We start from the raw sequence: 288,358 nt of genomic DNA, 5'->3' as shown, positions 1-288,358 counted from the left end.
GGGGAACTGATGTTCATTAGAGCACCCACCAGATACCCCTCGAATGCTTTACCTGTATTATCACATTAAGTTCTTACACCAGTTCTACAAAGTAGTTACAACCGTATTTCTCAGGCCCACCAGCATGGCAGGAAAAATAGTTGTGAAAGGAATCTTTAAAGACTGTGTTCTCGGTGTTCAACCTCACTGGGAATTCGACCATCTGAGACCCAAATTATTCTGAGATTCACCCCAGAAGGGTGGCTCACCTGCGTTCTGTAGACCGTCCTCTTGTCTCAGCCCTGCATCTGCCACCTTCCCCTGTCATCCTCCCCCAAGATCACCCCCACAACCACGCTGTTCCTGCCACGGCCAAGGTCCGAGGGTCAGACGTGCTGGCGTCCTGCACCCCTTTGCCATGTCAGAGCCTGGGATGGAGAATACCATCCAGTGATGCTGCGGATACACATGCTGCAGATGGTGCAGCACAGACACGCGGCCTCTCATCTCTTCACCACCGTGAACGTGCCGTCCTCCTTCTTGTAGCTTCTAAAGCATCTCTCATACCGCAAACTCACTCACGCCTCCTTTTTCGATGACTCCCAACCCAGGGAAGCCCAGGCCGATTCACTTCATCTGCTTTCCTGCTGCCAAGTACAGGTGAAGAAAAGCCAGCACCCCGGTGCCTGCCTTTGCTCCCACTGACACTGGTAGTTCTTTAACCTGCCGACTGTTGGACCCTTCCACTCTTGTCTGCTCACATACCGTCACGTAGATGGCAACATTAGGGGAAGCTGGGTGAGGGATATATGGAAACTCTCTACTGTCTTTGCAGCTTTTCTGTAAATCTCAAATGAATGCAAAATTAAAAGTTTATTTTAAAGAAACAGGGTGCAGGGGCTTCCCTGGTGGCGCAGTGGTTGAGAGTCCGCCTGCCAATGCAGGGGACACGGGTTCGTGCCCTGGTCTGGGAAGATCCCACATGCCGCGGAGCGGCTGGGCCCGTGAGCCATGGCCGCTGAGCCTGTGCGTCCGGAGCCTGTGCTCTGCAACGGGAGAGGCCACAAGAGCGAGAGGCCTGCGTACCGCAAAAAAAAAAAAAAAAGAAAGAAAGAAAGAAACAGGGTGCAGACATAAATAAATCAATAACACACTAAGCATTATTTTATTTTATGACAATGACACATGTTTCTGATTAATGGTCGTTTTCTTTGGAGGAGACCCTTCTGGAGTCTAAGGGAACTCCCTCCTCCAATATCTGGGCAGTATCATGTGAACAAGATTATCTTGTTTGTGTATATTTTATTCTGATGATGATATAAATTCTTGGGGAAATGATAGAGTAGGTCAGAACAAACAGGATAGGAGGGTTTGATCATGGCTAGGGTGTGTTTCTGCAACCTGCTATCATCCTCGGATAAAGAACACTCTGATTCCTTAAAGCCTGGCTAAACTTTTTAAGAGGCCCAAGGTGCTCACGACCAAGGAGTGTCTGATAGAGGATGATGGCTAGCAACATATTTTAGTGACTCCGCCCCTCCTCCACTGCACATGCCTTCTGATTTAAAACTTTCTATTCTACATTTTAAAAATTCAGTTCTGGGGGACAAGTCTAACTGACAAAGAGACTTTTCTCTACAAAGTAAATAAGTATAGAGTGAGTTCCTTTGATGTATTTAAAAGTTCATTCTCGTGTGCATTTAGCATGTTTCTTGGTGCTCTATAGTGTGCCAGGCACAGTCCCACGCAATTTACATCCTGGTTGGGGAGTCAGATTAGAAATGTCGAAATAAACAAGAAAGGTTATTTCTGGTTATATGAGTCTGCTAAGGCTGCTGAAACAAAATACCACAGACTGTGTGGATTAAGCAACAGAAATTTATTTTCTCACAGTTCTGGAGGCTGGAAGTCCAATATCAAGGTGTTGGCAGGTTTGGCTTCTCCTGAGGCCTCTCTTCTTTGCTTGCAGACGGCCACCTTCTGGCTCTGTCCTTACATGGCCTTTCCTCTGTGCACACACATCCCTGGTGTCTCTTCCTCTTTGTATAAGGACATCAGTCCATTGGTCCTATTGGATTAGGGCCCCTCTTGTATGATCTCATTTAACCTTAAGTACTTCTGCAAAGGCCCTATCTCCAAATACGGTCACATTGAGGGGTTGGGGCTTCAACATACGAATTGGAGTGGGGTTGGAGGGACAGTCAGCCCAAAACACTGGTGCTGATAAGCACTATGAAAATAAATAAATATAAGAATGAGAGGGGGGCTTCCCCGGTGGCGCAGTGGTTAAGAATCTGCCTGCTAATGCAGGGGACATGGGTTCGATCCCTGGCCCGGGAAGATCCCACATGCTGCGGAGCAACTAAGCTTGTGTGCCACAACTACTGAGCCTGTGCTCTAGAGCCTGTGAGCCACAACTACTGAGCCCACGTGCCGCAACTACTGAAGCTTGTGCGCCTAGAGCCCGTGCTCCACAATGAGAGAAGCTACTGCAATGAGAAGCCCACTCACCGCAAAGAAGAGTAGCCCCCACTCGCTGCAACTAGAGAAAGCCTGCATGCAGCAACGAAGACCCAACACAGCCAAAAATAAATTAAAAATAAATAAATAAATAAAGAATGAGAGGGGGACTTCCCTGGCGGTCCAGTGGTTAGGACTCCATGCTTCCACTGCAGGGGGCATGGGTTCAATCCCTGGTCGGGGAACTAAGATCCCACATGCCGTGTGGTACAGCCAAAAAAATGAATAAATAAATATAAATTTAAAAAAAATAAAGAATGAGAGTGAGGTCATAGGGCCAGGGTTTAGATGGGATGGAGAAGGAAGTCCTCTCCTAGGAGCACTGAGGCCTGACAGACGAGACATCTGTTCCCAGATGTGCACCACTTACAAGCTAGTCTGGCTTTAGACATTCATAAAAATGGATGGTGAAAGGAGCTTAATGGTTCAGCTGCTCCAAACCCCTCATTTCTAGACATGGAAGTCTTGAAAAGATAAACAGCAATTTACAATTGTTTTGCACTTATAGCCTCTCACTCCATCCTTATACCAGCCTTGTACTGGAAGACTTTGTTTTAATCCTTTATTACGGAACAGTTTCAACATACACAAGAGTAGGCCCAATAACATAATGAACCCTCGCTTTTCTTCAAAACTTTGCTAGTATTTCATCTCTTCCCCTTTCTTTCCCTCAGAATATTTTAAAATAATTCCACGTCTGGGTGCACCAGTATATATTGCATCCTGCATTACCAGCGAATAAAGGAATTCTTTGTTGTCACTCTTGGTTTTTTAATAACTAGTAAGGTAAGTGTTGTCACCCTCAGTGAGGACACTGAGACCCCATGCTCTGGTGAATGTCACACCCCTGGAAGATCCAGGTCCCCAAACTGAGTCTTCCAACTCCAAATCCAGGTTTTTCTCGTACACAGCTAATGTACTGCCGATAGTGGGAATCACTGCCAATAATTTAAGAATCATTTCCCTAAGTGTGTAATGCAATTAATGAGTTTACACACATCTTGTTAGGAACACAGTTAAGTAAATGACGGAACATCACTATTTCTTTTTGGCTCCTCGTTAAAAAAAAAAAAAAGGCTGAGTGTGGGGTGGCAGAGAGAAGGTATTTCTAGTAGAAACTGCATTATCTAGGTAAAGAATCAATAGGCCTTGTGTTAATGTGCCTCCAGGATATTGCCATTAATATCGAACTCGGACTCCTTCCCCAAATCCGGGGACGATTTGCCTGGACTGGGGCGCCATCTAGTGGACTTTCCCCACATTCTCTTCAGTACTGAGTCTAGCCCCGCACTGAACGCCAGATGGCTTGTTCAGTCTCTCAAAGTTTCCCTAGGCCTTTGGGGGAAAAACTGATTTTAACAGGAAAAACCTATTCCGGTATTTCTTCTCTTTATTTCGAAGATGCAGCTGCGTATCATAGACTACTTGGCTTGCCTTTCCTCAAAACTTCGATTATGAGTTCTGATTCCTGGATTTTCTATTTGTTTGTTTTTCATAGGAGGTCCCCATGGGTCCTGATACAGCAGTCACCAGGCAAGCCTGTGTGTGTGTGTGTGTGTGTGTGTGTGTGTGTGTGTGTGTACAGATTAGTAATGCAGCGTGATGGGCTGCAGCGTTGTGATGCGGTCGACTTTTCAAGCCAGGCCTGATGTGTACCTCGCTTGATCTTTTCCAGAGACTCAAGCATCCACTGCAGCAGCTGGGTCACTGCCAGGACTGTCCTCACGGAGGTGTGTGACCTCGGAGGGAAGTTTCCTGGACACATCCAGCCTACAGGGCAGTTAATACAGTGTACTGTTAAGTCACTCGGAACACAGGAGAGTAGGTGATGCTTCCAGCTGGTCAATCAATTTGGCGCATTTTATTAGCACTTATCCTCCATCTGGGCTTCTTTTTGTACCCATAACCTCCGAAGCACTGGGAAGGGAGAAGCACTTTTTCAAGGTCCTCAAGCAACCGAGTGATATTTGTTTCCCTCTTTAAAAAATATACCCACTGCCTCCCTGAAATCTAGGTCTTAAGGAATGATTTCATGAATAAAATAAGGATTTTTTTTTCAAAATCCTATTCACAAGAGTATATTTTGGTAAGAACAACGTCTCTTAATTGGAAGGGGGCAGTTATAGAATCTTCTCAGAGTTTGATTAAAAAAAATTTGTCTCTATAAAAATATGCTCCAATATACAACATTGTGATTCACTGCTTCCCAAAAGGGCTTAAAAACTACAAACTAGAGAAAGAGAGTATGTAGTGCTGTGGTTCATGGTCTTTTCAGCATCTGGAATTTCTTTTCAATTCAACATTATTCAATCAATCACTGGAGTGCTTGCCAGGTGTCAGGCACTGGGCTGGGTGCTGAGTATACAAAAATAAATAGACACGATCCATGACGTTAAGAAACGTTGTAACATTTTCTCACGTTATTATTTTCCTCCATAGACCTCACGCTTTGGAAGCATCTATTCATACAACTTCAATTATTGGTTATTTTCTATTTGTCTTTCCATGAGACAACACACGTCACTGCCATGAGGCATCCAAGGCCTTGCATAGAACCTGGTACACAGCAGGTGCTCTGTAAATGTTTGCTCAGTTATACTGAATTGAGTTGATAAAATTCGAATCAAAAGTGAAAACAGGGAGTTCCCTGGTGGCCTAGTGGTTGGGATTCCAGGCTTTCACTGCCGTGGCCCAGGTTCAATCCCTGGCCGCAAACTGAGATCCTGCAAACCGTGCAGTGCGGCCAAAAAAAAAAGTGAAAACATAGTTAATGTTTGAGTTTTATCACGGGTAAACTATTTTTCTAAAGGATAAACTGATTTCTCATAGGGCTTTTGAAATACTGAAACTAACCTCTGAATGCTCTGTTTAATCTGAGAGCACCAGTTGCCAAGAGCCACGGGCTAGAAACCCAGAATCTGCCGTCCTTGGAAAAACGCTTCACGTTTTAAGAATTTCAGTTATTCAGTAGAAGTCACTAAGATGTTTGGTTAGTGAAAGGAATGTAAATATAAATTATTTTCTCATATCATGAACCAAAACCAATTCTAGAAGAATTAAAGAGTTAAAGGTTTTAAAATGAGAGAGGTGGGGGGAGAAGGGAGGGAGACAGGGAGGAAAGAAAAAAGATATAAATGAATACAGATCTTCCTCAACTTACGATGGGCTTATGTCCTGATACACCCATTGTCAGTTGAAAACATCATACGTCAAAAATGCATTTAATACCCCTAACTTACCAAACATCACAGCTTAGCCCAGCCTACCTTAAACCCACTCAGAACACTTACTTTAGCCTACAGTTGGGCAAAATGATCTAACCCAAGGCCTATTTTATAATAAAGTGCTGACTATCTCATGTAATGTATTGAATTTTATACTGAAAGTGCAAAACATAATGTTTGTCTGGGTACAGAATGGTTGTAAGTGTATCAGTTGCTGGCCCTTCTGATCACGTGGCTGACTGGGAGCCTCAGCTCGCTGCCACTGCCCAGCATCAGAAGAGAGTACTGGTAAAGCAACTATACGCCACTAAAAATTAATTTTTTTAAATTAAAAAGAAAAAAAGAGTACTGTACTGCATGTCACTAGCCTGAAAAAAGATGAAAATTCAAAATTTGAAGTTCGGTTTCTACTGAATACGTATCACTTTTGCACCATCGTAAAGGCAAAAAATCCTAAGTTGAACCATCATAAGTCGGGAACTGTCTGTATCTGATTTCTGAGCGGGAAGGGACGTTCTGCATAAAAATAAGTAAAAAAATTTCAGGGGCTTCCCTGGTGGCGCAGTGGTTGAGAGTCTGCCTGCAGATGCAGGGGACACGGGTTCGTGCCCAAGTCCGGGAAGATCCCACATGCCGCGGAGCGGCTGGGCCCGTGAGCCACGGCCGCTGAGCCTGAGTGTCCGGATCCTGTGCTCCACAACAGGAGAGGCCACAACAGTGAGAGGCCCGCATACCGCAAAAAAAAAAAAAAAATTCCAGTAAGAAAACTCAACATTCGACTTTTCAAAAACCCTAAAAGGCAAGTAGCAAACTGGGAAATTAATTTACAACAAATATGGCAAAGGCTGAATGATATTAATCAAAGAACCAGAGCATATTATGAGTAGATCAGGCAAAGATGTCTAAATGGGGCAGACATGGAGCCCTCACTCACCCAGCACGGATATCACCTCCTCCGTGCCCTCCTGTACCAGAGACCAGAATGCTGAAAACTACATTTCCCTGACTCCCTTGCTGGAGGGTGTTCATTTCAGATATATATACAGACGTCAAACGAGACCAGGGAGCTCTCTTAAACTCTAAAAATCTCCCTTTCCTAAAGCCATATTGGTTTGGGCACAATTCAGGATGGCATTTTGCAACCCTGTGAAGCCTTGATTTGTTGATGTTCTCTTTCAGAGTAATCCTTTCCTAAGCACCTAGCACTACTGCTTGCAAGGGGTATACCCAGCCATTGAGTGCAATGTGTCCCCGGGTTTCTGGCTAGGAGATCCGGTAAAGAAAAGTATGATGATGGATACTGTGACCCACGGCGGTTCTGAAACATGACATCTGCTTGGCCCATTTGCCTGAGTCTCTGCCTCAATTCCCAGCTCCCATGCCTTTCACCTCGTTTGCCCCCAGGGCCCGCGTCCTGCACTGAACGTAGCCTGGTTGGCTGTGTTCCCATTGCCTCTGTTAGCTATCAAATTCCCCTGGGTGCCAAAGCTCACTATTTCTTGTCTTCCCCAGCCCTTGGGGGTGGGGAGGTGGCAGTTAATATCATGAATGCACATGTATTTCTCTAGCTGAAGCCGCATGGTTGCCTGATATCTAGAATCCCTGCTGTCATACACCACCCACCGGACTGGACATCCAAGTTTTGATTCTTAGCGGAATCAAGCCTGAGCTACCCATGCACCTGGGACATTGTACCTTACACCGCATGTCTGTGTTTGGTGGAAGTGTCTCTACAATGCGGTCGAGGCTCCTACCCAAGCAATAACCTGTACCTGAAGAAACGGAGCATCGTCAATGCCAGTTCACTTCCACCTCTGCAGTCTTGCCACCATGTTCCAGCATCTTTGTTCTGGATCTCATTGAATTTATGATAGCACGAGGGTTATATCCAAATAAATGGTTTCCCTTAAAACAATCAAGAAGTCTAGATTCTTTCCAATTCCGTAGTCACTTCTGAGGATTAAAAAAAATCCTCAGAATAATAAATAAGTGCAATTGATAGAGCTGTATTTTTTCAGACGCGTGGCACTCTTAATGGCAATTCCGCCTAGTGCATTGGCTAGAGGGCGCCACCTAGTGGGGAAATAAGCTGCCTATCATGGAGGTGCCAGAAAATAAAACGGAGAGAGAATAAAATGATACCTATTATTGACATTAGAGATATATGGAATCCCACGAGGACAAATCACTCTACTAAAAACAGGAAAGAAGGAAAAGCTCTTGAAGATACTAAATCATTCCAGCAAAACTATTTTGGTACCTTTTCAGAATAAATATATAAATTTATTTTCAGGTAGATAACTATGTACTTTTTTAGGATATTATATAATTGAAATTTACACTCCCTGTTTTTAGGCAAATATGCAAATAACAAGTTAAAGTTTACAATAGCTTTTTACTGAGGGAAATTATGTCCAATATATGTCAGAGAACCAAAAGAGTTTAGACTCAATCTCCTACTTTCTGTAGCTTCCATACAGTAAATGTTAATGTTCATATTGATGGAAATAAAGCAGTGGTTCTCAAGTAGTGCACCTAAGAGCTACGCTTCTAAACATGACGGTGTGTTTTAAAATCCAAATATCTGGTCTCTAAATGCCAGCGACTCAGACTCACTGGTCTGGATTAGGGCCCAGAAATCTGCATTTTTAACAAGCACACTAAGTGATTCTGAAGCACGTGGTCCCTTAACAGGCTTGGAGACAGGATTTAAGACACTGTAAGATGCCATGGTTCCTTCTGAATCATTAAAGAACAATGAACTTATGTGTATTCAAATGTTATTTTAATGCTTCAAAAGCTAGTAACTCCATGTGAGTCACAATCAGCGTACGCAGGGTACCTGATAATACAAAACAATTCAATACCTGAGCACGTTGGGTAGCAGGTAACTCACTCCTGAGTGCCAGAAACAGGGTTCTAGGTTCAATATTCCCACTGGGAAACAGAGGCATAGGAAGACTTGCTAGTTGCCCAATGTCTACCTGCCAACCAACCCCAGACCACATTTCAGAACACGTGTTATTTCTCCCTAGCATCTGCCTCTCCCCACAGCTGGAGCCACTGCCCTCCTCTGCAGGTTCAGTTCTGAAACCAACCCAGTGAAGCTCCACTACCCTCGGAGGAGTCCCCTAGGCAGTGACAGTGAGAGCAGTGAGTTCTCCTGACTTTTTAAAAAATTATTTAATAAATTTATTTATTTATTTGTTTTTATTTTTGGCTGTATTGGGTCTTCATTGCAGTGCGCGGGCTTCTCATTGTGGTGGCTTCTCTCGTTGTGGAGCACGCTCTCTAGGCACCAGGGCCTCAGTAGTTGTGGCACACGGGCTCAGTTGCTCCGCCGCATGTGGGGTCTTCCCAGCCCAGGGCTTGAACCCGTGTCCCCTGCATTGGCAGATGGATTCTTAACCACTGCGCCACTAGGGAAGCCCCCCCAACTTCTTAAAATATCTCCCCAAGGCTTGCGTAATAAAACTGGATTCTATCCAAAACAAAATGACCAATTCAGAGAGTACCAGCTCCTGCCTTTTCAGCCCAATTCTATCAGGTCTTCTTCAAATATACATAGATAAGTATCCTCCAGTCCTTCCCCCTCAGCTATTTAGAGCAGTGATTCTCAAACTTGACTGCCATTAGAATCATTACAGATGCTTTAAAAAATTCCAATGCCTGCCCATCAGCACATACAAAACTTAACTCAAAATGGATCAAAGACCTAAATGTAAGGGGGGGGGGACCCGAAGAAGAAAACAGGGGTAAATCATCAAGACCTTGGATTTGGCAACGAATTCTTAGATATGGCACCAAAAGCAAAAGCAATTAAAGAAAAAGCAGATAAATTGGACTTTAAATTTTAACATTTTGTACATCAAAGAAAGTGAAAAGACCACCTGTGGAATGGGAGAAAATGTTCGCTAAATCATATATCTGAGAAGGGTCTAGTATCTAGAATATATAAAGAACTCTTACAACTCAACAAAAACAACAACAACAATAAAATAGGCCGTTCAATTAAAAAAAATGGACATAGGACTTGAATGAACATTTCCCCAAAGAGGATATACAAATGGCCAACAAAAACATGAAAAGATGTTCACCAGTGTTAGTTATTAGGGCTAATGCAAATCAAAAGCACCAGGAGAAACCAATTTATACCCACTAAGATGCTATAATTTAAAAGGGGGTGGAAATAACAACTTTTGGTAAAGATGTAGAGAAAGTGGAACATTGCTGTTAGGATTGTAATATAGTACAGCTGCTATAGAAAAACAGTTTGGCAGGTCCTCAGAAAGTTAAAGGTAAATTTACTATATGACCTAGCAATTTCACTCCTAGGTATATGACCAAAAGATTTGAAAACAGATACTAGAAAAAGAATTTGTACACAAATGTTCATAGCAGCATCATTCACAATAGCCAAAAAGTGGCAACAACCCAAATGCCCATCAACTTGGACCTAGAGACTGTCATACAGAGTGAAGTAAGTCAGAAAGAGAAAAACAAATGTCGTATATTAACGCATATATGTGGAATCTGAAAAAGTCGGTACAGACGATCTTATTTACAAAGCAGAAATAGAGACACAGACATAGAGAACAAAGGTATGGATACCATGGGGGGAAGGCAGGGGGTGGGAGGAAGTGGGAGATTGGGATTGACATATATACACTATTGATACTATGTATAAAATAGATAACTAATGAGAACCTACTGAACAGCACAGGGAACTCTACTCAGGGCTCTGTGGTAACCTAAATGGGAAGGAAATCCAAAAAAGAGGGGATACATGTATATTTATAGCTGGTTCACTTTGCTGTACAGTAGAAACTAACACAACATCATAAAGCAACTATAATAAAAAAAATTTTTAAATGCCAATCAACTGATAAATGGATAAACAAAATGTGGTATAGTCATATGATGGAGTATTTATTCAGCCATAAAAAGGAATGAAGTATTGATACCTGCTACAGCACAGATGAATCTCAAAAACATTATGCTACATGAAAGATGACAGACACAAAATGTCACATATTGAATGAGTCCATTTATATGAAATATCCAAAATAGGTAACTCCATAGAGACTGAAAGAAGATTGGTGATTCCCAGGGGCTGGGAAAGGGGGTTGGGGAAAATAGGGAGTGAATGTTTGATGGGTACAGGGTTTCCTTTTGAGATGACAAAAATATTCTGCAACAAAATAGAGGTAATGGTTGCATAATGAATGTACTAAACACCACTGAACTGTTCACTTTAAAATGGTGAATACATCACTCCAGACCTATGAAATCTGGATTTCTGGGGTGGGACCTAGGCATCAGTATACAGTGAAGCTCTCCAGGTGACTTCAACATGCAAGCAAGGGATCTAATATAAGTCTCTAATATAACAAGTCTCATCCTTCCCAGAGCCCCAGTGGGATCTGGAATTGTAGCCTTGAAAAGTCCAGGCAACTGGGGCTTCCCTGGCGGCGCAGTGGTTGAGAGTTCGCCTGCCGATGCAGGGGACATGGGTTCGTGCCCCGGTCCGGAAGGATCCCACATGCCGCGGAGCGGCTGGGCCCGTGAGCCACGGCCGCTGAGCCTGCGCGTCCGGAGCCTGTGCTCCGCAACGGGAGAGGCCACAACAGTGAGAGGCCCGCGTACCGCAAAAAAAAAAAAAAAAAAAAAAAAAAGAAGTCCAGGCAGCACCTTTTTTGAGCACACTATGGCCCTTTGTCTTGGCTCTCTGGGGTTCACCAACCCCCCTTCAAGGGGCTGGTGTCCAGGAGGAATCTTGCCGACATCCCCGTCAGCCATAGCCAGCTTTGTTCTATCCAATGGTCTCTTCCACCAAATCCTAACGTGGAGTCCAGGCTTGGTCACGGTCCTGGTATACTTTCCAATGTTCTGGAAGGAATTCTTACAATGACCAGGCTTTGCAGTGGCTTCTTCACACTGTCTCTGCCATTTCACCATTGATGTGATTGCACAGAGTCTAAACGCTTTCCTTTCAGGAATTCCAACCATATGTGTCAAGGGGAGAGGCAAAGGTCCAGCTGAAAATACCAAGTACTCCCTTGCCGCGAGGCGTGGGCACGTGACCCAAGTTGGCCAATAGGAGGAACCCATTCCAGACTTCGAAACGAGCGAGAGAGGCAGAGAAGCAAGGGCAGCAGGGGCGCCCCCTGGGGGCAGTTGCTGGGCACTCAGTGGTCCTTGTCGAGGGCAGGAGGGTCAGCAGCCCAATCTCTGGGATCTTTGTGCTCAGCACCACGAACAGCACCAGTGTCCAACCCGTTTAGCGCGCGGTTTGCGGCTGGTTTCTGCCTGCATAGCCTCTGCTGTTTCAATATGTTCAATTAATTCTTAAATTAGAGATGATTTCTTAGATTAGTAGTATTATACCCTGTTCCTTTGCATTCAGACCTTCCTCCGTTCATCTCCTTAACACCCTTCCCCTTACCTGCCTAACTCTGACCTAGACTGATTGCTTGGACTTGATCTTGGTGGTATGGGGTGTAGAGAAATACCTTCCCAAACTCTTTGTAGCTCAGCTCCTGCCAGCTCCATGTCCCCCTTGATGTGGCTGTCCCCTTGACATCGGCAGGGCTCACAGCCGTGGCAGGTGAGGGCTCCACCCCTTGCTGGGGGCGACACTGGGGTGGGGACGCTAGTCTTAATTGAACACCAGGGCATTGCAGTGCTCGGTGGAAAGTGTCGCTGGCCAGACGTCCAGATCAACCCATCCCTCTGCCAGTTCTGTAACCACTCATTCATTCAACAGATACTTTTGCGTGCCTACTGTGTGCCAAATCATTGGAGAAAATGGTGAACAAGACGGTCCCAGCTTGCATGCTGCTTAGATTTTAGGGGGGAAAGAGAAATATGCAAATTAATTTCAAATGGTGATAAGAGCTATGAGGACAATCAAAGAAGATAAAGGGCAGGTGGACAGCAGGAGAGGGTGGGGTGGGCACTGTGCCTCACTGATTGCCCACATAGTCAGGGAATGAATGACATTTGAGCTGAGGTCGGAGTCATGAAAAGCCAAGCAGGTGGCCATGTGGGGAAGAGCTTTGTGGACAGGGGCAAACTAAAGAAGGCCACATACCCTTTGCCTCTGTTCCCATTGAGAGGTGGAATCTATGGATCCAGCCGAATCCTCTGGATCTGGCTGGGCTCCGTGACTGCCTGGACCAACAGGAGCTGGCAGCATTGATGCTGGGCCAGGTTCCAGGCCACAAGAGACTAGCAACTTCCACTTCTTGTCTCTTGGGACCCTTGCTTGAGAACCCTGAGCCACCAACTGAGAAGTCTGGCCACTGACACTAACTAAGCAGAGAGAGGTCTTCCAGGTCCATCCATGTTGTAGCAGAACTTCCTTCCTTTATAAGGCTGAATAATGTTCCATTGTATGTATATACCATGCGTTCTTTATCCTTTCTTCGGTCACTGGACATCTGGGTTTCTTGTTTACTCTCAAATCACATGCCCACTTACTCTCACCTCTGGAAGCTCCCCAAGTCTGCATCACCTGATGATGACAGAGGCGGGAACACAGTGCCTGCCCAGTGTCGGGTCACGGTGGGGAGAGTGGGCTGGGAATCACCCTTTGCAGGGTCACTTTTGGGAATCGGGAGTAGTGTCAGAGGTGCTGGCTGGGCACATCATCTGGGGTTCTGCTTTCCCTGGGACGTTGTGCCCTCAATCAGCGGGTCCACTCACGGTCAAAAACCAGAGCCATTGGTGGAAGCTCTGCAGCCTCCATTAGGATCAAAGTTTGAGATGGAAGTTTATCTTCCCTGCCCCCTCCCCCCAGGTGACTTGACAGGCTTTCCTGAGGCAGAATCTGGTTAAGTCGGCTCTGGTGACGCTAGAACTCCTCATCCATCTTTATAGACTATTTCTTCTATGGATAACTAAGCTCCTTTGTTACATTTCTTTAATAATTTTTATTTCATCATAAACATTGAAAAGATTCAAAAAGGCAAAGGGAAGAAAAAAAGTTTCCATAATTTCACCACCAGGAAAAACTTTCCCATCAGGTCCTTGCCTCTCCCTTCTTTTTTTTTTTCTTTAATAAATTTATTTATTTATTTATCTTTGGCTGCGTTGGGTCTTCGTTGCTGCGCACGGGCTTTCTCTAGTTGTGGCGAGCAGGGGCTAATCTTCGTTGCAGTGCGCGAGCTTCTCATTGCAGTGGCTTCTCTTGTTGCGGAACACGGGGTCTAGGCGCGCGGACTTCAGTAGTTGTGGCTCGTGGGCTCAGTAGTTGTGGCTCGTGGGCTCTAGAGCACAGGCTCAGTAGTTCTGGCACACAGGCTTAGTTGCTCCGTGTCATGTGGGATCTTCCCGGACCAGGGCTCAAACTCATGTCCCCTGCATTGGCAGGTGGATTCTTAACCACTGTGCCACCAGGGAAGCCCTAGAAGCAAGTCTTTGCCAAAGACTCTGGCAGCCTCAACACATCTGAGGTTTGCAGGGAAAAGAGGTTAGTACTGGCAGGAAAAAGTTCATTGTCTCAGGGACGGGTCATGCTAAAGAATCTAAAAGGCTTGATGTGCCTCCTGAAACATACTAAAGTTGAGGGACTGATGCTGCCTCCACTTCTACCCCAGAAGGGAGCTGGGGTGCTGAGAAGATGGCAGAGGGGTCAGTGAGGACACTGCAGGAGACAACAGAGGACACGGAGGGAGAATGAGCATTTAGATGCCTGGGAGGAATGGACTCCACTGAAAAGTAAATAAATACTTTATACCTCTGGACTCCAGCAGTCTATGATACCATAATAGTATGGTCACTTCATATGTTAGCAATATTAAGAAGAAAGGGAATATGTCATGACCACCAGGTGGCATATTACTTTATCAAAACTAAAATAAAAATAATTTAGATTGGCAAAAGAATAGACAAGTAGATCAATGGTATGGAATAGTCCAGAAATAGATCCACATAAATATGGTTAACTGATCTTTGACAAAGAAGCAAAGGCAATACAATGGAGCAAAGATAGTCTTTTCAACAAATGGTGCTGGAATAACTGGACATCCACATGCAAAAAAAAAAAAGAATCTAGATACATAACACCCTTCACAAAAGTTCACTCAAAAATATCAATAGATCACAGAAATATAAAATGCAAAATTACAAAACTCCTAGAAGATAGGGGAAAATCTCAATGACCTTGCATTTGGAGATGACTCTCTGGATATGACACAAAAGACATGACCATGAAAGAAAAAAGGCAATAAGCTGAACTGAATTAAAATTTTCCATTCTGCAAAAGACAATGTCAAGGGGCTTCCCTGGTGGCGCAGGGGTTAAGAATCGCCTGCCAATGCAGGGGACACGGGTTCGAGCCCTGGTCCAGGAAGATCGCACATGCCGCGGAGCAACTAAGCCCACGCACCACAACTACTGAGCCGCACTCTAGAGCCCACGAGCCACAACTACTGAGTTCGTGCGCCACAACTACTGAAGCCTGTGTACATAAAGCCCGTGCTCCGCAACAAGAGAAGACACCGCAATGAGAAGCTCGCACACCGCAACAAAGAGTAGCCCCTGCTCGTCACAACTAGAGAAAGCCCGAGCACAGAAACAAAGACCCAACACAGCCAAAAATATAAATAAATAAATAAATAAGAATGCGTATTAAAAAAAAAGACAATGTCAAGAAAATGAAAAGACAAGCCACAGACTGGGAGAAAATACTGCAAAAGACACACCTGATAAAGGACTTTTATACTTTTTGTATAGTTGTTATCCAAACTATACAAAGAACTCTCAAAACTCAACAATAAGAAAACAAACAACCTGATTAAAAAAATGGGTCAAAGACCTTAACAGACATTTCACCACTGAAGATATACAGATGGCAAATAAGCATATGAAAAGGTGTTCCACATCATATGCCATAGGGAAATGCAAATTAGAACAACAGTGAGATACAACTGCACAACTATTAGAATGGCCAACATCCAGAACACTGACAACACCAAATGCTGGAGAGGATGTGGAGCAACAGGAACTCTCATTTGTTGCTGGTAGGAATGCAAAACGGTACAGCCACTTTGGAAGACAGTTTGGGAGTTTCTTATAAAGCTGGACATATGCTTACCATGCAATCCAGAAATTGTGCTCCTTGGTATTTACCCAAAAGAGCTGAAAACTCATGTCCACACAAAAACCTGCAGGCAAATGTTTGTCACAGCTTTATTCACAACTGTCTAAACTTGGAAGCAATCAAGATGTCCTTCAGTAGGTAAATGGGTAAATAAACTATGGTACATCCAGACAACAGAATATTATTCAGTGCTAAAAAGAAATTAGCTATCAAGCCATGAAAAAAATGGAGGAAACTTAAATGCATATTATTAAACAAACTAATGATACTATAATGTGGACATGTGTCATTAGACATTTGTCCAAACCCACAGAATGTGCAATACCAAGAGTGAACTTTACTGTAAACTGTGGACTCTGAGTGATTATAATATGTCAGCATAGGTTCATCAGCTGTTACAAATGTACCATCGGTTGTAACAAAAGTACCATCTGGTGGGGGAAGGGGAGTGTGTGGAGGCAGAGGGTCTACGGGACATCTCTGTATCTTCTCAATTTTACTATGAAGCCAAAACTGCTCTAAAAAAATAAAGTCTTCAAAAAAAAAATAAATAAAGTCTTCAAAAGTCTTTAACTATAATAAATTAATCAAATTAATTAAAATAAAAATTAATAACTCTTGTAATACAAGCTTTTTAGATGCAGGAAATCATGACTTGAGTTCCAAAACTATGAAAATGTCTATTATCGTAGTCTATGCAGCTCTCCCTAGAGGATAAAAATAAAATATTTTTCCCCTAATTATCTTAGCTCAGAGTTCCAAATATGTAGAATAAAGCCTTTCTTAGCTAGAATATATCAGTATTGGTTATTCAGTAGTCATAACAATAATAACAAAGCCAAACAGGTTAACCATGGGTAGGAGGATAGGAAGCAGGGACCTCATTTCCTGGCAAAGAATTTTTGAAGCAGAGGAGGAGTAGCTGAGTGAAGACCTGGCATGTTGAGTTTTATTCTCAGGCTGCAGATTCCCCTGAAAGCATGCAGTCCATGTAGATTCCTGAGTCTGAGCTCAAACCAAGAAGTTTCTTCACCTGGTGTTTTTGGGGTCTTTTGTTTGTTTGTTTTAGGATGACTTAGCCATGCTTGAGTTCTTAATTTTGGTTTATCTTTAAGTTGGCAATATGAAGCAATTTTTCTCAAGAAGAATGCATGGATATATTTTGTGAGCTCTACATAGCAAAGAATGTTTTTGTGTTAATTTCTCACACAAACAAACTTTACTACATAAAAAGTTCTCAAAAGAATGCTAGAGTTGCTGATACTTTATGTTTTTTCTGACATTCACTTTTGCAAAAGAAAAGTCTGTGGACAGTCTGGTTTTGTTCCCTTTTAGGACACCAGTTTTGAAGCCCAAATTAATGTAGAAGATATTTTTCTTTATCCTTGTCATTCTAAATTTTTCCAGGAAGTAAGATGCTGTTTTCAGAGCCTCACTTTGAAATACGATGATTCCTTTCTATGTACACACAATGGCTTTTTTCAAAAAGATTGTCTCCATTTCATCCTTGATCATTGCTTCTGTTTGAGTTATTCTGTTTCTTAAAGAGCCCTAGTAAACCGTGGGTTGGATCTCTAAACTCTATCATCCATATTGATTATCTTAATAATCCCTCACACTTGTCTTTTTCTTTCTGTTTCTCTAGAACTTTTCAGATTTTGTTTCTCATGTCATTGATTTAGCTTATCCACTGTATCAGCTCTATCCTTTGCAGCTTCAAATGAAGCTTTTCATGTTGCTCTGATTACCTTCCTGATCTTAAGCTATCGTTGATGGCAATTAACCAAAAATCCTGAGTCCATTCAACTTACACAGTAAGGAAATCTATTATTTCACGTAACAAGGATTTCTCAGACCATCAGCTGGACATTAGCATGACGGACATGGCTCCTGACCCAGTTTCTATTATCTTGGAAGTCATCATCTACTCTGTCTTTGCTGGACTTAAATGGAATCCTTACCCACCTCCACTGCCTATTACTTTGATTTAATTATCCGTTGAAATACCTGAAAGGATATAATCCTGGAGACCTGCCTCCAGGACTTCCTGTCCCTGACTTTGCCGATGGTATTTCCTTGAGGGGACTGATTGATTGTTCTTTCTAGGATGCACCAAGATGCAAGGCATGTTCTTCCCCAGCATCAACTCTCTGTCTCTCTGTCTCTGTCTCTGTCTGTCTGTCTCTCTCTTCCTGTTCGTCTCTGGGAGTGGCAGTCATGGTATGGATGTGTTCTGAACTGTAGTGATACCCGGTGAAGATCAAGGGATTGGAATGGTCCTTGTGCTGCAGGAACAGGCTACTTCCAGGAACAGCCTTAGAGAGATGGCTTCACCATTCACTGGTTGGTTCGAGCCTTGAGTTTTTGATCCAGGATGAGGACTAAAGAGGCATGTGCCCTTATTCCAAGCTGGCAGCAGGCTGAGCAACCTGCTCATCAATTTACTTTCACCATGATTCCCTCGGCCCTGATCTTAGTAGACCCTCTTTCCAAATTCAGATATTGGGTTGATTATCAGTATGAATTGATGATGATTGGCAAGTTTTGGTCTTTTTCTGTGTCTACGAAGATACAGATATCTTTATCGGAACTTGCACTAATCAGAAAATATGCTGCTTTTTGAAAACATAGTCACCCAAAATCCACTCTCAAACTCTGAACTCTACTGCAAGAAATTGGCATGCCTGGACCTGTGAGCACACTCAGTAACCCTGAGCCCAGGTTACAGGGTATAGTGAGCTATCCTCTTCCCCACCCTGGCCTAGGGATGAAGCCCTACATGATTTCCACGTTAGGGTCCCCAGGGCACCTGGGGGCACTAACAATCTGGGTCCAGTGTAGACAATAACTTTAATGCTGTTGACTTGTTATTTCATTATAGACTCACAGTGCTGTACATGTCCACTGCATGGTGTAGAGGGAAAACATAATTGTAACTGATATGGCTCAGAGATATTGTAAATATATGTTCCACATAGAGACCTAATAATGAATTCATGAACTGTTATGTAATTGAGGCTTTAAAATGCTTTATTTTTTTTTTCAAAAATTCTTAGTGGGTTTTTATGCTTAAGAGTATCATGGTGGGTTTTTTTGTGTTTTTTTTTTTTTCTTTTCAGAAAAAAAGTAGTTGAGGTTTTAGGTGACCAGGGAAGCATTATTATTTTTCCCACTTAAAAAAATAAGGCTACCACTGTCTAAAAAATTGTCATTCAACACATTTTCAGGAAAGAGTGAGTTTTAGATATCAAGGGATGACTGTATTTCAGAGGAAAGTTAGAACTGGGTCAGCGCTCCTAGCTACTGTCATTTTCCTGTCCCTTCTTGATCTGCTCTGCTCCCCTCTCCCTTCCTGGTGGCTGCAGGTGGATGGGCGCCAGTTGTTGTCTCTGTAATATCTTGGAACTCTGGAGCTATATTACTGTCAACCTTGTCTCTAATGACTGACCCCAGCAGCCAGTGTTACTTCTGGTGGAGGCGTCTACAGGCCAAGCATGAGTAATAACTAATGGTGGTCGGCAGATTGCACAGTGAGGAACTGATGCAAAGCAAAGATTGGATCAGTGCCTGTAGGAAAGGAAAGACTCCCCTACTCTCCCCCACACCTCTTCTTCCCTCCCTCTCTCCCTCTCCCATCTCTCTTTCTCTCTCTCTCTTACACACACACACACACACACACACACAGGCACACACACACAGGCACACACACACGCACGCACACGTGCTGTTCATGCTACAAACAGCGGCATAAGGAGTTAAATAACATTAAAGAAATGAATCCTTTTTCCTCTTTTCACATCCTCCAGACCTGGCAGCTGGTAAAGATTGCTCTCACGGACATCATGTGTCAGTGATAACTCAAATGATCTCATTATTTCCTCATCAAAATAGCATTTTCTAACATCACTATTGGCAGAAACCGACTTTAAAGAAAAAAGAATAAACGAATCCAACAACATCTGATTTATTTCTTTTAATCAAATACCCTGGCTTAGACCAAAGTGATAACAGATTTTTGCATCCCCTCCCCACCCCAAAAAACAACCATCTTATTTTTGAAAAATTAGGGATGTAGTAAAGTGCATTTGTTTGTATATTAAGTATTTGCCATTATTTATTAACCCAGGGATTGGCAAACTACAGGCCAAATCCAGCCCACTGACTGTTTTTGTACAACCTGTAGGTTAAAAATAGTTTTTATATTTTTAGATGGCTGGGAGAAAGAAACTAAAAGAAGATGGATATTTTGTGACATGTGCCAATTATATAAAAGTCAGATTTTGAGAAAACTTCAGATTTTGATGTCTATAAATAACATTTTATTGGAACTCAGCCATGCTCATGCATTACATATTGTCTATGGCTGTCAACTCAGCTACCTTCTACATCCTCCGCTAGGAGCACACAGGACCATCTAGACCCTTCTCTACCACACAGGAGCCTAGAAGCCCTTGCAGGGTGGACCTTTCTCTGTGCTCTCTGTCTAGACCTTTCAATCAGCGCTTTCTGACTCACCACGTGGATGGCATCATGTTAGAGGTAGCAGTTCTCTGGGACTTGACATTTCCCTCATCTGTACCTGGAAAGTGAGGAACAAAGCCACTGCTCTGAGATTTCCAAGCCACCTGGACATGTAGAACATGGTCCCACTTCAGGGGAAGAAGCCAGGACACAAGTGTCTGATTATTTTCTCTCCTGACTTCCTGTCTGGTCAGCATCTCCCTTATGAAATAACCCAAGTTCTCTACCTAAGGTGTATGTGTCAAAATGCCAGCTCTAACCCCCCAAATATAAAGAGAGCTTTTAAAATTCAGAAAATAAACATTTTCTCTCTCCATAAAGCCTGGCTTTCAAAACTATAATTTCAATATGGAATCAACAAAGTCAGCTTTTGAAAGTCGAAGTTCATCAATGGCCTTTTTATTCCAGGCACGACCCACCCTCACCTGTCCTGCCGTTTACAGATTAACATCCATGGTGGAAGGTCGTGGGGAGACATGATTTACAGGGGTATGAAAAACGTGTCAGTTTAATATTTCAAAATATTATTCCTATTACCTTGGCTAAGTTAAAATCTTTTGTAAACGTTTTTAGTCTTTTTAAAAAAATTATATGATACCCTAGCAGAACACTTTGAACTCAGCTGTTGTATTAGTTTGCTCAGGCTGCCATAACAAAATTCCCCAGTCTGGATGGCTTAAAGAACACACATTTCTTTTCTCACGATTCTGGAGGCTGGAAGTCTAAGACGTGAGCAGGGTTGGTCTTTCCTGGGTCCTCTCTCCTTGGCTTGCAGATGGTTACCTTCTCCCTGTGTCCTCACATGGTCTTCCCTCTGTGTGCACTTATGCCTGTCTCAACCTCCTCTTCTTATAAAAGCACCAGTCCTATTGGATTAGGGCCCACCCTAATGACTTCATTTTAACTTAATCACATATTTAAATGTCCCATTGGGACTTCGCTGGTAGCACAGTGGTTAAGAATCCGCCTGCCAACGCAGGGGACACGGGTTTGAGCCCCGGTCCGGGAAGATCCCATATGCCGTGGAGCAACTAAGCCCGTGCGGAGCAACTAAGCCCGTGCACCACAGCTACTGAAGCCCGCATGCCTAGAGCCCATGCTCTGCAACAAGAGAAACCACCGCAACGAGAAGCCCGTGCAGCTCAACGAAGAGTAGCCCCCGCTCACCACAACTAGAGAAAGCCCGCGCGCAGCAACAAAGACCCAACACAGCCAAAAATGAATAAATTAATAAATTTATAAAAATAAAAAAATAAAGGCCCCATCTCTAAACACAGTCACATTGGGGGTCAAGGCTTCAACTTATGAATGGGAGGGGGCACAATTCCATCTGTAACAGTTGTCAAGGCAGTATCAAATGAAGATTTTATATTGTTGCTGCTGGTATGTTTCCTACAAAAGGATTACATTGGTAGCCCTAACTTACCTATAACTTTTTTTTTTTTTTTAGAATTTATTGATGTCTCTCCGTAAGTGCATAAACTGGATGTAGAGCAGCAAGAAACACAGCACTGAAAATCAGCTATACCCCATTATAAAAATAAATTTAAAAAAAAAAGAGTGAGAGAGAGAGGAATTCTTTTTTTTCTCAATCTATTTATTTATTTAGTAAATTTATTTTTTTTAATTTTTTAATTTAATTTTATTTATTTTTTTATACAACAGGTTCTTATTAGTCATCAATTTTATACACATCAGTGTATACATGTCAATCCCAATCTCCCAATTCATCACAGCACCACCACCGCCCCCCGTGGCTTCCCCCCTTGGTGTCCATATGTTTGTTCTCTACATCTGTGTCTCAATTTCTGCCCTGCAAACTGGTTCATCTGTACCATTTTTCTAGGTTCCACATATATGCATTAATATACGATATTTGTTTTCCTCTTTCTGACTTACTTCACTCTGTATGACAGTCTCTAGACTTTTGAGGATTCCAATATCTACAAAAAGACCTTGTAATTGCAGGCAACCAAATTGGCTTAGATCTGTTCACAACAGGGGCTCAGGCCTTGACAATTCTCTGCCTCAAACCATCTCTTTAATGATTATGACACAGAGGGGGCCTAATGGGGCATTTCAACCAGGCACTCACTAAAGAACTTGAGTAGATTGACGGGGTGTGTGTGTGTGTGTGTGTGTGTGTGTGTGCGTGTGTGAACTGCCCTATGCTCTCTGCTCCCAGTAGCCTTCCCAGACCACCTTTTCTTTCTTTCTTTCTCTTTTTCTTTTTTTTTTTGCCCACGGGGATCTTAGTTCCCTGACCAGGGGTCAAACCCAGGCCCTTGGCAATGAAAACACAGAGTCCTAACCACTGGACCGCCAGAGAATTCCCCAGACCTCATTTTCTGAGTCAGTGTGACCACTCCAGGGTCCACAGTTCTGAGAAAACATCCATCGCACTGCATTGCCATATTTTGTTTGCTGGTCAGTCATCATGTGAGACTTCAGACTCCCTGAGGCCCAAGATCTTACTCATCTGTGCTGGCATCAGCTGCATGCACAGAGCTAGAAAGCAGTTGAGCGACGGAATACTGGCATAGGGAGGAAATGTAAGGACTGCATCTTCCATGGGTCACATTATGTCCTTTTCATTCGAAGTGCAACAGCAGACAAACTCCAAGGCTGTTTCACATTATATATGTATAATGACTCCTTGGGGCTCGGCCAAGCTTTCAGGCATATGGGGTCCTGACATTGAGCTCTTTACTTTTCTGACATTTTAAATTATGATTTTTTCCCAAAAATCTTATATATATATATATATATATATAATACATTATAATAATAGAATATATATATTTATAAGTATATATATATATATATATATTTCTTAACTTTTTGTCTAAGGCATTGCCTGGCAAGTCGGATGAAAACTCTTCTGTCCTGAAAACAGAAGACACACATATATATATATTTATAAAAGTATAAATTTTTATAACTGATTTTAGCAACCAAATTTGAGCCCATTTAATATCTTGTGAGATTACACACTCTCAAGAAAGACTTTGGGGCTGATCTAAGGAAGTGTGAATAATAAAGGGGCAGTTGGTTAGGAGACAGTATCTGTAATACTTCTGGCCATTTTATTGAAACGAAATCTGATATCTGAATGCTCCCAACCAGATGCAGGTCAGTCTGACACAAGAATATGAATACATTGTGACCCCAAATTCCCTTTCATGTGTGGAAGGAAAATCAAAATGGAGTCACTATTGCTAAGAGTGCTCTCTAAAATGGAGCTGGAAGGCTGCTGAGGAAACGTGACTTATGCGCGTCTCAATCTGGATAGAATCTGACCTTTTGACCACTTATTGTCCTAGTGAAGACATCCAGAACATCTGCCAGAAACTCAAGATACTTACTGGGCCCTTACCCTAAAAGAGCTCACGGCATCCTATCCCTTAAGGGCAACCACTGTATTTCCTTTCTTTTGTCAGAGTACAGCCTCAAGGCTTTGCTTTTATAAGCCCCTGACTCTTTCTCTTCCTCGGCACACTTTTTCAGTTTTACCCAAATCTGTGTCCCCTGAATTGCAATTCTTTTATTTTTTTTCTCTTTTTAAAGTTTTGGGCTTGCCGCACAGCTTGTGAGATTCCCCCCCAGGATCGAACCCAGGCCACCGCAGTGACAGCGCCGAATCCCAAACACTAAGCCACCAGGAAACTCCCACAAATTGCAATTCTTAAGACCCCAAATAAAGCGTTTTGTTCTTTGCAGCGTCAATACTGATTCTCGGTCAACACATGAGATGCGCAGGACTTGTGCTGGAATCAATCATTTTGTTGAATGCTGAAAATACAGCTTCACTTTTAGGTAATTGCTGAGAAATAATCTGATCTCAATTTGTTTAGGCTGCCTATGCCCATCATTAAGGCTAAGAACAACAGTAATTACAATGGCCAACACTGAGGACAGGAGCAAAAATCCCTATGGTCTGCACTGGTCAGACCTCAACAGTCAGGCAGTGGTGACCAAAGAGACAATCGGTTCAGTGGTTTGAGGATTTCCTATCTGAGGGGTGGGGCTGGCTGTGTGAGGTTGTAAACACAGGTCATATTCAAGGTTGGTCAACAGCACCTCACTTCTGGGGATACGTTCCCTCATGCCTGGTCATTTGTCAGGAACTGTAGGGGATAAGTCTCTGATTCTCAGCCCCACTGGGCCCAAAGCCCCATTTAGTAATAAATATTTTGTAATGACCCCGTCACCAACCTAAAATGATATTAACAGCTTATTTAAGCTACCGATACATAATTTTTAAAAAACCATAATGCTTTAACTTGGGAATAAAAAGGAATGCAAAATAAAATAAAATAAAATGTATTTCAGTACATGAATGTTTGGACATAATCACACTAGAAAGCATATTAAAGTGTCAAATGCTTGCAGCCATGTTCAATGTTACAAACGCAGACAGATGCATATAACTTTTATTGATGATTCAGATACTATGCATGGCCTAGTCTCCGGTGATGGTAATTTTCCCATGTGGTGAACAACCCTTGGCAAAGTTTTTGATGAAAAAAAGAACAGATATTGTATGATTCCACCTATATGAGGTCCCTAGAATAGACAAATTCACAGAGACAGAAAGTAGATTAGAGGTTATTAAGGGCTGGGGGTAGGGAAAAGAGGGAAATATTGCTTAATGTGTAGAGAGCTTCTGTTTGGGGTAATGAAAAGGTTTGGAATTATATTGCAGTGACGTCGCACAACATTGCAGATGTACTCAATGCCACTTAATTGTGCCCTTAAAGATGGTTAAAATGGTAAAATTTTACGTTCTGTATTTTTTACCACAATTTTTAAAAAATCTTGCAAAAAAAAAAGCGTTTTGTTTATACATAAACTGGGTTAGATCCCAGCTCAGATAAAATAATAAATGGTCTTTCACTTACATGGATGTCCCGAGGGACATCTGAAAGTCATGCCACACAGTTCTTTGTTATTCAGGACTGTTCCACACTTTGCAGGGTGTCTGCGATCACTGGCAACCCCACTAAATGCCATTTTTGTTGCAATAAAAATGCTCCCACCACATCACAATAGCCCCTCTGTGGTCCCAATAGAACCACTGAGATGCGGGGAGTAAGAGCCAGGTAGGTTGTCTGGGTTGGAGTTCAGCCAGCGCCTGCGCTCCTCGTGGGCACTAGAACGATCGCATGGAAGCCAGTAGAAATCCAGGTGTTTGATGCACCAACCTGGAGCGTGGGGAGCGAGGGGAAGAAGGATGCGTGCAAGGTCGGCTCCCGGTTCTGCGCGCGGGCTCCTCGTTGCCTGGGCAGCAGGACGTTTGCACCTCCTTCCCAGGCCGGGGAGCGAAAGCGCCTGGAAAGAGTTGAGGTCCCGCGCGGGGTCCGGCGGGTCTGACTCAGCCACCCACGGATGATGCGGCAGTGCTGCTGACTGTGACCACGCCGATGACAGCTACTATTTATTGAATAATTAGCAAGTTCGAGACTAGATTTTTCATGTCGTTTTAACAACCTCTTTATTACAGGCGAGAAAAACAAGCTCAGGCTGTGTGGCAAGAAGCTAGGGAAGTCAAGGGCCATTGAAGCAAGGCTGGGGCGCTGTCGCAGAGACCCAAATCTGCTCGTTCTGAGTCTCCCCGGGCAGACCACCAAGGGCGGTTGCTGCCAAACTCCACCTCCCCTCCCTGCCGTTGGCTCGGACTTCGGCCACGCAGAGGGCCCCCCACTTTTCCGCCGGGCGGAGGACCACAACGCCAGAGCCCTCTTCTCCCGGATTTCTCCCACCGCGGGATCTGAGTGACGGAGGTGGGCTCAGCCCACCTCCCTCCCCTGATGCGTGATGCCATCTCAAGGGTGTAAAGACTTGGGAAGCAGCGCCTTCTCCCAAGATGCTTGGAGACCCTAGAGCTGGGATGACTGGTTGATTGACAGCTGCTTATGGAGCCGACTTCTTTCCCGGACTCGAAGCTGGCGTGTTTGCCTGCGGAGGCTCCGCCCCTAGATCTAGTTTGGGATCTGGGGCAGAGAGGCAGGACTGAATGTCCCTATTGTTACCCCTACCACCCCTTTGCAGGGAGCCTGAAGAGCCCTCTGATGTCAGTTCCTCCCCCACGGGGGAACTGATGTGAACCCTTAACTTCAACCTTCTCCCTGCCGCCCCCCCAACCGCAGCGCTTACTGGGTGGGGCTCGCCTGTCAGTGAGCACCGGTGGCCGCAGTTTTCTGTCTGTGCGCAAAACCTTTGCGTGCAGGGCCAGTCTTCCGTGCCCTTTCTTGCTTGTTTGTTTGTTTTTGCGGTACGCGGGCCTCTCACTGTTGTGGCCTCTCCCGTTGCGGAGCACAGGCTCCAGACACGCAGGCTCAGCGGCCATGGCTCACGGGCCCAGCCGCTCCGCGGCATGTGGGATCTTCCCGGACCGGGGCCAAACCCGCGTCCCCTGCATCGGCAGGCAGACTCTCAACCACTGCACCACCAGGGAAGCAATTCTGTGCCCTTTTAACCCTAGCCCATGCTCCATTGTAATTAATAAAATCATATATATATTATCATATATAATAATTAGATATAATAATCTAATAATTATATCTAATTATTAGATATAATAATTATATCTATGTACCTAATGAATACCTTTGTAATCATTAGGTACATAGATACAATAATTATAATAATATTATAATATCTATAATTTATATAGATATAAATAATATATATAACATAGATACTAATAATTATAATAATAATTATGGCAAAGGCCTTTTTTTTCTTTACACTTTCACTCACCTCATTTGATCTTCACAACAGGCCTTTGTAAGAGATGTTATTGTTATTCCCATTCTACAGATGAGGAAGTGTGAGGCCCAAGTCACGTGCCTGGAATATGGCAGAACCGGGTCTTGAATCCAGGTCCTCTCACCCCAAACCCCAGTGCCCTCAACAAGGGGTTCATGCACCTGCTGGTAAGTCCTCTGAGTGAGTCTCTAGAAAAGTCATTCTTCTTGAGAGCACAGTGTCCAAAGTTCTTCAGCAGGTCCTTTAAAAAGTAGCAAGACCTGTTCTTTCTTTCAAACTATTGAAATAACTTCACACCCATGAACCAGTTTGAGGCTCCGGAAGACTCACAGAGCAGGAGTTATGCTCCCTGTTTCACTGAGGGAGCAGCAGAGGGGACCATCTTTATCCACGGGCCAGTGATATCGTGACTATAATAGGCAATATAGATATTTGGCCTTTGACCCATTCCTGATGCAAGCCCTTAAGGTGCCTTTTGTTATGCTAATGAGGTGACTTTTGGAGAGCCCTCTGTAAGGGTTGAGGGCTGGTTGCCTGTGGAGCCAACCACGTGACTAGAGGGTTGGAACTTTCAGCCCTACCCTGTGATTTCCAGGGAGAGGAGAGGGGCTGGAGGTTGAGTCAGCTACCAATGACCAATGATTCAATCAATCATGCCTATGTAATGAAGCCTCCACAAAACCCCAAAAAGGACAGAGTTCAGAGAGCATACAGGTTGGAGAACATGTGGAGATGCTGGGAGAATGGCCTCAGAGGGGTCATGGAAGCTCCACGTCCTTTCCCCCATTTCTTGTCCTACGCATCTCCTCCATCTGGCTCTTGCTGAGTGATACGTTTTCATAATAAACCAGTGATCTAGTGAGTCAACAGGTTTTCCAAGTTCTGTGAGCCGCTCTAGCAAATTAATCAAATCCAAGGAGGAGGTCACGGGAACCTCTGAGATATACTGGGACAGTCAAAGCACAGGTGACTGCCTGGACTTGTGACTGGTGTCTGAAGTCCAAGACTGGACTGGGTCTGGTCTTACGTAAAGAGGAGGTGAACAGGCAGAAGGCGAAAGCGTCTTTTTGATGAAAGGTCTGTGAGACGCAGGGCAAAGCAGTGTCACTTCCTGGTCCAGATGTGAAAAGGACAGCCGGGCACATTGGCAGAGCTTGCCATGTCCATGAAAATGGCCCAGAGGCAGCGTTTTCATGTGGGTGGAACAGCTGGGGCAGAAGCAAAGCACCACCCTCTCATGGCCTGCAGGCTGAGGACTTCCACACACAGGCAAGAGCAGAACAGAAGCAGGTCTGGTCCTTAGCACGTATGAGACCCTTGCAAGGGACTCTGAGAACTGATTGGCAGGCTCCAAGCAGAGGCTTGAAGTCGTCCAGTTCCGCATGTGGGCCAGGATGCCAAAGACCATGGACATCACTGTTAATGGACCCTTGTCTGTACCCACAGGCCTGACAGGCTGGGAAAAAGTCAAGGGGTTTAGATATTTTTTCTTTTGGATTATTTTCCTAGGAGAGCTTTCTAGAGACTGGGTTAAAGGGCACCAAAGCTTTTTTCCCTGTGGGATTCCCAGAACTGGTTCCCAGGCCCAGCTACCATATTCTTCTTTTCCGCCCTGCCCCAGTCCCAGGGACTCAATGACTTTCATTTTCTCTTAATGCTGCCCCTCTTCTCTACCCCATGGGGTTAGGTCTTCTCACCCAAGACCTCCCCACCCCTGCCCCCCACACACACAGCTTCCTCCTTTCTCACTGCCTCTGAAGACAAACTCCTGGGTCCATCTCATTTTCTAGTATCTAACACAAGAATACAATAAGGGAACAACTGAGACATTTAAACGAGACAAAAGGGTATACATTTTGGAAGTCTCATTTCCTCACTTATAATTCCTGATTCTTTCTTGAGATAATTACTGGATATCTATTTAAGACATCAGATCCTCTTAACCTGGGGTCCACACTGAAGATTCAGGGGTCGTCTAAGTCAGCCAAGGTCTGGCCAGGAAAGTGAAACCACACCAGTTATTTTAACAGAGAGAATGTAATGTAAGGAATTGATTAATCAGAGCCTGGAGGACTGGAAGACACTAGGTAGCTCAGAAATAATAACTGTAGGAAACAGCTCCCCATCTGGGGATGGGGGAACTAGAAGCTTGGAGACGGTTTCCACGGAGCTGGGACTCAGACCCCTGAGAAGAGGTGTGATAGGTTAAATTGTGTCCCCTCAAAAAATATATATTGGAGGGCTTCCCTGGTGGCGCAGTGGTTGAGAGTCCGCCTGCCGATACAGGGGACACGGGTTTGTGCCCCAGTCTGGGAAGATCCCACATGCCGCGGAGCGTCTGGGCCCGTGAGCCATGGCCGCTGAGCCTGCGCATCCGGAGCCTGTGCTCCGCAATGGAAGAGGCCACAACAGTGAGAGGCCCGTGTACCGCAAATAAACAAACAAATAAATAAACAAACAAACAAACAAATAAATATATATATATATATATATCGAGAGAGAGAGAGAGAGAGAGAGAGAGAGAGAGAGAGAGAGAGAGGAGACCTAACCCCCAGGACCTCTGAATGTGACCTTATTTGGAAAGTGGGTCCTTATAGAGGTAATCAAGTTAAAAGGAGGTCATTAGAATGGGTCCTAATCTAGTATGATGATAGCCTTATAGAAAGAAGAGATGAGGACACAGAGATACGTGGAGGGAAGACAATGTGAAGACACAATGAGAAGACGGCACGCACGTGACTGGAGCCATGATGTATCTATGAGCTGAGGAACACCGGGATTGCAGGCAGCGCCAGAAGCCAGAAGAGGCAGGGAACCTTCTCCTCTGGAGCTGTCAGAGGGAGCTCGGCTCTGCCCACCCCTTCATCTCAGACTTCTAGCCTCCAGAACCTGAGACAATCCATCTCTGTTGTTTTAAGCTATCCAGTGTTTGATTGTTTGGGTAGCCAAGAGGATGGTACCCAGCGGGTGGTGTCTCATGAGGACACCAGGAGGCTGGTTCTGAGAGCGTGGAAACAACTGGAAACTGGAACCAACCACTGCTAGAATCACCTTCCGCTACTAGGATGGAACACTATCGTTGGCAGGACGCTGGCAGACACGGTGAGCGAAACGGAAGAACTTCTCTCCCTTCCACCCTTCCAGCGCCCCCCTCCCTTACCGGTTTGCTCCTGAGCCAATGCCCGTGTGGTAGGGGCCAGCTCTTAGGGGAGCAACTTGGTGTGCTATGTCCCAGCAGACAGACGAGCGCTTAATACCAGCCTGGGGCGTGAGACGTTGGGTGGGAAAAAATATATATCACAGCTTTATTCTCATCATCCTCTCTCTGAGATCTAGCATTTCCTTCCCTTATGAATATGGGCCAAAAATAAATGGATAAAACCACAGTTGTATTCAGTAGACCCTGTAGCTCTGTCACTAATACTTTCATTGCACATCAGAATCACTGCAGATATTTCAAATGATCATGTATGCCCATCATCACTACTTGAAAATTATAGTAGGTGTTAGACTTGCTGTCAGGTCTAGGAATTTAATGTGCTAATGAAGAAGCAAATATATTACTAACGATTTTGTTTTTAAATGTTTTCGTAACTTTAGTATACGACTCCCTTTTGTACTTCAATTATTATTGTATTTTATGCATTAAAAATCTTATTTGGGAGAAAATATCCAAAGACTTCACCAGACTGACAAATGGCACACACACACAAAATGTATAAAACATTCAGAAGAAGGAGGGGGAATTCCCTGGTGGTTCAGTGGTTAGGACTCTGTGCTTTCACTGCTGTGGGCGCAGGTTCAATCCCTGGTCGGGGAACTAAGATCCTGCAAGCCACATGTCACAGCCAAAAAGAAAAAGAAAGAGGAAGGAGGAATGAATAGGTGGAGCCCAGATGATTTTTCAGGCAGTGAAACTATTCCGTGTGATACTATAATAGTGGTTACATGACATTATATATTTCTCCAAACCTACAGAATGTATGACCCCAAGAATAAACCCTAATGTAAACTATAGACTTTGGCTGACAATGATGTGTCCGTGTAGGGTCATCAGTTATAACAGATATACCACCTGGTGGGGGATGTTGGTAATGGGGGAAGCTGTGCATATGTGAGAACAGAAAGTATATGGGAACTCTCTGTACCTTCCTCTCAATTTTGCTGTGAACCTAGCACTAAAAAATAAAGCTTATTTTTAAAAAAAGTAATGTACGTGTAACATGAACTGACTCTCTCCTCTTTATTCCAGAAAGTGGGATTCATCCAATAGTGACACAAATACTGGTTGAATGGGTAGGGGATGGGATTCTTTTTTTTTTTTAATTTATTTTTTATTGAAGTATAGTTGAATTACAATATTATGTTAATTACTGCTGTACAGCAAAATAACTCATTTATACATGTATATACATTGCTTTTCATATTCTTTTCAATTATGGTTTATCACAGGGTATTAAATATAGTTCCCGGTGCTATACAGTAGGACCTTGTTGTTTATTCATCCTATATATTCCAGTTTGCATCTGCTAACCCCAAACTCCCATTCCTACCTTCTCTCACACCCCTCCCCCTTGGCCACCACCAGTCAATTCTCTATGTCTCTGATTCTGTTTGTTTCATACATAGGTTCATTTGTGTCATATTTTATATTCCACATATAAGTGATATCATATGGTATTTGTCTTTGTCTTGGATGGGATTTTTTTTTAATAAATTTGTTTATTTTTGGCTGTGTTGGGTCTTCATTGCTTTCTCTAGTTGCGGTGAGCAGGGGCTACTCTTCGTTGTGGTGCGCGGGCTTCTCATTGCGGTGGCTTCTCTTGTTGCGGAGCACGGGCTCTAGGCATGCAGGCTTCAGTAGTTGTGGCATGGGCTCAGTAGTTGTGGCTCACGGGTTCTAGAGCGCAGGCTCAGTAGTTGTGGTGCACAGGCTTAGTTGCTCTACGGCATGTGGGATCTTCCTGGGCATGTAGGGTCTTCCTGGACTAAGGCTTGAACCCGTGTCCCCTGCACTGGCAGGCGGATTCTTAACCATTGCACCACCAGGGAAGTCCTCACCAAGAACTTTATTTTTTATTTATTTATTTATTTTGGCTGCATTGGGTCTTCGTTGCTGCGTGCAGGCTTTCTCTAGTTGCAGTGAGGGGGGGCTACTCTTCATTGTGGTGTGCGGGCTTCTCGTTGCAGTGGCCTCTCTTGTTGTGGAGCATGGGCTCTAGGCTCCCCAGCTTCAGTAGTTGTGGCACGTGGGCTCAGTAGTTGTGGCTCGCAGGCTCTAGAGCGCAGGCTCAGTAGTTGTGGCGCATGGGCTTAGTTGCTCCACGGAGTGTGGGATCTTCCTGGATCAGGGCTCAAACCCACGTCCCCTGCATTGGCAAGCGGATTCTTAACCACTGCACCACCAGGGAAGCCCTTGGATGAGATTCTTATTCCAACACAAGCTTGAAAGAAGGGGTGATTGGGAGCAGTGGTCTGACTCCAGCCTTCTTGAGTGTGAGTTGGAGCACACGATTGCTTCTTTCCTGGGCCTCCATTGGTAGAGAAGGAGGCTTACCTTTCCCATCCTCCCAGGACTCAGTATGGGTCACTGCACACAGGCAGGGCCAGCTCCAGGGACGTCCACAAAGGGCTCCTCGCCCAGACCAACCCTGCACTTAGTCTGAAGCTCTGGTGGTGCCGTCTTAAAGTTCTAAGTAATTTTGAGCAAGGGCCCTTCCATGTTCATCTGGCACCAAGCCCCAGAAACTGTGAAGCCAGTCGTGCTCCCAGGAAACGTGCAGGCTGGGCTCTAGAGTTCCAAATATTTAGGGTATGACACAGACTGTACTTTCAACCCTCATGTGACTTAATAATTCACTTCTGCTCTTTAATAAAAGCCAAGCCTTTCCTATCAGCTTCTCCCAATAATTCAAATAATAGTTTATTTTTCTACCCAAGGAAAGAAGAAATAGGTGAAGGAACTAGGCTTTTATACTGTTCAAATATTCTTGGTCTCTTGACATCTTTGAGGACTCCTAATTGAGAAATGGATAAAGTGTTTTTAAAAACATTTGACATCACTCCCACACGTATGGCAGATCAGAAATTTGAGACTTCTATACAACCCACAAGTTGTGCGGGGTTTGCTTGGCTTTAATTTTTAATTTTTTTTATTTTTTGCCAAGCCACGCAGCATGTGGGATCTGAGATCCCCGACCAGGGATGGAACCTGTGGCCCCTGCAGTGGAAGGGCAGAGTCCTAACCACTGGACCGCAAGGGAATTCCTGCTTGGCTTTTATTACTTTTTTTTTTTTTTTTTTTACATTTCTGATTGGAGGTGCTATCAAAATTTCAGAGAAAAAACATTCCAGATATTGATGGTTCTGTCCCTGAGTGTGTGGTTCAAAGTCCTCAAATTTGCACTGTTCTCGGGAAGACCAGCCCTCAAGCCTGCAGCAGCCTGGGAAGCTCAGTGCTTTCTTCCTGCATCCGGACTGGGGTGAAAGAACAGTGGGGAGATATTCAGAGCCAAGGTTGTAGCAATTAACCCTACCAATCAGAATTTTAAGAGCCTTAGAAAAAACAGCCTTTGCATCATTTCACTGGTTATTTCAACACATAATGTGTCACCAGCTGAGGGATTAAAATAGCCAAGGGGCAGCACTTTACTCCTTCTACGTCAGGGACTGTCTATAACTGAGCTGTCAGACGTGGAAGTTGGGCGGAGTCATCCAGGATATCAATGGGGCGCTGAGGGCTGCTCAGGCTGGATTCTGAGGCTGTGAGTTTTTTCTAACTGCCTGGATTCCAATGCTCCTCACTTATCACTCAAAAGCAGATTTGGGGGAACATACAGAGTGCATAAGCCCACAAGTTCTGGAACTAAATTCTCTAGCTATCCTAGCGGTGTGATCCTGATTTAAGCACACTGCTTTAGTCCTCTTGTTGGCACAAGGTGGGTAATAAAGATACTTACTTCTCCAGGGTTGCTGTAAGGATTAAGTGAACTAACCAATGTAAAACACTTAGAACAGGTCCGGCATGCAGTTAAGTGCTCTATAGATGGTAGCTTGAAAATAAGCCTGCGGTTTACCCCCATCTCTCTAGGTGCCCAGGAAATACAAGCTATGCTCTCTCTCTTTTAGGCATGTGGTATTTAAATTGTGCTTCTTGGGTCCTCGCAGGTTCCTGTGAAGGGTATCCATATCCATGGTGGCCATGGGAGATGACGGTGGAGGATGGTGAGCAGGTAGCCCTTTGCCCCACTTAAGGCAGGAATCTTTATTTATCTACTGTCTATAGACAGAGTCCCCGACTTAACAATTTTTCGCGCTTAATGATGCTGCAGAAGCAATACGCACTCAGTAGAAACCATACTTAAGATTTTGAATTTTCAGCTCTTCCTGGCTAGGGATGTGGGGCACCATAATTTTCTTTTCTTTCTTTTTTTTTAAAAATTATTATTTATTTATGGCTGTGTTGGGTCTTCGTTTCTGTGCGAGGGCTTTCTCTAGTTGTGGCAAGCGGGGGCCACTCTTCATTGTGGTGCACAGGCCTCTCACTATCGCGGCCTCTCTTGTTGCGGAGCACAGGCTCCAGACGCGCAGGCTCAGTAATTGTGGCTCGCGGGCCCAGCTGCTCCGCCGCATGTGGGATCCTCCCAGACCAGGGCTCGAACCCGTGTCCCCTGCATTGGCAGGCAGATTCTCAACCACTGCGCCACCAGGGAAGCCCTCTTTCTTTTTTTTAAAACATCTTTATTGGAGTATAATTGCTTTACAATGTTGTGTTAGTTTCTGCTGTATAACAAAGTGAATCAGCTATATATACACATATGTCCCCATATCTCCTCCCTCTTACGTCTCCCTCCCACCCTCCCTATCCCACCCCTCTAGGTGATCACAAAGCACCAAGCTGATCTCCCTGTGCTATGCAGCTGCTTCCCACTAGCTATCTATTTTACATTTGGTAGTGTATATATGACCATGCCACTCTCTCACTTCGTCGCAGCTTACCCTTCCCCCTCCCCATGTCCTCAAGTCCATTCTCTACGTTTGCATCTTTATTCCTGTCCTGCCCCTAGGTTCTTCAGAACCTTTTTTTTTTTTTTTTTTAGATTCCATATATATGTGTTAGCATACGGTATTTGTTTTTCTCTTTCTGACTTACTTCACTCTGTATGACAATCTCTAGGTCCATCCACCTCACTACAAATAACTCAGTTTCATTTCTTTTCATGGCTGAGTAATATTCCATTGTATATATGTGGCACCATACTTTTCTGTGATGCTGGGCAGCCAGCAAGCCACAGCTTTTAGTCAGCCATGCGATCATGAGGGTAAACAACTGATACACTTACAACCATCCTATTTTTCACTCTCAGTGCAGTATTCAATAAATTACATGAGACAGTCAACACTTTACTATAAAACAGGCTTTGTGTTAGGTGATTTTGCCAAACTGTAGGCTAAGGTAAGTGTTCTGAGCATGTTTAAGGTAGGCTGGGCTAAGCTAGGATGTCTAGTAAGTTAGGTGTATTAAATGCATTTTTGACCTACTATATTTTCAACTTACCATGTGTTTATCAGGATGTAACCATGTTGTAAGTCAAGGAGGATATGTATGTTGAGTTCTGAGGTAAGATTTCATTGGAAGAACACATCCCAAGCAAGGCTCTAAAGAGTCTGAAAACCACTGCTCCTGGAAACTGCTATGTAAACGGAGCCCCAGGGATGCACCCAGGAAACAGGTAAGCAGCTCTGCACAGCAATGTGATTTAGGTTCCCTATTAGTCAGGGTCACAGGAGGAACAAGTGACCCACACTCCAATGGCTTATTAGAGGAGAGTATAATGAGGGCACTCTTGGTATATGGAAGCCAGAGAGAGATGATCCATTACCTGGAGCCAGTACCACTCAGAGACTTGAAGAGGGAAGGAGAAGAAATATCTGGATTCTAGAGAAGGTACATGCATGGAGTGGGTGCCTGACAGCAGCTATCACCTTTGTAAAGGGATGCAGCCAATCTGTGGGAACCTGTGAGGAATGGAGGCAGGAGAAAGGATACTCTGACCGTGCTCTCTTCTCATCCTTCAGTCCCCTGCAGGGGCCTCCCAATTGCCAACCCAACCAGAAGCCAAAGGGCAAGGGAGTCTATCTGTATTCTGGTATAGCCACAGTGGTGTGCTGGTCAATAAACATTTAACAACAAGCTCTGAAGTCTGTGTGTGTGTGTGTGTGTGTGTGTGTGTGTGTGTGTATGTGCTTATTGGTAGTGTTTGATGATTTCCATGGTGTAAATACTCCTGCCATGGTCACCAAACATGGAGCTAGGAACAGATGCACATAATCAGCTTTTGAGGCTCCAGCACGCCACTGAAGGAGACCACATGGCTCAACTGCCTCCCCACCCCCGGCCATAGCGCGCGGTAGAGAGTGGATCTAAAAGGGAGATTGGGATTGACATATATACGCTGATATGTATAAAAATGGCTAACTAATAAGAACCTGCTGTATACAAAAATAAATAAAATAAAATTCAAAGAAAAAGAAACTATACGATAAAAAATAAATAAATAAAAGGGCAAACAAAAGACATCCTGGGCCAGTGTTGCTGTCCATGCTGCAGATGCCAACATCAGGCCAAGGGTTCTGACATTTGGGAGCAAGGGTACCAGTGCCTCCTGCTTCACCATCAACATGACTACCATTTGCAATGCTAATAGAGAGTGGTTAAGTCCAATAAGCATTCGGCAGGTCAGGAATGTAGGTGACAGAAGGAATGAAACAGGAAGAGAGAGAGAGATGTGAATTCCATTCTAGGCTGGGGAATGTCTGCATTCCTCACAGATAACCATGTTGTATTATAAAGACACAACACAGGTGGGGTAGGAAGTTGTACTTCTCCAGCTTCAATTAAATTCATCTGATAGCTCAACAGCATTCTATGACTGGCTGGGGCTGGGTCCTGTAGAGGGAGGAGGGGTGACACACTAGAAATGGGAGTCCCGGGGTGGAGCCATAATACACCATCTGGCATGAGCTCCAAATCTTAGAGGTCACAGTATCACCCTGTTGTTTGCTGGCATGGGAGTGGCTGCAGAGCCATTAAACCGACTGTTCTGAAGCTGTGTGGGCCCGTCCTGGCTGAGCCATTGCTGGAGGGGGTGGGATTCTGTTATGCTTAGGACCAGCTGTCTGGGTCCCAGTGCTATTCTTCTGTATGAGGAAGGCATAGCCCCAATTCTCCGGGTAACAACATGAAATAGGAGATCAGCTACCACCTACCACAAATGGTCTGTCCTGCTGCCCCCATTATCCACGCCAATGGCTCACGTTCTCCTTCCAAGAGCGCAGCATCACAAACTTACCAAGTAAAACTGCAGGTATTGAGGCTGGCCTAAACAGAGAGTCAGGTCCAAAAGATGACCCTGTGACAAAAGAAATGGCACAAAATGAAATCTTCCCTTCATGTCCCGCACCAACCTCTATATCAACTGTCTTTATTTCATCCTCAGAATAAGGTACTGCTAAACCAGTAATGTAAACTTATGTTGACAGGATCCTACCATGAGATTTGACAGGAGTATTCTAATAGTATCCATTCTGATTGTTTACGGGAAACTCAGGGTACTGGGCAGACCTCCTGCCTTTAATGGGCCATTGAAGGGACTACAAGCTCCACGGTATCTATGAAAATATCCTGAGACATGAAAGATGGAGAGCGCAGTACTCCAAGATGCAGAGGAAGAGCAGACTCTGGAGCACTATATAATAAAGAGACAGGAGAAAATGCTAGAAAACAGACTGTGAAACAAGATTTTAGCAAAAACGAAGAGGAATTGAGATGTCAGTGGATCTGGCTAAAAGGCAGAGAAATAGAAAAGGAAATTGATGGGGAGGGAAAAATGAAAAGTTAAATATTCAATTTAAAAGATTAAATCTGCATTAGAATCAGGAAAGAGCAGGCAAAAAGTGAAGAAAACATAATCCAAATATAAATAATGTTTGCCTAAGAGAGTAGGTTCTAAAAGTTAAAAAAAAGCAGAAAATTTGTAACTCTGGTGATGGATGTTAACTACACTTATTATGGTGATCATTTCACAATATATTTAAATATAGAATCATTATGTTGTACACCTGTAACCAATACGTTGTGGGTTGATTATATCTCAATCTTAAAATAAGAATCATTTTGCTAAGCTCTATGATAACATAAAAGAAAAGGATGACAAAATGAAAACTAGCAGATATAAAGACTAAACAAGAGAGACCCACTATATGGGCGATTATTATGTCTTATCTCTGAAAAAGAATCAGGAACTGCGGCAACAAAAGCAGAATGCTAGATATTATACAATAAAAGAGTTTTTTTCCTTTGAAAGAAATTGCATGGTATAGTGACTAAAACCTCAGATCCTGGAGTGAAGTAGACCTAAGTTCCTATCTCAGTTCTGTTGTTGGACCTCTTATGAGTCCTTGAACCTCAGTTTCATCATCTGCAAATTGGGAGGGGTAATAGCTATCTCGTCATAGGGTTGTCATAATGTCATACATACAGAGCACTTAGCAGTGTATCTGGCAAAAGTATCAACATTTCAAAGGGGCTCACTGAGTACCAAGCAAAGTTAATGACAAAAAACCCACCTATAGGTACATGTGATAGAATTGGTAAATATCAAGATGACAGAATAAAGAACTTATAAAGCATTTGAGGAAGAGGGAAATGTAACCTAAAAGCAAAGCAAGCCCATCTACTTCAAACTTTTCCCATAAAACCATCTTAAATGATAAAGAACATGTGCCAACTATTACAGTTTTGAGGGAATAAGGTAGTTAATCAAGATTATGGACTCAGTCAAGTCCTGTATCAAAAACAACCAAGACACATTGTCTCAGCTATTCAAGGACTCAGAAAGTGTATCTTCTCTATAGATCTTTCTTAAGTCAGGTACCAAAAGGCTTTTTACAGAAACCAACACACACAGCAAATAAAGAACTCAACAGGGTTAATTTGTGCTGTGAAAGGATGGCTAGTGAACATTAAAACCTGTTCTGTGTTGAATAAAGCCTAATAATTATTGAAAATGTGATTATAAGATAGAATGCAAATGTCAAAAAAATAATTAATTATAACCTCAATGCAATTCCAGATTATACCAACAAAGACAGGTAGGAGTGAAAGTAGATGGAAGTAAAAGCATGGTGAGTTTTTCATCTTACTTAGGAGGGAATCAATAAGTACTGTTTCATTCTTGTCATTGGTGGTAATAGAATTATGAGTGAAGGATATTTTTAGATATATAGGAAGTAGGCACCAGTACTATATTAAAATACCATTTGTAGGGGACTTCCCTAGTGGTGCAGTGGTTAAGAATCAGTCTGCCAATTCAGGGGACACAGGTTCGAGTCCTGGTCTGGGAAGATCCCACATGCCATGAGGCAACTAAGCCCACGAGCCACAACTACTGAGCCTGCGTGCCACAACTATTGAAGCCTGCATGCGTAGAGCCCATGCTCCACAACAAGAGAAGCCACCGCAGTGAGAAGCCCGTGCACCACAACGAAGAGTAGCCCCTGCTCGTCGCAACTAGAGAAAGGCCCCGTGCAGCAACGAAGACCCAACACAGTCAAAAAGTTAAAAAAAAAAAAATACCATTTGTATTAGAGTAGGCTAACTGCTAAAACAAAGAATCCTTCAATCTGGGAATTCCCTGGTGGTCCAATGGTTAGGACTTGCTGCTTTCACTGCCGTGGCCTGGGTTCAATCCCTGGCCAGGGAACTAAGATCCACATATTGGGGCCAAAAAAAAAAAAAAGAAAAAAATCCCTCAATCTTAGTGATATATCAGAGTAAAATGTATTTCTTGCTTATGGCTCCAGTGCAGGCAGTGGGGAGGGAGTAGGGAAGGGTTCTTCTCACAAGGCCCCGCCTAGATGCAAGGAAAGTGAGTGATATCGCTTAGCTGTGTGCTCAAGAAAAAAAGAGCATGTGGATTCTGCTTGGCACTAGCACTCTGGTATTCAAAATAATTGTGCTTCCTTCTTCCTTCACAGAGAAGGCACACCTTGTCTAGTATCAATACTGTATTAGTCAGGCTTCAGTCAAGAAAACAGAAACTAGTATCTCAAATGAGGAATGCAATACAGGGAACTGGGTGCTTACAGAATGGTTGGAAGATCTAAGCAAGCAGAGGTCAGGGAAAACTGGTTGAGTGTTGGGAAATTCTATGCAGAAGTTGCAGGAAGTTGCCATTCAATCAACTCAGCTCCCTGAAGCACCAAAGCAGGCACCATGTGAGATCTCAGTGTGAAGCTGCTGCAGCCCTCGTGTGACACAGAAACCAGGACGCCACCGTCTGCCCATGTGTCTGTCTACCCTGCTGGAGGAGGAAGACGTACCTTCTTCTCTTCCACCGTCTTAATCTCACACGGGTACTTCTCACTGGCAGAACCTAAACTGGAAGCCTGATGGTAAGGGATTTTGAGAAGCAAGTGTTCAGAAGGGAGTGAAGATGATGATGAGCTGAAGCAAATCTTCTAAATCACTGAAGAAAAACCACAGAAAACATAGTACAGTCAATTCTCATTATATACAATAGTTATAGTCTATAAAGCCCCCCTGAGCACTGAATTACCAAATGCTGAGCCATTGCTCCTACGGGAAATACAGGGTTATGTTCCTTTGAGTTTCTGGACACAACATTTTCATCAACTGGTCAATACACAACTTTATTTTCTATGTTTTCTGTTTAAAGACACTTTACAAGCACACCTAGGAGATATTGTATGTTTGATTCCAGACCACCGTAATAAAGCCATTATCTCAATAAGGCAAGTCACATGAATTTTTTGGTTTCTCAGTGCATATAACAGATATGGATACACTCTCCTGTTGTCTATTAGGTGTAGAATAGCATAATCTCTAAAAAACCATGTACCCACCTTGATTTAAAAATGTTTCGTTGCTAAAAAATGCTAACTATCAACCAAGCCTTCAACAATATATATTAAATACAGGCATACCTCATTTTATTGTGCTTCACTTTACTGCACTTTGCAGATACTTCAACAAGTTATAGTAGTAACATCAAAGATCACTGATTACAGACCCTCATAACAATTATAATTATAATGAAAAAGTCTGAAATATTTCAAGAATCACCAAAATGTGACATAGAGACACAAAGTGAACAAACGCTGTTGGAAAAATGGTGTCAGTAGACCTGCTCCACTGTGCAAGGTTGCCACAAACCTTCACTTTGTAAAAAAAACATGGTATCTGCAAAGTGCAATAAAGTGAAGCATAATAAAATGAGGTATTTAATATATACTGTTGATTCACTAACATTGAACTTACAGTCAACAGCACTATATATAGCTCATGCCTGAACAAAGCTTATCTACTGCACATATTTTCTCCAAAAGACACATCGCAGCTTTCTTGTGCTTAGAAGAGCTTCAGCAATAGGCTTGGGGACCATCTGAATGATGAAATCACCAACAAAAGGCACAGAAATGCAAAAACTTGATGGCACTAATAGACCACACAAAGGATGCTTGTTACAATCAGAGCTGAACCAAGAAGGCAGAGCATTCCCTGGATTGACCTCAGCAAGGAACATGTATTTCGAGCAACTGAAATTCTCCACTGTTTGCACGTGTCTGTATACGATTGCAAAAATGCCATGTGTGTAGATTTTGAGGTTACAAATAAATTCCAGTTAATGGGTAAATTCACAAATACAGAATCCTCAAATAATGTGGATCAACTATACATATAACAGAAGACAGAAAGTAAAGGGAATAAAGCACTAAAGTAGAAAACAAAAAATAAATACACATTTAAAGAACTCAGAGTAATCCAAGGCAAACGAAAATGACAGAGGCTGCATTGGTCATCTATCTAATTGCTGCAACAGATTAGAATGTTGGTAAGCGTATAAATGGCTACTAGCTTTCTTGAGAGAGATTTCCTTGTAAATATCAAAAGCCTTAAAATGTTCAGACTCTGATGTAGCATTGCAAACTAGAAATTTTAGCCTATGTTAATAGGACTAGATGTACACCAAAATTTAAATACAAGAATAGTTATCTCAACAAAATTTATAATAGCAAAAGAAAAAGTATAAATAACCTAAATGTCCTATAATAGAAGTCTAGCTAACTAAATTATGGTACCTCTATAAAATAAAATATTATGCAGCCTTCAATCATAATGATATGAAATGATATTAAATGCATGGGAAGATGCTCATCATAAAAGCCCACAAAAAATTAGAAAATACTGTATAGAGTTTGATTCCATTTTTATATCTAAAAGGGGAAAAAGAGAAACTTATGTAATTATTTAAATAATTGTAAACTTCTTAACATAATCTTAGCAAATAAAGATGGAATACAAGTATATGTAAAGAATTAAACGTTCTAATGTAAATATCAACTTTTTTTTTTTTTTTTTTTGCGGTACGCGGGCCTCTCACTGCTGTGGCCTCTCCCGTTGCGGAGCACAGGCTCTGGACTCGCAGGCTCAGCGGCCACGGCTCACGGGCCCAGCCGCTCCGCGGCATGTGGGATCTTCCCGGACCGGGGCACGAACCCGTATCCCCTGCATTGGCAGGCAGACTCTCAACCACTGCGCCACCAGGGAAGCTCAGTAAATATCAACTTTTAATATGAAACTGACTCTGTCAGAGTCAGGGAAAAGACAAAGATACTACTATTATTTATGTTGTCACCAATGAAATAAGACAAAGAAAAAAAGGAATTGGGACATCATTATTGAAGGAAATAAATATCATTACTTGCATGTGATTTATTTGTGGACCTAGAAAACCCAATTAATTCAACAAAGGTATTTTAGAAATAGTTCAGTTGGCTATCTGGTAAAAATAAATACAATAAATACATGAGAAGCTTTTCAACATCATTGGCCACTAAGGAAACACAAACTAAAACCACAATAATATACGAATCCATACCTATTAGAATGGCTAAAATTTAAACCACACTGAAGATTGGCAAAGGTTATGGTAGAACTGGAGCTCTCATTTACCACTAGTGGGAATGTAAAATGACACGATCGTTTTGAAAATTGTTTGGAAAACTGTTGGACAGTTTGCTAAAAAAGTTAAACACATCCCTCCCACAGGACCCAGCCATTCCATTTGTAGATATTTACTCAGGAGAAAAGAAATCACGTGTCCACACAAAGACTTGTACGTAGATATTCATAGCACCTTTATGTGTAATTGCCAAAAACTGAGAACAATAAGCAAATTTCCACCAGCAGGTAAATGGATAAACAGATTGTGGTCTATCCACATGATAGAATACTAGATAGCAATAAGAAGAAACGAACTATTGATACACAAAACAACATGGATGAATTTCCAAATAATTATGCTGAGCAGACAAGCAAGAAAGGGTACATACTGTAGGATTCCATTAATTTAAAATTCTAGAAAATGCAAACTATAGTGCCAGAAAGCAGATGAGTGGTTGCCTTGGGCCAGTGGAAGACAAAGGGACATATAAGGAAGCTTTTGGGGGTGATACTTGTGGAGATGTTTTTATAAATGTATACTTACGTCAAAACTCATCTAAGCATCACTTTTTTTTTCTTTTGGCCGTGCAACTTGCGGGATCTTAGTTCCCCGACCAGGGATTGAACTTGGGCCCTAGGCAGTGAATGCGTGGAGTCCTAACCATTGGACCACCAGTGAATTCCCATGTATCACTTTCAATATATGCAATTCATTGTGTATCAGTTATGCCTCAATAAAGCTGAAAAAATATAAATAAATAAAAAAATAAATACAGTAACCCATATACACTGTTTTTACACAGTAGGAATAACCAGCTAGAGAATACAATGGGAAAATGTCTCATTCAACATTCCAACACAAAATATGAAATAACCTATAATAAATGTAACAAGCAGTGTGGTGGGCAGTGTATGAAAAAAAACTGTCTTTATGATGGTTGGAATCTTTGAACATCTTTGGAAAAAAGCAGATTTGAATAAGTGAGGAGACACAGTATGTTCCCGTTTTGTTGTAGCAGATGCCATGATGTACCATCCAGGTTTCCCACTTAGGGAACAAGGCACTTATTCCCTGAGCTGCTGAGAGCATGGGCTACTGATGGCTCTTAGCTGTGCTGTTCTCCAGGAATTTCCCTCAACTGAAGAAAGCCACCTGCTCTCCCGGGGTAGTTCTCATCTAATAACTGGTCAAACTCTAACACTTCGGTCTACACCCACCATCTCCTCGCCTTCCTGCTTTCCACTACCTCTCTTCTTCTAAGTCTACTCTTTTATTCTACAGAGATCCCAGGAGAGTCTCTGGAACCCTGCAGTTAGATACAGTCTCTCAAGCTCACCTGAAACTTGTTCCTTTCCTTTTGAACTTGAACCCATCATTTTCAGCTCCAGTCCTTTTGCCCTTTCACCACATCCACCCATCAGATCCCCAATCCTGGGCCAATGCTGTAACCTGACTACAGACCATTGCTGAAGAAAGTGGCATTTCCATGGAAACGGGCTCCATGATTAATGATGGATGGTGTTTCCATTCTCAGGTGTACTCTCGGGGCAGCTGGAAAATGCTTTCCTTTTACTCATCCTGCTTCTTCTCTCTCTCCAGTTTCTCTTTGTAGCTGTCTCAGGTCATTCTCCTTACCTGTCCTTATACCTTATTAATAACCCTTTCTAGAGACACTTTCTTCCTGTAGCTTCCCAGACCTCACACTCCCCAGGTTTTCCTCCTAACTATTAATTTCTCATCACTCACCATCATGAGCTCATTTTCCTCACTTGTCCCTTAATTCCCAGTGTTCCCAATGCTCGTCATTCTTTGTGCCCTGTTGTCAACCACAGACAAGACTTTACCATTTGTTGAAAATGCCATAACCCATTACTCTAGCCCAGACCTCCCTCCTGAGCTCCAGAATCCTATTTTTGACTTTGTATTGTACGTAACCACCTGGATTTTCTAGAGTCATCTTAGACTCAGCATGTCCAAAATGAAATGATTATCATCTCCCTGTCCCAAGCCTATTTCTCCTTCTATATTTCTTCTCCGGGATACATAGAAAGGAAATTTTTGCCCCTTTTTTTTTTCATTTACCTCCTACTTTTCCATCCACCCCACTCAAAGCGGAAGAGCTGTAAAACAGATTGATCTCAATCCAAGACATAGACTGAGCCACGTTTACTGGTGGCCTGAAATTACTATAAATTAAAAGTCTGTGTATTCTTCCCCTCTCTTGCTTTTCTACCTCACTTGTGCCTATGGCTGGATGGGCAAGTTGACTTGGCCAGCTTTCTCCCACATCTATATTGGGACTCCAATATTTGGATTCAGAAGAGGAGGAGAGAGACCCTCATCTGCATGCTCCATCCCCAACACTGGTTCCAACAGGAACGAGTTTGCTGCTGCTGCTTCCTTGGCAACTTCAATAGTGAGGCAGAAAGGGGTGTTTGCCCGGACTGATCTCTAACACTAATTTCCAGCACTAGGTAGTGGACCTATCAAGATCCCAATCACCCTACCCAGTAGCTCGAGGTTATCCTCAATTTCCCTCATCCTCCCCTCCGTCATCCAATCAATCATTACATTCTATTACGTTATAGTATTTACTTGATTGAGTCCATGGCTTTTTCTCACCATCAATTTGTCCTGTTTAGGTATTTATCACCCTGCATCTAGACTGTTTTTATCCTCTCTGGGGTCTCCCAGGCTTCACCCTCAACTCCTTCCAACTCATTCTCTGCAATACTGTCAAAGGAACTTACCTAAAAGACAAATTTCATCAACTTACTTCTCTGCTAAGGTATCTCCCCCTCAGGATGAAACCCAAACTTGTTGGGGGGGCCTAGAAGGCCCACCATGATCAAACCACTCCTCTCCTCACTCCCTGCGTTCCAGCCACATAACGATCTTCTACGCCTTCATGAGTCTGCATATACTGCTCCCTCCACCTAGAAGGTCCTCCCCACATTCACCTTATTCTTTCCAGACCTCCTTCCCCAGGTGGCATAGATTACTCCCGCCTAAAAAACCTTCATTGTCCTTTATACATACCCAAGGCCCCTGAATGGAAACTATCTCAACATCAGAATCCCCTACTAGACTGTCAACTCCTCGTGTTCAGGCAGATGTGAAGGAAGTATTCATCATGACATCACCACGCCTACAGCACAGCGTGTGGCCCAAAACAGATATTGGACAAACATGAGTCATAGCTGCTCTACAGGATGGTTTTAAGGAACAAACAAGATAATAGTGTGAGATGCGTAAGATGGCTCCTGGCGTACGAAGGGCACTCGGACAGTTCTGTTTCCTTCTTGTCTCTCTTTCCTCCTTACCTTTTTCCCTTTCTCCTCCCCTGCTTTGTCTCCTCTTGATTCTCATCTCCTCTCCCTGTCGTCCTCATGCTTTTGAAAACAGCAACAGTGGGAAATAAATCAAATTTACTTGGACCCAACCACCGCCAGCTTCAAGGTGCTCCAACTCCCAAGCTATGACTCAGCCAAGGCTCACCTCGCTGTTGCTCCACCTTAATAAATAGTTGACCTTTAGCTCACCTGACAAGGAAAGTCAGCCAGAAACAAACAGAATGTACTCATTGGGCTGAGTCCTTGAATCTTCCTAGTGAGGAACCACTGAGAGCCTAAGTGCCTCACCAACTCCATCCTCAATAAAGTCCTGACCATGACAAATAATGGTCATTGAAATCTAGATGCTACTTAACATTGTACCAATGACACATATAGGGAGTTTCAAATTATTCTTGTGATTCAGAAAAGAAGATGGGCTAGAAAGAGAGAAATCACCAGTTTACACATTTCAGCCAGATCAAAGCCTTCGCCATGATTTTCTTGATGCTTATGAAAGAACATGATGTAACAGCATAGCCCTGAAGATCCTATCCTTATATAGAAATGAGGATGACATTGAAGGCTTAACAAGGAAGATAGAAGAGGTAGTAAAGATAGTTCCTGTGAGAGGTGAACTAGTAGAGCAGGGCAGGAAAGAAATTAAGGAAACAGAGGGAAAGGAAGAGACCTCCTTGCTGTCCTACCCAGCTCCCTCCTATTTTCTAAACTAGAAATAAAAATGATAACAGCTATGCAATTCTATGAATATAAGGAGTACACTCTAATTCCCATTTTACATATTTGAAAACTGAGGCTCAGAGAGATTAAGCAACATGTACAATGTCACACAGGTAGACATGAGTCACATCAAGATTCCAAGCCAGGTCCATCCAACTCCAAAGCCTATGTCATTTCTAATCCTCCAGGCTGTCTCACATAAAGAATACTAAACACATATGAAATTAATCTACCAAAGTGAATGAGATTTACCTAACTTTATTGGTCATAATGTGGCAGAGAACTATTTTAGAACCTCCAAAACCACAGTTATAGAGACTGGAAGTCCAAGGTCAAGGTGTCAGCAAGGTTAGTTCCTTCTGAGGGCCATGAAGGAAGGATCTGTTTCAGACCTCTTTCCTTGGCTTGTACATGGTCATTTTCTCCCTGTGTCTTCACATCGTCTTCCCTATGTACCGTGTCTGTGTCCAAATTTCCTCTTCCTGTGAGGACACCAGTCACATTGGACCTCATTTTAACTTAACTGCCTCCTTAAGGACCCTATCTCCAAATTCACTCACATTCTGAAGTCCCAGGAATTAGGATTTCAACATATGAATTTTGTTGGGGGGGGGGGGTGGTGGTGGTGTGATGAATTGGAAGATTGGGATTGACATGTATACACTAATATGTATAAAATGGATAACTAATAAGAACCTGCTGCATAAAAAAATAAATAAAATAAAATTCAAACAAAATAAATTAAATTTTAAAAATATATATGAATTCGGGGAGGACGCAATTCAGCCCATAACAAGTATCAAGAGGAATGATGAGGCATTACGTGAGCAATTTACTCTCAGATGGTTCAGGGGAAACAAGTTTTCTGTACAGTATTTCCAACGTTTCTGTAAACTTGTTTTTGTTTAAAACAAAGGGAAAAAAATGTACCTGAAGGTTGTTCTTATATTCGTTCTATAATATTCTAACACAAAATGAAGGCGAGAGAGTGATCATGTTTTATAAAGATTCTAATAAAAAGATGTTAATTTTACCCCTGACATGATAACCTTCAGTTATTTTGAAAACGTGCTTCAGTGGAATACTTCATGCCTTGGAGATACCGGATATGTGACATATGGTAAAACAGATCTACTTTAATGCCAAACAACACAATCACAATGGACTCGTCTGTTTCAGGTCTCTCCTGGATTTCCTTTACACAGTTAAGCTCAGGCCTTTTGCAGGATCAATGTGTTTATTCCTGAAGTGGCATCTTACATCATTTTATGGCTCCTTCCACAGGCTACCAGCTGTGTGAGCCTCCCTCAGAACCACAAAGTACATTAACTAGGAACAGAAGGAAAGGGAAGGGAAAGGGCAGTATAAAGGAGACTTTAATTTCACTTTACTGGTTTTTGCCAAATTATAGCATCATGCCATATGGCGTATGTATGATGGTATTGGATCTGGAAAAAGCCAGTAGAGTTAAAGGAAGAAGATGGGAGAGGAGACACATGGGAGATGGGCACATAAATAAAGCAACTGGGGAGAAATGAAGTTCACTGGGGGATTCCAAGATAAGACGTAGAGCCATCAATCCCTCCACAGGCCTTGGTCTGTAGCCTCCTATACCTGCTTCCCAAACTCACACCCCTAGACGGAGACCCTCTTCAGTGCTCACTTATCCACTGTGATTATGTGCTCCAACAACGTTCCCTGGTCAAAAGTACGTTCCTTATAGGCTTCTTGCTCAAGGTATAAAATTCCACTGTAAAGCAGCAATTCCAATAAGTGTGTTTTTAAAGTTTTTCTTTTCAAGATGTAGCTACACAGTCGGCCCTCCAGATCTGTGGGTTTCACAACACAGATTCAACCAAACCCATTTTGACCTGCGGTTGGTTGAATCCGTGGACACGGAACCCGCGGATACGGAGAGCTAGCTGTACTACGCCATTTTCTACAAGGGATTGGAGCATGCTCTGATTTTGGTATCCGAGGGAGATCCTAGAACCAATCTCCCGCGGATACTGAGGGACCACTGTATACAGGAAGAGTAGTGAATTAAGACGTTCTCTCTCAGGTCTGCAGGGCAGCTGCCTGAAATCAGTCAGGTCTGAGAGAAAAGCGAAGGGAAGAGGAATCCCATTTAGTAAGAGTGGAGACTGGTTCAGGCGTCCATTCTTTCCCATTCTCTCTCTCAGCGACTATGCTTCTACTCTTCCCCACACCATTGGTCAGGGAGACTGGTTTAGGCACCATTTCTCCAGGATCCTCTGCGTTTTCCAGGTCTTATTCTCTTCCTTCCATCTGGATTTCCATTCTGCCTACAATCCCCAATTCAGCTAAGATTTTGTCTGCCCTTTAAAATCAAACTCAAATGTCATTTGATCTAAGTCTTCTACCATCCTCCCAGGCTACCTCTTTCCTACACTTCTCTGCTAGCACCTTATTCTGACATTTATTTGTGTGTTTGTCAATCCTATTATCAGATTGCAAACTCCTTTAGGGGAGGCACCATGTCTTACTCCGCTTCTATTTCCAGCTCCTACTACACTGCCTGGAACATACGAGTGTTTAATAAACATTTGCTGGATTAAGTAAGACGCAGAGTTAGTGAGACCTTTGATTTTCCAGGGGCTTATTTACACATTCTTTTCACACTTCCATGTAGGAAGGCATTAAACCAAAAATGCAAGGGAACAAACCTCTTTGTGCAGTAAAATAAGTTCCAAAAACGCTAATTAAAAAGCATTTCCCATTAAAAGAACAGATTTAAGAACAGTAACTCCATCCTCACATACCTAGTTAGTTAAAACGCATATGCTTTTGTGCCATGGATTTGAAAGTCATGAACTTGAAAATCAGTTCCCCTTCGCTTTGTGAGCTCTGAATTGTGTTTCCTTCCCCGTTTGATTAACATCAATGACACCCAGAACAATGGCAGGAAGGGGTCTGGAGGTGCCCGTGATGTTATCAGTGGCTGCAGGAGGACCAACTTGGGAGCCTGAGCTGGGGCCTGGCCAGAAAAGAAAGTACCTTTCAGAGGACTGAATGTATCATTCTTATTTGTTATTTGAATACAGCTCTGAAAGGTTTGTTTCTGTATTGAAGAGATTTTCAAACCCATACAGTAGAATTTACAAATATAAATGAGTCCTCTCTCCCCTAAAGTCTATAGGCTTATTCCCTTGACATTGCCATCGCTGACAACGAATTTGGAATTCCTCCTTGGGAACTGCCTCTGATTCGAGGCATCCAAGACTTTCTTTTAAATCTAAAATGACATTCTCAAGTTGGGTCACTCACCTCCTTTTATCAGATTTCACTCCAAATTATTTGGAGCTGGTTTCAAAAATGAAATCTGCTCTGAAATGACACAGAGTTATGACCACTGAGGATATGTAAGGAACGTGCCTCTGATACTGATGGCCACAGCCATAGTCACCTCTGGAGCAAGCATGGAGAGTGCCATGCTGGTGCTGCAAGAGAGAGGATGCTCATTCAGACATACCGAATTCTGGCAGGTTTATTTAAAGGGCAGGTTCCTCGCCTTCATCTGTGATGATGAGCCTATCTGTAGAAGAAGAACAATGATCTGCAGGGGCGCAAAATATTAATTATGTGAGATGATGGAGGTGATAACTCACTTTATTGTGGTGATCATTTCACAATATATACGCATATCAAATCATCAGGTTGTACACCTTAAATGTACACAATGCTATCTACCTATTATATCTCAATAAAGCTGGAAAAAAATAAAGAGATGTAGGTTATTTTTTCAAAAAAGAAGGAGGGGAGGAAGGAAGGAAATGATCTACAGGGATTAAATAAGGAGAACGGAAAGAAGAACAGAGCATCATTTGTTCATTCACTCAACTGACATTTATTAAGCACTGACTCTACAAAAGTGCTGCCCCAGGGGCTAAGGCTATAGATGCATGAGGCTCAGTTCTTACTCTCTCAAAATATTCATACACTGGTTGGGTTGAGAGACACGGATAATTTCCATACTATTTCAGTGCTTTCAGGAAAGCATGCACAGGCTGTGGAGAAAAGGGAACCCTTGTACACTGTTGGTGGGAATGTAAATTGGTGCAGCTGAAATGGAGCAGGACCCTGTGGTCCTTCCCCTCCACGTCCTCCACCTGCCTTTTGTCTGTGGAAAAACTTTAGCCAAAGAATTAGTTTAATTAGAGAAGTGAGAAAATGCAGAAGCAAAGAAAGCAGTCCAACAAGACTAAATAATAATAGTGTAGTCATTCAGCAAAGTCAAGGACCTTTAGTTCCTCCTCAAGGGCTATAGATAATATTCTGAGCCACGTCCTTTGAGCTGTTTTGTAGATACTGAAGCCCCCACCAGGTAGAAGAAGTTAATTACATGATGACCAGACTGTAGCCATGACATAAGCTGCCACAATTCTGAGAACTGGTGTCAAAGAAATGGGAACAAACCAACCCTGGAACTAAAGACTAACCGTACTTAAAACAATCAAGACGACGCTGAGCAGACCACCACATGACCAATTTCAAGATGACTGTCAGAGCTGACTGTGCTGTTTCCCTCCATCAATAAAAGCTCTTGCCCCGATTGTCAGTAGGGGGGAGTCGGCCTTTGGACAGGAGTCCACCCTCCCCCATCCCATTGCTGGTATCCAAAATAAAGCAAACTTTCCTTTCCACCAAACTTGCCTCTTTACTGGCTTTTGAGCAGCGAGCATTTTTTGTGCCCAACGTGGGGCTGCGCTCTCACGACACCTGGCTCCCCAGGGTTTCCCTGAGTAGAGCCATGGCCATGATGATGTACCAAGATGGTTGCAATGAGCTCACTGCTTGTGGCTCTCTGACCCTGAGAGAGGGATCTGGGGGGATGTTCTTAGCAGCCGCCCAAACCATTTGTTTTGGGGATCCTCCCTGCTTCTCCCCTGCTGGGCACTGGCTGCCAACTTACCCTTTTCCTTGGTGGAATGGAAAGGTGCACCTGAACGAGCTGGACATTTAGGTTGCTTCCACATCTTGTCTATTGTAAATAATATTATTCTCTAATACTATACATGCGGTACGCAGGCCTCTCACTGTTGTGGCCTCTCCCGTTGCGGAGCACAGGCTCTGGACGCGCAGGCTCAGCGGCCATGGCTCACAGGCCTAGCCGCTCTGAGGCATGTGGGATCTTCCTGGACCGGGGCACGAACCCGTATCCCCTGCATCGGCAGGTGGACTCCCAACCACTACGCCACCAGGGAAGCCCTAATACTATACATTTTTAAAGAACTTTAAGGAAGATGAATTCATGATGTTTCTTCGTGGCCTACATTGATAGTAGATGAAGTTTCTCCTGATATATTCCCATTAATAAACAATGAAGTGATCCCTAATAAATTAATGTAGACATAAATCATCAACAACTGCTAGCATCACAAAAAAATACAACCCAACATTATCTGCTTTTTGATGGATGAAAACACCACCACCTATAAACTTGTCAAAAAAAATCAAACCCAATTCTAATGTAGGCTCTAGGTCCAACTACAAATTTACAGGAAGAAGAGAAGAAAAAAGAACATGTTAAATGATACATAAACATGTGATCAGAAAAGTCCGGACAGTGGGAACTCTATGAACCTATACATTTAAAAGAAACATAATCTCACCACAAGAAAAATATTTATAACCATGTGTGGCAATAGGTGTTAACTAGACTTATTGTGGTGATCATTTTGCAATATATACAAATATCAAATCATTAAGTTGTACACCTGAAACTAATATAATGTTATAAATCAATTATATCTCGATTAAAAAGATTTGACTGGATTAATAAAACAAAAAAAAGAGACAAACCTTAAATAAAGATCACTGAGAGGGCTTCCCTGGTGGCGCAGTGGTTGAGAGTCCGCCTGCCAATGCAGGGGACACGGGTTTGTGCCCCGGTCCGGGAAGATCCTACATGCCGCAGAGCGGCTGGGCCCGTGAGCCACGGCCGCTGAGCCTGCCCGTCCGGAGCCTGTGCTCCGCAACGGGAGAGGCCACAACAGTGAGAGGCCCGCGTACCACAAAAAAAAAAAATCACAGAGAAAGAATGAATAAATAAACAAAAGAGACATAAAAGACATATCAACCAACACAATAGGTGAGCCATTTGTAGATCTTGAGTCAAAGTCACAAAATTTGGGGAATTCCTGGTGGTCCAGTAGTTAAAACTCCATCCTTCCACTGAAGGGGGCAGGGGTTCAATCCCTGGTCAGAGAACTAAGATCCCGCATGGCACACAGCGCAGCCAAAAAAAAAAATAGTCAAAATTTTTTTAAGTTCATGAAGTTTATAGAACAACTGGAAATTAAAAATGGATTGAATACTTGATATTAGGAAATTATCCTTTACTGTCCATGGTGTGATACAGTTATCATGGTTATAGGTTGTTTGTTTTGGTTTTTTTTTGCAGAGTCCTTATCTTTCAGAGATGAAATTTTTATGAATGAAAATGTATGATACCTGAGATTTGCATCAATATAACATGGGAAAGTAGAAGTGGGTAAGATTGGCCATGAATTCATGGTTGAATGGTAGGTACATCCATGTTCATTACAGTATTCCCCTTACTTCTGTGTTTAAAATATTCTATAATAAAAAATGTTTTTGAAAAAAATAATAATCTGTACATCCCTTGCCAAGTTAGCTAGCTCTCCATCATACATTATCCATCAGAGAAAGGGATCCAGTAGCATCAATCCCCTGGGGCTGTTCATGTCTATTAATATTTAGAAAATGCTTTGATGTTTGAAGATGAAACCATACAATTATAAGGTATTATTACTATATTAGAATTAAATAAATTACACCGTAAATTTGGAAATCCAAACATGATCACCACCTAACTTAAAGTTTGGGTCAGGTGGAGAAAGAGCTTCCTGAGAAATGCCCATATAGAGCCAATGATCAAATGTTGATTCAAATGACATTCTTTCCCATAGGGGACAACCCCCCAGGCAGAGCAAATCTGAGGCAAAATTGCTAAGAATTAAGTACCCCCCATCTTACTGTTCAAGATACATCTTCTGCCTCTCCTATTCCCTCCTCGATGCTAGTAATGAACCCATGTTACACCTGAGCCCTCGAAATTACCCTGCCAATTAAGACTTTATTCATTCATTCATTTTACTCAACAAACATTGAGTTTCTACTCTGTGTTGGCAACGCAGATATGAACAAAGTTCACCCTGGCAGAGCTTATAGGCTATTAGGAAAGCAATCTAAATAACTCATTACAAGGCCACCACAGGAGGTATGGACAAAGTGGGAGCAGAAGAGAGGGAGTTACTAAGTCCCTGTGGGAGGATCTGGGAAAGTGTCACCAGGCCAGTGATATTTACCCTGCCTCGTAAAGGATTAGGTGCTTACAGGCGGAGTCAAAGGAGAAAGGGGCTTCCCTGGTGGCGCAGTGGTTGAGAGTCCGCCTGCCCATGCAGGGGACATGGGTTCGTGCCCCAGTCCGGGAAGATCCCACATGCCGTGGAGCGGCTGGGCCCGTGAGCCATGGCCGCTGAGCCTGCACCTCCGGAGCCTGTGCTCCGCAACGGGAGAGGCCACAACAGTGAGAGGCCCGCATACCGCAAAAAAAAAAAAAAAAAAAAAGGAGAAAGGCACTCAAGATGTATTAGTCAGTGTTCTCCAGAGGAACAGAACCAGTAGGATGTGTAGAGATCCATGGAAGAGGAAATTTATTCTAGGGATTGGCTCATGTGGTTATGGAGGCCAACAAGTCCCACAATTTGCCCTCTGCAAGCTGGAGACCCAGAAGAGCCAAGGGTGTAATTCAGGCCAAGTCCAAAAGCCCAAGAATCAGGACAGGAGAACACAGAGATCCCAGCTCAAGCGGGGAGAGCGGATTCGCCTTTCCTCATCTTTATGTTCTATTTGGGCCCTCAGTGGATTAGGTTCTGCCCATCCACCTTGGGGAGGGCACTTGCTTTACCCGGTCTCCTGATTCGAATGCTAGTCTCCTCTGGAAACACCCTCAGAGACACGCCCAGAAATAACATTTTACCAGCTACCGAGACATCCCTTAGCCCAGACAAACTGACACCTAAAATTAATCATCACACAAGCCAAAGGGAGTAACACAAAATCGTCAGAGGGTCTGTAGAAAACTTACTTGTGGATGGAGGAGATGAGTTTGGAAACCTGGGTGGATCGGTTCTTGAAAAGCCCTACAGGGAATTCCCTGGTGGTCCAGTGGTTAGGACTCGGGCTTTCAGTGCCAGGGGTCTGGGTTCAATCACCAGTCAGGGAACTAAGATTCTGCAAGCTACGCAGTGTGGCCAAAACAAAGACAAGAAAAAAAAAAGAAAAAGAAAAGCCCTGTACACTGTGCTAGAAACTTTATCCTGGGGACCCCTGGAAGCTTTCTAAGGAAAAAAAAATGCCTTCAAATCTGTGTTAGACAGAACGTTTACTTGTCTTTGGAACCTGTGAGACTATAAATTCTTTGCCTGGGCTTGTTTTCTCTTGTAACCCCAGTTCCCAGGACAGATTTAGACCTTTTGCAAGGGTCAGACTTAAAGTCAGTCATTTCCATTTTTTTTAGACACAATAGCTACAAACAATGCTTTGGAAAGGAGCCTGTGGAAGAAAAAAATAAAAGAGGCCTCTTTCCCTTAAAATAATTCTAGCCTGGCAACAGGAGCTAGTGTGACCTTCATTCCCAGTCCAAAGTCTCTCCTCCAAAGTGTCCCTTGAAAGAAACTGAAAAGGGACTTAGAAGTCAGAGGTCACATGCCTGGCCATAAGTATTAAGGTTCCTATACAAAGGGGAAGAGAAAAATGTAGGCCCCAAGTTCCCTGAAAGGAAGGTAAAGGGAGTTCATCATAAAAGAAGGACTTGCGTCCTCACTGTGGGACTTGGGTTAGAGAAGGAGCATAGAGCAGTATTTCCAAGGTGCTTCCTTCCCAGTTCGTGGGAATTTAGTTTCAGTCTGTGGCAAAGGTGGGTGGTTGGATATCTGAAAACTCAGGACTACCACTGGGAATTTGGAAAGAGTTGTAAACTCTCAGAGAGCTCAGGGGCTCAACTGCCCACAGCCAGCAGGGAGAAATCCCAGTTGGAGGGGTCTCCTTTGCTTGGGTGGAGAGAGCTCGGAGTCTTGGTCAGTGGGTTTTCAGGGGCCAGAGAACAGCAGTGAGTTGGGGTGTAGCAGGGACTCATAAAGGGAAGCCTAGGGACCCTCAGCTTTCTAGCTGGACCTTTGGTGAGTTGCCCCTGGACTTGGTGGGAAACAGCTATAGAGGATGCCTGTGGATAAGGAAGCAGTTTCTAGGAGAGCTGGTGAAGTCTTAGCAAAATCAGGTGGGGGGACTTCCCTGGCAGTCCAGTGGTTAAGACTTCGTGCTCCCAATGCAGGGGGCATGGGTTTGATCCCTGGTTGGGGAACTAAGATCCCACATGCCCTGCGGCCATAAAAACAAGAATCAGTTGGGAATTCCACCTTGAGGATTGGATTTCCTGCCTCTGAATCACAGTCTCTTGATAGCAGTGCTCTGTGATGTCCCTGATTCTGGTTCCTGGCTAGAATTGGGACCACATAAATGCCAGCTCAGACCTCACTGGGTTATTGACACTTTTTATTTTATTTATTTATTTTTGCGGTACGCGGGCCTCCCACTGCTGTGGCCTCTCCCGTCGCGGAGCACAGGCTCCGGACGCGCAGGCTCAGCGGCCACGGCTCACGGGCCCAGCCGCTCCGTGGCACGCGGGATCCACCCGGACCAGGGCATGAACCCGTGTCCCCTACATCGGCAGGCGGACTCTCAACCACTGCGCCACCAGGGAAGCCCTGACACTTTTTAGTCCTCTGACAATACGACTTTGTCTTAACTCACTCTTTCTCTAACAGACTGTTCTGCCTTTGGATTCATCCCCAGTGTCCAACCTTAGCATCTGAAGCTCCTGGGTTAAGCCATACATGAGCGAAGTTTTGTTTTTCCAAGACAATCTACTTAGGTCCTTTGACATTACTTGATTCCTATTTTCTGCCGTTTTCATCCTCCTTCTTATTCATAGGCATTTTTAAGAATGTGTGTGACACCTTATGAATTTATTAGCAATTACTAGCCATGGATAATTCATTTTTTTCTACTGTTCCACCATTGACGGCCTGTCATCTACAACCACTGTAGCTTAGTTACCATTGTGTGTGTGACCAACTTGGACTTTTTTTTTTTTTTTTGCGGTACACGGGCCTCTCACTGCTGTGGTCTCTCCCATTGCGGAGCGCAGGCTCCGGACACGCAGGCTCAGCGGCCATGGCTCACGGGCCCAGCCGCTCTGCGGCATGTGGGATCTTCCCGGACCGGGGCACGAACCCGTGTCCCCTGCATCGGCAGGCGGACTCTCAACCACTGCGCCACCAGGGAAGCCCCAACTTGGACTTTTTCATTGAATCTGTTTGTGGTCCAGTTGGTCTAAATATCAATCATGATGCACCATCGGGCATGGTGATCTCTCATAAGCTAAAGTCACGTTGCACAAAGTCTACAGTATCTTTAAAAATTCCTTTGTAAATATACTGGAGTATTTATTGTATTTGTTTGTGTTTATTTTTTTTATTTTAATTTAAAAGTGAAAAGTATTGCTCAAATATTAAAGCAATGATTTTTTTTTCTCCTCACTGGAGGAAGAGGAGAGTGAAATAGGAGAAGCCTCCACTTGACTGCCAGCACCCCGCCCAACCTTGCCCAAATATCAGCTTTTATCAAGCCTTGGCCCCCATTACAACTGATCCCTGCCTCTCAGCCATCCAGGCCACTCTCCTGCCTTCCCTCCCCACACGCCTTGTTTACCCCTGTTTCCATACTGCTCCAGTCACCAGCCTGCTTCCTTGCAGCCCCAGTCCTGCCCCAGCTCCAGAACCCATCCTGACAGAGCCAGAAGGGGCAAAAAAAGACTTTTGTGGCTACAGCCCCTCAGCACAAAGAATACCTCTCATTGTGTAGGTTTGTAGTGTTTCAGGGCTAGGCAAGGCCCAGCTCACACCCTCTAGTGATGGTTTTCATCTTACACCTGAGTTCTTAGCATGATGCTGTGCTCCCCACCTGCATTCCCGATTCCTGCCTAAGCCCCCAACCCTATTAGACTGGACCATGCCTTGCTTTGGCCAGGCCCCCAGCTAGGATGTGCATCCTGGAGGGAGACAGGCTGGATCCCCCTGTGCTGCCCACCTGCTTAATTTTCAAGTGGAGTCTGCTTCCTGCATCCCCCAGTGCTGCTTGGAACAGTGTGCTTGGGACCTCCTGGGCCCACTCCTAACCCACACTTCTTACGGCTGTCCCTGGACTGACGTCTTCAGATTCCTTAACTAACCCTGTGCCCAGCCCTGCAACGAGTGAAGACTGTTTCCTCCCCTTGTGCACTGTTGGTGGGAATGTAAAATAGTACAGCCATTACAGAAAACATTATGGAGGTTCCTCCAAAAATTAAAAATAAGACTGCCTTATGATTCAACAATCTCACTTCTGGGTATATATTCAAAAGAAATGAAATCAGTATCTCAAAGAGATGTTTGAACTCTCATGTTCATGGCAGTATTGTTTACAATAGCCAAGACATGGAAACAGCCAAAGTGTTCATCAATGGATGAATGGATAAAGAAGATGTTGTCTTGGGAATTCCCTGGCGGTCCAGTGGTTAGGACTCTGCGCTTTCACTGCCCAGGGCGAGGGTTCAATCCCTGGTTGGGAAACTAAGATCCCACAAGCTGCATGGTGTGGCCAAAAAGAAAAAAGAAAACATGGTCTATATACACAATGGAATATTGTTCAGCCTTTAAAAACATGGAAATCCTGCCATTTGTGACAATGTGGATGAACCTGGGGGACATACGCTAAATGAAATAAGAAAGAAAACTACTGCATGAGCTGGAGGATAGATATGAAGTGTTCTCATCTCACACACACAAAGATAACTATATGAAGTGATGGATACGTTAATTAGCTTGATTGTGGTGATTATTTCAAACTGCAGAGGTATTTCAAAACATCCAGGGAATTCCCTGGTGGTTCAGTGGTTGAGACTCCGTGCCCTCACTGCCGAGGGCCCGGGTTCAATCCTTGGTCAGGGAACTATGATCCCACAAGCCACGCAGCTCGGCCAAGAAAAAAAAAAAAAATCCAGTTGTACACCTTGAATATATACAATTTTTATTTTTAAACTGTATCTCAATAAAGCTGGGGGAAAAGACTGTTTCCTCTTTCTAAACTGCCTTCCCCCTTTCTAGTCCAAACCTACCTATCTTCCCTTGACTGTCCCCACCCACGAAAATTTCTCCTTCTCTCAACTCCTCCTACACTTAAAAGAAGAACCACAGTTTAGTACATAATTATATCCTTCCTTTATTTGTTCCCTGTTCCCATCTCACCGACTAATTTGTAAACTCATAAGTGCAGAGACTAAGTCTTTCTACGATGCCGTGTTCTTATTAGCTGACTCATTCATTAATTCAGCGGATATTTCAGTGACTACTCTGTCTCAGGCTTTGCTGTTCAGGATACAGAGTTGCAGGAGGCAAGGTGGCAAAGATAAACAGGATGCCTGCTCTCAAAGCAGGAAGACAGGCCATCAAATAATCACACAAATCAGTGTAAAATTACATCAGAGAGCCACTATGGAAAACAATATGGCTGTTCCTCAAAATACTAATAAGCGAATTATCAGATAATCCAGCAATTGCACTTCTGGGTATTTAGTCACACGGACCGAAAGCGGGGGTCTCAAAAAGATATTTGTACACCTGTGTTCATAGCAGCATTATTCACAATGACCAAAAGGTGGAAGCAATCCAAGTGTCCATCAACAGAGGAATGCAAAAACAAAACGTGGTCTCTCCGTACAATGCAATATTATTCAACCTCAAAAAGGAAGGAAATTCTGACATATGCTGCAACATGGATGAATTCTGAGGACATTCTACTAAGTGAAATAAGCAAGTCCCAAAAGGACAAATACTATATGATTCTACTTATATAAGGTACCTAGAGTTGTCACACGCATAGAGACAAAGTAAAATGGTGGTTGCCAGGGGGTGAGGGGCAGGGGAGTGGAGATTTGCTCTTTGAATGAAAGATGCGAGATGAAAAGAGTTCTGGAGATGGATGCGGGTGACGGCTGCACAACAATGTGAAAGTACTAACACTACTGAACCGTGCACTTAAAACTGGTTCAGATGGTAAATTTTATGTTATGTGTATTTTGGCACAATTAAATATAATTTTTAGAATGACAAACCAGGGGACTTCCCTGGTGGTCCAGTGGTTAAGACTCCATGCTCCCAATGCAGGGGGCATGGGTTTGATCCCTGGTTGGGGAACTAAGATCCTGCATGCCAAATGGTGCAGCAAATAAATAAATAAATAAAGCAGTGGCTCTGTAAATCAACCATACTTCAAAAACAATAAAAATAAATTTTTTTTAAAAACGACAAACCAAAAAAAAAATTACAACCAGAGATGAGAGCAACAAAGGCAAGTCAAGGCTGCCTGGAGGAAGTGATCCTAGTGATATCAGCTAGTATGCTTTCATCCACAAATAACAGAAACCCTAAGTCAAATCCTTAGAAAATAAGTATATCTGTTTTTTCTCATGACAAGGAATCCAGTGGCAGGGTGGCTACAGGTGGCTGGCTAATTCAGTGGCTCAAAAATATTAGCAATAATCCAAGTTCTTTCCATCTTTCTGCCCTACCTAACTCGAGGCATTGCATCCAGCCACAATGGCCAGTGGAAGAAGGCTGTTAATTTCTTTAAGCTTAGCTTTCTTTGTTTGTAAAATAGCCTTATCATCTGTATGTACTTTACAGAGCTGTTGGAACAATTAAACAAGATAAAATACATGATGTCCTTAGTAGAGCACTTGGCTTGTGTAGATGCTCAATATATGAAGATTGGATGCTCTGAATCCCAGAGTCTCTCAAGGGTTATAATTCAAGGGAGTAAGGATGTGGGTCCTGGATTTTAAGTCTACCTGGATTTTTTTTTAGAGGAATTTATTTTTATTTACTTATTTATTTTTATTGCAGAAACAAAAAATTTTTAAAAATTCTAATTGGAAAAAAAGAAAAAGGAAAATAGACTGTGGTCATGGCTGCACATACCTCTGAATATACTAAAAAAACATTGAATTGTACACTTTAAATGGGAGAATTATATGTTATGTAAATTATATTTCAATAAAGCTGTTTAAAAGACTAAATAAAACAAAATAAATTTTTTAAGCTTTTGAGTAAAAAAGAAAAAAAATCTACGTGGATCTAAAATCTGGCACCACTGCTTACTAGCTGAGTGACCTCGGACATATTTACATAATGGTCCTAAGCCTGTTTCCTCACCTGTAGCATGAACAGAACGTTGAGCCTGGTACCCAAGCAGTGCTCAGTAAATACCAACAGTTTTTACCTTTTGACAATCAGTGGGACAGCAAAGAGGGACTATAGCTTGATGAGGCAAGTTGAGCTTACTTAAGGACCCTAAAGATGCATTTGGGAGGGAGTCTTGCTAGCATAAACAAGGACCTACTGTATAGAACAGGGAACTCTTCTCAGTACTCTGTAATGGCCAATATGGGAAAAGAATCTAAAAAAGAGTGGATATATGTATATGTATAACTGAGTCACTTTGCTGTACACCTGAAACTAACACAACATTGTAAAGCAACTATTCTCCAATAAAAATTTTTTAAAAACCCAAAAAACTAACAAACAAAAGTGCAGCGCCTCTGGTGAGAAGGTTAGCTAGATAAGATTGCTGAAGTGAGAACTGGTTTTTAGTGTGTCTTCAGCTGCCCAGGGGAAGATGAAGCCTTTGTTATGGAAATGAATAGGGAGGCCTCTGCAGGAATCCGGACTCCATCCCTAAGCCAGGCGGCTCCAGCGGAGGCAAGAGCAGGGAGGGAGGCTGAGTTGCCTCCGGAGCTCTGTAGGTGGCAGTGCGCGTGCAGCCACGAGGTGGGAGGCGGGCGTGGCCACCCCGGCGCCTCCACCAGTCTGAGACCGGGTCTACACCCTGCATCCGGGAAAATGGGTCCCTGCAACAATCCCGGAGGCCTTCCAGCCGCCCATTCACCGGCCTCCCCTTCTCCTTCAGTCAACCTGCTGTGCTGGAAACAAAATTTCTAGAGGCTAGCTTACAATTTAAAAAAAAAAAAATGCAGCGTGGAAAAGCCTCCGCTGAGTTTGTAAAAAACACCCTCGCTCTCCGAATGGATTCTTAGATTTGTTTTTAAATACTTTAACTGATTCCAGCCTTTGGTCCTGAGAAAACCACTCTGCCGCTGAGAGATTTAAAGGAAAGTGTATGTGGCTTTAAGGGCTCCAGGTCAGGCTAATTCTTCCTCAGCGTGTTTGTCGGGCAAGCCGAAGTCACTGTTTTGCTCACTCCACCCCCGACCAGACGATTCTAGGGTTAGTGGTGACTTATACCCTCAGGGCACTCCACGAGTTATCTCCCGGCACCTCTGAAAAGCAATTGTTTCAGAGACTCAGGGTCCCAGCTGCCTTTGAAGAAGGCAGAGTGTCCTGTTCCTAAATTAGACATCGGTCCCCCAAAACCCAGCAGTTGGCTACATTCTTAAGAAAAAAGCACAAACAGTGGAGTTCCGAGTTCAAGTTGCCTCTCTACCATTTACCAGAGTAAATGCTGAGCTCTTTGGAATCACAATTTACAACATGGCCCTACCCCAAGGGTATAATGAGAGGATTAGCAGTGCCAGGCCCAGACATTTCGGAGCTGAGGCCAAAGAAAAAAATCACTAACACGGATATCCTGTCTTTATTTTAAATCTTGATAGTTTTTTCATCGTTGATATTTTTTTCATTAATTTTTAGTTTTAAAAATATTGCATTGAAATATTATTTATCTTGACTCCTGAGTTGGGGTGGGGTCTTTGGCACCCCCTTAAATTTTGCACAAGAGGCAAGTACCTCACTCCCTCACCCTAGTCTGTGACCCTGAGGATTAGATAAAGTAATGCATGTAAACTTGACAAGAACCCTATAGATGTTCCAAAATGTTTGAAGGGATGCATAGAAAATTGGGGGCTGAGTTTGGGGGCTGAGGGCCACATGTACATGCCATGGTGAACTCCACTGGACCCTTTGGCACAACTCTGCTATTTAATACGCGTAACTTTCAGTTAAGTGTTCATTTACCCATCTTCAGGTGAAAACGCAATAGAGTGTTCAGTCTTATGCAATAGAGCGACTGTAGGAAAATGATGCTCTTTGGTTCTCCCCCGGCCCCAGTTTGCAGGCCCAATAGCCATGATGCTCTGAGTCATTTGAATTCTTCCTCCTGCAGCCCCTTTTCCACACACCCACTTACAAGGGAGACAGCAGGCAGCCTGGTGGGGCCGGCAAGCAGCCCCACTCTGGGTGAGTGCCTGGGAGCAGCCAGAGAACGCCTGCGTGGGAGGCAGCCTTAAATGAATGAAGGCAGGTCCAGATCCCACAGAACCCCCCATTCTTCACCCAGGAGATCCTCGTGTGTAGAGTGGTTACCCTTTCCTTAGAGCTGCCCCTCCTGAACAGGGTGAGATGCTCTGGTGCTACTGCTGGCAGTGAGTGTGGAAGGGCCATACACAATGCCCAATGATCCATTTCAGGACAACAAGCATTTGTTTGTAGTTCAGAGGGCAGTTTTTGGTTGTTATTTTATTTTATTTTATTTTAACTGAATGAGAGATTCTTTAAATTTTATAGTGCTTTACAATTTTCAAAAGTTTCACACACATGATTTCACCTAATCCCATAATAACCCTTTTTTTTGCCCTCTACCCGTAGATTAACACTCCCCCTTCCCTCTCCCCACTGGTAACCATTAGTTTGTTCTCTATACCTGTGAGTCTGCTTCTTTTTTGTTATATTCACTAGTTTGTTGTGTTTTTTAGATTCCACATATAAGTGATATCACACAGTAATTGTCTTTCTCTGTCTGACTTATTTCACTTAGCATCATGCCCAGAGGACAGTTTTAACATAAGCCCTGTCCATATATGTGGGGAAAGAGAGGCAGAGAATGAAACAACATGTGAGAAGAGCATGAGCGTGTAGGTGGAAGGATGATCCCATTTCTTTTTTCCTTTTGGCCCAGGATGAAACACAGTAGCGTCATCACTTGTTTCCTTCAGTTTCAGACGTCAAGACATTAATGACGGGGGACTTCCGGGAAGATGGCGGAAGAGTAAGACGCGGAGATCACCTTCCTCCCCACAGATACACCAGAAATACATCTACACGTGAAACAACTCCTACAGAACACCTACTGAACGCTGGCAGAAGACCTCAGACCTCCCAAAAGGCAAGAAACCCCCCACGTACCTGAGTAGGGCAAAAGAAAACAGAATAAACAGAGACAAAAGAATAGGGACGGGACCTGCACCAGTGGGAGGGAGCTGTGAAGGAGGAAAGGTTTCCATACACTAGGAAGCCCCTTCGCGGGCGGGGACTGCGGGTGGCAGAGGGGGAAAGCTTCGGAGCCGCGGAGGAGAGCACAGCAACAGGGGTGCGGGGGGCAAAGCGGGGAGATTTCCACACAGAGGATCAGGGCCGACCGACACTCACCAGTCCGAGAGGCTTGTCTGCTCACCCGCCGGGGCGGGCAGGGCCTGGAGTTGAGGCTCGGGCTTCGGTCGGAGCGCCGGGAGAGGACTGGGGTTGGCGGCATGAACACATCCTGTAGGGGACTAGTGCGCCACGGCTAGTCGGGAGGGAGTCCGGGGAAAAGTCTGGACCTGCCGAAGAGGCAAGAGACTTTTTCTTCCCTCTTTGTTTCCTGGTGCGCGAGGAGAGGGGATTAAGAGCGCTGCTTAAAGGAGCTCCAGAGACGGGCGCGAGCCGCGGCTAAAAGCGCGGACCCCAGAGACGGACATGAGACGCTAAGGCTGCTGCTGCCGCCACCAAGAAGCCTGTGTGCGAACACAGGTCACTATCCACAACCCCCCTTCCGGGGAGCCTGTGAAGCCCGCCACTGCCAGGGTCCCGGGATCCAGGGACAACTCCCCCGGAAGAACGCGCGGCGCGCCTCAGGCTGTGCAACGTCACGCTGGCCTCTGCCGCCGCAGGCTCGCCCCGCCCTCCGTGCCCCGCCCTCCCCCCCCCCCCCCCCCGGCCTGAGTGAGCCAGAGCCCCCGAATCAGCGGCTCCTTTAACCCCGTCCTGTCTGAGCGAAGAACAGACGCCCTCCAGCGACCTACACGCAGAGGCAGGGCCCAATCCAAAGCTGAGCCCCTGGGAACTGGGAGAACAAAGAAGAGAAAGGGAAATCTCTCCCAGCAGCCTCAGGAGCAGCGGATTAAAGCTCCACAATCATCCCAAATTAAGGAGGTGGACTTTGAGAGCAAGATTTATGGTTTTTTCCCCTTTTCCTCTCTTTGTGAGTGTGTATGTGTATGCTTCTGTGTGAGATTTTGTCTGTATAGCTTTGCTTCCACCATTTGTCCTAGGGTTCTATCCATCCGTTTTGTTTTAATTTTTTTTCTTAATAATTATTTTTTATTTTAATAACTTTATTTTATTTTACTTCATCTTCTTTCTTTTTTTCCTTCCTTCCTCCCTCCCGCCCTCCCTCCCTCCCTCCCTCCTTTCTTTCTACTTCTACTAATTCTTTCTTTATACTTTTTCTCCCTTTTATTCTGAGCCATGTGGATGAAAGGCTCTTGGTGCTGCAGCCAGGAGTCAGTGCTGTGCCTCTGAGGTGGGAGAGCCAACTTCAGGACACTGGTCCACAAGAGACCTCCCAGCTCCACGTAATATCAAATGGCGAAAATCTCCCAGAGATCTCCATCTCAACACCAGCACCCAGCTTCACTCAACGACCAGCAAGCTACAGTGCTGGACATCCTATGCCAAACAACTAGCAAGACAGGAACACAACCCCACCCATTATCAGAGAGGCTGCCTAAAATCATAAGAAGTCCACAGACACCACCAGACGTGGACCTGCCCACCAGAAAGACAAGATCCAGCCTCATCCACCAGAACACAGGCACTAGTCCCCTCCACCAGGAAGTCTACACAGCCCACTGAACCAACCTTAGCCACTGGGGACAGTCACCAAAAACAACGGGAACTATGAACCTGCAGCCTGCAAAAAGGAGACCCCAAACACAGTAAGATAAGCAAAATGAGAAGACAGAAAAACACACAGCAGATGAAGGAGCAAGATCAAAACCCACCAGACGTAACAAATGAAGAGGAAATAGGCAGTCTACCTGAAAAAGAATTCAGAATAGTGATAGTAAAGATGATCCAAAATCTTGGAAATAGAATAGACAAGATGCAAGAAACATTTAACAAGGACCTAGAAGAACTAAAGGTGAAACAAACAATGATGAACAACACAATAAATGAAATGAAAAATACTCTAGTTGGGATCAATAGCAGAATAACTGAGGCAGAAAAACGGATAAGTGACCTGGAAGATAAAATAGTGGAAATAACTACTGCAAAGCTGAATAAAGAAAAAAGAATGAAAAGAACTGAGGACAGTCTCAGAGACCTCTGGGACAACATTAAACGCACCAACATTCGAATTATAGGGGTTCCAGAAGAAGAAGAGGAAAGAAAGGGACTGAGAAAATATTTGAAGAGATTATAGTTGAAAACTTCCCTAATATGGGAAAGGAAATAGTTAATCAAGTCCAGGAAGCACAGAGAGTCCCACACAGGATAAACCCAAGGAGAAATACACCAAGACACATATTAATCAAACTGTCAAAAATTAAATACAAAGAAAACATATTAAAAGCAGCAAGGGAAAAACAACAAATAACACACAAGGGAATCCCCATAAGGTTAACAGCTGATCTTTCAGCAGAAACTCTGCAAGCCAGAAGGGACTGGCAGGACATATTTATGTCAAAACAACATAATCCTATTTTGCTGGGAACTTTCTTTTCTCGATGTATAGGAAGAGGCCATGGCCAGAACGAGAAGCTGTGTGATGAATCTCACTTTTACTGCATTATTAAACTGTTACATTCATTCCAGAGGCCAGAACAAATGACTGAATGTATATTTACTCTGCATTATTAATGTGCCAGGCCTAGGAGAGACCCCACCTGGGGATGTCTTCAGGGCGTCAACATTTGAGAAGCTCCCCCCTCCCTGCCTCCCCAGCACTGCAACAGAGAAGTGAAATAATCAGCTGTCACTGGCCCTGATTGGGGGATGGGGAGGTGGGGGGGAGAGGGGCAGAGTTTAAGTGACATTAATACACGCCAAGTTTTCGCATCCTCGCCCTTTTTTACATTTTGTGCCAGTCTGGAAATAGGTGTTATTTTCCTCATTTTATACATGTGTAAACTGAAACGCACAGAGGTGGATTTACTGGCCCTTCCACGGTGAATACTTGGGATACTGCTCCATAAATATATGTTGAAGGGAAGAATAAAAGCCCATGCTGCATTCATTACCTTGCTGAGCATAGAAGTAAAAGGCATATGTAAAAGAAAAAAAAAAGCTGACAGGACTTCCCTTGCCGTCCAGTAGTTGAGACTCCGCGCTTCCACTGCAGGGGGCATGAGTCAGGGGAACTAAGATCCCGCATGCCACAAGGCACAGCCAAAAAAACAAAAGTCTGACAAGTAACATCTTTGAATGAATGAATGAGAATGATTGTGGGTGCTTCCCTGGAGCCAGAATTGGATGAGAAGGTTTATCTGCTCCAGACTCCAGGCAAACAGCTTTATCTATCAATCCACTGACTACCTTCTAGAGTGACTTCCCTGGTGGTCCAGTGGTTAAGAATCCGCTTTCTAATGCCGGGGAAACGGGTTCGATCCCTGGTCAGGGAACTAAGATCCCACATGCTGTGGGGCAACTAAGCCCGTGTGCTCTAGAACCCACTCACCACAACTAGAGAGAAGCCCGTGTGCTGCAACTAAGACCCAGTGCAGCCAAATAAATCCATAAATAAATATTAAAAAAATATACATATGGCTCTATTGCCAGGTTCTTCCTGTGCTTGACCATGGGCTAACCATGGTACCAAACACTTGGGAAAGCATAAGACACATCCCATGCCCTGAAGGCTTTGCTGGCAAGAGCAAAGGCTAAACCCATGGACGCTTTGGCTTTTGGATATAATTTATCTACGAGATGTGTGACCTTAAGCAAGTCACTCAATTACTAGGTCTCAAATGCTTAATCAATAAAGAAGGAAGTTATTCAACACATATAGAGGCTCAGCATTAGGCTAAGCGTGGAGGATGCAGAGAGAAAAGATAGACACTTGTTAAGAATCTGAGTCCGGGGAGGGAATTTACAGATAAACATAGTACATACAATGGTGCTGTGAATGCATAACCTGCTATAGTGTCCCTAAAGTCTCTAATTTTTTTTTTCTTTGAAAGGATCTTAGTTCCCCAGTTTTCCGGCCAGGGATCGAACCCAAGCCCCTCACATTGGGAGCGTGGAGTCTTAACCTCTGGACCAGCAGGGAAGTCATTGAAGTCCGTAATCTGGGGGCATGAAAGCACTCCAGCCTGGCTCAGAAGCCAGGGTGCGAGTTTCTCTTCGCCGTAACCCACCCACCAGTACTACCTTCCTGCTGGATTTCCGGTCACCTAGGGGCTTATGAATCAATCTCCTGGTGTCACAGGGCAGTGCCTTCTCAAAGCGCCCTCGTTCTCTTAGCACTTAGTGGTGTCCCGACAGTGGCTCTTTTTCAGGATGCTGGTTTCCTAGCCCATGAGAGCCCAGGAATAGGGGCCAAACACCTGGCAGAGCCAGAGTCCCCTCTCCTGGTCCAGTTCCTCCAAACCATTGTGGTTTCTATGCACGGCCTAGTCAGTCCTCACTCCCCAAAGGCCTAATTGTACTTCTTTTTTCAAATGACAGGTTTGCATGGCCCATAGCAAAAGACACTAGGATAGAATCCAAACCTTCAGTAACGCGAAATGGAGAATCCAGATTTGAGAAACAGATGGTCTTACTTCCCAATAAGGGAGAGAAAATGATTTTACACAGGTTGGAGTGGAACCAGTGAAGACTTGCCACGGTAGGTAACATTCCAACTAAACTTTGAGGCTATGAGTTATTCTCAGACAAGAAGCGATTTCTAACATTTTTTTTTTTTTAGCAATTCCAGCAGTATGTGGCAGTCACTGAGTTAAATACTTTACAGCTAAGCACTTTAACCCTCCCTTTAACAACCCTACAATAGAACCTAGTATTAACCGCATTTTATAGATTTGAAAACAAAGCGTCACATGACTTTCCCAAGGTTGAGTTGAGTTGAGTCGAGTCCAGCTCTTTTGACTCCAGGGCCCACACTCCTAACCACCATTGTAGATTCGATTATGAGCCTTTTATCTGTTGCTTTGAGGATCCAACCAGATGCTCTTTCCTCTATTTTTTTTTTTTTCCTCTGTTTAGAATGCGCTCCTGCCACCCCTTGGTCTAACCAGCCCCTACTTACTCCTTGTCCCCATGTTGCATTAGTTTGCTCTGGCTGATGTAACAAAATACCATAGACTGGGTGACTTAAACAACAGACATTTATGTTCTCAGACTTCTGGAGGCTGCAAGTTCATGATCAAGGTGCTGGCAGGATTGGCTCTCCTTGGCTTCCAGAAGGCCATCTTCCCACTGTGTCTTCACATGGTCTTTCCTCTGCGTGCACATCCCTGGTGTTTCTGTGTGATCAAATTTCCTTTTTTTTGTTGTTTTTTTGTGGGGTTTTTTGGCCGTGTCTTGTGGCTTGTGGGAACTTAGTTCCCCAACCAGGGATTGGACCTGGGCCCTCGGCAGTGAGAGCACGGAGTCTTAAAGACTGGACCACCAGGGCATTCCCAAATTTCCTCTTCTTATAAGGACACAAGTCAGATTGAATTCGGGTCCACCCTAAAGACTCGTTTTAAAGTAATCACCTCTGTAAAGAGCTTGTCTCTAAATACAGTCACTTTCTGAAGTGCTGGGGGTTAGTGCTGTAACACATGAATTTGGGGGGAGGGAAAGGTGAGAAATTCAGCCCATAATACAGGTTAAATGTCATTTCCCAAGATAAGTCTTCTGTAATCTCCTGGGTGAGGTTCGTTTCTCCTGTAGTGCCTTATGTATGTTCCCGCTAGCAGTTAGAACTGCTATAAATTAATTACTTAAATGATTATTTGTTCAAGATCTATCTCCCCGCAATAATCCTGGGGATTATGTTGTTTTCTCATAATAATGAGATTTTGCCGGGAAAAGGTCTTTAGGAAAATTGACACTGGCACCTTGTGCTTTGTCTTTTGCTGGTTTGGTTTGGGGGAGCTGGGGGGGGGGGGGAGTTTCTTAAGCTTTTATTTTCTTTTAAAGCAATGCTGGAATCAGTTCATACCAGCTCACGAGAGCTGATTTGCAATCTTCAGGAATCTTTCAAGTCAGCTGTTAAGCATAGCCATTATTGCAACCACTATGGAAAACAGTATAGAGGTTCCTCAAAAACTTAAAGAATAGAACTGCCATACAATCCAGCAATTCCGCTTCTGCGTATTTTTTCCAAAGAAAACAAAAACACTATTTGGAAAAGATATATGCACTCCTGTGCTCACTGCAGCATTATTTCCAATAGCCAAGACATGGAAGCAACCTAAGTGTCCATCCATAGATGAATGGATGAAAAGGATGTGGCGTATAAATAGAGTGGTTTATGACTCAGCCTAAAAACAAGCATAGCCGTTATTAAAACTTAAATTTTATAAACATATAATTCAATAAATGGTATTAAAAACAAAGAAATACTCAAAATTCATTGCTTTCTAATTATTTTACCACATTCATTATGGACTGAATTGTGTCCCCTCTCAAAACTCATATACTGAAGTCCTAATCCCCAGCACCTGAGAATGTGACTGTATTTGGAAATAGGACCTTTACAGAAGTAATTAAGGTAAAATGAAGCCACTAGGGTGGGCCCTAATCCAATCTGAGTGGTGTCTCCTGCAAGGCAAGGAGAGGCCTCAGAGGAAACCAGCTCTGCTGACACCTTGATCTTGGACTTCCAGCCTCCAGGGTTATGAGACAATAAATTTCTGTTGTTGGAGCCTCCCGTCTGTGGTATTCTATTATGGCAGCCCCATCAAACTAACACAGCATTTTCCCACTATCTATCGTCTTGAGGCCATTACTCCTGTCCTATCTGTCTGGTGGAAAGACGCTGTGATGGTACTATTGCAAATCTCTTCCCATCTTCGTGCTCAGTGGCATCACGCTGGTAGCTCGAAACCCACTGAGGTGGGAATATTTATGTCACAGAAACTGGCAAACATTATAAACCAGAGCTTTTCCCCCCAGATAGCCACATGGGAAACATGTATCAGGACACCACTGCTTTTAGGTTAGCAAGGAAAGAACAGTGGGAAGGAGGGACTGAATAGAGAGAAATGTGAGAATGGTTTTGAATTTTTTTCCTTTATTTATTCACTTCAACAGACTCTGCTAGTTTCCCACCCACTATTCATCTCTGTTTCTTCCTTACCAGCAATACCCTGATTTTGATTAGGATATCGCCCTCAACTAAAAATACTCGCCTTCCCAAACTCCCTGGTAGCTGAGAGCTGGCTTCTCTGCCGTTGACTACCTAAAGGCATTTCTTGTTTTTGTTTTAAGATTTTTTTTTATGGGGACCACATTTTTTAAAGTCTTTATTGAATTTGTTACAATATTGCTTCTGTTTTATGTTTTTTGGTTTTCTGGCCACGAGGCATGAGGGATCTTAGCTCCCCAACCAGGGACCGAACCCGCACAGTCGCCTCTGCATTGGAAGGCGAAGTCTTAACCACTGGACCACCGGGGAAGTCCCTGAATGCATTTCTAAGTGCTTTATCTACACACTCACTACAGGAAACTGAAAACCACTGCCTTTGGGGGTAGTAGATAAGCACTAGGGAAAGAGAAAACATTCAAAAAGAACAAATGAACCACGCTCTGGATGCCCACAAGTCATCCTGGCTAAGCGTCAAAATCCCAGTTTTCAAGAATTGGAAAAACTTTAAAAACCCAAAACGTCTATAAGAAGGGTGAGATAGAAGTTGGAATTTGCAATATTAACCTAAGGGAGATAAATTCTTTATGCTTCTTATACCACTATAAAACCAAGGCAAATGTATACATTTGAGTCCAAACCAAACTACAAAACCGATAGTACTTACCGTCAGCAGTTTAGTGTGCTGGATCATGTTTTGCCAGATTAACTCACACATGTTGTGTTTCATAATAAGGCCCCATAGCCTCAGGTCCAGCTCTGTATTTAAACTGTTCTGTATTTCATCTTCGGTACGGCAGAGAACATCTGTTTGCACACTATGTTGTACAAAATGGCATTAGTGACTTCAAAGCTTTGTTTCAAGAGAATCCGACCCCATGCGTACCCAAAACTCTGCCAGTGGGCAGTCTTCAATGCCAATTTAATGTGGTGTCATTTGATCTCTACAAAGCAGTTTTGTTTCCTTGAACATGAAATTAATATTGCAGCTTTATTGAAATCTGCACTAAATAAGTATCTAATCCAATTATGACTGGAATTGGTTACAGAAAATTTCTTCATGGTGCACTTATGACTTACATGTATAGCTAATAAACTCCTGCCAAGCTGGCACGGTCTTGAGTGGCACGGGTGCACACAGAACATCTGAGCGCTCTGCCAATACAGGACTGATGTCAAGCCCGTGGATATTTGAGGGTGCAGGTGATGGTTTAAGCCTCTCCACTTTCCCTATTTGAACTCCTAAGTCCTGATTCTATCCAAACTGTTTCAGCTTCCTGCCCTTGGGTGTGATTTATCAATCCCTTTGTTTGGGGGACAGAAGTAGCCGTGTGTGGATTTTCTACTGTGTGTGTTGGGTGTTCGGGGGAGGTGTGGGCGCCCCTAACCCCCTCGTTGTTCAAAGGTCAACTGTATATCATCAACGGTTGAGATAATAGCTCTAGAGTCAGAATGCCTTGAGTTCCATCTTGACTCCACATCTTACTAGCGCTTTGGTCTTTAGCAAGTGACTTAACCTCCCTGTGCCTCAACCTTCTCATCTGATAAAAGGGTATGAAGAGTACGATCCTCATGAAGTTGCTATCAGAATTACACGAGATCATACATGGGTCTAGAAGAACACCTGGCCCCTAGGATGTGCTCTGCGAAAACTTGCTGCTGCTCTTTTTGTTATCTCGGTTTGGCCTTTACTTGACCTGAATTCAATCGTAAACGCAAATTCAAACATGGACACTTCTGATGATTGAACTCCAGTGCCAGCATCTTCCTGAAGCCTTTCCTTATATATTCATTCCTGTATTGCATAGAATTAACCACTCTCCTCTGCATCCGACCGTGCTCCGTGCGATCTTCTACCACTGAAGAGGTAAACATTTATTGCCTTTCTATGTTGCTCTCCACCAGCTAAACCACAGGTACCTACTGTCAGAGGTGAAGTCTGACTAGTCTTTGCATCCCAGCGTCTGGCACAATGTCCAGCAGAGTTGTCACGGGCAAATTCTCAAAGAGAGGAAAGTGAGAGGAAAAGGAAGAGGACGAAGGGGAGGAGAACACACCCCCAGCTTTTTCAGAGAGACTTCCCTTTTGAAGGGAGTCCAAACCTTATAAATAAGGCACTGCTGGTGGGCTAGTAGCTGCATCTGGCCGGAAGGGGCGTCTGGGGGTGGAGTGGGCGCAGCAGGCGCGTGTGTCCTGGAGCCAGCCACTCTAGATCCCAAGAGCGCACTGTACACGACTCTTCCCAACTCGTTCCCATTTGGGGAGCTTGAAAATCTTCCATGGCGCGGGAGCATTCATACCACTGAAACTTTCTCAACAGCCAACTTTCCCAGCACACCACTGGCAACAAGGTTTCTCTGTGACTCCGAAAGCAATGAAATTTTACATCCCGAGGGACAGAAGACTAGGTGGGGCACAGAGGGACTCTGAAAGCAAAGCCACCGCCTGCCAGGGCTGAGGCTGGCCCTGGGTGGGTGCCAGCCCTCTGTGCATTCCCAACATCACAGCCCTGGCCCCAGGACGCCTCTGGGGACAACATCTTTATCACTCTTATCAAAGTCATCATGGAAGCATCCAGGGAGATTTTTGTCTCATTACTGTTGATTGCTTGTAATCTGTTAACAGTCGGCTAATAATAAAATGCATCATGTTAATGACTTACTAGTCATAACACCAAACAATTGAATGGACTATTTGCTTAATATTTTCATGAGAGAATGTGCACGTGACCTTGCAGCTTGGTGCCAGTTACATTTCTATTTACATGGAGATTGGGGACAATTAGAACATTTATCTCACTTAGTCACTAGTCACCCTTTCTCCCAACTTTCCCCTCCCTCTTCCCCAAAGAAATGAAAAAACGTTTTCATTATAAACTGCTATCTGTTGGTGAAAGCAGCTATTTTAAAAAAATGATGTCACAGCTGCTAGAATGCTACATTGTTCTAGCTTCAGAAAACACTCAATGGATTCTTTAGTTCTAGCTGTTTCCACATGTTTAGTGAACATGAAGTAACCTCCCTTCCTTATCTCCTATCTTCTTTTATTTGTTTTCAGAACTGTCATTTGACACCTAGGGAAACTTCTCTAAGTTTATTTTTTCCTACCCTTAAAATAATGTATGTTTTCATATATTGTATATGGACACAACCACCCCCATTCTTTATAGGACTTCAAATTTTCACCTTTATGACTCCAACTCAGAACTTTCCTGTTACATAAGCATATATTTATACATTTAAGCAGCTTTTACTTGTTCTACAAAACCTGAATAAGTCTCAAACACTGAATTATTTTCTATATGAAGTTTTCAGGAATAGAAAGTGCATTTTTAAATTTTTTACAAAAAGAAATAGAATAACCCCTGCAACCAAAAATAGACACCAACCATCTAGCAACAAATATTTCTTATCTACCTGTATAGAATTGGAAAACTGTCTTTAGAGGTCTGTTTTCTAGCTATATTCTTTCAAACAATGTGAAGAATAAATTGCACTTTTGCAATAACAATATTTTATGTGCAAAAAAATAAACTTCAAGTTTAATCTTAGCTGAGAAAATAGTCTCAGTGTCTTGAATGAGTGTGACTCAAATGTCATGTTTAACATGCAGAGCCTCAGCGTTTCTGAGACTCCAGCCATGCGCATACGATAGGCATGAACTACTGATAAATTGAATTAGTGCTGTGACAAGGACTGGAGGGATAGCCTAAAAACTCACAAGCCAGGGAATTAACCTTGCCTGAATCCTTCTGAATGTGCTTCAGCTTTAATTCACACTTCCTCCTCAGTCCTACACGCATGCGCGCACGCACACGCAAACACACACTCTCCCCTACTCCCTTTCTTCCCAAACCATTTACGGTACCACTCCGCGTTCCCACGCCATGGTTAAGGTACTTTCCTACATTTATACTCTTAGCGGCTCGCTTGAGTGGATCCCCAGCTCTTGGCTTTAAGTATAACGTAGCTACTTCCATGTCTCTCCTAAGTGCAGAGCTCATGCTGCCATACCACGAGGACCTGGAATCCAGAGAGAGACTGGGGTCCTCCTCACGAGCTTGTGTTGCTTTCAAATCATGAATCCCCCAGTTTTCTGTAAAGATTCCTGCTTGTGCCGTCTGACCCCGCCCACTGACGTCGTCTTCCCACATCCCCTGCTCATTCAAGACCTAGCCTGTGCTTCACGGTGTTTTCCTTTTTCTTTTCTTTTTTTTTTTGCTGTGCGACGTGCGGGATCTTAGTTCCCCAACCAAGGATCAAACCCGTGCCCCCTTCAGTGGAAGCGCAGAGTATTAACCACTGGACCCGCCAGGGAAGTTCCATAGTCTTTTTCTTTAAATTGCGTTCAGCCTTTATTTGGATAACTTCAGTACGTATTCAGATAGCCTGGCCAACATCTCAGTTTCTTGGAATTCTCAGCCTCGGTGTCCACCCTTCTCATCCCCTTCAGACATCCGTTGCGGTGAACCCCCAACCGTTCCACCTCTGAAGTCTGACACTCAAACATAGTGCTATCCTTTCTCATCCTCCTAGTTTTCAGCGACCATATCTATGGCAGCAAAACCAATTACCCAAAAACTAGCAGCTTAAAACAACACAAATGTATTGATTTACACAGTTTTTAAGAGTCAGGAATCCAGGAGCAGCTTAGTGGGGTGGTCCTGGCTTAAAGTCTCTCTGGAGGTTGCAGTCAAGATACCCAGCAGAGCTGCAGGCATCTATCTAGCTCCTCGGGAATTCACTTACTTGCCGGGCAGGTTCATGTGCGTGGTTGGCAGGGACCTCGGTTCCTCACCACGTGGCCCTCTCCGTAGGGATTCTTTTTTCTTTTTCTAAATAGCTCTTGTGTGTGTGTGTGTGTGTGTGTGTGTGTGTGTGTGTGTGTGTGTGTGTTTAAATCAATCAATTAATTAATTTTCGGCTGTGTTGGGTCTTTGCTGCGTGCAGGGCTTTCTCTAGTTGCGGCGAGCGGGGGCTACTCTTCCGTGCGGCGCGCGGGCTTCTCATTGTGGTGGCTTCTCTTTGTTGTGGAGCACAGGCTCTAGGCGCACGGGCTTCAGTAGTTGTGGCATATGGGCTTCAGTAGTTGTGGCTCGCGGGCTCTAGAGCGCAGGCTCAGTGGTTGTGGCGCACAGGCTTAGCTGCTCTGTGGCATGTGGGACCTTCCCGGACCAGGGCTCGAACCCGTGTCCCCTCCATTGGCAGGTGGATTCTTAACCACTGTGGGAAGTCCCTCTTTTTCTTTCTTGTTTTTTCTTTTTGTTTCTTGTTTTTGTATTTGTTTTTCAATAGGGATTCTTTTCTTTTCATTCAGTGTTTTATTACAGTCACAACTTTTAGTCACACACTATTGTGTTTTTTATTACTCATTGTGGCCTTGTCATGAGTGTGTGTGTGTGTGTGTGTGTGTGTGTATAAAATGCCTTTGAGAAATTGATCTTTCTTTTAAATTTTTTATTGGAGTATAGTTGATGTAGTGTTGTGTTAGTTTCAGGTGTACAGCAAAGTGAATCAGTTATACATATACATATATCCACTCTTTTTTAGATTCTTTTCCCATATAGGTCATTACAGAGTATTGAGTAGAGTTCCCTGTGCTATATAGTAAGTCCTTATTAGTTATCTATTGTATATATAGTAGTGTGTATATGTCAATCCCAATCTCCCAATTTATCCCTCTCCAACCCCCCTTATCCCCTGGTAACCATAAGTTTTTTTCTACATCCATGACTCTACTTCTGTTTTGTAAATAAGTTCATTTGTACCCTTCAATAGGGATTTTTTTTTTTTTTTTTTTTTGCAGTACGTGGGCCTCTCACTGCTGTGGCCTCTCCCGTTGCGGAGCACAGGCTCCAGATGCGCAGGCTCAGCGGCCATGGCTCACGGGCCCAGCCGCTCCGCGGCATGTGGGATCCTCCCAGACCGAGGCACGAACCTGTGTCCCCTGCATCGGCAGGCGGACTCTCAACCACTGCGCCACCAGGGAAGCCCCGTACTGAGAATTCTTGAACGAGGGACAGAGGGCTCTGCCCCTCCCCACTCCTCCCTTCCCTTCCCTTCCCTTCCGGTGCCCACTCAGCACCGCACTGACTCGGCTCGTGCAGAGGCCGCTTCCATGGTGCTGACACCATCTGCTCACCCCCTCACCTTCCTCAGGGTCCTCCCAGCACCGATACAGGTGGCCACACACCCCTAAAAAGCCTCCCCTCCTCTCCTCAGCGTCCCATGTCTTCCCGTGTCCAGCCCTGCTGCAGGCAGGCTCCTTGTCCATGGGCCTGTGGACTAGGCTTCCTCAGACTTCTGCCCACTGTCTTCTTTTCTTCTTAACCTGCACGGCTTAGTCACCTCCGTGGCTTTAAATATAATCTCCAAGCTGAGAAGTCACAAGCCTGCATTCCCAGCTCGTATTTCTCACCTGAGCTTCAGTCTCAGGACTCCAGCTATATACCTCTGGACACACTGTCTTGGGGAGGCCGGAGGCTGGAGGCCCTGAACACTCAACATGGAAGCAATCTGGTCAGTGAATAAGAGCAAGGGCCCTGCCACAGACTGGTCCTAGTGTTAACTATGAGCTGTGGGGCTTGGATACATTATTTAATCAATCTGAAACTCAGTCTCTTCTTGGGTAAAATGGGGGATAATCATAACCCAACTCTTCTTTCTTTTTTCTTATTTAGGTATAGTTGTTTTACAATGTTGTGTTAGTTCCTACTGTACAGCGAAGTGGAGTTCCCTGTGCTATACAGCAGGTTCTTATTAGTTATCTATTTTACGCATATTAGTGTATGTATAAATCCCAATCTCCCAATTCATCCCATCCCCCCACCCCCCCCACCCCCGCTTTCCCCCCTTGGTGTCCATACGTTTGTTCTCTACATCTGTGTCTCTATTTCTGCCTTGCAAACAGGTTCCTCTGTACCATTTTTCTAGATTCCACATATATGCATTAATATACGAAATTTGTTTTTCTCTTTCTGACTTACTTCACTCTGTATGACAGTCTCTAGGTCCATCCACGTCTCTACAAATGACCCAGTTTCGTTTCTTTTTATGGCTGAGTAATATTCCATTGTATATATGTACCACATCATCTTTATCCATTCATCTGTCAATGGGCATTTAGGTTGCTTCCATGACCTGGCTATTGTAAATAGTGCTGCAGTGAACATTGGGGTGCATGTGTCTTTTTGAATTATGATAACCCAACTCTTAAGGTAACCATGAATAAGTCAGTTCATTTAAAGTCCTTGGCATGGTGCCTGGTATATGGTACCAGGGCTCAGGAATGGGAGTTATTATTGTGAGGAATAAATGAGACAATACATGCACAGCATATGGTTCACAGTTAAGTGCTGAAGAAATACTATCTGGTATTATTATATCCCAACCTGAATGTATCTCTCCATCCTTCTCTGTCTCCCTCTGACAAGTCTGCCCCTCCTCTAGCAAGCATTTCCTCCCTCAGCCAATAGGGCCTTTATCTCCCATTTCCCTCCACTCCATATCCAAGCAACCACCAGTTCTAGCAGTTCCACCATATTATTCCCTAACTGCTCTCTAATCAGTCCACTTCTTCCACTCTGTTCCATCCCATCAGTGTCTCTTCTCTGGATGACTGCAAAGCCTCCCACCTGGTCTCCCTGCCTCTGGTCCTGCCCCTGGCCAATCCATTCTCCACACTGCAGCCAGAGCGATCAATCCAAGATGTGCGTCCAATCATGTAATTTCCCTGAGGGCTTTCCATTGCCCTCAGGCTAAAGTCCAAGGCTCTTAATTGGATGTACAAAGCCATTTAGAGTATGAACTTTGCTTTCCTCTCTGAAGTCAACTCCCAAGCTCACGTGACTTTCAGTTTCTCTGCTTTCTCTAACCTCTGTGTCCTGTACTTTCTTCTAAAAACTGCTCACCTGGTGGGGCCTCTCGTGCTTGCCCTGTAGCTCTTAACGTGGATGACACTTCTCCAGGAAGTGTATCCAACTGTCCCCAAGCTAGATTAGGTGTTTGCCCCAATTTACTCTCCCAAAAGCATAGACTCTTCAAAGTTACAATTATCATACTGTTATAATTGCCTTTTCATTTTCTCCCCACCTTTAGACCACACGGGTCACCAAATAATGGTTGAATGTGTTTATGGGCAACAAACGAACAGCTGTCCTTCCTCCTGAATGGCCTGTGACACTGTTGATGACTCTCACCACAATGTGGGTGGCCCTCTTCCAACCTCTCCCTGACAACATATGTGCAACGCACCTGACAGTACAGGTGGGAAATTGGGAGACCTGAGTGTAAGTCCTGCCTGCCATTGACTAGCTATGCAATCTTGGTAAAGCCACTTAAGCATTTTGAGTATCAATTTCCTCATTTAAAAGACTGGGTCAATAATACCTTTCTCTTGTATTGCTGGGAAGCTCAAATAATGTATATTAAAGTGCTGTGTAAACTGTAAATCGCCACATGGTACCAATTCCAACTCTTTTTTTGCCGGGGGGGGGGCAGTTCTTGGTTTGCCCTCTTTCCTACCTGAGACTCTCCCTTTCCCCCACCTCCCCTTCTTCTCATTCCTGCTAGAGGCACCCAAGACCTGGTGACATGTTTCTCAGAACACCCAGGGTCAGGGGGTTACCAGCCATTGAGGGCAAGTGTAGAACTGGTGAACCAGGCACAGCCAGGATCATGTTGCCTCACTTTCCTTTACTGAGGGCCTCACTTTCCTTTACTGGGGTCCTCACTTTCCCACACCCTTTAGATACTGGGGGAGTTGCACATTGAAATCCTGGAGTGGCATATTGTTTCCCAACTATAAATACACTGTATCATTATCCTTCAGACACTCCTACAGGTCCTTCCCCTTCTCAGAGTTAAATCCTCCAACAACTGATGAAGAATTTAAGATGAAAAAGTTAGGGATTTGGGGATTCCTATTAAGGTGAATGCAACAGCTCGTGACAAAAGAAACTAAGTGCTTTTCAACATTTAATATGTGCCAGGAGTGTTACATATTTTTATTTCATTTATGTTTTACAACAACTGTGGAGGTGCTATTATTGTCCAGAGAAATTAAGTAACTTGCCCAAGAATATGTGGTAGGTAAGTTGCGAATTCAAATCCAGTTCAGACTCCATATCCCAAGCTTCCTACGATAGAAAAAGTGCTTAGTTCGTTTACCGTCAAGTTTCTCCTTACCAGTAATGCAGAATTATTTTTTCCTCCTTCCATTGCATGTCCTAAACCCATCCCAACCCTACATAACCTGAATAAATTATAGAAATATTCTACTTAAACTGTAGGTTGACTAAGGGCTAGGGGAATTCATGCCAAGAAGCTGGAATCTTGAGAATGGTAAATATAAGCTACTAGCTCTCAGTAGCCACAGCGACTCCCCGTAACTACATCATTCTTAGAAATAGTGATATAGTGGCTAAAAAGCAAGCTGGTGGCCAGTAAGGAGAAGATGGGGGTAGAGAGGAAGATGATGAGGAAGGGTTTTTCAGTGTGGCCCAGAGCTGAGATGGTGGTCATAACTTCCCTGGTGGTCCAGTGGTTAGGACTCTGCACTTCCACTGCAAGGGGCACGGGTTCAATCCCTGGTCGGGGAACTAAGATCACGCAAGCTGCTCAGCACAGCCAAAAACAAAAAACAAAGCTGAGATGGTGGTTAGCAACGCATTCATCCACTGCTGCATAACTCACAATTCAGCTAGCCAAATGGAGCGTCTAACACCATAAATACAGTAGAAATTAAGAAAAGGGGAGGGCTTCCCTGGTGGTGCAGTGGTTGTGTGTCCGCCTGCCGATGCAGGGGACACGGGTTCGTGCCCCGGTCCGGGAGGATCCCGCATGCCGCGGAGCGGCTGGGCCCGTGAGCCATGGCCGCTGAGCCTGCGCGTCCGGAGCCTGTGCTCCGCAACGGGAGAGGCCACAACAGTGAGAGGCCCGCGTACCGCAAAAAAAAAAAAAAAAAAAAAAAGGGGGAGTTCAGTATGAGACAGGATAACCACAAATGCCTTCTGCTGGCCAAGCATTATGGCAGATGTTTTGAGTCTTCATCCTGCCTGGAGTGAATGCCCTTGTTATGTAGCTTTGCAGGAACTCCCAGCAAGAGATAGAATCTGTTTCCTCACCTCTTGAATGTGGACTAGTGTCATGACCTGATTTGACCAAAAGAACAAAATGGGAGTGGCTGTGTACCAGTTCTGAGCCAAGGCTTCAGGAGACTCACTCTCTCACAGACATAGAAAACAAACTTATGGTTACCAAAGGGGAAAGGTAGGGTGGAGGGATAGATTAGGAGTTGGGGATTAACATATACACACTACTATATATTAAATAGTTAATAAACTAGGACCTACTCCGTAACACAAGGAACTCTACTCAGTATTCTGTAATAACCTATATGGGAAAAGAATCTGAAAGAGAATAGATATATGCATATGTATAACTGAATCACTTTGCTGTACACCTGAAACTAACACATTGTAAATCAACTATACTCCAGTATAAAATTAAAATTTAAAAAAAAGTGAGAGAGACAGAGAGAGACTAACTCTCTTGGAACCCTCTTGCTGCCATGTAAATAAGCCTGTGCTAGCCTGCTGGATGAGGAAAAGCACATTGCCCAGTTGCCCGCATCAGCCCAGCCAATGGCCAGAATACCTCACTGCTGACCAAAGATGCATAACAGAGTCCAGGTGAGGACTCCTGGAGCCTGGTGTCCCAGGTTCATCTGGGCCCAGCATAAACTGCTGATAAGCAAATTGGGAAGTAAATAACTTGGTGATTATTTTAAGCCTCTAGCTTTCGATGTGGTTCTCATGTAGATCTGAGCACTTCCGAGCTCAGTTTGAATTTTTCCTCATATGTAAAATTGGAATCATAACTTTTTCCCACAAGCATGTGGAACCACTAAGCAGATAGGGTGTCTTCAATACCTGTTGCATCAGAATAAACATAAAAACCTAGGGACTCCCCTGGCAGTCCAGTGGTTAAGACTCCCTGCTTCCACTGCAGGGGGCGCTGGTTCCATCCCTGGTCAGGGCACTAGGATCCCACGAGACATGTGGCCCGGCCAAAAAACAAAACAAAACAAAAAAACCTAAAAGACGGTAATCTTAAAATAAGTAAATAAATAAAAATAAAACCCCCCAAACAAAGAAGATTCATCTCTTCGAGGGTATCCCTCATCATCAATGCCTCTCATCTAGAGAAATACAGCCCTCCTGCTTTCACGCCTGGCGTGGCCTCAGATGTTCTGCTGGGGTTGTATGTGAACCAAATTCAGCAACCCCAATTACTAGATCTAATCAGTTCAGCAGCAGGCAGATTCTGCAGGGTTGAACCATTCAGTGTGCAAGCCCAAGTGAGTTTTAAGAATGACAGATTGATTTTTGCTTCCTGAAAACAAATTTAAATTGATGAGACCTTAATGAATTATTTTTCCCTTTCCTGGGGGGGGGTTTCCCATAATGCTTTAATCACACTATGAATAAGAACAGTTTGCCAAGCTCTCTAATACTGAGAAGGCACTGGATTTCCCTTGCCGAAGAATTGTGCGCTTGTTCACTGAGAGCAGTTTCAGGGTCTAATGGAAACTGTCTGTTTCCACTTTAATTGTCAAGGACTCTCTCTCCAGCTTCTCAGAAGTCAACCAACCAACAGGGATTTGTTTAGTCTGAGTTATCTGTATCATCCTAGGTGCTTGGTGGGGAGTGAGAGTGTAGAATCCATCTTCATTCATTCATTCATTCATTCATTCAACAAATATGTATTGAGGGCTTCACTGGTGGCGCAGTGGTTGAGAATCTGCCTGCCAATGCAGGGGACACAGGTTCGAGCCCTGGTCTGGGAAGATCCCACATGCCGCGGAGCAACTAAGCCTGTGAACCACAACTACTGAGCCTGTGCTTCTGGAGCCTGTGCTCCGCAACAAGAGAGGCCGCGATAGTGAGAGGCCCGCGTGCCGCGATGAAGAGTGGCCCCCGCTCGCCGCAACTAGAGAAAGCCCTCGCACAGAAACAAAGACCCAACACAGCCAAAAATAAATTAATTAATTAATTTTAAAAAATGTATTGAGCACCACCTCTGTTCAAAGCACCATTCAAAGGATTTGGGGTACATTATTAAACAAAACCGAGAAACATCCCTACCCTCCCAGGGGCATTCTATTTGGAAGAGACAGAAAAGACAATAAATCTAATGAATGAATAAATTATATGAAATATATAAGAAAGTTTTAAGTGCTATGGAAAAACTAGAATGGAGTAAGGGAGCTCAGAATGTGGCAAGTACTATGAATATCAGTTTCAAATAGGGTACTTGGGTACGCACCTTGTCAAGCTCAGTTGATGAAACCAGGCATCCCACACTGGGTCAGTGGTAGCAGCCAAGATGGAGCAACCATTTATGGGTCCAAGAAATGAGGGAGGCCAAGAAAATCTGAAGAGGCACAAAGTGTATCTCTAATACACCATTGATATGTTGGAGCCAACTGGTACCGGCTCATTAGGGCCAATTATGCACCTCTCTTCCCAATTTGGTGTTGTCATGTTGGTAGCTTGCCATCGGTCATGATGAGACCTGGAAGCTGGCAAACCCTACAAATCAGGGCTTTAAAAAAACAAAATTAGAACTGGTTGTGAAGCATTTTTTAGCATACCACCAAGTAGGCACCCACCTCCAACCACATCCTAGGAGGAGTGCAGATGTTTGTCCTTTAACAGTAAGCATAGAGGGCAATTAAGTGTAACACTTACAGGGAGAGATCACTATGGCTGATTTTCAGGGAAAAGCCTTTTGGAAGAAGGTCTCTTGGAGGAGGTAGAATTTGCATAATAGAGAGGAAAGAGAGGACACAGTGGTTAAAAGAGGAAGATTGCCTGGAGAAGTGGGCTGACAAGCAGACACCAAACTGACACTGAATTCAGCTTCTAACAAGGTGGGATGGGATGCTGTCCAAAATTGAACTAAAATTATCTTGTCTTTCACGCTCCCACCAAAATCATTCCTAGCTCTCTGAAAGCTTTGCAAACCTTGATGAACAGGGTCCACATGTATCTTTAGGAATAGAATGTGGGCTCAGCATCTGTTTGATCGGCGCTTTCTGAATTTTTCTCCATGGAAACACAAGCCGGTACATAGAAACTACAAAGCTGAACGTCTGGGTTCTTTTCCCATCTCTCTAACTTCCTTGCTTGGTAACATCAGGCAAGTTAGCTCACTGCTCAATTTCCCCACTTTAAATTGATCAATTCACATTCTTCACTCATTGGTAGATAAAGATGTACAACATTATCTTTGGGAAATAGTCTAAGCTCTTTTAAGAAAGACATAAAGAGTGACATGCTTGTGAGAAGTGAAATCATTTTCTTTTTATTCCAAACATGAATAGAAACATCCTCGAAAAGCTCAAAAAGGAGAAAAATTTCTAGTAAATGTTTCCGTTGCTAGGAAAGCGTTTTTCTCTCAAAGTGCTCCTCCTCCAGGCCATAAATTTACAAAAGGAATTCCCACACCAGGCTGTGGTTAAACTGGCCTCCAATGGCTTGTTCAGAATATCAGGCTATGCAGTAGTAGAAATAATATGGTGTGAAGGGGGTGTCCTGCTCAGGTGCCTTGGTTCAGCGTGACATTCACTCTCTCTCAAATTCTCTCATCAACTCAGCACCATTCTTCTTCTGTGACACCCAACCCTAGATGAGTCCAGCAATGTGCTTTCTTCCAACTTACACTGGAGAAAAAATGGTGGGGAAAAGATCACACCACTTGGCAGATTGATTGCCCTTTAAATCCTTTTTCTTCCTTTCTTTTTCTTTCTTTCTTTCTTTCTTTCTTTCTTTCTTTCTTTCTTTCTTTCTCTCTTTCTCTCTTTCTTTCTTTCATTTTTGGCTGCATTGGGTCTGCGTTGCTGCATGCGGGCTTTCTCTAGTTGCGGCAAGCCGGGGCTACTGTTGGTTGCGGTGTGCGGGCTCTAGGCATGCAGGCTCAGTAGTTGTGGCTCACGGGTTCTAGAGCACAGGCTCAGTAGTTGTGGCTCGCAGGCTCTAGAGCGCAGGCTCAGTAGTTGTGTCACACAGGCTTAGTTGCTCCATGGCATGTGGGATCTTCCCGGACCAGGGCTCGAACCCATGTCCCCTGCATTGACAGGAGGATTCTTAACCACTGCGCGACTAGGGAAGCCCATGCCCTTTTAAATTCTTGATCAGCAGCAACAAACGGGCATTCAAGACCCACTCGACCAGGTTACTATGCTTTTCTAATGTGATTTTGATACTCCTCACCACAAAGACTACATCTTCTCCACATCTCCCTTCACTCTCAGCTAATAACTGTCTTAGTCAATTTGGACTGCTACAACGAAAATACCATCGACTGGGTGGCTTAAAGAGCAAATACCTATTTCTCACAGTTCTGAAGGCTGAGAAGTCCACGATCAAGGTGTTGGCAGATTCCATGTCTGGTGAGGACCCTCTTCCTGGTTTGTAGGTGGCTGGCTTCTGGCTGTGTCCTAGCACAGAGGAAAGAAAGAGGAAGCAAGCTCTGTGCTGTCCCATCTTATAAGGGCACTAATCCTATCATGAGGGCTCTATCCTCATGACTTAATCACCTCCTCAAAGCCCCATTACCTAATACCATCACACTGGGGCTTAAACTTCAACCTATGAATTTGGAGGGGACACAAACATTCAGTAAATAGCACTAACCTTGCCTTACTCCTAAGTTATAACATAGAATTCACCAGACAAAACTTACCTCACTTTCCCACTGCTAAATGCCCAGACCTACCTGCCACTACATCCACTTCTTTTCACTTTTCTTGCAAATAAGAGTCCCTTCTCCTGGAACCCAATTCCTCCAGGTAAGTCTATTCCATCTCCTCTACCCACTGGACTCCAGACCATTGTTTATTGTCTCTTTCCTTAATCTTCAATCTCTTCTCTTGACTTAATTATTCCTGTGAAGATCCTAGGATGCACTAGTAACTGCTATGCTTCATTTTTTTAACTTTTTATTTTGAAAATAATGTGTGTGAGTGAACATGTATGCGTGTGTGTGTATGGAGGGAGAAACAGAGGAGTAGAGAGAGAGAGAAAGCACGTGCGCAAAATGTTAAAAGTTGTTACATCTGTCGAGCAAAATGATCAAGTCATTTATAGGGGAGAGAAATCAGGCTGGTCTCAGAGTTCTCTACAGCAATATTCAGTGCCAGAAGATTGTGGTACAATACTTAAAGATCTCCAAGGGAAAAAAAGTGTTACCCAAATATTTTATATCCAGCCAAATTATCTTTCAACTATAAAGATTACAGATAGTCTTGAACATGAAAGAATTCAGGGAATATCCATTATATGAACCTTTCCTTGAGGAAACCACCAGAGGATGAATGTCAGGCAACCAAGAGATAATTGGGAAAATTATGAAAAAAATAAATTGGCAGCAAGCTTTGAATACATTTACTGTAGACTAAAACTAATTCTACACATTAGAGTGATTTAAAAGGATATGACAGTTATGTGTCCTGACAATATATAAATAAAGTAATTAACAACTACTGGGAAAGGAAGAGAGAAAGTAGAATATGAGAGGTAGAATATGTTTATTGATTGCTACATCTGTAATAATTGGAAGACAAAAAACATTCCTCCAAGCAGACAAACCAAGTAATAACTTAAGCATTTTTAAGATTTTTTTTTTTTTAATTTTGAATCCAGGTAAAGCGTATATTGGAGTTCTGTGCCATTCTTACAACTTTTCTCAAAGTCTGAGATTATTTCAAATGCCGCTTCCTCAGAGAGGGCTTCCAAACTACCAAATCTTGTGTAGTTACCTAATATTAATTTCTCTCCTAGTAACCTGTCCTTTATAGAATTTACTATATCTTGGAATTCTGTAACGACAACAGCCATCTCAGCTGTGTTTAATCCATGACTCAGATATGATTAAATGTTTCTGAAGACTGATAGGAGTGGACCCAGGGCCAGGGCTAAGATGAGACAAGGGAGACACTCTCCTTGGGCACAGAATTTACAGGGGCACCAAAACCTCAGAAATCAAGATAAATAATGTTTTCATATAATATACTAAAAAGACAAAAAACATTGCAAAAAAAGTGATGAACAAAAATCACAGTTTTTTTTTTCGGCTGCACCACAAGGCATGTGGGATCTTAGTTCCCCCACCAGGGATCGAGCCTGTGCCCCCTGCAGTGGAAGCGTGGCGTCTTAACCACTAGACTGCCAGGGAGGCCCCACAATTTTAAATAAAGATCCAAACCTTTACTTTCATAACACTGCCTCACTCAACTTACCCTAATCCTGATGTTTCCAATAAAACTTTATTTATAAAACCAGGCAGCTGACTTATGGGCCATAATTTGCCGTTATTTTTTTTTAATATGAATCTCAATTTCTGAAGATTTTTATGACTCCTTAAAATTTGCCTCACCCTAGTCCCGGCCCTGGGGGCACCCGTCTACCTCTATCGTGAAGGTCTGCTAGGGAGCCTCCAGGATATGAGTGAGGGTGCACATTTGTTTGCAGATGATGAGCTAGCCTTGGAGAGGAGGCTCAGTTCTGAGCTCAGCAGAGAGTCTGTCACTCAGATTGTTGCTTCACCTCGTTCATTGCACCCCTCCTTTGTGGTTCCTCAGCACCGAGGTACAATTTGCAAGCTGCATATGCATGTATTACATTTCAGTGAAACTGTTTATTGGCTGTGCACTCCTTGAAGGCCAGACTGCCTCTTGATCCCTAAGTCTAGTGCCTGAGGTATTGTCGATGCCTGGGGTGCCTGGGGATTCAGAACCTCACATTTTTATCCATGTGATAGGTGGTCAACCAGTGGACTGGATGGTCTCAGTTCCACTGACTACCCCTCAGTCTGCAGAGCTGTTTGGTGGTTGTTCTGGTTTGGAAGGGGGTAAGAGGAGATGAAATGAATGAATCTGCAAAGCATTCAAAGGCCCTTCTGGAGCACTGCAGCAAGCAAATGGATTCAGACCCCAATTCTTTTCTTTTCTAATTTATTATTTATTTATTTATTTATTTATCATTTTGGCTGCGCCGGGTCTTAGTTGCGGCACTTGGGATCTTTAGTTGCAGCATGCAGGCTTCTTAGTTGCAGCATGCATGCGGGATCTAGTTCCCCAACCAGGGATCGAACCCAGGCCCCCTGCATGGGGAGCACAGAGTCTTACCCACTGGACCACCAGGGAAGTCCCCCAATTCTTTTTGAAGTTCAGCATTATTTTTTGTTTATAAATTTATTTATTTTTGGCTGCATTGAGTCTTCGTTGCTGCACATGAGCTTTCTCTAGTTGCGGCGAGTGGGGGCTACTCTTTGTTGTGGTGCACGGGCTTCTCATTGCGCTGGCTTCTCTTGTTGTGGGGCATGGGCTCTAGGCATGCGGGCTTCAGTAGTTGTGGCTTGCAGGCTCTAGAGCGCAGGCTCAGTAGTTGTGGCACACGGGCTTAGTTGCCCCACGGCATGTGGGATCTTCCCAGACCAGGGCTCGAACCTGTGCCCCCTGCATTGGCAGGCGGATTCTTAACCACTGCGCCACCAGGGAAGTCCTGAAGTTCAACATTATTAGAAACTCTCTGATGAAGTGGATGCTGGCAGGAAAATCCCCAGAGGTATACTGCCATAGGGAGAAGAATCTCAGCTAGTGGCCTGGACCTATGTTCCTGGGGAGAGCTGGTCCCTAGAAGGGTGGCGATGCTCTGAAATGCTTCCAGAACGAACCTCCTTGGCATCAGGGTTATGCCTGACCATGTAAGTGTGAGTTAAAAGAGTGTTAAACTTAGAGTCCAAAGTTGAAGCACCACTACCACTCATGAGGGGGGTCTCAACAAGCAATACGTCATCAACATAATGGGCAAGCATCCAGAGTTGTGAATGGGACCAATTTTTAGAGCAATAGCGAGACTGTGGAAGAAGCAACATCAGCTGTACGCTGATTCAACTACTGTTCTCTGCCTGGCAGAACAAGGACTAGCCTAGCATTTGGGGCTGAATGGGTGTCTGAGGCTCTTAGACAAATCAGAGATGCCTCAAAAGGGAGAAGCTGTATTTCCTGCTAAGTTGGGCATGTGCAATCTTGAATGATTAATCAGAAAAATAGAAAAAATGTGATCACATTTGCACACCCAAGTTGCTGACCCAGGTCATGATAGCTTTAGTAGATATTCCATGGAAGTTCGACGAATGAATGCATGTTGTAGTCTCTTCTGCCCCATTGTCTGTGTCCACCTTTTACCCTAGAGGATACCAGTTATTCGAGGAGAAGGGGCTGGGTAATGAGGAGGAAGGAGAAGTTCTCTTGGAACCATGATGACTCAATCCACCAGCTACTAACATCCGTTTGATGAAAAAATTTCCTCTTTTTCAGTAGGGCCTATGTATTTACATACCATATTTCCTCAAATCAGCAAATATTTATTGTGAACTTATGCAAAGTACACCTTTGCTCCAAAAAAATTTGCCTATTAAAGAGTTTGGAATTCATTCTCAGTCAAGCTTATTACTATGCAGGATGAATCATAGATCTGCATCTCTCTGTGGTATCAAGTAAAGAGGTTACAGTAGAATACAACCCACACATTTAAATATCCAGATTTTCTTCTTTGTTTAGACACACAAAGGTTCTTTCACACCAATAATATTCCTGGGACCAAAAAGATGTAAGGATCTAAGAGGGGTAGATCCAGGTTTTATGGAGTCTCAAGCTTATACAATTTAGGGGATTCAGAACCTCACATTTTAATACATGTGATAGAGAAAAACTATAGAAATAAAATTAGATATGAAAATAAATATTTAATCCAAATAAGAAAATAAATCACAACAAATAGCAGTTTTTTAAAGCTGATACACCTAGGAAAGTGAACCAAAAAATCCAGAAAAGGTAATACAATATTTTTATCAATTTGCTGCCTACTAGCCCTCTATAATACATTTTTCCTACATTTTTTACTGCATTATCTCTGATCACATCTTTACCTGACAATGATTTTGTAATATAATTTACAGAGAAAATAGAAAGATAAATTCCTCTTTTTTCTTAGCATGGTTCTTTGAATGTTTTTATTATTGATAATTCTAATTTCTAGAGCTGTTATTAAATTTTAAAAGTCCTTTATGAAAAAAATAAATAAAATAAAAGTCCTTTATGAAATTTATTTCATATGAGCAATAGAATTTGGAATAATTTTCCAGACTTAAATTTGACTCTGCCCTTCGAGGCTTGTTTCTCCTCCACCCTCCTCATGCTTTGGGCCTGGGTGTGGTGGGACACACTTATATCATAAGTCCTCTGGCCCCAAACCTGCACGTCATCACACCTGGATGGCCAGCAGTAACTTAAGTAGACATGAAAGTGGTTGTGAGCCAGAGAAATATATCCCACTCAACCCAGATTTAATTCCATTAAATCTGAAAATCAGTTTCCCTTTAACTGGATCCCAAAAATGCCCATGGCCATTCCAACATCACCAACGTGAGGGGACATTGACAGAGGGCAAGACCAAAGGAATGGACAGCAGTCCTAATCAACTGTGGTGAAGATGTCTCAATTTTGAAAATTTTACTAAAGCAGACGACCACATGAATGCATTGGGAGGGCGCACCACCCTGTCTTGGAAGGGAGCAGTGCGAGTAAGAGGCCCTGAAGCTTAAGGTCCTTTAGTTTGACTGTCAATCCTCCTCTGTGGTTCTGTACCATCAGCCCCTACTCTATCCCCAGGTCTAGGTGCTCTTTTGTGTTTTCATGACCTTAGAGACTGTTTTGCTGCCAAGTGGACCCATAGTCAATTTCCCCACCAACCTCATCTTTCCTACGTCCCTGGTCCAGTTTCTGCAAAGCTCTTGCTTTATCTCTGCTGTCTGCCTTACTCTTTTTCTTTTTTTAAATTAATTAATTAATTTATTTTTTGGCTGCTTTGCGTATTCATTGCTATGTGTGGGCTTTCTCTAGTTGTGGCGAGCAGGGGCTGCTCTTCATTGCAGTGCTCAGGGCTTCTTATTGTAGTGGCTTCTCTTGTTGCGGAGCACAGGCTCTAGGCATGTGGGCTTCAGTGGTTGTGGCATGCAGGCTCAGTAGTTGTGGCTCGCAGGCTCTAGAATGCAGGTTCAGTAGTTGTGGCTCAAAGACTTAGTCACTCCGAGGCATGTGTGATCTTCCTGGACCAAGGATGGAACCCGTGTCCCATACATTGACAGGTGGATTCTTAGCCACTGCACCACCAGGGAAGTCCCATCTGCCTTACTCTTGACAGTTCTTTCTTCCTTGTTCTCACCATTAACCCTAGCATGGTGGTAGATCCACCTTCTTACAAAAAGGTCTGTCTGTCCAGGATGATCACAGCCCAACCGCTGGACTCTGAAGACCAGTGCCCCACCCCCACTGTCCCCTCAGTTGTACTTAATGTGCTGGATTATGACCCAGTTGCCTCCTCTTAGAAAAGCTTTGAACTATTGTTTATAGACCCATTATCTCAAAGGTTTCCTAATCACAACATTCAACATGTTAATTAATGACACTCAACTCATATCTTCTCAAATTTTCTGCAATACATAAACTATTGACCATCCCTTCTTAAAACTCTTCTTTTGGTTTCCATACTGCCTGCATCCTCTCCTACCTCCCCTTTCCTTTCCCTAATAATTCCTTAAATGTAGGCCTTCTTGGTCCTTGTCTTCCAAACAACCTCCCTTAGCTGTAACCACAACTCCTAAATCTACATTTGTGGCTCAGATATTTCTCCCCATCTCCTGACTGTATTTTCCAGCTGGTTTATAGGCATCTCACATGTCTATAAATGTCTATAATGTCTCACCTGGTTTCGAAGTCCACATACCAAAGCTGATCTTCACCCATCAAATTCTCTTCCTTGTGTGTGGCCCCCTGTTTCCCTAAGGGCCTAACCACTCATCCTGGTCTAGACAGCTCTAATTTTCCCCCTCCATCCTTTAGCAAATCAGTTAGATCCAATCATGTCAAGTCCAACTCCACAACACCTCTCAAACCTGTCCCTGCCCATCCAGTTTCCAAGGCCATCACCTCAGTCCAGGCCATCAGTTCCTTGCATGCAGACTTTCACAGTGGTCCCCTAATTGATTTCCTTTCCTCCCAGGGCTCCTCAGTCTAATTTTTCCTGCATACTGTTGATGTTCATTATTCTACAATATAGATTAGTTCATGTCATTTTTCTGTGCAAAAAAACTTTTATACTTAAAAAGAAAGTTACTTAAAATCTCTATAATATGCCTCAACTTAACCTCCCTGCGTTATGTCCCACGTAAACCCCCATGCACGTCAAGATCCAGCCACCTGGGCTTCCCTGGTAGCGCAATGGTTAAGAATCCGCCTGCCAATGCAGGGGACACGGGTTGGAGCCCTGGTCCAGGAAGATCCCACGTGTCGTGGAGCAGCTAAGCCCATGTGCCACAACTACTGAGCCTGCGCTCTAGAACCCGGGAGCCACAACTACTGAAGCCTGTGCACCTAGAGCCCGTGCTCCGCAACAAGAGAAGCCACCGCAACGAGAAGCCCGTGCACTGCAACGAAGAGTAGACCCTGCTCACCGCAACTAGAGAAAGCCCGTGCACAGCAATGAAGACCCAACACAGCCAAAAATAAAAATAAATAAAATTTAAAAAGATCCAGCCACCTAACCACACTGGCCCTCCCCATGCCTTGCCCACCCTGTCCCATCAGCCCCTCTCCTCCCGAACTACCTTTTCATCCTTCAAACCAGCCAGTCTTCTTTTATTCCTTCCAGTTTTACTGAGATATAATCGACACATAGCACTGTATAAGTTTAAAGAGTACGGCATAACGATTTGACTTACATACATCATGAAATGATGACCGCAGTAAGATTAATGAACATCTATCAACTCATACAGACATAAAATAAAAGAAAAAATATATTTTTCTGTTGTGATGAGAACTCTGAGGGTCGACTCTCTTAACAACTTTTGTATGTAACATAGAGCAGTGTTAATTATATTCATCATGTTGTACATTACATCCCTAGTACTTCTTTATCTTATAACTGGAAGTTTGCAGCTTTTGACCACCTTTTTCCAATTACCCCTCCCTCTACTCCCCTCCAACCAACCCATCTTCTTAACTCCAGAAATCCTCCTCTCAAGGCTACAACATTTGTCTGGAATAATGTGAATTTGGGTGACTGTCCTATGCATCATATACATTTAGATGGAGACCTCTCTTCCCCATGAAGCAGTGAGTTTTCCAAGGCCAAGTCGTGGGTCCTCCTGCTACTTGTTTTTCTCCATCCCTGGCACTGTGCCTCTCCTCAGTAATCTCATGGTCATTGTGGAGGCTGTGGTTTAGAATCCCTGGGGACAGTGTGACCCACTGTGCCGTAGACAAACTGCTCAGGAGAAAGGGCCCTGAGTTTGCCATCAAAGAGACTCACATTCAGAACCAAACTACACCATTCTTTAATGGTACGACTTGGGGCAAACTCCTTAACGTACTTATTTTTTTTTTTTCTTCGGTACGCGGGCCTCTCACTGCTGCGGCCTCTCCCGTTGCGGAGCACAGGCTCCGGACGCGCAGGCTCAGCGGCCATGGCTCATGGGCCCAGCCGCTCCGCGGCATGCGGGATCCTCCCGGACCGGGGCACGAACCCATGTCCCCTGCATCGGCAGGCGGACTCCCAATCACTGCGCCGCCAGGGAAGCCCCCATTAACGTACTTCTGACCTCAGTTTCCTTATCAGCAAAATCGGAATAATCGTAACTTTGCAAAGCTTAAATGACATGACAGGCACAGGAGTGTTTGGACCTGGAAGCTTCTCAAATATTGATTGGACTTCATCATGCTGTCACTGCCAGGCCCACCTCGACTTTTGTGTTTTCAGCTTTTTAACCTGGGAAACATATCACAGTCCAAAAGCTACTCTGGAATGAAAAAACACTTCAAAAATCTTAAAAAATCACAGTGAGGGATTAAAACTAGTAGCTAACACAGTAAGGTAATAATAAGTGTTACAAAACCCTTATTATAGTGCTTGCCACGTTGCACTGTAACAATTTATTGTCTGTCTCTCCCATGAGGTTCTCAGGGGAAAGGACTGTGACCTTTTGTCCCTAGCACCCAGCACAGGGCTTGGCATGGAGAAAGCTTTCAGTATATGTTTACTGTCTATCTGAAGAACAATTTCACAATCTTTTACAAATTAAATTACACATATCTTTGACCTGAATATTTCACTTCTAGGAATTTGTCTTACAAATAGGCTTGCACAAGTACAAACAAAGAAGTCCAAGAAAATGTGGTCTGTGGTATTGTTCATAGTAGCAAACCAAAAAAACAAACAAAAGATACCTCAAACATCCAAAATTAGAGGTCCAGTTAAATTATAAATACATGCACACCAAGGAGCACTATGTAACATTAAAAACTGTGAAGTAGACCTCTAGGTACTGGTGTGAAAAGGTGTCTAATATACATTGTTAAATGAAAACAGCGATATACACACACACATATACATACACACGTAGGCCTGTATATGCAAGAACGACTTCTTGAAGGATATACAGGAAACTGCTTATAGTGGTAACCTCTGCAGAGTGGGACCAAAGAATCAGGAGAAAGAGGAAGAATTTCCATGCTCACCGTTTACCCTCCAATACAATTTCAACTTTTACCATGAGCAGGAACTAAGTTTAGATTTTTTTTTTTGGGGCCACACCGCACAGCTTGAGAGATCTTGGTTCCTGACCAGGGATTGAACCCGGGCCCCAGCAGTGAAAACGCTGAGTCCTAACCACTGGCCTCTCAGGAAATTCCCAAAATTTTAAAAGAATAAAGTAAACAAATAAATATTTGTTGAATGATTCTGTGAGGTTGTCTGAGTAAAATCTGTCTGATTATTAATTTCCATCAGCCGGATAAAGAAAGTGATATGTGGAAGCTCCTTTCTTTTCCCTTGATGTGAGTTCAAAGACCATGGGAACAATTTCTGGAACATTCAGCTGCACAGCAGGCATCTCCAGTGGTTTATCAATGTCACTAAGAGCTCCAGATGCATTTATAATCCCACCCGTAAGAGTCAGTTGTGGCTTGTTCTCCATGATCAATTACCAGCCCCATCTTCCACCCTGTTAGCGAGAAAGCACATCCTCCCCAGGACAAAAGGGAAAATGGAGAAAAGGAGCTTTGCCGATTGTCTCTGCAGACTTCTTGCTCTTTCCCTGGAAGCCATGTGGCTGCCTTAACAGTTGTCTCAAAGCTGGCACTGCCTAAAGGAGAGGGATCTATAGCAGCAAGTGGTGGTGATTAATTTTAAACTGTCATGGAAAATGTTTTGCACTTTAATGTCAGAGAACTGTATTATTATTATAGGTCTGATGCTCCCTTGCCAAGGTGGCGTGTTTGCTCTCAGGCTACAAAATGAACACAGAAAGCTTTCTGGTTGGCTCCCAGGAGCATCTTTTGGAGAAAGGACAAATGGGAATGTGCCAAGCCAGCCAGGTCTCCCTGAGCCCTCCCCCACCTGCCTGCCTCCCTGCCCCAGCTGGAGCAGCCCTAGCTGCTCCCCTCTGTCCTTACGGTTATCCACAAGGGTCTCAGTTTGTCCTCTTGGGCCATTAGGAAAACCCAAATAGTGGTAGACATCCCAGATAAGAAAAGGATACAGGAGGTCAAGATTCACTCTAAAGAAACAAAGGTGCTGACAGTGTAGAAGCAGGTTGAGGAGAGCATCGGGGCCAAAATCAACCAGTACACAAACATCTAAAGGTTCCCCACACCTGGGTCTGAATCAGAGACAAAAACTGTTTTTCGGGACTTCCTTGGTGGCGCAGGGGTTAAGAATCTGCCTGCCAATTCAGGGCACACGGGTTCTATCCCTGGTCCGGGAAGATCCCACATGCCACAGAGCAACTAAGCCTGGTGCGCCACAACTACTGAGCCTGCGCTCTAGAGCCCACGAGCCACAACCACTGAGCATGCGCCCTAGAGCCCGCGAGCCACAACTACTGAGTCCATGCACCGCAACTACTGAAGCCCGCACACCTAGAGCCCGTGTTCCGCAACAAGAGAAGCCACCGCAACGAAAAGCCCGTGCACCGCGACGAAGAGTAGCCCCCGCTTGCTGCAACTAGAGAAAGCCCGCGCGCAACAAAGACCCAACGCAGCTAAAAATTAATTAATTAAAAAAAAAAACCTGTTTCTCTCCCTTACCTACCTCCATGCCCACTATCACTCCTCACTCCCCAAATGCCCAGGGGAAGGGCGGGGGGAAAAGGGGGGCGCAAAAACTGACTAGCTTTTGCATTTCAATAAAATATATATTTCTTGCATAATCTGCCAGCAAATTAGATCAAAGAGCTGTCAGCTTATAAAATCATGCCATGTATGAAGGGAACAAACTTAAAATATACTCTGTTTAAAATAACAGTCACCAAGAGGCAAGATTGATTTTGGTAGCTAGAACAGATCTAGGAACTAGAAGAGAGTACAAAAGACAGAGACTCAGAACATTTCCTTTATAGCACTGTATCAAACACCTTTTTCAACACTTAAGAAAATCATAGTAATAATAGTAAACTTCTATTTATTGAGATCTTACCCTGTGCCAAGCCAGACACTTTACAAAGTTTTTATTTATAATCCTACTGCATGGGAAATATAGTTATTCTCATTTTTCAGATGAGAAATCTGAGAATCAGGGAACTTGCTAAGAATACACTACAAGGAAGCAGTGAGGACCACCCGGTTCCCCAGACCGGACTACTTCCTGGGATGTTCTACCAAGAGAGATACACGTCATGGCTAAACAGCCTACATTCTAAGCGAGTCTTGGATTCAAATGTTTCTTTTAATTGCACATTTATTCAAGGCATGGCAGAACCTAATTTGAGCTTAAAAAAAATATGGTCCTCTACTGTATAGCACAGGGAACTCTGTTCAATATTATGTAACAACCTAATGGGAAAAGAATTTGAAAAAGAATAGATACATGTCTAAGTATTACTGGATCACTTTGCTGTACACCTGAAACTAACACAACATTGTTAATCAACTATACTCCAATATAAAATAAAAAGTTTAAAAAAATAAAAATAAATTAAAAAAAAGATGTTCCTTGAAGCTATTCGAATACTGGCTACAATAAACCAACAGGAGAAGCTGAACTTGTGCCCTGAGTCAAAAGCATCGCTATGTTTCATGTTAGGGTTTGATGGAAAGGGACTGAGAGCCAACCTTGCATATAATACCTGCTACAGTATCCATAGCTCTTTTCTTGTCCAGGGGCTTAAGCTCCCTCATAAGGTGGTAAGAGAATAAGAAGATGCTTTGTGTACCACCTCTGGACTAGCTCTCTCCTCTGGGCTCCAGATCATAACCAATGCCATTTGGAAGCCCCAACTCATCTTGTCCAGAACTGAACTCATCACTTCCCCCCAAACTACCTCCTGGTTTCCTATCCGCATGAATAGCCTTTCCAGCCTCCCAAGGGCCCGAGGCAGTAACTGGGGTGAGATCCCTAACTTCCCATCCCCCACTTCTGACACTCCCCAAGTCATGTCAGTTTTGTTCCTTAAAGTCTCAGACCTGTCCATTCCATTCTGTCTACCCTATGTCTCTCCCACTACTGCAACCACCCACTAACCAGACTCACACTTTTCACCTTGCCCTGTCCTAACCATCCACTGCATCTATTCAGAGCAAAAGTTCTAGAGTAAATCTACGGAGTTCCCTGGCGGTCCAGTGGTTAGGACTCGGTGCTTTCACTGCAGGGGCCCGGGTTCCACCCCTGATCAGGGACCTAAGATCCTCAAAGCTGCACGGTGTGCCCCCCCCAAAAAAAAGTAAATCTAATCGTGACATTTTTCTTCTTAAAACCAAATGACCTCCCTATTGCCCCTCTCCCAGATATTTTTTAACAGCTTCATTGAGATGTAATTCCCATATCATACCCATGTAAAGCACACAGTTCCATGGTTGCACTACACTAGCAGAGTTGTACAGCCACCACCAGGATTCACTTTAGTACATTTTCATCACGCAAAAAGGACCTTCATACCCATTAGCGGTCAGTTCCCATTTTTCCTCAACCCCTGGCAATTAATAATCCACTTTCTGCCTCATTGAATTTGTCTCTTATTCTGACATTTTACATAAATGAAATCATACAAGATGTGGTCTTTTATGACTGCCTTCTTTCACTTATCATAATGTTTTCAAGGTTCATCCATGTTGTAGCAGGTATCAGAACTTCTTTCCTCTTTTACGGCTGAATAATATTCCATCCTATGGATAGACCACGTTTTGTTTACCTGTTCATCAGCTGATAGGCATTTGGGTAGTTTCACTTTGGGCTATTATGAATAGTGCTGCTATGAACATTCACATGCAGGTCTTTGTATGGCTGTATGCTTTTGTTTCTCTTGGCTAGACATGAGTGGAATTGCTGGGTCATATGGTAAGTTTATGTTTAACTTCTTAAGAAACTGCCAAGCTGTTTCCCTGTTTTCTATAGTAGCTGCACCACCCCCAGATACTGTAAAGCCAAGTTGTTTAACGCGGTTTATAAAGCCCTTCCTAACCTGGCTGCAGCCTACCTTTTCCCCTTCATCTCCATTGACACCCCAACTCAAGCTGTGTACTGTATACAGTTCAAACTGTATGCTCGACTTAGCCGTCCCTAAAAAATATATATCCTGTCTCTCCTTTGGGCTTCTGTAAACACTGTTTCCCGTGCTTGGACTACTACTCTCCAGGCCAATGCCCACTGGTCCTCGGGCCTCAGTTTCTGTGACCCTTCCTTCTAGGACCCCCAACAAGACTATTGTCGCTTCCTTGTGTGTGTGACTTGAATTGACTGCTCTGGCAACACTTTTCACACTGCGTTATCGTTGCCTTTGCCGTGAGCATTGCCACTGCTGGTCTCGATCCTTTGTTTTTTTAGATTCCATGTATATGTGTTAGCGTACGGTATTTGTTTTTCTCTTTCTGATTTACTTCACTCTGTATGACAGACTCTAGGTCCATCCACCTCACTACAAATAACTCAATTTCATTTCTTTTTATGGCTGAGTAATATTCCATTGCATATATGTGCCACATCTTAAAAATATGGAATGCTTCACGAATCTGCGTGTCATCTTTGTGCAGGGGCCATGCTAATCTTCTCTGTGTCGTTCCAATTTTAGTATATGTGCTGCTGAAGCGAGCACTCGATCCTCTTTTTTGGTTTTCTGTTTTTCTGGCCACGTGGCATGTGGGATCTTGGTTGCCCCACCAGGGATCAAGCCGGTGCCCCCTGCAGTGGCAGCACCGAATCCTAATCATGGGACCGCCAGGGAAGTCCCCCTGGTCTAGATCATTTACTAACCAGTAAGCCCACTGAGGGTAAGGATTACACCTTTCTTCCCCAGCCTGGAATTGGTGTCTTGGAGGTCAATAAATGTTTGATAAACGTATAAAGTCCCTGGTCATCACTCTTCTTCCCTGGGAGATCAAAGCTGTGGTGCCAGGATCCAGAGCTCCCTCCTCCCAAAGGAAATCATTCGCAAACCATCTTGTAAATGCACAGTCTGATTTTCAAAATAAAACATTTGTAGATCCTTCCTAATTCTGTTTTGCTCAGGCTAATAATAAAATGAGTTGGCATTTCTTGGGTATATATCAACTGACAGTAGAGGGAGCCCAGCCAAGAATGTGTTAGGTGACGGGTAGGCGTCTGTATGCGATTAAAAATAGACCATGTGTAATAATGAAGAACTGAAAATTACTCAAATGACCAACGATTAGGAAATAGTTAAATAAATTCCGAGATTAGATAGACAGATAGATAATTAGATGAATACTACTGATATTAAAATTGTAAATAGGGAAAGGTCTGTTCGAAACAATCCTAAAAATAAAACCAGAACCCCAGCTAGAATGAACAGTACTGCATTACTATGCAGTACCGTGTATGTGCAATGACAAGAAATGTCACGTCATAGAACCAAGTGAATAGTGGGTGTTTTGTAATGAAACTTGGAATTTTGTTTTTTCGATGTTTTTTAGCTTTTGCTGCAAAAATCTAGAATAAATAATTGTGATGTATTGTATCCTAAGTGTGTATCATAAATTGAAACCATTGAGCTTCTCTAAGGTACCTAAGGCACGGTTTATAATTTGTTGGAGATATATGATGCATTGCATCCCCTAAGTAAAAAATATATGTGTGCGTATGTATGTATGTGTATATACACATACCTATATGTGGTTTTCATATGCTCTCAGAGAAGGTAAAATGTTTTCACTTTATCATTGCCCCTCGCCTCCGTACTTCTGGGAGTCAGATAAACAAGCACTACGGTATTATCTCCTCTTTATCAGGTTAACATTAAACACAATATGAAACTGAGATTTATGAGGCCATTTGCTCAAAGTGACAAGCTAGGGCTTCCCTGGTGGTGCAGTGGTTGAGAGTCCGCCTGCCGATGCAGGGGACGCGGGTTTGTGCCCCGGTCCGGGAAGATCCCACATGCCGCGGAGCGGCTGGGCCCGTGAGCCATAGCCGCTGAACCTGCGCGTCCGGAGCCTGTGCTCCGCAACGGGAGGGGCCGCAGCTGTGAGAGGCCTGCGTACTGCAAAAAAAAAAAAAAAAAAAAAAGTGACAAGCTAGCAAGGATCAGAACCAAGACCAGAACCCAGGTGTCTTGGCACAAACACAAATTCTCAACTCTGCACAAGAACCTGAGCCAGGATGACCAGGATAAGAGCAGCACGGGCTCTCTTCACTTACTCAAGATCTTCAGTGTTCTTCCCTGAAGGACCTTGCACAGCATCCTACACAAGGAGATGCTCAGATAGCATTTGTTCAAGGGATTGATGCATCAGTGGATCCATCAATGGGCAGGAATTTAACAGGCGGACACTGATCGATGAGCAAAAATTCTTCGGTACCCTTGGTGGTATCAGTCTTCATCAGCCCTTCACTACTATTTAATATTTTTCCTCTACAAATATTCTATCCATTCATTTATTCGTTCAGCAATTGATTATTAGGCAACTACTATATGTAGGAAACTGTGTCACTAGCTTACAGAATTATAACAATAAGGTATTAGTCTTACCTTCAATATACTTATCATCTACTAAGAGAATGAGATTTGCATTTTAAAAATCACTATAATTCTTGGCAGAATATGAGATGAAGGGAGGATAGACAGTGTTCAGAGAGTCCAGAGGAGAGAGAAAAGGTATTTAGCTGAAAGAGTAAAGGCAAGCTTCACGGAAATGTGGCATTTTGGCAGGGCCTTGAGTGACAGGAACAATTTCACAAGAAGAGATGGGGGAGGACATTTCAGGAGAAGCAAAACACTTTTAAAAAGGCACGAGGTGAAAATTTTCACAAAGGTGAGGATCTAAGAAACACTCAGTTTCCTTAGAGAAACACATTTTGGCTAAAACATGTTCCTTTTTGTTCCCACAGTCGCTTTTTCCAGTCTCTTTGCCTAAAGGGAGCTGGAGGGTGCTTTAGCCAAAAATCTCATCTGACTTGGGCAGGTGCTAGAACTCGGGACCCAGTTCTGTAGAAATGTACTGTGAGGGCTGGTTTGTGAATGTCCTCTCTTTTACGAACAAGGTAGAAGGTATTATTAGCCCTGTTTTAGAGCGAGTGTGAAACAAAGGTGCAGAGAGACTGGGAACTTTCTCAAGGTCACAGGATGAGTCAGCTGGAAAGAAACCCTAGAACAAGGGCTGCCCCCCTCCAAAGGAGCCCGCAGAGGCACGTCTGTGCCAGGGGACAACGTGTTCCCACCCAGAACCCCCGGCATCTTCAGTGCCTTTTCCTAGGAGTTCAGCACACACAGCAGACATGATTTCGTTCTCTCAGCACCCACTGAAGTCGGGTGAAGGCATCTTTACGTTCTTTTCTCAAGTAGACAAACTAAAAGTCCCCAGGGTATCCTAAGCAGTTCATCTGCGAGCAAGTAATATGTCAAAGTCACATTGATGATTGACTCAAGAGCAGTGCGCTTTTTGACTCTTGTCTTGGGACCAAAGGCCAGCTAGAGAGGTGGTGGTTTGAAGGTTGAAATGTGGCATTTTAAGACCTGAGTTCTGATCCCAGCTCTGTGCCTCACCTGCTGTTTGATTCTGGGCAATCACTCAACCCCACTGAACCTCAGTTTCCTCATCCATAAAATGGAAACAACATATCTTTGCAGGGGCTTCCCTGGCGGTCCAAAAAAAAAAAAATCCACCTACCAATGCAGGGGACACGGGTTCGAGCCCTGGTACGGGAGGATCCCACATGCCGTGGAGCAACTAAGCCCGTGCGCCACAACTACTGAGCCCGCATGCCACAACTACTGAAGCCCGTGCCCCTAGAGCCCATGCTTGGCAACAAGAGAAGCCACCGCAATGAGAAGCCCGCGCACCGCAATGAAGAGTAGCCCCCATTCACCACAACTAGAGAAAGCCTGTGTGCAGCAACGAAGACCCAATGCAGTCAAAAATAAATAAATAAATTTATTTAAAAAAATAATAATATATATATATCTTTGTATCTGTTCTCAGCATGTATTTTTTTCTTTCATCTGATGGGGTTTGCATTCTAATGCCTCCACATGTATTTTTAAATGCTAAGAAAAACAGCTGAGAGAAAACCCACAAATCCATTAAAAACGGTTACTTTGCAGGGAGGAGAATGGAACTGATCAGCTTCTATTTGTAGCCAATGTACTTCTATTTCACTTGGAATTGCTTGAAATGACCCAGGCAAACAAATAAAGGATAAAAATAACAGCAACCTTATAAATTACTGTTTAAAAAGTACCTAGCACAGTGATTGCCAAAGACCTCCTTCTCCACAAAAGTTAGTTTTACATTTAAAAATTAATCATTACGTCATGTGGCAAAAAGGAGGCGGAATCAAGGAACAAGAAGAGAATAACAGAAAGTTTCTAATAAGAGCTAAATTCCTTGGAAGACAATGAATGGAGAAGAAAGAGCACAGGCCCTGGCTTTGAAAAAGAGACCCGGTTTTGAATCCAATCACGGCCACACACGCATTCTGAGCCGTGGGAGAAGTCCCAGCCTCTCTGGGCCTCAGTTTTCTTATCTGTAAATGGAAATAAAAATTCTCAGCTCATAGATTTACGGTGAGGATTCCATGAGACAAATACGTGAGGTGCTTTAGAAGGCACTGAAAGTTACATGTAGTGCGGGCCACAGAAATGAAAACCCTGTACACACCCACAAACCTCCTGTTTTACCTGCTTCCGACAGGTGGAGTGTTCCTGTGGGTTATTATAGGACCGTATCATGAGGGAATGTCTAAACTGTTTAAGCCGCAAATTATCCTTTTAAAAATGGTTTGTGCTGTATCCTTAAAAGTTGCTATAAGGGTAAAGATTGAATGTTCCCATCATAACAGCAACAGAATGGCAATCGTGTGAGGTAAAGGATGTGTGAACTAGCCTGACTGCGGTCACCATTTCGTAATATATATGTGTATCAATATATGTGTGTATTATACACCTTAAACTTACGCAATAGTATGTGTCAATTATATCTCAATAAAGCTGGGGAAAAAAGTTTTAACAGAACTGAATTAAAGCCAAGAAAGCACCTTGAAAACCAGCCAAAGTGGTTTCCATCTTTCTGATATAGATGGGCTTTTCAAGACCACATACTTGGCGGTCAAATGCTGACCTCGGGGATCCCCTGGTGCTTCCTGGACATACTGTGTTTAAACTCCTGCAGCCTTTGGTAGCAGATGTGTTTAAAGAGCCATAAACTCAGCAACGATAGACAGAAACATACTTGCTTTCCTCCGGGCTTCTGGCTCGGAGTCAAATAATTTTTCCTGTGTAGGAATCTGACCTTCGTGCTCTGTTCTGTGTATCTGAGGGCTGTTTCTAGAGGAGACTCAAAATCGGGATGATTTTTTGTTCCCTTCGAATCAAAGCAGTTGACTTTCTGTTTCTTCGCCTGTGAAATGAAGCAGCCTCCTTGTCACAATGGCATAAAATCGTGGCTTGTTGTGAGAGGTCAATGAGACACTCTACATGACAGTGCTTTGTAAACTGGAAACAGTAAACCATTCAGAAGAAAACACATGAGACAAGCTGAGGTCCCAAACACTACAAGCGCGGGATCAATTTTCTGGTCGAAGGAGAGACTTAATGAAAACTTTCCTAAAACTCCAAGGAAAAGAAGTACTTTTGCTTTTGAACTTTATGAATTTGTTTTGCCCCAAATCTCCCACTCCTTTTGTCCTTAATCTCAATTTTTGGCTTTCAATTTTGGTTCAGTGCTTCTGCCTGTGTTTCTGTGGTTTAATCATCTCTCCCACCTTCCTCTTCTTCTCTTTACTACCATGGGCATTTCCAGGCAGCACATGAGGTGGGAGAGCTGAATTTCTCAGAGAAAGCAGTGGTTGGTCCATCCAGCTCTCTTGTTAATTGCATCTCTGAATGATGCCACAAAGGACAACAACAATTTCCTAAGAACTCTTGTCTTCTCTGCTTCTTCTTCTTTTTTTTTTTAATATTTATTTACTTACTTATTTGTTCACGCCGGGTCTTGGTTGCAGTGAGCGGGCTCCTTAGTTGTGGCATGCGAACTCTTAGTTGAGGCATGCCTGTGGGATCTAGTTCCCTGACCAGGGATTGAACCCGGGCCGCCTGCATTGGGAGCGCGGAGTCTTATCCACTGTGGCACCAGGGAAGCGCCTTGTCTTCTCTTCTTTATTGAGTGCTTCCGTGTGCCAGACATTGTGCCCAGTGCTTTAACCCCACCCGTCTCCCTTACAATCCTCACAACAGTCCACTAGAGAAGACTTATTTCACAGATAAGGAAAGTAAGGGTCTAAGTAAGAAATTACGTGACTTGTTCAAAGTCACACAACTAATGAATGACAGAGGTGGGATTCAACTTCAGCTACATCTGACATCAAAGCCTTTCGCCACTGGACCACACCGCCTCCTAGCCTGCTAAAACTTTTGTAGGACCTGGAGCAAATCCGACCCCACCACTGCCCACCCTACCTCCCACAGTCAGCAGGGCTGGCGTCCATCAAGCCTGGGACATCCACGTCTCTCTCTCGAAAACCCTGGCTGACTCTTGCCTGCCCTTCAAGACTTACAGGAGATGCCTGTGCTGAGACAACCTCACCAGCATCCATCCCCAGAATGATTTCGAGACCCCCCTCTAGGTTCCCATAGCCCTAACACTATGAATTTTTTTCTTTCTTTCTTTCTGGTCTCACTGCAGGGCACGTAGGATCTTAGTTCTCCGACCAGGGATGGAATCCATGCTCCCTGTGGTGTAAGTGTGGAGTCCTAACCTCTGACCGCCAGGGAAGTCCCCAGTGAATTTTTATATTTCAATTGTGGGTTTATTTGTGCTTCGCCCTCACAACTTGACCAGCAACCAAAGGGCAGTGTCTGAAACTTTTTGTGCTTAACCAGTGCTTAACCAGAGCCTGGCACTGGAATGTAGTTGGCCCTCTGTACTTGTCTGTTGAATGAATAAATGGATTAATATATAATGACATGAACAGCAACAAAAGCTACAACAAAGAACAAGCCAAAGCTGCTCCTTACTGCTTGTACCCTCATCCATATCGACGCGACCAACCAAGTAGCATGAAATCAATTCAACAGAGATTTACTGAGCCGTAGGGCGGTGTAGTTGAGTGCTGGCACTGTGCATCGGAATATCTTAGAAGCGAGGACGCTGGGCACAGATTTCTTGTCTGTAAAAGAAGTATAATAATCATACTTTTATCACCAGATTGCCACGGGGCCAAATCGCAGAATGGATACAAAAGCACTTTGGAAACTGAGGCGTGATATGCAAATGTGGGTGGTCGTCATTTAATTGTTATTATGATGTACGAAGCACTGTGTCAGGTCCTGAAGGAGGACTTACAGAAGAGGAAACTACTGCCCACAGGACACCCACACATAATGAAGCACTCAAGGGACTGTGAAACTAGGCAGAAAATAATGAAAGAAGTTCAAAGACTTCGAGGGGCTCAAAGGAGGGAGAAATCAGGGGTCAGGGGTCAGGGGTTCAGATGGGCCATCATCTAAGGCTGTGGGATCTAAGGGAGGCTTAATGACATGGTCCCCACTCTCAAGCCATTTATGGTCATATGCATTGTCTGGTGAGACTGAAATGCGTGGTGTTTGAACACAGACAGCTTTTCCAATGTGTGGTCAGTGGAGGACATCAGAGACCTGGATCTTGCAGAGCGGGTGGGATTCAAGTTAGACGAGAGATGGGTAATGAGTTCCGTACAGGGAGGAGGTTGGAAACAAAGCAGGACTGAGCTTGGAGGGTTTAGGAGAGCAGAGGAGAGACCTCTGTGCTCCATCGCGTCCTCATTCCCTGACCCCGGGCACAGCATCAAAGTCGTCTGAAGCGCCTCACTGGGTTAGATCAGTAGTCCATTCAGCACTCTATATTTGGACTGTAGCTCGGGGGGATATTTTGGGAGAGCCTCTGGTTGTCCTATTTGGGTAATCACTAATCTTTAGCGATTAGGAAGATAAATTATATGATAACCCATTATGGAATAATCATTCATGAATTTTTATTCACCCTGTCTGCATCTATAGGCAAAAATCCCCCCAGAAAGACCATCTCAAAGGAATGTTCTATAATATAAAGCTGTTTCCACAGGCTCTCAGATGGCTGATAGAAAAAAAAAAAATTTTTTTTTTTTTATATAAGATGCAACCCTAAAAAAAAAAATCCCCAAAACTTTAGAGACAGAAAGCAGATAAGTGGTTGCCTAGAGCTGCAGGTGGGAATGGGGAGTGTCTGCAAATTGGCACAAGGCGACCTTTTGGAGGATGGAAGTGCTTGAAATTTACATTACAATTTGTGGATTTCATGATATATATATATATATATATATAAATATATAAAACGTCTCATAAAATTTTTTAAAACCTATATAAATGCTTCCTCCAGTCCATTCCCATAAAATATTATTCTTTATAAAGGAAGATATGTCAAGGACAGACATGAGAATAGGAGGAAACTTAAAATTGTGTCACAAGAAAAGCATTTCAAGGATCTGGGATGTTCAGCCTGGGAAGGTGAGGGGAAAAGAGAAAATCTAGGGGCACCTGGTGGTACGTGAGAGAGAATGAGAGGTGCTTCCTGGAATCCCAAGGAGACTGAACCAGCTAAAACGGATGAAGGTTGCAGCTTGCTCTGAGAAGTAGGGAGCCACCCAACACTGGAAGGATTCAAGCCTAGGCCGAATGCCCCGTTGTCGGATGTTGCAGGTTTTTAAACAACGGATGAGGTCATGGAGTATCAGGGCTTTAAGGCCCTTTCTCACCCTCAGAGTCTCTGATTCTACAAACTGGATGAAATGTGGGGTTTCCCCATTCATTAGGAGAACAGAATGAACATACCAGGCTTTTGCTCCTTCCCTTCCCAAAGAGCCTGACTACAAAATTGTGCAAAAAGATCCAGTAACTAAACCGGGGATCTAGACATCGGCAGCTAATATTACCTTCCTCTCCCGCAGTTTATTATTTCTTTACGGTACCTAGAGATTGAGGGTCAGTTCTGTTGTATCTTTGGGTCTTAAACCCAGAAGCTTCAATGTTCCCCACAGCAAACCACCTGTTCCAGGCAAACCCACCAACACACAGCCCCCCAAACACCTTTCACATGTTCCATTCTGCATCTTTCTTCAGATCATCCGCCCTGCATACAAGCCCTCCTCTGATCCCCACACTTGCCTAAGTCCTAAGCTGCCCACAAGGCCTGGGTCTGGTTGCTTCCTGCCCCTGCCCCACAGGTGAGATGGTCTTGGAGGTATGTCCTGGGAGGGCCTCACTGCCAGCCGTCCACCAGCAAAGGCCGAAGCTGGTTATGGGAGGCTGAGGCTACAAGAGGCCTGGGATGAACTCGGAAGTGGAGACCAGAAATCCAAAATAGGTCAAAGCCAAGGGGATGATGTCTTTGGCACAGGATTAGGAGATCCAAACAGAACACTGATTCCGTTTTTTTATTTCCTTTCAAAGTTTTAATTTATATATACTTTATATGTAATATTAAGAAGTCAATCTTGAAACAGAATAAATTATATTATCACCATTTAAATAGTTTACTTACATAATTGTCATTTTTATTTAAGTTCTAAGGGGAATTCTGCTTTCACTCTTAATGAAAATGATGCCCTTGGGACTTCCCTGGCGGTCCAGTGGTTAAGACTGCATGCTTCCACTGCAGGGGGCACGGGTTCAGTCCTTGGTCAGGGAACTAAGATCCCACATATCGTGTGGTGGCACGGCTAAAAAAAAAAACAAACAACAAAATTAACTAATTAATAAAATAAAATGATGCCCTCGTTGAAAATGTAATGGTCACTGAAATGTCATTTCGTGATTTTAGGCAAACCAGAGAGGGGTATCTCAGTCCAAGGATTTTAGAAACTGACTTACTGAGCATTTTCCAAAATGTATCCTCTTGGCCTTCGAGGGTTTCTATGTTCAAACTTAACAAGAAAAATTGAAAATGAAGAACCTATTTGCTGGAGGTTTTCAAAATTAGAAAATATTATAAAAATTCAGTTTATATTTTTCATAATCATTAATCTATGGTCTATATAAAATTTTTATCTTCTTATCTTAAGATACCACTAAATAAAGGCATACCAGGCACAAAACCCACATGCAGTAAATATATAATAAGCGAAGTAAATTGATAAATGCCATTAGTTACACCATTCCTACCAAAACCACCATTGCTTCCCAGCCTTTGGTGACACAGTTGTATAGCTTGTCAGATTCAAGTTCATTACATCCCTCGAAGAAATAAATGTGTCTTTTGGAGTAGAAGACTGCATCAATTTTAGGTTCAATTCCTGGAAATTTCTCAGTAATCAATATGGGATAAACAAGATCCATAATTACCTTCTCTCATTTCTCCTCCAACGTCATTTATCCACAAAGAGGATGGTCTTGTAGATGAGTGGATTAAAACCAGCAACTTCAATCTTGTCACAGAGTCAGGGAAACCCAGATAATGTGTACTCTTGGTATAGCTGGGTTGCGGTTTTTAAATCACTGCTTAACCAGTACTTGCGATCTTTAAAAAGAACAACTTGACTCCTGGTTCCAATTTCATATGTGGCTTAATAGCTCAGGAAGCTTCCACCAAAAGAACTCATCTTTAAAGAAAAAACTTTTTCTTCCAATTGTAATGATAGTATCAACAGTCAAATTGGAGCCACAGGTGGCTGGTTCCATGGTCTAAGGCTGTGACACTGCCTTTATGAGTCTTCATTGAGAGACCAAATGTCACAAATGACCTCAGCAGAGAGGCAAAGTCTGTTGAGGTCAACATATGTAGAGGAGGAACATGGTAGCCTTTGGATGTTTGGAATGGCCAAACTCATGACCAGCAACAAGAAACAAATTTATGCTTTTGGTGTGTTTAAATCCAGATTTCAGCCCTATCAAAGTGCAAGCCTCCCCCAATACCAGCTCCAGGCCCATAAGCACAGGTGATGTTTCCATCTCTGCCATCGGAAGAATTAGAGTCTCTATGAGCTCCTTGTGGCAAATATATGATAATATCAGCCTCTTCAGGATTCTTCTGTTTGAATTGCAGGGGGTCACATCACTCCGTACTTGAGAAGCCTGGGGATGGCATAGTCAACGTCCTTCCACACCATGGAGGGTAATTCTTGATTCCGTAGGTGGCATGATGTTTTGTCCATGCTGGTTTCCCCATCATTGTGCCAAACTGGTGAACACTGGGCCTCCCACACCTTGGTGTGGACCTCATTGTCAGAGGAGAGGCATCCAACTGCCGGGTCATATTAGGCCCCAAGAAGAAATGCCACATTTTCTGGATTTTGTCCACCACAAAGTTGCTAATGATTCTCATTTGAGCATGGGAGTTGTTTCCACCAGGAGGCCATAAAGGGTGCCCAGGTACCTTTGTGCAAACAGCACATCATTTTCTTCTAGACTTGTACTATTAGTCAGAGGAAGAACTCCAGAAGCAGCAGCTTGAAGAACGAGAATTAAGAGGAGAAACTTCATTCCAAACTTCTCTTGAACAGTTTAACCCGATGAACTTTGTTCCGTTTTAGACTTCAGCTGGCTTTTGTTCCTGCCTTATACATATGCAGGTATTTCCACCCCCAGCATTCCTGAATGTCTCTGACACCAGATCTCAGCGAGCACTCCCTCCTCTAAATTCCTTATTATCTGCACCTCCCATTTAATGATACCTTATATTATTACTCAACTTTTCATAAAAATGGTCTGATTTACCAACTGTATTGTCAGACCCTTGAGGGAACACAAGCCAACCTGAGTGTCCAGATTTATTATTATTGTTGTTGTTGTTTGTTATTTTTTTCCTTTTATAGGCTGACATCTCCCTTCCACCCCTCACTCTCTCCTTTGACCCTGAATCTTCAACTTTAGACCAAAAGTTTTCACAGGTGCACTCAGATGAAAATGAGGTGAGGAACAGAGAGCTACTGTAGGTTTTTGGGGGGTTTTTTTTGCGGTACGCGGGCCTCTCACTGTTGTGGCCTCTCCCGTTGCGGAGCACAGGCTCCAGACGCGCAGGCTCAGCGGCCATGGCTCACGGGCCCAGCCGCTCTGCAGCATGTGGGATCTTCCCGGACCGGGGCACGAACCCGTGTCCCCTGCATCGGCAGGCGGACCCCCAACCACTGCACCACCAGAGAAGCCCAGAGAGCTGCTGTTTTGCCAGAAGGAAGGAAGCCCCAGAACTCGGGATCTGTGTCCACAAGTATGGCATCACAGGTATCTCAGATCAAACCTGAGTTCTAAAACTAGGACTCTATTTACAAAAGCATATTTAGAACTTCTAGACTTTTCTGAGCTTTTTGTTGTTAAAGCAAAGAAATGCTATGATGAGGTGTCCAGCCTACGTGTAAAAGATTCCTTCAGAATAAAAAGACTTAATTGAAAACATTTTACTGGAAGTAATTCCACACTCTGAGTAGTATAGCTGTTATTGGTCTTACCCGTTAAATGGGCAGCAGCCAAACTTTTCTCCTGCCCCTTTTATTAATAGGAGGACCACAGACCTGTTTAGAAACAGCCCCAGTACAAGTGGAGGTAACTAGGACCACCTAACACACACCGCCTGCCATGAAGTCCTAGAGAGGAGATTGCTTTATCTTTTATTCCAATTATTTGCTCTTGCTTTGGGCATAGAATTGTGTTTAAAAGCTTTGGGCTTTTTCCGGTTAGGGGCCTGAGGTGACCTCTAAAAATGGTTCGCTATTCACTTGACCCAGAAAATCCCACAAAATCATGCAAGTCGAGAGGTTCAAATCTTCGTGTTCACTTTAAGAACACTCGTGAAACAGCCCAGGCCATTAAGGGTATGCATATCCGAAAAGCCACCAAGTATCTGAAGGATGTCACTTTAAAGAAGCAATGTGTGCCGTTCTGTCATTACAATGGTGGAGTTGGTAGGTGTGCCCAGGCCAAACAGTGGGGCTGCACGCAGGGTCGGTGGCCCAAAAAGAGTGCTGAATTTTTACTGCACATGCTCAAAAATGCAGAGAGTAATGCTGAACTTAAGGGCTTAGATGTAGATTCTCTGGTCATTGAGCACATCCAGGTGAACAAAGCCCCCAGGATGCGGCACAGGACTTATAGAGTTCATGGTCGGATCAACCCATACATGAGCTCTCCGTGCCACATTGAGATGATCCTTACTGAAAAAGAACAGATTGTTCCTAAACCAGAAGAGGAGGTTGCCCAGAAGAAAAAGATATCCCAGAAGAAATTGAACAAACAAAAACTTATGGCCCGGGAATAAATGCTGCAAAAAATAAATGCAAATAAAAGTAAAAAAAAAAAAGCTTATTGAGCTTGGGCTTCCCTGGTGGCGCAGTGGTTAACAATCCGCCTGCCAATGCAGGGGACACGGGTTCGAGCCCTGGTCCGGGAAGATCCCACGTGCCGCGGAGCTACTAAGCCTGTGCGCCACAACTACTGAGCCATGCTGCAACAAGAGAAGCCCGCGCACCGCAAGGAAGAGTAGCCCCTGCTCGCCGCAACTAGAGAAAACCCGTGCGCAGCAACGAAGACCCAACGCAGCCAAAAATAAACAAATTAAATAAATAAATAAATAAATAAGATTATTGGGCTCAAACTCCCAATGAATTCTGGGATTCTCGTTTACATCTGGCCTCTGTCTGACCACTCCCAGTGTTGGCAGATGACTACCGGGTGAGGCCCTTCTGTCCAGTAATGCACAGCAAGGGTGTTCAGGAAACATCCCAAGGGCGAGATGGATCTTCCCAATATTTGTCTGATATTTCTGTCCCCCACACCAGTCTGCTTTCTCCATTGAGTGTAATGTCTTGAACTGCCAAGGCAGGTCCAGCTCTACAAGGCACAGGACCCATGTGTGTGTTATATATGACTGGGTAACAAAACCCAGCGGAGACAGTGTTGGAATTTACGCTGTAGCGTATCCTCTCTTTATTTCCTTCTTCCATTATTTCAGATAAGTTAAACTTACAGAGTTATACAATTGGTAAACTTACAAGGGACTTCCATCTACATCATGAATTCTCAACACGGGCCAAAAAATCTTACTCATTTTATATGTAAAGCACAAATGTACATACAGTTCATAAACAGATATACAGTATATCTGGTGGTATGAAAAGTTTATGGGAAAGGGCAGTTAGCAAAAATATATCTTGAAAAGGGCTCCTTAGGGGTGAGATAGTGAAAGAAACATTGAGAGACGCTGACAGACCAGTGTTTTCAGATCAAGTAAATCAGAATCTAGGCACGGGATCCAAGCAACACTATTTTTTTTTTCTTTTGGCCACGCTGCGTGGCTTGTGGGATCTTACTTCCCCAACCAGGGATTGAACCTGGTCCTCCAGCAGTGAAAGTGCCGAGTACTAACCCCTGGACCGCCAGAGAATCCCCAACACTATTTTTTAAACTATTTTAAAAATTTTAATGAATGAATGAATGAATGAATTTATTGAAGTATAGTTGATTTACAATGTTGTGTTAGTTTCAGGTATACAGCAAATTGATTCAGTTATACATATACATATCTATTCTTTTCCAGATTTTTTCCCTTATAGGTTATCACAAAATATTGAATGTAGTTCCCTGTGCCATCCAGTAGAACCTTGTTGGCTGTCTGTTTTATATATAGTAGTGTGTATATGTTAATCCCAAACTCCTAATTTATCCCTCCCTCCTAAACTATTTTTCTAATGCAGTAGAAAAATCCACAGCCGGGATTGCGAACCACTGACCCAGATCAACCCCCTCTTATTCCCTGGGGCAACTGAGAACCAAAAAAGAGAAATAACCAAACCAGACAGCCGTAAGTCCCTCTTGACAGCTATGCCAACGTTGTTTTCAACGTGCTATGGTGTCTTTTTCAACTTTGATTCTACAGTTTGATTATGCTTTATTACATAATAGCCTGTTGACAGTTTGGTCCATGTTTTACAACAAACTTTATCCTGGCAGTTTGAGTAGTGATTTATGGTTTTTTGTAAAAATTGAAAATATACTCCACGCATACGGTTTCGAAAAATTCAAATACAAAACATACCTTATGAAAACTGAGTGTCTCTCTCTCAACCCCTACTTCAGTCTCCCAGTCACCGACCCCCTTCCCCAGATGCACGCTCTGTGCCATGTCTCTCGAGTGTCTGTCCGACAGATTTCTGTGCCTCCTTCTATCCCCTTTAAGTAATGCAAGCGCTTGATAATTATACAGGAAAAAATAACGCTCAAATCAGAGCGCCCAAGCATCTTTACTTCTAGCTCCATTGTATCTTTCTCAGGGTTTGGTAATGACAAGTACACATCCCTCTCCAGGAGTGAAAATAACATCATTTTGAACAGCGCTATGATTATACTTTCATTTTATACCGAATCTGCCTACACCAGAAATGTCCCAGCTATAAAATAGGACCACAACAGGCTGTCTCATGGTCCTGCTATAAGGCAGCAGTCGTGGTAAGTTACCCAGCATTTCACAGAACAATCGACGTATCAAGAGAAAACAAACAAACAAAAAACTTTGCCTATCACAGATTTCCTTTCCTTTCTTTTCTTTTTTGATTTTTGTTCTAAAAGCAAATTGCTTTAAGCACAGACTAATCAAATCCTGTATAATAAATGTATACAGTAAACTGTAAAGGGCATGGTGGGCTTTCAAATGCATACAAGCACATAGTATCCTTGCTGGATAATTTAGATTGTTTGACTATCGATTCCTCACTTTCATAAGGAGATTTATTTTTTTTAATAGAACATCTTTGTGTTTTCCTTACCAGGACATTCCTGTTATCCCAAAAGTGACCCGAGGCAGTGACAGGCAATCATCTATAGACTCTTATTCTAGGCTGATGACTAATCTCCAAAATCCTGCTTCTTTTCTCCACCCAGCCTCCAACTCTGAAGTGTTACCCTAAGGAGAAAAGCCATTTTATTTCTCTGGGAAGATAAATTTTAAAAAACTGTTCTCTTGAAATGTATCCCTACCCAGAACATGCTGACATAGAAGTGATAACAGTTAAATTTAGATAGCTCTTTCTCAAATCAAAGAATACTCAAGTTGAGAGGAAAAACAGAGCTCATGCTAGCCCGTTATTTCATTTTACAGAAAAGGTAGTTGAAGATGAAGGAGGTTAGCTGGTTTGTCCAAGGTTATGTGGGAAAACTCACTTCTTTTTCTTAGTAAATGGTTACTAGGTGCCTACCATGTGTCCAGCATGGCCCAAGCTCTGGGGCACAGCAACCGGTGGGTTCCATCAGGGGCATGTGAATGGCAGTGCCAAGGCTAGAGTTCAGGTTCTGTCCTCCTCCCCCCTCCATCACAGTCCCCTTGTGGGGGCCCTCTGGCCTGGCCTCCTCAGAGGATCAGCATTCAGAGTGATCAAAATAAGACAATTTCCAGGAAGATGGAGCTCATTTTTCTCAGTCCCTTCTGGCAGGAATCGAAGGACATTTGGGAGGAAGCCAGGGACATGAATGTGTCCTTGTTTGTGGTGATAATGCTGTGTCCCAGAGGCCATAGGACACAGGCCTTGGGTGATTTTAGAGAGAACCCTCCCATGGTCACGCACGCCCTTTGTGAATCAAGATGGGGGCAGGGCTAGAAGTGGCTATGTTGCCCACGGAACACACACTAAGCTGACCTACTAAGGGATTACAACCAAGACGCTGTCTCCCCTAGATCAGCGCTGGAGATAATTCAGTCACAAACAGAACAGCCCTGCAATCTGACTTTCAACCAACGACTCACTTGTTTCTGAAATGTCTATTTATTTTAGCTTCATGACTTAACAGGAATAGTGTGAGGTAAGATGACATGAATCACTTAGAGCCTTACAGATGGTGAAGTACCAGCCTTGACAAGAAAAATAAAACAAATCATACAGACAGGCACAAGGCATGCATGTAAGCGCATGCATACTCACACGTACACGCACATAGGCACACATGCACGCATACGCACACATGCTCAGCTGAAACTCATCCTTACAAAAATAAAATCTGACAAGAGGAAACTTCACGGGACATTGACTCTGGAATACCTCTATGAATGAGTATTCATTTTGTTAAAAACATTTCAAATAAAGGAATAAACCTTAAGGACATTATACTAAGAGAAATAAGCCAGTTACAAAATGACAACTACTGTATGATTCATGTATATGAAGCAACTAGATTATTCAAATTCATAGAGACAGAAAGTAGAATGGTGGTTGCCAGGGGCTGGGGGGACAGGGAAATGCGGAGCTGTTTGTTTTTTGGGTTTTTAAAATTATTTTGGCTGCGTTGGGTCTTCGTTGCTGCACGCGAGCTTTCTCTAGTTGCGGCGAGCGGGGGCTACTCTTCATTGTGGTGCACTGGCTTCTCATTGCGTTGCAGAGCACGGGCTCTAAGCGTGCGGGGGAACTGTTTTTTTTTTGGTTTTTGTTTTTTGTTTTTTTGCGGTACGCGGGCCTCTCACTGCTGTGGCCTCTCCCGTTGCGGAGCACAGGCTCCGGATGCGCAGACTCAGCGGCCATGGCTCACAGGCCCAGCCGCTCCGCGGCATGTGGGATCCTCCCGGACCGGGGTACGACCGCGTGTCCCCTGCATCGGCAGGCGGACTCTCAACCACTGCGCCACCAGGGAAGCCCGGAACTGTTTTTTTTAATAGGTATAGAGTATCAGTTTTGCAAGGTGAAAAAGTCCTGGGGGTGAATCATACAACAATGTGAATACAGTAAGTCCCCTACATGAAGACCTTCAAGTTGCAAACTTGCAAAGATGCAAATGTGCACTGGTATGTCCAATAACATAAGTTAGTTCACGTGTCTGGTGTACATTGACACGTGCGTGCATCCTCTACAAGTGGTTGTGCTTTTGTGTACTTTACTGTACAGTACTGTATAGAGTACAGTAGTATAATAACTTTATTTCAAGCCCAGGATGTCCGGAAGCAAGCGTAAAAGCAGCAGTGGTGTAACTGGTACTACTGTACTTTTCAAGGTCCTGTACTGTAAGATTAAAAATGTTTTCTTTATTTTTTGTGTTTTTTGTTTGTTTGTTTGTTTTTGTTTTTGTGTGTGTGGTATGTGGGCCTCTCACCGCTGCGGCCTCTCCCGTTGCGGAGCACAGGCTCTGGACGCGCAGGCCCAGCGACCGTGGCCCAGGGACCAGCCGCTCCGCGGCACGTGGGATCCTCCCGACCCAGGGCACGAACCTGTGTCCCCTGCATCGGCAGGCGGACCCTCAACAACTGCACCACTAGGGAAGCCCCTGTGTTTGTTTTTTTTATGTATTATTTGTGTGGGAAGTATTATAAACCTATTACAGGACAGTACTATACAGCCAACTGTGTTAATTGGGTACCTAGGCTAACTTTGTTGGACCTATGAACGCACTCTCAGAACAGAACTCGTTCGTATATCAGGGACTTACTTTACACTTAATAATACTGAACTGTACTCAAAAAAAGGTTACAGTGGTAATTTTTATGTTATGAGTATTACACCACAATTAAAAAAATTTTTTTCAAATGGAAAAGAAGTAATACTTGCTCTCCATCAAGAGTTTTCTACCAAATATGAGGTACTCTTAACAGGTGTCAGGGAGGTAAGTTAAGTTCTTGAGGGCCTGTGAATTAAATTGACAAAAGCCAGAATTTCAAGAGAAAAGACGATGTTTATTCACATAGGTACTCAGGAGCGCATATAGAAAGTAGCTCAGCTCAATACCTTAAGTTAGGGGTTTATTTAAATAATAGGGAAAAGGGAGGAGGGAGAAAAGGGCTCTTTTGGAAAGAACAAATGGGTTTCTTTAGGAAAAACAAATAAGCTTTTAGGAGAACAAAATGGGAGATAAGATAGTTTGTAATAATGTTTGTTTATGCACATATGAGTGGTCCTCTTCATCTTATCTGGGGGCATGAAACTCCCTCGGAGAAGGAATTTATGGGAGTTTCCTTCTAGGTCTCTTTCCTGGAGAAGAGAGGAATTATGACAGTCTCACTCCCAGAATTTTCTTTTAGTCGGATAAGGTGATGGGGAAGGGGGAGGTTGGGGGGTGGTCAGACAAAGCCTCTTGCTACATCTGTTGATCCTCCAATGTCTTCAGCTCAAAATAATTTTTATGCCACTGTGGATTACTTCACAGATGTTCTTCCAAATGTTAAAGGCAGTGCTGTTTGTAATAGTTCCCCAAACTTTAATCAATATATATGCCAAATGAACCTCTGCCCTCCTGACAAGAAGTCCCCAATTTTATATTAATTTATACCATATATATGTATATAATATATAAATTTGTCAGAACCTTATCTGTTTGTTAAACTTAGCCCACAAAAAGCTGAAGCTAAAAGCTCGAAAGATCTTTTGAGATCAGTTGTCGTTTGAGAGGAGCAGTGAAGTGAAAAAATTAGGAGCTGTATGTTGGTAGAAAATGTGATTTTGTACCTGAGGGGCACCTGTTGGGTGGCACAGAGGATTTCATTTTTGCTGTAGAGTCTAGAGCCCAGAAGAAATGAAGTTATAAGAACCTGCCCTCCTTGAGTGGGTGCTCACTGGTTCTCAGGTTCAGAGCATGTCTGAGGTGATTTTGGATGGGATGTTTATCGATTTCAGGGCATTTTTCAGGTGTTTTTTTTTTTTTTTTTTTTTTCGGTACGCGGGCCTCTCACTGTTGTGGCCTCTCCCGTTGCGGAGCACAGGCTCTGGACGCGCAGGCTCAGCGGCCATGGCTCACGGGCCCAGCCGCTCCGCGGCATGTGGGATCCTCCCGGACCGGGGCACGAACCCGTGTCCCCTGCATCGGCAGGCGGACTCCCAACCACTGCGCCACCAGGGAAGCCCCTTCAGTATTGTTTGATTCTTAGAATTCTATGTGCTTCACTACTTTACTGCAAGTATTTGGAATAAGCCTCCTTTTTCTAAGGAGTTCTCCAGGCAGGGTAAGAAATGTTCAAAGCCTTGCCATTCAAAGAGTGGTCCTGGACCAGCATCATGTGGGAGCTGGTTAGAAATGCAGACTCTCAGACCCCTTCCCTGACCTACTGCGTCAGAATCTGCATTGCAACAAGGTATTCCTATGCCCCTGAAAGCCTGGTGAGAAATGTGCAGTTCTGGGTCCCACCTCAATGAATCTCTCCTAAAGTCTGAGACCCCCCTGGCCTAGAAGTTTCAAGTTATTTTAAAAATTTCATGTGAAAATAAATAGGAAATTTCATATCCATGGAATGCCTATTATAACGGTGATTCCTTTCGGAGGAAAGTACTGGAAGAAACTTCCACATTATATCTTTGTTCGGCTTGAATTTTTTTTAGTATGTGCTCAGATTACCTTTACCATGTAAACATGTGTCTTTTCTAACTAATACATTCCTTAGACCACTGCAATTTACCAAGTACTTTCCTATACATGATTTCACAAATACTCTGAATATCCTTACCAAGAAGGCATACATTGAGATATTCCTACATTAGATGAAGATGTTGAACTATAGAAATAAAAGTCATGAAGAAGCACTGAAAATTAGAGCCAAAAGATAGGATCCAAGTGTTTAAAATATTTTTATTATGAAAAATTTCAAACAATACAAAATAAACAGAATATTATAATAGAACCTCATGTACCCATCACTCCCCACCCCCTACTCCATTAGTATGTACATAATTTTTTAAGGTAAAATGTACATACATTGAAATGCACAAATCTTATCAGGATCCTTTTTTTTCCCCTTAATGCCAGTCTCGTTTGCCAAAAAATCTGGCTCTATTGCCTCCCAGATGTAAATGCTATTGACGGATTTCCTGCTGTTTCCTACACTGTGTTGAATCATCCTTCCCTCGATTTAGGTTCGCTTGGAGAAGAGGAATGCCTTTGTTTTCAGTCGGAAAGCATATGGGGTACCAAGTCTGGCTGCTGCATTGTTACCCATTCACAAATGAAACCCCAGCATGCCTTCTTTAAATTGTCCTGTTGGCCAAGAGTCAAAAGCTTCCCTCCAAAATGGAAGCTCAAAGCCCCTTAGTGATGTTCCGTCCCCAGCCAGCCTTGCACCCCTCCCCTGAGCACTCACCACTCTCAGTGGGCTCTTGGGGCCACCATGAATACATTCAACAACGCTCATTTATTCAGCCCTACTACGTGCCAGGCGCTGCCTATACTGGACCTCATCTCCAAGAGCCCCAAACTTGTAAGACTCCCATTGCCCTTTAACAGCTGGAAAAGAAAATATAAACGTGTCTTCCATCTCGTTGCAGGAGATGAGTCAGCAGAACAGGAAATTCTCCTTGCACAAGCCCTTCTGATCCCGTGGGCTGGGTGTGTGTTGTATCCAGCAAGGGCTGGGAAGGGAACCGGCTTCTCTCCTGGAAGCACTTTGAAAGGTGAACAATGCAAGCTGGCCGGTGAGTTTACATGTGTTGACACACACCTCGCCAATTAGAATGGTCCCAACATGTTTGGGGGAAAGCTCAGCGGCTTCCAAATAAGGAACAGGGCAAATAAGGAAGCTGGTTGTTGCCAAAGTCTAGGTGGCTTCAGAATGAAAGGTTGAAGGAGTTACCTCCCGTGAAACTCAAAAGGCACCTGAGTGGCAAGCCCAGCTTTCAGGATGTTTGAGGAGACAGCCATTTAAGGGGTTCAAGGAAGGCTCTCAAATGCCACAAAAGCTCTAGTGGTGCAATTATGCACACGTAGAGAATTACGGAAGGAAGAAGAGCTGTGGGCATCGGAAATGCCCGCCTGTCCAAGCCCCCTCTGGCCTGATCTCTAACAACAGAGCAAAGTCCACCGTGGGGACCCAGGCTGCAGCCTGGGTTCCACTCTTCACCAGCTGTGAGCCTGGGAATAAGTCATTTAATCTCTGCGGGCCCCAGTTTTCTCCTCTGCAGAAAGAAAGTTAAACACGATAAGCTCTTCCATTTCAAAATTACTGGAGCTCCTCTGCAAATGCAAATTGGTTTAGCATTAACCCTACTTTTTCCTTTCCTTTCACTACTTTTCCAATGAGATCACAAGGGAGAAATAGCTGAGTGGAGCTGTTAGCAAAACCAGGACTCTTTAAAATAGCTGTTCTGTGGGAACCAGGCACTGGGTGCCATGTGTGTGTGTGTGTGTGTGTGTGTGTGTGTGTACACATTTCTATTGGGTGGGGCTGTGGAGAAGGGGGGATGCATTCAGCCAGCTCTAAACGTTTCGGCTTTGCAGAAAAATAAATGCAGCCGAGATTGAGGAGTGAGATTTGCATATGAGGAGGAGGTCGAGGAGGAGTAACTGTGCTGAGATTCCAGCACTGAATTGAAAAAAGGATGAGGACGCAGTTAGAAGGGTAGGCCTCCCAGGAACGAAGCAGTAAGAATATGCCGGGGCTTTGAAATAGTGTGTAGCCAGAGCCGGTTAAACCCTACTCTTCCACTCGACTGGCCTTCCCCCTCACCCCGCCCGGCCCCATTCTAGATTCTTTCAAGGCTTGGCTCCTTCCCCCTCCTCCCCCACAGAGAAATGATATAGGAGCCAGGAGGAAGTGACACATTTTCCTGCTTGAATGGAGCAGGCCCCTGCAGCAGCCTCTCGGCAATCGTCAGCAGGCTTATCTCACACCGGCCATCGCCGGCGCCTGGTTCTTCAAACAATGCTTTCCTCTGGCTGAACCCTGGGTGATGTCTCCAATGCCTAGGAAAGCTGCATGCTTAGAGGTTCAGGGCACCCCGTGCATGGTTCACGTTCGTTTCCAATGCAACTTCCAAGTCAATAATCCAGCACAGAGGGTTGTGCCTAGGGCTTTGTTAGACCAGTGACGGGAACCTCGGGAAATACAGGACCCTTGGGAGGTGGAATGGGAGAATCCCAAGGCTGGGAGTCCTGGAAAACCTGAATTTGCATGCCAGCTCTCTCGCTTAACAGCTGTGTGACTTTGGGAAAGTTTCTCAGCCTCTCTGAACCTCTGTATCTTCCTCTGTCAGAGGAGGGATGATTGGTAATAATAACTGCCTTGAAGGTTCCAATGAGGCTTTCATAAGGTAGCAGGTGTGATGTGCCCTGGGAGTATAATAGATATATAAATAAGTCCATTCCCCTTCCCCTCCCATCTTGGATTCCCTCCACCTACCAGTCCCACTCACACTATTTGTCTACCCCTCAATGGCACTTTTTGTTAGTACCTTACCAGCTTAGCAATTAATTTCACGCGGTTGTATTGTAGTTTAATCATACAGGCTTTAGTGACACCGAAAACTTAAATCAGCATTCCAGTCTTACATCTCATTAATAGCTCCCAAATGACTAACTGAATGCCATACTAACAGGATAATAAAACTGCATAAAAACAGAGGGTAACGTTAAAAATCATCATGGGGGGCTTCCCTGGTGGCGCAGTGGTTGAGAGTCCGCCTGCCGATGCAGGGGACACGCGTTCATGCCCCGGTCCGGGAAGATCCCACATGCCGAGGAGCGGCTGGGTCCATGAGCCATGGCCACTGAGCCTGCATGTCTGGAGCCTGTGCTCCGCAACGGGAGAGGCCACAACAGTGAAAGGCCCGCATATCGCAGAAAAAAAAAAAAAAATCATCGTGGGCGTGAATGGCCTCTAGTCCTCCCTGTTTCCACTTGTTTTTGTCCTGCCTCATGTGTATCTCTACTATATAGAATTTATCTTATTGTGTTGTAATGATCTGTTTCCATACTTGTCTCTCACTAGACTAAAAGGTCCTTGAAGGCAGGGACAATGCCTCTTTTATCTTCATATTTCCAGAACTTAGCTTAAAAAAATACATGATGGGCAGGTGATAATTTAATGAATTACTTTGAACAAACAATTGAACTAGATTTGGTCCTATCCTGTCTGCTGATGTAGCCTCTGTACATGGAACAGTGCCTGGCACAAAGCAAACACTCCATAGGCACATGCTGAATAGCGGCCTGGGACCTTCCTGAGCTGCACATTCGTCATCTGTATAAGGCTGGTTCATCAGCATCCGTAGACTGAATTGGTGGTTCTCAAATCCTGGCTCTCCAATGGGTCATAGAAGAAATGCGACGGGATTTTAAAAGATAGAGATTCCTAGACTCCATTTCTGAATGATTCAGGAGGTCTCAGCTAGGACCTATAAATCTGTCGTTTAAAAATAAAAACAGAAAGAAAAGCTTTCCACATGATTCTGGTACAGAACGTAGGCCTCACTATACCAGGTATTTCTAACATTTCTCAGGTAGTATGATTTGATATATCATTTTGACTGTTTTCAAAAGACTAGAGATCATCAGAGTGGTTTACCAGGCTGATATAATGTGAATATATAGAACCTGATGTAAACTAGTCGGCCTCAGGCAGACTAGTGATTATGCACCCTTTAAACCAATGTATTTTTTTTATATCATCTATTTAGCGGGGTTAAAGAGGAACTCATTTTTTTAAAAGAAATGATACATAGCGCACACCTCTTTATGTTCAAAATACTAGATTTATGAGATTTTTTTTCCCCGAATTTCTGAACCAGACAGCTCCTTAGAAGGCAGAGAGCATAGTTTCCAATTTAAATAAAAATAAGTTGTTCCAGGTAAACAGCACAGCGTCATCCATTATTCAGACCACTGTCAGCTGGCTGCCTTCAAGGCTGGGGGAGGACCTGAATAACGTTGTACCTGGACCTTACATGCGTGTACCACAAAATGCTAAAGGTACAAGGGGGAAGGGCTTTGTTTTTCTTCCAGGGCACACACTCTTCTTTGGTGGTAGCAGGGCTGATTTACATTTCACCACTTCGGTGAAATAACTGGGTGCTCTAACTGGGTGGGATTGTTCAACTCTACTCTAATGATGGTTGAATACACCTTTTTTTTTTTTGGCTGCACCGTAAGGCATGCAGGATCTTAGTTCCCTGACCAGGGATCAAACCCATGCCCTCAGCAATGGAAGCACAGATTTTTAACCACTGGACCGCCAGGGAAGTCCCCTGAATATACCTTTTAGATTGATGTCCTAGGTAGCCAGCTGGCTGGCGGGTCCATTAGTCCTCATCACATGTGAGACAGGCTCATCGTATCACAAAAAGGTCCCTTCTACATCCCCAGAAATATTTTTTCTCTCTCTCCCAGGTCAGTATTTTGGACTTCATCCATTATGTAATTGCAGGTGGGGAATGAGGAGTTCAGGGGCAGAGGAAGGAAGCAGGCTTATTTTGAACTGGATCAAATTCCCTCCCACTCAGTAGTCAGGGCATCCTCTCAGAAGGCAAGTAACTGGGGGGAAGAATCCAAGGAGACCTTCTGGAGATTCCGCATCTCTCAGCAGGTGGTCAAGAGAGAGAGTCAGAAACACATGCACGTAGAAATGCAAAGCCTGGGGAATTCCCTGGCGGGCCAGTGGTTAGGACTCAGTGCTTTCACTGCTGGGGCTGGGTTTGATTTCTGGTGGGGGAACTAAGATCCCATAAGCCACATGGTGCTGCCAAAAAAAAAAAAAAAAAGCAAAGCCTGTAAGCAGATACATAAACAAACATGGCGGTGACATCCAAGTGGGGATGGGACAACACAGGTACTGTGATCATCTGTTGACTTATACCAGTGTGTTTATAGCTACTCTTCATTTTTCTTTTCCATTTTGATGAAAAATCTTGCAGTTTTTACATTGTCACCGAACAACAAAAAACCTGTGACATTCCATAACACATAAGCTATTCAGTCAACTTTTGACAATTCTATTATGTTTCTGACACTTGGAGAAACACTTTCAACTCCTTTGGGAGGGTGCGGATGTCACATGTCTGCCTTTCCATTTCCCTGTGCTTTGTTTGTGTCACTATGTGACTTCTGGTGGCAACACAGGCAGACAAGATCAGTAACATGGCTGCACAGTTTCCCCAGGATGTTCTGTTTGGTGACAGAGGAGAGCAAGTCCTCAGGGATACTGGCCTCCTAGAGGTCATTGGTAAAGCAAGTGCATGCCATTGAGTTGCAGAAGAAGGTTCAGGATTTCCCAGTGAAATTCCGAATTGCAGAGCTTTGGCTGACCAAAAAAAGAATGCGACATGGATGAATATCATAGCATTTTCTATCAACGTTTAGGAGCTAGAGTGACATGATGGAGGTCACGGATAGTTTGCATTTGGCCCCAGAGTCGATTTCTCTAGAAGGACCTGAAGCTCACCCTGAAGGACATCCAAGTTCTTTCTCCTTCCAGGTCCAAAACTGTGAAGCACATCTCCAAGCACGACCTGGAGGCGGTAGCTCCTTGGGTAATCAGGAGGACCTGTATTTAGCGTGGAATCATTTATGGAGCGCCAGCAGATGGTGGTGGTATAAAATCACACGCTGATCATGACTATGCTCTCAGACTTTCTGCAGAGGAATTCAGTCTAGTGACAAAGAAGAGTGGGGATGACTGCCACATCAAACCAAAGCAGCCTGCTTGTCATCTTCAAGGTTTGCAGTAATCGGTCTGCCTTTCTTCAAAGGCATGTCTCTTAGGAGGCACTTAGGAGGAAGGTCATGTTCTCAGCAGCAACTGTAGAGTAGAAATTCTTGGTAAACAAATAGAAAAAGAGCGTATTTCACTGCCTTCAGTTCTCTCAACTACGGTGTTGTCATGCTAGTTGTATTATTGTCACCCTAAATCTCTAGCCTGGTAATAACGGTGATGAGGATAAAGTGAATGACTTGCTTTGCAGTAGTGAAAGCTTTTCAAAACATTTGTTAGTAGTCCAATCGGTCATTTCATTTCATTTCATTTCTGTGACTTAGTTAAAGGTGGACCCTGGAGTCAGACAGCCTACATTTGAGTCTCAATTCTGCCACTTATTTGCTGAGAGATCTTGTTGAGCTACTTAGACTCTCTGCTTCCATTTTCTTACCTGTAAAAGGAGGATGGTGGTCCTTACCTCCTAGGGCTGTTGTACAGCACAAATGAGTTAATGTATGTCAAGGGCTTAGATGGGTGTCTGGCACTGCTAGTAAGTGCAAGGTAAATATTTGCTGCTTCTGTTGCCTGTGTTATTCCCTCCTGAAAGCAATTCATTCACTTAGCACCAACAGCAAAACTGGCCATGCTGCTGCGTCACATGACACACCTGTGGGACAGAACAGGTGGCATTAACCCCATTTCATCAGAGTAGAGGACCTAATAAAAATACACCACAGGATATTGAATATGGTTCCCTGTGCTCTACATTAGGATGTTTTTGTTTATGCATTCTATATATAATAGTTTGCATCTACCAACCCCAAACTCCCAGTTCATCCCTCTCCCTCCCTACCTCCCTCACTCAATATCCTGTGATAAACCATATGGAAAAGAATATAAAGAAAGAATGTCGATATGTGTATAACTGAGTCACTTTGCTGTACAGCAGAAATTAATACAACACTGTAAAGTAATACAACATTGTAAATCAACTATACTTCAATAAAATAAAAAAAATTTTAAATACATTACTTTATTGTGAGTGACACTTTTTTTTTTTTTTTGAGGTACGCGGGCCTCTCACTGTTGTGGCCTCTCCCGTTGCGGAGCACATGCTCCAGACGCGCAGGCTCAGCGGCCACGGCTCACGGGCCCAGCCGCTCCACGGCATGTGGGATCTTCCTGGACCGGGGCACGAACCCGTGTCCCCTGCATCAGCAGGTGGACTCTCAACCACTGCACCACCAGGGAAGCCCTGAGTGACACTTTTTTTAACCAGGAGCACTGACTCCCAGGAACAATCCTTAAAGGACCAGTATTCAACCAATATAAGGATATTTGCTATATCCCAAAGTAATCATCTCATATAATCTTTTTCTTTCCAATAAATAGTGGTTTTTAATATTTCAGGTCATGGTCTTCTTTAAAAATCGGATGAAAACTATGGGTTTTGTGCTCAGAACAATGCACATTCACATATGCAGAGACTATTTTGCATGCAGTATCATGGGGTTCACTGACCTCAAGTTAGGATTCTCCCATAGACATGGGAGGATTAGATAAAGAAAGTTCTGGAATGGATCTTCTTTCCAAAATTCTTTGAGGCCCGTCCCAATGGTGACTGTTTCAAATGCCGAATTCCAAGGCCACACCTTTATAAGATGAATCTCTGGATCCAATTGTTTTCAGCATAATTTTCAGCTTCTCTTCTTGCAATGGTTCTCAGTCTTGACTATATGTTAGAATCCCAAGGGGATTTTTAAAAATCCCAAGGAGTGTCCAAATCCACGCCGCAGATCAATTAAATCAGAATTTCTGGAGGGTGGTAGCAAGGCATCAACAGTATTTAAAGTTCCCGGGTGATTTGGATGTTAAACCATGGTTGGGAAATACTATTCTACTGCCTCCCCATAATTAAGAGCATAATTCAGTTAATCTGGGCATTCCAGCCCCTTACAAACCCCTGTGTCTTCTGTGTCTTCCTGTGTGACTTTGTGTCTTTTCTGTGTGGGGTATAACAACTTCCTCTTTAAGCTAATAATTGCCTTTCACCTCATGATATTTAGTATGTCACTAAGAAATGTATTGTTCAACCACCACTTAAGAAAGACTTCATCTGACTCAGAGCTTATAATGGGGAGAAAAAGAAGCAAAAGAAAACCAAAGCTGCCCTGGATTGTTAAACTCCATCCGATCTCATGAGCATGCTTTACCGAAAGCACAGAAGACAAAGAGGTGGGGGGGACCAAAAAAAATTTTTTAAAGCTGATTTTGAAGAGGTAGATGACTCAGTTAAATCTGCGTGAGTGAAGACGTCCAGAGACGAGGCAGAAACATATAAGGAGTGATGTTCCTTTCATCGTAGGAGGTGAAGAGTAAGGTGAAGACTGAGTAGGTGGGGCTGAGTAGGCAAAAAACAAAAGGTTTTTTCCTATAGTCATAATTTTAGAACTCAAAGAGACCACTGAGAGACTCAACTGCCGTTTCTTTCATTTTATAGATGAAAAAGCAATCCAAGTGGGTGATGTCCCTGCCTGAGGTCTCAGCTGTTAGTGGCAGGGTCAGGCACAGGACCCAGGTCTTCTGAATTCAGTGTTTTCTCATCTTCCATGATGCCAGGCTGACTGGGGCTCCTACGGCTGAGAGAGACCAGGTGAGTAGAGAAAGCTAATGTAACTCATTAATGAGGTGGCCATACACCTTATCAGCCAAACCTAGACACTTTTGAAAGAAAAAACAGCAACAAAAATAACAACAACAGGCAAATCTGGACTTATTTCCCTCTAAAACCCATTTACCATTATCTGTTATTTAACATTATCTGTCACCATACTGATAATTCCACCATCAATGATCTTGTGTAGAGAGTGGCTATTAGTAGTTTTTCAATGCCCTTCAGCTCATCTGCCAGCTCTTCCCATTGAGAACACCAAATTGTCAATCAAAAGAAAAGCTGGCTGGTTCTAACTCTGGTTACTGCTCTTTTTCCATCTTTCATCTAGATCCTAGCATTCCAGTGGGGTAACACGTGGACTCTTGAGAGAACGGTTTCATGAACACACTTTCAGTGGTAGTAAGGTCTCAGATGTGTGTCCTGTATCTTGTACACCACTTCCTTCCTCGTGGGGTTTCCGATTATGAAACTTTCACTCTGTAGGAAGCCTCTCTGGGTTGACTTCTCTCCTTCCCAGAGATGCAGTGTTGCTTCCCAGTTGAGCACACTGGTTCCCTTACCCACCATAGGTTTCCTTTTTGAGAAGACGATGCTTTGATTTCTGCCGTCTTCTTTGCTTGTTAAAAGACAGACCCGGGACTTCCGTGGTGGCACAGTGGTTAAGAATCCGCCTGCCAATGCAGGGGACATGGGTTCGATCCCTGGTCCGGGAAGATCCCACATGCCGCAGAGCAACTAAGCCTGTGCGCCACAACTACTGAGCCTGCATGCCACAACTACTGAAGCCCACGTGCCTAGAGCCCATTCTCTGCAACAAGAGAAGCCACCGCAATGAGAAACCCGCGCACCGCAACTAGAGAAAGCCCACGTGCAGCAACGAAGACCCAACGCAGCCAAAAATAAATAAATTAAATAAATAAATTCATTTAAAAAAAAAAGACAGACCCGCCCTCTTTCCAAATTAGGCTCTGTGCGCTTAGGGCTGGATTTTTTTTTTCTGAATTTTTGAATTTTATTTAATTTATTTTTTTATACAGCAGGTTCTTATTAGTTACCCATTTAATACGTATTAGTGTATATATGTCAATCCCAATCTCCCAGTTCATCCCACCACCACCCTCCTCCCCCACCACCACCAAGGGCTGGATTTTAATATCTACCAAATCTTGGTCGGTGATATCAGTGGGACCTCCAGTCAGTTTTCCATAGGTGCAGCTCTTATGAGTTACCCTGTTACACTTTTATGCTTTGGGGACCTTCCAGGAACAGAGCACCATCTCCTTATCTGAGAGGGATGCTGTTTCCAAATGGGCTAATTATATATCTCTCCTGCACCACCTGGGTTTTTCCCCAAGGGGTCGAATGTAGTTACCAGACTCTGAGATGTTTGGTAAGCCCTTTATGATCTCTCTGCATTGACATGGAGTGAACTCCTAGTATAAAACTCTTGAGATTGCCTTTTGGGTCTCCATTTCTCATCAAGATTGGGACCAGTTGGGAACAGGACTCAGTCAAGGCTACACAATCCCTTTAAAATATTTAGATCTCAGTTATCAATACTTCAACATCCACCCAACTGTTGCTGTCTCATCTTCAGATTTCCTAACATCGCATCTGGTTAATTCAATGATCTTAAATGAGTAGCTTACCAAGCACTGGGGCTCTTCAGTTAGTTTGCTGTTACTGTAGATTTTGCTAAATGGAAATAGCTTAAGCCCATTTATTCTTTTTTTTTTTAATTTATTTTATTTATTTATTTTTGGCTGCATTGGGTCTTCGTTGCTGCCCGTGGGCTTTTCTCTAGTTGCGGTGAGCGGGGGCTGCTCTTCGCTGTGGTGCACCGCCTTCCCACTGCAGTGGCCTCTCCTGTTGTGGAGCACGGGCCCCAATCGCCCGGGCTTCAGTAGTTGTGGCACATGGGCTCAGCAGTTGTGGCTCGTGGGCTCCAGAGCGCAGGCTCAGCAGTTGTGGCGCACGGGACTAGCCGCTCCGTGGCATGTGGGATCCTCCCAGACCAGGGCTCGAACCTGTGTCCTCTGCGTTGGCAGACAGATTCTTAACCACTGCGCCACCAGGGAAGTCCCAAGCCCATTTATTCTTTAGCTGTGGCACTGTCTTCCAACTTTGTTGGAGCTATTACTACCTTATCATGTTGTCTTGATTTTGATTAGCCTCCCTCTCCCGACACAAAGCAGTATTTCCCCCTAGATGAGTTGGTTGGGGCCATGAAACCTATAGTGATAAAAGAGGCTAAATTGTGGAGGCGGGTACTTGTGTTGGAGGTAAATCTTCATAGGTTGGAAAGGACTCTGGCAGGAGACATAGGTGGGGCACTCGATAGCATCCTCATGTGACCTTCCTAAGAACCATGTATTTTTCCTTCTGCAACATGGTGAGGATTGCGAAATTGCTGTGGTGGAGGAGGTTAGGTTCTGGAGGTGGGTACTTCAAATAGCATTTGCAGAGTGGTACCTCACCTAATTTCCCTTGCTGAAAGCAATTTTGAAGTTCATCTTTTGTCATAGCTTTATTGCCTTCCAAATTAAGAAGTTATTAAATTAACATTTTTATTGCAAAAAGCTACCAACACACCATGTCAGAGAGATTTTTGCAGGTCTATTAAGTGTAAGCTGGATTTGATTCATTAAGCTTTCAATTTTCTCTAAAGCCATCTTCAAGTGTTGGTGGAAGCATTCATAAGCATTTTGGAGGTGAGAGGAGAGTCTGTTCTAAAGATGAGGGGTACACTCGTACCAGACTATTATTTTGGAGCTTCATAGGTGAGTTTACATGTTTTCCCCCCCAGGGAATTTTTACTTAGACAGTTCTAGTTTGATTGTTTTTAAAATGTGTGTGTTTGAGGATGTATCTTCTGTTAAGTGCTCTGGGCCAAAGTACGATACCAAGGAAAACACTAGAGAAACAAGCAGCTGGGTGGGATAACAGAATAAACATTAAATTGAGTGGATTGAGCCAAAAACTGGCTCTCAGCTCCCAGCCTCTCCACTAATCAGCTGGGTGACCTCAAGCAAGCTACCAGCATTTAATAACAAATGCCTTCATCTCTTAGAACCCCGATGTGAACTCATCTATCTTATGAACATCTTTGAGATAATATGCATGACAAAGCAAATATACTATCCAAATGCAGGATATTATTGTTGATTTTGTTGTCATGAATAATAATATGAGATCTGAAACCTGAATTGTGGTAAAAACTGAAAAGAGCAGGGCTTTGGCTCACTCAAAAATGCACAAGGCGAACACAGGAAGACCTGCAAAGGCATCTCTTTCCCTGTACCTTTCGGGGGCTTTCAGCGCTTGAAGCAGACTCAGTGTTGGACCAGTGTTTGAATTCAGGAGTGCTATTGTTAAGGTAGGACATTGGGAAGTACATGTCAATATCAAAGGCTATTTTCTGGATGGTTACCTGACAAACTGTTGCTGAAGGGCCTAGAAGCAACTTGGACTGAACTTGGATATGGTTGAATAGGATCTAGTAATCAATATTAGAGGACCCCCCGGTTCTTGAATGTATCAGACCCAATAGCTTATCTAAATAGTTAGTGTGAAACTGATGAATAGGAGGTCTATTCATCCTACATCAAAGATCTAGGATTGGGGGTTGAATGTTCCATGACTAAGAATGTGCGTAAGTAAGGAAATGTGTTTAAGTAAGAAATCAGAGAAGTGCTGTTTCATCAGTGTTGTCAATGAGTCCAGTGGAACAATGAAGGACAGTGCCAAATCTCCCACCAGGGGCTTGGAAGAACTATTAGCGCTAAAGAATGTCTTGTGACTTAACTACAGAATGCACTGAGCTAGATATGAGTAGGGAGGGGATAATGGCAAGATACAATAAACCTAGTATAATGGATGTCCAAACTGAGGTTGAAGCACAGAAACAATAACTTAAATAAGTCCTAAAGTACATTATCAAACATTGGAGCAGAGCTGTGGACTGACTTCTGGGGGGAAATTATGGAAGCAGTATTAGCTGGCAGTAGGGTTAGAAATGAATAAGTAACAGGTTCTAGCATATCCAAATCGATCTTTACTGCAACTCAAAAGCAACATTTATTTGTAAGCATTGATTTCTTTTGCTGTTGTTCGGTCAATCTTCGTTCGTGACCACACATGTTCCAACATCACTATTTTGCCATCTTAGTAGAAAAAAGGTTCACATCCAATGTACAGGCATGTTTTAGTAAACATCCTAAAATTGAATTTTTTTTCAGCTGCACCAAGTGGCTTGTGGGATCTTAGTTCCCCGACCAGGGATCGAACCTGGGGCCCAGCAGTGAGAGCACAGAGTCCTAACCACTGGACTGCCAGGGAACTCCTTTAAAATTGAAATTTTAAAATAAAATGTTCAGACTTATCATGGAGATGAGGGTCATCATAACTGGAACATGTCAATGGGAGGAAACACTTTAGGGTAAAAATATGCTGATTAGGAAGGAAAGCAGAGTACAGCTGTAGGACAGAGATCTACTTATAGGGGAAAGTCACTGCCCAATGCATAGGCAATGATGTGCTGGTAAATGTTTAACAACTTTTTCCGGCTTTCTGATGTGGGATGGGAGGGGCCCTGATTTCTAGCATTTGCTTATTTCTGAGGTACAAATACTCCCATCATGACCAGTTCCCACCACACAGTTACAATAGGTGTAAATAACCCCAAGAACCTAGTAAATAGTAAAATGTAGTAAAATAATTAAGAAGTGATGAGATTCGAGTATTTATTACCTTTGTTTATAACATACATGATCTAATTGTATGTTTACATAATTTAATTTCTAATAATGTCTGTTTTTTGACAACCAGCTCACAAAATTCCTAAAAAATTTAACAATCAGCTCTTAAGAGCCAGTACAATCTCGTTCCAGCAACCACAGTCTATGAGTGAAAGAACATCTTTAGAAAAAAAAAAAAAAAGCATCTTTAGGGAAAGATTAAAAAAAAATTAAAAAATAAAAAGGAAAGAAAAAATAAATGGAATTGCATATTTTCTTTATTTATAAGAAAATATGGAGAAATGTGGGTTTAGATTCTTCTTCATTTAAATTAATACTTCAGGGCTTCCCTGGCGGCGCAGTGGTTGGGAGTCCGCCTGCCGATGCAGGGGACGCGGCTTTGTGCCCCGGTCCGGGAAGATCCCATGTGCCGCGGAGTGGCTGGGCCCGTGAGCCATGGCCGCTGGGCCTGCGCGTCCGGAGCCTGTGCTCCGCAACGGGAGAGGCCACGGCAGTAAGAGGCTCGCGTACCGCAAAATAAATAAAATAAAATAAAATAAAATAAAATAAAATAAAATAAATTAATACTTCACTATCGAATGATTATACTCAAATAACGCTGGCTAATGGATCAGTCTCTTGTCCCCTACGTTTGGGGAAGTGCTTCACGTTAGATCTCATCTGCTGCACATTCACAATGTACAGGTGACCCCTGAAAAACACAGGTTTGAACTGCGCAGCTCCACTTATAAGCAGGTTTTTTTCAATAGTAAATACTACAGTACAACACAATCTGTGATTTGTCGAATCTGTGGCTGGGAATCTCGGATTGGAGGAGTCGCAAATGCGGAGGGCCAACTACAAGTTACAAGCAGATTTTCAACTGTTCAGAGAGTGGGTGCCCCTCACCCCGTGTTGTGCTAGGGTCAACTGTATATTTAAAAAATCACACAGTAAAGAACCCATTTACACCTCGTGTTCCCCAACATTTTTGACCATAGAATCCTTTTTTTTCCCCCCACAGAATACTTAATATCTTGTGGAAAATAGATTGAAGAACACTGCTTTGTGGGTGTGCTGTAAGTAGACTGCCCCTTAAAATTTCCTGTTAATAATTTCCATCAGACACCTTATAGCATGTTGATCAAATGTGTAGATATACTACGTCAGAGATTCTCAAATTTGACTGCACATCAGATTCATCTAGAAGATTGATTTATAAAAACTATGTATATATTTAAGGTGTACAGCATGGCATTTTATACACATAGAGTGAAATGATTACTACAACCAAGCTAATTAAGGTATCCATCTCCTCACAGTTACTGGTGTGTGTGTGTGTATGTGTGTGTGTGTGATGACAGCATCTGAAATCTACTGTCTTAGCAAATTTTTTTTTTGACTGCACGATGCAGCATGTGGGATCTTAGTTTCCTGACCCGGAGTTGCACCCCTGCCCTCTGCAGTGGAAGCTCAGAGTCCTAACCACTGGACCTCCAGGGAAACCTCAGCAAATTTTCAGTATATGGTAAATATGGTATTATTAATTATAGTCATCATGCTGTACATTAGATCTCCAGAACTCATTCATCCTACATAACTGCAACTTTGTACCCTTTTGATTAACATCTCCCCATTCCTCCCTCCCTCCCAGCCCCTGGCAACCACCACTCTACTCTCTGCTTCTATGAGTTTGACCCTTCTAGATTTACATAAATGAAATCATGCAGTATTTTCTTTCTGTGTCTTGCTTATTTCACTTAGTATAATGTCCTCCAGTTTCATCTATATTGCTTCAAATGGCAGGATCTCCCTTTTTAAGGCGGAATAATATCCCTATATATACGTCACATTTTAAAAATTAATTCTTCTGTTGACAGACTCTAAGATTTGTTTCATATCTTGGCTATTGTGAATAATGTTGCAACGAACATGAGAGCACAGATAATTCTTTGAGGTCTTACTTTCATTTCATTTGGATATATACCCAGAAATGGGATTGATGGATCATATGGTTGGAAGCTTCTTAAGGGACATAGTAAATTAAAATCTTTGGAGTTGGAGCCTGAAAGCTGTCTTTATTTTTTATTTATTTATTTATTTTTGGCCACGTGGCTTGTGGGATCTCAGTTCCACAACCAGGGATCAAACCCGGGCCATGGCAGCGAAAGCCCAGAATCCTAACCACTAGGCCACCAGGAAACTCCCTGAAAACTCTCTCTCTCTCTTTTTTTTTTTTTAAGATTTAAAAAAAAATTTTATTTTATTTTTGGCTGCTCTTGGTCTTCATTGCCGTGCGGGCTTTCTCTAGCTGAGGCAAGCAGGGGCTACTCTTCCGTTGCGGTTCGTGGGTGTCTCATCACGGTGGCTTCTCTTGTTGCAGAACATGGGCTCTAGGCACGTAGGCTTCAGTAGTTGTGGCTCGCGGGCTCTAGAGCGCAGGCTCAGTAGTTGGGGTGCACGGGCTTAGTTGCTCCGCGGCATGTGGGATCTTCCTCGACCAGGGCTCGAACCCATGTCCCCTGCATTGGCAGGCAGATTCTTAACCACTGCACCACCAGGGAAGCCCAGATTTTTGTTTTTGTTTTTGATGTGGACCATTTTTAGTCTTTATTGAATTTGTTACAATATTGCTTCTGTTTTATGTTTTGGATTTTTGGCCACGAGGCATGTGGAATCTTAGCTCCCCGACCAGGGATCGAACCCTTACCCCCTGCATTGGAAGGGGAAGTCTTAACTACTGGATCACCGGGGAAGTCCCGATAGCTGTTTTTTTTTTTTTTTTTTTTGCTGTATGCACGCCTCTCACTGTTGTGGCCTGTCCCATTGTGGAGCACAGACTCCGGACGCGCAGGCTCAGCGGCCATGGCTCATGGGCCCAGCCGCTCCTTGGCATGTGGGATCTTCCCGGACCGGGGCACGAGCCTGTGTCCCCTGCATCGGCAGGTGGACTCTCAACCACTGCGCCACCAGGGAAGCCCTCGAAAACTCTTTTTAAGAGGCATCCCCCGGGGAATTCCCTAGCGATCCAGTGGTTAGGGCTCAGCACTTCCACTGCCTGGGGCCAGGGTTCAATCCCTGGTTGGGGAACTGAGATCCCACAAGCCATGTGGTGGGGCCAAAAAAGAGAAAAAAAAAAGAGGCACCCCTGTCAGACATATGAGCTAGCACTAATATCTTTGGGTGTGGTAGTCCACTTTTTTCTAATAATTTGTTAATGTGTAATGTATAAATTTTTGAGCATGTAGTATGACTGATAATCATGGAATCAGGGGGCTCCAGATGTAAGAACTTATCAATACCTTCAGATAATATATTTGACATCCTTGTTTAAAAAGCATTTTGCGGGCTTCCCTGGTGGCGCAGTGGTTAAGAATCCGTCTGCCAATGCAGGGAACATGGGTTCGAGCCCTGGTCGGGGATGATCCCACATGCCGCGGAGCAACTAAGCCCGAGCACCACAACTACTGAAGCAAGTGCTCCACAACTACTGAAGCCCGCGTGCCTAAAGCCCGTGCTCCACAACAAGAGAAGCCACTGCACTGAGAAGCCCGTGCACCACAATGAAGAGTAACCCCCACTGGCAGCAACTAGAGAAAGCCCACGCACAGCAACGAAGACCTAACGCAGGCAAAAATAAATAAGATGAAATAAATAAATTTAAAATATAATAAAAAAAATTTTGCTACCAAATTTTAAGCTGACAAGTATTTGGAATAATTCTGTAGAAAGAATTATAACTACATGGCTTTTTAGGTTTTCTTACAAATTATTCATAATTTCTATGAACTGATCATCAAGTTATTACCAATAAAATCTCAATTATGAAGGAAACAATTAATAGAGAATAAGATAAAACCTTCTATTTGTTTATCCAAATATTTATCAAGTTCCTACTATGTTCCAGAGATTATGTATCAATCCAGAAAAAGAACCACTGGGAAAAAAGATTAAGGAACTTGTGTATGTGTTAACAGCTATGCAGGGAAAAGGGCCCAGATCACAGTATGTGATTGTCAAATCCAGTGGACTCTTGGCTAATGGAAATATGGTTTGCAGAAGAGGGCAGGTAACAGTTTCACTCAGATGGGTAATTGTCAGGCTGTCATTATATGACGGTTTGGAACAGTTAGACTATATGCAGAGGATATTGACTGAGATAATACACTGATACATAGATCAAAGCTGGATCAAGGAAGGAAGCTTTGAAGAAGCTAAGTTAATTACTGTGGAGAAGAGAAAATTTGGAAGACATGATTATATTCCAATATCTAAACCACTTTTGTGTTCAAGTTGAAGAGGTCCCAGATGGGAGAGCCAGACTCTGCAGAATACAGCTGCAGTGAGGTACATTTCTGTACAATACAGGGAAGAATGACTTAGTGATTATAGCCATCTAAGAATAGAATAGATTTTAGTCCTTGGTTAGTTGGAAGTTTTTAAGCAAAGGCTGAATGAACACTGGAGGGCATCTTGAATAGGAAATTCAAGTATCCGTTGTGAGAACTGGGCTAGTTAGTGTGAATTTCCTTTCGACTTTCAGCCTATACGTTTCCGTTATTTAAGCGTAAAACGTGTACTGGTGCCATAGCTAAACTCAGATGCCACCTTGAAGATCTACAGCATGGAAATAGAGACACCTCAGGCAAATAGGCCTTTTGAATAATACTTTGTCTATGTTACAGAGCATTTATGATCATTTAATAAACAACACTGAAAGTAGATTTCAGAGATAATGTTTAATTTCATAAAGTTTACATTTCACACCAAGGAGATTTCAGGCTGTATATTTATAGACCGTACCTCCCATGAAAGCATAAGACAAGATTTTTTGGTTGCAATTTATAAACAGAAGGTAATGGCATGAATTGACTAATCTTTCCTTCATCTTTAAATATACATGATGTTAAAAGACCAAAACAGAAATTTCTCGGTTTTAGGGTAAAGCCGTGGATTAAATCACATCTGTGTATACAGTTATAATGGACTACAACCTTTACTTTAATGTGGGAAATCTGGAACACAGACTTTATCATCATGCTCTACTACCAGCATTAGAATGGATCTTAAAATTAAGTTTATTCTTTTCCCTAATGTATACAGATTATAGAATATTTGGAGAAATGCAAATGTCAAAGGAGAAAAAATTACTCATTGTGCCACTGCCCAGAGACATTTCTGTGAGCCCCTTGTGCATTTCCTTTGTATTTTCGACTCTGCATATCTCGTGTATGTTTGTTGTACTACTTTGATCATATTGTATCAGTATTTTGTATCCTTTTCCTAAAGCACAAGCAATTTCCTCTGTTTTCCCAAACGTTTGATGACATAATAATCCTCCTGGTGGATTCACCATTGTTTTTCTTAAACACCTGCTAGTGTAGGATATTTTGGTGATTTCATAGTGAGTTCTACACCTTGAACATTGTGGGGTGAATTGTCATTATAGTCTAGACTCTGCAGAGTCTTGGGAAACTGTCTTCCAGGCCGAATTTATAGATATTAAGAAATTATGTAAAAAGCTGACATCTGCTTATAATATTCCCTGTAAAGCCCTTGAACCTGTTCCATATCAGAAAGCATGGCTCTGACGGGTTTGCCAGTGTTTTAAACCATATCATTTTCTCTTTTGAAAATTTATTTTATTCAAGTATAGTTGATTTATAATGTGTTAATTTCTGATATACAGCAAAGTGATTCAGCTATGCATATATATGTATTCTTTTTCATATTCTTTTCCATTATGGTTTATCACAGGATATTGAATATAGTTCCTAAACGATATCGTTTTCTAATCAGGGACCTCTCTCTTTTATTTTTATTTTATTTATTTATTTTTTGGCCTCGCCACATGGCATGCAGGATATTAGTTCCCCGACCAGGGATTGAACCTGTGCCCACTGCAGAGGAAGTGCAGAGTCCTAGCCACTGGACTGCCAGGGAAGTCCCAGGGACCTCGCCTTTTACCTTTGAGTTGATGGTTTTTCCTAGACACCCCAAGTTCTAACTGCCTAGAGGAGAATCTAAGTGCCACTTCTACTTACTGTGGAGGAGGTTTGTGTTCATCTTAACTCCAAGGAAAAGAACAACTTTCAAGTGATTCTCCTCTCATCATATAACATTCTTTAAAAAGCCTTCTTGCAAAAACCCACGGGTGAGTCCCGTTAACTCCGTTCTGCTGGTGAGATTGTGGGTGTCCTTTAGTGCCTTTCAGCTCAGATTGGAAGCAAAACACCTCCAGGCCTTACAGACTGAAGGACGTCATCAGGAAAACCCAGGGGGAGTTTTCCTCTTGGTGTGCCTAAGCTGAACCCATCTCTGCTAGGAACTATTACTTTGTGCATCTGACACGTGGTCAGTTGTTGAAGTTCTGGCTCAGGCTCACATGGAAAAATGCTTGCATAATAGCACGTGGTTCATGTTGGTGAGGGAATGGTGTCCTATGGGATTCTCTTAGATAATATGTATTCGGGGACAAAGAACCAGTTGGAAGTAGTGTGGATGACTCTGCGTATAAGCAACTTACATCTTTAGCCAACTATTGCCTAACAAATATAGATCAGCGTGGCCAAGATAATTTGTAAAATGTCTCTTTCTTCCAGGATTAAGAAGGGTGAGGGAAAACACTTATGATACGGTAAGTGATAAGGAGCCAACATGTCAGTGGTTTTCTTCCCAAGCCAGAGAGATTTATTCACTCAGCCATCAATCCAACAAATTATGTGGCTTATGATATGGAGGTGAATATGACATACTTCCTACCCTCACAGAACTCAGTCTAGTAACAGACACATATTTAGATAATTCTAACATGATCTAGTAAGAGAGAAGTGCATTAGATTTTTTTAAATAAATTTATTATTTTTTAATTTATTTGGTTATTTTTGGCTGTATTGGGTCTTTGTTGCCACACACCGGCTTTCTCTAGTTGCGGCCAGCAGGGGCTACTCTTCGTTGCGGAGCACGGGCTCCAGGTACACGGGCTTCCGTAGTTGTGGCCCGTGGGCTCTAGAGCACAGGCTCAGTAGCTGTGGTGCACGGACTTAGTTGCTCCGCAGCATGTGGGATCTTCCCGGACCAGGGCTCGAACCCGTGTCCCCTGCACTGGCAGGCAGATTCCTAGCCACTGTGCCACCAGGGAAGCCCCAGTGCATTAGATTTTATGAGAATATTTTGGAAGTGCATCTAACACAGCTTAAGGTGGGTAGGGAATGGGGAAAATATCAGGGAAGGCTTCCTAGAGATAGTTACATCTACATTTTTTTGTTTGTTTTTAATATTTATTTATTTATTTTGGCTGCACTGGGTCTTAGTTGCGGCACGCGGGATCTTTCGTTGCGGCGTGCGGGCTTCTCTCTAGTTGTGGCACTCGGACTCTCTAGTTGTGGCGTGCAGGCTCAGTTGCCCCATCGCATGTGGGATCTTAGTTCCCTGACCAGGGATCAAACCCACGTCCCCTGTGTTGGAAGGTGGATTCTTAACCACTGGACCACCAGGGAAGTCCCCACGCAGGATCATTTAGTTGTGGGCGTTTGGTATCCTTTTAGTTGCGGCATGTGGACTCTTAGTTGTGAAATGCAGGATCTAGTTCCCTGACGAGGGATTGAACCCAGGCCCCCAGCAGTGGGAGCGCAGAGTCTTAACTGCTGGACCACGAGGGAAGTCTCTACATTGGTTTTAAAATAATCAGAAAGCGTTTCGTTGGCTGAGGAAGGAAAGAGGGATGGGCATGTGGGTGGGGGTGGGGTGAGTGGATGGTGATGTTCCAGGAAAGAGACAGTGTCTGCCAAGGTATTGAGGGGACACAGACTTATATTCTGGCAGTGCTTGTTTGAAATTTTTTTTTAAATAAATTTATTTAATTAATTAATTTATTTATTCTGGCTGCGTTGGGTCTTCATTGCTGTGCGCGGGCTTTCTCTAGTTGCGGCGAGCGGGGGCTACTCTTTCTTGCGGTACACGGGCTTCTCATTGCGGTGGCTTCTCTTTGTTGCTGAGTACGGGCTCTAGGTGCGCAGGCTTCAGTAGTTATGGCATGCAGGCGCAGTAGCTGTGGCTCACGGGCTCTAGAGCACAGGCTCAGAAGTTGTGGCACACGGGCTTAGTTGCTCTGCAGCATAAGGGATCCTCCTGGACCAGGGCTTGAACCCTAATCTCCTGCACTGGCAGGGTGGATTCTTAACCACTGCGCCACCAAGGAAGTCCCTTGTTTGAAATGTTTATTGGACATCTGTAGAAATGCCACGTAGGCAAGTAGAGGTGTGTATCTGCAGTTCCAAGGCAAGAACAGAGCTGGAGATCTAGATTTGGCAGTCACTGGTAAATACATGGTATTTATACCTGTAAATATCTGTAAATACTGAATGAAGTTGCCCAGAAGAGTGTGAAATTAGAGAAGAAGACCCAGAGAGACAGGATTGCCTTAATATTTAGAGGGTGGTCTGAGAGGAGGAGCCAGCAAGGAAGCTGAAAGGGGTGCCTAGAAAGTTTGGGGGGAGCCAATAATGTGTCAAGAAAAAAAAGGGTCTCATTAAGCATGGGGTGATCAGCAGCTTCAAATGCTTTGGGGAAGGAGAGAAAGAGAAAACCAAGGAAGTGACCATTGCATTTGGTAACTTGAAGATCGTTAATGACCTTGACAGAAACTGTTTCCGTGAAGTAGCAGGGACAGAGCCATAGTGCAGAGGATGGAAGATAGAATGTAAGATAAGAACAGAGAGGTGAACAAGAGCAACTCTTGTCTTTGGGCTAATGGGTCTTCTGGCCTCTCTTCCTAAGTGCCATTCAAAGGAAAGGGAGGGAGTTTGTGGTCCACCGAAAAGACTGCCCAGGGTCAAAAAGTGCCAGGTCACTCATACCAGGGCTCCAGAGGGCACTGATCCTTGCTTATTAGGCTCATCTCAGCTTCCACAGACATGTAGTACTTTCAAGACTCTATGTAATGTTCTTAGAACAGCACACAGCACATAGTCAGTGCTATGTGAACTTTTGTTAAAATTATCCCAGTTTCTAGGCAAGCTCTTTGGCGCCTAAGAAGAACAAATCATTTACGTAGACCAAATCATTTTTCAGGAAGTGTGAAGACACAAATCTTAACACATGGCAAAAAAATGAAGCATAAAAAAGAAAAATGACTTGTGTATAGGGGTGCCAGTCCTCTAGTTTAATGATCTATTCTCTCTTTTCTGGTTAAGGTTTTTTAGAGAGCATAGGATTGAGCTATCGAACAAGGGCAGAGACATGAAAAGGAAAACAAAGAATAAAGGCATATCCAGAGAAATACATTTACGAAATCAACCAAAACAGAAGTCAGTACCACACACACTGCATTAAAGTTTTGTATCTTTCAGGTAGCTGAGAGATGACAGATACAGGGTGGATTTTTAGTTTTGGTTTGTTCATTGGTTAGATGAAAAATATTAACGTAGAAACGGAGGAATAATAATACAACGGTGCAGCTATTCCACTGTGGAGGAATTTTGAAACCGAACTGCTCCGCAGATCAAGAATAAGGCAGAGGGCTTCTCTGGTGGCGCAGTGGCTGAGAGTCCGCCTGCCGATGCAGGGGACGCGGGTTTGTGCCCCGGTCCGGGAAGATCCCACATGCTGCGGAGCAGCTGGGCCCGTGAGCCATGGCCACTGAGCCTGCGCTCCGCAACGGGAGAGGCCACAACAGTGACGGGCCCGCGTACCAGAAAAAAACAAACAAACAAACAAACAAACAAAAAAACAGAATAAGGCAGAAAGTGGAGATAATGGAGAGGAAGTGTAAATAATCATAAACTTCTCCTTGATCTCTGAATGCCTTATCACTCCTTTCTGCCTGAAGGTTAAATCCTGGATGTTTTCACAGTTTTCATGTGGAAATTGTGGTTCTCTATCTTACAGGAATATTGTGGAGATTAAGTGAGATATGTAAAGTGTACAGTACATAGTGACTGCATCTTTAGTGCGTCTTTGAAAGAAGTACACATCCCCTCTTGACTGATGACTGGTGTTTCCAGTTTATTTTTTTCCTTATACCCTTTAACTCCACTGAAGATGCTTTCAATACAAATCTAATAATAACTGCAGTTAACGTTTATCATGTACTCAAATTAAGTCATTTAATCTTCGAAACAATTCTATAAGGTAGGATTGTTACCCTCATCTCGTGCGTGGAGTCAGCATTTGGCATCCTGGCTTCAGAGCCTATCTTAACTACTATTTCTACACTTTTGGCCGGACAGACCTGGGCCACCCTTTCGGGCATATTCTGCTGCTAGCAAACTGAGTTTTCTTTTTTGAAACCATTCTTAACTGCCTTCCTTTGCCAAGGGCTCTCGCCTCAGTTCCAGGGCCCATGAGAAGGTAATTTAATTCACCCAGATGGCACCAGCCCAGCTACGTCCTCCTCAGATCCGCGAACTTTCACCTTGGCTGAGCAACGAGTCAGCGCTACCGTCCCTGTATTTCACTGGCCGCGGGGCTGCCCCGCAGTGTCATTATTTTAAGTAGCAATACAGTACGGGTATTCTCTGCAAAGACACAAGACCCCACCAATCTCTACGAGCGACCACGTTAACTGGACCACTGAGCCGGCCCCAGAGTCCAGGCACTGGCGCGACGGTGTGGGCGCCGATGTGCAGCAGGACCTCGGACTGGGACTGGCAGGGCGGGCAGAGGGGGAACCGCCTGAGACAGGGAGCGCGCGGGCCAGGCCGGAGGGGACGCAGCAGGCGGGGCGAGGCGGGAAGGGGCGGGGCGAGGCGGGAAGGGGCGGGGCCAGGAGCCCGCCGGGCCGCTCCCTGCCCCTCCCCCTCCGCTCCTCGCTCCAGCCCTCGCCCCGCCCCGCCCCTCCGGCCCAGGCCTGCGGCTCCGCCCTCCTGGTGACGTCACTGGCCAGGCCAGCCGGCGCCATTTTGAAAGTGGAGTCGCCTGCCCTGCCGCTGCCGCCGCCGCCGTCGCTGTCGTAGACGCCGCCGCCGCCGCTGGAGAAAGAGCAAGAGTGGGGAAGACCAAGAGTGAAATCCACCATCCCGCCGGCTGGTTTGCCAGCCCCTCCTTCCTTCTCCCCCGACCCCCGCCCCCTCCCCCCACAGGTGCCATCCGCCGCCATCCGCCCTCTCTACCCCCCCATCCCCAGGTGAGGGGGGTGAGTTCAGGAAGCGGAGACCCCGAGGAACCCAGCAGGGTCACCATTTGCAGCGCAACATGGCAGGTAAAGGAGAAATCACCCTCTCCACTGACAAGGCACCGCTTCCTTCCTCCTCCCTCCATCACCGCCTAGCGACTGCTTGCGCCTCTTGGAGAGCCACGGGGCACCCCTGGGATTTCAGGGAATTGGTCAAGTGGGCTGGGGTGGGGGTGGGGCGGGTTCTGGAGGGGCGAGTGGTCGCTGTGGTATCGAAATGGCTTTGAACTGGAGGGCTGGAGCCTGAGCATGGGTGGGGGTGGGGTGTGTGCCGGCGAGCTGAGGGGTAAGGCGTGGGTGGGGCGGGGTAGGGGCGAGTGCCGATTCGTCCCTGCGCTTGGGAGCCCGGTGGAACCTCCGCCCCCGCCCCCCCAGGGGGCTTTTCTGCAGCTCTTCCTTCCTTTAGTTCCTATGTTTCTCTCTGCTGCAAGCCTTTTTGGGTGTTCCTACAAATATATTTTGCACTGAGAAGGAAGAGTGCTTTATAAGTTGAAATACAATGGGGACATACGTGTATTTCTTTCCACTGTGGGTACGTATATTTTTGAGACTGTAAGCCTGAATTTTTTTTTTGTTTGGAACCATCTCCCTTTCGTTTTTTTTTACCCTTTAGGTCCAAAGAGTGCAAGGCCTCTAATACAGCGAGTTGCGTGAAAAATGTAATTTTAACTTTCCGTTTTGCATGTTAGCTTTTGTGCAGATGTCCTTTTCCCAAAAGGGTTTCATGGAGTTAGTTAAAATAGTTGTGGAGCTCAGAGATATAAATAGCCAAGAGGAGAGAGATTTAGGTAAAAGCTTGGGGCGGAGGGGGGGAGATGCAGAGAGAAAACCAGGTTGGAATATTTAGCAAGGAATGGAGGTGAAGGAAGAGAAAGGTAATTGCTTCGAGGATTATTTTTGTGTATTTTGGTGTTGCTGAATATCTTCCTTCATCTAGTAGAATCAGTCCTAGATCTAGATTCAGTTTCTTTCTCCATAGATCCAGGACATTGTCCCCTCCCTGCTTGGCAGTGAAATGGAAACATTCAGGGACTAAACCAGTTTTCCGTGCTTTTATCAATATTTAGATAGATAATTAAACCTGTAAAAAAGTTAACATATTGGATTGACTTAGGGTTTGCTATGCATAAGTTGCTTTTTGGCCTTGTTGAATGATTAAGTGAAATTAAAATTGTTCTGCACAAGATGATGACAAATGAGCGAAATTAATTCTTTGCCAGGTCCTTTGGATTCTGACGGATTAGGTGAAGGGAGGCAAACCAAGCTTCCTTTTGGCAATCTCTTCACCAACATTCAATTCAGTTTCTTTTCCTCTCTGGAGCCAGTGATTTGCTCGTAATGAACTGCAAAGAAATGGGTGGTGATGTTGTGTTTGCTGTATGTGCGCTGTGGTGATAGGGTTCATATGAATCATCGCTCCTCACCCAGGCAGTAATGTTCCTGAAGTTTTCTCTTCGTTCCGTGTTTTATGGTAGCTTAACCTTATTAACTCTCCTGCCGCCTTTTGTAGCCTTAAAGGAAAACTCTTTAGCTTTCGGTATTTACTTTTTTCTGGTAGGTCTTGCTTGAAGTAAGGCTTTTACTGTGTTTGAGGGGAAGGGAAAATGGAAGGGAACTTTTGAACTGATGTACAGTGGTAACGATAGTACATGGCCTTTAAATATTTCAGACCTGGAATCTCTCTCTCTTTTTTAATGCAGTACCAACTATTGGGGACTAACCTTTTTCCAAATTAGTGCTGTGGGGTGGTGGTTGTATGTGTGGGCAGTACCAGGCTGTTAGTATCATGCCAACTATGGATGCCGTCTCTGTTTATGAGAGTAAACATGAGTAGGACTCAGTTTTAATTGGTATGTTTTCTTTTTCCAGGAGCTGGAGGAGGGAATGATATTCAGTGGTGTTTTTCTCAGGTGAAAGGAGCAGTAGATGATGATGTAGCAGAAGGTAAGAAAGCATTTAATAATGCAGAATTTGGATATAGAATCTTTCCAAAATCTCTGTTGCTGAAGGATTTCCTTTCAGCTGAGTCTGTTCTAGTTTAAGAACATTTTATGTTTGTTGTCCAAGCAGGGAAAGAACAGTTTTAAAAGTCACCTTTCTGGAAGATAATCTTAAATCTTTTATTACTTATGCCGTGTTTTATTATTATTTTTTCCTGAATAAAATAAGGAGCACTAGATGATGATATATATAAAACCGTCACAAGAAAAATCTAAGGTCCATGCGGTAAAGGTGTCCTTGCTGTGTAAATTTCACGTACAAATAAATGGTGATGAATTTTCATGGTTGTACACTGCTTTTAGATAATTTAGTTGAACTAGGTGCCATCAATATTTAGCTCAGAAATATTCTTGATAGCATCTTCCATTTTGAGGGGAGATTTTTAGTTTTTTTGGACTTGCCTACTATGAGAGTGTGGTGTTGATTGGCATATTCTGTGAAGAAATGCTGGCTCAAATGATGCATTTAATTGTCTTATAAAGATTAACTTAGGTGGATAAGAAAATAACAGTGTTATAGATGTATAGCATGTCTTCTGGAGAGCTTATTGTTGTGTATTTTGAAGCTGGATTTGATCAGTGGAAGGGCTTTAGTTTTCCCCCAGATTTGTTTATTAGTGTATTTCAAAATTCTAGTTTTGAAACTCTAGGATTTTACATTCATTTGAGATGGTCTTAGATGGAGGAAGTCTTGAGATGGAGGAGACATTATATTCAATAAACTAGTTTTATTATTTCATTGTTCAGAAATATTAAAGTTTGAATTTTAATAGTATTGTGTGTTTGAATTACAGTAGGAATTTTCTAATACTCAGATAATTAAAATATGTACTTTTAATTTTCAAAAATTTGTCTAGTGAAAATTTATAAATTATCTGTCTCTAGATTGTGTTGTCCTCATAATAAGATCCTATTTCTGACTTACGGTCAGTGTACTGTTTGTTTTGAGGGTTTTTCCAAGGCCACGGTAGGATGATGGCCTTGTGTTGAGCCAGTTGAATGCTTGGATTTGCTTGTGTCAGTGTTACTCGTTTTTGTTTTTTTTTTTAATTTTAAAATTTATTTATATTTTTAAAATTTTGGCTGCGTTGGGTCTTCGTTGCTGCGCACGGGTTTTCTCTAGTTGCGGCGAGCGGGGGCTACTCTTCGTTGCGGTGCGCAGGCTTCTCATTGCGGTGGCTTCTCTTGTTGTGGAGCACGGGCTCTAGGCCCGCAGGCTTCAGTAGTTGTGGCACGCGGGCTCAGTAGTTGTGACTCGCAGGCTCTAGAGCGCAGGCTCAGTAGTTGTAGCGCACGGGCATAGTTGCCCCGCGGCATGTGGGGTCTTTCTGGACCAGGGCTCGAACCCGTGTCTCCTACATTGGCAGGCTGATTCTTCACCACTGTGCCACCAGGGAAGTCCTCAATGTCATTCTTTTTTTTTTTTTCAATGTCATTCTTAATTAAGTACCTGATCAGTTTGCTGAATTGTGTGGGGAGCCAACTGGCATACATTGTACTTCTGATACAGAGCACTCTCACATTTCTTTCTATTGAATCCTCATCTGTTTTTCAGATGAGAAACTGGAAGCTTAAAGCAGTTAAGAGACTCACTGATGGTCATACAAATAGTGTAAATCAGGGTCTTCTGATGAAGCCTGTGGTGTTTGGCTTGTTCAGAGAAATAAATCCTAAGTTGAAGGGAGGAGTCATGTGTTACTCATTTTGTAATTCCATTACCTATTGAACAGTAGGCACTCAGATATTGGATCATTAGTTCTGTGCTGTTGTGTAATACTCGCCAAGTTATGAAAGTGCTGTATACTTGAAAAACGTTCCTTTGTTGTTGTCCATTTATTCCCTTTATCAAAGATCTTCTAGGGGCCTCCTAAATGCTGAGCACTAGCGCTCCAAGGTGTCTAGAATACAAACCCTGTGCGTAGTTCACTGTTAAACAGGCAAAGACCACATGCATTTGATTTAATCAGAAGAAATTGATGATTCCAAACTTAACTGAACCAAATGATAGTTTGTGACATGTATGATGGATCAGTGGTAACTTTCTTCTGCTAATATTTAGTAACTGCATTTTGCAACTGATTCATTAAATAATTTTCATCTGTGGTTGTTAAATATTACTTTTAACATACAGTGCATTCCTAGTATCTTATCCTGAAGCTTGGTATGTATATTTTAATAGAAACATGATTTATTCTAGTACCTATGTCTATACAAATGCAATAAGTATAAAAAGCACCCAATTTTCAAATTATGCAGCTTTAATTTGGGTTTTTTGCATACTGTAGTTTGCACATCATAGTCTATTATGTTTATTTTACTAAGAGAAGGTTTACTTTTCTGAAATAAAGTAAGATTAATACATTTCCCCCTTGGTTTAGATTATAATCTCTAAATGGGTTACATCTGGCTCAACCTTTAGTTTAGCTTGCCTGTTTTCTGTTAACAGTACATCCTAAGTTCTTTTCCATCAAAGGCACCAAATTGTCTTTCCCCTCCTACATGTATTCAGCTGTCATGGCATACTCTTTTTACTTCTGTAATGCTTTAATCTTCTTTCCATACCCACTTTTACCTTGGTTAAGGTTCTCAGTATCTCTCATCAGGATTGCTCTAACTTCCTAAATGATTCCCTGCTTCTTGTCATGTTTTGCTTCTAAGTTAATCTTAAATGCCGTCCCAGTTTTATTTTCCTCAGAAATCTTTAGTGGTCAGTGTATCCACAGGCTTATGAATTACATTCAGATATTTTAGTATAGAATGTGAGACTTCTCACTGGTATGGCCCCTACTTCTCTAAGTTTATTTGCTAGTGTGGTTTACGATCCAGCTAAATGGATACAGTTCTTCACACAAGTCCTGTACACTCTTACTTTGGGGACTTCGTGATTTTTTTTTTTTTTTTTTTTTTTTTTTGCTGTTCCTACCTTGGAAGGCCTGATACTCCTGCCACAGTTCTCTTATCAGAATCATACTTATCCTTCAGGTCATGCCTGTAACCCTTTTACTACTCATCTCCCTTTTTTGGGAGTATTTTAAGAATCTACCTTCGTAGCACTTTGTATTTATAATATTAGTACCCCAAACCTCTACTGTTGTACTGTAAGCTGTATGTGGGACATTCTATATATAAACTGCTATGCTTAAGAGAAAGCCTGGAACACAATAGGTATCCAGTATTTATTGAATGGAGGAAGAAAATTTACTATAATGAGGTTATGAAGGGGGACAAGTATGGGTGAAAGGTAGCATGACTGAGACATACTTTTGGCAATCATGAGTTTATTTACTTGGCAGCTTTGTAAGTGGACTGATGGTATATAGCCGTGTAGTAGAAAGAAGCGAGGAGGCCTTGGGTTTCTATCCTAGCGACAGACTAGTATATGTCACTTGTGGTAAGTACTCCTCTGAGTTCCAGTATGCTTAGCCTTAAGAAAACAGAACTGGATTAGGTGATTTCGGTTGTTCTTGTACTCTTAATCTTGTTAACTCTCAAAGATGTCTTAGAAAAGAGACAGCCCCACATTATTATTACTGGTAAGTTAAATTGTTTGAGATGTTAGACTTTCTGGGGGCCTTAGTTTAAAAATAAGACAGTGGACTTAGTTACTCAAGGCTCAGAATTTTTCCTTAAATAACATTACAGAACTAAGACAGAATTTTGACATTTGATCAGATACTCTCATTGTCTTTTGGCCCATGTAAGCCCTTCAGGACAGTTACAGCCTGTGTTGGGGTACTTATTCTGTGCACACACGGCTCTTCAGGCACTTTAAGTAGTTTACCTTTGATGTAGCTGATTGTTTGGGAGAAGGATGAGGCACTAAAATCATTCTCATGTAGTTTTTATTTTAACCTTCATAGTTAACAGTAATAACATTTTATCATATCCTGTACTTTTAGTTTTTCCTTTATTGATAGCTATTCTTCCATGAGAAGGTAGGTCAGAGCACAAAGTCCATGGTTTGAATCCTGCCCAGTCACCTACTAGCTGTGTGATCTTGGGCAAGTTAACTCAACCTCTTTGTGCCTGTTTTCCCCCTCTGTAAAATGAGGATGACAGTAAAACTTGTCTTAGGATTTTGTTTTGATGATTAAATGAGTTAATATTCCTAAAACAGAAACCCAGCACATAATAAGGGTTTAGCTATTGTTATTACTTGAATATTTATGATGAGTAAGGGAGAGTAGGAGAATGAGGAAACTGGGCAATTGTCTTTAAAGGCTATTAAAAACTTCTCATCAGCCAAAGTGAGGAAAATGGTATGTGTATGTTTTATACATATTCTCTGATTCCACAGATACAAAGTTCAAAAACATTTAGAATTAAACCATAGATTTAGAGACACATATGAAGCTGGTAAAACTCTATAAAGAATAGCTACAAAGTAATTAACTGTAAAAGCCAGGATAGTGGTTATTGTTAAGCAGTGATAGGCAGTTGTGATTGCCAGGGGTTCTGGGAAGGCTCATGGGGTGGCAAATTGACCTGGATGGTGGTTGTACAAATGTTTGTAATAACTGATTAACCTGAAGATTGTTGTTTTGATTTTGATTTTCTGTATTTGTTAGACTTCACAATGAAAAAGGTTTTTAAAAAATCCCATACTATACTAAAGGGTTTAGAATGAAAAATGGCAATCCCTTCCACACTCACTCCCTAATCCTCCTTAGCCCTTCTCCTAAAGGCAATTATGTTGAACGCTTCTTCTAGCTGTTTCCCTTGGGCTTAATTACATTTTTTGTGAATAAAATTATATTTCTATTTCTTTCAATTTTAGACATTTTCAATTGACTTCCTTCCATGGTAGATGAAGATTAAGCTGTTGACGTTTTTGTGCGTTTGCCCCAGCGTTACATCACATGTTGTGGTTAAATTAGAAGTCAGTGCTTACATTGTTACGAGGATGCAGATGTTCTCTACTGAGCTGTACTACACTGTAGTGTTGCTCATTTCTTGTGCATCCCTTCATTTTCCCTGAAGCTAATAGTTGCCTGTTTTTTAATTTGCCTAGTTCTTTTGAATTTTTAAAAAAACTTCATTATGGAGATTTTGAACATTACAGGAAGAAGATGGAATAGTATAATGAACTCCCATCACCCAACATCAACATGTGGCCAGTGCTGTCCCATCTATAACTTGGCATGACTTGACTCCTTCCCAGTTCTTTGTTATTTACTAATAGAGATATTATTGGTTTTGTTTTTAAAATCTAGATTCAACAAACTAGAAAACCAAGTTCATCATTTTAATGTGAAACAGTAAGGAATTTTTCCTCATGATTTTTTGCAGTAGCAATTCTGATAATTTGTTAATTTGTTCAAATTTTACTTGTGAAAATAAAATTATTAAAAATTCAAATACACTTGGATAATCTGAAGTGTGTAATTTTGGGTGAAAGATAAGGAAAAATTAACCAATATTGGTTATTTTAATTATTTTAATGCAAATTTTCACTATTTAATATTAAGTATTAAATAATAAATTTTTATTATTTTCATTAATTAATGTAAGTATACTTTTCCTCATCTCCATATTTGATATTCTTAAACTTTCTTTTATAGGATATTATTTTAGGGTATGATTTTATTACATGAAGTCAGTGAAACTTGGATCCAGATGTATTGCATCTTTTTCAACACTGCTTCCTGTTTATTTTTGGACTTAGACTTGTGGACTGGTTCTTGGAAAAAAAACTTTCATTGGAGAGTCTAAATACTCCCCGAATAAGGACATAAATAAAATTTGAGAAGCAAATAATCTTTGGGGTATCACACAAAATTTGAGGGTTTTAAATCCATTCAGTATGTTTTATGCTACAATATAAATAGATTTTAAGATCATTTGTGTTCTGTGTTTCTTAGAGTAGTATGCATGTTCGATTTAGGCACTAGGGTCAATTTGTAGAAGAAAACAGTAGAACCCCATTTTTTGCAAATTTCAGAATATTGGCACATCAGCTGTATTCCAGAACGTAATGACTCATAGCAAAGGTATTAGTTAACATTCTTACCTTGTTTCACATGTCACACATCTTTCTCTCAGCACTAGCATTACTGCTGACAGAAGTCTGGTACTAATGCAGTACCATCACTTAAAGTAGTGTAACTTCGCCCATTAAATAACATGAATGATCATATTTATCTAGTATTAGGCAGTATCCTTGTTTTCTTTTAAGATGCTAAAATTTTTTTCTTACCCCTTTATTGGTAAAAAAAAAAAAAAAAAATTACAAGAGATAATGGCATTTTGTCTCAGGTTACTAAAATAAACCAAAAATTACACTTAGGTATTTTTTAGTACTCTCTTTTAGTGAACTATATTTTAAAATTTTTGAAGATTGTGGAATAAGCAGAATGATGAGAGACTGAAGGAAAGAATTAATTTTATTAAATCAGTAAAAAGATTACCATATATTACGTATTTATACATCTATATTTGCCTAGTTGAGTTGCAGGAAGAAAGGTAAACTTTATTTTAAGCTTCTTATGCTGTTAAATAGGAAAATTAAAGGGTTGGAGATAGATGTTTTAGCTAATATTCTCAATTACAGTCTCTTTTCCCTTCTCTTAGGTGATAATGGAAATTAAAATTGAGTAATCAAAGGTCTGCAAGTTGCTTCCTTAGTAGAAGGAAAGAGAAGTAAAGTCTGGTAATATATAAATTAGATTTCTCAATTATGTGCCAGGTACTGTTTTAGGTGCTTTATTGATATTGTTATTAATCTTTGAAATAAATAGATGCTGTTGTTTTTCCATAGAGACAGGAAACTTGGCTAGGAAGGCTAGTTTACTAACTGTATCCTTGAGCAGGTGGTAGAGCTGGGATTCTTACCTCAAACCTTTAAATTTCCCTAATGTAATTTTATTTACTTAAAAACTTGAGCTGCTTCTTTTAGTTTAGGTGAAGGTGTTTGAGGTTGTTGGAATGTGACTTGTTTAGAGTTTATTTGTAATGCCAAGCAGATTATTGTTGTTTTGAAGTAATTAAATCCAACTTGGAGATTTACTGAATCTTCTGCTAATGGAATTCTTAAGCTAGGACATTCGATAAGGGGCTTTTGAACCTTCTGATGTTGTATGTAAAGTTGTAATGTGTGTGCTTGTACGTAGGTGCATTTTTCTGGTCACAGGGGGTCTGTAACCACTGTCAAAACAGCGATCATTTATTCCATTTTGACGTGTGGTCTGGCAACCCCTCAACTGTGTCAGAACGTCTCTGAAGTTGAAACTATTTTCATGATAATATTTGCCTTTTTCACTGTGTTGACATTTGCACCAATGGTACAAAAGTAAGGGTTGGTAAATCTGCAGGCAACTTAGCATGTATCAAGGCCTTGGCACCAAATGGTACCAGTAGTCATGGTAATCTTCATTGCCATGTACCAGCAGTTTTAAAATGCCAGTTTTACGTAATGTCTTTGATGAAACAGTAAAAATTAATTTTGTCAAGTCTCTGCTATTGAAAGTCTTGACTCTTGAGTACATGTGTGTTGAACATTCTGTTTGACAGAATGGAAAGTACACTTATACCATTCTGTTATAGACCAGACAGAGTACAGTGGTTGAAGGAAAAGTATGGGTGCAATTATTTGTTTCAAGCTGAAGTAGTTGCTCTTTTCATGGAACATTATTTTTACTAGAAGGAGCTACTGACAAACTACTCAGACTTGTATATTTGGCAGACATTTTCTCAAATGAACGGTGAATCTGTTACCTCAATGGACAGTATTTGTTGCCCATGATAAAATCTGAGCTTTCAAGCAAAACTCAAAGTTTTGGAAAACGTGTATCTCCTGAGCTTGATAACTTCTGAATACTTACAGATATTTCAGATGAGATCAGTAGTAATATTAATGATTGTGATTTTTAATACTGTGTAATGAAATGTGTCAACATTTGGAAAATCTGCATAACTGAATGGCCAATGCTTGTGATGCTAAAAAGTTATGCATAAGTAAAAGTGCAAGATAGAGCAATGGATTCTAATATAACAGACAACTGGTATGGTTTCAGACTCCACAAACCTTTAAGAAACTATCACGTGTTGAGTTTTGCTGTAGTATCAAAGAGATATCCGTAGTACCTGAAAAGCCTATTAAACTATTCCTCCCAGGACTTCCCTGGTGGTCCAGTGGTAAAGAATCTGCCTTACAATGCCGGGGACACAGGTTGATCCCTGGTCAGGGAACTAAGATCCCACATGCCTCGGGGCAACTAAGCCCTTGCGCCAGAACTACTGAGCTAGCGAGCCTCAACTAGAGCCTGTGTGCTGCAAACTACAGAGCCCACGCGCACTGGTGCCTGTGCGCCACAACTAGAGAAGAGAAAACCCGCACGCCACAACTATAGAGAAGGCTGTGTGCTGCCACGGAAGATCCCACATACTGCAACTAAGCCCCGACACAGCCAAAAATAAATAAAATTTAATAAATAAAGCTTAAAAAAAAAGTCAACATCTATTTAAAAAAAAAAAAGGAAACTATTCCTCCCTTCCCAACTACATACCTAAGACTGGATTTCTTCATATATTTAACCTACACAACATAGTGTAGTATGTTGGATGCAGAAGCAATTAAGAGAACCTCAGCATCTTCTGTTAAGTCAGACATTAAAAAGATGTGCAGCAATGTAAAACAATGCCGTTCTTCTCACTGATTTTTTTTGGGGGGGGGCAATAGTCTCTTTTTTTCTTTTTATAACTTTTTTGTTAATGTGTAGGGCTTTTTATTACATTCTTATTTTTTGGCTGCTTTGGGTCTTCGTTGCTGCACGTGGGCTTTTCTCTAGTTGCGGCGAGTGGGGGGCTACTCTTCGTTGTGGTGCATGGGCTTCTCACTGCAGTGGCTTCTCTTGTTGTGGAGCACGGGCTCTAGGCATGCGGGCTTCAGTAGTTGCCACACGTGGGCTCTAGGGCGCCCAGGCTTCAGTAGTTGTGGCGCATGGGCTTAGTTGCTTTGGGGCATGTGGGATCCTCCCGAACCAGGGATCGAACCCGTGTCCCCTGCATTGGCAGGCAGCTTCTCAACCACTGTGCCACCAGGGAAGTCCCCGCTTATTACATTTTTAAATAAGTAAGTATTTGAAAATTTAAAATATCTTTGAGGTCTTCAGATTTTAATAGTATAAGGAAATCCTGCCATCCAGAAATACCTCACAACTGTGGGCTTAGTCTGTTAATTTCATTGTTCTATTGCTTTAAAAGAATCTCATGGGGGCTTCCCTGGTGGCGCAGTGGTTGGGAGTCTGCCTGCCAACGCAGGGGACGCAGGTTCGTGCCCCGGTCCGGGAAGATCCCACATGCCGCGAAGCGGCTAGGACCGTGAACCATGGCCGCTGAGCCTGCGCGTCCGGAGCCTGTGCTCCGCAACGGGAGAGGTCACAGCAGTGAGAGGCCCGCGTACCGCAAACAAACAAAAAAAAATCATGAACTATAAGTGATCAGAAAGAATCATAAAGTGCTGCTTTTGTGCATGTGTATTTAAAGCTTTCCTATGACTTCAGATTGTTTCAGCCTACTTACTCCCTTGCTGTTCTTTAGGTACCAAATTAAATCTGCCTTCAGTTTTTCAGGGCTTTTCCCAGTATCTCTGCTGAGGTCCAGCTATCATTAATACTTAATGTAGGAATACTAAATTCCTTAAAGCCTAGTCTAGTGCCATTTCTGGGTTGGCTGCCTGGTCATTAGAAATGAGTTGGTGCCCTTGACATTGTGTTTTATTTTGAACCCGACATGTAGTGGTTTGATGTGTTACTTTTTTCTTGTAAGAAAGTCACAGAATTGGCATGGTAACTATTTTCAACTCTTAACCACTAAAGGGAGGAAAGGAGAAGGAACAGTGTTTTTCTTTAAATTCTACTTTAAAATGCAGCATAATTCTACATTTAACTAGTTGCTGAGTTTCCCATTTGAAGAATGCAGTATCAACTATTTATTGCTTAGTATTTTCAGGGTTTTTTTTGTGGCTACTTTTCTACCCTTTTAAAAAAATTGTCAAAGTATGTAGGACTTTTAAAACTAGCTTTACCAATTTTCCATCCATGTTTAAACATTTAAACATTTTTAAATAAACATTGAGTTTATTTTAAAAATAGCTAATTTTTTATTAATATGGACATTTTTAGTTAATGTTAGCTGTAGCTGATTAAAATGTCATCTAGATCTTTGCCTGTGGCATATGTGGAATTCCTGGCAATTCATTGTTGAGTGCTTCTGTGTGCCACTATACCAAGGGTCAGGCTCTTGTAATTTTAGTTTCTATAGGTTGACTTTCTCTCTGAATGTTCAGATATCAACTGGAATTTTCTTTTCTGAAGTCCTTGAGTGATCTCTTTTATCCAGTTCAAGGGGGTTCATGGAACAATGACCCTGTTTAAGAACCTCTGCTTTAATCTAAAAATTTGTCTGTGATTATATGCCTATATGGTTAAGTTGGAGGAGTCAAGGATATTTTATATGGTAACGATAGTTTTTAGACTATTAAAAGGGTATTCTTTCTTAGGAATCTTGTTAGTACTTACTGTTAATGATATAATATTAGAGGGATGAATCTTCTAACTGGACCTGACAGCTTTAGTGTATTCCCATCTTGATTTTTTTTTTAATTAAAAAACTGCTGTCTCCTTAACCATGGGTAAAAATATTACAGTGTATATTGGATTTTTATCTGATTGCTTGTTTATACTTCATTCAGAAGGAATCTAAATTCTTCTTCAGTAGTCTGTATTAAGAGAGAAACCGAAGTTGGTAAAAGGGATTGGTGGGAACATTTTTTAAATTATTTGAAAATCTGGAACAATGTTACTTTTTAGAACTTGCCATTGTAGTTTCAGGTCAGCTGCCTATGAAAGTGGAAACAACCTTTTTGGTGTTTCCCCACGTCTGTTTTTTTTTTCTTTCCCAGTTTACCACAAGGTGAGAGTCTTGTGGGCCTGGAGTAGATGTGTTTTTAAGATAGCATAAGAGGAATCTTTAATATTTTCTGTTGGCTAATAGATTGGGAAGGCTGTATTTCAAGAAAACAAGCTGTTGTAGGCAATCAGTAACTCTTGTCAGATTCCTTATGTAGGGATGCAACATTAGAAATGGTTATAAGAATTGGTAGTGGGGAAGGGACTGCTCATAGTCTTCTTTTTTCCCCTTGACAAGAATTATTTTTGTCTAGCAGCAGATAAGTGAAGTACTTTTTAGCTCCCTAATGTTTTTATGTTTTTTTCATTGTAAAAAAACACAAAAACATAAAGTTTACCATCTTGACCATTTTTAAGTGTACAGTTCAGTAGTGCTAACTGTATTCAAATTACTGTGAAACAGGTCTCCAGAACTTCATCTTGCAAAACTGATACTGGACCCATTAAACAACAACTCCCCATTCTCTCCTCTGCCCTGGTATCCACCACTGTGCCTTCTGTTTCTGTGAATTTGACTAGTTCAAATACCTCATACACGTGGAATCATACAGTATTTGCCTTTTTGTGACTGGCTTATTTCATATCCTCAAGGTTCATCCATGTTGTAGCATGTGACAGGATTTCCTTCCTTTTTAAGGTTGATTTCATTTTATGTATATACCACATTTTGTTTTTCCATTCATCTTTTGACAGACACTTAGTTTGTTTCCACCTCTTAGCTATTGTGTACTTCTAGCCTTTTTATATATAGCTGGGGTTCTGTGGGGAGGAACATCCTATAAGTACTTTCTGTAAGTGATTGGAGGTGGACAGGAAGAACCCTAAGCAGAACATGAAAGTATCAGATTAGAGGATATTAAAGAATACAGATCGGTACTGCTGTGATACAAGTCTGTTATCCCAGATTAACAGTTTGAGGACAAGAACTGGGTTACTTTATTTTGTAGGCTATTTCAGGATAAGGTGAGGCAAAATCTAAATTTTTGACCAAAGTTTCACCTCATTTGCAGTTTCTGGTTAAAAATAGAAAATCCCATAGATTTTGTAAGTCACATTTCATTACTGTAAAACTAACAGTAAAGACAGTCAGTATGTTGTTTTGTGTGTACTTTAATTAGGCAAAGTCTTTACCATAATAGGAAAATTTGATAACTGCATTGCATTTCTTTATAATGAAATCGTAGATAAGGAATGACCAAGGTTGCGTTTCTTAACAATAGCCTTTGAGGTAGACATTATTGTCATTTTGTACACAAGGGCACTGAAGCTCCAAGAAGTTGAGCAATGTTAATCTAAGATTATGAGTTAGTAAAACTGTTCTATTTTTTAGGCTCCCACGTTGCTTCTGTGTGGTTCAGCTTAAAAAAAAATACTATTTGATTAAATCTAAATCTCTGGTTCTCATAGGGAATGGTGCTAGGGTGAGACCTTAGGTATTCATCTACAAGTCAACAAGTACTTTTTGAGTGCCCAATATTTTGGAGAATGTGAGAGAAATAGAAGACATGAGTCCATCACTTAGGTATATTAAGGAAGGTCAGTTTTATTACAATAAGCATTCTCCATAACACATTGTTGCCTTTGGTATTAACCAGTTCATGTCACCAGGAGATCCTTGACTAATCGTATGTAAAACTTTTATAGGTAATGCTGGGATATGAGTAGTAAATCATTTCCCCTTTTCCAAGTTGACTTGACTTTGCTTGATATTGAGATGGTGTTGTAGTACACCTACTTGGTTGCTCAAAGAATCACATATATCTCAAGTCTCTTTTTTTCTTTTATGAGATGTCTATATTTATGCTTTAGAGAAACTAGTAGTGTATAACATTAAGTAGTAGTGTTAATTCTGAGGGCTCATAACATGAGCATTTTCCACATTTTTGAAAGAGTTAACTGCAAATAAGCTGTTATCAGTTGGAGGGCCTTTATTCTGTGAAAGTAGATGACAGTTGTCACGAGTGTAGGTTGAAGGCATATGGAGATGTTTGTATATGTTATTTATAGCTATGATGGTAAGAAAATCCAATACCAACTAGAAAGAAAACCCCACTATAACTTTGAAGTGTTGTATTTTATTTATGTAACTGATGCCCAAGGACTCATGGAAATAAAGTGAGAGCTAATTGAAGTTATTTGGAAGTTTCTTTACTGTTAGAATTATAGTCCTTTAAGTTGGGAATGCTCAGTTCTACTCTGGGAGCATTCTGTTATTAACACATACTTGTTAAGCATGTCTCAAGTCTTTTTAAGACATAAATACGTCTTTCAGTGTTTTCAGATGGTCATGAGTTGAATTTACTAATGATTATAACTGGAGATTTCTCCAGGCAAATGTTTGTGGTAGTTTACAAGCGCTTTTGTCCCTTTCCTTTGTATCCTGTGTTTCAAAACCTTCATTTGAAATTTGGCAGTTCCTTAAAAAGTTAAACACCGATTTGCTGTGTAACCCAGCAATTCTACTCCTAGGTATATATCTAAGAGAATTGAAAACCTGTGTCTACAAAAACTTGAACACGAATGTTTATAGCAACATTATTTGTAATAGCCCAGAAGTAGAAACAAACCAAATGTCTGTCACCTGGTGATGTAGCCATACGGTAGAATATTAAACAGCCACAGAAAAGAACGAAGTACTGATACCTGCTGCAACGTGGATGAACTTTGAAAGCATGCTAAGTGAAGAAGCCAGTCACAGAATCCACATACTACATGATTCCATATATATGAAATGTCCAGAATAGGCAAATATATTGAGACGGAAAATAAATTAGTGGTTGCTAGGGCTCGTGAAGGGTGGGAGTAAGGAGAGTGGCTGCCAACAGGTACAGCGTTTCTCTAAGGGGTGATGAAAATGTTCTGGAACTAGATAGGGGTGATGGTCACAAAATTCTGTGAATACAGTAAAAACTGCTGACTTGTACACTGAATTTGAAAAAATAATAATAGTTAATAAACTAAAAAATAAACAGGAGAGACAAGGTAGGATTCTGTTTCTTAAAAAAATTTCTAGAGCCAATTAAAAACTCCCATTTACAAAAGAAAAAACTTTCATTTTGTAGTACTTCTCATACAGACGATATCTACATCTGACTTTCTCCACTGTAGTAAGCAAATCTAGTCTGCATATCTTTTTTACAAACCAAACATAAGGCAATTATTTTTGTATTTTACTAACCAGAATTTAATGTAAACACACACACACAGACATATACAGTGGTAAAGACAAACAGTACAAGAGGTATACCTAGAAAGCATGTCTCCCTCTTACCCCATTCTCCCAGGTTCTGTGTCCCCAGAGATACTGTCACAAATTTCTTATATGTTATTCCGGAAGTATTGCATATTTGCATGTTTTTAACTTAATGGAGCATGTTCATCATTTTAGATTTAAAAGAGGAAAATATATTCCAGAAATCCATGATAGGAAAGGTCTGTAGGCCCCCTTAGCTACCAATTTCTTTTAACTGGTCTGTGATTTCTATATCTTCAGCCTGAGGAGTTGCTGAGAAGGTTGTATATGTTTGGGATGTGCATCTAGGTGTGCAATTAGTGTGCAATAAAGCTAAGTAAAATTTATAATTATTAATGTCTAAGATATCAAAGTCTTTAAAAATAACAGTTTGGGTTCATTGATACCTGGGATCTGTGTCTTACCCCTTATTAAATTAGATCTTGAGCTTTCTGGAATTGAATCTTACTGTTCCTGGTAGAGTCTGAAGTGACCTGGTCTTTTTGGTGATTATTTAATTAAGATTATAGTAGATGTTATAGAGTAGGCTAGATCCCAAGGACCTAATTTTTTTTTCTACTGTGTCTTTCTGACCGTTCAATAAGTACATAGGTCCCTTTGTTCACATATCCACCATCTCTAATTCTCAGATGAATTTCTTGGGAATTTGGTTAACATTGTTTAAAATGCTAAAATGTCCTGATTTGTATACTGCTCAGTTGATGAGAATACAGCTTTATCAGATTCTTGCTATGTGGTAATTTGCTAATGTCACAGATTTTTATTCTTTAAGGAAAAATAACTTTCTGAATATAAACATAAAATGTTGATATATTTTTAAAAAGTGCTCATTGGGCTTCCCTGGTGGCGCAGTGGTTAAGAGTCCACCTGCCAATGCAGGGGACACGGGTTCGTGCCCCAGTCTGGGAAGATCCCACATGCCGCGGAGCGGCTGGGCCCGTGAGCCATGGCCGCTGAGCCTGTGCGTCCGGAGCCTGTGCTCTGCAACGGGAGTAGGCCACAACAGTGAGAGGCCCGCGTACCGCAAAAAAAAAAAAAAACAAAAAAAAGTGCTCACAAAACTTAGATGATTGCCTACTAGTGTAAGCATTTTGCATGCATTATCTCATTTAATCTCTGAGGATAGGTATTACCACTTTCATTTTATAGATGAGAAAATCAAGGATTAGATAAAGTAAATTGACCAAGGTCACACAATTGGTAAGTGGGGGAGCCAGGGGATGAACCTTGGTTTCTTCTGACTTCAAAACCGTCATAAGTAAGTGAAAAAAATAAAACCACATATAACCTCACCATTTTAAAATAATGTCTATTAACATTTTGGCATAGATCTTTCCAGTGTACAGTCCTTTTTCTGCTGTGAATGTATATTTTCAAAGCTGGCATTACACGTATAGTTTTGTATTATGCCTTCTTCCCAGTTAACATTTCAGAAGATAAATGGCTGTATGTTATTTAATTGGATGTCTGGTATATTTAATTTGGACATTTCATTTGTTTATGATTTTTGCTATTATAAATTATGATGAACATCCTTGTGAGAATTTTATCATTACTTTAGGGTATATTTCTAGCAGTAGAACATAATAGTCAAAAGGTGTGATCTTTTTTTTTAAGGCTAATGGTATGTATTACCAAATTGCCATAGAAAGGTGGTGTTGGGTTTCCCTTCCTCCACCAGTAAATGGGAGTGCCCATTTCCTGACCTGTTGACAATGTCTGGCACAATACTACCATTCAGAAAAATCTTTTCCACTTACTTGTTTGTGTGGGTTTAAGTGTGTAGATTCTGGCCCTGTCCTTTGTCTGTTGTTCTTTGGGGGTGCTTGTCTTTCTTATTCATATGTATCAGCACCCCCCCCATCATATTGTACCTGAGAGAGGTTGTATGGAAGCACAAAGAAGAAATAATTTGGGTCAAGAGTAGATGGGGAAAACTTTGTAAAAGAAGTGATTTTTGTTTGTTTGTTTTTGACAGGCAAAGGAAGGCCAAAGGGTAAGGAAACAAACATTTGAGAACTACTGTGTGTTTTCTTATCTGTAAATGGGGGTAATTAATAGACTTGCCTTGTTATTCAGAGGATTAAATGTATGTGCGTGCTCAGTTTTGACACATAATAAGTGCTCAGAAGATTTAGTAGGTGCAGTTATTTAGTTATGTAATGCTAGCAGATTAACAATTAACAGAAGAATAAAAGCCTATATGAGCCCGTTAAATTTAAAAAAATCTAGTTGGTTTTGAAATTTGGGGCAGGTTACAGGCACTTTCAGTAAGTATATGTTGCATTAATGACTACAACTGTAGTTTGCTTGGGTTAGGAATTTGGGAAATCCAAAGACAGAAGTGGGAAGATTAATTTCATCAGGATTGGGGTCAGGCTGGGGTTTGGCACTTTGCCCATTCATTTGACTAATTTAAAATTAATGTGTGGCAAAATAAACTCAAAATGGATTAAAGACCTAAATAAACTCAAAATGGATTAAAGACCTAAATGTAAGACCAGATACTATAAAACTCTTAGAGGAAAACATAGGCAGAACACTCTATGACATACATCACAGCAAGATCCTTTTTGACGCACCTCCTAGAGAAATGGAAATAAAAACAAAAATAAACAAATGGAACCTAATGAAACTTAAAAGCTTTTGCACAGCCAAGGAAACCATAAACAAGACGAAAAGACAACCCTCAGAATGGGAGAAAATATTTACAAACGAAGCAACTGACAAAGGCTTAATCTCCAAAATATACAAGCAGCTCATGCAGCTCAATATCAAAAAACAAACAACCCAATCCAAAAATGGGCAGAAGACCTCAATAGACATTTCTCCAAAGAAGATATACAGATGGCCGACAAACACATGAAAGGATGCTCAACATCACTAATCATTAGAGAAATGCAAATCAAAACTACAATGAGGTATCACCTCACACCGGTCAGAATGGCCATCATCAAAAAATCTACAAACGGTAAATGCTGGAGAGGTTGTGGAGAAAAGGGAACCCTCTTGCACTGTTGGTGGGAATGTAAATTGATACAGCCACTATGGAGAACAGTATGGAGGTTCCTCAAAAAAACTAAAAATAGAACTACCATATGACCCAGCAATCCCACTACTGGGCATATACCCTGAGAAAACCATAATTCAAAAAGAGTCATGTACCACAATGTTCATTGCAGCACTATTTCCAATAGCCAGGACATGGAAGCAACCTAACTGTCCATCAACAGATGAATGGATAAAGAAGATGTGGCCCATATATACAATGGAATATTACTCAGCCATAAAAAGAAATGAAATTAAGTTATTTGTAGTGAGGTGGATGGACCTAGAGTCTGTCATACAGAGTGAAGTAAGTCAGAAAGAGAAAAACAAATACCATATGCTAAGACATATATATGGAATCTAAAAAAAAAAAAAAAAGGTTCTGAAGATCCTAGCAGCAGGACAGGAAATAAAGATGCAGACGTAGAGAATGGACTTGAGGATACGGGGAGGGAGAAGGGTAAGCTGGGACGAAGTAAGAGAGTGGCATGGACATGTATGCACTACTAGTGGGAAGCAGCCACATAGAACAGGGAGATGAGCTTGGTGCTTTGTGACCACCTAGAGGGGGTGGGATAGGGAGGGTAGGAGGGAGATGCAAGAGGGAGGGGATATAAGGATATATGTATACATATAGCTGATTCACTTTGTTGTACAGCAGAAACTAACACAACAATGTAAAGCAATTATACTCCAGTAAAGAAGTTTAAAAAAAAATGTGGGGCAACAAAATTTCAAGCTTTTTTTTTTAAATTTTTAATTTTTTGCATCTTCCCATTTTTCTCAAGTTCCTCCAGTGTTTTGTTCTTCCCTGTGATTGTATACTCTACATCTTCTCTCAGGAATAATATAATTCGGGAATGAGGGGGAACTTGGAACAGGCAGTAGAGCCCAAAGCATCCTTCACCATTAGTTTCATTTTCCCTGAGCAGCTAAGAGTGGAGTTTGGGACACCTGAAGGTGTGATATCAGGAAAATCCCATTACAGGTATTGACCCCTAATTACTGAGGCTCTAAAAAAGCCCTATTGGGTACCCCCCGCCCCAATCTAAGGCAACATTATAAGTACATTATTCTTTTATATTATAAGTATTTTCCCACTCTTCTTTCCTCCACTTCTCAGCTGTTTCTATGATGATCTGAATGCTTTACCAAACCTTGAGTAGGCTGACGAGTATATGGATAGCTCATAAAAAAGGCGTCTGAAGAGAAAGCAAGTTTTATTGTACCAGTGAGCACCCTATTTCTCTCCTCCATTCCTTATTCAGAGGTGTGCTGTTTTGTTGTCAGAGGGTTGGTGTTAGCGCAATACAGGTACTTCTCAAGCTTTATGTGCTTACGAATTTCCTGGGAATCTTGTTAAAATGGAGATTATGATTCTGCATGTAGATCTCGGGTGGAGCCTATGATTTTGCACTTCTAACCAGCTCCAGTGACGGCCGTGTTGTTGCTGCTGCTGCTCTGGTGGTCTGTGGTCCACACTTTGAGCGCCAAGGCAGTTTATAGCCTTTTTTAGGGGAAGGGGAACAGGTACGGTAGTCTCTTAATTCTTTTACTCAGCATTTCTGACATACTGAATAGATCCATTGTGCTCTTCTCACATCAGTTAACAGTTGTTCAATAAATGAATAAACACCTCCTGGGAAGCTTTGTACTAGCTATTAAAAGAACAGCTTGCATCATAGTACACTACACTTTAGCCATCCCTAATTGTTAGGTTAAATCCATGTTTGCAAGTTCAGTTTAGCGCAGGCCAAGATCTTGCTATACTTATAGGCTTGCTTTTGCTAGTTTGCTTTTATAAGTAGATTGTCCCCCAGTGCTGTGAAAAGGATGAGTTTAAGAAGTGAAATCTTAACTCCTTAATTGGTTGTTTCATAATCTCTAACACAGGTTTCAATAAGTATAAATGACTAACCTTTTAATTTTTATGTTTGTGATTCTTCTGTTTGTTTCATTAGCCTTGAGTGACCTTTTCAGTCTCCAGTAAGGCTTTCTCCCTCCCCGGCCACCTAATCTTAGTTTTGTTTTAGGCTGATTTTCATTTTATCCATATAGCTCATGTACATAATTTAACAAGTCATTAGTTTCAAAATGCTTTTGAGGAAGATTAATAGTTTTCTGTCTCTCCTCACCTATCCTCACCTTGACTCCCCTTCAAACTCTTCTTGCAGTTTCTTCTGGTATTTGTTTTCCTATTTCTAGGGAGATGCTCATACAGCTCTTTATCAATTTTAGACATCCTCAGGTATAAATAGTAGCTACGAATTGAGCTCTATTCTGCCCCTCTTACTGCTCCTGCTCTGTTTCCTCAGGATGGTTGTACCATTATTATTGTTTAAACCAATGTTAGAGTGAGTTTAAACAGGCTGAATAATGCCTCCCTCCCCCTCCCAAAAGAAGATACCCACTTTGTAACCCTGGGAATGAGTGAATATTATATGACGAAGGGATTTGAGATGTGATTAAATTAAGGATTTTTTTGAGACAGGGAGGTTATTTGGGCTTATCCTCCTAGGCCTTAAATGTAATCACAAGGGTACTTGTAAGGAAAAGAGGAGGAGATAAGAAGATCTGAGGAGGAAGGAGTAGATGTGACACCAGAAGCAAGAGGTTGAAGTGAAGCAAGGAAAGGATTACAAGCCAAGGAATGCAGGTGGCCTCCAGAAGCTCAAAAAAGGCAAGAAACCATATTCTTTCGTAGAGTCTCTAGAAGGAGCTAGCCTAGCCAATACCTTTAGTCCAGTGAAACTGATTTTGGACTTCTGGCTTCCAGAACTGTAAGCAAATACATTTTTGTTGTGTTAAGCCACCAAATTTATGGTAATTTGTTACAGCGGTCATAGGAAACAAATACAAAAGTAGACATTATTATGTCCATATAAATACTGTTCACACTGCCAGGTAATGAATTATGATTATATCCTTTCTGCTATAACATTGTTTTTTCTAGGGATAATAATTACCGTGTTTTTCCATCTGTTGTTGTTTTTTTGTTTTAATCTACCATCACTGTTTTCTTTCTACACCTTTCAGTAGCCTTTCAGTATAGTTTTCTACATGGTCAAAAGAATCAGGTAATCAATTATTTTCTCTCCCCTCGACCCCTGGAGTTCTCCATCATGCTGTTTCAGTCTGAAGTGATTTGCTTCATTTTCTGTGAATCTATCACTGAATCACCCTCAAATCCTCTGACAGGAGACTAGCTCTCCTGACAGTGTTTTGAAGCACATTGGATGTTCTACCAGTTTCACTTTTGCCTTGAGCTCTGTCCCTCTGATACTCTGGGTGTTTTCTAAGTTTATTGCTTAGCCTTGGGATTTTCCTTTGTTCTTATCATTTTCACATCACCATCGTGGGAACTCCTTTTGCCCTTCCTGTGTTGGATCTCCTTGTTCCTGGATGCCATGTTTTTTTCTTTCTTGGTTTACTCCCTCATTTTAGTGGTGTACAGCATCTGGTATGTCATGAGAAAGATTTCATGGGTGGTAGTTTTTGAGATCTTACCTGCTTGGAAAAGATGTCTTTATTCTGCCTTCACACTTTTGGGTTTGGCTGGTTATTAGAAATCATTTTTCCTCAGAATTTGGAAGGCATTTCTTCTGTCTGCTACTGTCCAGTGTTGCATTTGAGAAGCCTGTTGCTCTTCTGTAGCACACTATTTTATTTTCCTCTCTGGACGATGTGCTATGGTGTGAGTCTTTTTCGTTAGTTGGGCCAATACTCGTTGGCCCCTTTAAACTTGCAGATTCATTTCCTTTAGTTTTTTTCTTCTCTGTTTGTTTCTGGAACCCCTAATATGTGAATCTTGGACTTTCTGCATTGATCCTCTAGTTTTTGTGGGGGTGTTTTCCCTTCTATTTTCCATCATCTTTACATTTTGTTCTTTCTGGGAGAGTTCCTCAATTTTGTTTCCAACTCTTTCACTGATTTTTCCAATTTCAGTTATTATATTTTTAAAAGCTTTTTGTGGAGTATTCCTTTTTCAGCAACCTCTGTTTTGTAGATGGAGTATCTTTGAGAAGATCAATCTAATCTTGGCATTCCATTTCCTTTGAGTTCCTTTGACAGCGAATCAGCTGGTGGGCTCACTGTAAGGTGATGAGCCGGGGATTCTCAGCGTCTCAACAGAAGGAACACTTTCAGAGGCAGGTGTGTGTGTGGGGTGTCATATCTTAAGCCTGGCTGCTGGCATCCTGAGAGCCAGGAAGGTCAGCTCATTGCTGAGTATGCATCCTTTCACTTGATCTCGTTTTCAGTTTGGTACTTTGCCTTCAGCTCCAACCGATATCTTCTCTGGCTCAGTTTCTTCAGAAACTAAATAGCTCTCTCCTCAAGAGTAGGACTTCTCTGCATCTTATGTAGATGTTTCAACCGGTAGCCTTGTTTTGAGCCCCATGTCTCACTGTTGTCCTGTGCTGGCCCCTTGCATGGTCTGCGGTCTGCGGGGTGAATCTTCTGGTCTGCGGGGTGAATCTCCTCGTCTCTCCTTGGCAACCCCCTCCATGTGCTTTTAGTTTTCAGTTTCCTTTATTTTGCTAAGTTACCTGCTTTCCATTTTCCAGCACATTTGTTATTGTCCTCTGCTGTTTCCCTACATGTTCCTTTGTTCTTATTGTCTTAAACTGTTTTTATTCATTTATTGTCATTTTAGTGGGATCTAAAGGGAAGAGTTAAATGAAGTGTTTGGAATCTCCATGTTTAACAGGTAGATCAATAAATATAGTTCTGTTTCCTTCATGTGGCAGGACACTTGGTAATCACTCTGCCATGGAACAGGAGAATTCACAGAATTCATATTTCTAATTCTTTTAATGTAAAGGTAGACTTAATTGTTTTCTCATATTTAAATTCTAACGTTGTATACTATTATTCTCCATATACTATAAACCTTGGAAAATTGTGGAATCTTTCCCTCAATTAGAACAAAAAATGAGATAAATTAAAGTAAAAGACACTATTTTCAAACCAAATTTTAGACATTAAGGAATCAGCCAAAAGGAGTGAGTTTTTAAAAAATTTACTATTATAATTTTTAAACTTTGAAGTGTATTTTGATACATTAAACTCTGCAAGGACCAGGTCTTTACTGTGCTACCTTCAGCATCTGCAGCAGTGTCTGCATACATAGTAGAAGCTCATGAGATATTTGTTGACTGAATGCATATGTGAAATTGTTCACATCTTTAAAATGTCAGGAGAAAGCTTGAGCTTTATTAAATATTAATGACTTTTAAGGTTTTTTTTCTACTTCTAAAATCACTTTTAATTAGTTGAAATGTTTGTCCCAAAGTGAATAAAATAAGATTATAGTCAGTTACTGATTGCAGGGCAACTAAGTTCATAATTTTCTACTGGGAACATCACTTATTCCTGAAACCAAGACAGAATTAAGGGAGTAATAATTTTTCTCTCTTTTTATCAGGAGCACTCATCCCCTGATATTAGTACTATACCATTTGTATACTTAGTTACCAGGCTGCCTCTGCCTACCTCTGAGATCTTTTCTGTCGTCTCCTCTTTGTGTTCCATGAACATACACATACACAGTCTTGTTCTTGTTGAAGGCTTTCAACTTGCCTTTTTAACCTGGAATGTACATTACCCAAATTTTCGCATGGCCTTACTACCAGTGTAAGTTAACTCAAGTCCCCGCCCAACCCCAAAGTACACTCAGTGTTATCTGCTTTTATTCCTCTTTTTCACCCGCATTATTATTTGAAATAATCTTATTTATTGTTTGCTTGCTTATTATAGGCTTTCTCTCAAGTTTAAAGTTTTCACGCATGAGGCATTGAACTCTATTTCTACCACTTTATTCTTAGCATCTTGAATAATCTCAGGCACGTAACAGTATTTGGCACACTCAGTGGGCATTTTGTAATTATTTGTTGAAAGGGTATATAAATTGTGCAGCGTTGGGCTTCCCTGGTGGCGCAGTGGTTGAGAGTCCGCCTGCCGATGCAGGGGACACGGGTTCGTGCCCCAGTCTGGGAAGATCCCACATGCCGCGGAGCAGCTGGGCCCATGAGCCACGGCCGCTAAGCCTGCGCGTCCGGAGCCTGTGGTCCACAACGGGAGAGGCCACAACAGTGAGAGGCCCACGTACAGCCAAAAAAAAAAAAAACAAACCCAATAAATAAATAAATTGTGCAGCGTGTTTTCACGTCATCCCATTTATTTAAACATATATAAAACTTCAGTGTTTTATTTTACTAAATGTATATACTAGTTTTTTAAAACAAAAGAAAATAACAGCCAGCTAAAGAAGTTAATAGCGTTCATATCATTCTTCTCAGTTTTGTGAACCAGTAAAATGAGGCCCAGAAAAGTACCCTGAGTCACACAAGCTATTATAGACCAAGCTGCTGTAAAAGATCCAAATACCCTGTGGTTCCCCAAATTGGAAGCTTATTTCTCTCACGTAAGCCACCAGTGGTAGAGAGGAGTCGGAAATGGATAAGCTGCTTTTTTCCTGGGATTATCCAGCACCCCAGGTTTTTTATGTCTTCGTCTTTACTCTTCCGTAGCATATTGCTCTTATCTGCATGGCCAGATCTGGTTCACATCTGTGTTCAGCCCTTGGGAGGGAGACAAAGAGAGGAGGACAAGGAGCTGCTTTTTAAGGATGTGCCGTGGAAACTTTACACTCGTATCCCCGTTGTTCAGAACTTGGTCACATGGCCTTAGAAGAGCCCAAGAAATGTAACCTCTGCTTTCCTGTTAAAACTGTGTGCGTGGTTTTGCTGGGGGTGCGGATGGAGGGCCCCCCGGTGGGGAGTATCAGGGTGTTTTGTTACTAAAAGGAGAAAGGCGGAAATGGCCACTTGCAGGGTCAGTCTTAGAACTTTTTACTCAGGCCTGATGATTCCTTAGTTCAGTGCTCTTCGTACCTCATCTGCACCTAACATTAGATATCTTCTTCAAGAAATTAAAAAATAAAAAATGCTACTGTAACTTTCATTGTCAGATAAAATGTTGGTTAATGCAGAATGGAGTAGGTTCTAGAGTAGTAACAGTTAAAATCTTCAAATTTGATTGTGTCTTGTTTGAAGTGGGGTGGAGTAGGCCTACATCTCCTTTGTAAGAGGCATGAATCCCTCTCCCCCAGTCATCGGTGCCCTATATAGATAGCTTGGTTAGAATAGGGGAGATTATCTGTTTTCGTGATGATTTGGGGGAAACATGCCAGCTTAGATCTTGGTTTTCACACTGGTTAGATAGGAAAAGGCCAGTCTGGCTTTTTTTTTTTTTTTTCCATTATAGGTGGCTTCATAGTTGTAGGACTAAGCTAAATGTGAAATGAGGTCAGACAGATAATATTAGATCTATACAATGAAATATGATGAGCTCTCTGCTGGGGGCAGGAACCAGAGGGGTGGTTCCCTGAAAGGCTTTGCAACCCATTTGAAAAGAAACCCAGAGAGGAGAGAGCTTCCTTTTTTGTTGCCATTGTACAAGAATGTATCTGGATTGCTATATTCCCTCTATCCCTTCCTTTTCCAACTTCTATTTTGAAAAATTTTAAGCCCACAAAGAAATTGAAAAATAAATATGATGATGACCATTCTTTATTTCACTTATATTCACCAGTTGTAAACATTTTGCCACATTTGCTTTATCTATACCTGTACTCCGGCCTCTAAATTTTTTGAAAGTAAATTGGAAGCAGCATGATGCTTTACTCCTAAATAACGCAGCTTTTACCTCTTAAGAACAAGAATATTCTCTTACACAGCCACAGTACCATTATGATACCCAAGTAATTTAGCATTAATTCAGAAATGTTCTCTATTACACTGTCCATTTTTAAACTTCCCCAACTGACACAAAAACTGTCCTTAAAAAATATATATATATATATTTTTTTTTCAATTCAGGATCCAACCAAAGCATTCTGTTAATTTTGAAGAGTCAAAGCTTGTTATAAAATATCTCACTTTCTGGATTTCACCAGTTGTTTCCTCATAATTAAATCCATGTTAAACATTTTTGACAAGACATATTACATAAGAGTACATAGAGTGTGCTTCCTGGTGCATCACATCATGTAATAAATTTGTCCTGTTATTGATGATTGATCTCTTGGTCATGTAGCATATACTAGATCTCTCAAAAAAGGACCTTTTCCCTCCTTTGTAATTAATAAGTGAATCACTGATGGTCCTTGCCTGAGGCAGTTATTACATTGGTGGATGCAGAATGGTGATCTTCTAATTTCCCAACTCTTTTCCTTTTTAGTGTCAATGTGGACTTGTAGGTTCTTTTTTGTTCCATGTATTAACAATCTATTAATGCCACCCAATCTGCTAATGCCACCATTTCTTTTGATGCTCAAATTGTCCTAAATTTGGCCAGTGAGAGACCCATCAAGTCTCTTCCCTTTACGTGTCCCAGTCAGTCTTTTAATATTCCCTATTCTTTTGACACAAGATGTTTCCAGTTGTACTTTTTCCCCCACCATACTAGGAATTATTTTTCTAAGAAATTTTGTGTTCTTTTAGTAGAGAATGGTATTTGGAAACCATCATATGTACTAAGTGTATTCTTTACTGCTGGAATATCTTTATTCCTAGGCCCTGTCATTTTTTTTCTAGACAGAACTAGGAAATTAAAAGGCGTATTTGTTTTGGCCACACTGAGGCATTCGAGATCTTAGTTCCCCAACCAGGGATCAAACCCGTGCCCCCTGCGTTGGGAGTGCGGAGTCTTAACCACTGGACCTCCAGGGAAGTCCTGGGTTTTGTTTTTAAATCGTGAGTTCATATAGGATGAACTACAGTACGTTGTTTTATCAAGAGATAAACTGCAAGAAAAAAAATAGAGGGGGAACCTATAGATTAAAAAAACTTAAAGGATGTATCAATCCATTGTAGTTTGAAAACCGTATTGGATCATAATTCAGGTAGTTAAACTTTTTTTTTTGACGCAAGACAATTGGAAATTTGAACATATACTGGATATTTGATATTTGTAATACTGATTATTTTTAGGTGTGATAAAGTATTATTGATTTTTTTCAGGTATGGTGTATGGCTATATTCAAAGTGGTGGTCTTATCTTTTAGAGATAACTTCTGAAATATTTAAGGGTGAAATAATTTGATATCTGGGATGTGCAAAAAATAATATGGGATGACTTTATGGATGAAACAAGATTGGCCATGAGTTTGTGATTGCTGAAGCTGGGTACGTGGGAATTTGTTATACTATGCTCCTCTACCTACTTTCATATATGATTGAAATACTCTCATAAGATTTTTAAAATACCAGTTTATACTGATCGGCCAATTTCGATGGACTACCACAGAGTTCTTCCTTACCTCTCCCATTCCGTATTTATATCTTTTTTCTCCCACACTGAGAACTCTAGATCCCAATCCTGTAGCTATCTTTTGTCAGAATGTAAAGATGAAAAGAACCTGGATCTTTAATTAAATAAGCTGGTGAATTAACTAACATTGGATTTAATTGCCCTACCTTGGAATTTCTTATGGGAGATAACTAATTTATTGTGATAAAATATACATAAGTTTACTGTTTTAACCACTTTTCTGTATAGAGTTCAGTGGCATTAAGTACATGACACATTATGGTGCAACCTTCGCCACCATCCATCTCCAGAACTTTTTTCATCTTACCAGACTGAAACTCCATACCTATTAAATGGTAACTCCCCAGTTCTCTCCTTTCCCAGCCCCTGGTAACTCCCATTCTACTTTCTGTCTCTATGAATCTGACTACTCTAGGTACCTAATAAGAGTGGAATTATACAGTGTTTGTTCTTTTGTGACTGGCTTATTTCACTTAACATGCCCCTCTTCTTTGTCTATTCAGGCTGCCGTAACAAACTACCAGAGACTGGGTGGCTTAAATAACAATTTATTTCTCACAGTTCTTAGAAGTCCAAGATGAAGGCACCAGCAGATTCTGTGTCTGGTTCACAGATTGCTGTCTTCTCACTGTGTCCTCACATGGCACAAGGGGAGAGAGAGCTCTTTGGGGCCTCTTTTATAAGGGCACACTAATCCCATCCATGAAGGCCCTACCCTCATGACCTAATCACCTCCCAGAGATCTCATCTCCTAGTGATCATCACACTGAGGGTTAGGATTTCAACATACGAATTTTGGGGGCTGGGGGGACAGAAACGTTCCATCTATAACAGTCCTCAGAGCTCATCCATGTTGTATGTCGCATGTGTCAGAATTTCTTTCCTTTTTAAAGCGTGAATAGTCATTGTATGTATATACCATTTTGTTTATCCAGTTCATCTGTCATGCACGTTTGGGTTGTTTCTACCTTTTGGCTCTTGTAAATAGCACTGCTTTGCGCACTGGTGTTCAAATATCTGTTCAAGTCTGTGCTTTGAATTCGTTCGAGTATATACCCAGAATTGCAATTGCTGGATCATAAGATAATTCTGTTTTTAACTTTTGAGGAATTACCGTACTGTTTTCCATAGTGGCTGCACCATTTTAATTCCCACCAGCAATGTTGTACAGGGTTTCAATTTCTCCATATCCTTACTTACACTAGTGATTTTCTGTTTTTGTTTTTGATAATAATAGCCATCCTCATGGATGTCAAGTGGATTTTATTTACACTGTGGTTTTGATTTACATGTCCATGATGATTACTTATACCGAGCAAATCTTCATGTGTTTATTGACCACTTGTATATCTTTAGAGAAATGTCTTTTCAGGTCCTTTGCCTGTCTTAAAATTGGGGATTTTTTTTGTTGTTTATCTGTAGGAATTCTTAATATATGCTGGATATTAATCCCTTATATGATTATGATTTGCACATTTTTCTCTCATTCCATGTGTTGCCTTTTCACTCTGTTACTTGTGTCCTTTGCACCAAAGGTTTTAATTTTGGTGAACTTCAATTTATTTTTTCTTTTTTTGCCTGTTTTTCAGTGTCATATTCAAGAAATCATTGCCAAATCCAGTGCCATGATGCTTTTTCCCCTGTGTTTCTTCTAAGAGTTTTATAGTTTTAGGTGTTTTGAAAAATTTATTTATTTAATTTATTTTTGGTTGTGTTGGGTCTTCCTTGCTGCGCGCGGGCTTTTTCTAGTTGCGGCGAGTGGGGGCTACTCTTTGTGGCGGTGCCTGGGCTTCTCACTGCGGTGGTTTCTCTTGTTGCAGAGCACGGGCTCTAGGCCCGCAGGCTTCAGTAGTTGTGGCATGTGGGCTCAGTAGTTGTGGCCCACGGGCTCTAGAGCGCAGGCTCAGTAGTTGTGGTGCATGGGCTTCGTTGCTCCGTGGCACGTGGGATCTTCCCGGACCAGGGCTCGAATCCGTGTTCCCTGCATTGGCAGGCAGATTCTTAACCACTGCGCCACCAGGGAAGTCCTAGTTTTAGGTCTTACGTTGAGGTCTTTGATCCATTTTAAGTCAGTTTTTGTAAATGGTATAAGGTATGAGTCCAACTTCATTCTTTTACACGAGGATACCCAATTTTTCCAACACCATGTGTTGAAAAGACCTTGTCAGAAAGCATTTCACCATGTGTGGAAGGGTCACGTGTGATCAGATGTGGAGTAGAATAGTGTTTATTTCTGGGCTCTCTATTCCATTGGACTATATGTCTGCATTTATGCCAGTCCCATACTGTTGATTTCTTAGCTTCATAGTAACTTTTGAAATCAGGAAGTGTAAGACTTCCAACTTTGTTCTTTTTCAAGATTGGTCTGGCTTTTCAGGTCCCTTGACATTTCACATGAATTTTAGGATGAATTTTTTTATTTCTGCAAAAAACATCATCAGGATATTGATAGGGATTACATCGAGTCTGTAGAATGCTTTGGGTAATATTGAACAATATTAACTATTAACTCTCCCAATCCATGAACATGGGATGTCTTTCCAGTTATGTTTTTAATTTCTTTCAGTAACGTTTTGTAGTTTTCCTTGTGTAAGTCTTTCACCTCATTTATTAAGTTTATTCTTAAATATTTTATTCTTTTTGATACTATTGTAAAAGGAATTTCCTTTTTGTATTGCTCGTTTTTAATATATAGAAATGCCACCGATTTTTGTGCATTGGTTTTGTATCCTACAACTTTGCTAACAAGTAATTTTATTCCTTAAATGAAGTGCTAAAATGTTTGAAAATGCCGTTTGACTCAGAATATATCACCTAGAAATCTGTTGAGATCAGATACAGGGTTAAGCCTCAGGCACTGTGCCTTTTGTGTCTGTACAGGATGGTTGCTTGTGTAGGTTAGATCCTGTGCAGCAGTATGTGGTGGCCTTGTGTCTACTTAAGGTATTTCTTAATTCTGTTTTCCACATCAGCAGAAGACAAAGAACCTGAATTCCGATTATCCAGTACCAGAGTATCGCATCAGAAAATTTGTTGACATCTGATTGAGTTTTTGTTGATTCTCTTCCTACCCACTTTATTAGTATGCTAAGGAAATAGGGTGAATAAATTATCTTCCTGGGAATGAGGGTGGGGTATAGGAATAATACAGTATAGGAAAATATTTTTTTATTGTTAAACCAAAAATGGATATTTTCGTTTGTGAGTGAGGATGCTGTTGGTGTTTTTTACTTCAGATTTGTCTTTTAAGTGTTATGTCCATCTCATAGTGCTAGGTGCCCCCTGCTGGACACATAGTGGTAGAGGCTTCTTTACAACGCTCTGATTAGTTCATCCTGCTGAGCAGCTGTGTGTGTGATTCCTCTAAAGATAATGTTAAAACGTTTCTGTGTTAAGTTTTCTAATTGGTCACATCTTAAACTGAACTAAGTTTGGTGACACTGCATTTTTTAGAAATCATCAAAATTTAGTTATTTAAATTACCATAGTAGAATATATCTTGGGAACTGGTGTAGATTGAAACGTCTTTGTTTTATCCAACAACAGGATTGAATTATATGACTAAGAAAACCAACAAGTATTTCCTGTCATATTTATCAAAACAGAGTCTTTGAAGGAGTGTGTAAAGTGCTTTACTTAAACAAATCGCTGTGTTGACTTCCAGTGGAGGATGATGATCTAAGCCCATGTGTTAAAACAAACAGACAAACACACTGAAATGACCAAGAAGCATAATGGGGAGAGTTCAGTTTCCTTGGAAACCCTGGAAGAGTGCCGTAACAAAACTAAAAAGAATTTTGGCAGGAAACGGTACAGATGAGAAATATAGTGAGGGAAGTCCTTATTAGCTGACTTGGATTCATTTATGTGGTTGAGAATCCCTCCTGGGGTGTGACTAAAGGAACCTACCTTGAGCAGCCAGAGCTAGAATTGAAGGTGGTTCATGGGGCAGTTCATTGGTAAGGTATCTGGTGCTTTGAAGCAGGGTTAAACGCTGAATGACTCAGCGTGGTTCTTACCAAGGGGAATGTGACCAGTTGAGAAGGACTGGCTACCCAAGGTTGTAGGAGAGAGACTAACCATGAAGCACAATGTTAAAACTCCCTGCTCTAAAGCTTCCTTCTCTGGCCTTGTAGTCCTGCTTCCTGACCACATATTGCTGAATTGATAAGCTGACTAAGGGTAATGTGTGGCAGACAGCCTCTAAGATGGTCCCCAGTGACCCCTGCCCCCCACTCATGTCCTTGTGTACTCATGTCCCTCCCCTTGAGTATGGCCGGACCTAGTGACTTGCTTCCACAAGTGTGGCAAAAGTGATGGGATGTCACTTTCAAGGTTAGGTTACAACAAAGCTTTGGCTTCCACCAAAGCCTTTTGGGCGGCCCTGTCATTTGCTCTGAGGGAAGCCATCTCCCACTTTGTGAGCTTCCCTGTGGAGCTCATGTGGGCCAGCAGCCCTTGAAGACCCGATGCCTGCCAGCAGCCGTGTGCGTGAGCTTGGTTTGCAAGCAAACCCTCCCCCACCAGCCCTCATCAAGTTTGGAGATGGCAGGTGCCCTGTCTGACACATTGCTGCCTTTTGAGAGATCCTGAGAGAGATGCACCCAGCTAAGCCACACTCAGATTCCTGATCCACGGGAACTGTGAGATAATACTTGTTCACTGTTTTAAGCTGCTAAATTTGGGGTAATTTGTTAGGCAGCAGTTGAGAACTAATACAGGAAGTAACAATGTAAACATCTCCCTATCCCCAAAGATTTGAACTTGGTTCTAAATGTTTTTTGATTGAACCCAACACAGTTCCCAATATTGCATAAACATAGACCTTTCTCTTTAAAGTTGAATACACAAAAAGATAGACACAGATGCAGTCTAAGAGAAGGTGACAGACTTACTGCAAGAAACAAGAGAAGACATTGAAATTTAAAGAACTAATTAATATTCTCAAGGAGACTCTTGAGCATTTGAAGAAAAAGTATCAGAGAGCAGAAAAAGGAATTCTTAAGTGAAATATGTGATTCTTTTTTTTTTTTTTTTGCGGTACGCGGGCCTCTCACTGCTGCGGTCTCTCCCATCACGGAGCACAGGCTCCAGACGCGCAGGCCCAGTGGCCATGGCTCACGGGCCCAGCCGCTCCGCGGCATGTGGGATCTTCCCGGACCAGGGCACGAACCCGTGTCCCCTGCATCGGCAGGCGGACTCTCAACCACTGCGCCACCAGGGAAGCCCGAAATATGTGATTCTTAACTATTGACTCTTTGGAGGCAGGAAGCAGCAGGGCTGTAGAAATACTCCTGCAATTCAAAGGAAAATATAAGATGAATATTATAGACAAAAATACAAGAAATACAAATAATAGATTCCATGTAGAGTAAAAGTTCAGAGTGAGAGGTCAGAGAGAACAGATCAAAAGGGCTCAGGGAATATATTTAACATTTATTGAGCACTTACTATGTGCCATGTGTTTGGCAAGTTGAAACTCATTTAAAAACCTCTATACAACTTCCATGTGGAAGGGTCTGTTAATACTCTTCTTTTACAGATAACTTAAGTGCATACCAAGCAAAATAAATGGGATCCACACCTAGAAATAGCCTAGTGGATTTCTAAATTTTAAGATGTGGAAATAAGTAGTACAAGTATTGAGACAAGAAACAGGTTACTGGCAAAGGAAGGTATATCAAGTAGACATTGTGTTTGTCTTCTGTATGCTAGAGCTGTCTAGTTAGTGGTAGCCACTAGCCATGTGTAGCTGTTAAACTTAATTAAAATAAATTCGTCCTCTCACTGCTGGCCGTTCAAGTGCTCAGTAAATAGCTACATGTGGCTAGTGGCTACCGTATTGAACAGTGCAGAATAGAACATTTCTGTGATCACAGAAGGTTTTATTGAACCATGCTGTGCTAAAAGACAGTGAGTGGAGTGCCATGTAGAAAACTTTGAGGAAAAAAACTGTGTAAACTGAGAATCTTAAATTGGTGAAACTATCCTTCACATAGGGCAATAGAATAGCATTTTTCAGGCTTGGAATGACCCAGCGTATCAGTCAAGTGCTTTCCTTGAAAAAACACTACACTCAGTATACCCAGCCCCCTGAGAAGTCAACAACTCTGGAGCATGATGAATCAGCTTCAGTGTTTGCTTAACCCTCTGCTTCCCAGAATAATCCAAGACATATAAAAGTAAGGGAAAATCTTCATCAGTGTCAGACGTAAAGAGGATGCCCTTCACAAGCCAAATTTCCAACTGCCAGAGCAGTGATTTCAACCTAGACAGCTCAGTGCCAGAGCTGCTTCTCCTGATAACTGTAAAATAAAGCCACAGAAAATAACTTTTATTTTAAGGACACCAACCCCCTGAAACCACTTTTGTCAAAATCACCCCCAAAATCTGCATGTCACCAGATCCAAGTTTAATTCTCAGCATTCCCTTGATTTCTCTACACTTTCGGACACAGTTCATCACTGCCACCTTTTATTTATTCATTTATTTATTTTATTTTTTTCTGGATGCGCTGCGTGGCATGTGGGATCTTAGTTCCCCGACCAGGGATCGAACCCCTGCCCCCTGCAGTGGCAGCACGGAGTCCTAACCACTGGACCACCAGGGAATTCCCCATCACTGCCTCTTTTTAGAAAGACTGTCTTTGCCTGGCTTCCAGAAAAGCTCTTCTTACCTCACCAGTAGTACCGGTGCAATCTCCTTTCCTATTCAGCTAATGGTGGGAGAGCCTGAAGGCTCAGTCCTCAGACCAGACCTTGTTTTCTTATCTGTGCTTGCTCACTAGGAAATCACATTTAGTTCTTAAATGCCTCTACTAATTGATGACACTCTAATTTATATCTTCTCTTCCTCCCGTAAGCTGTCAAATCTGTCTAGCTGCCTGGATGACATTTCTACATGTGTGTCTGGTCGAAATCAACACCAAAGATGTGAAAATGGAATTTTTGGCTCTTTTCTTACCCCAAACCTGCTCTTTCTTGGTGTGTCTCTCCTCAGTAAATGGCACTGACTTTCCTCCATTGGACGTGGTTCTAAAACCTTGGAATCATCCTTTGACACCTCCTGTGACACCTCTTTTTGAAACCTCAGCAAGTTCTGCAGTGCTGTCTTCAGATTGTATTCTGAATTCATCCATTTCTCTGGCTGCCACCTGAGTTCAGACCATCATCATCTCTTACTCAGGCTACTGCAATAACTTATGAACCAGATGAGCACTTGAAAACATAAATTAAAAACTCCAATGGCTTCTTATCACTTATGACAAATCCACAGTCCTACCATGGCTTACAAGGCTGAATATGGTTTGGCCTCTGTTAAATGCTCCATCTTTTCTAGCACGTTATCCTGCATTCATCTTATCAAGTTTGGCAAACTCATTTCTACTTAGGTCCTCTGCTTGGATGACTAATTCCCTGTTCATTTTGGTTTCTGCCTAAGTCGTCTCCTCAGGGAGGCTTTCTTTGACTACCCTACTGTATTTGTATAGTACTTATTAGCACTACCCGGTACATTTTATATTTATCATTCATTTGTTTATCATATGCCCTCATCACTAGAATGTATGATCCATGAGGGCAGGGATTTTTTGGTCTGTCTTATGAACTCCCATATCCCTAGCACCTAGAAATGCTGGCATAACCTGGAGTGTCTTAACATGTATTAGATGCTCAGTAAAATATTTGTTAAAGGAATGACTCTCTTAAGAATTTGTTGAAGGAATGAGCAAAACAACAAAAATATGCAGGATTTATAAAAAATAAGATCAGTTGTCAGAGGAATGAACTTTTAGTTCAAGTAAGTGGAGAAAAACTTTAATTCTTTTTGAGTAAGATTCATGAAAGAAATTGCATCTTTGAAACTGGAATCGTGAAATTAATTTCAAATTATTTGAAAAATACGATTATAATTGTTTAAAAAGTATAGCAGAAACAATGAGTTGCAGTGTAAACACAATTGAAACAAGGTCAGAGAACTATCACCTAGAGCAAACTAACCTACCAGAACCGAGAAGAAAAGGATAAAAAAGGAAAAGATGAGGAAAAAGAATGTTCTGAACGAAATTACTTTTTTTATAGTAATGTATGATGTATTCCTTTTGGTTAAGAGTTTTGGTGAAATCATTCATGACATGCTCTTTTGAACTTAGCCAATGGTGCTTAGCTTTTTTCTTTTACCTGAAGTTGGACCTGCCATTTAGATGCTATTAAAGAATACCTAAAGTAAGGTAAAATATCTGTCCATTGATGGTAATAAGTACATTCAGCCAGCATGAGAACCTGGACATTATTCTTGCTTTCATCTTCAGCTCTCCACAGCTTATTAATTATCAAGCCTTGCTTTATATACTTCATACATGAATTTTAAAGTCTGTACACTTCTGTTCCCTCTTTTGCTTCCATGCTTTAGTTTCTTCATCTGTTACATGGATATATTAATACCACCAGCTTCATAGATTTGTTATGAAGATTAAATCCCTAACATACTGTAAGTGAATTTTAAATGTTGGCTACTTATAATATTGTTACTACACTAATACTGATTCACTCAGGTCACTTTCATTGCTTAGCAGGATTTCTGGAGTAACTCTAGGTTTGTCTCCAGACTTCTCTTTACTTAACCTTCTCCCAATTCCCAGTCCACTTCAGCCTGAGTAATCTAAGGTACATGTCTAATTGGATTACTCATATTTAAAACTCCCCAGTGGGCTTCCTTTTGTCATCAGAATAAATTCGATAACATTATTTGTATCGTATCTTAAAGTCCTCTAACCTCTTTTTCTAAGTATTCTGCCTCTTTGTACCCAGTTTGTAGGTGAGCTGAAGGAATTCTATCAGAAAACAAATTTGCACTGGTTGGTCAGTGAAGTGCTTTCAGGTTCTTATAGCGTGGCCATAATAATCCTAGTTTGAAAGATTTTAGGTAGATAGTAATAACCAGATACCCATCTGGTTATAAAAATATTTTAATAAGGCATGCATAGATGCAGGAGCTTTGTGCAGTACTGCTTGTTTGTATAATCTCCACGAGAAACTATTTGCATTTTATTTCGATAAGGCAACCTAATGAGATGATTTGTTTAGTGGACTTAATTATGGGTCCGTTAAAAGTTGGTGAACATCTAATGAAGATGCTAACTAGGCTTAGAATGGTCAATTTAGAACTCTACTTTCTAACATCACATATAACATTAATACACCAAGGCTTGTTTGTTAAATCACCCCTGTAGACTAAATGTATTAGCAACTGTTTATCTTTCTGTTCTTTGTTGCAGGAGGGTATTGTTCCATTCCATTTTATCCAAACATGATATCAGATTATCCAGGAACAAGTAAAAAAGAAGGGAGGCTGGTTCCAGAACACATCTCTGGAAATCACCTTATGGACCCTGACTCTCATGGCAACATTACAATGTAGGTTCTGTATGAGTATCAATAGCCAGCGGTCTTTGTTGAGCTTATCTCATAATGTGTTCCCGGTCACTGAGTCAGAGGTTGAGAAAAGGTTATGATGAAGGCTGTGAGCACTTACTTTGTTCTTGGAAATCATGGTAAAATCGAGGTGATATTTTGACCAAGAGACAGAAGTACAGGATCCTATCCTCAACCAGTTGTGCTTCATTTCAACCTGAGGCCTCTTGAGTGTATCTACAAAGAAGCAGCAAGCCCGGCAGCTGCAATACTTTGTTCCTAGTTTGGGCTTTAGCCTCAGGCTCCTGGGAGCTCAGCTGGACCATTTGGGGAACTTTTTTTTACCTAGGCTAGGTTGATTCACTGGAATAGTCTAGAAACAAGGGAAACTGCTTGTTTCTGCTTTGTGCAACAGAGCCCAAACCCCAGCCCATATCTTCTTTTAACCAGTGTGCCTACTGTGTGCCTCATTCAGGGATCATTTCTTTGCATTTATGGCTTGTTTAGCCCTAAAAGCAACTCTGAGGTAGGTATTTAAAGATGAGGAAATTAAGTCTTCAGGGGGCTGAGTTACTTCTTTAGGGTCATACAGACAGAAGAAATGGCAATTTGACAGTGGGGAAATGACCAGTCTGACTTCTGGTCATTTCCTGCACAAGTTCCCTGCCCCAAGAATGTGGTAGAGGTGTGCTAAGGTAATGATCCCTCAGTCCTTGGAGCAGACGCGAGCAGCCTCCCCTCACCTCCATGCCAATGTGCCCTGGCGGGAGGAAGGTGGAGGTGCACTGGCTGCTACTATCAGCAGGAGTGCCGCCCTCCCTGCAGCCTTTCAGGCTACAGTGATCTGCTCTAGCCAATGCAAAGTAGGAAAGAGGAGTCGGGAAGGGAGAGAGGCAGAAGTGGTTGGGGCCTGCTCACCGTAGGAGCAGGTGAGCAGGTCACGTCTTACTCACTTCTGCTGGGCAAGAAATTGCTAAAGGGATGGCACACACTTAACTTCCTTTTTGGGGTGCGAAATAAAATGTTCTTAAGTTTTGACCACAGCAAACTTGTGGGAGGAGTGTCCTGACCTTTGGGAAGAAGTAACAAGAACTTTGAGCTCCCTCTAGAGGTCAACAGTGACAAAGGAACATCATAGCGGTCTGCAGGGAAATAACTATACCTTCAGCTTGCCTACCCTTTATCAAAAAACTAGCATTTTATAGCTACATTATCCAGCAAAGTATTTTCTATGCTAGGGAGTAATTAGTTACCTTTGAGAAGAAATTTGGGTGAATCATATTCTGCTTAGCTGTGTGGGGCAATCCTGAAGTTCAGTGTTCTCCGCATAGGGTATACTAAATTAAGAGAGGAGAAAAGACTGTGAAAATGGTCATGTGTCCGAACAAGGATAACATGCTGCTTTTTTTTTTTACATTTATTTTATTTTTTAATGTCTTTATTAGACGTTATTTGCTTTACAAGATAACAGGCTTCTTAATGAGAACTCTTAAGTGTTGAAACAAACTGGATCAAAATGAGAATTAATTTCTGTGCTGTTATGTGCCAGGATGGTTTGACAGCAGTCCCTTGACTATAACGGAGAGTAGTTTGCCTGCTGTGTTCTCACCCCACTTCCCCAACATCTGAAAAGAAAAAAAAGCAGTGAGTACAGGAAGATTAGAATTATGAAATCCAAGTTGTAGGCATGTGCTAAGACTTCTAAGAAGGCTAACACACACAGTTTCTTAGCTGTTAGAACCTCAGCTGACCAAATGAGAATCTATTCCAGGATAGAAATTTCAGTCACGGTCAGATAATCCAAGGATGAGAGTTAGTTACGGTGCTCTAGTTATTCCTTTTGTTCTCAGTATATTTATACTTCTCTTCAGAACTGAGAGAATTCAGTTCTTAAAACTTAGTATGTAACTATAGAATGAGTTAGAAGTCATCTTTAATTTGTGGTAATATTAATACCTGAAAGTTACACATTAAAAAAAATATTCCAGAAGTGCTCAAAAAAACCAGAAGGATGGGAATATGTCAGAAGGACCCAGGAGCCAGTCTGAAAGAGTTCTCAGTGGCCAAATCAGGAACAGTTTGAGCAATACAATAATTACATATTATTAGATTATAACCCAAAGTATGACATTAATGCCTGTGAGTTCCTACTGATAAATGATTGACTGGATAAACAAATGAGGGAGAAGAGACAAATTTCCTATACAGAAGAATTCCAAATAAGTTAACTAGCTATTCCCCCTCAAAGGGATGGAGCTTAACATACACGCACTCCCTCTCCCTCTCTCTCTCCGTCCCTTTAGTGATTTCTTCCGGAGTACATTCTAGGGGGGTGGAGTGACTGGAGGAACTTGGCAGACAGTACCTTGGCCAGGTCATCCAGTTGTCATCAATAAGTCATACTGGTAGGATGTACCCTTGATGTGATGTGAAAAGAATGGCACCTCCTCTCTGTGATCTTCCTGCCAGTAACCCATAATTGCAGACTGGCTGTGAGGAAAACACAGTCCCAAATGGAGAGACATGCTGCAAAGTACCTGACCAGTACTCTTCAAAGCTGTCAAGGTCATCAGAAACGAGAAAAGCCTGAGAAATTGTCACAGACCATAGGAAGCTAATGTGGTATCCTGGAACTGAAAAAGAACAGTAGGGAAAAACTAGTGAAATCTGAACAAAACTGTGGAGTTTAGTTAGTAATCATATTCAAGTGTTAATCCCTTAGTTGTGACAAATGTACCATAGTAATGTAAGATGTAAACAATAGGAGAATCTAGGTGAGTGTAGATGGGAACTCTCTGTACTGTCCTTGTAACTCTTCTGTAAGTCCAAAATTATGATAAAATAAACTTATAGAAGACGAAAAGATCCAGCTCAGTTAACTCTTGTGTTATGTAGATTTTGTTCCATGACGCTTGAAAAATGGGGAACTTTTCTGTTATGTGTACATGTATTAAGTAGTTTCTGACTTGTGTATAAAAGCGAGGAAGATACCATCTCATGAAGGTGTGCGAGTTAACGACAGATGACATGAGGATCTCTGGTGCTTTGCTGCAGCAGTGGCTGAAGTTGAGCAGAGCAGCCTCATTGTCTGGGTTCCATTCCTATTTCATCACTGATTAGCTTAAAACTAACTGGAAGTAACTTTCATTAAATCACTATTGTTGATGAGTTCCATGTTAAGAAATAAATCTGGGATCCATTTTTGTCAGAGTGAGATCTCTCGCAGAGATCCGTGGTCACGGGTAGAGTTATGCAACTGTTGCAGATGTGTTGTTCTTTTAAGTCTTCAATTTTTGCATATTAGAAGTTTATGCATCCTAACAAAAGCATGTTAATTTTCTCCAGCCATTATTCTGTTTTCTTCCTCCCTTAGATGTGTTGAGTTTAAGTGTCTGAGTATATGTTGTGTACATGCTCTGTGCAAGACAAATCCTCTGAAGAGATCATCTGTCAGTGTTTCTTTGCAGATGAGGAATTTGAAGTTCATGAAGATTAATCGACTTACTCACTGTCAAATTATTACTTAATAGCAGAGCTGAGGCTGTTTGCCCAGTTGTCTTGTTGCTCTTCCCTAATGGTTAATGAAGAGCCAGGGCTTGTAGGGAAAGGGTGAAAAGAGAGGAGGATTTCAGGGAAAATGAGAGCAGAATGTGAAAGGATATTGGCAGGATAAGCACATTGATGTTTCTCTTATATTCTCTAACATTTTAGATATTTTAAAGACATTAGTATCTTTATGCATTAAAATTTTTTTTGGATTATTTCAGTATGATGACTTATGACATGAAGTGACGTGAAGTTCCAAGGGAATGAATGCTTTGTGGCTTCTGATATAAATTATGAAGTAGTTTTCTACAGTAATAATATATACTTCTATATACAGTGTAGGCAAATACCAGCCTTATGAACAATTAGTATTTTCCCTCTAGTTTAGGAGATAGAAAATGGTGTCTTGTTAAAACTTTTATTTAATTTGATTTGACTGGCTCTTTCCTTATGTTTTACTAGTATTTCCCCTTCTGTGAATTGTTCTCCTATGTTATATGAACTGTTTCTAGAAATACAAGTATTTTTCCTAGTCCACTTATCTTCTATTTAGTTATTGTGTAAAAATCACATTTTTATTTTATTACATCTATAGATTTTAATCTTCTGGTGTAGTTCTACCTCTCCAGAAATCTTATATGAATTAATTCTGTTTGTTTGTTTTTTTCCCCTGATGGAGCACATACAGAAGGGCTGAAGGAAGGGGGAGAGGAAAGAAGGTATTTCAGGCAAGGTAGACAATATATCCAAGCTAAAGAAGGAGTAGTTGAGGGTGGGCAAAAGTATGTATGTGGGAGGTGTAAAAACCTCAGTTTCACTAGAGAATTTGGTGAGTGCTATGGTACTAGGAAGTAGGATGGTATACCTAAGGGAGGTCTTCATACTATGGAGGAGATTGAATGCCAGGCAGTACTTCAAAAATCTTCTGTAATCCTTAGAGGACCTTGAAGGTTTTAGAGCAGGAAAGCATCTTGTAACCAGTAAGTAAAACGTAAGAGACAGATTTTGGCATGTCTGAGATGAGATTCCAGTAGTTGGATTTTGTTCTTGTTTTCTTATGGTATAATTTACATACAGTGAAATTTCTCCTTTTATGTATAGTTCTTCAAGCTTTGATAAAAACCGTACAGTCACTACCATAGTCAACATAAAAAGCAGGTCCGTCACTCCAAAAAGTTTCATGTCCCCTTGTAGTCAACCTCTACCCCACGCCTATCCCTGTAGTTATACCTTTTCCAGAATGTTAGATAAATGGAATCATGTAGTGTGTAGCCTTTTGAATCTGGCTTCTATCGCTTAGCATAATGCGTTTTGAATTTTATCCATGTTACTGCTTCTATTGGTAGTTTGTTCCTTTTTCTTTTTTGCTGAGTGGTGCTTCATTGCATGGATATATACCTCATTTTGTTTATTCATTCACCAGTTGAGGATCATTTGGTTTGTGTCCAGTTTTTGGTGATTACAAATAAAGCTGCTATAAACATTTGCATTCAGATTTTTGTGTGAATATAAGTTTTCATTTGACTTGGGTAAACATCTAGTAATGTGGTTGTTGGGTTGCATGGTGTTTGTTTTTAGCTTTATGAGAAACTGCCAAATTTTTCCCCCAAAGTGGGTTGCATTCCTACCAACTGTATGTGAGGGCTCCAGTTGCTCAATACCAGCACCAGCCATTGTCAATTTTTAGATAAAAGTTTAGTCATTTGAGTGGTGTGTAGTGCTACCTCATTACTTTTTTTTACTTTGTAGAGATTCGTCTGTCATTCGTGTATCTGTTACAGGTCTCCCTGTCTACGCTCTGGTCACCAATTCTGTAATGCTCTGATCGTTTTGTTTCTGTTCAGTAGGATCAAATATGATTTGTAACTTTTTTTTAACTCAGCGATATAATGTAGATAACATTCTTTCTCAGCACAATAGATATTTTTTTGTACTGAGCATGGGAAGTACATGTGGACAAACTATGGAAGGATATACTATACTGAAATTCTCTCAAAAGAGGGGTTAAGAGTAGATGACTATAGTTTTTTACAAAGTAGTTATTTGTGTGATCAAAAAAAAAGAGTAAAGTTAATTTTAATTCCATTACTGAAATTGGTCTTACAGAAGTCATAACATATATAAATATCAATACATCTCATACAAATTTTGCAATTTGCATGAGTTTGCTTAAAAGATTGTTCATTCATTACCTATGGTTATCCCTTGTGGTGGGATTTCAGGTTTTTTATTCTTTCAGTTTTTATAAGTTGGTTTGTTTTATAGTGATCATTGTATCTCTTTTTTTAAAAAAGAACAATACTCTCTTAAATATTTATATACTTATGTTCCTATAAATCTTTTAAAATATTTTTATTGCAGTACTGATTTTTATCTTTGCCCTTAGAGTTTTAAGGTTACTAAGTGGTTGATTAGAACCAGTGGTTATTAATCTTTAGCTAATTTTATTGTGATTGAGAATGTGGTCTTTATAAGTAAAATTTTTTAAGGGGCTCTGTCGCTGCACCTGAGTTTTTTAAATTGCAAAGCTCTTTGGAAGAAATACGTATTTTTATATTGGTATGAAGAGGTGTGTGTGTGTGTGTGTGTGTGTGTGTGTGTGTGTATCAATTATATTTTTCAAGTGTCTGTCCTTTCTCCCTTCCCTGCCTCCCTACTTATTTTTTAATTTTTTTTTTGCGGTATGCGGGCCTCTCACTGTTGTAGCCTCTCCCGTTGCGGAGCACAGGCTCCGGACACGCAGGCTCAGCAGCCACGGTTCACGGGCCCAGCCGCTCCGTGGCATGTGGGATCTTCCCGGACCGGGGCACGAACCCGTGTCCCCTGCATCGGCAGGCAGACTCTCAACCACTGCGCCGCCAGGGAAGCCCTCCCTACCTATTTTTAATCTGTCAGGTGTGGAAAAGGATTTGTCCACCTTCTCTAATTATTGTCAACTCTTCTATTCCTAATAACTCTGAAGTATATGAAGTATAAAGTAAAAATCTTTTGAGTATGAAGATTTATGACCATTATATCTTCACCATACCTTTTATCAAATATATACATATTAGTAGACTCTAGTCCTATTGAATTCTTTTTTTTACCTAATTTTACCAATGATTAAAGGCATTATTGGCACTTACTAGGCATGGGCTGAGTATGCTAGCTATTCTGCAGTTTGCAGGACAGTCTTGAACAGGAAGAAGTTGTTCCATGGTCTGCATGATTTAGAATATTCTGCCAAATGTTCTTGGTGCTGAAAAAGACTTTATTTTCTAAGCCTAAAACCCAACTCTATTTGGTACTTTTAGTATGTGTTTAATGTGTATACTAAAGTTTACTTTGTAAATCAGGGGAAGATTATGCTTTGAAATGTTGGAATTCTTCATGATTTTGCAGTCACATCACTAACAAAAAACTAATGAAGTTTATTGAGTTGCCACTACTGTATACCTTTGTAAGTCTGCATTTATCCCTTGGTTGGATTATTCTACATATACTGTCATCATGCTTGAGCACTGGTCATTTTTCCAAATATTCCCCACCTTTTTTCCTGGGACTGCAGTGATACGTATGTTAGAACACTTGATATTGTCCTACAAATCAAGACTTTGTTCTCTTTCTCCCCCCACTCTGCATCATTTTGTTTTGATTCTGTTACTAGGCCTTCAAGTTCTTGACCTTTTCTACTGCAGCATCTAATCTGTTAATCCCTATCTGGTGTATCTTTCATTTCAAATTGTGTACTTTTCATTTTCACATGTTCCTTCTTTGTCTTGAGCACATGGAGCATATTTACAACAGCTTTTTTTTTTTTTTTACAACAGCTATTTTAAGGCCCTTGTCTTCTAAAAATGATTCTTCCATCATTTTTGTCATTTCTGGTTCTGTTTCTATTGGTTTGTTTTTCTTCTGGTTATGGGTCATATTTTCCTGCTTCCTTACATTCCTGGTGATTTTAGATGCCAGACGTGAATTTATGTTGTTGTCGGATTCCGTCCTTGCACGTGTTTAAGTTACTTGAGATCAGTTTTCAATGTTTGCTTTTAAGCTTTGTCAGGACAAATTCAATATGGTGCTGACTTAGTCTCACCACTAAGGTGATACCCTTCTGAGGACTCTACCTCATGCCTTATTAATTATGAGGTTTCTTTACTCTGACTGAGTGGGAGACCTCTTTATTCTGAACACTTGTAAACTTTCTGATGGTTCTTTTCTAGGCCTTGTGGAGTGGCACACCACATGTCTTCAGATCAGTACTAAACCAAAGATTTTTAGTGATCTCTGTAGATCCCTTGAACTTTCTCTTTGTACTCTATCCACAAAAATCTAGCTGCTTTGGCTTTCCCTAACCCCCAGTTTCTGACTCCACAACTCGGTGAGGTTGCTGGCCTATGTTTGGATTCTTCCTGACTCACTGCACTGTCCAGGTGGTAAGTTAGGGCAAATACAGGGCTCACTTACTCTTCTCTAAGGGTTCACAGTCCTAAACTCCATGTTGTCCATTGTCTGAAAACAGTTTCATATATTTTGTTCCGTTTTCTAGTCATTCATAGCTAGAGGTTGAATCCAGATTGTCTTACTCCCGCATGGCCAGAAGCGGAAGACCAATTACAGATTTTTAATTTTGACTTCTGTCTTTCACTTCAGCCTTTTGAAAGAGGAAGTGCAAAGTTAACTTCACATTTTTATTGGTACTTTTTTGGGACATCTTCGTTTATGCAGTTAGCTGTAGTGTTCTTTGTTAACCTTTGTTTTTACTGAAATGTAACAAAAAGGAAAGGAGACTGATTACCTAGTAGAGTTTTGTGGGAAATTAAATATTATTTGCAAAAAGGCAAGATTCAGTATAGTCAACTTGCTAATAAGCTCATTTTCTTCCAGGTGTGAAAGTTTCATTTGATACCTAGAAGGCCACGCTGGCAGGTGCTCTTGCAGCAAGTCTTCGCAGACACTTGCTTTTTTCGTCAGAGCGGTCCCTTTTGAGATAATATCAAAAATGTAGAATTTTAAGAAACAGTGGTTATTCATAGAATTTTTGTGAACCTCTTGTCATGAGATTTATGCTATCTTGTGATGCATAAAGTAGCTAGGCCTGAATTTTTAGAATTATTTGCTGCAGCAATGTTTATAGTATTTTATGAATTTTAACCTTTAAAATTTTCTTCTATGTTACTTAGCTTTAAAGACTAATCATATTGAGGGGTATGATTAGCACAGTACCCAGCACTGTGTAAGTGTGAGCTGCTCTTATGGGGGGGCTCTTAATACTGATGTCTCAGTGATAGCACAGTAAGTGCTCAGTAATGTTTTTGTGAGCAAGTGAATTTGCGACACGGGTTAAAGTATATGCATTTTTTTCTGGGCGGAATAAGAATAAATAACAGGTTGGACCAGGTTAAGTTAAATTTAGGATTAAGTAAAAATGTTTGTGATCTGACATAATTTTATTGAAAAAATACTGCACATTCTTGTTTCATTAAAAAGTGTATCTGTATTTAACAATAAAAATTCTCTTAGGTCAGTAAAAAAAATTTTTTTAAATAAAGACTAATCATATTGAGAAAAACACAGCATCAGGTTTGTCAGCATTCAGTGGATGCTATGTTAACTGTTTCAAGTGAAACTTTTGGGAATCTATAATCCAGATGGGTAAAAATATGTAAGCAGCTTATTCTAGTTGATTCCTCCCCATTTATTTTTAAAATGAAGGGAGCATCTTTATATATTTACTCAGTCTTTATGCTTAGAATTCATTTTATAATTGTTTATTTTGCCTTACAATATTCCTTCTTTGGTTCTCTTAAACATTTACTAAATCTTTTCTTGGTTAACTGTTTATCTGTTGTGATTACATTCTGCTTTAAGCCCCTTTAGACGGTAGAATTTCGACTGGATCACCCAGCCCCTTGAATATAGCAGGTGCTGAAAAAAATGCTCAGTTTTATGGTAGGGGTACAAGTAACTGTAATGTGGTCATTAGTAAATAGTATAAAGGTGATGTAGTTTGACTCTGAATGTTTTATTGAACACGGACATTTTGGCAATGAAAAAGAAGCAGTAAACTGAACACATATATTATTTCTTTATTCATCATCCAGTGATTTATAGGATTCTGTGCTGCCACCTTATCCATATGATTGTTCACACCTGCTAAATGTGAATCTTGGCTCTGACACTTGACAGAGGTGTGATAGGCAAGTTACTTAATCTCTCCGTGCTTTCGTACACTCCTATTAATTGAAGATGATGTCTATATCATAGTGGTATTAGAAGGATAAAATGAGGATATATGTAAATGCTCACTTAGTGTAGTGCTTGGCACATTATAGTTGTACCTGTCTGTAGACAGTGTGTGCTTTGACATTAGTTTGTTGTGTCTCTGTACCCACATAAGTCATATTTGTTCATTTAATGTTAATATCCAATTATATTAATATTCTAGAGCAGGGGTTGAGGAGCATTTTTTGTAAAGGGCCAGATAGTAAATATTTTCAGTCTGTCTCTACTGTTCAACCCTGCTGTTGTCAAGTGAAAGCAGCCAAAGACAATATATAAACAAATGGTCATGGCTGGGTTCCAATAAAACATTATTTACATAAACAGCTGGTGGGCCATAATTTTCCAACCTGTGTACTAGAGGTTACTTTTATATTTCCTCATTATCGGATGTTTGAAATACGTTCAGCTTATTTCATAACAGGCACATCTCAGATATTGAGGGTTTGGCTCCAGATGACTGCAGTAAATAGAGTCACATGAAATTTTTTGGTTTCCCAACGCATATAAAAGTTGTTTGCACTACACTGTAGTCTGTTAAGTGTGTGATAGCATTTATGTCTAAAAAAACATGTACATACCTTAATTGAAAAAACACTTTATTTAAAAAAACTGCTGTCATAATCTTTTTGCAATAGTAATATCAAAGATCACTGATCACAGATCACTGTTAAAAATAAAATAATAATAATAATGAAAAAGTTTGGCATATTGAGAGAATAACCAAAATGTGACACAGAAAGGAAGTGAGCAAATGCTGTTGGAAAAATAGTGCTGATAGACTTAGTCCTTGCAGGGCTGCCACAAACCTCCAATTTGTAAAAAAAACGCAGTACCTGCGAAGAATGGTAAAGGGAAGTGCAATAAAATGAAGTATGCCTGTATGTAAATAATTCACCTATAACCGTGTTGGTACTAATTTTAATTGGTTTCTTTCAAATTATTTATTTGGACTGTAGTCCTGAAATGGAATTATAAAATCAATGAGTAACCCCATAAAGTGTCTTACAGTGCAGGAGTTGAAGTATTTAGAGAATGTCAGAGCTAATAATAATTTGATCACTTAATATTTAGTCATTATTGTTAATTACTACCATTTATAGATACTATCTATTAATTTTCCCTCATCTGATTTTTATGTTGAGCGTGTTATACTTTTGAACCTTCGGTTGTCTGATTGATTGTGTCCTATTCTGTTTATTAGAGTACATAAGAAATAGAGAAGGTAGGTAACAAGGGGATGGTGTGGTGTGCCTGATGAAGTGAAAAAAGACCAGTAACACTGCTGTTGTCATTCCCACCACCACCAATTACCGTTCCACCCCCAAAAGAAAGTGATTATTTCACCTTCTTAGGAGGAAACCTGGGCGCTGACAGTCTAGAACGAAGAGGTTGGAAGAAATTAGAGTTCCATTTTGTGTAACACATTATAAATTCCTTGGTTTTTATTAATAGTATATAGAATATCATAAAAAAGGTCAAAAACATTGTGTTAAGTTTTCTTACCAAAAATCAGATTGTGCCTTTTAAATCTTGCTTTAGTGTGTGCCTAAAATGGCTGTGTGTTGACTTAAGGCACAGTAGGACCGTTGTCTGATGTTCTGATAGAGTCCTTCCTTTTTATTAACTGTATTAGAATGTTCTTTAGATGATTAACACAGGTGTTTTTTTCCATTGTGAAATAACATTTTTATTGGTCATAGGAAAGATTCTTATTTTTCTCTTTAGAAGAGGAAGTTTTTTGTTGGTTTATGAGAACAGACCTAGTTGATGTGTTATACCGGACCCTGCCTTGAGTTCAGTAATATGACTCTAACAGTGAGGTTAATGTCTTTGCCTTTTTAAAGTATATGATAGTGACTTTAATCTCAAGAGTAAAGTGTTCTCAAGTTTTTGAGGCTTTCATTAACAGTTTGTTTTAAAAATAGTATCCAGGAATCTAAATTTTCATGAAATGCATTTATATTTTCAGCCTGCTCCTTGAGGTAACAATCTGGGTGTGTGTGTGCACGGTAGTTCTGTTTTACCCATAGTGCACTGTTTAAAGGTTCAAAATTCTCCTAGTTCCAGCATTCTTGGCTTTGCAGTAGAAGTCAGTGTCCACTCTGTAATGTTTTAGACCTAGGCTGTCCAGTATGATAGCCCCTAGACACATGGCTAAAGTTAAAACTTCAGGAGCCACATGTGGCTAGTGATTACTGTATTGAACAGCGCAGATATAGGACACCTCCATGGGATCGAGAGAGTTCTGTCGAACAGTGCTGTTGTAGACTTCCTGCAGTCATCTACTCTGTAATATTTTTCAATGGCATAGGAATCAGAACATTAGAAGAATATTTTCTAGGAGCAGAATTACTGTTACTTTCAAATACATAGATAGCAGTGTTTGACCAACCTCATTTGGGTATCAGTGCACATGATGTGGGAGCACTATTTTTAGAGCCATGCTTCCTCATCTTTTACACATCCTGGCACACTTGAAAACAGAAATGTTTGTATGGCACACTGAGGTAAACTGAGGTAAAGAGCTTTCTCAGAACTGGAGGTTACAGGTTTGGGTGCTTGCCGTATCCAGGCAAACCCATATCCCCTTCTTGGCACGCCAGGGTGTAGAAGCACATACAGCTCAAAGCTCAGTTTCATAGCATACTCCATAACGGATTCCTGGATATTTTTCTTGGTCTACAAAGCAGAATTTGATCTTATTCTCCCTTTTATTCATCATTTTTATATGTCATATTCTCAGTGAGACCTTGTGAGATCTAGGCATTTTACAACTCAAAAAAACTTTAAAAGCAGTCGTACACTTGGAGATTTAATAGGTGCTTGTGTATATGGTGGCTCTCTCACACATGTGTGGATGGCCAGGCATCCAGAAATCATGGTGTTTCTTTTCTCCCCTTTCTTTTATTGTGGGGAAGGAGGAGGGAACACCATGGCGTGGTACCTATTTAACTTCATCATACAAGGCAGGAAAATAATTTACTTATCTGAAATATGGCTATATTAAATATATGCAGTATAAAAATCATAGCAAGGAGGCCATGAGTCTGCCTGCCCACCCCTCCCCCAAATAAAATTCCTCTACACTACTCACTAAGCGTCAGTGGCTTGGTTAGCTATTTCTAAAATTTTCTGTTTGTTCATTGGCTTTTGGCAAGATAGTCACAAACAGTAGTGTCTTAAAAATATCTAAAATGAGAAAATTGTATGCCTTTCACTCAATATTTCTCTCCCTCAAGGATTTAAAGTGGGTTGACTTTTATGGTATAGATCTTTGTTTCTTGTCGTTTCCTGACGTTCAGCCTCTCACTGTGTAGGCCATTTGTTTCTAGGGTTCCTCAGCCTGTCTCAAGTGTACCTCTTAGAGTTTTGTACCCTTGCTGCAAAGCTGGTTTGGTACTAAACACGTATCATTTCACTTTACTCTGCAGTTCTTGTTGTAAAATAACCATTCTTAGCATAAGAAGTGACACATTGTAAGGGCAGATGTCTTACTATTCCTGTTGCGTCCTGCACTAAATTATTGGTCTTTTCCTCTTCTCCTTCCTCCCCTCCACACCCCATGCATGTGCTCCCCCCATGCACGTGCACACACGTCTCCTTCCCTTCCCCATCCGATGTTCAGTGACCTCATTATAACCAGCTATGTGAGTCAGTAACGTCTTCAGTACTTGGGGGTATTGTGCCTGCTGTTTTATTCCTTGATTCTTGTTCTGTCTCTAAGAATAATACAGGTGTGGAATCCCTACTGCCACCACCCCCATCCCAGATCTCCTCAATCCTCTTATTATAATGATCTCCTTACTGACTTAATCACCTCTAGATTTCCCCCTGTCCAGTTCACCTAAGGAAGATCGACATTTCTCCCCATTAGAAATGGAGCCCATCCTGCAGCATTCTGTCCTCCCTGCTTTTTACTACTGCCCAACAGAGAGGCCAGCCAGGCTGGTCATACCGTGATCACTGACATATGCCCTGTTAAGTCTTATCTGTAATAGTTCATCTACCTAACAAGGAATTAATTTAGGTGGTTGCAACAATTTGGACCTGGGGAAAGAGGAAATAATTTAAATACTGAGCCTACTCTTCCTGTTATTCCATTGAGTGAAAAGGAGAATGAATCTGGAGTTGGTATCGGGTGTGAGCATTTCACCAAGCCAAGAGCATACACTACAGTCGAGAGATAAGGTGTTTTTGGTGAAGCATGACTTTATATTCAAAATAACTAGTTCATTTGATGAGTTAGCCAAAGAAACCACAAGCTATCAATGCTGTAGGGAAAATTGGCTGAGTTGGACTTTAAAGAACAAGAGAAAGAGTTTACATTTCCAAAGTGGTGTCTGTCTGAGGGATTTGAATTTAAAGATAATTTTTACTATGTATAGCTTTTACCTTATTCCCTGATTTTAGAATCTAACCTTCAAATAAGATGTAACTATTTGTTCTGATATTGTTAGCTCCTACTTACTTTCTCTCTGTAACTATACTATAATGTGCTTTAAGTGCAGGGACTATGTATGTTTTTAATCCTTTATTATATTTACTACAGAGGTAAATACAGTACAGAGCACCTAATAGAATGGCTTTTAAGTATTTAGATGTTGGGCTTTACAGAATAGTACAGTATATTCAGTTTTACACCGTGGTGTTGCATTTGCATGTAGTGTAAACACTAGATTTATTCTTTCCTCCTGATACCACCGGCCACGGTGAGTTGTCTGGGCTAAAGGTTTTAACCTGGAGGTGGGATGCTGTCCAAACCTTTTGAAATTATATGCAAATTTTTGTGTGTACTTAAATATGTACAGTTTCTTGGGAGAGCATGTGAACTTTCAGTAGGTTCTCAGAGTGTTCCAAAAAGGTAAGGTGCCTTGGACCTAGACAATGGAGGAAGCAAAGAAAGCTTTCTAAAATCAAGCTGAACTTGGAAAAATCACTAAAATGAAAAAATGGTAGAATGCTGTGCTGGACAGGTTATTGATATGATACAATACATTGGTCAGTAAGTTTTAAAATTTAAAGTATACAGTGTTCTTTACTATATAAAGTTACATTTTAAAATTCTTACGGTTAGCTAATATAGGCAAGAAAATGACCCTTCTCTTATGGTAAAAGTTTGATTGTTTATGTAACATGCGTATGATAGGGTCTTTCCTAATATGGCATAATGCTTGTGAAAATGGTGAATTGTTTAGTGTAATTGCTTTATCTTAATGCCCAATTCTGTAACTTAGATTTTTTTCTTTAGGAAAATGGCTCTGGTGTCAAAAAGCAAGGAAAAAAACCCTGATAATTTTATTTGAACTTGACTGTGAAGTTAGCACCGACTTTGGGTGTAACATGACTGATTCTAGTAGCCCCTGCTGTGTTTGGGAGCCACAAGAAGAGCTGTGCATGTTGAAGGTGCATAGCACAAAGCATTGCTGGTATAAGTGTGTTCTATTTGCAAACATTTGTTTAAGAAGCCATAATTTTAATTTATATATTTATGATTGTTAAATTTCCACCTGCAATTATTTTTACATTTAAAAAATTTCCCCATTTTATTTATATCTGTCTTAATTTTATAGACCATTTTTGGGTTTGCATAAAGAAGCTTATCAAAAGTATATCAGAAAGAAAATTAGCACAATAATTATCGATATTAATGTTTAATGGTGCTGTCATAGAATGTTTCACAAATTGTTGATTTCCTTACATTCATGAATTTAGTGAAATATTAATAAAGTGCTTGTGTTTATTATTTGTCGTGTTCCTGTTTGTTAAAATAGTGTCACTGGTTTACTCTGGGGAGTTTTTTTTCTTCTGGGTGAAGCAAAATATTCATGAAAGAACTTTAGATTTACTTTATTTCTGATGGCAGGTTGATATATAGACTTGGAATATATTAGGAAAAACATGCTAAGTTCTCATTAAGAAACTCTATAGTGAGTTGAGAAAGAACTAATGTCTTTTTTTCATTTTTGTTTCACTTATACAGCAGATATAATTTCTACAGTAGAATTTAATCATTCTGGAGAATTACTAGCAACCGGAGATAAAGGTGGTAGAGTCGTCATCTTTCAACAGGAGCAGGAGGTAAGTATTTAAAGTTTAATATCTAAATTTCAGTTTGCTCTTGGGACTGGAGCTTATGCTGGAGAATCTCATCAGAGGATGTTGGCAGATTTGTAAAGTGTGTTTATTGAGCAGAGTATCCAATGTATAGATGGCTCTGATTCTCTTAGCTCTGTGTGTGTGTATGTGTACGTGTGTGTGTTGTTTTGATTTAATTGTGAGAAGATTTGGTTAGAGAAAGGGGTGGGAAGTGTGGAATAAAAGATTTTAACTGGTTTTAAAGCCTTGGCCCTCTTTTTTTTTTCCTCTTAAAATTCCATAAAAGCAAAATTGCTTTGACCTCTTTTCAGTGCATAGTTTGCTTTGTGTAATTGGGGGTGGGAGCGTAGTTTAAAGAAAAAGCTGCTTAATTATTTTGACATCAGTTTATACTAATACTATTACTGTGATTTAAGTATAAAGGTTTTAAATGACAGTTGCATGTATACGCATGTAACGTAATTTATAAGCTCAGTACCCCTCTTAAAGTGGAGTTGATTTGAAAATTGTTTCCCTTTCTCTTTGAAGAAAGGAATTTCTCATTACAGAATCTGTGATTAAAGTAGGGTTTGGTTTTGTTTTGGGTACAACTTAGGCACACTTCTAAATCTGATTGACAAGATTTCTCACTAAAATTTTATGCTGAACAAAATTTGTCACAATGGATTTTCCCTTAGTCTCTCCCTGCATTTGTAGATCAAAGTTAAACCTTTATCATTTGTTTCCAAACATTCTGCCCCTGTCTATCTATAAGATATTCAAGAAGAGTTAAAAGTAATGTGGATAAAATGCAGGGTTTTACAAATAGATGTCTAAATCATAACACAGAGTTAGCTTTTAAAGGATTGTGAAATTCCTTAAATAAGCAAGAATCTAGTAATAATACTACTACTTTGCACTTCTATAGCGCCTTTGACCTGAGGATCTCAAAGTGCTTTACAAACACTAATGAATTAATCCTCACAACACCCAGTGAGGTAGGTAATTTAATTTTAAAAGAAATGATTAATAGTGTCTGATTCGAAGATGCACAAACACTAAATATGTCTCCTTTTATTTATTATTTTTTTTTGGTTGGAAGAAAATATGAAAATAAGACTCAAGCTTTTCTTGACAGAGAATGATCATGTGGGAAGGGGGGCAAAATCAGTTTTCTGTTCCTGTTTTCAAGCAGCTAAAAAATGTGACCATAAGAATTTTGAAATACTTAAGAGTCGAAATGGAACCTTACAGGTCATTACCATTTCCCTTTATTTACAAATGAGAAAGCCAGGCTATTAAGAGATCACTTGATTTCTTCGTGGCAGAGCTAACAACCAGAACCCAGAACTTCCAACATGTTATCTCTCAGTGCGCTCTAATGTCTTTCATGTTAGGTAACCAAAATGTGAGTGTTAATTTTGTTATGCAGAATTTAGAGCTGGCTTTCCCGTAGGCATTTTCTGCCCTTCCGTGTATTTTTTTTTTTTAACTGAAAATTAATGGCAGTCTACACTTTTGTTTTAAAGAAGGGTGTTTGGAGAAAAGCATTTAAAATTAAGTTTGCTTCCTAGGCACTTCCATCTTGAAGGGCTTTACATTGAGGGTTTCTGAGAGAGCCTACATTTCAAATGGGGGCTTTGTGTTATTTAAAAGTGTAAGTTGTCTGTCATTCTTAACTGCATTTAAGAGTTAAAGACAAAAATTAATTATCTGGAAACTCAGATTAGTAGCGTGTCTTTTGAAAATTATTTAATGTAAATATCAGTGTATTTTTTAAGGGATAGATTAAATAACAAAGATGGTAATTATTGGCTTTCCCTCTTGAAACTTGATCTTGTTAATATTAATCTGATGCACTTTACCTAATATATTTTCCACATTTTTAAGCCCCGTCTTATACTGGAGCTTCTAATATAATGCTGTCTTCAGGACATTCAGCGTCTATGTCATTGGTTATAAATGTGTGTACCTTACATTTATATCAATACCTAATATATTTAGGTTAGATTTTATGAGTTCATAGCTATACGTCTGTAAAATAGTGTTACAGTTTAAAAACTGGAAGTAAGCCTAGAGATAGTCTTTTCCTAATATTTAGGTAAATCCTAGCAAAAGTTTACATAACAAAGTTATATTGCTTAGTTTAATAGCAAAGCTCTGGGATTAGAACTTGGATCTCTAAATTTTAATCCAGCCTTTTCTAACAACCACAGCTATTATACATCCATTCCAAGGTACACTGGCGCTTAACAAGTGAGCATTTCTTAGACCCTGATGATGATGCTAGCTCTCTTTGCAAAGCACAATGATGCTTGAACGATCGCGTCTGCAGTGTCAGCATTCCTGGCTAAAACTCACTTGACTGGAGATTTACGTATTTCCACTCACTCTTTTTATTGCCCTTAATTAAGAAGAAAAGATCATACTGTAGCAGCAGTGAACCTTGCACATCAAACTTTGACATCTTTAACCCACCTTTCTGTCTCACTTTTACCCTTCAGGTGTGGCAGGTCCCCTTCCTGTCATCCTGTCAGGCACACTTTGCTGCCTGTCCATCTGTTTCCCAGGCAGAGAAACTGGGTGGTCAATAAACAGGGTCTTCATTCAGTTCGAGTATATTTCAGCCTGGTGTTCCTGTAACATTTTCTGCTGTTATTTAATAGTATTTTTATAACTAACACGTTTGAATAGTTTTCTATTTGACAGAATCTCTGTGATAGAAGCAGGGTGTGTAGGGAAATTGAGGCACAAGGGTAAATCGATTTTAGGCATCATGTGCATCACATGGTCAGAGTCCAAAATTTTGAGTCTAATCCAGTGTTCTTTATAGCATGTCCTGAAATAACTGACCCATCTTACTAATTTTCACAGCTTGTATATAATGGCTTTTGACAACAAAGTGGATGGTGGGATACATTCCTTCTGATAATGATAATTTGGAGGGAGATTCCATGCAGCTGTTACGTTGTGGTGTTCCGTAGTTTTTAAGGGATCTTTGTTTCTGTGGGTGCTCATATTAGGTGATCAGTAGTTGTTGAGGTAGTTGATTTCCTGTTGGCTTTGGATTGCTCAGAACTTCTCGTTCCTCTGAGGCTTTTTGATATACATGATAAGCTAAAGTGTTGGGGGAGGGTTGATATTTTTAAGGGACAGTTAAGGGTAAAAGTGAGCAGAGAGGTGGTTCCTTTCTGATTTCTTTCTGGATCGTTATGCAGCATTTGTTTTCTGTTTTCTGTGACTGCTGGTTACTTTCTAGGATTTCTTTCTCATTTTTTTGTTCTTAATGTGGTATTCCCAAAACTCCTTAACAGAGTACAGAAGAAAGCTTAGTGTGCTTATCTCAAAAGATGGATAGTATTGTTAATATGTTTGTATTCCCTTTCTGAATTATTTAGAAAGACTGGAATGGGACTCAAAATCAAGATGTGGTGTAACAGAATTCAATATCGTTTATAGAAAGGGCTTGGTTTAGTCAGTTGTTTAAGTGAAGGGACAGATCCTACTGTTTTAGAGTGATGTGGCACTGTTCACTTAACATAGTACTTCCCGTGCGCCAAGCAGAATAGCAGATTTAGAGACATTGGAGAGTAATGGTTGAAGGGACTAAGGCTGTAAAGCCAGGAGAAGAAGAGACTACGAAGAGTCTTGTAACTTAGGGGTTCATGTGGAAGAAGAGATTAGTTTATTTTGTGTATGGAAATAAGTACACAAGAATTGGATGCCCATCTGTCAGGAATATTGTGGAAAGAATATGAGAAGTTCAAGAAAATACTACCACTGTGGTTTCTTCCAAATCAAAATATCTATAAAATAAGCTTCCTTTTCTAAGCTACCGGGCTTTACCTGTCTTCATTTTTCATTCAATTTTTTAATCTAAGGTTGTGCTTTCAGAGTACAAAATGTTAGAATCACCTAAAAGTGCAGCTAACCACCTAAAAATTTTAACCAGAATGTTAAAATGCAGGTTCCTAGATTGCACTTCAAAACCACTAAGTCAGAATTTCTGGAAGCCAGAGAGACACCATCACTTTTCCTCTTTTTATTTATTTATTTATTTATTCATTCATTTACTTACTTACTTTTAATAAACTCCTTTGGGGACTTAACCTGTTAGAAAATTAAAATTAAAATTGACTGCATTCCAATACCAGGATAATGAAGCTCCAAAATACAGCTTCAAGTCTATCTTTTCTAAAAATATGTTTAAACTGTTTTTCCAAGATAGATCATGCATATAGAAAAATGCATAGAATTATATGTGTACAGTTCTATGGATTTTCACAACAAATACATTTGTGTAACTATCACCTGGGTCAAGAAATGGGATATTACTGGCACTCCAGAAGCCTCTCTATCCTGTCACTACTAGCCCCTATCCCGAACTAACCGTGAATTTGTTTTGCCTGTTTTGAACTTTATATGTATATGGTGTGTTCATAGAAATTAAGAGCTAAAATTTATAGGGTTTGCAGGGGTTCTTAATCCTTTCTGTGCCGTAGCTTCCTTCAGTAGCCTGGTAAAGTCTGTGGACTTCTCAAGAATGTTTTAATTGCATAAAATACATAGGATTGTGAAGGAAACTATTGAAATATATTTTTCAATTTATTAAAAATACTTATTTTTGAGCAATATGTGTTTTTTTGTGACTAACAGCTGAAGTGTGATTTTAAAACATGTCATTTCTATAGTGACAAAGTCATGGTATTGCTAATACTGTGGCCTGCTGCTACATCCATAATTGAAAGAAATGCTGAATTTCAGCTAGAGATTAGTAAAAGTAACATGTAAATTTCTACCACATCCGAGTTTATAAAATCCCATGGACCCTTGGGAGTTGAGTAGTCTGTGGGCCCCAAATTTGTAACCTCTGGTAATGCAATCTCTTTTTACCAATAAAGAAACTGGGGGGCTCAGACAGCAGGTTTACTCGTGGAAAGTTGTACAGTTAACAAAGAAGTGAACCCTTGCTCTAGAACCCTTATATCCCAATTCCCTGTCCATTGCTTTTCCCATTCTGACATGGGTATAGCAACAACAGTTTATATGCCAGACCCTCTGCCAAGCTCCCTAAATCTTATTAATCTTCATAGTAAAATAACGAAGATGTTATGCACACTTACTATGTCTCAATTTATTACAGATTTATAAATGAACTGAGATTTAGCGAAGATAAATGTCTTCTCTAAGATCACACAGCTAGTCAAGTAGGTAAAAAAAAAAGCTAATTCTGTATAAATTGGGATGAACATCCACAATGAAAAAAAAATCTTACTCCTCTAAGTAATGAGCCTAAGTGGTATAAATCACACAAGAAAATCAGTTTCATTAACTTTATAGTAATGAGAAAAGTACTTATCAGACTTTTTAATAGTAGCCATTAAGGTATGATGTTTTCTCTATAGAGGCTTAGAGAAGGAAAAGTTGGAACGAGTTTGAAAGACCTGCACGTTTAAAGACCTGGGTTCTAGTCCTCATTTGTATTTACTCATCCAGCCAGCCACCCCTCTTGTTCAGCCATCTGTTATCCAGATTGCTAGTCTCAGTTTACCTCGTAATATTCCCAGTAATTAAAATTTTTTGCCCTATGCCCTGCTCTTATTCTGTGTCATGCTTTAGAAATAAATTATCCTGGGTAGTTAGATAATCTGAATAATAGCACATTGACTATTTTAGATTTTGGCACCCATAACCCCCATGTTGTTCAAGGGTCAACTACATTTTGAAATATAAAACAAATGGTTGTCTCTAACAAGTAATAGAATTAAAGGAGCATTAAAAAACAGTAACTAAGTTTTCTTAGTGCTCTATTTGGAAGCTTAAAAATGTCCTTTTTTTGGGGTTTCCCTGGTGGTGCAGTGGTTGAGAGTCCGCCTGCTGATGCAGGGGACACGGGTTCGTGCCCCTGTCCGGGAAGATGCCACATGCCGTGGGGCGGCTGGGCCCGTGTGTCTGAAGCCTGTGCTCCGCAACAGGAGAGGCCACAACAGTGAGGCCCGCATACCGCAAAAAAAAAAAAAAAAAAAAGTCCTTTTTTTTCTCATTTTTATGTGATCAAAGGAAAATACATTTAATGTTTCCTAAAATTTTTTACGTTTTGGTCTAGGAGCAAAGTAAATATTTTCTGTATTTTCACAGAGTTTCATTTAAGGCAGAGGAAGTTAGTAAAAACACAAGGCAGTTTTTTATATATTTAGAATTAGCTGTTATAGAACATCAAGTGATGTTCCTTCAAAGAAGTCATTTTTAACTCTTGATTATTCTTAATATGTTTATCGTGGAAAATATGAAAACTGTGTATCATTTCCACAAAGAATAAGATAAAAATCCAAAATCATCCCATCACATGAATAGAGATCAATTTATGTATCTGTGTTTATTCTGGGGCTCTACTTTGTTTTGTAGAAAAAGTATCATGTTGTATGTATCATTCTGTAACTTCTAATGTTTTCTTGCATTAATCTCAGTCTCAGTCAGGGAAGTGAAGAGACTATTGCAAACCCTGAGTGGAAACAAGTGCATGTGTCATTTGGAAGAATCATAGTCTGTCTTTATAACTTAAATGACACAGTTTAACAAACATGTAGCTTGTGGAATCTGCAGAAGGTATTAATTAGCAAGGAAGCATTGCGCATAAATTAACATGGTTGAGAAACATTGATCTCCGTATGAATTTAATTGGCTCTATAGCATTTCATAATTTACTTGACTTAGGTTGTTTATGCATTAAGTTGTTCATACATCTTTGCATCATTGTTTTTCATTAGGTTATACTTTGAAGTGGAATTGTTCAGTACCTTTTTAAGGCTTTCAATAAGTATGGACAAATTATCCTCCAGAAAAGCTGTGTAAATTTATACTTCTCTCAGTAGTGTATGACTTTGTCCATATTCTCATCATTAAAACAGTGGTCATTATCATGTTTTTTTATTCTTCATCAGTTTAAAGGCAAAACATTATTCCTTAATTTTTAATACTAATGATGATGAGTAGTTACACATATATTTATTTACTGATCATTTTTTAGGTAAATGACCTTTTCATCTTTCAGAGGAGGGTGTTAATATTTTTCCTACTTATTTTTAAGGACCTTTTACACATGAAAGGTAGTAACCTGTTGTCTTAAGATGCACTTTTCCCCCAGTATACTTTTTTTAACCTTTAAATATTCTTCCTAGTCGGACAGACGTCCACCTTTCTCTGCTCTTTGCTTTCATTTTTATACTTAGAAGCTCTTTTTCACTTCAGAATTATATAGAAATTATTTGCCATTGTACTTTCTTTTGGCTGCTTTTATTTACTTTTAATTATTCCCTCTGGAATTTATTTTTGTGTAAGAAATGAAGTTCTAATTCTCTTTCCAAATGTTTGTTTGGCTCAAACATCATTGGATTTTACTGCTGTTTTATATTCTGTTTCGGCTTGTCTGAACCTCAGAGGCATACTTGAGGTCATGACACTACCATTATAGATCATGGCGAGGCCCTTTCTTTAAGTAAACAAACACGTGCACGCATGTGTGTAGTCACACGTACGTTAACTTATTTGCATAATGTGCTCCCATTCTCCCATGCACCTCTCCCTTCATAGATAACCATTTGAATGTGTTCTTATAATTTGTATTTTGTTTTTGTGTGCTGTTTGTTATTTAATTGTGGCAAAATATCCATGTGTACAATACAATTTTGCCAACCACATATACATTGTTATGCAACAGAACCCCCAGTTCTGCATAACTGAAACTCTGTACCCACCGAACAGCAACTTCCTTCTTCCTCCCTCCAGTCCCTGGCAGTCACCATTCTTTCTGTTTCTATGAGGTTGACTACTTTAGATACCCCGTATAAGTGGAATTATGCAGTACTTGTCATTTTTGACTGGCTTATTTCACTTGGCATAATGTCCTTAAGGTTCATCCATGTTGTAGCCTATGACAGGAGTTCCTTTTTTTTTTTAAGGATGAATAATATTCCATTAAATGTATATTATACACACACACACCACATTTTCTTTATTCATTTATCAGTTGATGGACATTTAGGTTGTTTCCACTTCTTAGCTATTGTGAATAATCTCATTTGAGATTCTGTTTTCAATTATTTTGGATATATACCAGATTGCTGGATCATATGGTAGTTGTTTTTTTTTTTTTTTCCCCATCTGTGCCTTGTGGCATGCAGGATCTTAGTTCCCTGACAGGGGATCGAACCTGTGCCCCCTGTAGTGGAAACGTGGAGTCTTAACCACTAGAACGCTAGGGAAGTACTTTTTTTTTTTTTAATAAATTTATTTATTTTTGGCTGCGCTGGGTCTTTGTTGCTGTGTGTGGGCTTTCTCTACTTGCGCTGAGCGGGGGCTACTCTTTGTTGCATTGTGCAGGCGTCTCATTGTGGTGGCTTCTCTTGTTGCGGAGCACGGGCTCTGGGCACACGGGCTTCAGTAGTTGTGGTGCACGGGCTTAGTTGTTCCGTGGCAGGTGGGATCTTCCCGGACCAGGGCTCGAACCTGTGTCCCCTGCATTGGCAGGCGGATTCTTAACCACTGCGTCACCAGAGAAACACTATTTTTTTATTTTTTTGAGGAACGCCCATACAGTTTTCAAAGTGGCTGCACAGTTTCTATGCTGTATTTTTTTAAAAGCTGTATTGAAATATACACAGAAAAGTGCACAAAACACTAGTGGATTATCACACACAGAACTTCCCATCCTTCCTTTAACCTTTCTCATTCCCCTTCCCAGTCATTCCTTTCTCTTTCCTCCCCTTGTAAACCTGTCTTCTAACACTTAGTTTGGCTTGTAGTTATAGAACTTTTTATAAATGGAATCTACAGTAAGTATTTTATGTCTGGCCTTTTTGCTCAGTTTATGTTTGTGTAATAATTTGCTCACTTTCGTTGCTATATAATGTTCTTTTGTAAAACTGTACAATTTGTCCATTCTGTTACAAATAGATGCAGACATTGTGGTTGTTTCAGTTCATGGCTTAATAATGCTGCTGCGAACACTCTTGAGCAGATTTTTTGGTGCACGTTGCCATGCATGAAATTATCATGTCATGGGGGGGTAGGCATTTAGTTTTAGTAGACAACACAGTAAAAAGTGGTTCTGCCAATTTTATTCTCATGAACAATATATGAAAATTCTGGCTGTTCCACATCTTTGCCAATGCTTTGTATTGTCAGTAATTTTAAAATTTAAATATTGGGAGGTTATGAGGGTATCTTATGGTGGTTTTAATTTGTACCTTTCTTGATTAACGCCAAGGTTCAGCATCTTTTTATGTGTTTATTGGCCATTGGATATCATCTTTTGTGAAGTGCCTACTGAAATCTCTTGCACTTGTTTTCTGCTGGGTTGTTTGTCATTTTTCTTACTGATTTGTAGGCTTTTTGCACTTTTTGAATATATGAACCCTTTGTCAGTTGTATTTGTTGGAAGTATCTTCCATTCTGTGACTTACCTTTTCATTTTTTCTGAATGGTATCTTTTGACAAATAGAGGTTATTAATATTAATATAATTCAGTTTATCAGTGTTTTCTCTAGACTTAACTGCTTTTTCTGTCCTGTATAAGAAATACTTCTCTACCCCAAGGTCCAGGAAGATCTACATTTCTGTTATCTTTTAGATCTGTGCTCTCTAGTATGGTAGTTAGTAGATCCCTGTGGCTATTTAAATTTTAATTAATTAAAATGAAGTAAAATTTAAAGTTCACTTCCTTAGTCACAGTAGCTACATTTCAGGTGCTCAGTAACCATGTGCGGCTGGTGGCTACCATATTGGACAGCACAGATACAGGCTATTTGCGGAAAGCTCTCTTGGACAGTGTTGTACTAGACATATTCACATTTATATTTCTGATTCACCTGGAATCAGTTTACATGAGTGGCTTGTGGTGTAGTAGGGGTCAGGGTTTGTTTTATTATATATGAATAGCCAATTAACCAAACACTATTTAGTGAGAAGACCATCCTGGCTCAGCAGTGCCACTTTTGTCCAAATTCAGGCCTGTTTCTGGGCCATCTGTTCTATTCCATTGGTATATTTGTCAGTTCTCATGTGAGCACCACACTGTCTTCATTGTGGCTTTAAAACTTGATCATGATATAGTATCCTTTATGTATTTGTGGCTTCTGTTTCTGTCCATGTTGAAGTATGTGATTTTGTTTTTGTGGACTGTGTTTTTTTAATGTATGTGAAGAATACTCTGTCTTGCACCTCATTCTGTGTCCTACTTTATCACTAAGAGCTGTGTTTCCGAGAACCTTCTGTCTTGCTGTGTGTGCATCTAACCCATTCTTCGGAATTTCTGCACCAACTCCATTTGCCAGGTTAATTCCAGCTGCCCTTTACCAGACTAGTGCCACCTTTTATTCATACTTTTTGCTTTTATTTTTGTTCATTTAGAAAATTTTTATTGAATGCCTGTTATATGCCAGATACTATTACAGGTGTTGGGATGAAGCGTTTCTAAATTCATTAAGAAGATTTCACATAGATAGATTGTGGGGTTAAGAAAATAGACTCTGGAAAGCTGTGCAAGAAAAACCCAAATATTGAAGCATTCTAGAATGTATCATGATTCTCTCTGATTGTAGGAGAGTTTTTAAAACAAAAATAAAATAGCCTTCTTTGACTTTGATGCATTCTTGTTCGAGTGGCACAGTGTTGGAGGACATGGGATTATGTTCCTTTTTTTTGTTTGCTCAGTGTACTTAGTTCATGCAGAGAACAGTGCTGTCGTAACCATTATAATGTAAACATCCCTCCCCACGTTTTAGGGAAAATCCCACTGTCTGCTAGGGTCCGGCTCTGCAGTTCGTTAAGTCAGTCATTGTTTTATGGCATCTGTTTTATGACATCTTTCATTTGTTACTGCTGCTGTCATCTCTCCTGTTATTTTTTGTTCTTATCCATTGTCTTTAAAAATTCACTGTAATTTTAGCATAGTTTCAGGAGAGAGTGCACATGCGTCATGTATCTTTAACTTGTCAGCTGTAACTTTCTCCTTGTGTGGTGTGTGTGTGTATATATATATACGTGTATATATATATATATATATTTTTTTTTTTTTTTTTTTTTTTTCCTGTCGGAAAGAAACAGTGCTTCTTGCAATCCATTGAGACGGCCAAACACCTCCAATGATTTTGTTTCTGAATCATGTAATAGATCATGTTTAGACCCATTTGGTTATTCCTGAGTCTTAAGGATGATGTTATTTTTCTGTTGTAGAAAATATTTTTATATGGTTGTGCTTTTCTTTTCCTTATCATCAAATACAGACCCTGATAAACCTAGTTTCTGCATATACCTTGGCCTTGCTTACCTTGGCTCTTTGTTTTGCTTACCTGAATTATATGGACCTTAGTTTCTACTTTTGACTAAAGTTTCACAAACACAAGTTACAAGAAATTAGAGATTCTGTGTTAATAAATTTCTCTGTACCTCTGGGACCTAGTGTACATAGTACTGTAGTCTCTAGCTTAAGTTAAAAACACTGCATTATATTGTAGCTTTTTTTGGAGAGTAACATGACAAACGTTTAGAGACTGAGTAACTTTCAATGGAAGACTTACAGAATTTCTTCTGGTGAGATATTAGCATGTACATATTAAATGGGTTAGGTTATCAGATTTGGTGTAAGAGTATGGTAATGAGACCAAGGTTCTGAGTTTGATTTTTACCCTTTCCATATCCCCAGTGTGGATTATGTTCTGTGGTATGCTCTGCATTCTCAGTATTGGCAAACCCACTCAGTAATAATTGATACTACTGTCAGAGGACCCACATACAACTGTAACCATGAATGATCGATCCAGATAATCAAGCTACTGGAAAAAAACAACCCAAAACATACACTTACAAGATGATGATTCAATAAAGTTTTCTTTTTATAAGGAGAAATAATAATAGTGACTAACAGGTCATTCTTATTATCAAGTAATCTTAAACGTTTCATTTGCTAATTCACTTTTACTTAAAACAGTTCATTATAAATAATATCTTTTAAACTATTTTTCCATTGGTTTTTTGAACTAGACATTTAATGTTTTTGGTGGAAAGGTTTTTGATTATGTGATGATGGATTAAAAGGTAAAATTCTGAACATGGTTATAATTCTCATTTTTGCTAAGGTAGTGTTAACTGAAGAAGTTCACAGGTAGTCTCTTTATCCAATAGCTTAAATTATATTCACTCACACTGATACTAAGTGAAATAAATCGTTGGTGCGTGCTAGGCTCATAATATAAGAAAGATAATTCAAGGAGGGTACGCAGTTGTTGATGGGGTGAGGCCTGCTGGGTATTGCTGAATGTGGGCTCAGTGGGTAATAGAGCCCTGTAACTCTGGTCTTGGGTGTGGGGGGGTCGGGGTCAGATGTGCTGTTGCATTTATGAGAGCTCTTCTCTTAAAGAGTTTTTCAGCAGTGAATTGACCTAAAGGCAGGCATGAGAAAGGGAAAGGAAGAGGACAATACATCATGTTAAGTAACAGATAGAGAATTGATCCTTAAAACAGTGGGCAGAGAAAGAAGGTGTGCCTCAGCCAGCTGTTCCTGATGAGCTTTTCTTATTTAATCTTTACTTTTTGTCATGTATGCTCAGTAGTCCTCTGTACTGTGTCATATACAAAGGTAAAGTAATCAGCAAAATGATCTGTATTTTAATAACACTTTTCCTCATGAATTGGGCCTAATTATTAGGCTTTATTTAGCTTTTCCTTTTTTTTCTTTTAAGCATTTGTATTTATTCCTTGAAAGCCTTTAAATATAAAAAACAATATAATGTATATAAGATTCAGGGTCTGTTGGAATTGATATATATGTTTGATTAATTTGAAATATTTCTCAACTGGTCCAAATATTTTTGTTTCCATTTTAGAACAAAATCCAGTCTCATAGCAGAGGAGAATATAATGTTTACAGCACCTTTCAGAGCCATGAACCAGAGTTTGACTACTTGAAAAGTTTAGAAATAGAAGAAAAGATCAACAAAATTAGGTGGTTACCCCAGAAAAATGCTGCTCAGTTTTTATTGTCTACCAATGGTAAGTGTAAATTTTTTCTTTTCATATGCCCAGTATGTACACATAAGCCTGTAGGATGCTTTCCCCTTTTCAAAGAGGAGTAGTTGTTAAGAGATCTCCGCAAATAGACATTTGGAAATATTTTTTCCCTATATAGAATGTAAACTCTTCTTTTTTGTCTTCCCTTTTTTATTGTCTTTTAGTTTTTAAATTCTATGAAAGAGATCCTCAGGCGTCCACTTCTTTTAGTCCACACAGTTTGTAGTGAGAAGAATGAGCTTTACCATTCGGTTTGGGTCAGATCCTGTTTCTGCCACTTCTTGGCTTAGTCGCCTTGGGCAGGTTACTAACACTGAATCAAGTTTCTCTCATCTGCAAACTGGAGATGGTAATATCTGTGTTACAGTACGGCTGTGAGGAGCAGATGTGGTGACTCCTAGTGTCCATAGTGAGTGCTCAGTAAATATTAATTGCGTTTCCTCTTCCTTTTTAAGTGTGCCTAACTCTCCAAAGAGTATTTCAAACTGTAAATACAAAACACTCTGTCAAAGGACGGCCCCCATTCCAGGATACTCTCTAGGAGAACGCTCTTCTTACTTGATCCCCATCCAAGAAGGACACAAACCGGAGTTGACTCATTGCCTTCTTCCCAGCGAGCCTTATGGCTGTAAGAAGATGCTTCTTATACTGTTTTGTTTGTTCAGGAAACGTTATTAAGTGAGGGTTAGAATTATATAATGACTCTACCAGGATTTAAAGTCCTTTATGACAGGTTAAGAAGTGGGTCATTTCTTTTGTTCTTCTAAATTTTTTTCATATGAGTTGTTGTGACCTGGTTTATCCCTGTGGATTTGAGTCTAAAGAGAAGCATTAGAGTGATTGAGGGTTACGTCCAGGTGTTCTGGGTAGCTATAGTCTGTAAAAATTTAGATTAAAAGTTTTTTGAGGCTGGCACAAGGATTGGGGAAAACCTCTCATTTTCTCATCCCCTCGGTGTTAATAAAATCAGATTTTAGCACCTAGACCTCACCATTCTTTAGCACTTGCAGAATGTAAACTCAAGTGACTTTGGGGGTGACCCGGTAGACAGCATTAAGTGCTGCCCTCATCCACCTTAGTCCTTATCACCCATTGTATCCAATTATTGGAAATGCATTCCCCAGAATGATGCCACTAGCTGACAACATAAATGTTCGCTTCCTCTTAGATGCCAATTTTTCTGATTGTCAAAGCTCTCCCTAACAAGTCCATTGAAATCTGTACCATCTACCCCCTCTCTTTTCACATAAATTGCATTCCCCTCTCTTCTTACTAAAAGAAAAATAAATAGAAATAATGATTTAAAGCTTGTAACTTAGAGCATCCTAGATGGAGGTTATATGTTTACTCATGTCGCATGTTGGCTTCTAATCTTGGTTCAGTTTTAATTTACATAGGTAACTAAGTTATTTCAAATAGCACTTCAGATACTGCTCTTTGACACAAATAATATGTAATTATACCATTTACGTAGTTTCTTCTTTGGAAGTAAATGTTCCAGGAAGTGTGTTTGCTCATAGTAATTTTGGCGGTTCACTTTTTTAAAAAAATTAACTGATTAATTAATTTTTGGCCGCGTAGGGTCTTCGTTGCTGTATGTGGGCTTTCTCTAGTTGCAGCAAGCAGGGGCTACTCTTCGTTGCAGTGTGCGGGCTTCTCATTGCGGTGGCTTCTCTTGTTGCAGAGCACGGGCTGTAGACACGCGGACTCAGTAGTTGTGGCTCACAGGCTCAGTAGTTGTGGCGCACGGGTTTAGTTGCTCCGTGGCATGTGGGATCTTCCCAGACCAGGGCACGAACCCGTGTCCCCTGCATCAGCAGGGGGACTCTCAACCACTGCACCACCAGGGAAGCCCTAGAGGGGAATTTTTAAAGTACAAGCTGAAGCAGAATAATGAAGCCCCATATACCCAACACCCAGCTTCAGTAGTTCTCAGTTCCTCACCAGCTGTTTCTCAGGTACTTCTCCTCCCCCTCCTTCTCAGTATTATTTGGAAGCAAATCCCACTTCAGTTCACTTATGGATTAAATCTTAAATCTCTTTCAGTTCTTATTTATATCCACACGTGTCTTCCATGCAGGTTTCCATGTGCTCCTCTGTGATTTGAGATAAGGCATCATTTAACCAGGCGAGCCTTTCTAGACACTAAACCCTACAAAAGCTCAGTGGAAGGAGAAACCATTGGAAATTGCAGTGGTTGGGTCGGGTTATGTGAATCTATGTAATATTTTTCTGTGGACAGAATCAACAGTGTTTCCCAAATAGGATTCCTGTGTAAATTTGAAAAATCATTGATTAATAATACAAATTATTTTAAAGGACACTACACAATGCATTGTAGGTTTTTGTCTTTTTGTTGTTAATGAATACTAAGTAAAACACAAATTTGGGGGTGGGGGCTGTATTTTTTGTGCTAAAAGTAGAGTCCATTGTGGAAGGCTAGAACAAGTATGGACATTTTACAAACTGCTGTGTCTGGGTATGGTGAGATAGGAAAATGGATGAGAGGAGTAGGACTTAAAAATCTGTATCTGAAAAGCTTTATTCTTTGAAAAGAGAGAAAGCAAATATGGAAAAATGTCAACTTCTGTTAAATCTGAGCAGTATCTTTCTGTTATTTCGTATAGTTTTCTCTGTGAGATATAGCATAATAGTACCTTTTCCCCCCACAGGTAATGGGTCTTATACTCACAAAAAGATTAGAAACCACTGGGGAGAGCAGTGGAAAATAGGACCAAACGTTCCAGCTTTGAATAACCCAAATTAATCTTACTTTCATCTTTGTATTGGCTTTCCATGATCATCACAAACTGTTCAGTGTTTCCCAGATTGTTTTCTTTTTTTTTTTTTTTTTTTTTTGGTATGCGGGCCTCTCCCGTTGTGGAGCGCAGGCTCAGTGGCCATGGCGCACGTGCCCAGCTACTCCATGGCATGTGGGATCTTCCCAGACCGGGGCACGAACTCGTGTCCCCTGCCTCGGCAGGCGGACTCTCAACCACTGCGCCACCAGGGAAGCCCTCCCAGATTGTTTTTACTTAAATAACTTAATAGTCACCTTCTTATAACTTATTCACAATGTTTCTTCAAGTGATCTCTTTCTCTTTCTCTTTAGCCTTCTTTTGCCTTTCTCTGAATTCTCTTCAGTTTCTCTACATTGCAAAAACATCCAGCTCTAATCTGTTGACCCGGGTCCTTGAATATATGAATAATACAAAGTTCACTCGTAAACAGGTTGTGTTTTAACAGCTTATTATTAAGAAGCTTTTTGGATTTTATGTAAAAGCTGCACACCCACAGAGGAGAGTTGGTGGCATGGTTCTCCCTGGTCTGACCCTCTGGTGAGGGGGGTGCTGGGGTTGTGGACTTCTTTAGTTATCAGTGTTCACAGTGCAGGGAAACACTGCAGAGCAGTGGTTCTTAACTTTTTGGAAGCAACAGTTCTCTTTGAGGAATCTAATAATCCCCTTCACAGAAAATGAGTATATTCACATAATCTTGCACGCAGTTTTATGGAGTTTGATTATTCTCATGTACCTCTAACTGTGGACCAAAAACTCCAGATAAAAAGGTCACTACTGTAGAGCATAAGAATTTTGATTTCTTTTAAATTCCGGACCTGCCTTGTTCCCAGGCACTGCACTAAAATTGTGTAGTACTTCTGGATCCTTTGTTTATGCCATTAAAGGTTGTAAAAAGTCTCTTAAGTTACAAATTTTATCACTTTAAAATTTTTGTTTTGAAGTTTAATTTGCTTTAAAAATCTGTTTACCCAAGTTATCTTCTTTCATTTTTCTTTCTTTTTTTTTTAGAATTTTCTTCTTATAACACTACTAGGAACCACAAACACTAATTATGTCTTATTTCAAATGTTTGATAAGTATATCGTGATTTATTTGGATCTTTAGTAAGGATGAAGAATTTGAACAGGCCATAAGATAATCATGGGGACGTGTATGTGCCCGGGGGTGTGTGTGTGTCATCCTTATCATTATTTAGGTGATAATTTCTCCCAAAATGTAGAATTCAGGCCTTGGCTCATTTATATTACAGATTTGGGGACAGGTTAAATATTCTAAAATATATCATTCTTTACCTAAATTATATAAATATATATAAACTAAATAGCACACAGAAAACACATATAACTTAACTGCAATATAACTGAAAAACAAGATCACAGAGGGTTCAGATGAAATACTAGGTTACAAGTTAGTAAACTTAGCAGTTTTTCTCTGTGTCCACTTCATCTCTGCCAAGGGCACCCACAGGGGCAGCATAGCATGCTCTTCTGCACCAGGCAGAGCGGGGTGGCCAGGCTGGAGGAGTCCCTGCTGCCTCTCTATGACAGAGTTCTACGGTACCTTTATGCACTGCTTTTTCAAATTGTGTTATACCCATTTGCTTATGAAGGGCCATTAAGAATGTGATACCTTTATAAGTGTAGTTTCAGGATTGTAACACAAAGTATAATATTAAATAAACGTGCTTGAGTCCATAGTGATATAAATGGTTGATTGAATAAATAAATAAGTGGGGAGAAGGAACGCTTGTTACAAAGGAGAATTACAAATAATATGTGGACAGATATTCCTCCGTGCAGGGACTGTAACTTAATTGTCCTTTTAAGTGTAGACTGGACTTAGTGACTCACTTCCAAAGAATAGAGTATGGCAATGGGGAAGTAGCGAAACCTGGCAGTTACTGCCTTAACCAAGTGATCAAATCTAACATCACCAGTGGAAAAGTCACGTTGGTGCTATGTATACACTCGCTTCGCCTCTGGGCTCCTAAAAACCCATGATCCCAGTCTGATCATGAGGAAAGAGCAGACATACCCAGTTCAGGGACATTCTACACAATACCTCGTCACTGCTTCTCAGAACTGTCAGGGTGAAGAAAACTAAGGAAAGTCTGAGAAATTGGTAAAGTCAGAGAGCCTAAGGAAGCTTGACAGCTAATACAGTGTTATTTGGATCCTGGAACAGAAAAGAGGCATTAGTGGAAAACCTGGTGAAATCAGAGTCAAGTCTGGAGTTTAGTTAATCGTAATGTAGAATGTTAATTTCTTAGTTTTAACAAATGTACTGAGGTTGCATAAGATGCTGACATTAGAAAAAACTGGGTGAAGGGTATATGGAAACACTCTGCAACTTCTCTGTAACTCTAAACTTACTTCAGAATTAAAGCTTATTGGGCTTCCCTGGTGGCACAGTGGTTAAGAGTCCACCTGCCGATGCAGGGGACACAGGTTCGTGCCCTGGTCTGGGAAGATCCCACATGCCGCGGAGCGGCTGGGCCCGTGAGCCATGGCCACTGAGCCTGCATCGGCAGGCAGACTCTCAGCCACTGCACCACCAGGGAGGCCCCTGTCTTTCTCTTTATGACTTACTTCACTCTGTATGACAGACTCTAGGTCCATCCACTTCATTACAAATAGCTCAATTTCGTTTGTTTATGGCTGAGTAATATTCCATTGTATATATGTGCCACATCTTCTTTATCCATTCATCCGATGATGGGCACTTAGGTTATTTCCATCTCCTGGCAAAATTAAATATTAAGCATTATATATGTATATGTTTGTATATATGTATAGACATATATGTGTTTATATGTACATAAATATACAATTTTTTCCCTTTAGGTTTAATTATTTTTGAAGGATAAGGACCTGGCTGTGACTTGATTTTAATATCAAATGGAATTTTACAAGTGCCAGTAACATAAATATGCGATTTCTGTACTGTTTTTCTGTGTATGGATGTTTTTATTCATCTGGTAGTAGGAAATTTGTTTTCTATTAAGTCAGATCACGGATTTTATTCTTGGGATACGAAATGGTGTGTTTAAATATATCTTAAAGTGTTCTTCTTCTATCAGTTTTAATCTTTTTTTTGAGGACTTTCTTTATTTTCTCCCCAGATAAAACAATAAAATTATGGAAAATCAGTGAAAGGGACAAAAGACCAGAAGGGTATAACTTGAAAGAGGAAGATGGAAGGTATAGAGATCCTACTACAGTCACTACACTACGTGTAAGTACATTAAAAAAAAAAAAAAGGTTCTAATTCTGATGAATTACATTTTGTATTCCTGTTATATATTATAGATAGTCAGCAGAACATCAGTAGGAGTAATTACAGTCTGCTCTTTCCCAAGATTCGGTAACCAGATAGAACATTAATAACTCAAATATTAAACAGACCCTGATCTACAGAGAGGTTTCACTGTGGTCAGGGGCTGAACCAGGACTCAGCACAAGCCTGTGTTTTATACTGTGCCACCATACTCTCTTTTGCTCTCATGGTTTGATTGTCAGCTGTTAGAAGGTTAAGTTTCAAGGTTAACTTTCTTTGGAGATCAAAAAAAGTAGAAATGGACTAAATCTTTTAGTTGCAATTAAAAAAATACCAAGAATTAGATGCTTTGGGCTAATTTCCTTTTTAGCCACTTTAAATTATAAACATTTATTAGCTTTGCAAGTCTTTCAAGCAAAAGATTGAAACTGGGAAAAACTGCAAATTCTCATAGTACTGCTCTCTGTAAAAGAAGGTAAATTTTCCAGATTTTTCATTTTTCTTCCCATTTTAACACTTTAAATAAGCAGTCAAACATCAGTTGCTTTATAAAACTAAATCTGTGTAATATTATACTGTTTTATGTTCCCTCAAAAACTGGAGTAATGAAGTATTCTGGACCTTCAGTGCTTTTGTAAACAGTAAACATTTTGTAATCAACGGTTTTTCATGTGTCTTGTTGACAGGTGCCGGTCTTTAGGCCCATGGATCTAATGGTTGAGGCCAGTCCACGACGAATATTTGCCAATGCTCATACATATCACATCAACTCAATTTCTATTAATAGTGATTACGAAACATATTTATCTGCAGATGATTTGCGGATTAATCTTTGGCACCTGGAAATTACAGACAGGAGTTTTAGTATCCATTTGGTTTCTTTTTTTTGGTGTTTGGTAAAGAACGCATGTTGTGCCCATACTGGATTTATTTTCATCTCTCCTTAGTGTGTTTTGATTCTTTTTACAGTAGCTTCTTATTTTATACCATATTTTCTTTGTGTTTAAGTGATTAAACACTGGCTGACGTTATTTGATAAAAAGCATAACGTATCAATTTAAAAATTAGATTCTTAGAATTTTAAGGAATTCATCTGTTTGTACCTATGAAAATAGAAAATTTTTTAAATAGCTGTTTCTTGTAACAGAAACAAATATGTGGAGTATATTCTTTTTTTTTTTTTTGCAGTACGTGGGCCTCTCACTGTTGTGGCCTCTCCCGTTGCGGAGCACAGGCTCCGGACGCGCAGGCTCAGCGGCCATGGCTCATGGGCCCAGCCGCTCCGCGGCATGTGGGATCTTCCCGGACCGGGGCACAAACCCGTGTCCCCTGCATCGGCAGGCAGACTCTCAACCACTGCGCCACCAGGGAAGCCCTGGAGTATTATTCTTAAAAAATGTTTTTAATTATAAAAATAAGATTGGAAAAAGAAATTCATACAAGTCATGATGCATGGCAGTATAAATACTTTCCCAAACCTCATTTTCATTGTTTATGTTATCCTCCTGAAATTTTTCTGTGCATATACAAGTGTGTGATATATCAGATATATACACACACATATACTATATACATATAAATATAGAAACGTATATATGTTTGTTTTTAATTTCTTGATAAATGTTAGTTATTATAACTGGTATTAATGTATGTCTTTCCAAATAGGTATCATTTGAAAAATTAACACACTACTATTATTCATACTCTACCAATACAGGCATACCTGTAGTGGTAGCTGCTGAAGGGTGGAGGAGCTGTGGCAACTTCTTTGAAATAAGACAACAGCGAAGTTTGCCACGTCAGTTTTGACTCTTCCTTTCATGAATGATTTCTCTGTAGTCTGCAGTGCTGTTTGACAGCATTTCACCCACAGTAGAACTTCCCTTCAGAACTGGAGTCAGTACCCTCAAACCTTGCTGCTGCTTTATCAACTAAGTTTATGTAATGTTCTAAGCCCTTGGTTGTCCTTTCAACAATTGACTAAATTCACCATCTTGTGGGCACAGTTCATGGCACCCCAAAACAATTACAATAGTGACATCAAAGATCACAGATCACCAAAACAAATGTAATAATAATGTAAAAGTTTGAAATATTGTGATAATAACCAAAATGTGACAGACACAAAGTGAGCAAATGCAGTTGGAAAAATGGCGCTGATAGACTTGCTAGATGCAGGGTTGCTACAAAACTTCAATTTATAAAAAATGCAGTATCTGTGAAGCTCAATAAAAGCGAAGCACAATGAAATGAGGTATGTTTATAGTGTATAAAAGAGCCTGTTTTCCTATACCTTTAGCAGTCTAGTTAGTGAAAACTTCTTGTTTTGATTCGCTTCTTTCATCCTGAGTAGATTTGAGCATGTTTTCGTATTTATCAACCATTTATATTTCTTTTGTTCTTTTCCGTATTTTTTCGTTGGATTTGCCTATATTCTTATTGGAATTTCTTTGTTTTTAAAGCACCTTTTCGACATCAAGTAAATCAGCTCCATTGTTTGTGTGTGAACAGTTTCCCTTTTTTGCCGCCGTACAGATTTTTCCTTTTGTTTTGTTTGGAGTATACACTAAGTTCTTAATATTTAGGAAGATGGTGTGTCAGTCTTTTTCTTATGGCTTCTTTTTCTTATGGCTTATCATACTCAGAAAAAAAAGACCTCTACATGCTAAGGTGATTTAAAATTCACCCGTGTTTTCGTCTCAGACTTTTTTTCAAGCATTAAGAGTTTTGATCCCTCTGGGATTTATACCCATGTAAGTAGTAATATGCAGTTTAGAATTAATAGTTGTGCTTAAGTCTATGAATGAATTTTAGATTTGAAAAACATAAAATTATGCTTGACCTTTTTTCTAAGTGGAAATTCCTTAATAAAATGCTGTCCAGATATTGTGGATATCAAGCCTGCCAATATGGAGGAGCTGACAGAGGTGATTACAGCAGCAGAATTCCATCCAAACAGTTGTAACACATTTGTATACAGCAGCAGTAAAGGAACTATTCGGTTATGTGACATGAGGGCATCCGCCCTCTGTGATAGGCATTCTAAACGTAAGTTTATTGCATCTTGTTTTCAAATGATAACATTTTCTGTTTGTCTTCAGACATGGTAACTACATTTACATAGGTTTACAAGTCTTAAACCTCCTGTTCCCTTTGGTAAGCTGTCTGACTCAACATGAGGGATTGTAGGTTATTCTACTGGAAGAGCATAGAAGGCTGTCTTGGGGGCATGTCTGTTGAGTCCCAGTGGATGTATTTTTAATGGAATGCTATTCCTTGGGAACTTGAGTTGGGTTCTCCAGTCGTGTATTCAAGTAGAGCAGTTCCTTTCTTCCCTGCCTCCCTTCTCTCTTTTGTTCCCTCCCTTCCTTTCTTCCTTTATGTTTTGAGCTTCCTAGGAAGATTTCTTCTGAGATGAGGTTTCTTTGGCTTAAACAAGTTTGAAAAGTACCAGGTTAAAAAAATTAAAGGATTGCATTATTCTTATCTTCAAGTTGTTGAAGATTTTAAAAACTCATGAAGATTGGTACATGCTGCTTATCAAAATAATTTTACCAGGCCACTAAAAAAATAAAATGCGGGTATGAGTTGGAATGGTGAGGATGGTGTGTTTCTCATGGTGACAGTACAGGCAAAGTCAGTGAGGTATATGCAGGACCTCAGATTGGTGCACTGAAGTCAGACATCTTGAGTGGGTCTGGTTCTGCTGAATTAGCCAAATGACTCTGGAAGGTGCTGTGCTACATACGTCCTTTTGCATCTTCAACTTCAGTACTAAGTCACTCTCATTCTCTTAAGAAACTCTCAGGGAGGGTATGTTCTTACAGCCAGAGAGATGTTTTTCGGTTCTTTATTTACTCTGCCATTTTTAGCTCACTCTTAGGAAGTTGATGAATGGTGTTTTGAGTAAATGCTTTGTCCAAGCCAGAATATTTACAAATTGCCCTCAGCCCTCCTATTTTGCTTGTTTTTAGTGTTTGAAGAACCTGAAGATCCGAGTAACAGGTCTTTTTTTTCTGAAATCATCTCTTCAATTTCTGATGTAAAATTCAGCCATAGTGGTCGATATATGATGACTAGAGACTATTTGTCAGTCAAAATTTGGGACTTAAATATGGAAAACAGGCCTGTGGAAACATACCAGGTATTTGCAATTTTTTCTTTCAGTGAGTATATAACCTGTTTACTTACTTTTAAGTGTTCATAGAGAAGGATTTTGTACTATGTGTTAATCCCAGTACAGTGCAGTGCGTGTTCACCATTAGGCTTTTTCCTTCAGAGATCCATGAGTACACTGCCTTTGCTTATGTTAAATTTATATATATTTTTATAGGTTGTGTTTGTGTATTCAGTTTTAAAGTGTAAAGCTACCAATTTGGTTCGGTAATAACTTTTTTCCCCTGTTATCTACATTTAAAGTGAGGATGGAATTACGGTCTCTATCAAGGTGTGGGGGAAGAGGGTTGGGGAGAATGGTCAGTCCTAGTTGAGGTGTCCTGGATGGAGTCTGGATCGTGCTAGTTGAACTAGAGCTTAGCTTTGGTGTGCCCAGTCAAGTGAACTGGCATTCTCCTTTTGGCTAATAACTGCTGTCTTAACCTAAAGGAGAAGGACTTGTGAGAACCCAGCAGACAGCTTTAGGAGCTGCCTTTCTGTTGTAGGATGTCAGTTTGGATTCTCTTCTTGTCAGCCAAGCCACTACCGTGGATCCCTTTCTTCTGGAGAAGAGAATGAAGATGTGCACAGCTGGGAACAGGGTTGGGGGGCCAGTAGAAACCTGTGTTATGCCCTAAGCTGCAGTGTAGAAAACATTTAACACTGCTTTAGGAACACAGAATTTATAAATGGTACCTTCTTTACGTTGTATGTTCTCAGTAAAATTAGAAGGATGTTTCTCAAACTTTTTAATCCTCTTTGACAAACATGAACCACTTAAGAGTCTCCTTAATGGTATTTGAAATTTCAAAATAAATGCTACATTGAAACAACAAAGGGATACAATACTGCTTTGTTTTTAAATTACATTTGTGTAACTGCCGAGATTCTGATCTATCTCCTAGTGATCCGCACCACCATCACTGTCACCACCACCACCCCATTCCCACTGAGAATAATTGGTCTGAACCTTAACTTCATTCTCTTACATTGTTTGGTGAGAAACCCTGTATGTGCACTCTAAAACTTGGCTGAATTATCATGATTTACCTGTTTTACCTGATTTGCAGTTTTCTACCTATGCTGTACTAGATTAGTGATTGGGAGTAGAGTCACATCATGCTCAAATGTAGCATATGCAGATTCAGCTATTATTGAATATGTGTAATTGAAATGGACAGTTAAAATGACTTTAGGTTGTTTCATAGAGAATTCTAAGCATTGAGAAGGTACCTACTCTTTAAAAAATTTATTTATTTATGGCTGCATTGGGTCTTCGTTGCTGCACGTGGGTTTTCTCTAGTTGCGGCGAGAGGGGGCTACTCTTTGTTGCGGTGCGTGGGCTTCTCATTGCGGTGGCTTCTCTTGTTGCGGAGCATGGGCTCTAGGCGTGCGGGCTTCAGTAGTTGTGGCACGTGGGCTCAGTAGTTGTGGCTTGTGGGCTCTAGAGTGCAGGCTCAGTAGTTGTGGCTCATGGGCTTAGTTGCTCCGCGGCATGTGGGATCTTCCTGGACCAGGGCTTGAACCCGTGTCCCCTGCATTGGCAGGCGGATTCTTAACCACTGTGCCATCAGGGAAGTCCCAAGGTACCTACTCTTTTCTATCATTACTTCTTTTTAAGGTTCCCTTTAAGTAAAAAAGAATAGTGAGACAGAAACTTGTTCTTTTTCCTTATGATCACAACAAATACTTTGGAACTGTCCTTTGTAATTTAGCAATATTAATATAGAATTGTATCATTTCTCAGAATACTTTTTATGTAACTAATTTATTTTCTAGTTGATCCCTTTGTGAAATACTAGTGAGTAAACATAGAATTATACTTCAAAAAACAGAGCTACATTTTCATTATCTTTGGATATTGTATAAGTAATAACAAGTATATCAAATATTTCCATAACACATACCTGGAATAACCATATAATTTATCACCAAACTAGGGCAGGGTCATGCAATGCATAACGTATGCACTTAATAAGGTATTGTAGGCTTCAGTTATTTATGCCCCAAAAATGGTAGTGAAAAAGGAAGTAAAGCCACAGTATTGCATGTTTTTTATCAACAATTAATGGGCTGAAAATCAAGTGTTAGCAAATTCAAATATTGCTATAATATTCTTTAATTAGTCTCTTATCTGTGCCAGTTTTAAATGTTTTCTGGCCTAAATATTTCAGTCAAGCTTGTAAAGAGTACATGTGCTATGCCAAGAAGGGTATTTTTCTCTATTGTACGAGAGGAAAATGTGTGTTCATGGAAGGCGGATCAGATGTCTGTGAAAGGATAAAATACCTTTACTGTTTCTCAGAGAACTGAGTTTTTTTGTTTGTTTGTTTTGAGAATTGAGTTTTAATGAGACTAAAAGGTATGTATACATGTTTGTATATGCCTTAAAAATATATAGATTTGTTAAACCTTTTTCTAATTTCAAGAGCAGCAGATCTTAAGGTGTAAGCTAAGTATACATATATATTTATTTTTTCCCCAGGTGCATGAATACCTCAGAAGTAAACTTTGTTCACTATATGAAAATGACTGCATATTTGACAAATTTGAATGTTGTTGGAATGGATCTGACAGGTAAATTGATTTTAATTTGAACTGAACCCCTTATTCAAATTGAATTTCATTAGAGGAGAGAAATTTACTATTTCACTCCTAGTATGGTTGCTACATTTACTAACGGCCAACCTGTCTTTAAACTGACATAAATTACATTTACCAACTTCATTTTCCCTAGGGTTTCCTTGAAATAAATTTAGTAATCTTACAGCAGTATTGGCAGATAAAAATTAAACATTATGTTTCACTAGTAAATGTGAAAGTATCCCAAAAAATTCTAGATATAATATATTACGATATAAATTTTAAACTTTACCTTTTATGAACCAGATCAATCACATTTTTGACATGCCAGTGGTTAAAATGGTGAAATTTCAGTTTGGTTGTTACTTTGCTATTAAATTGTTTTGAGAAATATTTAGGCAGTAGATACTTCATTTGCAGCGTTACACACTGGTTTTTCCAGGTACTACATTAATACCTCATAGAAGAGAAGAGGTAATTACCATGTATTATTTTAACCATATTACCATGAGTAATTAAGCTTTTTATAATCCACAACTTCATCAAAATGTGTACCATTATTTCGAAGGATAAATAAGTCTTAATCATTCCGTTTTTAAATGTCAGTATTTATTTATTATGTCCCAATAGAACAGACAATAGTAAAAGAAAACATAATTCTGGAATTATTAACTTGCTTTCAAGGTACTCATTAATGAGTATTCAACAATAGTTTTATTGCTGAAGCTTAATAAGAGTCAGGTTTCATGGTGCTTTTGAATATAATAGAACTTGGATAATTTATCTTCTGTCTGATTCTTAAAATTGTTTTTATCTGATTATAATATGAGGCCCTGTAGGCTGGCCACAGCACACCTGGAGTAGGAGCAAGCAGGCTTCGAATCTGAATGCCACTGCTCACCCGAGGCGTCAAGGAGACAGGAAAGGGAAGGCGACACTGGTGGAGCAGGATATGGCGCAGTGCTACGGCCAGCTCGTCCTCATAGTGTTTAAACGTCGTGTTCCATTGTCAGGAAAAATTGTTTATTTCCCTTAACATAAAAAAATTTTTTTTGAAAGACTCTCCTATATAATGACAGTATAGGCATCTAAAGCAGAAGAATTTGCATTGATGCAGTACTGCTGTCTAATCCACAGATCCCCATAAATAACACGAGTTCTCTCAATGATGTCCTTTCTAGCAGAGAAAAAAAATCTGGTATCCAGTCCAAAAGTATATGTTTCATTTAATTTTCACATCTCATTAGTCTCCTTTAATCTGGAAAAGTTCTTCATTCTTCCCTTGTCTTTCATGACCTTGCTTTTTTGAAAACCACAGGCAATTTATTTTGTAGAATTTTCCTTAATTTGAGTGTTGTCTAATATTCTCTCGTGTTTAGATTCCAGTTACACATTTTTGGCAAGAATACCACAGAAATGCTGGCTAACAACACCTTTTAAAATAGCATAGACTAGGTGCCCTAATCCATTAAAACCTCAAGTTCAGCTAACATGGGGATGCCAGTCTAAACTACAGAAATTATTTTAAAAGAAATACAGTTTTATTACCTTCAGGAATATGCACCGACCTGAGTTTGGTTAAAATGTTGTGAAGTGTCCTTCGGGAGAATTGACATTAATGAATAGGTCATGATCATTTGTATTTAATATGTGACCCTGTATAATATATAATATTTGTAAGTATTCAGAGATGTTTTCAAGCATTACCTTAAACAGTTCCCAGTGTCCTATAATCTTATTTACAATAATAATTTAAACCATGTGGGAAGGATGTAAGTAATTTATTAATGGTTTCAAACATGTGAAGTTTTGCTCATTGGGCTGCTTAGCAGATGTTGAGCCGTGATGGATGGCGAGTAGGACTGACAGAGAAATCGTCTTAGGGTTAATAGGCAAGAATGTGGTGCCCCTGTAAAATGATACTATTAAAAATATTTGTCAAAAAATGCTTAAAATATATTTAGTGTTATAGGTTAAACGATTTTCTGTTAATAATAGTTGTATATGCTACTTTCTTTATATACTCTGAAGCAGATTTCTTATAAGCATACATAAGATGTTATTGTCTGAACCAGACAGTGTCCTGGGGACATAAATAGCTTATAATGTAAATCATAAAATAAAGCACTGGTTTCTTACAGAAAGCTGTATACCATTGTTTTGGTTTTTTTGTTGTTGGTTGGTAGAAGCTGGCTGGTCTAGTTGGTTGCATAGACTGAAGTTGCAAAAATATTCAACTGATAATTCAGTACTACTTACAAGCTTTACTTGAGGATGCTTTCAACTTTGCTGACAGTTTTGGTAGTCATGAAAAGGAGTCATTAATAGAAAATCAAGTTTACTAATACTATATTCCTAGTTTATTCCAGTGATTGTTCCCTGGGTTGGTGTCAGCCGCCCCCTCCTTAAATCCAAATCTGCTTGAAGTAGCTCTTTCTTTGGAGTACTAGGCAAGGTTTCACCATTGAAAACTAATGTTCATTATTTGACTGAGTGCTCTGTCTACTTTTACAGTGTTGTCATGACTGGATCTTACAATAATTTCTTCAGAATGTTTGACCGGAACACAAAGCGAGACATAACCCTAGAAGCATCACGGGAAAACAATAAACCTCGCACAGTTCTGAAGCCACGCAAAGTGTGTGCAAGTGGCAAGCGAAAGAAAGATGAAATAAGCGTTGACAGCCTAGACTTCAACAAGAAAATACTTCATACAGCCTGGCACCCCAAGGAAAATATCATTGCTGTAGCTACTACAAACAATCTGTATATATTTCAAGACAAAGTGAATTAGGGTTGGCATTCCTAGCAGAAGAGCCCACTTCCTGCTTAGTTGAGATAGTTGAATCTAGCATTCATACTTAAAAAAGAGAGGTCCATTGTGGCGCCCCTTTTCCAGTGTTTGACAATGTGCCATTCGACAACACATTTTTAATAGCTACATGGAGAAAGCTCTGTGGATTCCTCACTGTGGTGTTCTCCATGTCTGCTAGCCATTTAGGTAAGGGTAGGGCACTTTTAATTTAAATGACTTCTTGCACCATCTTGCCTAATGGACTAGATTGGACTGTATCAACATTGATTTACTCCACTTTTTATGCCTTCCATTGTGATGACGTCAAACACAAGTGAAAGCCTTCAGTCATGCTTATGGGATTTAATTGTGTATCCTCATTACTGTATCATTTGTGGGGTACACCCCTCCCCCCTTTTTTAAATTAAATACAGCTCATTCTTACTGTGGCTTGTAGCATTCCTCCTCTTCTGGCCTCCTGGACTCTTCCCCTTCATCTCTCTTACCCTTGCCCCTCCACCCAGTCTTGGTGGTGGTATAAAAAAGGAAAGAACGAAAGCACACAAAACGAGTCAGTTTGGGGTCAGTGGTAAAGGGGGTATATGTTGCGAACAAATGTTTTAATAACAGTTGGCTGTAATCACTCCTTGCCATGTCTGGCACTGAAAATAAGGAAAAAAAAAAACTACTACTGAATAAACGTGACAAAGAATGGAGAATCTGGTTTTCTTTTTCTTTTTAATCTACCCCTTTAAGCCAATATTTTGTGTCATAGCTTTGGGTGCAGTGAAATGAAATGAGGTTCCATTGTTTTATGGGTATTTTTGTTAATTATTTTTAACAAGTGTTCTTTTACATGGAGGAGAGGTATTGGTTCTGTATGAACATGTTTTGACTATATATTGATATTACTAAGGATATCATGATCTATACATGCTACTAGATTTTTTTTTTTTACTGTAGTTATAAGGGTATTGGATACATTGTATCTACACTTAATTCATTATCTGTTAATGAAACTGTTGTAAATGGGAACCAAATTTGTAGAACTTCATTTTTAAAGACTTTACAGTGCTTAATTTCATTTTTGTGTTACTAAATACTAAGTCAAAGTCTTAAAGTTTTTAAACAAGTTAAAACTTTTTTTATCAGTCAGTCATAAAACTATAACATAAAACTATCCTCAAGTGATTTACATAGATAAAATGGACACTGCACTAAATTTTTCTTTTTGTATTTTACTGCTATCAAATCTGAATGAAATGTACTTTGTCATAGATGTTTTTCTTTTATTTTTGGTTTTCCAAAGCTATTAATGTTAAAGACAAACTTTAAGGGTACAGTGTTGCAAAAGTGCTTAATGGATTCCAACAGCTGCCTCAAATAAAAATTTAGTAATATGTATATGACTACATTTTCCCTAAATGGTGATACCTTATCCAAAGATGAAGAGTACCCCTATTTTTAATAGGTAGAATGAACCTTTGTGTCAATCTTGCAGAAGCTTTAATGGAGAAAGAATGACCTTTATTTTTCAAAGATAAATGAGTAGGCATTTATATTAGAGAATGGTAGTATGTTTTGGTTGAGCAGTAATATACAACCTTGAATTTTAGAGGACTCTGAGTGCTTCTTATTATTTGTCCACTACCTTATTGTTCTCTTCTCACCAATGAAAAATGATTAAAGAATTCCACCGTAATTCCCTCTACACTTATACAGATACTATGTCTTGTAAGTCAACATTTTTAGCACACAGGAGAAATTATATGTAATAAAATTACTGTATCTTTTGGACTGAACAAATTTGAATTTGTGTTTAAACACTTTGATTATATGTCTGATAATTCTTAAAATAATGGCACTTTTACTAATTTATTTGGGGATCTTGGGTACATTCATAACTTGTGTTTTTCTTCATGCTTGACTTGGAAGTGGGCTATTCCCCTGCCATGAGCAGATCCGGCAGTTTTCCAGAAGATCTTCTTGGGAGATTGCTTCCCTAAAGTTTGGGTGTAGGTATTAAAATAACACCATCAAACAGCTCTTGGAAATTGTTCTTTCATTTAGCAGTAGCTATGACGATTCTCATCCATGACACTAAGGGTTAGTTTTATATATTTAAGAGAGAAACATTGCTTAAATTAAAATGCCTCTATAAAGGAATGCTATTATAAATTATTATAACAATATTCTCAAGTATCAATTTTTAATTTCTTTGGTGTAGCAAACTATAAGCCCAGCCACTCATGGTCGTGGTTAATCTTTTATAGAATACACTTAGTCTTGTCAAGTTGCTTGTATTCTCCTATTCTCTTGACACCTACAAATATATACATATTCTATCCCTCTGTCTTAACCTTTTTGAAAAGTTATGGTAGGAAAAAAACCTTTCATTCTGTTAATCTCTTGATCTTGATTTAGTGGCTGGGCAATAGTTATATAAATCTGTATCTGTATAAACTCATGTTTATATAACTTAACTACTGGATATTAAGCTTTCTTCTGTGAAGCCCTGAGACTTTGGAATAGAAAAGTACATTCACACACTCTTTTTCCTTTCAAATTAAGTGAGGATTTAAAAAACAACCTTCAATGTGAGGATTATTCTGTTCACAGACATTCCTAAGGAAAACTAAAAATAATAAAACTGAGGTTCTTTTAGTTTGTAACAGTATTTACACAAGTAACATGTTGGTTCTTGGAAAATTATTTGTGAAAGCTAAACAGTTACTGATAGAAGTATTTTAGTGAAATTTAAACCATTACCTTGTTGGGGAACACTGCTTCAGCATCTTCTTTCTACCGCATAAAAATTCAAGGGGGGATAGTAATGTGCACTTCTGGAAGAACAAAGCCAAGCCCAACCCCTACCCCTAAAAAAGAAAGAAAAGACAGGTTTATGCTAGGTAATAAAGAATCGAGTCAATTTTACTGTAGTATTTGAGAGCATTACTATTTTAGATACTTATCTGTTCAGACGGTTGATAATTAAAGCTTTGTGTGTGTGTGAGAGAGACACCATGGTTAAAAGAGGTTTTTTACACACCCCTCCTCTCCAGAAAGCCTTGGAAACTTGTTCCGCTTCATCTTGTAACTGTGCATATAAGGTCAAGACATTATGTCTCACTCTTTGGTGTTAATCAAAAGCTTAGAGAATTTACGAAGTCTTGAGGTTCTCAGATGCTGGTTTTAAGTGTAATGATAAATTGAGTTTTGTCTCCTTGACATGTTATTGCATAATGGTATTGAACTTTGTGACCTACTGTGTAAGAAATGAACGCCCACCTTGCAGGCTTAAAGTTAATAATACGTATGAAAAGGCCCACCTTAGCACCTACCTATAAAAAGGAAGGCACTACAAAATTTAGTTTCCTGCAAAAGGAGCAATTTGGCAAACAAAAATAATTAAACTGGCCTAAAGGGAGAAAGCTAGTATTTATTTACCTTTTAAAAATGTTCTGCACTTACATGAACAGCAGCCAGTTATTTGAGGACTTTCCCACTAGGGGACACCAGTTAAGCCTTGACCAACACAATTTTTGTATTTTTGAGAATGCATAAATGAGATTCTGTTTCTATATTGAAAGAGCTTCATTATTAAAAACCAAATTTGGGAACCAGATAAAGGGAAAGTCCGAAGTGTATTTATGCCCAAATAAAACCGCTATTCAACATGATCCTGGAGTGGGTGATGGAGGGGGAACCCAAATATCAACTATGCTGTCATGGTCATACCTTACGGGAGAAGTAGCAAAAAATGAAACTGGAAGAGAATTATGAACTGCCCTTTCAGTCATAGATAACTCAGTCTGCCCCCTTCCCCTTGCAAAATCAGATCCTTATGTACCATGTTCACTTTCTCCTTAACAAGGAGACCAGGACTTTCATGCTGCACGCTTATGCTGATTTAACTCTGGAATGTCTAAATTCCTTTAAAAAAAAGTAACTTCTGCCTTCTGAATACATGTTCTTCAGATAGACCAAAAAAAAGAAAAAATACCCCAGCAGTTAATCATGCAGAGAAAACTCCCATTCACATTTGTATGAATTCTTTTGTTCTCTCTCTTCTGGGCATACTTTAAGCCAGATTTCCCCTCTGAATAGCCTCATAATCTGTGGCTGATCCTTTATTTATTTAACTAGTGCCTGTTACCAAGATTGATGTTTATTTTCATTTTTGCAAGTGGAAATATTGGAATAGTGACCATACATACCAGCCTTGGTGTGTAAGATTTTTAGGATACACTCCTAGAACTGTAATTACTGTATTAAAGGATATGGGTGTATTTAAGATTTGGTACATATTGTCAGATTTCTGTTCCAAAAATGGAAGTTCCATCACAAATACACCCCTATCTTCACACTCTCAATAATGGACAAAAACCTCGTGTTTTATCTTGGTCAATCAGAAAAAGTCAAAAATGGTAACCCAATTTGTGTTTACATGTTTCTAGTCAGATATTATTTTCTATAATCTGGATACCAGACTTTATCACATATGCTTTATAAATATTTTCTCCCAGTATGAGGTTTGTCTTTGCACAGAGCTTTTTGAAGAGCAGAAATTCTTAATTTTCACAGAAGTCCACTTTTTCAACTTTTTCTTTAATGGGTTATGCTTTTGGTGTCATATCTAAGAAATCTGCCTAACTTAAGGTGACAAAATTTTTAATATTTTTAGAAGTTTAATAGTTTTCAGTTTTTATATTTACGTCTGATTGATTTGAGTTGGTTTTTGTATATGTTTACATATAAAAATTATATATGTACCATATATAGATTGAGGTTCATTTTTCTTTGCACCTTTGTTGAAAATCAGTTGACACAGCATTAGCCTATTTCTGAACTATTCCATTAGTTTATACGTCTGAGCTTTCACCCATACTACACTGCGTGATCACTGTAGCTTTGCATAAGTAATGCAACTATGTTCTTTTTGAAAACTGCTTTGCTAATTTTAGTTCCTTTGCCTTGCTATGTACATTTTAGAATCAGCCTGCTGACAAGAACAAAACCACCTGCTTGGATTTTGATAATGATTGCACTGAATCCATAGACCAGTTCAGGGAGAGTGGACCTCTTAATATTCGTCCTCCAATCCATGAATGCAGCATGTTGCTCCATTTATATAGGTCTTTGATTTCTTTTATCAGTGTTTTTAGATTTTAGCATACAGATCTTGCACATATATTGTTAGTACTTTATGGGTTTTTTTGTGTGTGCTTTTGTAAATGGTACTTTAAAAATTTTCAATTTCCAAAATGTTCATTGCTAATATCTAGATATACGATTGATTTTTGTATTTTGACCTTGTATCCTGACACCTTGCCAGATTCACTTATGTAGATTTTTTAAAAGTTTTCTACGTAGTCATGTCTGCAGATTATTATTTATAATAAATGTTTTATTTTTTTCCAGTCTTTCCAGTTTTCCTTTCCAACGCCTTTTATTTCTTTTTCTTGTCTTGCTGCACTGGTTAGACCTTCCAGTATGATGGTGAAAGGAGTGGTGATATCAGACACATCCTTGCCTTGTCACCAGTATTAGGGGGCAAGCATGCAGTCTTTTACCATTAAGTGTATCAGGTGTAGATTTTTGTAGATGGTCTTTATCAGGTTGAGGAAATTCCCTTTTACTCCTAGTTTTCTGAGAGTTCTTAATTATGAATGGATGTTGGATTTTGTCAGATGTTTTTTCTGCATCTATTAAAATGATCATTCTTCGTAAGGTTGACATGGTGAATTACACTGATTTTTAATTGTGGAACCAGTATTTTTGCTTCAAGTTTCATGAGAGATATTGATCTCTAGTTTCCTTACTTTTTAATGTCATTGGTCAGTGTAATGCCTCATAAAATGTTTCGCTCCTCACCTATATTATTGAAGATTGTAGATAGAATTCATATAATTTCTTCCTTAAATGTTGGGTAGAATTCACCAGTGATGCCACTTGGGCCTCCTTATTGAAAGGTTGTTATCTGAAGTCAATTGTTTTGAAGACATAAAATTACACAAATTATCTATCATTTCTTAAATGAGTTTTGGCAGTTTGCCCTTCAAGGAAATTGTCCATTTCACCTAAGCTGTCACATTTATGAGCACAGTTATTCATAACATTCTCTTATCTTTTGTCTTAGTCTGCTCAGACTACTTTAACAAAATACCATAAACTGGGTTTTCATTTATTATTTCATAGTCAAACCAAAGAGTTATTTATAGTTAGAAAGTCCTTCTCCAACTTAAAATGAGAAAAAGTTATTTTATGTTCATTTTTATGTTTGATGGTTTTATTATGAATCATTTTATTCCTTCATTGCATTCTCATTTCTATTAGTGGTGTTCTAATTCTGAACTCCATTAAGGTTATAAGAGGGAAAAATTGTTATAGGTGAAGTATTCAGTCCAAAATATCAAATAATGTGCCCCATTAGCATTAATTAATCTTGATCTATATACATCAATAATTATTGCTTAAAGGGAACTCAAATGTCATTAAACCAAACTCCTCATTTGAAAGATGACACAATATAAAATTGTTCTGTCAAGGGTCACATTAGCTGTGAGTCACTCTACAAAGAGAACTGTAATATATGTCCCTTTTGAGAACTGAAATGTATTATTTTATTATTCTCTGAATCTCTCAGCAGAGTCCGCGGAATGAAGCACCATAATTTGAAGTTTTCCAAGTGACATTTTGCTTCCTCACAGTATCTTTGAAAATGTTAATTTATTAGCCCCAACCTAGATCAAACTCTTGCTGCCCACAGTTTACTTAGTAACGCCTGAAAGAATCCACTGATCAGGTTATGTAGTTGTTACCTTAAGTGGCAAAGAACAAGGTGGTTAGGATGTGGTGTAATGCCACACCTGGAACCCTGCCAGTCTAAGAAAATATTATAAAGTTCTTTCCTCCTCTTAGCCTCCCTTCACTCTCAACTGGCAGCAAATGATGACCGATCTTGCAGAAAAGTTGATTTGGTCACTGGATGAGAAGGCCTCTCCACAGCTCATTCTTCAATTTATTCTACCATGTTTACTTACTTCTCTTCCTTCTGAAACTACTAAGTTTACACCTCTGCTTTAGACTTAGGGCCAAAACAAGGCAAAATTATTTGTAATTGGGTATGATATGGAATTCATACTCAATATAATTAATAATTATCAAATAGTTTGCAGAGTACATCATGGTTTATGTAGCGCTCTTAGAAACATTCCATTTGATCCCTACTATATCCCTGAGATAGTGAGAGAGGGTTACTATCCCTGTTCGACCCTTGATTAGGCTCAGAGAGGATGTAACTCGCCCAGTGTCTCACCACGGGTAAGCCTGGACATGGGACCCAGTTTTTCTTACTCCGGGGTCCCATGGTTTTTTGCGCTACATTACACACAATGCCTCTCTGAGGTTAAAGACATCTGTATTTTTACTTAATTTCCATTTTATAATGGTAATGACGATGATGATAATTGCACTGTACTAAGGATTTTACATAAATTAATTTTCTCAAAGTAACCTGCCTAGAGCTACACAGCTAGTAAATACTGCCCAGTTGGTCATCTCCAGAGCCCACAGTCTTACCACTACTTTAGACTGCCAGTAAAGAGAAAAAAAAGTCCATCCACAGTTCTACCTCTCAGAGATCATTTGTTTTGCTTTCATATATACAAAACACAGAGTGCTATTCATACTGTTCTGTAAACTATTTTCACATTATGGCCCACATTTTCCCATCACTGATAAACATTTTCATTTTTAATGACTGTATTACAAGGATATACCATTGCATATTAAACTGACTTTATTGGCCACATCTAGTTTTTTTTTTCTAAATTTTTTGTTGCTAATAATGCTGCAATGACTATCCATGTACAGACTCTTTGATTATTTTGTTAGGCCAATTTCCTGAAAGTGAAAGTTCTAGATCAATAGACTACATTTAAAATTTGAATACACAGTATCCACCAGAAAGGGTGTAGACAAAGCTTTGTTAGTGCCACAAGCTTAAGATCCTAAGTTATTTTTGTTTGTTTCTTTTGGCCCTGCACCGCATGGCTTGTGGGATCTTAGTTCCCCCACCAGGGATCGAACCCAGGCCCTTAGCAGTGAAAGCTCGGATTCTTAACCACTGGACCTCCAGGGAATTCCCTTAAGATCCTAATTTAGATATCAATATTACAGGTGCCAAAGCAGTTCCCAAAATTGTGGATCAGTACGTCCATTTCCTGACTGATTTATATCATTTGGTCCTTATTTTTCCAAAAGCAATAACACTGCAGAGTTCTCAAACTCGATGAAACTTCAGGGATCAAGGCAAAATATTTTCTGCATGATAACAACTGTGGCTCTTTCTCTTGACAGGAAAGTAAAACTATAATTTGAGAGAAATCATTCCCCGGATGAATGCACGGGCAGCCAGCATTTTTTTTTTTTTTTGAGCATTTGAAAGGAAACCAATCCTTTCCTACAAGTCAAATGCTAAATAATTACACCTCATAGACTAAACTTCGCATAACCCCATAACTAATAAGTAGGAACTCTGTGATTAGTAAAAAGTTCTGAAGGAAGGATGCCTGGCAGTGCAGCTGGTGTGTCCAGGTGGGATCTCTGTAAATCCGGGGAAAGAAGAATCTGGCCCAACGGGAGCCATTTTTCTAGACAGTGCCTTGGAGGCCAAGAAACTAGATAACAACCAGAATACACTGGCCACTTCATTCACATATGTGTGAAAATGAAAAGGCAGCATAGTAGCGGTGAGTTTGTACTTTGCAGTCAAATGGTTCTGGGTTCGAGTACTAGTTCTATCACTGTCATCTTGTGTATGGTACTTCGCAAGTGTCTCAGTTTTCTCATTTGTAAAATAGTAATAATACCTAACTTGTAAGATTGTTGAGAGAACTAAATAGAAGATTATCTATATGAGGTACCTATAAAGCCTGGCTCATATTAAGTACACAATAACGTTAGCTGCTATTGTAAATGTGTGACACCACCTTCTACCTGATGTGTTAGCTAACTGGGTTTGGATGAAGGCAATGTGTATACATCCACGACATTTGTATCTACAAACTCTCTGGCATCTAGACCCAGCTTAACTCACACGTAATTCACAAATGTCCCCTCATGGTAAATAACGTTTTATGGTACAGACTCATCTTCAGGCCTTCCCCCAAAGTGGCCCCGGCTAGACCACATGTCCTGCCCCCCTAACTAGGAACTCACTTGCATGTGGCTTTTCTCATCATAATAAATATGGGAAAGGGACATTTACCAGGGCAGTTGGGAGTGATTCAGGCTTTCCTCAGTAATGTACTTTGCCTTCACTGAAATCTGCTTCCCTACATCAAGGAAACCCTAATGCAGTTTACCAAGTGCTAAAGAACAGGCCGTTGTCTCTCGCTCCCTTTTCTTCTTCTAGGGCTCCCGTCTGGGCCTTCTGCTGCCATTCTCAGGCCTCCTGCCTGTGCTCTGAGCATGCCAAGTTTCTGGTCATCACAAGGCTGCTCCTTTATGTCTTTGTTCAAATGTCTACTCCTCAGAGAGTTTTCTGCAGACTAAATCTAGTCCACATCCTTCAGTTAGTCTTAATCACCAACCGCTGACCTTCTATTTACGTCTTGGTGCTTGTTACTATCTGAAGTTATTTCAATCACACACTTGATAATTACCTGTCTTGCTACTGAGATAGGAAGCTACAATAAAGAGGCCGCCTTAACTGCAGTGATCGGGATGCCAAAACATGCCTGGCACTTGAGAAGTGCTCAAAGAATATTTTATTGAATGATTGAGTGAATACATCCTGGCTTTTTGATTAGTCCTCTATAACCTTGCTGAAGCTACTCAATGTATCTAAGCTTCAGATTCCTCACTGGTAAAATGATACTGATAATGATACTTAAACTCACAGGGTGTGGTGAGGATCAACTGAAGTGATTTACGTGGCAAACTTCCTGGCGTTTAAACAGTAGCTATTATGATGTTGGCATATTTAATGATGATGTGATATCTTGTATTTATTAAAGGAAATTTTCATTGGATATAGATTCTAGGTAGACTTTTTGCTTTCAGCACTTTTAAGAAATTCCAATACTTTCTGCCTTCCATAGTTTTCAATGAGGAGTTTGCTGTTTTCTTATCTTTGTCTCTCTGTAAGTCGTGTGTCGTTTTATAGCTATCACTTTTAAGATTTTCTCTTTATCACTTTTTTTTTTGGCCACATATTTAGGATGTGCCTTGCTATGATTTCCTTCATCGTTTTCCCATTTAGGGAACCTACAAAAGAACTGTAGGAGAACTACAAAAGGTGTAACATACACAGTTTATAACAGAAGGAGAAAAAAGGAGAAAAAGGAAAAAAGATATTTGAAAAAAATAATGACTAAGAGTTTTCCCCTAAATGAACGTCAAATACCAAATCACTGGTACAAAAAACGCAGAACACCAAGCAGGATAAAAGCAAAACAAGGGCTTCCCTGGTGGCGCAGTGGTTGAGAGTCCGCCTGCCGATGCAGGGGACGCGGGTTCGTGCCCTGGTCCGGGAAGATCCCCCGTGCCGCGGGGCGGCTGGGCCCGTGAGCCATGGCCGCTGAGCCTGCGCGTCTGGAGCCTGTGCTCCGCAACGGGACAGGCCACAACAGTGAGAGGCCCGCATACCGCAAAAAAAAAAAAAAAAAAAAAAAAAATAATACTAGAGAACGGATGGAGGAATTAGGATTATTTTGTTATTATAAGTCGCTCATACTACCTGGGAAGCAGTACAGTGTTATTTGAAAGTAGATCTGAATTAACTGTAAATGTATATTGCAAACTCTAGGGCAACCACTGAAAAAAGAGGGAAAAAGGTATAAATGATATGCTAAGAAAGAAGACAAAATGGAATCATATAAACTGTCCAATAAAATTACATAAGACAGGGCTTCCCTGGTGGCGCAGTGGTTGAGAATCTGCCTGCCAATGCAGGGGAAACGGGTTTGAGCCCTGGTCTGGGAGCCTGCGCGTCTGGAGCCTGTGCTCCGCAACAACAGAAGCCACGATAGTGACAGGCCTGCGCACCGCGATGAAGAGTGACCCCTGCTTGCCACAACTAGAGAAAGCCCATGCACAGAAACGAAGACCCAACACAGCCATAAATAAATAAATAAATAAATACATTTGGAAAAAGAGTTATTCAGGTATTTACACATTACTTAAAAAAAAAAAATTACATAAGACAGGAAAAGAGTGGAAGACAAAAATAGGAAGAACCTGGGCAAAAAACAGAAAACAGTAACAAGCAACAGCAATAATAAACAATGAAATCATGCCATTTGCCACAACATGGATGTATCTTGAAGGCATTATGCTAATTGAAATAAGTCAGACAGAGAAAGACAATTACCATATGATCTCTCTTTTATGTAGAATCAAATAAATAAATAAATAAAACCAAGCTCATAGATACAGAGAAGAGACTGGTGGTCACCAGAGGCACAATATAGGGGTAGGAGAAATGGGTAAACTGTTTTTATTTCTTTAGTTTAAATAAACTGAATAAAAAGAAAAGAAAATGGTGATAAATGTGGTAAATATTAATCGAACTATGTTAATAATCACTTTGAACATAAATGGCCTAAATGTGCCAAATAAAAGACAGAGATTGTCAGAGTGAATCAAAAAACAGCACCCACCTACATGTTACCTACAAAAAAGTTTATTTTAAACAGAAAAACAAACATAGATTAAAAGTAAAGGAATGGGGACTTCCCTGGTGGCATAGAGGCTAAGAATCTGCCTGCCAATGCAGGGGACGTGGGTTCGAGCCCTGGTCCAGGAAGATCCCACATGCCGTGCAGCAACTAAGCCCGTGCGCCACAACTACTGAGCCCACTCTCCTAGAGCCCATGTTCCGCAACAGGAGAAGCCACCCCAATGAGAAACCTGTTCACTGCAATGAAGAGTAGCCCCTGCTCGTTGCAACTAAAGAAAGCCCGTGTGCAGCAACAAAGACCCAACAGAGCCAAAAATAAAAAATAAATTAATTAATTAATTTCAAAAAAAGCTTTTCACTTTACAGCTAGAACTGCAAGGAGAAATAGATGAATCTATTATTATGGTCAGAGATGTCAACACACCTCTGTAAGAAATGGACAGATTAGACTGGCAGAAAACCATTAAAGACATAGTGGAAATCAACAGCACCATTGTTCAACTGGATATAAACTGCTTCATGCAAAACCACAGAATACACATTTTTCTCAAATTCACATGAAACATTCACCAAGCTAGATTACATTCTGGCCCTAAAACATACCTTTACAAATTTAAAAGAACAGAAGTCATATAATAACTGCTCTCAGTCCACAGTGGAATTAAATAGCATTCAATAACAGAAAGAAGCCGGAAAATCACAAAAGACTCAGAGATTAAACAACAAACTTCTAAATAACACACGGGTCAACAAATAAATTTCAAGAGAAATATAAAAATATTTAACCTAAATGAAAATTAAAGCATAAGTAATCACAATCTGTGGAAGGCAGTGAAAGCAATGCTTTAGAGACATTTATACTATTGAATGCATGTATTAAAATAAGAAGAAAGATCTAAAATAAATAATGTAGGGTCCCATCTTAGGAAGAAAAAGAAGAACAAATTAAGTCAAAACTACACAGAAGAAAATTAATAAAAACTAAAAGAAAAATCAATGAAATAGAAAACAGAAAATTGATAGAAAAAATAAAAGAAACAAATAGCTAGTTCTTTTCAAAGATCAATGAAATCAATCAACCACTCACTAGGCTAATTAAGAATAAAAGAGAAAGGACACAAATTATTAATATAAGAAATGAATGGGGAACATCAATACAGATCCCATGAACATTAAAAGGAAAATAAAGGAATGCTATGAATAACTCTCTACTTACAAATTTGACAGTCTACACGAAACGGATGAATTTCTTGAAAGATAAGATGTGCAGGGGCTTCCCTGGTGGCGCAGTGGTTGGGAGTCCGCCTGCTGACGCAGGGGACACGGGTTCATGCCCTGGTCCAGGAGGATCCTACATGCCGCGGAGCGGCTGGGCCTGTGAGCCATGGCTGCTAGGCCTGCGCATCCGGAGCCTGTGCTCCGCAGCAGGAGAGGCCACAACGGTGAGAGGCCCGTGTACTGCAAAAAAAAAAAGATGTGCAAAAATTCACACGAGAAGCGACAGGCCATTTAAATAGGCCTATATCTATTAACGAAATTGAATTAATAATTAAAAATCTTCCAAAACATAAAGCACTAGGCCACGATGGGTTCACTGGTGAATTATAACAACCATTTAATAAAGAAATCATATTAATTCTCTAGAATCTGTTTCAGAGGATAGAAGCAGAGAGGATTCTTCTTAATGCATTCCATGAGGCCAGCATACCATAATACCAAATACCAAACTTGGGGTATCAAATACCAAAACCAGACTAAGACATTATAAGAAAACTGCAAACCAATATCTCCCATGAACATAAACTTAAAAATCCTCAAAAGTTATTAGCAAATCAAATCCAACAATGTATTAAAAAAAGTATATACCACAAATAAGTGGGACTTATCCCAAGTATGCAAGGCCAGTTCATTACAAGGCCATTACATTAACAGAAAATCAATTAATGTAAACCATCACATCAATAGGCTAAAGAAGAAAAATGAATCTAGACACAGACTTTACATCCTTCACAAAAATTAGCTCAAAATAGATCACAGATCTAAATGTAAAACATAAAACTATAAAACTGTTAGATGACATAGGAAAAAAAATCTAGAAGACCTTGCTTTTGGCAATGACTTTTTCATTGCAACACCAAGGGCACAATCTGTGAAAGAAATAATTGATAAGGTGAATTTCATTAAAATAAAAAACTTCAGCTCTTTGAAAGACACTGACAAGAGAAAGAAAAGACAATTTACAGACTGGGAAAAGATATTTGTAAAAGACATATCTCATAAAGGACTGTTCTGCAAAATATACAAAGAACTTTTAAAATTCAACAAAAAAAACAAACGATCTAATTTTTTAAAAATGGGCCAAAGACCTTAACGGATACCTTCCCAAAGAAATTATAAAAAGAAGTAAACTGTCACTATTTGCAGATGACAGACATTGCACAGAGAAAAAGCTAAAATCTCCACCGAAAAGCTATTGGAGAAGTAATAAATGAATTCACAAAGTTGCAGGATACAAGCTTAATATACAGAAATCTGGTGCTTTTTTGTACACTAATAACTACCAGAAAGAGAAAGCAAGAAAATAATCCTATTTAAATCTCATAAAAAATAAAATAACTAGGAATAAACTTAACTACGGAGCTGAAAGAGCTATACTCAGAAAACCATAAAATACTGATGAAGGAAACTGAAGATGGTACAAAGATGGAAAGATATCCTGTGTTCTTGGATTAAAATAATTAATATTTTTTAAATGTCCATACTACCTAAAGCAATCTGCAGATTTAATGCAATCCCTATCAAAATACCCATGACATTTTTCACAGACCTAGAACAACTAATCCTAAAATTTATATGGAACCACGAAAGACCCTAAATTGCCAAAACAGTCTTAAGAAGAAAAGAACAAAGCTGGAGTTATCATGCTTCCTGACTTCAGACTATACTACAAAGCTACAATAATCAAACCATCATGGTACTGGCATAAAAAGAGACACATAGATGAAAGGAACAGAACAGAGAGCCCAGAAATAAACCCACATACTTATGCTCAATTAACCTACGACAAAGGAGGAAAGAATATAAAATTGAGAAAACACAGTATCTTCAATAAGTGGTGCCAGGAAAACAGGACAGCTATATGTAAAAGAATGAAATTAGTACATTTCCTCACATCATATATAAAAAACAAAAAAACTGGAGAGGATTGGTTCAAGATGGCGGAGTAGAAGGACATGCTCTCACTCCCTCTTGCAAGAACACCAGAATCACAACTAACTGCTGAACAATCATCGACAGGAAGAAACTGGAACTCATCAAAAAAGATACCCCACACCCAAAGACAAAGGAGAAGCCACAATGAGATGGTAGGAGGGGCGCAAATACAATAAAATCAAATCCCATAACTGGTAGGTGGGTGACACACAAACTGGAGAACCCTTATACCACAGAAGTCCACCCACTGGAGTGAAGGTTCTGAGCCCCACATCAGGCTCCCCAATCTGGGGGTCTGGCAACGGGAGGAAGAATTCCTAAAGAATCAGACTTGAAGGCTAGCGGGATTTGATTGCAGGACTTCGACAGAACTCAGGGAAACAGAGACTCCACTCCTGGAGGGCACACACAAAGTAGTGTGTGCACTGGGACCCAGGGGAAGGAGCAGTTACGCCATAGGAGACTGAACCAGACCTACCTGCTACTGTTGGAGGGTCTCCTGCAAAGGCAGGGGGTGGCTGTGTCTCACTGTGAAGACAAGGATACTGACAGCAGAAGTTCTGGGAAGTACTCCTTGGCGTGAGCCCTCCCAGAGACCGCCATTAGCCCCACCAAAGAGCCCAGGTAGGCTCCAGTGTTGAGTCGACACAGGCCAAACAACCAACAGGGAGGGAACCCAGCCCCACCCATCAGCAGACAAGTGGATTAAAGTTTTACTGAGCTCTGCCCACGAAAGCAACAACCAGCTCTACTCACCACCAGTGCCTCCCATCAGGAAACTTGCACAAGCCTCTTAGACAGCCTCATCCACCAGAAGGCAGACAGCAGAAGCAGGAAGAACTACAATCCTGCAGCCTGTGGAACAAAAACCACATTCACAGAAAGACAGACAAGATGAAAAGGCAGAGGGCTATGCACCAGATGAAGGAACACAATAAAACCCCAGAAAAACAACTAAATGAAGTGGAGATAGGAAACCTTCCAGAAAAAGAATTCAGAAGAATGATAGTGAAGATGATCCAGGACCTTGGAAAAAGAATGGAGGTAAAGATCAAGAAGACTCAAGAAATGTTTAACAAAGATCTAGAAGAATTAAAGAACAAACACAGATGAACAACACAATAACTGAAATGAAAACTACATTAGAAGGAATCAATAGCAGAATAACCGAGGCAGAAGAACGGATAAGTGACCTGGAAGACAGAATGCTGGAATTCACTGCTGCAGAACAGAATAAAGAAAAAAGAATGAAGACAGCCTAAGAGACCTCTGGGACAACACTAAACGCAACAACGTTTGCATTATAGGGGTCCCAAAAGGAGAAGAGAGAGAGAAAGGACCCGAGAAAATATTTGAAGGATTATAGTCGAAAACTTCCCTAACATGGGAAAGGAAAGAGCCACCCAAGTCCAGGAAGTGCAGAAAGTCCCATACAGGATAAACCCAAGAACAAACACACCTAGACACATAGTAATCAAACTGGCAAAACTTAAAGACAAAGAAAAATTATTGAAAGCAGCAAAAGAAAAACGACAAATAACATACAAGGGAACTTCCGTAAGGTTAACAGCTGATTTCTCAGCAGAACCTCTACAAGCCAGAAGGTAGCGGCATGATATACTTAAAGTGATGAAAGGGAAGAACCTACAACCAAGATTACTCTACCCCGCAAGGATCTCATTCAGATTCGATGGAGAAATCAAAAGCTTTACAGACAAGCAAAAGCTAAGAGAATTCAGCACCATCAAACCAGCTCTACAACAAATGCTAAAGGAATTCCTCTAAGTGCGAAACACAAGAGAAGAAAAGGACCTACAAAAACAAACCCAAAACAGTTAAAAAAATGGTAATAGGAACATACATATCGATAATTACCTTAAACATGAATGGAATAAATCCTCCAACCAAAAGACACAGGCTTGCTGAATGGATCCAAAAACAAGACCCATATACATGCTGTCTACAAGAGACCCACTTCAGACCTAGGGACACATTCAGACTGAAAGTGAGGGGATAGAAAAAGATGTTCCATACAAATGGAAATCAGAAGAAAGCTGGAGTAGCAATACTCATATCACCTAAAATAGATTTTAAAATAAAGAATGTTACAAGAGACAAAGAAGGACACTACATAATGATCAAGGGACCAATCCAAGAAGAAGATATAACAATTATAAATATATATGCACGCAACATAGGAGCACCTCAATACATAAGGCAACTGCTAACACCTATAAAAGAGGAAATCGACAGTAACACAATAATAGTGGGGGACTTTAACACCTCACTTACACCAATGGACAGATCATCCAAAATGAAAATAAATAAGGAAACACAAGCTTTAAATGACACAATAGACCAGATAGATTTAATTGATATTTATAGGACATTCCATCCAAAAACAGCAGATTACACTTTCTTCTCAAGTGTGCACAAAACATTCTCCAAGACAGATCACATCTTGTCACACAAATCAAGCCTCAGTAAATTTAAGAAAATTGAAATCATATCAAGCATCTTCTCTGACCACAATGCTATGAGATTAGAAATGAATTACAGGGAAAAAATCGTAAAAAACACAAACACATGGAGGCTAAACAATACGTTACTAAATAACCAAGAGATCACTGAAGAAATCAAAAAATACCTAGAGACAAATGACAATGAAAACACGACTATCCAAAACCTATGGGATGCAGCAAAGGCAGTTCTAAGAGGGAAGTTTATAGCTATACAAGCCTACCTCAAGAAACAAGAAAAATCTCAAATAAACAATCTAACCTTACACCTAAAGGAACTAGAGAAAGAAGAACAAACACAACACAAAGTTAGCAGAAGGAAAGAAATCGTAAAGATCAGAGCAGAAATAAATGAAACAGAAACAAAGAAAACAATAGCAAAGATCAATAAAACTAAAAGCTGGTTCTTTGAGAAGATAAACAAAGTTGATAAACCATTAGCCAGACTCATCAAGAAAAAGGGAGAAGACTCAAATCAATAAAATTAGAAATGAAAAAGAAGAAGTTACAACAGACACCACAGAAATACAAAGCATCCTAAGAGACTACTACAAGCAACTCTATGCCAATAAAATGGACAACCTGGAAGAAATGGACAAATTCTTAGAAGGTACAACCTTCCAAGACTGAACCACGAAGAAACAGAAAATATGAACAGACCAATCACAAGTAATGAAATTGAAACTGTGATGAAACATCTTCTAACAAACAAAAGTCCAGGACCAGATGGCTTCACAGGTGAATTCTATCAAATATTTAGCGAAGAGCTAACACCCATTCTTCTCAAACTGTTCCAAAAAATTGCACATGAGGAACACTCCCAAACTTATTCTATGAGGCCACCATCATCCTGATACCAAAACCAGACAAAGATACTATAAAAAAAGAAAATTACAGACCAATATCACTGATGAACATAGATGCAAAAATCCTGAACAAAATACAAGCAAACAGAATCCAACAGCACATTAAAAGGATCATACACCATGATCAAGTGGGATTTACCCCAGAAATGCAAGGATTCTTCAGTATATGCAAATCAATCAATGTGATACAACACATTAACAAATTAAGGAATAAAAACCATATGATCATCTCAATAGATGCAGAAAAAGCTTTTGACAAAATTCAACACCATTTATGATAAAAACTCTCCAGAAAATGGGCATAGAGGGAACCTACCTCAACATAATAAAGGCCATATATGACAAACCCACAGCCAACATCATTCTCAATGGTGAAAAACTGAAAGCATTTCCTCTAAGATCAGGAACAAGACAAGGATGTCCACTCTTGCCACTATTATTCAACATAGTTTTGGAAGTCCTAGCCACAGCAATCAGAGAAGAAAAAGAAATAAAAATTGGAAAAGAAGAAGTAAAACTGTCATTGTTTGCAGATGACATGATACTATGCATAGAGAATCCTAAAGATGCAACCAGAAAAGTACCAGAACTAATCAATGAGTTTGGTAAAGTTGCAGGACACAAAATTAAGGCACAGAAATCTCTTGCATACCTATATAGTAATGATGAAAAATCTGAAAGAGACATTAAGGAAACACTCCCATTTACCACTGCAACAAAAAGAACAAAATACCTAGGAATAAACCTACCTAAGCAGACAAAAGACCTGTATGCAGAAAACTATAAGACACTTAATTATAAGAAATTAGAAGAAATTAAAGATGATATCAACAGATGTAGAGATATACCATGTTCTTGGATTGGAAAATCAATATTGTGAAAATGACTATACTACCCAAAGCAATCTACAGATTCAATGCAATCCCTATCAGATTACCAATGGCATTTTCTACAGAACTAAAACAAAAAATCTTAAAATTTGTATGGAGACACAAAAGACTCCAAATAGCCAAAGCAGTCTTGAGGGAAAAAAACAGAGCTAGAGGAATCAGATTCCCTGACTTCAGATTATACTACAAAGGTACCTTAATCAAGACAATATGGTACTGGCACAAAAACAGAAATATAGATCAATGAAACAGGACGGAAAGCCCAGAGATAAACCCACGCACCTACAGTCAACTAATCTATGACAAAGGAAGCAAGGATATACAATGCAGAAAAGACAGTCTCTTCAATAAGTGGTGCTGGGAAAACTGGACAGCTACATGTAAAAGAATGAAATTAGGACACTCCCTAACACCATACACAAAAATAAACTCAAAATGGATTAAAGACCTAAATGTAAGACCAGACACTATAAAACTCTTAGAGGAAAACATAGGAAGAACACTCTATGATATAAATCACAGCAAGATATTTTTTGATCCACCTCCTAGAGTAATGGAAATAAAAACAAAACTAAACGAATGGGACCTAATGAAACTTAAGAGCTTTTGCAAAGCAAAGGAAACTACAAACAAGACGAAAAGACAACCCTCAGAATGGGAGAAAATATTTGCAAATGAAGCTACGGACAAAGGATTAATCTCCAAAATATATAAACAGCTCATGCAGCTCGATATTAAAAAAACAAACAACCCAATCAAAAAATGGGCATAAGACCTAAATAGACATTTCTCCAAAGAAGACATACAGATGGCCAAGAAGCACATGAAAAGCTGCTCAACGTCACTAATTATTAGAGAAATGCAAATCAGAACTACAATGAGGTATCACCTCATGCCAGTTAGAATAGACATCATCAGAAAATCTACAAACAACAAATGCTGGCAAGGGTGTGGAGAAAAGGGAATCCTCAAGCACTGTTGGTGGGAATGTAAATTGATACAGCCACTATGGAGAACAGTATGGAGGTTCCTTAAAAACTAAAAATAGTGGACTTCCTTGGTGGCATGGTGGTTGGGAGTCTGCCTGCCAATGCAGGGGACACGGGTTCTAAGCCCTGGCCTGGGAAGATCCCACATGCCCTGGCAACGAACAGTAGCTTCTGCTTTCCGCGGCTAGAGAAAGCCCGCATGCAGCAGGGAAGGCCCAGCACAGCCATAAATAAATAAATAAATTTAAAAAAAAATACTAAAAATAGAATTACCATATGACCCAGCAATCCCACTACTGGGCATATACCCAGAGAAAACCGTAATTCAAAAAGAGACATGAGGGGGCTTCCCTGGTGGTGCAGTGGTTGAGAGTCCGCCTGCCGATGCAGGGGACACAGGTTCGTGCCCCGGTCTGGGAAGATCCCACATGCCGCGGAGCGGCTGGGCCTGTGAGCCATGGCTGCTGAGCCTGCGCGTCTGGAGCCTGTGCTCCTTAACGGGAGAGGCCACAACAGTGAGAGGCCCGCGTACAGAAAAAAAAAAAAAAGACACATGCACCCCAATGTTCATTGCAGCACTATTTACAATAGCCAGGTCATGGAAGCAACCTAAATGCCCATAGACAGACGAATGGATAAAGAAGATGTGGTACATATATACAATGGAATATTACTCAGCCATAAAAAGAAATGAAATTGGGTCATTTGTAGAAACATGGATGAATCTAGAGATTGTCATACAGAGTGAAGTAAGTCAGAAAGAGAAAAACAAATATCACATATTAATGCATATATGTGGAACCTAGAAAAATGGTACAGATGAACCAGTTTGCAGGGCAGAAATTGAGACACAGATGTAGAGAACAAACGTATGGACACCAAGGGGGGAAAGCGGCAAGGGGGTGGGGGTGGTGTGATGAATTGGGAGATTGGGATTGACATGTATACACTGATGTGTATAAAATGGATGACTGATAAGAACCTGCTGTATAAAAAAATAAATAAAATTCAAAAAAAAACCCCAAATGGATTAAAGACCTAGATGTAAGACTAGAAATCATACAACTCCTAGAAGAAAACACAGGCAGAACACTATTTGACATAAATGGTAGCAATATTGTTTTGGACCTGTCTCCTAAGGCAAAAGAAACAAAGCAAATTAAACAAATGGTACCTAATTAAGCTTAAAAGCTTTTTCACAGCAAAGGAAATCATAGACAAAACAAAAAGACAACCTCCTGAATGGGAGAAAATATTTGCAAATGATATGACCAATAAGGGGTTAATATCCAAAATACATAAACAGCTCATACAACTTAGCATCAGAAAACAAGCAAAAAACCAAACAACCTAATTAAAAAATGGGCAGAAGACCTGAATAGACATTTTTTCCAAAGAAGATATACAGACGGCCAACAGGCACGTGAAAAAATGTTCAACATTGCTAATCATCAGAGAAGTGCAAATCAAAACCACAGTGAGATATCACCTCACACCTATCAAAATGGCTGTCATCAAAAAGTCTACAAAGAACAAATGTTGGCAAGGATGTAGAGAAAAGGGAACCCTAGTACACTGTCAGTGGGATTGTAAATTGGTGCAGCCACTACTGAAAACAACATGAAGGTTCCTCAAAAAACAGAAAATAGAAATACCATATGATCCGGTAATTCTACTCCTGGGTATGTATCTGAAGAAAACGAAAACACTAATTTGCAAAGATACATGACCCCAATGTTCACAGTAGAATTACTTACAATAGCCAAGATATGGAAGCATCCTAAGTGTTCATCAATAGATGAATGGATAAAGAATATGTAATGTACACACATATATTACTCAGCCATAAAAAAGAATGAAATTCTGCCATTCGCAACAGTGTGGATAGACCTAGAGAGTATTTATGCTTAGTGAAATAAGTCAGACAGAGAAAGACAAATACTGTATGTTATATTACTGTATGTTATCACTTATATGTGGAATCTAAAAGATAAAACAAACGAACTTCTGAAGAGCTGATTTCTCATCAGAAACTACAGAGGTAAGAAGATAGTAGGAAAATACTGAAAAAAGTGCTGAAAGAAAGAACTACCAACCAAGAATTCTATATCTGGCAAAACTATCCTTCAAAAATGAAGATGGAATTAAGATATTCCCAGCTAAGGAATGAGGGAGTTCATCACTAGTAGACTTTCAGTACATGAAATGCTTAAAAATAAATAAATAAATCCTCAGGCTGAAATGAAAGGTAACTCAAAGACTTATGAACCCCAGTAAAGGTAAGTACATAGGTAAACATAAAACCACTGTTACCGTGGTTCTGGTCTGTTAACTCCTCTTTTTGTTTCCTATATGATTTAAAAGAATAATGCATAAAATAGTAATTATAAGTCTAGGTTAAAGGGCATACAATGTATCAAGACATAATTTGCAGCAATAACAACATAAAAGGGAGCGAAGCTATACAGGAACAGAGTTTTTCTATGTCAGTGAAGCTATGTTGGTATCAATTCCAACTTCACTTGACATGGGGGTTCAACAACATGGGGGTTATGGGCACAGTTGAAAATCCATGTATAACTTTACAGTGGGCCCTCTGTATCTGAGGTTCCACACCTGCGGATTCAACCAACCACGGATCATGTATTATTATAGTCGTGCTTATTGAAAAAAAAAAAACACATACAAATGGACCCATGCAGTTCAATCCCATGTTATTCAAGGGTCAACTGTACATTGCTATAAACTTAGGATGCTAAATGTAAACTTCATGGTAACCACTGAGAAATTATAATTTGTTGCCACATAATTCTTCACAGTATTCTCTTATTCATAGTTCTGTCAAATTGGTAGTAAGGTCCCCACTTTCACTTTTGATTCTAGCTATTTGCTTCTTCTCTTTTTCTTGTCAGTCTAGCTAAAGGCTGGTCAATTCTGTTGATATTTTCAAAGAGCCAACTTTTGGTTTTGTTGATTCTCTCTGTCGTTTTACTATTTGCCTATTATGTTTATCTCTGCTATAATATTTATTATTTATTTCCTTCTGCTAGCCTTTGGTTTAGTTTGGTCATTTTTCAGTTCCTTAACTCATAAAGTTAGGCTATGGACATGCAGGGAAATATTAAGAGAGAACATGATCTTCTAAAAAAGTGGGTAGGAGAGGGAAAGGAGGAAGAAGGGGCATTATACTAATTTCACTATTGTTCCTTTCTGAGCATTAAATGAAACCATCTAAAGAAATGACCGAATTATATAAATATGCAGTTATAAAGGCTACTAATTGAAGAAAAATTAAAATTTCTAGGTTATATGATGAAATACATTGGAAAACAAATAGGGCCATAGTGAAAGATATTTTAAGATATTAACTGGAAAGCACGATGTAAAATAACAATATTAAATCCAATTACATGTAAACTATCAATAAATGTAAATGTGTTAAACTGCCCTATTAAAAGAAAAAGAAATTCTGATTACATCCTAATGCAAAGACTGCTTTTCTGCAGTTAACAGGTGACACACCTAATAGAAAGTGATTCAGAAAAGTAGGAAATTAAAAGAGTGGGTAGAAGTACATCAAAATGTTGCAACTGAACAAAAACAACAATAATAACAATAATAAAAACCAGAATCATGATTTCAATAACAGACAAGGTTGGCCTGAGGACACAATTACGACCAATTCATAATGATAAAGACACAGCTATGAGCATCTATGCATCAAATAATGAAGCCTCAACGACAAAAGAGATAGAAGAAATAGAAACATATCAGGAGTGGGAAATATTAATTGACCTCTTGAAATCCATAAGACATAGAGAGGGGGGAAATATAAAAAGCTTAAATGACATTATTACTAAGGTAGTACAATAGATACATCAGACCTGCTGCCCTGAACACAGAAACCATACCTTCTTTTCAAATACTCATGGAACATTCCCCAAAAGGAACGATGTATTACGCTTCAAAGAAAACCTAAGAAAAATCTCCAAACTAAAAATAGTACAAAAACATACTCTGACCAGGGAAAAATTCTTAAATACCCAAATAAAGAAAGAAGGAATGAAATAAGCATCAAATGTAAGAAGTTAGGAAAAATGAGACATAACTAATAAGCATAGGGTTTCTTTTGGGGGCGACTAAAGTCCAAAATTAGACTGTAGTGATGGCTGCACAACTCTGAATATAACAAAAAACAGTGAACTGTGAACTTTAAATGGATTAACTGTGTAGTATGTGAATTATATCTCAAGCTGATAAAAAAGGATTTAAGAATCATACAATTAGGAAGAAGGAACTGGGTTTAAAAGAGCCAATAAAATAGATTAACCATTAGGTAATATAATCATGAGAAAATAAAGTCCAAATAACACAACATAAGAAATAAAGGTAACATCCTACAGAAACAGAGCTACCCGCTCCTGCAAAAAACAACCCCACTAGGTCTGGATGTTTCCTTAAGGGAAACAGAAAATTAATTTCAATTTTACCTACTTAAGAACATAGAAAAGGAAACTTTCTATGTTTCTTTAAAAAAAATGAGTATAAGATTATACTAAAACTCAAAAAAGTTTATGAAATGTTTAAGATCTTTTTAAAGAACACCTTTTAAAATTTTTAATAAAAATAGAATGAGGGATATGTCTGAATGGAAGACAACTTTGTATGTCAGTCATCCCCCCTAAATTCATCTGAAGAGTAATTAAACAGTCAAAGAAAAATTTTAAACAAACTTTCTCTAATAGTTATCTAAGAGAGCTACTGTAGAGAAACCTGAAATGAACTCCCATTTTTGTGGGAATTTAGAATGTGATAAGGGTGCAATTTCAAATCAGGGTGGAAAGGACGACTTAAAAATTAATAAATACTGTTGGGTCAGTTGGGAAGAATTGAAATTAAGCAATTTACACATACAAGAATAAGTTTCAGCTGGATTAGGGGTATAAATATAAAAATTACACCTGTAAGAAAATTAGGAAAAAATTATAGGGAGTAGATTCAAAATCAAGGTGTGAGGGTATTCCCAAGCCATATAAAAATAATAGATCTCATTGCCTGAAAATTTTAACTTCAGCAAAGTGAAACAGGTTAAAAGACAAATGAGAAAAATAGATGTCACACATAAACGAAACCAAGGAAACGATAAAGACATGGAGAGAGGAAGTAGGTGGAATGTTTAGGAACATAGTTTACTGTCACCCACGTAAACGAAACATGGCTTGCCATGTCAAGTCCCAGAAATGGGTTAAGTGATGGGATGTGGGTGATTATTTTCTTCTCTATGTTTTCCTGAAATTCTCCTTTTGTTTTTTTTTTAACAATGATTGCGTGTTGTTTGTAATTAATTTTTTTAAAAATTGTTTAACAACGAAAAAGTCTGGCCTGCCTTACATTGTTCACTGGCGTGTCAGCGTTCCACCAGCTTTATTTCAGTTTTATGACGGGGAGGCACGGGGACTTTTGCTTACTTTGTGTCACCACGATACCTATTACAGACTGAGTCCTTACAGATATTAAAAAAGAAATGCTCACGTATTGGATAAATAACGTTGGTCCTGTAGGTGTGGGAGACCTGCGTGCCAGCACCTGAGGGCCTTGCACTTCCTCATTACAGACGTCTCCCCATCCTCTACCCCACTTCCAGCCACATACCTCACTCCATCCGGCCGGTACAAATGACAGGCAGGAATTCATTCCTGGCGCGCGCGTCAGCGTGACTCCCGCGTCTCCACGTCTGTCGCTCGCCTGGGAACGCCCCCGCCCCGCCCCGTCGCTTGTTGTGTTGTCATCACGTGGCCGGGGCGGGTCCTGACGTCAGGGCCAGGGGAGGGACTGCGCAGGCGCAGAAAAGGGGGCGGGGGACTCGGCTTGTTGTGTTGCTGCCCAAGAACCAGAGACGGTCCTGCTGCGGTCGCACCTCTTCCAGCCGCCCGACAATGTCGTCTCACTTAGTAGAGCAGCCGCCGCCCCCGCACAACAACAACAACAACTGTGAGGAAGGTGAACAGTCTCTTCCCCCACCAGCCGGCCTCAACAGTGAGTACTGGGCCGGCGGGCTCGGTAAAGGGGATGGGGGAGGAGGAGCTGCTCGGGCCGCTGCCGCCAGCTCCGCGCGGGGAGCGGGAGGAGAAAGCAGCCCATTGGTCAAGGCCTAGGATGTGCGGATGACTGACAGCTCCCGTCACCTGTCAGGAGGAGTTGCTCCTGTCTTCCTCCAGACCTGGCTCAGCTCCTTCCTGGGGTCTTGGGTGGGGGGCTGCTTGGGTTCGCCGTTGGGAAGGGTAGGTGGGTGGGAAGACGAGGGCGTCGAGCGGATCCCACCTGTGGTGGGCCCCTGAGCGGAGCCAATCGGGGCGTGGAGGGGCGGGCCTTGGGGCGCGGGGAGGGAGGGTGGGCGGAGCGGGCCGCCAAGTGGACGTGGGCAGGGATGGGGACGTGCGGCGGGGACGCCAGGGGATGGACGCGGGCGGCGGACTGAGAGGAGGGGGCGGGCGAGGGACGGGCGGGAGGTCAAGTGTGCGGCAGGCCTTGGGCCAAGCCCGGCTGACCCCACCTCACTGGGTCGGCCTTCCCCCAGGGCTCAAAATGTGAGACCTCTGGTTGCGTTCCTTTGTTAGCACGAGCTGGCCAGGAGAATTATTTGGTAATTTAGTGGTTACTTGTATCACGTGACGGGGGGGTGGGTGTGAGGAGGCTATACTACTTTTTTTTAAAAATGTTTCAGAGTTGCTCAAGTAATTTTTTTTTTTTTTTTTTTTTTTAACATTGGGGTTGTGTGTCCTGTAAACCTGCTTACGAACAGCTTCTTGAACCATCCAAGATTGCACAGATCACGGAGTCTGGGGCAATGAATTTTCAGAAACGGGATTAAAAATACATTGGTACACTGGGGCGGTTGAAAGTTAATGGCAGTATCGAATTACGACCAACTACAGTTGCTTTTGCTAACATTCTGGTGCTTAGACATCTTGTTCTAAGGTGATTCCCTGTTGTCTTTAAAGCTCGCTGGAAGCCTTGGAAAGGTTCTTGCCTTAACCTTCCTGTAATTTACCTTTTGAAAGAGGTGGTTGGGACAGTTAGCGTATGGCCAGATGAAGTCGTTTAAAAATCAGTTGGATGCTTAAATGACATTTAAAGGCACTCTAAGATCTTTCATCAGAGGGAGGTGTTCCAGCGTGGCCTAACAATTATTTTAGGGAAGAGAGTTCCTGTCCGCACAAGATGTTTTCATTGCTTATTCTTTTTGCTCCATCTTTTGATTAGGTGATTCTTTAAATGTTGACTTTTAAAAACTTTTAAGTGTCTTATGTTCTAGAATGTAAGATTTAGATATTATTTCCCACAGTAAATTAAGATTAATTTCTGTGTGTTTTAATGTTCTTTGCTTCACATATTAATATGCATTTTAAAATTAATTACCTGTATTTAGAACCATGTGATTTTAGAACGGGAAGAAACTTTAGCGATAACTGTCCACTTTTATTTACTGGTAGAGAAACAGGTCTATTTAGAATGGATAAAAAACAAGGTTCTACTGTATAGCACAGGGAACTATAGCCAATCTCCTGGGATAAACCATAATGGAAAAGATACAGAAAAAAAGAATGGGTATATGTGTATAACTGAGTCCCTTTGCTCTACAGCAGGAATTAGCACAACATTGTAAATTAACTCTACTTCAATAGAAAAAACAAACAGGTCTAGAGTGAAGTGTGTTGTCCAAGTTCATGGCAGGCTAGGTCCTAGAGCTGAGGTTTTACTTTCACCCGACTAGTGTTGCTTTCAGGACACTTCTTTTCATTGGCCCACAATCCCCTGATTATGCGTGTTTCTTATTCTCTCAGTGTATGCCACCTAACGTATAGAGGTGACCTGCCTATTGATCTCTTTTTAATGTACTGTTTCTTAATTGTATTCCAGTTTTCTGTGATACTTACAAGTTGGCTGTTTGGTTACTATGTGTACCCGACTTCACAGAAAGCAAAGGAATTTTTCTTTTCCTTTGACCATGTTAACAGAAAAATGGGGTTGAGCTCTGTGTGATGGTTTTCCTCCGTGTCCTGACAGACCTCTGAGGTCTTTGATGTCCTTGGCCAATCAGGTACTGCTACGTTTGTATTAGCTCTTACAGAAGTGCAAGAATGCTCAGCCTGTGTGTGATATCAAAATGTTGCTTTGGGAAATCTGCTAGATAGAAAGTATTTTATTTGAGCTAGGGTGAGCTGCTTTTAAATGTTACTGAAAAGCTTTCAGATAAGTGCCATGTTTCATTACGCTCCTTTCGCCTTTTACTCTTTTTTAGCTCATTATACAACACTGGACTGAACAAAACAAGAAGTCTTATTGATTCCTTCAAGTGATTTTTGGGCACTGAGCAAAACAACTTATTCGGGCATCTAATACTATCCAAATTGCTGATAAGTTGAAGTTGTTTGTTGCATAAAGTTGCACAACTCTGAAAAACAGGAGATGAACTCATTGTACAGATTATCTCTGGCTTGGGATTTTATCTTTAGTTCAGGGGTCAAAGTTTTAATAGAAAATTATTGAAATATTTGGAATAATGAAACCGTTCTCTGATTTTTTTTTTAAGTTTATCCTTGTATGGGGACTGTTTGCTTTCATTACAAATTAGTGGACAAATATCTGAACTACTTCCAAAGTTAAAAGGATATTTTCCAGTTGATAGTTTTATTCTAGAGAAAACTATCAAGTTACTTAAGAATATTGGACATTTATGTCATAAAATTCAGTAGGTAATATGAGGAAAATTATGGTAGTAATAAAATTCTTGTTATTGTTTCATGTAGGAAGTGCAGCCTTTTTTTTTCTTTTTCTTTTTTTTTAGTACAGCCTTTTTTATCTTTTTAAATATCTACAGCTATGATGTACTTGCTTCCTCAGTTATGGCAAGAAGGCTTTTAAGGCTATGACACGTGAAACTCCAATGCCTTATAATACTGTTTTTTTTTTAGAAAAATGTTAGTGAATGTTCTCAGTCTGGATTCCAGCATCAGATACTTGAAATAAAATACATGTTTTGAGGAAAGAAAATAAGACATGATGAAATGTGTTAGCCCCGGTTACGATGAGTTACACATGGAATTGAAAAGTTGGGGAAAGAATGAGAAATACTCTTTTTCCTTTTCTCTCTTCCCCCATTCCCTCACTGTCCTTGCAAGAGGATTAAACTGGTGATTATAAAATTATAAAGAGTAAATACAGCATACAGTCATGAATGCAAATCACAATTATTGGACCAACCTTCACGAAGAACTGTATTACAGAATGTAGAAGCATGCATCTCTGAATCCTCTTAGCAGTTCTCAGACTTAAACTAGAAAATAGCTCCTGTAGTGTGTATATGTATCACCTGGCTTAAGAGAACGATTGTTAGTTTGTAAGTAGTCTTTTAATATAATGGAGCCTCCAGTTTTTAATTTTAAAGGCTTAATTATTAGGAAGGGAATTCACTCAGATTTTTTTCCTGCATTGTATTGCTTGGACAGCACAGTCCTCATGTCTTATTTCCTTTCCAAGTAAAAAGGGACTTCGTGAGGATTGGTAGTGTTAGAACGTCAAGAAATTCTGAGGCTATAAATCAGGAATGAACTAGGAGATGAGAAAAAGGTATGTGCAGTTCAACTATTGAGAAAGATAAGTTTGATTTTTTCCACTTTACTCAAAAGATAAAGCTAGTATATACACATTTTTTTTTCAGATCTAAATTTTTTTTAATTCTTTATTGGAGTATAATTGCTTTAAGTATGTAAACATTTAATGGATATCTATGTCCTGACTTTCTCTGCAGAACTGATTATTTCCATAGATGATATTACTGGAACAGAATTAAGAGTTAAAGGAAATCTACCATTTTAAGGCTTTTAATGGGTATTGCCAGATTACCCAGCAGAATGTTCATGGAAGTCCTGGTTGTAATAACAGAATATTAGAAGCAATCATTTGGGTGATGATTAACCATTGCCATTTGGATAATGGTTAAAGCATGGTATATCTTTATGATGGGATACAGTGCAGTTCCAAAGAACAAAGTAAGGCAATATATATTGACATTGAAAGACATCAACGAGTTGTTAGGTAAGAAACACTATTTACAGAAAAATATATACAGTACAATTCCATTGTTTTTATTTGTAATAACAAAAGCAAAACACAAAAGTATTCTCTGGAAGTCTACATATGAAACTGTTAAAAGCAGTTTCCTTTAGGAGTAGGAATGAGAGGTTGGGAGGAGAGGTATCAATTTTTTTCCTTCACATACTGATGTTTACATTTTCAAGGAATGCATTAATTTTGTAGTAAGAAATGTTTTTAAAAGATACTGAGTATAATTATAATAGTAACTAACACATAGCACTTGTTATGTACTCGGAACTTTTCGTTGTGTTTTATTCCTGTCATCCTCCCAACAGCCCTATGAGGTAGATGTGGTGTTTTGTGGGTTTTTTTCCACTATGTGCAGGCAACCATTCAGTGTGTGTTTTTTTTAAATTGAGGTGTGACATATAACATTAGTTTCAGGTGTACAAAATAATGATTTTATTTATTTTTTCATTCATTTTGAAATGACCACCACAGTAAGCCTAGTTAACATTCATCACCACACAGTTACGAAAAAATTTTTTCTTATGATGAGAACTTCTAAGATCTACTCTTTTCTTTCAAATATACAATACAGTTATTAACTGTAGTCACCATGCTGTAAATTACATACATCCCCAGGACTTATTTCTCTCCTGACTGGAAGTTTGTACCTTTTGATCACCTTCAGGTAGACACAGTCATTATCCCTATTTTACAGATGAGAAAACTGGAACACAGAGAGGTTACTGGAACACAGAGAGGTTAAGTGACCTGTCTAGGCTGTGACAATCTGATGTGATAGAAGGGGAGTCTGGGACAACTGGACATGATAGAAGGTAGAAGGAGAGTCTGGCTTCAGTCTGTGGTCTGAGCCACTATGCTAATACATGCCCGATAGGTACTGTCTGCCTTGAGTAGAGGTGCCTTCAGTTATGTTACAGAGTAAGGCAATTACAGGTCCTTTTCACTAAGCTTTTCTGGGTGGGTCTCCTCAAGTTCCTACATTGTGATTACTTACATATATTTAATGTAGAAGGTAGAATTTAGATATGGGTTTGGAAGTCCTTCAAAAAAGCAAGGTTTTGAAAACCTGACATTGTTACAGCCTTTTTTCTCTCTGATCAGCTGCTTCAAGTGAATGTTAATTGTCTTTTAGAGAAGACTGGCTTCCACGGAGACCCATCTAGAACTCCTGGTTCCTTAGTTCTGCTTCTGCCAGAGCACCTGCAGCCTTTTATTTTTTTCACTTTGGGCTTCTGTACAAGAACTGGTCCCATTGGTGTAGAATAAATTGGACAGTCCTAGAAAGAGTGGGAGTAGGAAAAAAACAGTTTGTTCATCATATACCTCTCTCTCTGTCGCTCTTTTCAGTTAAAATATTTTGTAGAGCTCTAAATTTAGGGATGCTCGTGGTATATTTCTTATGCATTCCAGAGGCACTCCACAAGTATTTAGTTAAATGACCTTCAGTGTTAGATCTATCTTATTAGCTTTGCTAGTTGAATTTCTTCATCCATTTTGAATACTGCCTAGCCTGTGTCCATTTTTGTGTGTGGACGGAATGAGACCGTGGAGATGTCATGGAGTTGTGTTGTTTGGCAGTACAGTCCCAAAGAATGGGGGGTGATGATGGGACTCTGACAGCCACTGGGACCACCTTGGAGGGGAAGGAGGGAAAGGGTAACTTCACTTCTATGGAGCAAATGCTGTTCTAAGTACATTACAAATATCAACTCTTTTAACTAGTGTATTGATGAGTATCTCCTGTTTACTAGGCATTTTACCTGTGTTACTCTATTTAATCGTCACAGCAACCCTGGGGGGAAGGTACTATGTAATCATCTCTGTTTTACAAATGAGGAAACTGAAGCTCAGAATGTCATAGTAAGTGGGAGAGTCAGATTTCCAACCAGGGCTACCTTTGAGCTTTTCCTTTGTAGACGGGTGATGTTGAGTTCACTTCTGGGTCTGGATTAGCGGTAATCTCATTTTAGGGTTTGGGCCTGTTATTCTGATTTACGGATGGAAGACTGTTCTGCCACAGAACTCTCTCTAACACTTCTGCTTGGAGTTTAGAGAAATGGCTCCACCAACCTGCTTGGTTATGTTTTCTAAAACAAAATTTGTTGTAAGGAATGGAAATTAGAAAAAACATACACCACTCTCTTTTTGTTATGAAGTTGTTTTATTGGCTACTGTTGTCAATGCTTATTAGAATGAAAGGACCTTCATGTAGTCAGCAAACTCATGGAGCCAGTATTTTCAAGACCAGTCCAAATTACCAGGGCCCCATCCTTTCCTGTGGCTCCACCCTCTTTGACTGTTCGCCTGAGGCAACGTCAGTGTTGCCCGTAGCAGATGCCTGGTTTTCTGCCCCAAACCAACGAGGCTTCATGAAAACCCTAGAAAGTGTGAACTTGTGGGAGAGAAGAGAGAAAAGGCCAGCTTGCAAGGTATGTTTAGTGCATAGAGAAAGGAGAAGTAGAAAGAGGGAGGCATAAAGGAAGGGAAGAAGCTAATGTGTGGGATAGGGATAAAGCTTTTTTTAGGGTTTTTAAGCATTCTCACCTGATTTAGTTAAGAGCCAGCTGCATTCATTTTATGCTCCAGACTTGCACACAAACTGAAATGTTGATGATTGGATTTAAGTTCCCGCTCCAGGAACCTCTCAATTGTTTGTGCTAATTAAGGCACAGTTGTTAACATACTTAGATGACCTTTACGACGACGTTTCTAAATACAGGTGGAGAGGACACAACTAAATAGCTGAGGTAGATGGAGAAGATACAACTAAATAGCTGAGGTAGACTGGAAAAATATATATATGTAATTAAAATATTAAACGTAAGTACCCTGTCTGGTAATAAAGTAGCTGTTTATTTTTTGAAAAGCAACCAAAAATTTTCAGTAAAGTATTTATTGTATGTAAATTAAGTTTTAACCAGAGAGGAAACTGGCTGAAAGACACATCTTCTAAGATACTCATTTTAGAGGTCCAGCTTCTTCTAAATCAGTTGATTGCACGAGCTCCTTCAGGAACAGCACTATATAGCTTTTCAGACTTTTATTGCTCCTTGTTTATTTTCTTCAGAATACTTTGGCATTTGCTTTGAGGCGAGCCAGAATTCTTATCTGAATTCACCATATTCACATGCTGTGTGCACACGAGAGACTCCTGTTCTGCTGTGGTTAACTGCAGTTATCTGACTTGTCCAACAGGTTCCTGGGTGGAGCTCCCCATGAATAGCAGCAATGGCAATGATAATGGCAATGGGAAAAATGGGGGTCTAGAACACGTACCCTCCTCATCCTCTATCCACAATGGAGACATGGAGAAGATTCTTTTGGATGCACAACATGAATCCGGACAGAGCAGTTCAAGAGGCAGTTCTCACTGCGACAGGTAAGTGAGATCCACGTTTTGGTGGAATTCTGGAAATGGAAGGGTTGCAAGGTTACTTCCCACTAGAAAAAATAAATTGCTTATATCTTCATGTGACAAAATTTACAACTCCCGATTTCTTGCAGCATGTGTGTTTAAATCAGATAGCCAATTGACAAGGACATGGGTGCCCACTTTCTCCTCAGATTAAATCAGTTTCCTTAGATTGTGTCGTTTTCAGATGTTTACTAGTTTAAAAGTCAGCGGTATAAATGTTTACTTACAGAATTAATCTAACTTTCTCCCGTTTTCCTTTGTCCTTTCACAGCTCTCTTTCTGCCTCCAATACAGTTACCTCTGTAATCTCTGCCCTCCCTTCTAGATTGTGAGGCTTTAGAAGGCAGGGATCCTGTTTCATCTCCTCTGTACCCTTGACAGTCATGATGCTGGCATACAGTAGACATTCAGGAAATGTTTGAGTCGCAGGAGGTACAAGTTGATTCAGCTTGTTGTATAGCAGTATTTGCACGGTGGAAGCACCAACTAAGGTCTGTAAAGATAGTTAATTTTGAAGGCGGCCATTGCGTTTCCTTAGAGCTCAGAGGAAGTTTTGTTTCAGACCTCGTTTTTCTATATTTGGCTTGGGGAGACATTCTTCAATTAAGGCCTGCATGTGGTGAAAGAGTTAAGGATACAGACACGTATGAGGAGAATGAAACTGCGTTGTTAGTTTATATTTCAGTACAAGCTTCTCTTTTTCCAGAGGGACTAGGTATTACATGACATAGTGGTATATTGAACATTCTTAGACCAGTGACAGCCATAGTATTAGCATTCTGGGGTACTGGATGATCTTCTGGCTAGTTAAGAGTTCACTGTTATTGGCCATGTAGAAAATGCAGATACACAGGAAATAGACTAAGGGGACATCTAAAAATGTAAACAGTGATTATCTCTAGGGGATGGAATGATGGCCATTTTTCTTCTTCCAAATTTTTATACTTGGTAAAAATTGTGTGTGTGGTACATATTATTTCTCATCAGAAAAAGCAGAAAAGGAGAATCAAGAGTTAAATCATGTTCGAAGTGCCTGCGTGACTTATGATCCACCGTTGTCACCAGGGCCGCAGAGGACGGGTCTGACGGCTCTCTGGCACACCCACCTCCCAGTCACATCACTCACGTGTCCCTGTGCTTCGGAAGAGCCGGGATGGCTCTTGTCATGAGCAGAAGCAGAGCAGATGGCTCTTCTCTGAGCAGCTTGCCACCAATTCTGGGAGCTACGACATTAGTCTGTTTTTTGAGAATCACGTTTATATTATGTTACATTTATGTTATGAGGCTCACGGGTGGGTTTTCTGAAGTTTTCTGCTGCTTATGGACTTGTTGATAAGCCTTTTATTACATGTTCAAGTACTGGTGAGTCCCTTAACCTGCCGTTCACTTGGTGCTGTCATTGAGCAGAGATAAGATCACCTGCCCGGCCTTCTGGTCATCTTATGTCATTTCTGGTTGCAGTTATACTTGTGGTCGAACACGAATTCATCTTCCCGTGATCACGTTTCAGTTAGGTTTCTGAACATGTAAATCGAGATGTGGCGGGTGCCCTGGGACACTTTCCTGTTCTCCACTTACACATCTTCAGGCTCTGGGTCACTGGTCACGTCTCAAGGGAGGCCTGGAACTCTAGCTCAGTAATGCTCTCCTGGGATACCTAACACTTGAACATTTAAGAATGTCTTCACAGTTCATGTCATCTGAATTGCCAGCATCTCTAGATTTGAGGTTGTTAAGCAGTGCTTCTTGTAGGCGGAAATGGTTTAGGATTGTTGGCTATTCGTCCCCAAGCTAATTTATGTATATTTTCATACATATTTAAAAATTTAAAAATTATTCCACCAGTATATTTTTGTCACTGTGGTGGTTGTTAGAAGAGATGCCCCTGTGTGTTTTGCTTTGTGCTCCAGCCTATTGTAGGAGTTTCCAACCTATTGTAGGAGTTTCCAACCTACACACTATATTCCCACAGGGAGCTTTTAAAAATACCAGTACACAGACCCCATCCCTAGAGAATCTCGTTCTGTTGTCGAGACATGAGAAAATTTTTTTTTTTAAAGAAGATGTTGGGGTAGGAGGTTTTATTTATTTATTTATTTATTTATTTTTGCTGTGTTGAGTCTTCGTTTCTGTGCGAGGGCTTTCTCTAGTTGCGGCAAGCGGGGGCCACTCTTCATCGTGGTGCGCGGGCCTCTCACTGTCGTGGCCTCTCTTGTTGCGGAGCACAGGCTCCAGACGCGCAGGCTCAGTAGTTGTGGCTCACGGGCCTAGTTGCTCCGCGGCATGTGGGATCCTCCCAGACCAGGGCTCGAACCCATGTGCCCTGCATTAGCAGGCAGATTCTCAACCACTGCGCCACCAGGGAAGCCCAACGTGAGAAAATTGTAAAAGCTCCCCAGCGGATCCTAACATGAGCCAGGATGATAATGCATCCCAAATGGATCAGTCTACCAGTGAGATGTTGAGTATTTGTCTAAGCGAGCTTGGTGCTAGTGGTAAGAAGAGTGTAAAGCAGAGCTGTGCTTCTCTTGGCTTTTTGACTTGGTCATTCTGCTGCCTTGACCTGGTCATGGTTCTGTAAGGCTGGTCCTTAACTTGACCTCTGGCTGTGAATCCAACAGTGTTATGAGCATAATAACAGTATACTGAGGACAACCAGAGTCCCTCGTTCTACTTGGTTCCTGTGCTATAGCCTGAGATTTCTCGTTGAAGACAAAAATTTTCTAAATACAATAATATGGTGGTTTGGTATGGAACCAGTTTTTCACTTTTCCTTCCCCCACTTCAGAATCTCCTACATCAGTTATAATCGTCAAAGACTGGTGATCTTACTTACTTTCCAGTCAGTCTCACCAGCATCTCTATGTATTACCATTGGACACATGCTCTTGACAGCGTTGATAGTTAATATCTATTCCTTTGAGCAACTTAAGCCTGGAGCATCCTTCATGCCCACTTGAGTTTACATTTGGGGAGCTGGGGTGTGTAGTGAAAGGTCTAGTGACTCGCTGTGGTTACACAAGGAATCATTGATAAAGCTAAGAATAGCACTTAGCACATTGTATTCATCTCTTGTATCAAGTACAGCTTGTGACCATGTATCTTTGTCTAAAACTGTATCTGTAAATTTTTATAGTTCTGGGAATATATCTTGTACTTGTGAAAGGTTATCACTTGCTATAAGTTTATATAATTCACTCTGAAATATCTCAAAGTCAGTATTTCAAAAGTAAGTAAAATAGTGGTTCTCAAACTGTTTGGGCTCAGTACTCCTTTACACTTGTAGTAACTATTGGGGACCCCAAAGATCTTTTGTTTATGTGGGTTATATATTTTGATATTTACTATATTAGAAATTAAAACGGAGAACATTAAAAAGATTTGTATTCCTTCATTCAACAAGAAGCCTATTACATGTTAACATAAGTAACTTTTTTAAACAAAATTTACCTGTTGTCCATAACCAAAAAAATTAGTAAGAATAGTGGCATTGTCTTACGTTTATGCAAATCTCTTTAATATCTGGCTTAATAGAAAACAGCTGGACTCTCACCTGCTTTTACATTCTTTCTATGTGTATATGCTATTACACAAAATTTAGCCTTTGGAAATTTTCACTGTACACACATGGCAAAATGAGAATGAAAAAGGCAAATAAATCCTGATAGTATTATGAAAACAATTTTAACCTCAAAGACCCTTTGAAAGAGTCGTTAAGAGCCGCTTTCACACTTTGAAGATAGCTGGTGAATTGTTTAACGATGAAAGAACTTTGAGAAAAAGAACCCCAAACTAGAGTTTCTGAATTTGAAGATCATTTTACATTTATTGGAAAAAGAGTAAAAATAAGAAAATGTGACAGTCTTGTGTCTTTAGGTAGTATTTCCGTTGCAGATTTATCATTGCAAAGGAATTTATCACCACTGAAAAATTCTAGAACATTTGGGAGTAAGGGTGCTCAATTTCATTTTTTCTTACATGGGGTTGTGGTATACTTTCTGATTTGCTGCTTTTTCAAAGACATACCACTATAACTTTTAATTTTCTAATTTCCAGTAGAGGCTAATTTATTTGACAAAATGAGAATTAAAACTAATGGCTATAAATGTGTCTTTTTCTTCTAGCCCTTCCCCACAAGAAGATGGGCAGATCATGTTTGATGTGGAAATGCACACCAGCAGGGACCATAGCTCTCAGGTGTGTGTGTATGTTTGTTTATTTTTCTGATTTGCATTAGATAATTAGGAAAAATGCAAATCTCTAAGTCTGTTTTGCTGAAATATAGTAAAGAATATGAAGACTTTAAAAAATTGTTTGAACAATGGAATATTACTCAGCCGTAAAAAAGAACGAAATAATGTCATTTGTAGCAACGTAGACGGACCTAGACATTGTCATACTGAGTGAAGTAAGTCAGAGAAAGACAAATATATGATATTGTTTATTTGTGGAATCTAAAAAAATGGTATAAATGAACTTATTTACAAAACAGAAATAGAGTCACAGATGTAGAAAACAAACTTATGGTTACCAGGGGGAAAGGGATAAATTGGGAGATTGGGATTGAGATATACACACAACTGTATATAAAATAGATAACTAATAAGGACCTACTGTAGAGCACAGGGAACTCTTCTCGGTGCTCTACAATGACCTATATGGGAAAAGAATCTAAAAAAGAGTGGATACATGTTTATGTATAACTGATTCATTTTGCTGTACACCTGAAACTAACACAACATTCACAACATTTTAAATCAACTATACTCCAATAAAAAATTTAGAAAAATACTTTGAAGCCATTTTAAGTTATTCAGTTTCTGATGTTGGAATTTATGCTGCTGTGGTCGTCGTCATGCTCCTTTACAACTAAGAATTTGGGGTCCTAAAAGAATTGGGAAATTCTTGTCTATAATGTGTCATTCCAATATTCCAGGCTAGTTTCTTGAGTTTATAAATAGAAAACTGAGGCGCATGTCTTATTTAAGGTCACAGAATAAATGAAACGGAAGGTTGTTGTAGAACCAGGTGTGAAAGCTTTTTTGCGTCTGAAATCAAATCAAGCTAGAGACAAAATTCACCTAAATTATGCAGGATTCCTTAAGGTAAAGAAGTTAAATATAGTTTCACAAGGAGTTGACATGTTGGAAATATAGATGGATATAGTATTGAAAGCTTACAAAGGTTTTTATTGCAAAACTTGGGATAAATAAATAATTGTCGTTAATGATTTAGAATGTTCATAGCCAGCCCTTGACTTTATTGATCTGTCAGATCACCTGCAAGTGTCAGAGTGCAAATTTTTTTTATATATAAATTTATTTTATTTATTTATTTTTGGCTGTGTTGGGTCTTCGTTGCTGCGCCTGGGCTTTCCCTAGTTGTGGCGAGCGGGGGCTACTCTTCGTTGCGGTGCGCGGGCTTCTCATTGCAGTGGCTTCTCTTGTTGTGGAGCCCATACTGGCTCTAGGCATGCGGGCTTCAGTAGTTGTGGCATGTGGCCTCAGTAGTTGTGGCTTGCGGGCTCTAGAGCGCAGGCTCAGTAGTTGTGGCGCACGGGCTTAGTTGCTCCGCGGCATGTGGGATCTTCCCGGACCAGGGCTCGAACCCGTGTCCTCTGCATTGGCAGGCAGATTCTTAACCACTGAGCCACCAGGGAAGCCCAAGAATGCAAATTCTTGAGAACAGGAGGCGTTGTTTTTTTCTCCCATGTTAAGGTACTTGAAGAATATATGTTGAGTGAATGTTTGAATGAATGCTAACAAAAACTTTGTTTTGCGGAGTTCTCACTGTGCAGTGTCCTGGCTCCCTTTGCACTGGAAATATTTTGCATGTTACCTTGGTTCCACCCAGTATTCTTTCTGTTTAGGAAGCTGCACACTTTCTCCCTACGTTGACTGTGCTTTATTTGTGCTGTTTTCTGAAACCTAGAAACACTATGGGACGGAATACTAATTTATTTTATGATGAACTTTATACCGTAGAGAAACTTGTAGTAGCAAGGCTACTACAGTCAATTTAAACCAGGTTACGTTTTTGAAAAGGCAATCTAACTCCTATAAGAAAAACATTTATATCCTGTAGAGTAAGACTTTTAGTAAGAGAGAAATCAATAGGAATAATATACTTGAACTTCCAAAAAGCCTTTTGCATTGCTTGTTTCTAATTGAAGAAATGCTAATTCAAAAATTAGTTACTTTAGGGTTTGGGAAGGTGGATTTCTTTTTCATGAATTAGAAGGAAGCTTAGGGTTAGGAAACAGTTAAAAACAGTTAATAAAGGACTTAATGGTACTTGCTCTTATTGAATTTTTTAGATTGTCTACATGAGGAATATATGACATTTTTAGCCTTTTTAAGAGGAGGAAGGAAAGAAGCTAATATTTACTAGATACATTCCAGGTGCAAAATTTTTTTTTTTTAATTTTTTCCCACTGTAATGTTCTCAGCCCAGTGAAAGAGGTGACATAATGCCCATGAATGAATTGGAAAAAATGAAGCTGTCTTAATTAAGTTACTTACCTAAGATCAAAAGCAAGTAAGTGATAGAGTCAGGACTGAAACCAGGGCTGTCTGGGCCTGTGGCCCCTGTTCTACTAAAATAAGTCGATGAATGGGATTGATTTCAGAAGAGCTCACAAGGTCGTGAGAATGAACTAAAACACATGTCTGGTGAGTCATGGTACAAGGAAGCCTAAGGTGTAATGCCTTTAGGAAAAAGTTGTTCAAACTGGACTTTTAGGATAATGGTCCTCAAGAGTCAGTTTTGTAGCAGAAAATAGACGGTAGATTGTCTCTCAGAGGCGTTTTTCAGTGTGTTTCTGGGACCAAATAGGCCAGCACAGGGTCGGGTGTCATTGGAAGATGATACAAAGTGAAAATGTCTTCCTTTTCCCTCCTGTAAAACTGTGGTTTATCTGTTCTGTGCTATGTAGTTTAATATCCACATTTAGAGACCTAAGAGCTTGAGGTGTGGCAGAGAAGGAAAATGTAAGTGATTAGAAGGTAAGGGACTGCCCATGATAATAGGCTGAAATGATCAGAATCTTCTGTCTGAATAGTTGTAGCTGTGGAGCGAGGGTTATTGATTTGGATAAAGGCATGAATATTATTTCATTAGACTAAGTGCATTTTTACCATATTCTGAAATTCCAAGAATCAGAAGGCAATTTAAAGCCTAAAGCTGGCAAATGTAAGATTAATAAAAGGAAGCACAGGGCAGTAGTGAATGAGGAGAGCTTACAATCCTTATTCTTAAGGTAAGCATTCTAAACTGATCTGGGAAGTTTTTGTGTTTTTTTTTTTTTTAATAATAGCCCAAAGATCATCATCTTTAAAAATTAGAATAAAATCTTATTATATTTTCATTCTTTTGGAAAGTATGAAATACTAGCTTGTTCACACATTTAAACCTGAATCTTTGAGCAGTTTTAGAAGCGACATTTAAGACCAATGTTGGAAACTGAACAGAAGTGACCTGCAGTGTGTTGAATGAGGTATTGTGTGGCACAGGCTGATCTATAAGTAAATTGTAACAATTTATCGTTTTTGATTTAGGGTATTTTCAGATTTACTCCAGAGAGCCAACTCATGATTCTGAGTAATCTTAATACTTAGTGGAACAAGCTTAATCCTAAAGGCTACATTATGTCATTCAGTGGTATTTGCCAAGTCCAGCAGAACTAAATAAGAATGATAGTACCAGAGTAGCAAAAATCCACAGGGATTTTACTTTCTGTTTGATAGCAAAAGGGACCATCTATGTCTAGAGATTCTCTGAAGCTACCTTCCTGGAGCAGCTGTTTCATAGAGAATTTTCATAACTACCTACAAAAAAGAATGAAAGTTTGAATTCTATCCAAACAAAGTAACAAATCAAAATAATGCTTAGCTTTGAGACCCTTTGGTTTGAGGTCATAGCATTATATTCCTTAAAACTGAATAAATAATGCTGTGTCATTTTTTAGGAATTTCTCGTCCCTGTGGGGTCTGGAAAGAGAAGCTGTTGGAAATTTTGATTGATCTTAGCCTGAAACTTTAGGTTATTATCATTAGCAAGGAGAAGGACTTTTTTAATTTATTTGATGTGAAAGATTTCCAGTTCTTACTCTGTATTAAATAAATTACTCTTAAAACTTTTCGCTTAAGTAGTTTTGTTTGTTTGTTTGTTTGTGGTACACGGGCCTCTCACTGTTGTGGCCTCTCCCGTTGCGGAGCACAGGCTCCGGATGCGCAGGCTCAGCGGCCATGGCTCACGGGCCCAGCCACTCCGCGGCATGTGGGATCTTCCCGGACCGGGGCACGAACCCGTATCCTCTGCATCGGCAGGCAGACTCTCAACCACTGCGCCACCAGGGAAGCCCTGGCTTAAGTAGTTTTGAATAAACCTTGGAAAATGTTTGGATAGCAATTTGTCTAAAAATCTCCTTCTAGGGAGTAAAACCTAATGCCTAAGAGTAGGGGGTATAGAGACCATTTGCCTGGGTTTGAATAGTGGCCCTGCTACTTACCGCATATAGAAACTTGGGCAGTCACTTAATTTATGTCTCGGATTCCTCATCTGTAGAATGGAATAGTAATAGTTCCTTTTCTTACAGGATTGTTGTAAGGTAAAGGTTAATGCATGTAAAGTGCATAGACTGATGCTTGTCTCTTGATAAATGCTTAATAAATACTAGTTATTTTAAGTTATTATAAATTATTTACTTTCTCAGCCCAACTCCCAGTTATTTTATTTTCTCATTACTTTATATTTGTTAGCATATACTTTTTGATGTTCCCCTTTGTTTTTAATTATGAAAAATTTTGAATGCATACAAAAGTAAAGAGGATATTACAATGGCCCTTCATACACGTATCACCCAGATTCAATGATTATCAATGTTTTCCACACTTCAGTTACACTGTATCCCCAAATATACTTTTTTCAGATTCATATTCTTTTTTTTTAATTGAGGAATAATTCAAATCTCAGGTTTATATGCTGTGTTTAGACATAACAGTGAAACTCACTCAAGTTTTTTTTAAGATGTTAAATACTCTGATCTTAGATCATTTTGTCAACCTTTTTGGAAAAATGACATCTTTTTACATAAAAATTATTGATGCACAAGCTTATGATTTTTGTATATTTTCTGTCTAGATTTGTCTTCTGTAGTAGGAAGGATCAGTCTTCTTTTTCTCCTTTTTTAAAATGTGAATTCTCCTTTACAGTCAGAAGAAGAAGTTGCAGAAGGAGAGAAAGAAGTGGATGCTTTGAAGAAAAGTGTAGACTGGGTGTCCGACTGGTCCAGTAGACCTGAAAACATTCCACCTAAGTAAGTCAGTACATGGTTCTTTTCAGTGGACACAGTGCATGTAGTGTGGGCCTGCTAATTCCTGAGATATTTTCAGCAAATGCATTTCTGACACCTGCCTCTGCATTTCTTCCCCCAGGGAGTTCCACTTCAGACACCCTAAACGTTCCGTTTCCTTAAGCATGAGAAAAAGTGGAGCCATGAAGAAAGGGGGGATTTTCTCTGCAGAATTTCTTAAGGTGTTCATTCCATCTCTCTTCCTTTCCCATGTTTTGGCTTTGGGGCTAGGGTAAGTATTGGTCAGTGCCTGAAGTTTCTTCCATTCATTTTATTCACAGATTTTATTTCCAGCTGTAAGAAATATACGTGAAAGCAGTTTGTGTTGTTGTCCTTTTAATGTTTCAGCACAAGTGGGATGAACTCAAAAGAATTATTGAAGTCGATTCACTTTTGGTGTATAGGGTTCCCCCGCTCTCTGAAAGTAGAGCATGTCTATGAAACCTTCCGTAAGCTGAAATGGTATAAAGCGAAGAAGCAATTACCTTAGGACACATCTTGCTAACTGATGCACAACATACATCGAGATAAAGCACAGATGCTCACAGATGCAGTTCAAAGCTATGGGAGCTGGATGCCGAGGTGCTGAGTGTGATTCCTGGGAAGGACGCGCTCTCACTGCTCCGAGTGCGCTTCCTCTGTAACAGCTCGCTGCAGAACCATCGCTGAACACTGTTCACTTTTTGCCTTTTTTTATAAAAGTGAAAATCCTCTTCGAATTCCTTTCAGTTATCGAAAACAGGTACTAACATAGGTCTAACCTACATAGCGAAGTAATGAAAAGCAAACTTTCGAAAAGCGGGGGATACCTATCCAATAAGCATTTTTAAGAGTAGAGTTTTTTCTTATTTGAAAATAAGTTGTTCATATGATTTACTACTCTAAAGGTTCATTTTAAAGTGAGCTCTTCTATATTTGATTTTTCTTTTTGGGTCTTGTTGTTGTTGTTTATAAATTTCTCAAGATAAGCTGAGTTTTAAAGTAAATTAATCATTAGTGTATAAAGTTGGCATTGATGTGAGCATTTCTCTTTCCCAAATGGGAAAATACACCATTTTATCGAGTAGTCCTTGAGTGCAACTGGAAAGCTGGTTGGGGTTACTACTGTTTTCTCTTTGTATTGACAGCATTTTTCTTTCCTTCTAAAATTGACCCCACATTTACCTGCAATTCATTTTTCAGGGATTTCTTTTTTTTTTAAATAGATCTTTATTGGAGTATAATTGCTTCACAGTACTGTGTTAGTTTTGGTTGTACAACAAAGCGCATCAGCCATATGCATACATATGTCCCCATATCCCCTCCCTCTTGAGCCTCCCTCCCACCCTCCCTATCCTACGCCTCTAGGTCATCGCAAAGCACGGATCCTGTCTCCCTGTGCTGTGCTGCTGCTTCCCACCAACCAACTATTTTACATTCGGTAGTGTATATATGTCGACGCTACTCTCACTTTGCCCCAGCTTCGCCCTCCCACCCCATGTCCTCAAGTGCATTTTCTATGTCTGCCTCCTTATTCTGCCCTGCAACTAGGTTCATCAGTAACATTTTCTTTTTTTTTACATTCCATATACATGCGTTAGCATACGGTATTTGTTTTTCTCTTTCTGATGTACTTCACTCTTCAGACTCTCAGGTCCATCCACCTCATTACAAATAACTCAATTTCATTTCTTTTTATGGCTGAGTAATATTCCATTGTATATATGTGCCACATCCTCTTTATCCATTCATCCGATGATGGACACTTAGGTTGTTTCCATCTCCAGGCTATTGTAAATAGAGCTGCAATGAACATTTTGGTACATGACTCTTTTTGAATTATGGTTTTCTCACAGTATATGTCCAGCAGTGAGATTGCTGGGTCATATGGTAGTTCTATTTTTAGTTTTCTAAGGAACCTCCATACTGTTTTCCATAGTGATTGTATCAATTTACATTCCCACCAACAGTGCAGGAGGGTTCCCTTTTCTCCACACGCTCTCCAGCATTTATTGTTTGTAAATTTTTTGATGGTGGCTATTCTGACTGGCGTGAGGTGATACCTCATTGTAGTTTTGATTTGCATTTCTCTAATAATTAGTGATGTTGAGCATCTTTTCATGTGCCTCTTGGCTATCTGTTTGTCTTCCTTGGTGAAATGTCTGTTTAGGTCTTCCACCCATTTTTTAACTAGATTGTTTCTTTTTTTGATATTGAGCTCCATGAGCTGTTTGTATATTTTAGAGATTAATCCTTGTCTGTTGTTTCATTTGCAAGTATTTTCTCCCATTTTCAGGGTTGTCTTTTTGTCTTGTTTATGGTTTCCTTTGCTGTACGAAAGCTTTCAAGTTTAAGTAAGTCCCACTTGTTTATTTTTGTTTTTATTTCTGTTACTCTAGGAGGTGGGTCCAAAAAAATCTTGTTGTGATTTATGTCTAAGAGTGTTTTTCCTGTGTTTTCCTCTTAAGAGTTTTATAGTGTCTGGTCTTACATTTAGGTCTTTAATCCATTTGGAGTTTATTTTTGTGTATCGTGTTAGGTAGGGTTCTAATTTCATTCTTTTGCATGTAGCTGTAGCTGTCCAGTTTTCCCAGCACTGAAGAGGCTGTCTTTTCTCCATTGTATGTTCTTGCTTCCTTTGTCATAAATTAGGTGCCCATACGTGCGTGGGTTTATCTCTGGGCATTCTGTCCTGTACCATTGATCTATATTTCTGTTTTTGTGCCAGTACCGTACTGTCTTGATTACTGTAGCTTTGTGGTGTAGTTTGAAGTTGGGGAGCCTCATTCCTCCAACTCCATTTTTCTTTCTCAAGATTGCTTTGGCTGTTCGGGGTCTTTTGTGTTTCCATACGAATTGTAAGATTTTTTCGTTCTAATTCTGTGAAGAATGCCATTGGTAGTTTGATAGGGATTGCATTGAATCTGTAGATTGCTTTGGGTAGTATAGTCACTTTCACAATATTGATTCGTCCAATCCAAGAACATGGTATATTTCTCCATTTGTTTATGTCATCTTTGATTTCTTTCATCAGTGTTTTCTAGTTTTCTGAGTAAAAGTCTTTCACCTCCTTAGGCAGGTTTATTCCTAGGTATTTTATTCTTCTTGTTGCAGTGGTAAATGGGAGTGTTTTCGTAATTTCTCTTTCTGATTTTTTGTTGTTGGTGTATAGGAAAGCCAGAGACTTCTGTGCATTAATTTTGTATTCTGCAACCTTACCAAATTCATTGATTAGTTCTAGTAGTTTTCTGGTGGCATCTTTAGGATTTTCTATGTATAGTATCATGTCATCAGCAAACAGTGACAGCTTTACTTCTTCTTTTCCAATTTTGTATTCTTTTTATTTCTTTTTCTTCTTTGATTGCCGTGGCTAGGACTTCCAAAACTATGTTGAATAAGAGTGGCGAGAGGGATATCCTTCTCTTGTTCCTGATCTTAGTGGAAATGCTTTCAGTTTTTCACTATTGAGTATGATGCTTGCTGTGGGTTTGTCATATATGGCCTTTATTATGTTGAGGTAGGTTCCCTCTATGCCCATTTTCTGAAGAGCTTCTATCATAAATGGGTGTTGAATTTTGTCAAACGCTTTTTCTGCATCTATTGAGATGATCATATGGTTTTTATTCCTTAATTTGTTAATGTGATGTATCACGTTGATTGATTTGCATATACTGAAGAATCCTTGCATTTCTGGGGTAAATCCCACTTGATCATTGTGTATGATCCTCTTAATGTGCTGTTGGATTCTGTTTGCTAGTATTTTGTTCAGGATTTTTGCATCTATGTTCATCAGTGATATTGGTCTGTAATTTTCTTTTTTTGTGATATCTTTTTCTGGTTTTGGTATCAGGGTGATGGTCACTTCGTAGAATGAATTTGGGAGTGTTTCTCCCTCTGCAATTTTTTGGAAGAGTTTGAGAAGGATCGGTGTTAGCTCTTCTCTAAATGTTTGATAGTATTCGCCTGTGAAGCCATCTGATCCTGGACTTCTGTTTCTTGGAAGATTTTTAATTATGGTTTCAATGTCATTACTTTTGATAGGTCTGTTTGTGTTTTCTAATTCTTCCTGATTCGGTCTTGGAAAATTGTACCTTTCCAAGAATTTGTCCATTTCTTTATGGTTGTCCATTTTATTGGCATAGAGTTGTTTGTAGTAGTCTCTTATAATCCTTTGTATTTCTGCAGTGTCAGTTGTGATTTCTCCTTTTTCATTTCTAATTTTATTGATTTGCATCCTCTCCCTTTTTTTCTTGATGAGTCTGGCTAAGGGTTTATCAGTTTCATTCATCTTCTCAAAGAACCATCTTTTCGTTTTATTGATCTTTGCTATTGTTTTCTTCATTTCTGTTTATTTCTGCTCTGATCTTTATGATTTCTTTCCTTCTACAGACTTCGGGTTTTCTTTGTTCTTTCGCTAGTTGTTTTTTTTTTTTTTTTTGGCGGTACACGGGCCTCTCACTGTTGTGGCCTCTCCCGTTGCAGAGCACAGGCTCCGGACGCGCAGGCTCAGCGGCCACGGCTCACGGGCCTAGCCGCTTCGCGGCATGGGGGATCTTCCCGGACCGGGGCACGAACCCGTGTCCCCTGCATCGGCAGGCGGACTCTCAACCACTGGGCCACCAGGGAAGCCATCGCTAGTTGTTTTAATGTAGTGTTAGGTTGTTTATTTGAGATATTTCTTGTTTCTTGAGGTGAGATTGTATTGCTATAAACTTCCCTCTTAGAACTGCTTTTGCTGCTTCCCATAGGTTTTGGGTCGTTGTGTTTTCATTGTCATTTGTTTCTATGTATTTTTAAATTTTCTCTTTGATTTCTTCAGTGGTGTCTTGGTTATTTACTAGCACACTGTTTAGCCTCCATGTATTTGTATTTTTTACAGTTTTTTTCCTGTAATTGATTTCCAGTCTCATAGCGTTGTGGTCAGAAAAGATGCTTGATATGATTTCAATTTTCTTAAATTTTCTGAGGCTTGATTAGTGACCCAAGGTGTGATCTATCCTGGAGAATGTTCCATGTGCACTTGAGAAGAAAGTGTATTCTGCCACTTTTGGGTGGAATGTTCTATAAATATCAATTAGATCTGTCTGGTCTGTTGTGTCATTTAAAGCTTGTGTTTCTGTATTTTCTGCTTGGATGATCTGTCCATTGGTGTAAGTGGGGTGTTAAAGTCCCCTACTATTATTGTGTTACTGTCAATTTCTCCTTTCATGGTTGTTAGCATTTGCCTTATGTATTGAGGTGCTCCTGTGTTGCGTGCATAAACATTTATACTTGTTATATCTTCTTGGATTGATCCCTTGATCATTATGTAGTGTCCTTCCTTGTCTCTTGTAACAGTCTTTATTTTAAAGTCTTATTTTATCTGATACGAGTGTTGCTACTCCAGCTTTCTTTTGATTTCCATTTGCATGGAATATCTTTTTCCATCCCTTCACTTTCAGTCTTTATGTGTTCTTAGGTCTGAAGTGGGTCTCCTGTAGACAGCATATATATGGGTCTTGTTTTTGTATCCATTCAGCCAGTCTGTGTCTTTTGATTGGGCCATTTAATCCATTTACATTCAAGGTTATTATCGATATGTATGTTCCTCTTACCATTTTCTTAATTGCTTTGGGTTTCTTTTTGTGGGTCTTTTTCTTTTTTGTGTGTTTCTCGCTTAGAGAAGTTTCTTTAGCATTTGTTGTAAAGCTGGTTTGGTGGTGCTGAATCCTCTTAGCTTTTGCTTATCTGAAAAGCTTTTGACTTCTCCATCGAATCTGAATGAGATCCTTGCTGGGTAGAGTAATCTTGGTTGTAGGTTTTTCTCTTTCATCACTTTAAGTATATCCTGCCACTACCTTCTGGCCTGCAGAGTTTCCACTGAAAAATCAGCTGATAACATTATGGGGATTCCAACATTATGGGGATTCCTTTGTATGTTATTTTTTGTTTTTCCCTTGCTGCTTTTAATATTTTTTCTTTGGATTTAATTTTTGTTAGTTTGATTAATATGTGTCTTGGTATGTTTTTCCTAGGGTTTATCCTGTATGGGATTCTCTGTGCTTCCTTGACTTGGGTGACTATTTCCTTTCCCGTGTTAGGGAAGTTTTCAACTATAATCTCTTCAAATATTTTCGCATACCCTCTCTTTTTCTCTTCTTCTTCTGGGACCCCTGTAATTCAAACGTTGGTGAGTTTAGTGTTGTCCCAGAGGTCTCTGAGACTGTCTTCAATTCCTTTCATTCTTTTTTCTTTATTCTGCTCCTCAGCAGTTATTTCCACCATTTTGTCTTCCAGCTCACTTATTCGTTCTTCTGCCTCAGTTATTCTGTTACTGATTCCTTCTAGTGTATTTTTCATTTCAGTTATTGTGTTGTTCATCTCTGTTTGTTTGTTCTTTAGTTCTTCTAGATCTTTGTTAAACATTTCTTGAATTTTCTCAATCCATGCCTCCATTCTATTTCTGAGATTCTGGATGATCTTAACTATCATTACTCTGAATTCTTTTTTCAGGTAGATTGCCTATTTCCTCTTCATTTATTTGGTGGTGTAGGTTTTTACCTTGCTCCTTCATCTGTGACATATTTTTTTGCCATCTCATTTTTTTTTTATTTATTTATTTTTTTTTAATGAATGGGATTGTGTTCCTGTCTTACTGGTTGTTTGGCCTGAGGCTTCCAACACTGGAGTTTGTAGGCTGTTGGGTAGAGCTGGGTCTTGGTGCTGAGATGAGGAACTCCATGAGACCTCACTCCGATGACTATTCCCTGGGGTCTGAGGTTCTCTGTTAGTTCAGTGGTTTGGACTCAGATCTCCCACCACAAGAGCTTCGGCCTGACCCCAGGCTCGTGAACCAAGATCCCGCAAGCCGCCGGTTCACTTTGTGCTTCTCCTGTCTCCTTGAGCATCAGAGTACCCCACCAGCGGCCGGCAGGCGCCCTAGTTGGGGGGAGACTCTAACTCCGCATCTTCCCACACCACCATCTTGACTCCTCCAGGGATGTCTTTTAAATTCTTCTTTTTTTTCTGGATTTGAACAATTGAGGAAATACACTTTTGAAATATTTTAGGAGTTAAACACTTGTGGTTAAATATTTTTAAGACATATCTGCTCTGCTCTTTGAGTATGCCCAGTGGGTCCTCTTCTGTATATAATGTGCAGAAGAAGTACAGCATCTCTTATCTTTCCTCTAAGGAGCTCAGCATATGGGAGAGATGTTCACGGTAATGAACTTGGAAACATATGTGACTTTCCCACACACACCTCCTGCCTTTCTGGGTGCCTGATCTGCTTTTGTGAGGGTGAGCACAGTGATGGTACGCAGCAGAACGGGGGGTATGTGAGAATGCTGTATGGGGTAGGAGTTCACATTCCCCGGCAGCACTGACTGCACACTAGTTCATCTGCCCTCAACAGGTTGGCCGGCTTTTGTACCTTGGAGGAACTCTTCCTTTTATGAATCTTCAGACTGTTTCTCTTGCTGGTGTAACAGTTGTTATAGACGAATGTAGAAAACAAAAGGATTCTAAAAAGTAAAGTTGGTTTTCTTACGTTGTGGTGTGAGGCTGGTTCCATCTTTTCCTTAACTTCCCTTCTGCTTCTGTTATATAAGGGTCAAACACTTGCTTGGCATGGGAAAGTAATATAAGGCCCTAATCCTTAAGAGTTAAACTGTTAATAAGAGCATTTTAAAGCACTGGCAGCTTTGTAATTTGGTATATTACTGTATTTTGTGTCTGAAATATCAGTAGAATTTTTTCTCCACCACAGCGGACCGTCTCAAAGGAGGTTAGCTCTGCTTTACTCTTTGAAGGGATCTGTTCTCTCTGGCTTTGCTTTGTCTAATCACTGCCCCAGTGATGTCCAGTCCTGCCCAATGAGTAAACATAATCATATAAAACCAGTTTAGCTGGCTGATGACTAGCTTTAAGTAAGTCAGTGATGATTTCAGGGTGTTAGGGAACTGTACACACGAACCTTTAGAGCCTTGTACAATGGCTGAAAATTCTCATTTGTAAGTACAGTTCAGCCTGTGGGCAAGTTGGTATAGAGCTGTTGAAACAGATGAAACATGATATACTGTGTTTCCTTTCAGCATCTACATTGGAAAACGACTCAGCACGCCTTCTGCCAGCACCTACTAAGGGAAAAGAAGAGCCCCTGGGAAAGCGTGTGACTTGTGAAGTGGTGTATTGTCACAGTAGTTTATTTGAACTTGAGACCATTGTAAGCATGACCCAACCTACACCCTATTTTTACATATCCAAGTTCCAGTAACTCTCAAATCCAGTATTTTATTCAAACTCTGTTGAGGCATTTTACTAACCTCATTCCCTTTTTGGCCTGTAAAACACTTTAGAATTTCCTAACAGAGTTTACTGTTGTTTAGAAATTTGCAAGGGCTTCTTTTCTGCAAATGCCACCAGCAGATTATAATTTTGTCAACAATGCTGTTGTCTCCTTTTAGGTACCACCAGACTTAGACCTGCATCATTCATGGTATAAATTTTACTCTTGCAAGATAACTCCCATCTTTCTCTTAAAGCAAGACCAGGTTAGCAAATGATATAAAAGCTTTGTTGTTGGTTTTTTTTTTTTTTTTTCAAGACAAAGGCAAGCTTCCCTAAGCTTGAATTTATAGTTATTAAAAAAGAAAAAAAACAAACAAAATAGGACACAAGAAAAAAAAATATCCTGGGCAATAAAAACTTATTTTAAACCAGCTTTGGAGCCACTTTTTGTCTAAGCCTCTTAATGGCGCCTTTTAATTTGTAGGAGGCAAGCTATGTAAATGATAGGTATAAAATAGAAGAACTCGAATACATCAGCAGATTTTAATACTAGTATGTTATAATGCTGTCTTTTCTATGGTGTAGAACCTTTATTTCTGGTAAGGAATGTCTCAGGCCTAGAAATCTATGAAATTGCTTTGGGGACTTCTGTGTGCGTGTTTGGTATTTTTATGTTTATTAGCTGCATGTGAATTTTTCGTGGCTTTGATTTTTCTTTTTTCTTTTTTTCTTTTTTCCTAAGAGGCTTTGGAGTGAGTTCCAATTTGTGGTATAAATACAGGCTTCTTGTTTTAGGAAGCATCACTTACACTCTGAAGCCTTTAAACTCTGAAGATAACTGTTTCAGAGTTATTTCAAGCACTTGGGCAACTTTGAAAACCAGACTTGGGTTGTGGGAACAGTTGACAGAGTTCTGAAGAGATGCCATTGGTTTTCTTCTGCTCTCTCCCTTTCTCATGTTTACTGTACAACCTGCCCAAGGCGATTCCTGTGATTGTGCAGGCGCCAGCCATTTCCTTCTCCTGTAGCCATCTTTTCAGTTATGTTCAACTCCTGAAGTTCCAGAACACTCAACAACTTCCTCTAATGATATACCTTTTGGTTCCTTTCTCAAATGTGAAGCTTTAGGACCAAATTGTTAGAAAGCAACAGATTTACCCGTCATTTCAAGTAGGTTTATTGACTTTCTGAACACACAGCATGATTCTGAAGGATACTATTATATGTTTTATATATAAATAATTACTGTTTATGGTATAGGCATTGAATATTTAGAGAACCATTGTTAATTTGAAGGCTAGCAATCTATTCAGTAAATAAGGAGCATCAGGTTGACTTGAATAAAAGCACTCTGACCAGCAGGTTTGCTAGTTTGCAGAAACTACCTGAGTCTTTTCTCTCTCACATGAAGTTTTGTAAAGTTGATGTGTTATAGTGGAAAATAACATACAGATTAAACAAAAAATTAATTTCTGACTCTCGTTTTTTAAGAATGTAGCTGGCTGTCTTTAAGAAAGATGAGATATCCAGATAGTCTTCTGAATTCTTTGACTTTGTTTTTCTTTCTAGATTTTGGTGTCTAAATAATTTTGGACATTTTTTTATTATTCCTTGTTTCTATCTTATTCACACATCTGATAACGTTTGATTTGCCTTCTGTAACCTATTTATTTCAAGTCTTCATATTTCTTTGGGAAGAAAGTAAATCTGCTGGCCCGCTGACTTTGAAAAGTCTGAATAAAATTGGAAAGGCCGGTAAAGTTAGGAGAACTAAAGAGCTAAACAGTTCTAATATACAATTTGTATTACAGTTGGTATCATGGGAGGAAAAAGTAAAATTATACTTAAAGAAAAGCAGCTTTTTACAGGCAACACATTACTCTCTTTTGAAATTCAGTAGTGATCTTGTCAGGTGTGTGGCTGAATTTGGGTATATTTGTGGGGTTTTTCCAACATTGAAAATAAATTTAGTCCTGCCCTTTTTCTTAAAATAGCTCTGAAATTTTGGACTATTACTTAAAACATGAATACATGATCACAGTAGAACTTAATCGTAAGATGAAATCATGCAGTATTTATTGATAACCCTAACATCTGGGATAAATGTTTATGCTCCTACCCAGATTTGTGTTGAATGGAAACAGATTGTGTGATTGGAAAGGAGAATTCGACAACTAACAGTTGACATTTTTAAGATTAATGTTTAGAAAGCTTTACACCTGTTTACAATTTGAGGACGAAAAGGCAGTCTTCATTTTTCTTATGTTTGATGAAAACTGGCTTAAGATATTTGTAAATATAATCAAGAGCAAAACTGCACAAACTTGCACATGGAAAAGTGTGGCAAGTTCCTTTGATTGCAGTAAAAACATCTACTGTTCTAAAACATGAAAACTGAAGACTTAGATGATGAATTTTCAAGTGAACCAGTTGTTGAAATTATCGGAATTAACTGAGCCAAAGTGATTATGCATTCTTCATCTATTTAGTTAGCACTTTGTATCATTATATACAGTTTACAATCCATGTATAACTTGTAGCTACAAACATTTTGTGCCATTAAAGCTCTCACAGAACTCTTTCTGTCAGTACGTTATTTTATGTCCCGTGTGTTGCCTGGGAGTTCAGGGGAAAGGAGGCCTTACCTGTCTACATACACGTTTTCCATAGTTGAGTTCCTCAAATCCTAGAGGGACTGCCAGTGTGCCGATCACATAGGAGCGGACGATATTCCTGCCCTCCTGAGGCCGCTACACTCGGGAGACAGCCACCACGTGATGTAATTATTTATCATGTATGAGGTACAATGGGGCCATGACCGTCAGAGCATTTGTTCTGCCAGAGGGCCTCAGGGCTCACAGAGGAGGGGGTCTATTGTAGGATGAGTTAAGTGTTCAACAAATGCAAAAGGGAATTACAAGCAGGCCTGCGGCTGACACACGTGAAAATACATTCCAGAAATAACGAAGCTCACTGTGGCTGGAAAACGTGGTGGGTAGAAGGACACTGAAAATGTAGTGAAGTGTCGAACCAAACTGAAGTTTACGTGCCCTCGGTGGTTGAACTTATTTGGATAGTCATTGGGTTACTTTTGAGGGGTTTATTTAAAGCAGGGAAATGCTTGAAGACTTAAGTTGTAGATGGTTATGAAAGAGTGAAGCAAAGAGAACCAGAGGCCAGGAGACCTGTGAGTTCTCTGAGGAAGGAATAGGAGCCTGCCCTCAGCTGTAACCCTAGGGATGGGAAAGGTGGGCTGGGGTAGATTCGGGAGACAAAGCCGAGTCAGTGGTAAGGAGATGGTTGAGAAAGGAAGAAGGCATGTGACATCAATGTGACGGTGCCATTAACTGAGAAAGTGAGGACCAGAGGAGGAATGGTGTGGTAGGGGGAGAGAAAGATGATTTCAACTTTGAATACATTTGACCTGGTTTGAACATAACCAGCAGACACTTCTTAAATAGAACTAGAACTCAGGAGAAAAGTCTGGAATGGAAATGGAAACACACGCTGAGACACGCATGTGTATGTTTGAAGATTTGGCCATGAGAACAGATGAGAGAAGTTGGCAAAGTCGTGGGGAAGGGCAGCATTTGAAGACTGAGCAGAAGAGAGTGATGTAAATAGGTGAGTGATGTAAATAGTGTGGTAGGAGAACCACCCCTCACCAAAAAGAGGTGGTAACCAAGCCTGTCCAATTTAGTGGTTAAAGAGGGTGAGCTGAAGGGTAGCTCTTGAACTGGGCAGTTGAATCACTGCTGATCTTTGCAAGAGCATTTCTGTCGGAGCAAAAGACGGGTCCCAGGTTAAACTGAATTGGGTCAATGAATGAATAGCAACTAAGGAGTGTTGACTTTTCTTAGTCAATTTGGAGATGAAGAAAGTGAAGGGGAAGATTTCCCAGAGGAGACCGGATGGTAGGATTGTTTGCTTAGGTTGGGATATAGAGAGAGGAGGAATGAGTTTGTAGGCTAAGGAGGAAGTGCAAAGGGAAATATTGAAGACGCGGGGGAGCCGATAAAAAAGTCCTGGAGGGAGTCGGCAGGATATGTTAAGGACTCAGAGGGGAGATTTACCTTGGAAAGGGGGAGAGGGACTTTTGGAATCACTCAAAATTCACAAGACCCAAATACTTAGAATAGGAAATAAAGAGGTAGGTGAGAAGAGGTGGAGATCTGTGAAGAGGTGAAGGAGCAGTAAATTGAGGGAATCCACATCTGACGGGCTCCGTTCTCTCCATGAACACTAGGTCTTTGAAGATGAGGATGGTGGTGGAGGCTGAAGGGGGATGGAACTGTTTTCCATCAATATCTCCTGATCTGAAAGGAGCCGGAACTAAAGCTGAGACTCCTGGAGCCTTTGAATTGCTCTTGGCATCTTTCCCCAGTGTACCTTGATGTTGAGCAGGCTGGAAGCCCAGACCGGGCTCTGCCACCTTTCAGCCTAGTCAGGGCTTTTGAGATTTCAGCTGTCTTGGATTAAACTAAATGATCTCTTGGGACTTTTTAATCCTATAATTGCTGTCAGTAAATTACAGTTCAGTCTAAAAAGCAGGATTGAGAATGGCTGAATGACGAATAGGCATTAGGAACATCTTATAAGTGTTACTTTATATTAGTGGAACAAGAAAGCGTGTTTTTCTGAGCGTCTCCTTTATGCCTCTTGGTAAATGGACAAGATAACAAACCAGAATGCAGAGGAAAAGCTATGAATTCTGGGTGCAGATGAGTGAGGATTCCAAATCCCAAATGATTTACATCTTTAATCAGTAAGCCCCATTCCTGACATTTAAACTTCCATGTATTAGCCCTGGGATGATTTATTGTACCTCTGCTCTACGAGGGGTATGAAGTTCAAAGTCATAATCACTTTTCTAGATTAATTATAAAATTTAATGAAGTTTTTGGAGTGGGGAGAAAAATTTGTAAAGATTACCATGTCATCGACTTCATTTATTATTATTTCTCACTTAGAAACACAAATATAAAGGTCATGAAATGAGCCAGTTTATAAATTCAAATCAAGGGAAAAATAGTTTCCGACAAAGGCCTCATTTCTCCGGCTAAGACAGAAAGCGCTCAGTCATAAGTCAATGGACAGGGCTTCCCTGGTGGTGCAGTGGTTAGGAATCTGCCTGCCAACACAAGGGACAAGGGTTCGAGCCCTGGTCTGGGAAGATCCCACATGCTGCGGAGCAACTAAGCCTGTGCATCACAACTACTGAGCCTGCGCTCTAGAGCCTGTGAGCCACAGCTACTGAGTCTGCGAGCCACAACTACTGAAGCCCGCGTGCCTAGAGCCTGTGCTCCACAATGAGAGGAGCCACCACAATGAGAAGCCGGAGCACCGCAACGAAGAGTAGCCCCCGCTCGCCGCAGCTAGAGAAAGCCGCGCGCAGCAACAAAGATCCAACACAGCCAAAAATAAGTAAATTAAATAAATTAAAAAAAAAGAAGTCAGTGGACAATGACGAGTCCTATAAATAACTGGAAAGAGCTTTTGAGCTGTTTTCAAGGGTTTTGAATAAGAGCTAATGGATGGTGAAGCTGCTGACCTATTCTTAGATTTTGAAATGCAAATTTGAAGTTTGCCTAAGTGAAATGAGGCTGGAAACTTCGGGTGAGGGGAGAAGGGTTACAGATTACATCAGAAAATATTTGCTTACCACTTAGTAAAAGATACACCCCTGCAGTTCCTAGCATTTTTTGAAATGCTCAACGAACAAAAACGTCTTTACTTCCTCAACCTCGATGAATTTGACTTCCACTTAATATCCTGTCCTCTACTTTCACTACTAGCATGAATATGGAAAAACTGTGGATATATTGAATAAGGAAAGAAACCACAGGTTTTTTTTAAAAAGAGCTCCAAAAGTGATTCTGCTGCACGGCCAAGATGTGGACTCACTGACCCACAGGTACATGGGAAGGATGCCCACAGCTGCAGATCTCTACTGGACTTCAGGCCTATGTATCCAGCTACCACGGGCATTTTAAACTTATGTCCTAAACTCATCTTACCCATCTTTCCTGCTGTGTACCCATCTTCTTATGTTGTCTGGGAATCACACGAGTATCCCTTCAGTTGCCCAAACCAGAAACTTGCCAATTATTTTCCTTCCCCACTTCTCCAGTCATTCACCATGGCCTGTTAATTCCACCTTCAAAATAGCCCCACCTACTCCTCCCCACTTTCCCCTACCTTAATCCAGGCCTCCCCCCAACCCCCTTTGTTGGGCCACTGCAAGAGCTTCCTGACTGGTCTCCATGGCAGCCAGAGTAATTGTTCTAAAATACAAATCCGATCAGACCACGGTGTCACCCTTAAATGGTTCCCCGTTGTCTTGAGGGCAAAGTTAAAGATCTCTAAGGTTGCTGCCAGGCCCTTCTTCATCAGGCTCTGCCCGTCTCAGCCTCACGTCTCCCGTGGCTGTACTCCACTCCCTCCCCCAACACAGGTCAGACTGAACAGATCTTCACGCTTTTCTAACTCCTGGCCTTTGTGAGTACGGTTTCCTCTGCCAGGATAGCCCTTTCCCCACCCCTCCCTCTCACGCTTCATTTTTCAGGGCAGCTCAGCGTTCATTTCCTCTGAGAAATCTTCTTTGACGCCTGTCACACACACTCCACAGCCAAGTGGACTGAGTGCCTCTCCTGTAACCTTCCAGAACAGTTGGCATTTACCGCCATTGTGGCACAGTTCACCCTGAAATATGATCGTCTTTTTCCATGTCTTCTGCCCTCATAGACCTTGAGGCCAAGTTAAGCCCTGTATCTGGCTTGTTTTCCACCATGTCCCAGAACTGACGGTGCTTGTCGCCGCATGCATGCTAAACATAGTGAAAATTACCGAATTTTGTTTTCAACACACACACACAGCTAGTTTCAGGCTAGTTTTATTGAATTTACCTGAAGTGGAATAGCAAGTATTTGGAGATAACTTAAGAATTCGGAAGGATTGTACTCTAGGGAAGTTGCATAGAATGGCAGCAGATTTTTGAAAAACTTCATTTTGGAGAGAGAAGAGGAAAATGTTTAAAAAACACTTAAGGGAAAGAGCAGAGCTTGTGGAAACCTGAAATCTGAAGCAACAGGGGTCCAACTGATTATTTAAACATCTGGTTAAACCTAGAATCTTCTCTTGTATCCTAGCTAGGTTGCCTTGTGAGTTCTGTGTTAGAACTGTCACATGCAAAAGCAGCTCTGTGTCATCACTGGTTTTAAAAATGGGATTAGAGCTACCACAGGGTTGGCTTGCGTCATGTTAAACGTGAGACTTACTACTTTTCACCTTGTAACATTGTTTATGGCTTGGGATTGCATTAGATGGCTTGAAATGAGATGGCCGGCCATTGGAGGTGTTCGGACTAAAATTCAGCCTACAGAAAATGGTGTGGCAAGTTTGAGACTTTTTTTTTTGTAAAGGTTGTACTCCATTTATAGTTATTATAAAATATTGTCTATATTCCCCGTGTTGTACCATATATCCTTGTAGCTTATTTTGTACATAATAGTTTGTACCTCTTCCTCCCCTACCCCTATATTGCCCCTCCCCTGCCACTGGTACCCACTAGTTTGTCCTCTCTCTGTGAGTCTCTTTCTTTTCTGTTATATTCACTAGTTTGTTGTATTATTTAGATTCCACATATGAGTGATATCGTACAGTACTGGTCTCTCTCTGTTTGACTTATTTCACTTAGCATAATGCCCTCCAAGTCCATCCATGTTGCTGCAGATGGCAAAATTTCGCAAGACTTTTAAAAAATCAATGTTTCTAACAAGTTATCTCCAATGCCTGTTGAGGAAAACTGCATCTGGTAAGGATTTTCTTTTTGCTGGGCATTGTGGTTGCTGTTACTTCATAGAGTCCTATAATAGGTGATTTTATAGATGAAGGAACCAGGGCTCAGAGGTCTTAGATAATTCGCCCATATCACACCATTGATAAATTACAACACTGAGATGCCAATTTAAAGCAAAATCACTTTCCAGGGCTCTTTTTAAATCAAGCATCTGGGGTTTCTTAGTTTTTCTGAAATAATTCTGAAGTGTCCATTTATATCCTGAAAATCACAGCTTCTAACCAAAACATTAGACTTCTGCAATAATTAAATTTTCTTGAAAATACTTGTCAACGGTTCTAATGGTAGATCTAGGAAATAACAGAATCAGATCAAACCCTGGGCAGTATTATCAGAGTGAGTGGCATATTTTGTTATACTTGGCAGCACTAACAATCCTTGTGCAAAGATAGATTTTAAGCTTCAAGCCATCCATTGGGGCACCACCAAGTTCTGCTTCATGAATAAATCTGAAAAAAGAAACCCATACCCATTTCAACCATTTCTGAAAGTTAATTTTCATATCATCTGTGCCTTTATCCATGTTATTATGTTCCTGCCAAAGAATCTATATTTTGGGTGGGTTGTAATTCAGGCTGAGAACAGTGTGAAGAAAGATGGGTGGGATGGGGGAGATGGGGGGGAGGTCCAAGAGGGAAGGGATATATATGTATGCATATAGCTGATTCACTTCGTTGTATAGCAGAAACTAACACAACATTGTAAAGCAGCTATACTCCAAAAGAAAGAAAGAAAGAAGCTCAGTATCACTGGCTTCTGAAACATGGCCGTGTTAGCTATGTGATTTCATATACAAATCACTGTTTGGGGTGAGTAGTAAGGGGCAAGGGAAGGATAGGTTGGAAGGAAATATGAAAACTTTGGGGGAGCATTTAGCAAGGGCCAGAAATGGAATCTTGAGCTCTTACATTCTTTAATCCTCACAACAGCTCATTTGTTGTTCTTGTGATCTTACAGAAGAGAAAATCTAGGTTCAATAAATGACCCAGATCTCACCTACGTTTTTGCTCATAGAACAACTGCTGAATCCCTTTGGGTTTTAGTCTCTAGCCTGGTGACCCTTAGCTCCAGGTGAACTGTCCTTCCCATAATGCACACTCCCCGGTTGCTGAGTCAACTTTTTATCCTTTGGTGGATGTGATTTTTTTTTTTTTTCTAGTGGGAAAATCAGGTATTCATGCGGTGAGCACAGTCATAAAGGAATTTCCAATATCAACAAATGCAGTGTTTTCCAAACTTTGGTTTAACCTTGGTGATTTTTGCCATTTAAATGTAAGGTGAATGTGAATTTTAAAAATCATTCTCTGTAAGAATAAAGGCTCTTCAGTCCACAAAGGCACCTATGACCCTTTTGTTTCATGCATTCTTTTAACCAGAGAATATTCATGGTGTACATGCTCCGTGCCAAGGACTGCTCTGGGACGCCAGATTAATAGCTGCTGCATTCATTAATGACCTCTGGCTAGTGGATGCTGGTATAGTCTGATGCACATGGCGTCTATTAACAAGCTCATTACAAGTGACAGAATCATTGAGAGGACTGGAGAGCCACTCCTCTGAACTAATGAAACTGCTGAACCCCCAGGCACTACATTTTTCTTTTGTTTTCTTTTTAACGGATGGTCATTTATTTTATTTTTTACGATTTTTATTGGAGTATAGTTGATTTACAATGTTGTATTTGTTTCTGTTGTACAGCAGAGACATTTTTCTTTCTTTTTCTTCTTTTTTCTTTCCCAGCCACGCCCCCATGATATTCGGGATCCTAGTTCCCCAACCAGGGATTCAACCTGCACCCCGTGTAGTGGAAGCGCAGAGTCTTAAACACTGGACCGCCAGGGAAGTCCCTATAGTGGCTTAAAACAAAATCTGTGGTTGTGGAGATGGGGGAAAAGTGGATTTGAGGAATATCCAGGAAGTAAAATCAATAGGATGGAATGCATGATGGGCTATGTCACCCAAAGATGAAAAGGGTTACTCTTAGGTTGCTACCAGGTGATGGTTCCATTTCCTTAGGGACAGCAAGGCTGGTGGTTCAGAATGGGATTGAGGGCTTGTCAGATAACCCAGCAGACATGTGCACCAGGTCACTGGATAGATGAGTCTGGAACTCAGAGGAAAGAGCTGGGCTGCGGACACAGAGTTTGGTCTTAAACAGCAAAAGGATGGTAGATGGAGCCGTGGAGTAGGTGCTATGATCTAGAGGGATAGAGTGAAAGAGAAGAAGGAAGGTCTAGAAGGAGCCCCAGAAAATGGCAACACTGAAAGATTTGGACAGAGGAGAAGCTAAAAAAGAGGTTGAGGGGCTTCCCTGGTGGCGCAGTGGTTGAGAGTCCGCCTGCCGACGCAGGGGACACGGGTTCGTGCCCCGGTCCGGGAAGATCCCACATGCCGCGGAGCGGTTGGGCCCGTGAGCCATGGCCGCTGAGCCTGCGCGTCCGGAGCCTGTGCTCCACAA

The 288,358-nt window shown here is 40.8% G+C and overlaps 3 protein-coding genes and 1 long non-coding RNA gene across 6 annotated transcripts; 3 read left to right on the top strand and 1 right to left on the bottom strand.

Annotated features, from left to right (window-relative positions):
• The first annotated feature begins 111,945 nt into the window (after positions 1-111,945).
• Positions 111,946-112,589, top strand: LOC307189694 (large ribosomal subunit protein uL22-like). Its single transcript, XM_079928071.1, has one exon. It carries the CDS (start codon positions 111,986-111,988, stop codon positions 112,538-112,540), a length of 555 nt encoding a protein of 184 aa, XP_079784197.1. The 5' UTR covers positions 111,946-111,985; the 3' UTR covers positions 112,541-112,589.
• A 31,279-nt stretch (positions 112,590-143,868) lies between these two features.
• Positions 143,869-227,697, top strand: PPP2R2A (protein phosphatase 2 regulatory subunit Balpha). Of its 2 annotated transcripts, XM_079927903.1 has the most exons (10): positions 143,869-144,251; positions 146,094-146,168; positions 197,966-198,063; positions 210,942-211,107; positions 217,048-217,160; positions 217,889-218,066; positions 220,086-220,250; positions 221,177-221,346; positions 223,843-223,934; positions 226,455-227,697. In XM_079927903.1, exons 1-10 carry the CDS (start codon positions 144,245-144,247, stop codon positions 226,732-226,734), a joined length of 1,344 nt encoding a protein of 447 aa, XP_079784029.1. In that variant the 5' UTR covers positions 143,869-144,244; the 3' UTR covers positions 226,735-227,697. The 2 variants fall into 2 exon arrangements, with proteins under 2 accessions (XP_079784029.1, XP_079784030.1); XM_079927904.1 differs by lacking the exons at positions 143,869-144,251; positions 146,094-146,168 and adding an exon at positions 164,051-182,178 and having other exon boundaries at positions 226,455-227,694.
• Positions 227,698-228,619: 922 nt separating this feature from the next.
• Positions 228,620-252,682, bottom strand: LOC307189646. 2 transcript variants are annotated; one of them, XR_013829261.1, is made up of 4 exons: positions 252,550-252,682; positions 239,637-239,878; positions 229,504-229,610; positions 228,620-228,736 (listed from the first exon to the last, which is right to left on the bottom strand). It is a non-coding gene; the product is annotated as an uncharacterized lncRNA (long non-coding RNA). The 2 variants fall into 2 exon arrangements; XR_013829262.1 differs by lacking the exon at positions 228,620-228,736 and having other exon boundaries at positions 228,743-229,610.
• A 15-nt stretch (positions 252,683-252,697) lies between these two features.
• BNIP3L (BCL2 interacting protein 3 like) lies at positions 252,698-278,473 on the top strand. The gene is made up of 6 exons (XM_079927905.1): positions 252,698-252,933; positions 260,221-260,404; positions 264,565-264,637; positions 269,653-269,756; positions 269,875-270,024; positions 277,847-278,473. Exons 1-6 carry the CDS (start codon positions 252,834-252,836, stop codon positions 277,893-277,895), a joined length of 660 nt encoding a protein of 219 aa, XP_079784031.1. The 5' UTR covers positions 252,698-252,833; the 3' UTR covers positions 277,896-278,473.
• Positions 278,474-288,358: the final 9,885 nt, after the last annotated feature.

The sequence above is a fragment of the Stenella coeruleoalba genome (genome assembly GCF_951394435.1).
Source record: "Stenella coeruleoalba genome assembly, chromosome: 7".
Lineage (NCBI taxonomy): Eukaryota > Metazoa > Chordata > Mammalia > Artiodactyla > Delphinidae > Stenella > Stenella coeruleoalba.
Note: the sequence above shows the minus strand (reverse complement) of the source record. Positions and strands in the feature narration are given on the sequence as shown.

Bases quoted from the DNA above. Each gene is read 5' to 3' on its own strand.
- LOC307189694 (XM_079928071.1), top strand. From the start codon at position 111,986: ATGGTTCGCTATTCACTTGACCCAGAAAATCCCACAAAATCATGCAAG.
- PPP2R2A (XM_079927903.1), top strand. The intron at 146,169-197,965 runs GTAAGAAAGCAT...TCACTTATACAG, and splicing joins AGATGATGATGTAGCAGAAG to CAGATATAATTTCTACAGTA. The intron at 218,067-220,085 runs GTATCCATTTGG...AATGCTGTCCAG, and splicing joins AATTACAGACAGGAGTTTTA to ATATTGTGGATATCAAGCCT.
- BNIP3L (XM_079927905.1), top strand. From the start codon at position 252,834: ATGTCGTCTCACTTAGTAGAGCAGCCGCCGCCCCCGCACAACAACAAC. The intron at 264,638-269,652 runs GTGTGTGTGTAT...TCTCCTTTACAG, and splicing joins GCAGGGACCATAGCTCTCAG to TCAGAAGAAGAAGTTGCAGA. The intron at 270,025-277,846 runs GTAAGTATTGGT...GTTTCCTTTCAG, and splicing joins GTTTTGGCTTTGGGGCTAGG to CATCTACATTGGAAAACGAC.